The sequence below is a fragment of the Pseudorca crassidens genome, chromosome 8 (assembly GCF_039906515.1).
Source record: "Pseudorca crassidens isolate mPseCra1 chromosome 8, mPseCra1.hap1, whole genome shotgun sequence".
Lineage (NCBI taxonomy): Eukaryota > Metazoa > Chordata > Mammalia > Artiodactyla > Delphinidae > Pseudorca > Pseudorca crassidens.
Window position 1 is genome coordinate 7,699,511 of NC_090303.1, and position 288,358 is coordinate 7,987,868.

The 288,358-nt window shown below is 39.8% G+C and overlaps 1 protein-coding gene, 1 long non-coding RNA gene and 1 other non-coding gene across 11 annotated transcripts; 2 read left to right on the plus strand and 1 right to left on the minus strand.

Annotated features, from left to right (window-relative positions):
• Window positions 1-75,455: 75,455 nt before the first annotated feature.
• SEC61G (SEC61 translocon subunit gamma) lies at window positions 75,456-83,019 on the minus strand. Of its 2 annotated transcripts, none has more exons than XM_067745685.1 (4): window positions 82,885-83,019; window positions 81,232-81,330; window positions 79,829-79,931; window positions 75,456-75,630 (listed from the first exon to the last, which is right to left on the minus strand). In XM_067745685.1, exons 2-4 carry the CDS (start codon window positions 81,323-81,325, stop codon window positions 75,621-75,623), a joined length of 207 nt encoding a protein of 68 aa, XP_067601786.1. In that variant the 5' UTR covers window positions 81,326-81,330; window positions 82,885-83,019; the 3' UTR covers window positions 75,456-75,620. The 2 variants fall into 2 exon arrangements, with proteins under 2 accessions (XP_067601786.1, XP_067601787.1); XM_067745686.1 differs by having other exon boundaries at window positions 82,881-83,009.
• A 10-nt stretch (window positions 83,020-83,029) lies between these two features.
• On the plus strand, window positions 83,030-221,994 carry LOC137228783 (uncharacterized). Of its 8 annotated transcripts, XR_010945351.1 has the most exons (8): window positions 83,030-83,262; window positions 88,137-88,269; window positions 92,630-92,792; window positions 99,349-99,437; window positions 104,052-104,136; window positions 152,999-153,073; window positions 215,271-215,378; window positions 217,734-221,994. It is a non-coding gene; the product is annotated as an uncharacterized lncRNA (long non-coding RNA). The 8 variants fall into 8 exon arrangements; XR_010945349.1 differs by lacking the exon at window positions 217,734-221,994 and having other exon boundaries at window positions 215,271-217,162; XR_010945352.1 differs by lacking the exons at window positions 215,271-215,378; window positions 217,734-221,994 and adding an exon at window positions 160,051-162,148.
• A 12,074-nt stretch (window positions 221,995-234,068) lies between these two features.
• LOC137229581 (U1 spliceosomal RNA) lies at window positions 234,069-234,228 on the plus strand. Its single transcript, XR_010945743.1, has one exon. It is a non-coding gene; the product is annotated as a U1 spliceosomal RNA (small nuclear RNA).
• The last annotated feature ends 54,130 nt before the right edge of the window (window positions 234,229-288,358 follow it).

A 288,358-nucleotide genomic window follows, 5' to 3' on the forward strand; every position in this document is an offset into this window, starting at 1 on the left:
ATCAGATTAATTGTGGTGTCACTTTGATAAAATTAGACAACCATAGACAACATTTTTCTCTGTTGTCTTACCTTCTTTAACATTTCTGCAGTTAGGGTTAGAGGTCTACACTCAGCCTGTGGTTGTACAGGGACCAGGAAGAGTAGGAAGCAGGGCTGGAAAGAGTGGAGGGAAGCATTTGGCAGAGCATGTAGGGTGTGGAAGCACGTGTGGATCCTATGGTCCTTCCCCCAGGTCCTCTGCCTGCCTTTTGTCTTAGAAAAACTTTATCCAAAGAATAATTCTAATCAGAGAAATTTTTTGAAAAATGCAAAAGCAAAGAAAAACAGTCAAACAGGACAAAATAATAATAGTTGAGTCATTAAACAAAGTCAAGGACCTTTAGTTCCTCCTCAAGGGCTATAGATAATATTCTGGGCCACAGATTATCTATTCTTGCAGATACTGAAAGCCCTACCAGGTGGAAGAAGTTAACTGTAGGCTAACTGCAAGTACATAGACCCCAGACTTGTTGGAATCAGAGGTTGAAGATGTTGACTCCCAGTTACCTCACGACCAGCTAATCAGAAGAACGTTCAGGACTTCTTTGGAGAAATGTCTATTTAGGTTATCTGCCCATTTTTTGATTGGGTTGTTTGGTTTTTTTGATATTGAGCTTCATGAGCTGTTTGTATGTTTTGGAAATTAGTCCCTTGTCAGTTGCTTCATTTGCAAATATTTTCTCCCTTTCTGAAGGTTGTCTTTTGGTCTCACTTATGGTTTTCTTTGCTGTACAAAGGCTTTGAAATTTAATTTTTAAAAATAAATAAGAATCATGAAAAAAAAAAAGAATGTCCATGAGTTGATCCTGCAACCCCCTCCTCAGCACATAGCCCCTCCCTCTTTTCCCTATGTCATCCCTGAGAAAAACATGAGGAGTGGGGAGTTGGTCCTTTGAGACATAAGTCCACCTTATACCCAGGGTTGCCAGCTTCCTCAGTAAAGCTCTCTTTCCTTTTACCCAACACTTGCCTCTCAGTATCGGATTCCTGAGTCACAAGCAGCTGAACCCAAGTTTGGAAACAATATGAGGCTGATTTTCCTAAAGGAGGGTAGGTGTCTGGGAAAGAACCTGTCTGTCCCAGGAACATTGGACTGCTTGATCTTTGAACCCTCTGTGCCTCCATTCCCTCTTCTGTAAAATCAGGGTATTTGACAAGATGATTCTTAAAGTATCTCTCAATTCTATATTTGATGATTTTAATGCCTTTAATAGTGAGAAAATGTACGTGGTAATGTGTCCTCTTTGCACATCACCTAAAATGGGACGTGATTAAATAATAAAATGTCAGTTTTCAACTGCACAGTATAATTTTTTTAAATGCATTTTGAGACAGGAAGATTGCTCTAAGCTTTCATAGACATTAATGTTTTTAAAAATTAGCCTTTTCTCACATGTTGCCAGTAGGAATAATTTATTCCTGAGCTTTTCCTGCTGGCATCTCTGTGACCTTGTTCCAAAATATCACATTATCAGCACATAGAGACAAGTATCCTGAACACAGAAGCCTGAAACTTAATCAGACAATTAATACTGAAAGGAAAAAAATCAATAAAACAAATTTACAGGTTCATATTTCTATCACCTTATTTTTTTTAAGTTCTTAAAATGTATATAAATTAATTTTCAGAAGCATAAACTATTCTTTTATTGAGTTATTTTTAATCTTCTGGCATACGGTTGTTACTCATAGAGTTGACAATAAAACATCATTAAAATGCATTAAGGTAGGAGATCAACCTCAACTGTGCCTGCTTTACCCCACCCCCACCCCAATTAAATCTAACATTTTGGTGCATGTCCATCTTTCTAAGTTCATTGTGTCATGCTGTCAACACTATAACACATCACTCTGTACTCTAGTTTTTCATTAACATATCGTAAAGTATCTGTACAATTGAGGAAACTGCATTGAATTTTTATTAAGTCGTCATTGCAGTAATAGCCAACAGATAAGGACACAGCAGCATCTTATTTGCATTCTTCTATCTTTAGGGAAATTTTAATCCACAGGATCCAACCTTGTCAGGTATTTTAGTGGAAAATGGATAAGTCCTTCTCAAACAGCTGACCTGCAATTCTCACCTGCTCCCAGGGGGCAGAGGCTCTCCGAGGCCTTAGCCGTTGCATCTCATCAAGCCTGGGGAAAGACCAGCTTCTCATAAAACTGAACTCATTCTTATAAGGGGACCTACTTACAGCCACAGACTCAGTGTGATCCCTGTTTTAAACTAAACTACTGGCAGTTTTTCTTTTTGTGGTCACCGTCCTGGGCCTCAGCCCATAAGGCCTTCAGGAAGCTCCTGATAATGTAGACAGCTGGGTTGATTTTTAATGAAAGCAGCATGCATTTTCTACATTGAGGGATAAGTGTGACACAATGGAAAATAAGAAATAGAGAATAATAGCATAGGCTTTTATACTTACACAAATTTTATGGCAAATGGTGGCTTCCAACAAGAGTATTTCTGCTATCACCACAAACTCAATTTCCACATCAAATATATAATTATAGCAGGCTTGAGAATAACTGAAAACCAATACTGATAATGTTGGCTTTAAATCACCATTTGTCTACATAAATCATGATTAGCACAGGGATTAGCAGCAGGACCATCAATTATTAAATGTCAGAATGAAGTCATGGAAACAAATATCACATAAGGTTGATTACTGCAACTAATTTGGCTAAAGTCCTGAGTCAAAAAGCCAGAAGGCTCTAAAAATGTAAAAGGAAACATCCGCGATGACAGCCATCATCATAATAATTCATTAGAATATTGCATTTGTTCAAAATATGTTTCCATGATAATATTGTGGATATAAAATGCAACTAACTTATCACTCCAAAAACCAGTCGTTGTGAACCTACCATGTGCCAGAGGCAGTGAAATGCTGAGTGTACTTGGGTGAACCAAATACAGAAGACTTCTTGCCTTCTAATCGGGGAATGACATAAAGAAGAAAGAAATAAGCTAATAAGTAATTGCTAAAGGTGATAACTGCTATGAATAAAATCCAGAGAGAGCTATGATAGAGGGCTGGGTTGGGGGAGATCCTAACTTGCCCGGGTGAGGAGACCTTTCCGGGCAGGTTTCAGATGTGCTGTCACGTTGAGCGAGAAGAACTTGGCTTGCTGGAGGAAGTGGAACAAGGCCAGCTGGGCTAGAGCATCACAGCTCAGGGCACCTGCTGTGTGAGGGGAGCTGGTCAGCTGCCAATCATGATCAAAGCGGGCCTTGGAAGCCTGGGTAATGGGTTTATTTCACAAGTAACAGACAGCAGCTAAAACACTCAACCTGGAGGAGCAACATACTTGAGTTTAAGAATTAAAACAGCCCCTGTGACAGCTGGACGGAAGCTGCCCTGCGTGTGCAGGGGCACAGGAAGGGGCTGCGGACGGGGGTGGGGCTGACGTGGGAGAGCCCAGTGCAGTCCCAGCGGGAGGTGAGGATGACGGAACAACGGTGGTGATGCCGAAAAGGAAGGAAGTGGATGGATTTAATACTCGTGTCTGGGCAATATTTTTAAAATATCAGTTTTTATTTCTTCTCCCCCAGCCCCAACCCTGCCAATTTTAAGTGTATGATCCTCTCCGGGCTCATCACCTCAGGGGAATCAGAAATAGTCTGTTACTTTCTCTCTCTTTCTCTTTGTTTCCCAAAGCCTTAAGCCCAATAAGAAAATGATGTTCGGTGCCCTTCTTTTCCCTGTATCTTAAATTCTACTTCTTTAAAGAATCATCTCTATCAACAGACAAATACTATCTTGTTTCTTCTACTAAAATGACAGCCCTCCCGTGACCACCATCCCCGTCATCTTCCAGCCCTCACGTCGTTTCTCACGTCCCGTGCACGGCAGAACTTTGTAAAGGATTGTCTACGCTCCCTCGCTGTTCCTTCTCATCTGTTAGTCTAGGTCACCTCTGCTCAGTCAGCATTCTGTCTCTCCTTCTCTCCCACTGAGGTCCCTCTTGCAAAGGGCTATGGAATTTTCCTGCTGCCAAATGAATTTTATGGAAAGTTTTACTTAGAAATACTCTTTTGTCTCAGCTTCTATGACCTCTCACTCTCTGGACTACCTCTGACCACACTGGTCAGTCCTTTTCAGAGTCATTAGCTAGTTTCACTCCCTCTGTTTGAATTCTAGGTGGTGAAAGACCACAGAAATGTGCCCTGGGTCCCCTTCCCTATCGACACACATTCCCTAAGGAAGCCCATTCAGTGCCAGGGCTGCAAGCACCATCTCTTTGCCAACGACTCTCAATTCTACATATTTAGCCCTGGTAAATTCTTTGCTCCCCAGCCCCACGCGTTCAACTGCCCACTTGACAGGTCCACATGGATGTCTCGTGCACATTTCAATCCTTTCACCCCAACAAATCTCCATCTACCCCTCTTTCCCTCTCAGTAACAGCATCCTAGCTACTGGTCCAATGTGTTCAAGGCAAAAATCTAGAAGATATTTTGACTTTTCCCATTCTTTCACTTACCACATACATCTAACCTATCAGCAAATCCTGTCAACCTTACTTTGAAAGCAAATCCTATCTCATTCCAAGTCTCCTTTACAATGACTCCAGTGTAAATCCGGAATAATCTACAAAAATATGAATTAAATCATCTCTTTCTGCTTCAAACTTTTCAGTGACTTCCTGGACCACAGAAGATGGAGATTAATAAACCCCTTGCCCTGGCTTTGGTGCCTTCTACCCTGGAATGCCCCTCATCTCCTTCCCCACCCCAAGCTCCAGCCTCTCTGAAACTTGTCAAATTGGTCCTCCTTCAAGGCATTTGCTCTAGTTATTTCCTCTGCCTGAACTTGTTTCTCAGGTCTTCCCATGACTGGTTCTTGTTTTATTCAAATCTCAACATCACCTCCCCAGCGACCTTCCATGGCCATCCAATCTGAACAGCCAAAGAGAGCAGTTCCCATCTGCTCACCAGGCCCCCTTAATCCTCTGCATAACACTTACTCGATCTGATATTTTTGCAGTACTTGCTAGTTATTGTCATCTCCAAAGCGCTCCCTCCCTGCACCTTTCCAACTAGAATGTAGCTCTGGGAAAGTAGGAATAATGACTGTGTTGATCACCGATGTATCCACAGCACCGGGAACAGTGCCCGACACATGGTGAGGTCTCAACAGCATTTGCTGGATGAATGAGGGCTGAATGACCCCCATGGGTAAACTCATCAGGACATAGAAATGAAGAAGAAAGGGAAAGATGGAGAGATGTGACAAGAGCACAAAAGTCAGGAGGGTGCAGAGAGACTGTCAGGCAGCCGAGCAGCTCCTGGGCTGGAGGCCTCCTGCAGCTGCCGGGTGGGCTAACCACACATTTCCAATGTTCAGTCCGGAACGGGACAAAGAGCCCAAATGGAGTTAAATGAGTTATTGCCCCGACACAGCAGGCAGCAGCAGTCTCATGTTAGCATTGGGTCCTTTTCCCCCAAAGTCCCAAGAGTGTGATGTGGAGGCCAGGTGAGTGCTACACCCACAAAGGACGTGTGTCACGCTCAAGGAGCTCCAAGGCTACGTGATCCTGGTCTTGCATGGGTAGGAGCTGCTAGGAGACCTGGCCCTCCTCCTTTCTGGAGAGAGACATTATCTTTATTGCTCTGGAATTTCTCCAAGGAAAGATGTTCCTCTCTGAGGAAGGCTCTGTCTTTCTACTGCCAAGCCTGTCTCACGCAAACATCCTTGAACAAAGCTCTCAATATCCTTTGCTCATGAGACATGCATAAACCCCAGACTATGGAGAATTATCTCTCAACAGATGGGTCCTTGACCTGATTTGGGGCAGGATCTCTTAGAGGCAGAAAATTCTAAGGCATATTTGGGAGAATGGAGAGAAGAAGGGATCTTCACCATTTCCCAGGGAACAGTACAAGGAAGGCACAAAAACCTTCCTTGTGAAAGGTTTAGAGCTTCATAGTGTGTCAGGAATTTTGGAGCCAAATGTTTCCCTGCAAGGACACCAAACTGGGTCCATAACATTGTTCCCAGGCTCTCACACAGCCCCCAGAAGCAGCAGAATATTATTCAACACACTGGAAGACACAGGAAAGGGGCGGCAAAAGGTGAAGCTTCAGTGGTGACTTAAAAGAAATTTTAACTTTCTCACCAAATGGGATGCTCACCCCACGGGACGAATGAGTGAAGGATCGGATCCCTTTACTCAGCACCTTCAGCACCTTCATTCTATGGATGATCCCAAGGAGATCCTAGAGAGAAAATCTTTCCTTGGATCCCCTTCATGACGAATAAGGACTTTAATCTGCTATTTCCTCCAAGTCTGTAATTGGGAGGCTGCTTTGGGGTGCTGGCTTAGCAGCCTGTCAGCAGCTCTGGGCTGCCATCTTGCTCTGTCGCCTGAGCCATCACTGTTCACATCTCTCACTCTGTAATTTATTTTTATTATATCTTACAAAAGTGTCCATATGGAAGGGACTGAAAATAAAATTGAATGGGAAAAGAACCAGGCTCTTCACCACAGATAGCTTGAGAAAGTACTTGTGTGGAGCAGTGCCATCCAGCAGAACTTTCTGCAACAACAGAAATGCTCCCTTCCTGCACCAACCCCACACGCAGCCACTGAGCCCTGGGGATGTGGCTCCTGTAACTGAGGACCTCAATATTCCAACTTACTTAATTTTAAATACATTTAACTAGCACATATGACTAGGGGCTGCAGAATTGGACAGTGCTTGTCTGGAGCACAGACAGTAACCTGACACCCAGGCTCCACTCTTGACCTGGTTTGTGACTCAGCCTCTCAGAGTGTCGACTTCCTTATCATAAAATGAGGGTAAAATCGAATCTATCATGTAGTGAACGTATGAGGCTTAATGAAATAATCCATATTGGATGTTTAGCACCTGCCTAGAGTGAGGATGGAATGGTGGAAACATTGTGATGATGCTGGTGAGGACCACAGAAACAGAGTCCAGGGGCCTGTGGGAGGGCTCAAGGAAACGGGTGAGTGTCTGTTAGGTGAGAAAAGGGGTGAGCCGAGCAGCATGGAGAGGAAGTTTGGGTGATCCTGGGGAGGAGAGTCCTCATACCTCGCTGTGTCTGGGAGTGGAGCGCAGGGCTGTGAGAGGGGACAGACGGGGTCCTGATGGTCTCTTGAGGACACCAGGTGCTCAACACCAGCGAGACCCCCAGACTTCAGCTGCTCCCTTGCCCTGAATACCGTGCAATGCTCTCCACTGCGTCCAGGTCATTTACCACAAGTCAAAACAGGTGCATTTTTCACATATTTATCAAGTAATCTGGATCAAATCACATATTTGCCTAAATCATCTGAAATTTATATCAAAATATGTTGTTTTATATATATATATATACACACACACACATATACGTATATGTACATATACATATATATACATATATATACATCTATCAATATATACATATACATATAATATATATACACATACATACACACACACACACACACACACACACACACTCTATATCAATCTGGGTCCAGCCAAGAAGTGCAAATCACAACATAATTTAAACAAGGAAAGTTTAATGTAAAAAAACATTAAGCGATTTTTAGGAAATAAGACAGGGGGTAATTGTTGAGAGAGAAAGAGAGCTCTCAGGGCACCCTAGAGCTGCAGGAGAGGACCCAAAGACAGACACAAGTGGAAGGTGCTCAGACCTCAATGAAGAAAGTGGGACAGCACCGACTGGGTGGGAGAGGATTTTGCTGGGCTTCCCGGGCCAGAGCTGGTCCACAGTCACTGGACCAATGGGAACCTCTTTCTGGGGCACAGGCAAACTGAGCCCAGTGGGTAGGCAGGGAGAGTTGAGGGTGCACTGAGGTCCGAAGCACACAGGGTCATGTCAGGAGGACCACAGGAAACCACCCCCAGGACGCAGGCAAGCCAAGGCTGACAGGCGGCAAGCAGGCAGAGTCGGGTGCCACGTGGATGCACTGGAGAGACCTCCATGCCAGGACTCCAGCACGCTTCTGTGCACAGCCTGGGCCTGGGCAGCGCTGGGCCCCTCCAAGGGACAAAGGTCAGGCAGGCAGCCAGCCCAGTGTGCCCATGTGCAGGACTAAGGAGATGCCACAAGAGGCAGCAACCTGGGGGGTGGTCCCATTCTATGCCATCTGCAGTTCCTGACTGCACAGGTGCTGTCCACGTCAACAGCTTTGGAGAGCAAGCAGCAAAAGAATGCTGGAGAGAGCCACACCATGCATGCACATAACCCTGGAGAAATGGCACTGCTGAGCAGTAAAGACAAGACCAGATACTTGTCCTGCAGGACCTGGCAATGAGCCTTGAGAGCCAGGAAGGGAAATCCCTTCCTTCTGCAATATCTCTCCAGCACCTTCTATGGACATCATCAAAGCAACTGGCAAAAGAAAACTATTTCTCCAGATATATGCCTAGGACTGAGATTGTTGTCATATGGGAGCTCTATGCTGTTTTTTAAGGAATCTCCATACTGTTCTCCATAGTGGCTGTACCAATTTACATTCCCACCAAAAGTGTAGAAGTGTTCCCTTTTCTCCACACACTCTCCAGCATTTATTTTTTGTAGAATTTTTATGATGGCCATTCTGACCAGTGTGAGGTGATACCTCATTGTACTTTTGATATGCATTTCTCTAATAATTAGTGATATTGAGCATCTTTTCACGTGTTTGTTGGCCATCTGTATGACCTCTTTGGAGAAATGTTTATTTAGGTCTTCTGCCCATTTTTTGATTGGGTTGTTTGATTTTGATATTGAGCTGCATGAGCTGTTTGTATGTTTTGGAGATTAATGCCTTGTCAGCTGCTTCATTTGCAAATGTTTTCTCCCATTCTGAGGGTTGTCTTTTCATTTTGTTTATGGTTTCCTTTGCTATGCAGAAGCTTTTAAGTTTAATTAGGTCTCATTTGCTTATTTTTATTTTCATTACTCTAGGTGGTGGATCAAAAAAGATCTTGCTGTGATTTACGTCAAAGAGTGTTCTGCCTGTATTTTCCTCTAAGAGTTTTATAGTATCCGGCCTTAGATTTAGGTTTTTAATCCACTTTGAGTTTGTTTTTGTGTATGGTGTTAGAAAATGTTCTACCTTCATTCTTTAACGTGTAGCTGTCCAGTTTTCCCAGCACCACTTATTGAAGAGACTGTCTTTTCTCCATTGTATAGTCTTGCCTCCTTTGTCATAGCTTAGGTGGCCATAGGTGCATGGGTTTATCTCTGGACTTTCTATCCTGTTCCATTGATCTATATGTCTGTTTTTGTGCCAGTACCATACTGTTTTGATCACTGTAGCTTTGTAAAACAATAAAATACACAAACACATGGAGACTAAACAATATGTTACCAAATAATCAATGGATTATTGAAGAAATCAAAGAGGACATCAAAAAATACCTAGAGGCAAATGACAATGAAAACACAACAATCCAAAACCTATGGGATGCAGCAAAAGCAGTTCTAAGAGGGAAGTGTATAGCAATATAATCCTACCTCAAAAAACAAGAAACATCTTAAATAAACAACCTAATATTACACCTAAAGCAACTAGAGAAAGAAGAACAAACAAAACCCAAAGTTAGTGGAAGGAAAGAAATCATAAAGATCAGAGCAGAAATAAATGAAATAGAGATGAAGAAAATAATAGTAAAGATCAATGAAACTAAAAGCTGTTTCTTTGAGAAAATAAACAAAATCGATAAACCGTTAGCCAGACTCACCATGAAAAAGAGGGAGAGGACTCAAATCAGTAAAATGAGAAATGAAAAAGGAAAAGTTACAACAGGCACCCAGAAATACAAAGGATCATAAGAGGTTACTACAAGTAACTATATGCCAATAAAACAGACAACCTAGAAGAAATGAACAAATTCTTAGAAACATACAACCTTCCAAGACTAACCAGGAAGAAATAGAAAATAGGAACAGAGCAATCAAAAGCACTGAAATTGAAACTGTGATCAAAAATCTTCCAACAAACAAAAGCCCAGGGCCAGAGGGCTTCACAGGTGAATTCTACCGAACATTTAGAGAAGAGTTAACACCTACCTTTCTGAAACTCTTTGAAAAAATTGCAGAGCAATGAACACTCCCAAGCTCATTCTGAGGCCACCATCACCTTGATACCAAAACTGGACAAAGATACTACAAAAAAAGAAAATTACAGGCCAATAACGCTGATGAACATAGATGCAAAAATCCTCAACAAAATACTAGCAAACCCAATCCAGCAACACATTAAAAGGATCATACGCCCTGATCAAGTGGGATGTATCCCAGGATGCAAGGATTCTTCAATATATGCAAATCAATCAATGTGATACACCACATTAACAAATTGAAGAATAAAAACCATATGATCATCTAAATAGATGCAGAAGAAGCTTTTGACAAAGTTCAACACCCATTGATGATAATAACTCTCCAGAGAGTGGGCTTAGAGGGAACCTACCTCAACATAATAAAGGCCATATGCGACAAAACCCACAGCCAACACCATTCTCAATGGTGAAAAGCTGAAAGCATTCCTTCTAAGATCAGGAACAAGACAAGGATGTCCACTCTCGCCACTATTATTCAACATAGCTTTGGAAGTCCTAGCCATGGCTATCAGAGGAGAGAAAGAAATAAAAGGAATCCAAATTGGAAAAACAGAAGTAAAACTGTCACTGTTTGCAGAGGATGTGATAGTATACATAGAGAATCCTAAAGATGCCACCAGAAAACTACTAGAGCTCATCAATGAATTTGGTAAAGTTGCAGGATACAAAATTAATGCACAGAAATCTCTGGCATTCCTATACACTAGCAATGAAAGATCAGAAAAAGAGATTAAGGAAACAATCCCATTTACCATGCATCAAAAAGAACAAAATATCTAGATCCTTTAAAGAGCTCTTCCTTCCTTTGCCCCCAAGCACCAAGTAGGGAGGATAAGGGCCTAAGGAGTGGGTGGCAATATGGGTGGGGCCTGGGCCAGCAGGCTGGCTACTCTGAGGAGCTAGGGCTGGACCTCCATGCCCCGCATCCCCGCCCCCGCCCCCCCCGCCCCCATGTGAGGGGGCAGGGCACCCTGATCTCTTAGAACCTCCAAGGAGAGGCCAGCAGTTTGCCTGTATCCCTAGGGTGCTGGAAGCCATGGCCTGTTTTCAGCAAGGAGCCAGGTACTTACCTTGACCTTGACTTTATAAATTCACTCTGCAAACGGGGATTGAGTGCCTGAGAGGCAGGGGGCACTGGAGTCAGAGCTGTGAGACAAAGAGTCACACCCTGGCTCCCAGAGTTTACCACCCAGCAGGAAGACAAACTTGAAAGAATAATTTGTGGTGCTTGCTGCAGAGAAGAGAACTGGGCTGTATTACAACACAAGGGGCTCACTCAGTTTGGGTGAGGGTTCAGGAAAACTGCGCTAAGAGGGGGTTGTGGGAGAGAGGCTGACGAGTCAAGACTGGGCACGAACACTGAAACAGAGTAAACTATGCGTGCGGGACAATCCAGGTCTAGACATCAGCCTTGAAGCAATAAAAATCTGCAGATTTCCAGAAACTGGCAAAAAAAAAAAAAGAAAAAGAAAAAACTAAAAACCTCAAGCAGGAATGTGGAGAGTGAAATAAAGGAAGCATGAGCAGAGAAATGTAAAATAAATGTTAGGACCAAATCATACAACCCCTGTAGAACATACCCCAGATGGCATTTTATTCTAAAGGCAACGGGAAGATATAAAAAGTTTCAAACAGTATCAAGTTGCATTTTTAAAAGGTCACTGACTACACTGTAGAAACAGGTTGAAGGGAGGTAAAAGCAGATGCAGAAGCACCAGTTAGAAAGCTGTCGTCCGAGGTAAAAGGTAGGGTGACTTAGATGGAGTCTGGGAAGGAGGGGACAGAGGGAAGGCAATTTCTCAGATGGCTCTGGATCTGACACACGCTCCATTAATGTGTGCTGAATCCTTGCCCCTCCCACCGCTTGAGAGCAGACGTTACAGTGCCTTTCACAGCTGAGACAGAGTTCAAGAGGCTGAGCACAATGCCCAGGGTCGCAAAGGCCAGGTTCTGGACGCCTAGAGTGAGCTGCGCGGACCCCCCCAGGATGCCCGCGCTGCGCTGAGTAAGGAGAGCGCTTTCCCGATGCTCCGCGCCTGCGGACACCGGGCTCTTGGCAAGTGTGAACTGGTTCTGCCCACGGCCTGTCCTGTTGGCCTGTCCTGCAAGGGAGAATCCCCACGCAGAGAAAGTGGGAAACACAGAGCTCGTAAGGGCTGCGGGCGGACACTTGACGCAGGAGCTGGATTCTGGGCGCCTGGTCCCTGGTCGCCTGCGGCACCGCCACCTGCACCCGGGCTGCTCGGGGCCGGGACGCCGCCTCCAGGGGAACAAGAGCCTGTCCATGAAAAAGACTGTCTCAGCTGGATTGGAGGATGAGGGTGATCGGTAAACAGAGAGGAGCCAGCTGAGGAAAGAAATCAAACAGAAGACGAGCTCGGTCGGCAGACTGCTCGGCCCAGTGCAAAGTCTATACCCCCTGATTCTCCGCAAGTGTGTGAGCAAAGGGCAGCCCTCCCTCCCGAGTGAGATCAGAGAGTCTCCTGTCTGTCTAGCCCTGTGACCAAGGCTGTGACAGATCGAGCACGGTCGTCAGCTGGGGTCCACTGACCCGTACACTTAGGCTAATTTCTGAAACAGAAAAGTCTGGAATCTCAGTGGCTTGAAACAGTGCGTTCCTTTCTCACATACCCCATGGAACACTCTGAGAAATGATTTAGGGGCACAGGCTCTTCCATCTTTGTGCCACCTTCAAAATGTGGCCTCCAAGTTCACCGCCTAAGGGAGAAAGGAATGATTCAGGGGGCGTAGTTCTGTGGACATGGTAGGTAACTGGCAGTCAGAGACACAGCCCAGCTAATGCGCACGTATTGGGGGCGTGTTTAGCTGTGTTCCCCCGCAGAGGACAAAAGGCATACAGTGGACTCTAGCCGACTTGGCCAGACCCTTCAGACACCTGAACGTTTGTCTTCCCATTTGTGGAACACTCTCGGGTCCTCCCTAGAGAGGCTGCCCAGAGTTCCAACAGACACTGCATCCCATACAAGGACACAGACCTCCCAGCAATTCCGCTCCATCAGGCCCCATGTGCCTGCTCTTGGTGCCATAACTTACAAACGAGAGAGACTAGTGAGGCTCTCCTCCCACTCAATATACAGCACAGGATGACTGCACTAAACACCACCCCTGGGGAAAGGACAGAGACACACCAGTCACTGACCCACAGGGACACTTGGACTCTGCAGGACAAGCAACCTCACGTCTCTGCCCTGTTTGGGGGCCCCTGGTCAGAAGTTCCAAGGTTTGTTCTTCTCAGGGATCCCTGCCCTGGATCTTCCTCCTTGGTAGTCCTTACTCTCTACACTGTGCTCCTTACTTGACCTGGGTGTTGGAGCGGGGCGGGTATTTTTCAGAGGCTCTATATAGGCTTTGGATCCCACTTTCTATCTGTCCATCACCTGGTCTTTTTAGACTAGTTTTGTAGTTTCTCTGGCAATATAATTTCCTCAGAACCTTAGAAGGTTTCTGGTATATTTGCTTCCAAACAGTTCCATATGGTTGTAACCACACCCTAAGCATTTCTGTACACCAGATTTGCAAATCTTCATTTTTTTTTCTTTTGCTTTCTCATACCCTTGCTTATATCAGCTTAACATAACAGCTTAACTGCCTGTAACAGTTTCTTAATTTGATCATTGCCATGAGGCTGTCATCATACGGCTTTGGAGCTTCAAGGCTTTTTTATTCCAATATCTCATTTCCTACTGTTTGTGTTCCAGAAGCAGTCGGAATTTCCAACCCTTCATGGACTCAAGTTTCTGGACTCTCTGCTTACAAACTAGCCAGTTTTCTCCCGAGTTCTCTTTCTTTTAACAGTGTGCCAACACAGCCAATTGTAGCAAACCCACATTAACACTTTGATTTTTTTCCAACCACTTTTGCTAGAGTTGCCAAACCATGAGACGCAACAATTTACTTCCAAAGAGATTTTCAGGTAATAGTTTTACTAAATATTTTCTCATAGATCACCATCTTTCTTGCTGCCTGACTCAATGCCAGACATCAGATTTTTGTTATTATAGCCTTTCAGAGTACCAATATTTTTATATTAGTCCCGGTAATTTAATTGCTGTACCAATTCTCAAATCTCAGTGGCTCAACACAATAAATGTTTTTCTTCTTCATATCACAGTCTAGTCAGAGTTGGCTGGCTCTCCTCCAAGCAGTGACTCAATGACCCAGGCTCCTTCTATCTGTGGTGTTTCCATATTCAACATGAAGCCTCCAAGCTTGCCACTGGAGGAGAAGCTGCTTTGTATGTGCAGCCCAGAAGTGCTGACATCATGCCCACCACATCCCACTGGCCGGAACACAGTCAATACCCAACTCACTGCATGGGCTCTGGAAGGCTGTTTTTCTGTGTTTCCAGGAAAACAAAAAAGACAGATCTCAGAGAGCTCTGGCGACCTTGGCCACATTGTTTATAATAATCCCAGATGAGGTCCTTTAGTTGCTTCCTTCTAGAAGCTTACAGGTGATATATAATAAAGCAAATAAATGGGAATGAGAATTTCGTACTCTGCAGAGGCCATATAGATATGAAGAAAGGTCCTGTCAACAGTACTAGTAGAATACAGCACTGTCAATGGATTTGTGTGTTGCAAGGCTGGCAGGGCAGGGGTTGTTACATTGTCGAATCTTCCTGATGCTCATACATTACTTACCGTCATAACATATTTGACATTCGTATTCCAAACACTTCCTAAGTGCCTGCTTAGAGCTGGGAAAGGGATCTAGGAATGCAATGGTGAACAAACTGTTTCAGTCGTTGCTTACCTGGTGTTAACATTCTAACACAGGAGAGAAGTCACACAAATAACCAGCCATGTAATAGTAATTGATTAATTTAGTAAATATTATGCCCTCAAAGTACAGGAAAATGTAAGAAAGTAAAAAGACAGACCTAGCTTGGGTGTTGATAGAGTCTCTAAAGCATTAAGCTGGGACCTGAAAGATTGGGGGGTGGGGGTCCTCTGATGAAGAGATGGTGCCATCCTGGGACAGGGAACACTGCGTTTTCATACAATAGCCTTGGATGGGAAGATCATGGTTTCATGTGAGGATACATTGAGGCCAAGTTAACCTGGAGATCTCCAAGTGGAGACATCAAGCAGACAGTTGATGTCCAAGTAAAAAGCCCACTCAGGGCTTCCCTGGTGGCGCAGTGGTTGAGAGTCTGCCTGCCGACGCAGGGGACACGGGTTCGTGCCACGGTCCGGGAAGATCCCACATGCCGCGGAAAGGCTGGACCCGTGAGCCATGGCCGCTTAGCCTGCGCGTCCGGAGCCTGTGCTCCGCAACGCGAGAGGCCCCAACAGTGAGAGGCCCGCGTACCGCAAAAAAAAAAAAAAAAAAAAAAAAAAAAGCCCACTCAGAGATCTGAAATGGTCCTATACCTTTGGAGGATGTCTTATGATGCTCTATCCTCAAAGATGTGCCTCACCACCAATTCCCTGAATTCACCATCCATAGGGGAAACTCATGGAGTTTTAATTTTAGGAAAATTAATTTGAAATGGGAGCATTCTCATTGGCAGTCCAAAGATTTTGTTAAATAGTAAATCATTAATGCGAGTAGGAAGAGTTTCCCACTTTTAAGTATCACTTCTCAGATCTGGATGGCGGACAGCAACATCACTATGAGAAGCCGCCACAGGAGCAACTGGCCATTTGAGGGACCAGGATTCCTTAATAATAACAAGAAAATGCCCAATGAGGGAAGGAGGCAAGGCAAACGGATTCTCTTTCTCTATTTTCTTTTGCCTAGTTTATTCAGTGCCTTAAGCAGAAAGCACTGATCTAAAATTCAGCTCTTCATTCTTTAAAACACATACCTCTATTAAGAAATGAGTGTTCTTTGTAGGTTCTGAATATGAATACATTAGTAGGAGTGCATTTATTTTAACTCATTTGATGATGACTAAAGCTTAGGATCTGGTGTCTCTGAAAACCTTAGAAGATGATCTGAAATGACTCTTCAGGTGAATGCAAATGCATGAACAGAAAACTGGCTGAAGGTCCTCATACGAACAGCCCGCACAAGCAGCGACAAATAACAGGCACCTATTTCCATTTCTCAGGTGTGTGTTGATGAGGAAAGGTGGAACAGTTTTCATTGCTAATCTCTCAAAGGAAGGAACACACCGTGTTAATGTAATTCACTGATGAGAGAAAAAGTGGGGGTGGATTAATCACTTCTAATGGTAGAAAAAGTTTCTTTAAATGCTAGTTTTACAAAGAACCGGGATTCACCGAAAGAGAACTCTTTTCTCAGAGAATGCACACACGTACACACGTTCGCACACACATACACACGCACACACAGACACAAAACCTAACTCCCCCCAGGAGTTAGGATTACAGGCTGTGCATTTTTCAAGTTGTTTTAAAAGGTGCAGTAACCATAAGAATGGCATCACTCTCTGAACAAAGCTGTATCAGGCACCTGTTAATCTAAAGCTGTGGCTTGAATAATGAAAGAAATTAAGTAAATGCACCTGTTCAACTGTATTTTTGGGCAGTGGATGTTTTCATACAGTCTGTATATCACACATTAGAGACCAAATTCACTTTTTTGTGGCATTTCAACAAGGTAGCATCAAAAACCCCCAAGGGTTTTGGGTGTACCATTTTATTGACTGAAAATGCTTTAGATGCCCTGGCATATAATAAGGTATGGATCACCAGGGAGATTCTGAGCTTTGTCTTTACAAATACAGAAGATGGAAAAGTAAGTAAAGTACAAGTTACAAGGATTATATCATGTTTGGTTCTCCAGACCTCATACTGGAAATATCAAATTATCAAAATCCAGAGATGGAGCAGTAGGTATCCAGCGAGACCTGGAAGCAAGATTGCTGCAGAGGTGAAAGAGCATTGAGAGAAACGTTTCTCATGTGGTCCAGGGCTCCCAACAAGTTCCTTTGGGAGTGCGGAGTTTCTGTAGGTGCTGTGCCCAGACCAGAGCCTGGCTCAGAGAGCACAACGGACCCCAAGCAGAGAACCCAGCATGGCTGTGAGAACAAGTTACAACCCATGGCTTAAAACGAAAACTGTGCTTTGTTGGTGATCTCCCTCCTGGAGACCAGGGGACCTGATTGGAAGTAGCAACTACCAGAAAAAGCCACGTGGAACACCCACTCAGTAACCAAGATCCACACATTTTTATCTCCTAGCTTGTCCACGTATATGTATTTTGTTCTTACTAGAACAATGAAAACTTACACAAAACCCTACTATTTTTATTTCATCTCTTGACATGCTACCAACACTCCCTATCTTTAGCTTGCTGATGACAAAGAAGGGCTCAAGGAAGAGGAATTATATTTCCATTTCCTTCTTTTTTCTTTTGCAGCGTAAGTGGTTGGCTAACGTCAGAAAGTAACAAGAATAAGAAAGGCTTCCCTGGTTGTTCCTGTTTCTTAAAGTGCAAATGCATTCTTTCTCCATTCAAAGCAAATTCTAAATCAGACAAAAAGTGTAACCTCTTGGGGCTGTCAGTACCCTGCTTACTCAGACACAGAGGTAACATGCTTGACACCTTGTAACTCACTGAGTCCCACTGAAGTCCCAGCATGGTGGGTCCCTGGGACTTTTGTGCTCATGGGGACTCTAAGGTTCTGTGGGGTTGGGAGGGGGAACTGCAGACACACAGACCCTGTGTATCTCCTCTTCTCGCAAGTGTGCTCCATTGGCCCATAGGACTTCACTGATAAAATACAAGTTCAGAGATAAATTTTTAAGAATCTCAAGATGGCAGCAGTAGAGCATAAAACCAAGCACAGGACCCTTCTGAGAGTGGGCGCTTCTGAGAGGGGCCCATTACCACTGTCCAGGTCACACGCCCCTGCAGCATCCCTGTGAGGAAGACTGTTAATGATACCTTGAATCTTGGGAGGTGTGGCCCCTATAAGCCAAATGCTACAGGCAGGTCAGACATAGAATGATGCCTTGTGGGAATTTCTACCAGGCATCAGAGTTTTTCAAGTTTTCTATCTGCCCACTATGTCAAAGAACCAAGCTGTAGAGTAGGAAAAGATTGCATTTAAGCAATAATAATAACAGCTGCTCCTTCTTTAGCCCCTATTAAATGTCTGCTCCCTACTAGAAATTGTACGGAGGAATGTTGCCCCTTAACCTGCCCTTAGCAACCTTCAGACTAGATAGATCTACCAGTATGAGAATGACTACATGGGTAAATAAAACATCATGGTATAAAACCAATGGCAGAATGATTTAAATTTATAAAAAATTGGAATGAAACCCCCTGTGCATTAGCAATGACTATCTCTAAGCAGCAGATTTAAAAGTATATATTTTTCTATTTCATTTTACAAATTTTCCACATGGAGCTTGTGATTTTTATAAGGTGGGGGGAAGTTCTGCTATCTTTTAAAGAGGCACAAAGCTTCCTGACATACGAACCCTGGCTCTTTCCCTTCTCCAGAGCTGGTATGTCTCTTGCTGTGAATCAGTACAGCAGCCTTAGACAGAGTAACAAAACTCAGGCACACTTGGAGGATGCCTTCCCTTTATTTGGTCCTGGCAAGTCAGCTAGCAATGATAAAGGATGTCTGAGTGCTAAGAAGATTAGAAAACAACAATCTTTCTTGTAAAGAGAAGTTGGAATAAAAACAACAACAACAAAGAAAAAAGAGGGAGCTCGCTCAGCCTCCCCGCTCCAGTGTAGGCAAAGCTCAGTGAGCATGTGTGAAATCACATTCAGGGTTTTCCTGTTTTCTCTCTGTCTGCATTTGACGAGTCACATGAGTTTTACTCAATATATTAGAGTTGGGACACTAATGCTTTTGTAACAATTTTGTCCGCTTGTTTGCTTCCCCAGATCTGTACATGTAAGATTTATGCTTTGTATAGAATTTGGAGAATTTGGAATCTCGTTGAAATCCATCTATGCACATCTTTAGCCAGCTACGCCAGAGAATCGAAAACATTAAATTTATGCAAAGTGAGGAAGTGGCAATGATTTCTTTACAAGTGATTGTCGATGTATTGCCTGAGATGGAGGCTCGGGTCTCCTCACTGATCCAGGAGCGGGATGAATAACTAGAATGAGCACCGGAACTTTTAGACTCACCCCACTTGCTGCAATTCTCACGTCAGGGGCTGGTTCTTGAATTTTTGTTTTTCAATTAAGCCTCCTCTCTTTGCAAAACCACCCACCTACTCTGACCCCAAAGTCTCCTTAAGGACAGGCACCCAAAGGCTTGTGCTCTTATGAAGCCTTGTACTTCATAGACCTCATGATCCCTAGACAGAGTCCACCTCAACGGATAAAATCAGAAGGAGGAAGCCGACAGCCACAGAACAGTTTGGCATGCGTGTCAGGGGGCTAACTCCAAAGCTCGAGTTAAAATTAAAACACGCACAACGGGTCTGTCTCAGTGCAGCAGTGGCGGTAGAGTGGAGACTGCCTCTCCCAGGCTGCTTTCACCCTTGGAACCGGCGCCCTCCAGGGGTTCCCAGCCAAACTGGCAGGAAAGGGTGGTCACGGGGCAGGAGTGCGGGCATCTCTTCCAGGCTGGCCCCAAACCCTTGCCGCGGCTGGTGAGCACACCCAGGCGGCTGCACAAGGCCTGTGAGGACGGCAGTTGCCCCTCAGCTGGCTCTGAATGGCTGTGCCTCAGAGACCCCTCCTCTGACCAGAGCACCATTGCCTGGGAGTTACGACACACCTTGGGGACCATTTGGCCTAACAGTTAGCTTTCCTTAAAAATTGAGATATTTACCCGGAAAGAACCAGTTAAGTTTGTTTGGTTATTCAGAACATTTAATGAAACAAGTTTACTTTTTAGAAAATCACAGAATGGAGGCAAAGAGTATGGAGATTTTATAGGAGCCGTTAAAAAAAAATAGCAATGTCGTTGATATACTATTTGAGAGTATTTTATAACCCCAGCTGCGGGCTCAAGTTGAATGCACATACAGAGAGGCTTACATTTGCATGAATACTGTATACTTAATACTGCTAACCTAGAACAGCTCTGTTGTGTGTAACCAATTCAGCTTTTGATCAATTTCAAATAATCTTCACCTTGATTTTCATATATAACAAGTTGGCCACATTTCGCATTTGTCTTCATGCTTTCTGCCTCTGTTGATGTTTCATTCTTTTATTAGTGACAGGAACAAGATTGTTTACCTGGGCAAGTGCCTTCCCCTTCCTCTCCCCTCCCCCGCTGGACACATCCCCATTCTTCATCCACTGAGAAGTCAGTGCAGCTCCTTTGCAGGTGTCTCGTCAGGTGGGAAGAAGGGAAGAAGTAGTCTCGGAGGCTGAAGGACAGGGGACCTCCTTATGCACATGTCTAATGTCATCATTATTTTGACAGGACTACTCTGCACTTGAGGCCATGCGGCTCAGCTGGATGAGACAGCATGTTACCATACTGCTCTGTCTCCTTCAAGGTCATGACCACAGCCTTAGTGGCCCTTGTAATGCCAAACTTCCTTCACGCACTTACTCTCCCTCTCCTTGTTGACTACTATTCTCTCTGTGTTGCTTCACACCTCCCATGCCTTCCTCCCATCCTCCTTCTCAGTAGTCACCTGGCTCCCTTCCACTTAGAAAATAAAGCAATTAAGGGAGGATGCCCACATCCCCCTTCTTCACACTTACCCGCCCACCTGAATCTGTGCCCACAAACTCCCTGCTTTCTCTCCGATTACAACATTGAGGCCAACATCTCAACTTGTTCACCACATCTCATTCCCTCTTGCTTACTGTCTCTCTCTCTCTCTCTCTTTCTCTCTTTGTCTCTCACTCCCCTGCATCAGTAGTTTTTCCCACTCTGCTGGGTCGCTCCCTAATTTTGCAAACACTTTATTACCCTTCCCATCGAAAGAAATCCTTCTTTTGACACCACTGTGCCTCCCCCTGTTGCCTGACTTCTCAGCTCGCTTTGACAGCAAATCTACTCTAAAGAGTTCTTGCTACTATACACTTGCCATTTCCAACTTCTCTCTTTCACTTCTCTCCAAAATCCACGCCAATCAGATTTTTGTCCTCTCCACACCAGTGAGCTCCATGTTGCTATAGGTTTCTCATAAAACCTACAGAAATTGACCCTATGGATCTCATGCAGTTGAGATTCTTCCCAAATTCTGAAAATGACCTTTCTGTGGCTCTTAATTTTTAGTGTGGTGAGTTTATGTCTTTTAGTAGGAAGTTAAGGGCGTTGACCTCAGGAGCTAGACTTTAGGTAACATTTAAAACAAATCTTTTAGACTATATTTCTCTTTTTTTTCCTTAACTTGTATTTGAGTTTTCCATGATTTGTCTTATCAAAATACTTTATGGACACTGTTGCCTTAATTTCAACATTCAAGTAAATCTCAAGATCTGTTTTTATAAATATTTAGAATATTTTAAGAATATAAAAATATGTATGTTAAAAAATTAATTACATTCAGAAAAAATGGATAATAGCTCAGTTGTTATTTAGGAAAATAAATATAACCCATCATAATTCCTATCTTTGTTACCTTCTGTTGTCTGTGTTAGATGTTAAAAAGCAGGGACAAAAAAGAACAAAGTGTTGATGCTGTTAGTTAATATTGTTCTGGAAGTCCTAGCTAATAGAAAATGCCCCATCGATGTCAATATAAACACCATCAAAGAAAGGAAATTTACAATATTTTCAGGTAATTTACTCATTTATTTAATAGTTCTTGAGACATTGTACCAGGTGGTATGATCATCTATCTCATTATCCCAAAAGGATGAAGTGAAAATTTTTTGTATGTATGTATGATGGCTTAGATGGTGGCAAGATATAAAATAAATACACAGACATCAGTTGGTTTCCTATTAATATTCTAGCAAAATAACCAGTAGGAAAATAGAATGGAAAAAGACACCATTCTCATGATATCTACCTCAGTGCAATGCTTCCCATGGTGTGGATCATGTCACCCACACCAGGCTAGGGGAGGAGGAGTACAGATTCCTGAGACCCCCGGGATTCCTGACTCAAAATCTCAGAGCATAGGCCAAGGATTCTGAAATTTTAAACAGATCCCCAGGTAGTTATTTTGCTCTCTAAAGTCTAGGTTCCCTGATGTAGTAAATAAGAGGACACATGGTGTGATTTTGAGCAAATTATTAAACCTAGTTAGGCTTCAATTACTTTATCTACAAAAAAGAAACAATGATAATACCTACATCATAAGGCACTTTGGAAAAATAAGTGAAATAAAGTAGGTGAGGGGGTTAGGACACTATAAGTACTCAGTTGTTGTTAGATATTAGTATTAAATATTGAAACAAGAATATAAAATACATAGAAACAAGCTTGAGAAGGAAGGATGACTCAGGTCATAGGTGAATAAAACAACAAAATTACTTAGGAATACTTCTAAAAATCATATAAACTGAGAAGCATACTATGTTCCTACTGGAGCAGAGGTAGGGAAGAGAAGGAGAAAGCAATATTGTAAAGAAATCAATTTTTCAAAGTTGAGTTTTAAATTTCAGGTAGCTCTATACAAAATACTAGATAGACACTCTTCATAAATCAACAAAATGAAGCTAAGGGTCATCTTGAAAAACATGCAGTGGAGAAAAAATTATCCAAACCTTACCTCACACACACACAAAATGCAGAAGGAAGCATATAAAAGGCCACTTTCGTTGCCAGACATCATAATGCAAAGTTACAATACATTTAATAATATTGTATCATTATCAAAGTAGGCAGGCACATTGATGAAAATGAAGAGAAAATGCAGAAATCTATCGAAGAACATGATAACTTAGTATATGATAGAGTTTGTATTTCAGATCAATGGAGAAAATAGGAATTATTTAATGCATAGTAATTGGATTATTGATTAACTAGTTAGAAAAAAGCTCACTCAAAATTCATTTCGATATGGATTAAAGAGTAAAATTAAACTATAAAAAAGAAAATTGGAGTATACTGAGTAAGTATGTGCTTGGAAGCATTCTGTATGTTATGCTTATAGAAAGAGAAAATAAAATATCAGTGAATTTAGGAAGCCAAGCTTGATTAGTAAAATGTAAAAAGAAACAGGCAGGATAAGAAGAAAGAGATGGTGAAATAATTACGATCTCTTGATCATAAGAAGATAAGCCAAGAACACTCCGACAAGTGGGGAAACATTTGGCTAGGATGAAGCCACATCGGCACCACTGAGAGTTGCTTAGGTTACTGGATACTCTCACCTTGTTAATGATATAATGCGATGATAATTAGCAAACCTACAATCCAATCATTCAAAGGCAATAAATAAACTATTAATCAGGAATGGAATGGCAAGTAGAGCTCCAGAGATCTCTGTGATCAGACCATTCTGAAAAACGCACTCTACTATCTAATATGGTAGCCATAATCTGCTTCCCGTATATCTCATGCCTTAGATGGGTCTGTGACCTGGCTTCTGCCATCTCAGCATGTTCCCACACCTCTTGAAACCAGGGACCATTTTAGTTTCATGAGCATCTATAGCCAACGAAGGACAGCCATGAAAGCACTCCCCTCCACAGTGGATGTTAGAGATATGCTCTTTTCCTTAAACTTTGATAATCATTTCTACCTTTAGAAGGTAGCAGCGTTTTACAGGCTCTCCAGGGACATAATTAAAGAGTGGGTGGGAAAGACACACATGAGAGAGGTACTTTAGCATATCAATTTCCTAAAGGAAAAATGACCCCTCCAATCAGTGAATAGGTACAAACTTTCTGTAAGTCAATTTGATAATAGACCAAGAATTTTGGCAGTATGCACATATTTTGACCCAGCAATTTTACTTTTCTTCATTGTGTTTTATTGTAGTAAAATACATATAAAATTTGCAGTCTCAACCATTTTTAAGTGTACAGTTCAGTGGTATTAATTATATTCATAATGTTGTCCAGTCATCACCACCATCCATCTTCAGAACCCTTTCCATCTTGTAAAATTGAAATTCTATAACCATTCAACAATAACTCCTCATTCATTTCTTCTCCTCTCAGTCCCTGGCAACCACCACTCTACTTTCTATCTCTATGAAGTGGAATCATACACTATTTATCTTTTTGTGACTTGCTTAATTCACTTAGCATAATATCTTCAAAGTTCATCTATGCTGTAGCATGTTTCAGAATTACCTTCCTTAAGGCTGAATTATATTATATTGTACATATATACCACATTTTCTTATCCATTCATCCATTGATGGATACTTGGGTTGTTTCCATGTTTTAGCTACTGTGATAATGCTACCTGGGTGTACAAATATCTCTTTGAGACCCTGATTTCACATGGAAATTATATTTTTATTTTGGGGGAGGAACCACCATGCTGTTTATCACAGTAGCTATACCATTTTACGTTCCCACCAACAGTGCGCAAGCATTCTAGTTTCTCACCAACGTTTGTTTTCTGTTTTTTGATAGTGGCTATGATAGTGGGTGTGAGGTGGCAACTCATTGTAGTTTTGATTTGCATTTCCCTAATATATAGTGATGTTGGACATCTTTTCATGTGCTTATTGGCCATTTGTATACCTACTTTGGAGAAATGTCTATCCAATTCCTTTGCCTATTTTTGCATCAGTTGTTTGTTTTTGTGTTGTTGAGCTTTAGGGGTTCTCTATATATTCTGGATATTAATCGCTTATCAGATACCTAATTTGCAAATATTGTCTCCCATTCAGTGGGTTGCCTTTTTACTCTGTTGATAGTGTCTTTTGAGGACAAAGTTTTAAATTTTTCAATAAATACGATTTGTCTATTTTTCCTTTTGTTATCTGTGCCTTTGGTGTCATACCCAAGAAATCATTGCCAGATCCAATGTGCTGAAACTTTTGTCCTATGTAGTCTTCTGAAAGTTTTATTGTTCTAGGTTTTACATTTAGATCTTTGATCCACCTTGAGTTAATTTTTGTACATACTGCTAGGTACCCAACTGCATAGCTTTACATGTGGCTATCCAGTTCTCCCAGCGCTGTTTGTTGAAAATATTGTCCTTTCCCCACTGAATAGTCTTGGCACCCTTGTCAAAAATCATTTGACCTAATATGCAAGGGCTTATTCCTGGACTTTATTCTATGCCATCGGTCTATATGTCTGTCTTTATACCAATATCACATTGTTTTGATAACTGTAGTTTTCTAGTAAGTTTGGAAATGAGGAAGTATGAGTCCTCTGGTTTTATTCTTTTTTTCAAGATTGTTTTGGTTATTCAGGGTCCCTTGAGATTTGAGGATGAGTTTTTCTATTTCCACAAAAAAACATCATTGGGATTTTGATAGGGACTGCATTGAGTTACTGTCTAATGGCTTTTCATTTCATTTTGCAGGACTCCCTTGAGCATTTCTTGCAGGGCAGGTCTAGTGGTCAACTCACTCAGCTTTGATCTATCTGGGAATGTCTTACTTTCTCCCTCAGTTTTGAAGGACAGTTTTGCCAGATGTAGGATCCTTGGTTGACTTTTTTTTTTTTAACTTTTGGAACTTTGAATATATCAGCCCATTGGTTTCTGGCCTCCAAAGTTTCTGATGAGAAATCTGTTGACAATCTTGTCAAGTACCCCTTGCATTGATGATTCACTTCTCTTTCTGCTTTCAAGATTTTCTCTTTGTGCTTGGCTTTTGAAAGTTTGATTATAATTTGTACCAGTGGGTCTCTTTGATTTACCTTGTATGGAGTTGGTTGAATTTCCTGACTGTTTATATTAATGTTTTTCATAAAATTTGGGAAGTTATCTTGCATTATTTCTTCACATATTCTCTCTGTTCTTTTTTCTCCTCTCCTTCAGAGACTCCGACAACATGTCTGTTGGTGCCCTTGATAATGTCCTGCAGCTCCCTCAGGCCCTGTTAACATTTTTTCAATCTTCTTTCTTTCTGTTCCCCAGATTTAATCAATTTTATTGTCTTACCTTCAAGTTCACTGGCTTTTGTCTTCTGTCTGCTCAAATCTGTCTTTGAATCCCTCTAGTGAATTTGTCATTTCAGTTATTGTATTTTTCAGCTCCAGAATTTGTTTGGGGTTTCTTTTTAAGTTTTCTATCTCTTCAGTGATATTTCCATTTTGTTCCTACATTATTTTCTCGACGTTCTCATATCTTCCTTTAGTTCTCTGAGCATCTTTAAGGTAATTGTTTTAAAGTTTTTACCTAAATAGATCTGCCATCGGGATTTTTTTCAGGAACAGTTTCTACTGATTTATTTTTTTCCTTCGAGTGAGCCATATTTTCCTATTTCTTTGTATGCCTTGTGATATTTTTGTTGAAAACTGGACGTTTGAATCTAATAATGTAACCCTGGAAATCAGATTCTTTGCCTTCTCCAAGCTCATTGTTATTTGTTATTGTTTTTGTTATTTAATTGCTGTTGGTTGTCTCTGTGCTGAGGATCAGTCTGAGGTGTAAACTCAAGGTCTTCTCTTAGCCTTTCTGGGCATGCATAGTTACTTTCTAATTTTTCTTGTACATGCAGGTTCTTTTGAATGATAGGGTGATAGGTTCTTACAAATGATAGGTTCTTAGAAATGATAGGGTAGAGTGGAAAGGGTTCTGGTCTTTAAATATTCTGGAATTCACTTCAGTAAGAGAAGGGGCTCACAACAGTGGTGGGAGATACAACAAATGGCTGCCCCCTCTTTTTCTTTACCTCTGTGATCAGAAGGAGCAATCAGCAATCAGAGCACAGACACCTGATGTCTGTGGACAGGGTCCTTTTCGCCACCCCTGGCTCTTGCAAGCTGTGTGCAAGCTGCTTCAGGAATGTGCGCACAGCTGCCTGCCATGTGGTTGGGGAGGGGGCATGGGTGACTGCTACTGTGCTAAGCACTGAAATTGACTAATATTAACTGTGCTTTCTGGTCCAAGTCTTCCCTTGGAAGGTGAAAACCTTTAATAGACTCCAGACTTCCACAGTAGTTACATCAAACAGATTCTGCCAATGCAGTTGTTGTCTAGGTGGGAAGACAGATTCTGGTGCTTCCTACTCCACCCTCTTCCCAGAATTCTCTGGTGTAATTTCACCCTTACTAATTTTTTTAAAGAAAATAATTGGAGTTATTTTAAAAGATGTTTGTATAAGACTGGTCATAGCAATACTATTCATTATTGCAAAAAAATGAAACAAGCTGTGTTTCCAAAAATAGAAAATTGTTCAAATAAATTATGGCACATTTATAGAATACAATATTATGACATTAAAATTATGCTATAGATCAAGGTTATTATATAGAAAAACACATCATGTACATTGCTAATTTTACAAAAATCAGGTTAACTGGTTCATGAAACATTAAAAATAGTATGATTGACTTTTTGTAAAATAAATATATGTCTGTGTGTGTGTATGTGTATATGTAACAGAGGCTCAGTAAATTGTAACTTTTTTGCATGAGAAAGTCAAAATCCACCTGTATTTGTTGTGCATGAGACACTTAATCGCGTCGAGAAGAATCAGTTGCATTTCCCTTGTCATTATTTAGATGTAATTCAGGTTCTTGTTTTAGAGGAACATTGGAACAGACATTTTGTTTCTGGTTTAGCACAGACTAAGAAATAGCTCTAAAATGTTTTAGGAAAATCTCACTCATAACAATGTAAAAGTTAGAAGAACGGGCAAATCTGTAAAGGGGCCAAGAGAGTTCTTATGAGAAACGGAAGAGAAAATCTCTTTCTTCTTTTTTGAAGTTCAGCGTTATGAGAAAATTCCCCATGGCTGAAGTCACCATGCAGGCAGCTACCAGAGGCCCTTTACAGAACACTCATGTGTGGGAAGTAGGAAAACAGGTGGGCAAATTGTGCTAAACACCAGGGCATTTGGTCCTGGGCAGCAGAGGGTCCAGGCTCAGCAGAAGGCTAATGCTATTGTCAATCTTCTGACTGACACTGCTTATCACCCCTCTCTTAGTAACCCAACTCATTTTGGGGGGAAGGCACGGTTCTGAGTGCTGGGGAGACAGCAAAACCTATGAGGGCATGGCTGTGTGTGTGAGTGTGTGTAGATACACTGAAGGAGTTCTGTGGTGAAGTATAACATGAGAAAACAAGAGCAAAAGAGAAAGAAACAAAAATTGCAAACCGTAACTTTCTCAGAGTAATTGACCTCTCTGGCAGTGACTTTTGTGAACTTGCTGGCTTGTTTTTCTAGAACTTATTTTTCTGTGTGCTTTGCAGAAAGTTTGTAGTGAAGCCAGCTACACCATGGATTACTCTCCCTCTTCCTAATTTATGCAACACATATAAGAAATAAAATTCAAAGTAAATTTTTCATGATCAGCTCACAAAATGGTTGAGGCAGGTTTTGGGCAAATGATCTCTATTGTTCATTCAGCTAATTGGTTTCTTTTCTCTCTTATTTCTGCATTTTGAGAGTATTTATTCTTTCTGTAGGAATGTTTTGGGAATTTTTGCTGACTGCTTTTTGAAATTGAATCCTCTGGGAGCAATACCAGAGAGAGATAAGCCTGTAGGTTTCCACTTCAATAAATTTTATAAGTTTTGAAAAAATACAGTCAGGACACCCCTCACGTCCCTGCTTTCTTGAGTGTGGGAGAATAATGCAGCGGAAGGTCCTTGCACAATGCCTGCGTGCCCCCGGCATTGGCCTTGTTCCCTATGCTCGATGAATAATTGCCTAATGAACTCGTTCATCCAACAAGCATTAAGTGGTTACCTACGATATTCTAGGTGCTGTGGAGAAAGCAATAAATAAAGTTCCTCCTTTGATGTAGCTTATATTCTTGTCCCCCCAAAGTGAACCAACAAAAAGATAAAATGGCAGCTGGAGAGAGAGAGGTACAGGGAGAATAAAGCAGGCACAGCACAGAAGGAGTATGTTTTGTATGAGGGATTCACGGAGCTACAAGCAGGCCAGCAAGGCAAGAGGAAGGTGAGTGTGAGGACGAGTTGGGCCCCGGGCATCTGGCTTTTTGGGCGGTGCTAAACCACTCTGCTGTTCTTGAAATCGCTGCAAAGCCACTCGAGAGATTTAAGCAGAGGACAGAGAGGATCGGACTTGCATGTTCGAAGCCTCCTTCTTGCCAGTGTGTGGGGACAGACTCTCTTCTCTCCCAGGTTGGTTCACTGATATTCTTTGTTCTGCTCTCTATCCTAAGAGGGATGGCTGGGAGGCCTGGGCTTTGTAGCTGCTCAGGATTTCAGTTAGGTTTAGCTTTGCTGCTCCCTGGCAGGTTTAGCCAGAGAGGCTCCAGGAAAGACGGGGACAGGCCGAGGGAGAAGCTAGGTCTTCCTCTCCCTGTTTGTCTCTTCCAGGCAGCCAGAATCCACCGTTCAGATCCTGCATGATTCTAGGTCTTTCTTACTACACTGGCTTTCAGAGTCTGGAAGCATCATCTCACCTATTTGTGCCTGCAGCCCTCAAGGCATTTCCCCACAATCCCATTCACCTTCTCAGTCATCGCTATGAAAGCAATTTCCTGTATAAAAGGCCCTCTATTTGAAATACTTAGAGTAATTATTATCGCCCTGTTAGACCTTGATGGATACAGAGGCAATTGCCTTAATTCAGGCAAGAAATGATCATGGTTGCACTAGAATTTAATGGCTAGAGACAGAAATAGAAAAACAGAAAAACAAACACAACTCAGGGATCAAGGCGAAAACTTCCAAAAAGCTATAATTACTCTCAGAGAGATACAAAAATATACTATAAACATGAAAGAAGAACCAGATGCTATGATAAAAAGAAAAAGCAAGGCAAAACTATTTAAAATTGAAAACATGATAGGTAAAACAAAGAATTCAATGCTATGGACTGAAGGTTTATATCCTCCCAAAACTCATAGGTTGAAGCCTTAAGCCCCAATATGATGGTCCTAGGAGATGTGGCTTTGGGAGGAAATTAGGTTTACATGAGGCCATGAGGGGGTTTAGATTAGTGTCCTGATAAGATGAAGAAGACCAAAGCCTTATTTCTCCCCCCACCCCACCATGTGAGGACACAGCAAGAAGATGGCTGTCTGCAAACCACAAAGAGATTGACCATCAAATACCAGATCTGCCAGTCTGCCAGCAACATGATCTTGGACGCCAGTTTCCAGAACAGTGAGAAACTGAGTTTTCTGTTTAAGCTGCCCAGTCTATGGTATTTTTGTTACAGTAGCTTGAACTTGACTAAAACAAAGGGATTGACAAGGAAGTCTAAGAAACTCCCAGAAAGCAGATCAAAACAACAACAGAGACTAAAATTATCAAAGGCAGAAAATCAGGGACTTATCTAGACAGTGGAGAGGACATTACTGAACAAATAATACCATTTTGATTCAACTTTCAGTTCTGTAGGAAAACGGCAGCTGCCCAATTTCAAATCTTCCCACACCCCCTCCCACACATGAGCAATTAAAAGCACACAGGAGCTACACCTTCAGCAGCACTAGGGAACAGAGATTGCCACAACCTTCAGACCAAATTCCAAATTCCACCACCACCAAGCCTTCGAGTGTGAAAGCATGGAAGGGGTGATAAGAGAATGTGTACAAGCAGAGAGGAGCATGGGGGATGCAGAAAAGCAGAACAAATCACCAAAAGCAGTGACAAAGTACTGAGCACTGTCAGGACCTGATAAACCACAGAGAAAGGCTTAGAATGACTGGGACTAGAATGGTAGCCATAAAGAATCAGCGCTTCCGTGGGAGAATCAGCTTCATGGAAAAGGGTGGTGCCTCTTGGAGACATGCTAGAGAAGAGAAAGAAGAGATAGGAAGGGGAGTTAAGTCTTCCGGTGGAAGAATGGTGTGTTAATGTCATATGTTTTAACAAAGTAGAAAGAATGTGGCTAAAATGGAAAGAGAGAGGGGAAGGCAGAATAAGATGATGAATTGTTCTACCGGTAATAAGTAGGAGTCAAGGATACCTCTGAACTATAGATGAAATAGTAAAATGTTAACTAAGGGGCTTCCCTGGTGGCGCAGTGGTTGAGAGTCCGCCTGCCGATGCAGGGGACATGGGTTTGTGCCCCGGTCCGGGAGGATCCCATGTGCTGCGGAGCGGCTGGGCCCGTGAGCCATGGCCGCTGAGCCTGCACGTCCAGAGCCTGTGCTCCGCGATGGGAGAGGCCACAACAGTGAGAGGAAAGTTAACTAAGAAAAGGGATAAATTAGGAGCACAATAAAGAAAACTTCTAGATAATATATATTTTGCTAACTACCAAGTGAAATTATTTAAAAACAAGAAAGATATACCAAAGAGAGAAAAATCCCAGTAAAACACACACAGCCTCATAACTTAATTCTGCCAGCAGCCATGTGAGCTTAGACAGGACCCCAAGCTCTAGAAAGGAACACAGCCCAACCAACACCTTGACTGCAGCCTGGGAGACCCTAAAAGGAGCCACCACTGTGCTCCTGACCAGTGGAAACTAACTAGGAGATCCTGAAGTGTGGTTGTTTTAGAAGTGTACAGGGAAATTAAAATAAAATAAAATAAAATAAAATAAAAACTGATATTATTACATGTACAAAAAATACTATTAATATACATGGAGTAAAGATATTAGCATATGTGGGAGAAAATTAGGTAGAAATAAATAGGTAAAGAAATCAATTCATCAATCAGAAGTGAAGGGTAATTAACAATTAACATTAACAATTAACAATTAACATTAACAATATGTTAAGGATTTTATAAGAAAGGAGAAATTTTTAACCATATGGCTCAAAAGTACTTTTTTATTTTTTCATTTTTTAATAATATTTGTAATATAACATTGATGTTGATTTAACCATAAATTATAATGTAACTATGTTAGGTGATGTGGCATGTAGGAGAGCAATACATGAAGTCCACACGTTAGATCTAATATGAATAAACAAAGGAAAAGAATAAAGTATTTTTTAAAAAACACCAGTGGAAGCAGCCTAAGTGTCCATCCACAAAGGAATGGATAAAGAAGATGTGGCACATATATAAAATGGAATATTACTCAGCGGTAAAAAGGAATGAAATAGTGCCATTTTTAGAGACATGGATGGACCTAGAGACTGTCATACAGAGTGAAGTAAGTCAGAAAGAGAAAAACAAATATTGTATATTAACTCATATATATGGAATTTGAAAAATTGGTATAGACTATCTTATTTACAAAGCAGAAATAGAGACACAGACGTAGAGAACAAACATATGGATATCAAGGGGGAAGAAGGGGTGGGATGAATTGGGAGATTGGGATTGACATATATACACAACTATGTATAAAACAGATAACTAATGAGAACCTACTGTATAGCACAGGGATCTCTACTCAATGTTCTGTGGTGACCTAAATGGGAAGGAAATCTAAAAAAGAGGGGATATGTGTATACGTATAGCTGTTTCACTTTGCTATACAGTATAAACTAACACAGTATTGCAAAGCAACTATACTCCAATAAAAAAAATTTTTTAATAAAAATTAAAAAAATAAAAAATACCAGTGGAATCGGCTAGAGGAGTTGAAGTGGATTGCATCTTGGGAACAGGTCTGAGTGGAGGGAAGAGGTAAGATGAAGTACCACTGTTTTTTATAAGACATTACAACACTTTTACTTGAACTGCAGGCAGATGAATTTTTCATTACATTTGGGGTTAAGCAGCTATGCTAGAGCCGCCTTGTAATGGTTCATTTTCATGATTTACACTTTCAAGTTTATATTTACATTTTCATAATTTTACATTTTACATTTTCCAGAATCTGGCATGCCAGTTAGTAAACAGCCATTATTAAAGGGTGAATTATTTAAACTTACACGTAAGTAAATTATACTTAAAAGGTAATAACTACTTAGAACTCATCACTTCCTAGTTATTTTACTATTGGTATGCTTTACTCCTGGTACACTTTGGGATTATTTATGTCTGCCTGACTTGATGACAGAAACTCTGCTACAGAGCATCTCTGCCCAGCTCCTCACTCCTGACATCACGTTGACGGTCTAAACTGGCCCTGGTGAAAGTATTCACAGCATGGAAATTAGCACATGCTTCATTTCAGAGCTTGATTTATGGCATTTTTATTGTCTAAACATCATAAATTGATGAATAACATGTTAAGAATGAAAAGTTAAATTTTGCCCTGTCTGTAGCTGCTGTATTGTAAACAGCACAAAATGTCTTAAGAAATATTCATCCAGTATTTGAAAACTACTCTTTAATTCTTCAAAGAAACCCCCATGAGGGCAGTTCCAGCACACAACTTCACTGTTTCACATTTGACTTACTTGTTAACACAAATGAAAACTGATCAACCAACATTCAAATCACAACTATGCTCACTTGTCAACTGCAAACGTAAATTGGCTGCTGACACAATAGTTCGGCAAATTATCAGTGAAAGCCTTCTGTGACAGTCAATTGACTATCTGGAATTTACAATAAAGAATATTGGACACTCTATTATTATTTGTAAATTAATGCTACACATCCTTTATAGCAATAGAATCTATAATAAACTTTTGTACATAGATAATGCATACTTTTTTCTTATTCAGAAAGCCAGTTGTTAAAATATACTAGCACATTAATGAGTTAAAGTATAATTCATTGAGCTCTATTACAAGAAGTCTGTGTTTCCTCACTTTTCTTCATCTAGAATTATGAATAATTTAAAATAAATTTAAATAAATATATTGGTACCACCTTTTCCAAAATTAAAAAACATGAGACTCCAGGTTGAAAGTGACCCACAAAAGATCAAACACAAGAAATGGATGCTGACATAGACCAAGTCCTTAAAAGCAACTTGCCTTATGTTTTAAGAGCCTTGAAAGTACTGAAAAATTTTACCAAATAATTATACATTTAAACATATTTCACAATGGAAATTATTAGAAACATGAACAATATCTACATAATAAGATACATTATTATTTGCAAAAGCAAAAATTGTGAGAAAATGAATATTTAAATTAAGTGTTAAAGTAATTATAATACACCTATGTGATAATGAGATTTGCAGATAGTTTTTATGAAATTAGACTCTTTTATAGAATAATATTAGCAATGCATAAAAATAATGTATAAAACTCAAATATGCAAAGAAAAATGAATAGAATTTTTTGGAAAAATATCAACATATTTATTATTATTATTGGACTATATGGGGTTTTTTTATTTTTGCATCTTTTCACATATCAGTGATTTCCAAATTTCTCTACCAGCACTTTCATAATGAAGAAAGTATAAGGATTACATAGAAATATTACAAAAGGAAATGGAGTAGGACATTATTAGACCCTTGGAGACAGAACTTGCTATATTCAGAGACCATGAAATGATGAAAGAAATTAGATAAATAGGCAAAAGACATAATCTAGTGATTCATATTTTATAAGAATATGATATAGTAAACAAGCACATGGGAAAATGCCCAATCTCAGATAGGAGCAAAAAAGAAAAGCAGTGTAAAATTAGTAAAATAAAGAATAAGACAATATATGGACAAATTGAAATGAAACAGTAACTTAAAATTCTTTGGAGTAAAAATTGGAATGAGACCTTTTGAATGTATATATATACATTGTGTGTGTATGTGCATGTATGTGTTTGTGTGCATAAGCACAGACATATACATCTATATACACACCCATCATTCCTAGTCATTGATTGAACAACTTCAGCTCTAGATTTCTACACTAAGCACCCAATTCCAAAACAGATAATGCTTTCTCACAGTGCAAACCAAAATATACTAACAGGAAAAACCAAAAATATATAACAGGAAAATGGCAGGTTGAATCACACACACACACACAAACATACACAGACATATTCACATATGACGGAAATACTATAAACCCAGTTAAAACTGTGTTTAAAATTTTTGATTTAAAATATTTATATCTGAATGGGGAAAAGTAGAGTCTTATATAAAGTTAAACAAAGTGCAAAATTTTACAACCATGTAAATAAAAAAATAATAGCTAATATTCATTAAATACTGTATGTTGAACACTGCTTGATGCTTCATACTTTTAATTTTGTTCAATCCTCACAACTCTATGAGGAGGTAAAGTATTGCTCCAATCTTATATATTTTGGAACTTCATAAACTAAAAATACATATAATAAAAATTGAAATATAACAAATGTTAAAAAAGGATTATGTTTTAGATTATGAGTTTTTCTTATTTTTACTTTTTTGTATTTTTTGCACATCTATAAATGAGAATCTATTATTTTTTGTAACTGGGATAAAAAGCAATGCCCTTTATTTTTTAAATAGGTCAAATAAATACAGTGAACAAACAATAGGAAAATGTTTGATCTCAGCTACTAGCAACAAAGAAAAACAAGTGGAGAGAACATGAATAGTGTAACTGTAAATTAAAACACATGACTTGATCAGGAGGGTCAAGAACAAGTATATATTGAAATATCATTGATATGATAATATTTTTAATGCCTATCAACTGTGTAAAAATATTTAAGGTACATCCAAATAAGATAACTTCCAAATCAAACAAAAATAAAACTTTAAAAATCTAAAAAGAAAATCTTCAAGTAATAGAATATTTACCAGATCTGTATCATGAGAGCAATCTCAGCTTTGAAGCAGTAGAAGAAATCACAGTTGGATAAACTAGTGTATTTGAACATAAAATATTTACAAGCTACAGAAGGAAGAAAACAAAACAACCTAAAAAGCAACAGATTAGAAAACATTTTTAATATTACAATTGGGAAAGAATCATATTTTTTAAATGTAATTTTATATTTTTAATTGATCTTTATATTAACATCCCATTAGATATGTGGGAAAAGATTAAAATATTTCACACAAAACTGTATAGAGGTTTACAAATAATGAACAAAACATGAGAGAATATGATCCTAAATAATAACCAAAAATACTAATTAGAACAATAGCTGAGAATCTTGCACTTAATAGCAAAAAATATAGTATAAAAATGATATAAACACCCAACGGATGTAATTATATTGAAACTAGATTATCATAGCTCACTTCAAAGTTTACAGTGTTTTAAGAAAATGTTTTAGCACAAAACAATCTCACATCATTTGATTGTCTACTTCCAGGTAGAGGACTTTGATTTTATGAATTTATTCTAAACCCAGTAAATTTAGTCTCTCATGCTCTTCTCACAGCCACTCTGAAAAATAGGTATTACAATCCCCATTTGGCAAAAGAGAAAGTTAAGTGTCAGAGCAGTGGAGTAAGTCGTCCAATGCACTTATCAGAACTTTATTTCTGCTTCGGGAGATTATGTTTCTTCCACTGATAACATGCAGTCAGCAGACCGCAGGCAGTCACCAGGGATGAACAGAGCTGCAAGCATCACTCCTTGTACCTGCTAGGTCCACCTGCCTGCGTGGATTCGCACGGTTTATCACTTACAGCAGAAACCAAACAGCCTGGTGTCAGTTCCCCACGTCCTTAGTTCCACGGATGACACTGAACCAGAGGGTCCAGATGACAAGCAGCATGCGGGTCACTGGCCGCCGAAGAGCCAATTCTAACTGCAGCCACGTGGTTTATAGCTGCAGCTGTACCCAAGGGGCATGCGGAGGAATTCCAGCGCTTTAGTGACACCGGGGTGCAGATGCCAGGCACCTCCCGCGAGGTAGGGAGGGAGACAGACAACTGCCTTTGACAGCTGCTTAGGGCTGTGTGTCTCCCTGTGCTCCAGAGCTGTTACGCGGCGTCCCGCAAGTCATGAGTCTGGCCGTGGCTAAGCCTCCCTTCCCGTGTGACCGTGTGGAGACAGCAAGATCATCAGGGCACTGCAGCAGAGCTCCTCGTTTTGCTTTCATCTGTCTCCTTTGTGCTTGCTTTTCCCTCATTGATCTATGTTCTACTGTTGTTCTCCCCTGGGATAGCTATCTTTCCAGTACTGCCTCCAAAATCAAGAGTGGGACCCAAATCCATTTAGGACCTCTGGGCCTGACCGTGCAGAGCGTAAGCGGAACCGGGATGGCAGGTTGACAGGGCCAGGCTGCTGGCAAGGCTACCAGACACCCCGGAGGGCCACCTGCAGGACTGCAAGGAGCTGCAAGTGTGTATCAAATAGAATCACAGCCAACAATATATCCGATAAGGGGTTAATATCCAAAATCTAATATAAAGAATTCATACAACTCAACATCAAAAAAAGAAACAACCCGACTGAAAAATGAAGAGACATTTCTCCAAAGAAGACATACAGATGGCCCACAGGCACGTGAAATGATGCTCACCATCACTTGTTATCAGGAAAAACAAATCAAAACCACCATGAGATATCACCTCACATCTGTCAGAATGGCTGTTATCAAAAAACAACAAATAACAAGTGTTAGTGAGGATGTGGAGAAAAGGGAACCTTTGTGCACTGTTGGTGGGAATGTAAATTGGTTCAGCCACTTTGGAAAATCATACGGAGATACCTCAAAAAATTACAAATAGAACTACTGTATGATCCTGCAATTCCACTCCTAGGTATTTACCCAAAGGAAATGAAAACACTAATTAGAAAAGATATGTGTGCCCCTATGTTCATTGCTGCATTATTTATAATAGCCAAGGTATGGAAGCAACCTAAGTGTCCATTAATAGATGAATCGATAAAGATGGTGTGGTATATATATACAATGGAATATTACTCAGCCATAAAAAAGAATGAAATAATGCCATTTGTGACAACATGGATGGACCTAGAGGGTATTATGCTAAGTGACATAATTCAGACAGAGAAAGACAAATACTGTATGATCTCACTTACATGTAGAATGTAAGAAACAAAACAAATGCACAAACATAACAAAACAGAAACAGAGTCATGGATACAGAGAACTAACAAGTGGTTTCCAGAGAGGAGGGAAAAGAGAAGAGAAATAGGTGAGGGAGATTAAGAGGTATAAACTTGCAGCTGAAAAATAAATGAGTCACAGATATGAAATGTGTCATGTGGAGAATATAGTCAATAGCGATAGAATATCTTTGTATGGTGGCAGATGGTAACTAGACTTACCATGTGGTCATTGTGAAACGTATAGAAATATCGAATCACTATGTTTTATAACAGAAACTAACATAGTGTTATAGGTCAATTATACTTCAAAAACAAACAAACAAACAACCTCACAGAGAAAGAGATCAGACTTGTGATCACCAGAGGCAGAGGTTGTGGGGAGGGGGAATTGGATGAAAGCAGTCACAAGGTACAAACTTCCAGTTATAAGATAAATAAGTACAACATAATAAATATAATTAACACTGCTGTATGCTATATGTAAAAGTTGTCAAAAGAATAAATCCTGGGCTTCCCTGGTGGCACAGTGGTTAAGAGTCCGCCTGCCGATGCAGGGGACATGGGTTCATGCCCCGGTCCAGAAAGATCCCACATGCTCATCACAAGGAAAAATATTTTTCTACTTCTTTAATATTGTATCTATATGAGATGATGGATGTTCACAAAACTTGTGACCATCATTTCATGATGTATTCAGGTCAAATCATTATGCTGTACACCTTAAACTTATACATTGCTGTATGTAAACTATATCTCAATAAAACTGGAAGAAAAAAATTAAAAATAAATAGAATCACAGCACTCGAGTGGTGATTCTCCACTTAGAATATAACTAGTGGTTTTAGGAGAAGATTCCCCCATTACTACACCACCAACTCCACATTCCACGGCTGGACCAGCACCCACTGGCTGGGGCTGGCTTTACGCAGGTGCTGCTGTGGGGTAGGTACTGCCATCCGACTGCTGGATTCTCTCTGCAGCAGCAACCACCAAGCAAGAGGGCTGAGAACGTCTTGAACCAGAAGGTCTCTCACAGTGAGGACCTCTACAATACCTGCTAATGTGGCTCATGTGATAGGACACCTACTAAGATGCTTCTATGGTCAAATACCTGGTAGAGGGACTTCCCTGGTGGCACAGTGGTTAAGACTCCACGCTCCTAACACAGGGGACTAGGTTCAATCCCTGGTCAGGGAACTAGATCCCACATGCATGCCACAGCTAAGGAGCCCTAGAGCCACAACTAAGGAGCCCATGTGCTGCAACTAAGAAGCCAGCAAGCTGCAACTAAGGAGCTCACCTGCCGTAACTAAGATCCAGTGCAACCAAATAAGTAAATAAATATTAAAAAAAAAATACCTGGTAGAAAATTCACATAGTTCAAGGGGAAAAAAAAGCCCTGAACTTTCTATTTTTCATCTGTGGGCTCTGATGATCAAACTATCAACAGGGACTCACTGGGCAAAGGCACTGTATTGGTTTCCTAGGGTTGCAGTAACACAGGGTCACAAACCAGGGCTTGAAACAACAGACATGTATTCTCTCATTGTTCTGGAGCCTAGGTGGTTGACATCCAGGTGTGGCAGGGCTGGTTCTCTCTGGGGGTTCTGAGCCCCTGAAGAAGGGTTTTGTCCACGCCTCTCTCCCAGTTTCTAGTGATTGCCAATATTGTTGGCATCCCTTTGCTTGTAGAGGCACCCCTGCAATCTCTGGCTCCATCCTTACATGGTGCAGTAGTCAGAGTCCTCCAGAGAAACAGAGCCAACAGGATATATATGCATAAAGGGACTTATTATAAGGAATTCGTTCCTATAATTATAGAGGCTGGCAAGGAGACCCAGGAGAGTCGATGGTGTAGTCCATCGACTAAAGGCTGGCAGGCTTGAGACTCAAAACAGCCTAACTTTCAGTTTAGGTCTGAAGGCAGGAAAAAATCCAATGTGCCAATTCCAGGCAATCAGGCAAGAAAAATTCCCCCTTACTCGGTGAGGGACAGCCTTTTAGTTCTAGTCAGGGCCTCAGCTGATTGGGCGAGGCTCACCTGCATTGGGGAGGGCAATACGTTACTCAGCCTACCTACCTAAATGTTAATCTCATCCAAAACACCCTCACAGACACCCCAGAATAATGTTTGATCAAATACCTGAGCACCCTGTGGCCCAGTCAACTTGACACCTAAAATCAACCATCACCCATGGCACTCTGTGTGTCTGTGCCCAAATCTCTCCTCCTTATAAGGGCACCAGCCAGTGGATTAGGGCCCACCCCAATTCATTATGACCTCATCCTAACTTGATTACAGCTATAAAAAATTAATTTCCAAATAAAATCATATTCACAAGCACAGGGGTTAGGACTGAATCATGTCTTTGAGGGACACAATTCAACCCAAAACAGGTATCAATAGATGAAATAGATGCCTTGATTTCTGGTAGATCACATACTCATGGAACAATAGACCTTGACTGGAATCAGTTGACAATTTTGTAGAAAAATAGGAGACAAAAGTCATCTATGCTCTGGCCCTCTTGTAATGGGCTGGCATCCATAGTGAGGGAGTTAGTTCTGAAGATGTTAGATTGAATTTGGTCTGGATACAAGATTGTTTAGCTCCTACAACGTTAAAGTGATGACTTCCAATCAGACAAGGAATTTCCCTTTCCTGAAAGAGTGAGGGTAGAAAAATGAGGGGGAAATAACCAGTAGTTATTGCTGGTGGGGGTGTAAAATGGTACAATTACTTTAGAAAACTGTTTGGCAGTATCTACTGAAGTCCATGACATCGCCCTGCCCTCCTAGACATATACCCAAGAGACATGAGTGTGTCCACCAGAAGACACGCACATTTGCCAAGAACTGGAACAGCCCAAATTTTCACCAACCAGAAAACCAATGAATATATTGTTGTCTATTCATGCAATAGAATACATCCCAGCAATGAAAATAAAAGAGCGAACTAGTAGTAGAGCAACAACATGGATGAATCACACAGACATCATATTGAGCAAAAGAAGGCAGACATAAAGGACTTCAAAACGTGTGGTTCATGTGTGCGCAGTTCAAAAACAGGCAAAACTAACACATGGTGACAGACGTCAGATCAGCAGTACCTCCTGGAGGGAGTATTGAGTGGAAAGGGCCAAGGGAATCTTCTGGAGTGACAGACATGCTCTGTATCTTGGCAGTGGTTCTGTGTGGTTCTGTGCATATGTAAAAATTCAGTAAGCTGTACACAAGACTCACACACCTTACTGCATGTATTTCATAACTCAGTAAAAAAAAAAAAAACTAGACTAAAGAATGAATATCTTGAAGCCCTACTATGTGACAAGCATTATTCTAGGTCCAGCAGTAAAATAAAGTCTCTGCTCTCATGGAACTTACATTCTAGGGAAAGAAGATATTTCATAAACTAATAAACAAAAACAAATGAACAAGATGTGTGTGTGAGAGAGAGAGTGTGTGTGTAGAAACAAGGACAGAGACAAAGAGACAGAGAGATAATGAGTGGGAGAGAGTGAAATGGTGGTAGATATTGAATACAAGTGAAGTACACAAGAGGAGATAAAAGGACAGTGCCAGGAGAAGTGACCCTATGCATCAAGTGGTCAGGAAAAGGCTCACTGATGAGGCACCAGGTAAGCAGAGGCCTGAAAGGAGTGTGGAGGCAGCCAGAATTCTCTCCAGGTGGAACAGCATTGAGGCTGAAGGAACAGCACCTGCTAAGGGAAACAGGAAATGCTCGAGGGATGGCAGGGAGGGCGATATGAGTGGACAAGAGTAGAATAGTGAGATCCATGAGGATGTGACAGAAATGGTGAGATTCTGGGACTATTTTGAAGATAGAGCCAACAGGATATGCTGATGGATTTGAGGTAGGATTTGTAAAGAGAGAGATTTTTATTTTGGTCTGATCATCTGGAATCCTAAAGTTCTCTTTTACAGATGTGAGGAATATGGAGTGGGATGCAGGTTTGGAGATGAAAATCCAGAGTTCAATTGAATCCTACTAATCTGCGATGCCTGTTAGGTTTCCAAGTGCTGTGCTCAGGCAGGCAGCCACATACACGTGTCCAGAGCTCAGGGGAGTGGTCTGCACTGGACACTTCCATTGGTAAGTTCATGGTGTAGATTTGATTTTTTTAAATAATGGGACTGGATAAGATGGACAGAGGGATCTTGGGGGCTAGAAGGGTTGGAAACTGCTGGATTTTTTAAAAGGCCCTATAGAATTATCTGACTCCTTAAATTATGTGCCTGCATGATTTTGATAAAACAAAAACTATAAATAAATGTAATAGTAAATATAGTTTCATAGTTAAATAATTTCTGTACACATTATATCCATACCTTCCCTCCAAGCTCATTTTTCTTCTTACAGAAATACATCTCGATATGTTTTAGCAACTGTCAAACCTCTTAGTCTTTTTATATCTAAAAATGTCTAAGTTACCCTGAATGATAATTTAGTTGGTATAATAGGATATTTAGTAGGAAAATTCAAGGTACCAATGTACAAAGTGGGTTCTAAGACAGATAACCCTTTAAGATGTGAACAATTTTACAGGAAACAGCTCAGCAATGGTTGGACAACCTTTAAAATATCACATGAGAAACAGTGGGGAGGAGCTTCACTGTGTCCTCCCCCCATACCCCCGGCAATGGTGGGGGTCAGTGGTGCCAACTCCTCAGATCGAGTTCCAGTTGGGTGACGTGGGGAGTTTCATATGTGGGCTGTGAAGTATGGTGGACACGGTGAACTGGCTTCTGAATCCTGCCTGTGAAATCTGAAGAGCTCGAGACAGCAGTCTAGCTGCTGAGGGAGAGGGGACTGTGGTGGGACCAGCCAGCACCCCCAGCGTTTGTCAGGACAAAGGGGAGCATGCACTTAACCCATGGACCAAATGTGGGCGGCACCCTGAGAGCACTGGTGTGAGTCCTCTGAGGTCTGGTTTCCAGTGGTCAGGGGGTCTCAGCACCAGAAGCTGGAGGTGGATCACTGGATTCTTAGAGGCCAGAGGCCAGAGGGTAAAGAACAACACAGGTCATGTGGGTCAGGCCCATGCAAATCAAGCCAGCTTCCAACATTACTCAGGCCCAGAAAGTGCAGAGCCAGCTCTGATCAAGTCCAGGGAAATTTTCCTGTTCCCCTCCCTGACCTCCCCTCTCCAGCAACTTCAGAGTAATTTTGAATGAAGGGGAATTAGGAACTTTAACTGTGGGATGGAACTGGACGTCTCGGTTTGAATGTATTTCACATCTTAAAGTGCTCATAAAACTTTATTAACCTAAGAGTACTCAGAAGCATCATGGGTCTGCTCACTTTGAGAGAGAGAAGTGACTTCCCTCACTGACAATATTTTAAAGGAGTTGGAAGAGCAAGAAAACTTGCAATTATGTCATCCTCCCATCTGGGCTTGTCCAGCATACAGGTAAAAGTAGCTACATCAGCACACTGAAAATAGGATCCCTGTTTACCAAGCCTACAATTGCCATCAGTAGACTATTGGTCATTGCCCTCAGGATGCATATTAGATTTTCTTTACCGTCTTATATTCTGCAGTAGGTTATGTGTCTGGATGTGGATTTGGTTTTTTTTTTTTTTTTTTTTTTTTTGCGGTACTTGGGCCTCTCACCGTTGTGGCCTCTCCCGCTGCGGAGCACAGGCTCCGGACGCGCAGGCTCAGCGGCCATGGCTCACGGGCCCAGCCGCTCCGCGGCATGTGGGATCTTCCCAGACCGGGGCACGAACCCGTGTCCCCTGCATCGGCAGGCGGACTCTCAACCACTGCGCCACCAGGGAAGCCCTGGATTTGTTTTTTTATCTAGCTTGGAGAGCTTGGGCTGCTCTCTGGATCTCAGGTCTCAAGTGGTTTTGTTTCAATGCTTAAAATATTGTGTCCTCATCATTCCTTCTATTTCCTTATTCTGGAACTCTCATCATATCCATATGGTGTATTCTCTGTCCATTTTCCAGGTCCCATTACTATTATCTCACAGTCTGGCCTCCAGCTCTCTCAGCAGCACTCTGGGACAATCTCTCAGTACAAACTTCTGTTCACTGCTTCACTATTCAATGGTGTCTTGTCTAAAATCCTTCCCATCTACCTTTTTAAAATAGTTATATTTCTAACTGATTGATTAATTGATTCTTCTTTATATCTTGCTGCTTTTACCTTTTCTACTTTTTAACATAATATTGGTCACATTTTTATAGATGCCATTCCTTCCTATATCTTTTTACATCTTAAATGTGATTATTGCAAATATTTAGCAAACAACTCCAGATAATTTTATCTGAAGTAATTTAATATTTCACTTCTTGATTTTTTTCTTCTCTTTTTATCCTTAAATATTTTATGCATTTTATAAATTTTTGTAAGCTTGTGTTTGGGGAATTTTTCAGTTTCTTTCTTTTTTTTTTTCTTTAATTGGCTTTCATTTTCTCTTTGTTGTTTTTCCTGTATACTTCTTCCTATGTAGAGATTTTTACGTTGTCTTCCAAATACCAGTTTAGAGAAAGGTAGTTTTAGGACTCTTAGTCCATATTCATATTGGGGACAATGTTATTTTGTCAATGCTATTAACGCAGGAGGTACCTTGGCTCAGGTGTAGACATGAAACTGTGTCTTTGTTCAGCTGCCTTCCCAGGCCAAGATCTTCTATAATGAAACTTTATTTGTATTTCTCTATCTTCTTTCATGAGAAAGAGGGTTCACCCCTCATCTGGCTTCAAGCTGTGAGCCTGGTTCCAGAATTTTTACCCAATAGGTGCTAAACCCCCACTATTGTTATACTCATAGCCACAGTCCAATAACCTTTGCCATCAACATTGCTCTATTTTGTCTTTTTACATTTTATCTATTATTGTTTTGGGTTGAGGATATGTGGTGCACCAAATATTCCACTTTGACCAGAATCTCCTTATCTATTCTAACTTATTGAATAAACACTTGGTTTATTGATCTCATCTCTTTGTTTAAAAACAAAAGCAGTCCCATGTAATGTAATATGACAAGAAAAGGAACTAAAGAGTATACTAACTGGGAAGGAAGAAATAACCTTTTTTTTCATAAATAATATGATCGTCCATGTAGAAAATCCAAAAGAATCAACAAAAATCTCCTGGAATGAATAAGTAATTATAGTAAGCTTCTAGGATACAAGGTTAACATACAAAAGTCAATCACTTTCCTATATACCAGTAAATGAACAAATGGACTTTGAAATTAAAAACACAATACCACTTACCTTAGCACTTAGTATAAATCTAACCAAATAGGTACAAAATCTATTTGAGGAAAACTACAAATCTCTGACAAATGAAATCAAAAAACTAAATAAATGGAGAAATAGTCCATGTTCATGGAAAGGAAGACTCAATATTGTCAAGATGTCAGTTCTTCCCAACTTGATCTATAGAGTCAATGCAATACCAGTCAAAATCCCAGCAAGTTATTTTGTGAATATAGATATACTTATTCTAAAGCTTATGTGGAGAGGCAAAAGACCCAAAATAACCAACACAAGATGGAAGTAGAAGAGCAAAGTTGAAGAACTGACACTACTCAACTTCAAGTCCTAGTATAAGCTACAGTAATCAAGATTGTGTAGTATTGTCAAAAGAATAGACAGGTAAATCAATGAAACAGGATAGAGAGCCCACAAATAGACCCTCATAAATATAGTCAACTTATCTTTGACAAAGGATCAGAGGCAACACAATGAAGCAAAGATGTTCTTTTCAACAAATGGCGATGGAAGAGCTGGATGCCCACATGTAAAAAACAAACAAATAAATCTAGACTTTACAACCTTCTTAAAAGTTAACTCAAAATGGACCACAAACATATTTGTAAAATGCAAAATTATAAAACTCCTAGGATATAACATGGGAAAAAGTACAGAGGGCCTTGAGTTTGGTGATTGCTTTTTGCTTTAGACACAATGCCAAAGGCACAGTCTATGAAAGAAACAATTGATAAGTTGGACTTCATTAAAATTTTTTGTTCTGCAAAAGACACTGTCAAGAGAATAAAAAGACAAGCCAAAGACTGGAAGAAACTATTTGCAAATACACATCTGACAAAGTACTGTTATTTTATTTTATTTATTTTTTTACTAAATTTTATTTATCTATTTATTTATTTTTAATTTATTTTTGGTTGTGTTGGGTCTTCGTTGCTGCATGTGGGCTCTCTCTAGTTGCAGCAAGCGGGGGCTACTCTTCGTTGTGGTGCACAGTCTTCTCATTGCGGTGGCTTCTCTTGTTGCGGATCATGGGCTCTAGGTGCATGGGCTTCAGTAGTTGTGGCACGCAGGCTTCAGTAGTTATGGCTCACATGCTCTAGAGTGCTGGCTCAGTAGTTGTGGCACATGGGCTTAGTTGCTCCGTGGCATGTGGATCTTCCTGGACCAGGGCTCGAACCCGTGTCCCCTGCGTTGGCAGGCAGACTCTTAACTACTGTGCCACCAGAGAAGCCTAGTACTGTTATTTTAAATATGCCAAGAACTCTTAAATTCAACAAGAAAAAATCTCATTAAAAAAAAATGAGACAAAGTCATTAACAGACACCTCACCAAAGAAGATACGCAGATGGCAAATCAGCATATGAAAATGTTCTCTACATTATATCAGGGAAATGAAAATTAAAACAATGAAATACCACTATACACCTATTAGAATGGCTAAAATCCAGACCACTGACAACATCAAGTGCTGGTGAGGATGTGGAGTAACAGGAACATTCATTGCTGGTGGGAATGCAAAGTGGTTTGGCTGCTTTGGAAGACAATTTGGCAGTTCCTTACAAAAGTAAACATAGTCTTACAGTATGATCCAGTAATAGCACTCCTGGGTATTTAACCAAGGAGCTGAAAACTTATGTCTACATACACACACACACAAACTGTACAAAGATACTTATAGCAGCTTTATTAATAATTGCCAAAACTTGGAGGAAACCAAGATGTTCTTCAGTAGGTGAATGGATAAATAAACTGTGATATATACAGACAATGGAATATCTCTCAGTGCTAAAGAGAAATTTGCTATCAAGCCACGAAAAGACATGGATGAATCTTCAATGCATATTACTAAGTGAAAGAAGCCAGTATGAAAAGGTGACATACTGTATGACTCCAACTCTATGACATTCTGGAAAAGGTAAAACTATGGAGACAGTAGATCACTGGCTGCTATGGGTTGGTGGGAAGGAGAGATGAATATGAAACACAGAGGATTTTTAGAGTAATGAAACACTCTGTATGATACTATAATGGTGGATGTGTCAGTACACATTTGTCCAAACCCATAGGATATACAATACCAAGAGTGAACCCTAACGTAAACTGTGGACTTGGGGTGATAATGACATGTCGATATCAGTTGTGACCAATGTACCTCTGTGGTGGGGATGTTAATGGGGAAGACTGTGTGTGGGAAGAGGGTATATGGGAAATCTATCTTCTCAATGCTGCTGTGAATCTAAAACTACTCTGTAAAAAAAGTCTAAAATACAAAAAACAAAAAAAAACAGTTATTTTAGGGTTCGGACCAAATCTGATTTATCAGACCAAATCAGATAAATTTTTATACAGTCTTTTCATTAACTTCATTTTCTCAGTAAGTGATGATTATATTTTTTTATTTCCTCTTCGACCAAAGAGCTATTTAGGAGTTTTTGCTTCTTTTCCATCGTAAATATGAATCAGTGAATAAATCACCTCTTTCTCTAATTTTAAATCTTTTTTTTTCAGCTATTCTATATATGCATTTCTCACTCTGTGAACCATGAAAGAAAAGTCCCAAGTCATCAAAGTCCCTATTAATCTGTTCTCAGGAAGAAAAACACGAGAAATCCTACCTCAGCAAGCTTCATAGCTGTTTCCTATGTTTCACTGCTAACAAGATCCTGGCTAAAATTCCCCACAGCTGACAATATAACCAATAAAATAATATGATATTTTTAAATAATACATGCCTCCATTCCATAATGTTAGCTTTATGCTGTTTTTTCTTTATCTTATACATACTCTGACAATTCAAATTGAGAGGGGAAACGAAAATACTTCAGGAGACTTATTTACTATCCATTTTATTAAATTCACACTCAATCCACTAAGACATTCTAGACTGTGCCTCAGAGCCAGAACCTACTTGGGGCAAATTTTTATATTTTGATCCTACTTCACATTGTTAGATCCAGTAAATATACATTGAGGAAACAGGAACATTAAATGAATTTAAATCTTATTTCAGCTGCTGACTTAATCTGATAAACGTGCACCCCTCTTAAGACAGTGAAGTAAAAGTTGAAATAGGCTCTGTGATTTCTGAGGTAAAAGGATATGCTAAAGGCACTGTCAGCAGGGATGCCGGTCACTCCAGCCTGTCTGCCAGCAGCTTTGTCTGAGTCATTTGGTGTGCAAGCACCTCGGTGGCCAAAATGAACTGATAAGAAGGAGAGAAAGTTAGAACTGAGCTTGATAGAGGTTTGGAAGAAAAGCAACTGGGTACCAGACAGGTGCCCCCTCTGGACAGTACTTGATTCAAGAGCATCAGATTTACCTGTGAGCTTCTTAGAAACACAAATACGTGGACCCTTCCATGACCTATTGAATCAGAATCTCTGGGGATAGAGCCCAGAGAACTGTGTGTTAAAAGCTCTCCTGGAGATTCTTCTGCACTAAAGCTTTGCATAAGTAGAGTAAAGCATAAGATTCTTGTGCATTACTGTTTGAGAACCACTGAGGTGGAGGAAGAGATTCAATTAGGCAAATTGGGTAGAAGAAGAAATTCAAGGAAAAATAATTGTCCCTATTAATTGAGGAAACACATATAAATACTTACGTGGCTCCTAGGATTGATGTAGTCATAGCAAGACCATAGTTCACAGCTGGTAGTGGAGAGAACCAGAGAGGAGGTATAGACTTTTGATTGTCAGAATTATTGGCAGGAATTACATAGGATTTGCGGGCCCAGACAAGCTAAGTGATATTAACAGTTTTAATCTACTCCCAACATGGAACTGGATTGTTAACCACTTAAACCAAAATTTGAGTCTGGTCATAAAGGTTAGAATCAAATTAGAATCTAATACAATCATTAGATAAATAGGGCAGGGGAGAAATGAACATTGCTGTGACACATGCTACACAGATGTCTGGAGCGAATCCCCAGCACGTAAACAGAGTCCAGGTCCCACAGGATGGGTGGATTTCGTCTCTGCTTTGGTCTGCACTGACTTAAACTGGTTCCATCAAGACAATGCCTGGCAGGTGGAAAAATGAAACAATAGTGGAGGACATGGGACAACTACCCTGACTGTAGCATTTAAATCCAAGATCCTAGCAAAATCTTAGTCCCGGGAAAACCAAGATGTTTGGTCACCCTACAGCCAAGTAAGTTCTGATTTTCTAAGGAAAATATAACATTTATAAGATACTCTTTGTTATCTTGGCACCTTGTTAAGTCAATTAAAATATTACTTCGATAATAATTTTTAAATAATTCAAGATACTCATGTGCTTTGGAAGTGTATTTCCAGAAATTCATATAACGGTTTATAGATTGTGAACCAAAAACAATGAAAGGCCATGTGAAGCTGTGTGCTATAGGGGTTTTTTTTGAAATACCACTATTTTAAAAAATGAAAAAGGTCATATTTTAATCAAGCATTGATTAATGGTTGCTAGGTGGGACACCTGGAGTGACGATGCTGTTGAAACCTTTGAGCAGATGTGTTGTGAGTGAATTATGAAGCGGCTGAATGAGTCACTGAGTCACAAAACTTATGGGCACATAAAATGACTCCAAATAGGTGCAGAGTAAAGCAACCGACTCTGATCTCTTTGGGCAAATTTGAGGGCTTACATCAGCTTATTCAGAACACTTGTAAAGAAACCCAATTCCCCTTCACTTGAAAAGACAGCAGGTCCGGGGAGCATGAAGTGTAGGGACATGATGCTGCTGAAAGTCCAGGGAAAACTCGGAGTTAAATCTGAGGCTGAAGAGGAGGCATTGGCTGGGGGAGAGTGTTCCACATGGAAGAGAGTATGTGGTGAAGGCACTAAAGTAGGGGAAAGGATGCACTTTTGAGGGACAGAGAACTCTTCAGATATGGCGGAGCACATAGAGTAAGGAGGAGAGCGGCACGAGCTGAGTTTGGAGACCTTGGGGGGACTTTGGAGGCCATTTAAGAGCAATGGGAAGCTGGTCCAGTTCCTTCCACAGCAGTTACGTGAGGACACGGGATGTCTGGATCCCTCACGCTTGAAAGGATGTGGGGGACCTGGCAGGAGGTGATGGTGTTCAGGTGAGTGACAATGAGATTGGACGAGAGTGTGTGTGTGCTGGGGTGGGAGCACGCAGATATAGAGGAAGAGAGAAATGAATCAGTTCACATATTCAGATAAACAAAAAAACTTCCCTGAAAATAAATTCTCTTTAATATTTCAGTGACTTAGTGATTTCTCATCCTCAGCTTCATAGTTCTATTTGCCCTGGTATCTCCTTTGCTCCCTCTGTCTCTCTCTCTCTCTCTCTCTGTCGCTCTGTCTCTCTGTGTGTCTCTCTGTCTCTCTCTATCTCTCTCTCACACACACACACACACACACACTCATTGCCTCTCTTCATACATATGGCGATTTTATTTCCTGTTGAATGCTTTTCATCAAATTCAGCCATTACCCAACTATCTCTCTTTTGCATCCACTTCATCAGAAGGCAAGAGGTAGATTGTAAATAAAATATTTATTTATTCTTTTTACACTTAGTTCTTTATTCCATATCAAAATTATTTCAGTGTATGGTAGAAATGAGTATCTGTCTTTTTTTAGTCCAAATACTTGGCCAGTTTTTCCAAATCCCTGTACTGAATAGCCTCTCTCTTCATCTTTTGTTTTATGCACAGTACTTATACAAACCAGGATTCTTTTAGGTCTGCTTCGTTACAGTAGCTTGTCTGCTGGTTCTTGTACTACCATCTTATTGTTTTAATTTTTAATATTGCCTTAGCTAGTCTCATCTGTTTATTTTCCAAAGACCTTTAGAAATATTGAATCATGGTTAAAATTAGATTCAAATTGCATTAAACCAACAAATCATTTAGATCCAATGATAGTGGTGTCTAATTTATAATATTTCATATTTTCAGCCATAAACTATTTATTTCACTTTGTCTTATTCTTTTTAGTAATAATTTTTACTCACACATTTCTTATTCTTGGATAGTATAGGCTTGTGCTGCCGTTGTTATTTTTCCAGTACAATTTATATCTGGCCATTCTATTCATTAAGCCGTTTAACAAATGTTTATTAATCATGAACCAAGTGGCAGGCACTGTATGTAATAGGTGCTGATGAACAAGACAAGTATTTTTTGAAGAGAGTTCAGATGTGCTCTGGCATGTATAACAGGAGTGCTTACCTAGTCTCAAGACATTTCTTAATGAAATGATGCTTAAACTAACTTATCACAAATGGACCCCTAGGTGGCATTTTTGAAATCTGCATGGGTAATTGTAGTTATCACAATAAATGGGGTGCCTCTAACATTTTGTGCAGTGTGGTTTCTTACTGACATTTTGTATTCAAGGAAGTCTAGTCACTAAGTACAAGGATGACAAAACCAGATTGGAGGCCATGAGGGGGTGTAGATAGAAGTAACTGAGATTTCTGGAATGAGCATATGGATATCTAATATTAAAACTCAGGAAAAGCTATAGTCATTGTAAGTAGGCATCACTGGCACAGGAATAAACAGAGCAGTGAAATGACCAAATACACAGTGGATTCCTGTAGAGTATAAAGGTGTCATTTTTAATCAGTGGGGGAAATATGATTGATCAATCATGCTGAGATAATCATCTAACAGTGTGGAAAAATTAAATTTGATTTTTTCCCTTAGAACCAAATTCATCTAAATGAATCCTAAATAGATTAGAAATTCAAATGGAAAAAAAATACAAGGGCAAGAATACAGATAAGTATAATACAATATTTTTGAAATAGAGAACTTATTTTAAAGCATATTATCAAAGAAAAAAGCTCAAAGGAAAAGATTGATAGTTTCGATGATTTAAAAATTTGAATGTCAAAAATACATCATATTTGAACTGGATATTAGGTGATATAAAATTGTTGTTAATTTTATTAAGTGTAGCAAATGGTATATGGTTTTATATATATATATATATATATACGCTTTATTTATATAATTCAATATTTTTACAGATACATTTGGAAGTATTTAGGGGTGATGTATTATGATTTCTGAAATTCATTTGCCAATGGTTTAGGGAAATATATAGAGAACACACCAAATAAATAGGGAAAATTGTTCACAGTTGTGAAGACAGGTAGAGACTATACAAGTATTCATTGTGTTAGTTCAGTGCTTCTGGATGTTTGAAAATATTAACAGTAGAGTTTTGGAAAAATACACTGTAAACAAAATTAAAAGGCAAATTATATACTGAAAAATTTTATTTGCAACTTACTGTGCCAGAGAACCAAAAGAAATCTTGCCTTAGCATGAAAAGTTTTGGCCATTTACCATAAGAAAAATTTGTCCTTCCTTCCTCCAGGAAAAAACTTGGAAACTGACATCAGAGGACTGCTGTACCAACAGACTCATATAGAAGTTATAATCAACAGAAAAAACAGAAGTATGAGGTAAAAATAATTAGAGCTTGCTCTGTATCAGAAAATGTTCTCATGCTGGCTCTGCTGTGTTTCTGCTGGAGTGTAAAGGAAGTGCAACTTTCTACCCAGTCAAGAATGGAAAAGCTGTAATTGGATGCCATCGCTGACAATCATCCCACAAACTAAAGAGGGAGGTGCGTCCTTCATCCAGGGAAAATGTAGTGACTAGATTGTGTCGACAAAGGTTTAACAGCTGACCAGCCTCATCTTTGTCCTCATCTCCTAAGATACAATGGATCTAGGAAACAGATCAAAGAAATATACCTTGCCAACAGAAAGCTGTAGAACCACTGCAGATTGTACTCAATCATAAATACTATTTGTCCAGAAAGTAAAGGGGACTTAAAAACAAAACAAAACAAAACAAAACCTCTTCTGACTAATGTCACCCTCTTGAATTCTCTCTGGCTGTTACAGAGACTCAATGAATAAACTAAGAGAAGGCAGTCTCCTCTAATCTTTGGTGTGGAATCCCCTGAAACACAGACAGGACATAGAAAAGGTTAACTTTGTAAAAAATATATAAAGAGCTCTTACAAACCAAGAAGAAAAATATGTTTTAAGAATAGAAACGTAGGGAAAAGTCAGAATCATGAAATTCACAAAGTAATAAATATAAATGCAAGTAAACAAATAAAAAACAAGCTCAATCCTACGTTATTCAATGAAAAGCAAATTATAGCAACCAAAAAATATATAATTTTTATCTATCAAAAAGGCATACATTCTTGAAAGGATGATAATATATAGCAATAGACATTTCTTATATACTATTCATATATGACAGTTGTAGACATAAATTTGAAAAAGGCATTTGGAAAACTATCTTTAGCAGGAAAAAGTCATGAATGTGCATAAATATGCATCTATGTAAAGCAATAGCTGATTAGTGAAATAAATTCCGGTACATTCCTAAGATGCACTCAAGAAAATAAAGTTGAATTAAAATATTTGTAATTTAAGCAAGTAAATACATATAAACTCTGATTCTAATTTTAATTTTCATGTGTAGGCAGAGAAAAAACTTTGAAGGTAGTCACACCAAGTCCCCTCTGCAGTGGAATTCTGAGATATCACCCCTTTTTTTTGGTGTGTTTATTCATTTTCCATGAGTATGAATAACTTTCGTAATTTAAAAAGAAAAAACTGATGTGAAAACAGGGGCTCATGCAGCTACCCTAACTTAACAAAAATCAAATTGGTGATTAATGGTAAAACCAAAATTCAAACATGTATGGTTTTCCCTCTAAAGTCCATGGTTTTATTACTATGACATTTAACTAGCTAGTTGAAAAAATATATATTAAATTTAAACGGCGGGGCCAGAATGTACAAGACTCTTGAAAGCACACAGGGTGGCCTTCCTGGGTGGATGGATTAGAAGCGTCCCCTTCCTCCTGGATGATCCTGCTCGGTGCCAAGGCCCCCAGCTCTGACCAGTGGACGCCCCAGCTGGCGCCTTTCTGCTGTACACACTGTACCACCAATGGGCTTGGGAACAGGAGAGACCTGCAAGGTCACTCAAAGGACACTGGATTTAAGATTTACAATCTCTTCAAGTTCCCCGTTCCCTCAGAAAATAGGAGCAGAAAATCACTCAGAACTTCACTGGCACCAAGTAAGATTCTCCTGAACTCTGGGGGAGCAAAGTTCTTTATCATATGAAGTGTTAATTATGTACCTCCTGCTGCACTGAGAGAGAAGTAAATCACAAGGAGCGAAAGCAAGAGAGCAGATATTCATCAACCAAGGCAAGGATGAGGGAGCGTTTCCTACTAAGCAATAATAGACATTTAATAGGACTTGAAAATCAATATTTCTCTACAGTGCTGAAGCAATTCAGTTAAGATGAAAAAATATATAAAGATGTGTGCAGCTGCATTCAAAGTAAGAAAAATTTATAAGAGATTCTGTGAAGTAACTATAAATATGGAGTTCTAATAATACAACGTGGCCCACAAAATGTATAAGGAATCTAAGGTACTATGACTTAAACAAGGGATACACGATATTCATCTTAGAAAAATCTTTCCAACTTTAGGTTGATCATACAGTATTCTGTTTCCAAAATCATGATTCAGTCATTTCATTTCTATGCTTCTGGCATTGTTTTAACAGCATGGCCAAAATTATACCATGTGGTTTGTCCCTCTATTCAAAATCTGATTTTTTTAGTATATCTAAGGGGCTTGGGTTATAGCCAGAAAAGTTACATCCTCCAGTAGCTCCCAACCAGATTTCCCCCAACCTACTCACATGACTTGCCTGTATTAATTCCTCAACAGCATTGTCTGTGGTCTGACATTCGGGTGTGCATGCCCCATTCTCACCCCACTCTGCTCTATAATTAGCTTAAGAGGTTCCCCTGGATAGAACCAGACATAGGGTTCGTTATGTGGTCAGCTCCCAAATTTTATCACTTACTCTCTCTGTTCAAGGATGAAGTGATGGTTAATTTTATGTGTCAACTCGACTGGGCCATGGGGTGCCCAGTTAAACATTGTTTTGCAGGGTATTTGTGAAGGTGTTTCCAGACGAGGTTAACACTTGAATGAGTAGTCTGAGTAAAGCAGATTGCCTTCCCAGGCAGGCTGTGCTTCTTGTCCTATATTTTTCTAAGTAATTATGTTCTAAGAGTAGCCTTTGGTAATTCTGTGAGTCTGAATGTTTAATTGAGCTTAAGAAGAAGACTCTTTGTTGGGTATTGCAGTACCATCTGAGCATAGCACTCTTCACCAGGATCTTAATATAGCTCACTACTGGAACCCCTACAGACCACACTGGTGACTCTAAGTTGGTGAGTACATGCCTTAGAGGATGCTACTTCTTGCTGCCTGCTTCCACGCTGTCAGTATGCCATGCCGGCTGGTCTTTGTGCTGGTTGATGGTCACTCCAAGTCACATTTCTGCTTCTTGTGGTAGGGCTATCTCTGCTCCTGTCTGGAGAACTTGCAGCTGTCTTGAGAAATGGCCATCCCTCCACAGTGACAGGAAATTGACCATGGTTATTGTAAAATCTTTACCTAATAAGTTCAATGTCTCAATCACTTATGGTTTTATTTTTACTGTCTGACATTACTTTTAGTTATCACTCACTTGATCTTGTTTCCCAACATGCCTGGTGATTTCGTTTGAATGCCTGAATTTTCAATTTAAATAACTACATTTTTGCATTTCTAGAAATCCCACTGGCTACTTTTTAAATCTCTGTTTTTTGCATTGTCTTTTTCTTTGGTTATAATGCCTTTTCCTTCTTTTACATTTATAATTATTTAAAAATAGAGTTTTAAAATAAAGTAATCAACATTACACTTGTTTGACTTTCAGGTTATCCCTTATTTAAAGTTCTTTAAGTACTATATTTTGAATTGTTTCTTAATTAATTTCCTTGTACACTTTATTAATTATGATATGCTCAGTTATGCCATGGAAGCATATAATCTCCAAATTTAAATGATTTTAAGATGCATATCTATCAGGCCTCAGGTTCAAGTTACTAAGACAGTGTCCTCAGTATGAGGGCTCAGAGTTGCATCTTCATTATCAACATATATGCTTTCACAATCAATCACCAAGGTAGAATGAGAGTATTACAAATAATAGCACACACACTCTGAAATGCTCCCAGCAAGAAATGACACATGTAATCTCCACTCACAATTTGTTAGCCAGTCGTGCCATTCACATGGCATTCAAGGGAATGGGGAAATGCATTAATACTGAATACATAACGGGAAACACCCAGAAATGTTGGTGAGCAGCCTTAGGAAACTACCATCTATGGTGACTAATGTTTTATTGTTAGCTCAACTTTTGGGGTTACTTTTTTTCTGTGGGCACTCTGTGCCCTATAAACGTGAGGTGCCCGTACGGAGAAGATTTGTGTTAATTTCTGCCTGATATCCCAAGGATTTTACAGATATAATAGTTTTGTGTTAATTTTTCAGCTTTGGTTTTCTTACAAATTATTGGCTCCATGCCCATTGGTTGCCCAGGTTTAGTGTTTCAAAATTTCACTAGGTGTTCAGGTAGAAATTTTAGACCCTTTACATGAAAGATGCAGCAGTCTGTTTCCATTCTCTACCCTTCCTCTCCCTGGACACCTTCAAACCCTGGCCTCTAGCCTTTAAAGCTTATATCCTGTTGGATGTCTTTATAAACCACTGTAGCATCACTTTACACACTTAATGTGCTTTAAATTTTATCCTCTTTATTTGTGTCACTGGAAATTCCTGGCTATGCATTCAAAAATTTGTCAAAGTTTATTCTGCATATTTTATGTTTTGTCTGGGTTATTTAATCTGCCATGTTGCCAAAAACACAGGTGCTGTGTACTTGTTTAATTGTCGATCTTTTCTACAACACTATAATTATCACAAAGATAGGAACCGTGTCAATTTATGGACTCCATCTCCATTTTGTTTCCCAGGGCTCAATAAATGTTTGCCATCTGAGAAATAAACAAATATTACCACTCTAGGGTAACAGATAGTGTTAATGAAAGCAGCCATTAACGCCTTCTGTTCGTGTACATGTATGCCTCTCATCTCATCAACAAAGGAAATCTGTCTTCCCTCCCTTGAATCTGGAGTGGTTCTGTGACTTGACTTGTCCAATAGAAAACAGTGGAAGTGATGTTCTGGGGCTTCGAAGCCCAGGCCTGAAGGGGATTTCAACTTACACACTTTTCTCCTAGAGCTCAGCCATTTGGATGTAAGGAAGCCCAGACCAGAGCCCTAAATGGAGCTTGGCCCTGTAGAAGGAGAGGGCACCTTAGATATCCCCCCGACCAAGCTTTCAGCTAAATGCATGTGTATAACAGACCTTATGCAGAGAACCACCCAACTGAGCCCTGGCCCATGAAACTGTGAGAAATAATAAATTGTGTTGCTTAGGCCACCAAATTTGGAAATGGTTTATTACCTAACAATAAATAACTGAGACACTTGGCTAACAAACGGTGATTGGATGTGCCACTGAAGGAGACAGCGGAGGAGAACTGGACACTTACTTAAAAATTACATTTTTTAATTTTTAAGGGAAAATTTCTAGAAAGTAGAATGACTGTCTTTAAGGTAACATGACTAAAAGAAAAAATTTGAATTTCATTAAACAATTTGGAAGTTTTAAAAACTTCTAAAACTCAGAGGCATTGGTCTTTTCTTGGGTTGAAAGGTAAGCAGTTAATCATTTTGACTTTGCCAACTGGTTTCTGAAAAGATTTGCTGAATTTGAGGTTGGTTTTATTATATGTGCATCACTTCTCAGAATTTCTTAAGAAGAAGAAGAATATAACGTACAGATTTCCAGCTGAGGAAACCCACCAAGGGCTTTCTTTTCACATTCAAGTGAATACAGTTCTTTACTGATGTGTCTTAAATCTGGCATTTTGAAATAAAAGAGATAACACCCCTCCAGAACCAATGCCAAACAAAGGCTTCAGCAATAATCACCACGAAGACTGTAATTGTTCTTGCTTTTGGCAGTTCATAAATTCTCACTCTAAGTTTTAGAGAAAATGGAAAAAATTCTAAATTAACCTATTTTATTACAAATATAAAAAACACATTTTATATTATAGCACAATAGTTTTTATTTTATGAATGTCTAGATCAAGGAAATAAAACCATTTCCGTGCATTTCAATAGAACTGTCCAAACGATGTGTCAGGTGTGTGGATGTTCTCACCTTGGGCAGGGCTCATACTGAACGGAAAGTGGGTCTCAGCTTTATTCTGGGTGACTGCTGTATTTCTGCAAAGTTCCTAAAAAGTAACAAACTGAAGCATTCTCTAAACTTAACATTCCTTGTTTGATGAAGTACATTTATCATCCATATCATTTGTGTTGATTGCTAAAGCATGAAATAAGAGAAAAGAGAAGAAAATTGGCTGCTACTCACTGTTAAGCCCATGTTAATGATAACCCTACCTTCTGTGTGAACTTTTGCATAAAACTGTCCTTTGGTCTTAAAATAGCTCCTCCAATACAATTCTTCTGACATTATCCTTTCATTAAATAATCACTCAGGTAATTGCATCCTATTGATGAAAGAAATCTACTGATACTCTATTTCCTTTTTATCTAATAAGGGTCACATTAAGTGAACCTGGCTATTAAGTAAACAGCAAATAAATTGAAGGCTGTAATAAATGTCTTCATCTGTATACACTACAGAGAGGAAGAAAAATACTGTAAATATAGATTTTAAATGAGTTTAGATAAATATAAAATATTGTAGTATCTTGAGAAAATACTGCATAAATGAAAGTCAGATGGCTCATAAGCAATGGATTTCAAAGTGTGGACAATTTTTCATTACTATAGAAAACTTTACTGCTGGTCCAGTAGGACACCCACACTTTTCTCCTGGTTTGAAAAGCAGATATGTAAGCTATATCTACATAATACTAAATAACTAGAAGAATAATGAAGGATTATACAAATTTTATTTCCTTTATCCATAGTACATATTAGGAATTTTATCTAGACTTAATTATTAACCAAGAATCTGGCAGCTATACAATGCACACACACACACACACACACACACACACAAATTCTTGAAGCTCAAACTCAAATAAAATATCGATAGTTACACTTTCTACCAACTCATGAAAAGAAGTAAAATATCTTCCTTTTAAAACAAAACTATATTGAGTAAATAGAAGTGAACCTAAATTTTAAACTAGCATAAGTTTCAAGCATCAAAACAGTCCTTTAAGCAATTCTTCAAGGACTTAAATCAAAGGTGATTATTCGAATTTCCTGATACAGAGATGGTGGCATCAAGATAACGGTACTTTTCACTAAACATTCACAAGTGTCTCATCATGTATGCAAATCTTAGAACTTCAGCATATATTTTACACACTAAAGTGACATTGGGAATGCAATCCCAATGTGAAGATGAAACATTGCAGTAATGAAAGAGACTGATTAACATAAGATGTGTTTGTGACAAACAGATTAGATTAGAAGAGGGATCACGGGTTTCTATTTTGCCAGAATGAGAAGGCTGAAAAACAGAAGACCTGTTTGTACTACAAATGACAGGAGAAGCAGGACTTCCATGTAAAGACTATGTTAAATTTGCAGTGCTAATGTTGACAGACTGACTTTACAGGACACCAGGGAGTCAGGGCTGGAACACCTGAGTGCTGAAACCACTTCTTCCTCAAGTGACAATGTGGTCTTAATGAATTTGACTCAAGAACCAAACACATCGGGACTTCCCTGGTGGTGCAGTGGTTAAGAATCTGCCTGCCAATGCAGGGGACACAGGTTTGAGCCCTGGTCCGGGAAAATCCCACATGCCGTGGAGCAACAAAGCCCGTGCACCACAACTACTGAGCCTGTGCTCTAGAGCCCACGAGCCACAACTACTGAGCCTGCACGCCTAGAGCCTGTGCTCTACAGCAAGAGAACCACTGCAACGAGGGGCACGCGCACCACAACGAAGGGTAGCCCCCGCTCGCTGCAAGTAGAGAAAAGCCCGCGCACAGCAACAAAGACCCCACGCAGCCAAAAATAAATAAATGAATTAAATTTTTAAAAAGAACCAAACACATCTAGATGTCTGTAAGTATTTTCTATTTAGGCCACAAACTAGTGATCTCCATCATATATAATTACACATGCCCCAATTACACAAATGTGTGTGGCATCTTATACAATTAAGATTCTCCCACCTGACAGGACCCTTACCTCAATGCTGCCAACAGCCAAAGGCCCTACAGAAACACTCAGGCCCTCAAGCAGCTGCTCTGAACAGGTTTTCCTTCTACTCTTAGGGGCAGCCTGGCTTTCAATATGTATTGAATAAATCAAGAAGCTAATCCAAATTTACTTGATATGCAGTAGGGAAGGAGCTCCTTCCACTGATTTTGAGGGCTTCATTTAAGATTCTGACCCATTATAAGATAAAAGTAGGTTTAAGCTTGGTATTCAGAGCTGCAGAGGGATTAAAATTAGCTCAGAATTTTAAAATTAAGACCCAAAAATCTGTTGTCAATACCAGGTCACCTGAGAGATCCATCCATCTGTGCCCCCACAAGTGGGCAGACTGGACCTCAGAGGCTGCCAAGTAAGGGGAGTGGCAGCAGACGTGGTGCTGGGTCAGGCACGGAGTGGGACAGCAGGACCTTTCTGGCAGAGGAGGTGAGGGTAAAGGCAATGAGTGGGGCTCTGTCCTGCCGTGTGTCCTGCAGCTGGAGGGACCTGCTCTCCCTGAGGAGAGACTTGGTGATGGGTGAGGGAAAGGAAAGGGAAGTAGGCAAAGAGATCTGAAGGGAAGCTCTCCTGCTGTCTCCCCCGATGCTGGCCCAGACCTCTGGGACACGCCCCCACCTGAGGATCCCTTACCAGACATGGACCCCCCTCCCGCACCAAAGCTCCAAATGCTAAGTACACACCTCCCCTCACTCTGCCCCCAGACTTTCTTTTTACCATGTTCTGACCTTAGCTTCATCAGCTCCTCTAAGAGAAACCAAAAACTTGTGGATGGCGCCACCTTCTGGAAAACAAAAGGAAGGCTCCTAAGTGCCAGCAGCCTGTTGAACTGTTAGAATCAAAATAAAGCTTTACCTGAATAAGAAAGGCTTTCACTACTTCAAATGTAGCAGCAAAGGAAAAACTCATCAAGCAGCATAGTAATTGGTTCCACACACAAAAAATGACAATTTTCCAGCAACCAAACCCAAAGACAGAATATCACGATATAACTGATAGAGAACTCAAAAGAGCTGTTACGACAAAATTTCTTGAGCTATGGGAAAACTCATAAAGCTAATACAATGATCTCAGGAATAAAATTAATGAAGAAAAGGAGTACTTTACCAAAGATATTGAAACTCTAAAAAAGAACCAAACAGAAATTCTGGAGCTGAAGGACTCAACAGATGAGATAGATGAAGAATGCATTAGAACACATTGGAAATAATCAGATCAGATAGATGGAAGAGAGAGTTAGCGAGCTGGACGATAGAATCTAGAAATGATTCAGATGGAAGAGGAGAGTGAGCTAAGATTTTTAAAAAGTGAAGAAATTCTACAAGAACTATCTGATTCCATTAGAAAATCCAAAATAAGAATAATGGGTATTCCAGAAGAGGGAGAGAGGGAGAAAGCAGCAGAGAGTGTATTTAAAGAAATAATAGCTGAGAACTTCCCAAACCTGGGGAAGGAACTGAATATACGAGTCCATGATACTATTAGAAAACTTTTTATCTCAATGCAAAAGAACTTCTCTAAGACACATTATATTAAAACTATCAAAAGTCAATGATAAAGAATTTTAAAGGCAGCCTGGGGGAGAAGACAGTAACCTACAAGTGACCCCCATAGGCTATCAGCAGATTTCTAGCAGAAACTCTACAGGCTAGGAGAGAGTGGAAGGACATATTCAAAGTATTGAAAGATAAAAACCGTCAGCCAAGAATACTCAATCCAGCAGAGTTATTATTCACATATGAAGGAGAAATAAAGACTTTCCCATCAAACAAAAGTGAGAGGGTTCACCACTATTAGACCTGCCTAACAAGAAATGTTGAAAGGAGATCTTCAATCTGAAACAAAAAGTACACAAAACTCTGATCAATGTGATAAGTAGATAGTCAGAATTAGAAAACTGTAACTCTTTTTTAGAATAGTATATTAAACTCTTAACTACAGCACAAAGGTTAAAGGAAAAGAACATTAAAATATGTATAGCTACTGCAATTCAATAACAAAATCATAACATAAAAAGAGATAATTTGTGACATCAAAAATACAAAAGGGAAAGAGTAAAAGGATGAAACTTTTATAGACAAATGAAGATAAATTACTATCAGCAGAAAAAAGACTATTTTATCTAGAAAATGTTTTATGTAAACCTGATGGTAATTACAAAGCATAAAGATAGAGAAGAGACACAAAACATTAAAAAGGGGAGACTGAGCAAATCACCACGGGAAACCACCAACTTAAAGGTAGAGAGAAACAAAAGGAAAAAGAAACAATGGAAAGACAAAATAACCAGAAGGCAAAAGATAAAATAGCAGTAGTAAATCCTTACATATTAATAATCACTCAACTGTAAATGGACTGAACTCACCAATCAAAAGGACAGAGTGGCTGGATGGATTAAAAAAACAAGACCCAACTATATGCTGCCTACAAGAGGCTCATTTCAGCTCTAAAAGACACACATAGGCTCAAAGTGAAAGGACATAAGATGATATTACAAGCAAATGGAATCCAAAAGAAGGCAGGTGTAGCCATATTTATATCAGACAAATAGACTGCAAGCCAAAAAAGGGTAACAAGAGACAAAGAGGTCATTATATAATGATAAAGGGGTCAGTACGTCAAGAAGATATAACAATCTTATATATGGTCACAACACCCAAGCACCAAAATATAGTAAGCAAATAATAACAAATCTTAAGGGAGAAATAGATAACAAAACAGTAATTATAGGGGACTTCAATATCCCACTATCAGCAATGGAGAGATTGTCCAGACAGAAAGTCAACAAGGAAACATTGGGATTGAACCACACTTTATAACAAACTGTCTTAATAGACGTATATAGGATATTCCATCTAACAGCAGCAGAATACATTCTTCCCAAGTGCATAGGGAACATTCATCCAGGATAGATCATATGATAGGCCACAAAACAAATCTTAGCAAATTTACAAAGATTGAAATTATACCAAATCTCTTCTCTGACCACAGTGGTATGAAACTAGAATCAATTACAAGAAGAAAGTAAGGAGATCAGCAAATATGTAGAAACTAAACAACACACTTGTAAACAGCATTTGGGTCAAGAAAGAAATCCAAAGGGAATAAAAAATTACCTTGAAACAAATGAAAATGGAAATATAACATATTAAGTATAGTGGGATGCAGCAAAAGCAGTTCTGAGAAGAAAGGTTATGGCAATAAATGCATATATTAAGAAGTTAGATCTCAAATAAACAACCTAACTTTACACATCAAGGAAATAGAAAAAGTAGAACAAATTAAATCCAAAGTCAGCAGAAGGAGGAAAATAAGAAAGATCATAGTGAAAATAAAATATAGACCTGAAAAACAACTGAAAGAATCAACAAAACTAAGAGCTGGTTCTTTGAAAAGATAAACAAAATTGACAAACCTTTAGTTAGACTAACTAAGAAAAAAAAGAGATAAGAGTCAAATAAATAAAATTAGAAATGAGAGAGGAGACACAGTTGATACTACCAAAATACATAGAATTGTAAGAGACTACTGTAAACAATTTTATGACAACAAATTACATAACTTAGAAGAAATGAATACATATCTAGAAATGCACAACCTACCAAGACTGAATTAGAAAGAAATAGAAAATCTGAAGAGACGAGTAATGAATAAAGAGATTGAATCAGTAATTTTAAAACACTCAACACAGAAAACTCCAGGACCAGATGGCTTTACTGGTGAAATCTACCAAACATTTAATGAAAAATTAACACTAACCCTCCTCAAACTCTTCCAAAATATCAAGGAGGAGGGAACACTTCTAAACTCATTCTATGAAGCCAGCATTACATTGATACCAATACCATATCAAAATACCAGAAAAAAGAAAGCTGTAGACCAATATCCCTGACAAATATAGATGTAAAAATTCTCCATAAAATGTTAGCAAATCAAATTCAAGAACACATCAAAAGGATTCTGCACGTGACCAAGTAGGATTTATCCCTAGGTTGCCAGAATGGTTCAACATATGTAAATCAGTAAATGTAATACATCACGTCAATAAAATGAAAGTTAAAAATCACATGATCATCTCAACAGATGCAGAAAAAGCATGTGACAAAATACAACATCTTTCATGATAAAAACCCTTAACATATTGTGTATATAAGGAACATACCCCAACATAATAAGGGTCATGTATCATGAACCCAACAATAACATTATACTCAATGGATAAAAACTGAAAGTGTTTCCTCTAAAGTCAGGAACATGGCAAGGAAGCCCATTCTCACCACCCCTATTCAGCATAATACTGAAAATCATAGCTAGAGCAATTAGGCAAGACAAAGAAATAAAAGGCATCCAGATTAGAAAGAAAGAAGTAAAGTCATCAGTATTTGCTGATGATATGATCTTATACATACAATTTTTTAATTTACCCAAAGAGTCAGTCAAAAAAACTGTTGGAATTAATCATCAATCTAAAAAAAGTGGCAGGATAAAAAAATCAACATACAGAAATCAGTTTCATTCCTTTATACTAATGATGAAGCATCTGAAAAAGAAATAAGGAAACCTTCCCATTCACAATAGCATCAAAAAAATAAAATACTTAGGAGTAAACTTAACCAAGGAAGTGAAAGAGCTATACAATGAAAACTACAAGACTTTGCTGAAAGAAATTGAAGACAAAAACAAATGGAAAGACATTCATGTTCATGGATGGAAAGAATTAACACTGTTAAAATGGCTATACTACTCAAAGCCACCTACAGACTCAACACCATTCCCATCAAAATACCAAAAACATTCTTTACATAAATAGAAGAAACAACCCTAAAATTTGTGTGGAACCACAGAAGACTCTAAATAGTCACAACAATCCTGAGAAAAAAGAATAAAGCTGAACATATCATGCCTCTGGATTTCAAACTATACTACAAAGTCATAGTAATAAAAAGTTTCGTACTGGCACAAAAATAGACATACTGGCCAATGGAACAGAATAGAAAGCCCAGAATTAAATCCCAGTATATATGATCAATTAATATTTCACAAGTGAACCAAGAATATCCAATGGAGACAGGATAGTCTCTTCAACAAATGGTGCTGGGAAAACTAGAGAAATGTTTGAAGAAAAATGAAATCAGACTTCTATCTTACACCACTCACAAAAATTAATTTGAAATGGATGAAAGACTTAAACATAAGACCTAATACCATAAAACTTCTAAAAGGAAAGGTAGGGAAGAAGCTCATCTATATTAATCTTGGCAATGATCTTTTTTTAACATGACACCAAAAGCCCAAACAACAAAAGCAAAAATTAATAAATAGGACTACATCAAACTGAAAAGCTTTTGCACACAAGAAAAAAAAAGTCAAATGAAAAGACGACCTACAGAATGGGAGAAAAATTTTGTAAAACATATATCAAATAATGAGGTAATATCCAAAATATATAAAGAACTCAGTTAACTTAATAACAACAAAAAAAGAAACAATCTGATTAAAATATGGGCAGAAGAACTAATAGACATTTTTGCAAAGAGAACATCCAAATGGCCAACATACACATGAAAAGATGCTCACATCACTAATCATCAAAACCACAATGAGATACCACCTCGTACCTGTTAGGATGACTATCATCAAGAAGACAAGAGACAACAGGTGTTCGTGAGGATGCGGTGAAAAGGGTACCCTTGCATACACTGTTGGTATACTCTTGAGTCATTCCTCCCTCCCACCTTATTCCTGGAAGACTTTATTCCTGGCTTGCTCTCTCCACCCCTCTACTTCTAAGTAATTCTTGGTGATGTTAATATCCACAAAAATAATCTTTCCAATAACTTTTGCTTTTTGTTTTCTTCCTCACTTCCAAGGATCTGGATTTTCACCCTACCTTAGTTGCTGTTTCCCACGGTGACCAGTGTTATGACTGGTCATTATCAATGACAACACCACCTCCATAATTTAAATTCAAGCATTCTACTTTTCAATCACAAACTCCTATCTTTCTAGTTCACTCCTTCCAAGACCTTAATTTCAACAAAGCTTCAACTCACTGGGACCCACAATCCATTGTCCCTCATCCAACACTTGTCCTCTATTTCTTACCTGGCTTAAATCCCGTGGCACATCATTATATCACTCTCTGACATGTACCCTCAATCCACCTGCCTATTTATTTCCTCACTTGGAAAAAAATCAATTCTATATGCATATGCTCTTTCTGTTAGCAAGGATGAGGCAGTCCCACTGCTTGGGCAGTAGATCCCCTGTCTTCTCACCCCAGCATTAAAATGTTTCCCTTCTCTCCTGGACCATTCCTACCACTATAAAAACACATTACCATTTCTCTCATGTTAAAAATAAACCCTCTCTTGACCCCACTACTCCTTTCAATGGCCACCTTTTACAGAAATCTCTAAAGACTCATCCATAATTCATTTCTTGTATCTCTAGCCCCTAACCCACTCCAGTCAGGCCTTTGTCCCAACACTAAAACTGCTCTTATCAAGGTCACAAATACTCTGTACATTGACAGATTTGTCATATCTCAACCTTCATCTTACATAACCTCTCAGCAGCACTGACTCAGTGGTCACTTGCTTTCTGAAGCTCTTTCTTCACTTGGTTTCCATAGCGCCATGACCCCCAGGGCTGTTTCCTACCTCACTGGCTGCTTCTTTTCCCTCTGAGTCCTCAACATTGCCGTTCCCAAGACGCTACCCCAGGACTTCTTTTCTTCTCTTGCTACCTTCATTCCTTTGATGATCTTATTCCATCTCAAGGTTTAAAAAAATTTCTACCCTGATGATTCCCAAATTTATATCTCTAGCAGAACATCTCCCAGAAACACCAGACTAGTATATCCAACTGCCTACTCAACCCAATGGGCATCTCGAAGTACCATGCCCAAAACCAAATTCCCAATTATCCTCCAAATCCACTCCTATCCTAATCATTCCCATTTTATTAACTGCAACCTCATCAGGCCTATATTTGTATGGGAGTGATTCTCCAGGATTTGTATATAATTGTTCAAAAAGGAGAACTATTTTGATGTCTATGTGGTCTTCAGGTCCCTTAGGATTGAAATATAAAATATTTAAGTTGGGGGCTTCCCTGGTGGCGCAGTGGTTGAGAGTCCGCCTGCCGATGCAGGGGACACGGGTTCGGGCCCCGGTCCAGGAAGATCCCACATGCCGCGGAGCGCTTCAGAAAATGATGGCCAGTACCAAGGTGGAGTGTGGACATACATGTACAGGTACATGTATAAGCAAACTCTTAGCAGAGTTCTTCTTAATAGCACCAAAAAAAAAGAAAGAACGAAAGAAAGAAAAGAAACAATCCAAACAGTAAAATGAGTAATCAACAGTAAATCAACAGTAAAATGAGTAAGTAAGTTGTGGAATAATTTTACAAGGGACTGTTTGTTACACAGCCCTGAGAATAAATGGACTACAGCTACTACAGCTAAGTATCAATATACATGAATATCAAAAACACTATTTTGGGCAAAGAAGGCAAGTCATAGAAGAATACAAACAGCATCTTTCCATTTACATGAAGCTCAAAAACAGGCAAACTAAACAATATATTGTTTATGCACTCATGCATGTCGTGTACAGCCTAAAGAAAACTGAGGATAGTTATAACCTCTGTGTGGGTGGAAGGAGAGAAATACAACTAGGGAGCATATAGGATGCTTCTGCTTGGATTTGATTTCTTAAACTGGGTAGAGAACATGGGTATGTGTGTTATTATTCTTTAAACTGTTGAATCATTTGGTATATTATGTCTGAATGTAAGATTAACATCAATGTTTAAATAATAATGACCATTTATTGAACACCTACTTTCTTCCACCCACTGTGAAATAAACTCGACATAATAGATTGAATATTTACCACAACCTTGCATGGCAGGTATTTCCTCCGTTTTACAGATTAGTGAACAACACAAACTTGTCCTTATGGTTACTGAAAGCCCAGGGCAGAATTTGAACCAGTCTGACCCTGAAGTCTTCTGACCCTGAAGTCTTCTGATATCCCCTTTCTCATAATGTTCGTTATTACTGTGCTGGGAACACTTCCAAGCACTTTACATGCAACCTTCACAAGCACCCGGTTTTGAAGATGAGGGCATCAGGCACACAGAGACAATATGATTTATCCAAGATGACACAACTGGCAAGTACTGAAGTTGCCTCCCTTTACACTCTAGTGCCTTCCAACTCTAACCTCCTCAATCTTCCTGTAACCCATTTCCTATCCTCTCCTTTCCTTCTGACTAGTGCTCTTCACTCAGGATAATCTCATCACCTCTTAGAACCTTAGACTGCAAACTACCTTCTGCTTTCAGTTTTACTCACTGTTATTACCCCAATCAGTATATCCTCTGCACTACTCCTACTATGGTCTTTCTAAAATGAAATTCTAGCTAGTCCCAGCAACAAGATGGACTGACCTAATGCAGACACCTCACACTATAAATGCAAAGAAATACTGGATAATATATGAGGAAAACAAATTTAATATGCACCCTGGATTGAAGAATGATGCTGAAAATAAAGAGTCCTGTTCCCCTTTCTCACTATAGGCAGGAAAAATTGCAGACAAGTGTTTTTCCCCAGACAAAATAATAATAAAATAACTTTATTCCAAAGATGGATTGGTCCCAGAAGAATACTTCCCATCCTGGTGATTAGGAGTCTCCAAACATAACGGCCACCATAGGTAAATTTTGTTGGTCTATAAGCTCCAAAGATTTGTCAGTAAGAATCCAGTCAAGAAAAGATACTCCATGTAGCACAGACAGAAAATTTAATACAAGGAGCTAGTTTCAAAGTTGTAAAGTTAAAAAGGAAAGCGGGAATGGTGAGAAAACACCCAAATTAGTAAAAGGAAGCCACTACCATGTGTAGGTCTGAAGGAATAATGGGAGAAGGGGTGTTCCCTGAGGCTTGGTGCCAAGGCCACCAGTCGGAGCAATGTCCAGGAGCCTAAACCAGAAGGGAAATGCAGCACTGTGGCAAACTTTACCTGGAGCTGAAAGAGAAAAGACGAAACAGTCTAGGTTCTTCCCTCCTCCAGCCAGTGCCTCTCTATGGCTGAAACCAGTCACTAAGACAGTCTGGAAATCTAGTTTGCAGAGTCAGCCACTAGGATGAATCTTAGAGCAAACAGGTAAATGATTGGCCCAAAGAACTCTCAATGATATTTTTATGCCCTATCCTTAAATATGAGCTAAAAAAAAAAAAAATGACCCAGCAGGAAAGATAACGCAAAGAATGGGAAAACAAACGTTCTTAAAATGAGAAACAGAAAACAATTCTCTTCTCAAAAAGACTTGAGATGTTATCGCATCCATGGAACAATAAGATGATGCTATTAAAAAATCAAAACAAAAAAGAAAGCTTAAAAAATGCTAAATCATTGCTGAAATTTAAAAATTTAAATTTGGAAGATTAAACTCTCCCAGGAAATAGAACTCCAGGACAAGGAATTTGACTAACTAGAGTTCTGGAAAAGAAAAAGAAAGAAAACAGGGAAAACAGAGGAAAGAACATTTTCAGAAATAATTTCCTAGAACTGAAAGACACAGGTCTTCAGATTTAAAAGGTCTAGTAAGTGCCCAGCACAAGAGATAAATCACACCTAGGCAATTCTTTGTGAAATTTATCAAGGTAAAGGAAAGCCCCTAAAAGCTTTCATAATATCAACAATAATAGTAATAATTACAACTATAATAACAAAAGTAACCAACAAAAAATGAGAATCACACTGAAAATATATCAAAAGCAGTACATTATCAGAGGCAATTATCAATATCTTCAAAGTTCTGAGGGAAAAATATTTAAGTTATTTAGAACCTAGTTTTTTATATGCAGTTAAACTATCAATCAAATACGATATAAGACTAAAGATATTTTAACCTCATACATTTTACTTAGGAGGTTATTTGGTGATATACTACAGTAAAATAAGAGAACAAAGCAAGAAAGTGGAAGAGAATCAAGAGAAGAAAGATCCCAGGGTGACAGCTGTACATCAGGACAAGAAAATGATCAGTCTGAATTGGAATGGGAGGACAGGCTTTAGAGGGAGGTGGGAGGGATGCAGAAAAGGGAAAATGCCATACATTCGATATTCCTTGAGAGATGGTGACAAGGCAGGCCATGTTAAGGAAAACAGAAATAAAAACATCAACACACAAAATACATACAACTGGTCAAAAAAGGAATGTAATCGTGGTATAACACTTGGCCAGAAAATTAGCAATATTTACTTGTTATAGTAATGTAAACCCCACCTATTAATTTTTAACTTTTAGAATCTACCTGTATAAAAAGGACACAGCATCAAGTCTGAAAATGTAAAATTAAAAGCTGAGATGACAAGAGATGAGAGGTGATGGAGAGGGGCCAACTGAAGAGAAAAGCAAGTCCACAAAATCCTCATCCTCACAGCGGGGAGTTGAAAAGATACCTTCCACACTTGTTAGAATAAGAAATAGAGGTGTGAATATATTATTTAAAGATACAAAGGTAGTCAGAGCAATTAAAAATAGTGGTTTAGCTATGTTAGGAAGATGGAAAAGAACAAGTGGCAGGTATGTGAGCTAAAGTATCACCTATCATAACAGAATATCAAGAGTATATCTACATAGATGAATCTAGAAATAATTTCTATGATTTTGAGATCATCAGAAGAAACAGCTAAAATAAAAGAGTATGCTTCTAGAGAGTGGGACTGCCAAGCTGAAGGAACAGAAAAGGTCGATGTTATTTATAAGCCTCTGTAACACTTGAAAGTCTTGCTTCTTATTAGTTTGATAAAATGTACATGTGTGAGAGTTGCAAAGGTTTAAGCTACAGAATACCCAGGTATGAATTTTACACCATAGACTAGGATGCAAGAAATTCACATTTTCTCCTCTAATAAAAGTTAACCTGTTCCAAGATCCCATCCTACAGGTGGTCAGGAATTCAACCTCAGTGGTTTGCAAAGACCCTCCCCCCAGGCCCGATGTTGCACAGGCCCTAAGGGCACACGAAGCCTTCAGCAGTCACAGTCTCCCTGGCGTTAGGTCCATCCAGCTGGCTGTCAGTAAGTTCATCATCTAACCCCTCAGCCCTCTAGAGGCAGAAAGCAGTAACCCTGTGCACTTCCACCTCATAGAGTGCAAGCCTTTGTTTTTTAAAAAATGAAACGGAATACATTTAATAGAAAATATAAGAATGCACAGTGAAAGGATAAGTACTGTTACCTAACCCTTTCTTTTCTCGTGTGTGTTCATGGACTCCTGTGTGTGTTTTTTTTATTGACCCTGAACAATGCTCCTTACTGACTTCTTTTTCTAAACATCTTGTCTAGTTACAGAGCATTCAGATAATGGCCTAGCTTACAAGCGTAGTTTTGCGACTGCTGGTTCCAACAAAGGCTTAATCTAGTTCAGGTCACCTCAACATTAAGACCTATAATATCGACAGATAAAATATAGATGAGAGAAAGAACCCAAGCCTCCTAGGTACCCTAACTGTGCTGAAACTAATCAGGACAATCCAGGTCAGGTAAAGGTAATACGTGCAGAAGGCCAAAAAAGAAATATTTAGCAAGAGATGAGTTTTCAGGATTTATTACTTTTGCTTTTAGTACAATTTTTAATAATGGCAAATTTAAAGACAATAATGAATCATAAACCATTGAAAAATATGAATCAATGAGTCCAAGTAAAGCAAGTAAATAGAAAATTGAATAAGGCAGGACTCTTGCTCAGAGTAGAATTCTAAGGGCCAGGAGTAGGGGAGTGTCCACTTCTATAAAAGGAGAAGGACTTGAGGATCTCCTGTGCTTTTCAACCTCTACCGTTTTTCCTTCTAACTTTATGTGCTTTTAAGGTTATCTGTAAAATCTTTTAAATGAAACATGTTATTACTGAACAACAATGGAATGGGGAAAGACCAATATGTAATAAATATTGAAAATAGTCAACACGTATTTCTTTAAACATATAGCATATAAATACACACATATTATTTATGTATATATATATATATATAGACACACACACATATATAACTGTAATCGTTAAGTAGATGACTGACCTGGGTTGTAATTCATTCTAGTGAGTTATTGAACCTGAGGACAGTTGCAGAAACCCCCGATTTGTAGCCAACTGTCATAAGTAGGGGTCGTCTGGGGACCCCACTTGCAGTTGGCGTCTGAAGTGGGGCAGTCACATGGGACTGAGGCCTTTACCAGGTGGGATCTGAGGCTACTCGAGACAGGATTGAGTTCAACTGCTGGACACTCAGTTGGTCGGAAAACTGGAGAACTGGGGTGGAAAAATGACACATACTTGGTGTTAAAAGAAAAGCATTACAGATCCAGGGAGTGCCCCTGAACTGAAGGCCAGCTTTGGTGGGGTGGGGACACTTTCAGATAACCTAGAGTCTCCTCTGAATACGCCAGATCACAGAAATGCAACACTAAGAGACACCTGAGAAATCGCCTCTAATTTCTTCACAGAGACTAAACAGGTAGTGAGTCGTGCACAATTTTTAGGTGTCTTGAGGTGACTATTTTGCAGCTTCCTAAAACGACTAATCATGCGTTTTCTATTGCCTACAGTGGATGTAATTCTTTCTACCCCAGGCTGATTAGGGAAGTGGTTAGAATAAACTACCAATAGGACTTTCCGCATCCTCTTTATACAGCCACACTTGGGAGGTTACACACGTTCTTCTCGCTTCTTAAGAAGGCATACCTGGGCTTCCCTGGTGGCGCAGTGGTTGAGAGTCCGCCTGCCAATGCAGGGGACACGGGTTCGTGACCCGTTCTGGGAAGATCCCACATGCCGCGGAGCAGCTGGGCCCGTGAGCCATGGTCGCTGAGCCTGCGCGTCCGGAGCCTGTGCTCCGCAACGGGAGAGGCCACAACAGTGAGAGGCCCGCGTACCGAAAAAAAAAAAAAAAATAGCAAGCTCTATTAGGACCTCAAGATCATGAGATAGGCATATACATTACTATAATAGTGGTTAGGGAGTGAGAGATGCTACAGGTAGAATAAGCCTTACAAAACTGCATCCACAGAATCTAGAAAATCTGCCACAAGACTTCTAGAGTACACCATGACATGCGTAACTTGCAGTAGATCGCAGCTCCTGTTAAGCAGGAGCTTTCCAATGTGAGGTGCACCCTTTAAACATGAAGCACCATGGTGCCTCCCGTACTCAGGTGAAACTAAGTACCCTTCCTTCCAGGCAGATAAATGGGAGACAGATGCCCCAAGAGGGACAGAGTCTGGAGCAAAGCACTGCTTTCCAGCAGTAACAAAGACACTGAAATAGAAACAGGGCTTTACTTCCTACCCTTTCCTATCAAGACTCTGCCATCCTGTCTGGACCATTAACTGCCTCCCTCTTCGACTGTCTTTCTGTTGTTAACAGCAGGTTTTAGTCTAGGTGGCCACGCACTTGGTTGTAAGGTGTAGGGGTTCATGGAAATGCCAGAACTGCCACAAGGGCATTAGTATGTTTTGCTGCAGGTATTAAGACACCAGAAAATTATCAAGAACTTTAAAACCTTGCCACTGAAAGTGTGTTCTGTGTACCAGAAGCATCAGCAGGGAGACAGAAATGCAGACTCTCAGGCCCACCCAGACCTGCTCACTCAACACTCTTCAGGCTGGGAAGAAACTCCCTCAGGTGATTCTTAAACTTGCTGAAGTTTAAGAAGTATTGTTTTACAAAACAAACACACTAGCATATCTTAGATATACTAGGGGTATGGTTAGTAAGAAAAATCTAGGTATTTATTCTTTCCTATTTAAGAATTCAATTGTTGAGTGTGAAGGTTATTCTGTTTTATCACCACAATCCTTGGTCAGCCCTCACTTCACATTTATAAATACAAAATATTTATGTCATGCCTTACCTACCCGTGTGTCAGGAACCAGTAAGTCAGAAAAATAAAAAATGAGCTGCACAAATGTAGGCTATAGAGATTCATAATTATCTTACATCAAGTCAATATTTATGTACAGATTTTATCCTACAAGAAAATACACACATTTGCCAGAAGCAAGTCTGACATTTTAGCAAGTGTACATTTTAGATTTCTACCATAAGTACTCAATACATATGTGTATATATGTAAACGTGTATATATATGTGTATAGGCACACTATATGAGTGCTTGTGTAAACATAGAGACAAACATACATATGCACACATGCACGTAAACACACACACTTCTGGCCTTTAAGGAGCTACATAACTATCAAACGTAGCTATATGGTCTTCTTAAGAGCAGAGATGGCCAAGGCTTTATTTCCTTGAAGACATCAATTCATTCAAGACTGAAAACAGTTATCAGTATTTCAAAAATAGGCAGAAAATCTGTTATCATCACTATGAAAACAGACTTTGCTCTCTGAACCATGGATCCCAAAACTGAGGAATACTGCCAAACAATACCAGTTAGACACCTGTCTACCTTACTTGCTAAGAATCAGAGGACACCTACCAAATGTGTGCTGCTACACAATTTTTTTTTTAAATATTAGAACTTGAGAAATAAAGTTCAATAACTAAACACTCAATGAACAGATTAATAGTTTTATAAATAAAACTGAGAATAGACTGTCTCAATTTTATACCAGTATTTTTTTTAAAAGGGAAAGAAGACAAGGCACCTTTTCATCTCACATTTAATTATCAAAAAAATTCTTTAAAATATTTAGAACTCCAATGTTTATGACAGTATAACAAATTATAGTTTACCTGAAGAGGAGCTCTCACTTTAAAGTTTTTAACCATGATTTTCAGGAAGCTATTTCAAGTAGCACATAAACTTGTACATAGGTCTGACTACCTACTTACACCTTCAGTGTTTAGGGACAAAACTCCTACCCCAACTTCAAGCTCTCTCTCACTATCTCTACCATCCTTTACTTGCTGTTTCTTCCTCCATGATGGCAAAACACTGATCTGATAGAGGAGTACTCAGAAAGTGCAATATTCCACTGTGCCCTTTAATTTCTCCTGTAAACCAAAATATAAAGGATTGAAGGAAGGAAAGAAGGGAAGAAGGGAAAAGAACCCATTATTTTTTACCACTAAAATTTGACAAATATCTGTGATGGAAAAAAGAGAAATTTGTCTATTTTGAAATTATTTTAATTTACAAATAGAAAACATCTTGGAAGAAAAAAATGAAAGAAAAACACAAAACATATAGGCAAATTTTTAGTCCATGAGCGTCTCAAATCCTCACTTGTTCACCAATCCCCAAGATGAAAAACACTTTTCTAAAAAGGTATTCAGCCACCACTGTAAAAGAAAAAAAGATGGTCAATTTTGAGTGTACATAAGATTTTAATAAGAAGAAAAATTTGAAATGCAATATGCTGTAATTTTACGGAAGCAAAACCAGTTATTTGAGAACCACGCCTACGTTACTCCAAAATAGCACAAAAGGGAAGAAACTGAACTTTAAAATCTTGGAACTGAAAAGGTCCTTACAGAGGACGTGGCTGCTGGAACAGGCTTAATCTGTTAAACCTCAGAATCCTCATTTGGAAAACATGCTTAACAGTCTAGCATAACATCTTTCTCAACAAGACGAAAAATATGAATTACATAACAGGGCGGTTAGTTGAGAACTTTTTCAATTTGATGTACAATCAGCAAGTTGAAAATCAAGAGTGCAGAGTAGTATGCTGGTTCTCAACCACTATATCTTCCCATAATCACTCAAAAACCTGGATTAATAATGAACATAAAAATCACCTTTTCTACAGAAGACCTTCCAAGTTTCAAAAGCATAAACATTAAAACTGTATACTGAGATATACATTTTAAAACTGTGATGTTAAAGAAAGAGAATAATTCCAATACTAGATGAAAGTTATACTCCTAAAAGAAACACTCCTGCATCTATACTTTAACGTGAAGTGCTTTAAGTGCTTATATCATTAAACTGTATTGCAGCAACTAAAATACCCACAACTATAAAACTCCTTTAAATTATAACCCTGTGGATATTAATTTTGACTGCTGTAATTGTATAGAAGAAAAAATTTCATCATAAGGAAAAACATGTGATAATTCAGCCTAGTGAAAGAGAAGCTTGTGTTTATACTTCACTTGCTACCGCCTCAAAATGATTTAAACAGTGATTTATGCTCTTTCAAGTAGGAAAAAAAGATTTCTTTTAGTTTTACAGCTGTCATGGCGTATCATGAAGAAACTTAAAGTTTTCTGATAGCTTTTCTCACAAAATGTTTTATTTGGCCTTCATTTTAATGTAAAAACTATCTAGAGATATATTTTTTTTAACTCTTTAAACACTGAAAACAATTGTGTTACTAGAAGAAAAGTTTTCTAAGCAACTAGCTTCCAAAAGGTCATAGTTCAACAATCTCTGACTAGCAAGGTTGGCAAAAGATATATTGTGCCTGCTGCAGAAATAAGAATTAAGAGAAAGCAAATTTTTTTTTAATTTTCTTTTTTTTACTAGTTGGTCAGAGTTTGAATGCAAGCCAAGGTTTCTAAGAGGAAAAAAAAAGCAAAGAGCAAGCATAAAAGTAAGGACATATTGTTTTTCTTCTCTGACTTGCTATCTGTAAGTTTCCCTGTGCCCTTCATTCTGGCAAAAATTAAAATTCATCTCAGTCAGGAAACACACACAGCATAGCACCTGTATAGTCTAGTGAGACCAAGGCAAAAGACCACTGATAACGTGCATTTTCCATGTAAAAGACAACTTCATTCAATGGATTTTTTTATACTAAATAATGATAATTAATCCTTGGATCTAAGCACACTAATACCACATGCTGATTAATTATCCAGTGACAAATAATATTTACATTTTACTGGACGGAATCAACCTAACAGAAATAGCCTTGGCCGGTGAATAAATGGATCCTTTTTTCTCAACAATTCAAATTATTACTGAACGTTTGTTAACTCCCTTGCCTTTTTTTTTTTTAACATCTTTATTGTTAAACATCTTTTTATTTTTTAACACCTTTACAAGGTGTGTTAGTTTCCGCTTTATAACGAAGTGAATCAGTTATACATATACATATGTTCCCATATCCCCTCCCTCTTGCATCTCCCTCCCTCCCACCCTCCCTATCCCACCCACCCAGGTGGTCACAAAGCACCAAGCTGATCTCCCTAAAATAGACAGCTAGTGGGAAGGGAGAAAACAAATCTTTAACACTTGTTTCAAAGACCTGTTGGGAACAACTGGACTAATGAATCTCAATCCCGAAAGGGTGTGCTAAGAGAGCACTGTCCTAAAAGGTACTTCAGGTCACAACTCAGATCATGAAATAAAAGATGTTTGAACACAAAACTAGGATAAATAACAATGATGAACAGATTAAAAATGCAAAAGTCTTCCATAACGGAATCTAGCAAAAAGGAATTTAACAAGGGGTAATGTTCCATTCTTAGGCTAAAAACAAACCACACCAACTATGTAAACCCAGGATAAAGGAAGTTTATTGTAGCCGTTATCTGTGAGAAACTGAAGATTTTAGCCTTTAGCAAGAAAACATCCACAGTAAGCACTGGATTCTAAACACTGGATTTTAAGAGGGCTTAACGAAATGCAAACTGGAGCCTGAAGTGAGGCGCCTGACTCAGGATGAGTAGTGGTCTGAAACTGAGCCGGAATGAGAGATGGCCCATACAATGGTTAAGAACACAGGCTCCCAAGCCTGGGTTTCACGTGCTGCTTTACCACTTATAGGCATGCGACGTACTTCCTTACTCTCCACGCCTCAGTTTCTTCATCTATAAAATGGAAATAATAATACTGCTACTTCACACAACTGTCATGAGGGTTAAGAGTCAGCTCACATTAAGCTGTGTGTCCTCGGCACACAGCAAGTGCTCAATAAATGTTAGCAATTATTATTACCATCATGATCCTTAGAAAAAGGTTAAGAACCTGCCGTTGTTCACTTAATTCAACACGTACTCAAGTGTTTTCAAAGTGTACAATACACTGGACTAAGTTCTGTAGTGTATACACACGCACAAACTACAGAATATATATGTATATATATATATACAGTTACGTATTAATATTACCTTACCAATTAATTAAACTTCATAACAATTTAAAGAAATAACTGTCAGTTATACCTGTCTGACAATGGACTGGGGAGCAGGAGAGCAGAAGCACTGAGCTTATGTCACAGACTCCACCCTACCTCCTCTGTTTACTGACTAGGTAGGGGCTGTAGCCCAGAGACACTGAGCTCAGGTTTCCTAATTCTACGTCAGGATTCGCTCCGTGATTCCACTATTCCAGAAATGGCATTCCTCACTAGGAATATAATAGAGATTTCTGAACTGATGGAGGAGGTTTGAGAGACTTGGTCCTTTCCAGGTCTAACTTTCTGTGATCCTAAAATACCCCTTTGTGGCATGTCTGCATAATAGCTATGAAAACCTACTTAAGAAAGCCACCTGACAATACTCATCCAGTCTCGTCATTTAAAAGACAACTTCCACCAGCATCCGTAATAAAATATCTAGTACTTAAAGAGACTTATAGTTTACAAAGCATCCCCACCCCATAAAATAAGTCTAAAAGGCTTCTCTCATGATTATCTCACTGGCAGGTAAGGCTCAGAGATTAGGTGAATACAAAACCACAGAGCAAATAAGTACTGCAACTCATACTAACTCTTTACACCAAAAAAAATGGCCTAAAACTGACTGCTCTAATTGCACACTGCCATAAGGTGTTCCCAACAACTTGTAATGAATCTTGTAATGAATCTAAAAAGCAAAAGCATTTAGAATAGAATAAAGTAATCCCAGTGTTCCTCTGTCTTTTCTCCTCCTATATATACCTAAAAGTATATTAGTATCAATGGCTCATTACAATAACCACAACTTCCATTTAGGTTCTTACCCAAATTATTTTTTAGGGTTTTACATGACCTAAGTCATTAATCTTTCCATAGCCCTAGTTAAGAACTATTATCCTTATTGAATAAACTGGGCACAGAGGAGCTAAGCAAGCTGTCCAAGGTCATGACAACTATTAAGTAACAAGAAAGAGAATCTAAACCTAAGCAACCTGGTCCAGAGTTTGAACTCTATCGCTGTAGTGATTTTCAGATGGGGAGCATTTTCTCTTCACCTTAAAATTCTTGTGGACAAGTTAATATATTGCAGAAAGAGGACCTGGATTTGAATATTGGTCCTGTCACTGAATACTTGTTTTGTCTCATACTGAGTGCCTTTAACTCACTTCCTTGATCCTTTAAAATTTTACTTATTAAAAAATTAGTGCCTATCTCACAGAGTAGCTATAAAAATTATATAAGATTTAAAGTCACTTTGAATTATCTGGTACTCAGTAAACAGCAGTAGACTGTACCAACATTAAAAAGTCAAGAAACATATCTGTGTATTAATGAAATAGCAGGCTGTTAACTCAAATGGTTTGCATTTTCATTCTATCCTAGATATTGTCTATTTCATAAAGTTTACTTACACAATGATGTTATTAATAGGAATATGGATCAATTTCACAAAAAAGCCAATGAATCCCATTATAGCAAATCCTATTGCAGTTGCCATGGCAATCTTCTGGAACTCTGGATTTAAAAACACAAAATTTACATTATTTTTTGCATTGTCACTGCAAGTATAGGGGGAAAAAATTAGCACTGACATAAACTTACTGATGTACATTTCTCCTGATAATAAGTACATAATTTTACATAAAACATGACAGTATTAATAGTAAATAAGGTATTTGACAGATTTTTTTAACTTTCATATTTTATTGATATTTAATGATATATAAAAATAAACTGCATGTTCAGGCTAGTGATTCCATCTACCAACAGTGACATATTTATCTTCCTAGCAAATGACCAGAATACCAAAAAGAAATGAAACATGGACAGAATACACAGTATCTGTCTTAAAAACTTTGTAACATTGCTAAAAGTATTAATTATAAAAGCACAGAACATAACTTTTTATAAATAATAGGTCAACTGTCTTTGATATTATAATGAAGCCAAAAATAAGGCTTGAAAAACCGAACTGGGTTGAGCACAATTTTATGTAAAGGTCCCAGACCCTGGTAATATTTCCATTTAATGTTATTTCCTCAGGGAAGCTCTCCCTGACCTCCTGACTTGGTCAGTCCTCCTATTACATGCTATCAAATATTCCTCTATTTACCTTCCATAATACTTACCATAGCAGTAATTAAAAATTGTAATTGTCATTATTTATGACTATCTTCTCTCAAAGAATCTAAGGTCCATAAAAGCAACGACTGCTCCCTATTGTATATTTTTATATATTATGCTATATATGTATTATAATGCATCATATTATAGTCTCTATTATATTCCCACCTCCTAACTCAGGCAGCAGTCAATAAATGAATAGAAGCAAACAAATTGTGGTACACCTTTTAACACATGAATTGTGATAAATAAGAAGTTAAACTTCCTAGGTTGGCATCAACTATGCTGTTGATTTCACGTTAAGGCCTTTTTCGCTTGGGGGAGGCTTGGGGAGGGAGTGGCACCGCAGGAAGAGCTCCAAAAGATTTTCCAGAGTAGAAATGTGAAAGATACTAAAAACTCTCAAGTCATTAAATACGACTAAGGCAAAAGCAACATGGAAAATAAGGCTGTAACAAATAACCTTATACGATGTGAAAATACACATAAGAGAAAAATTTATGAGGTGTGTAAAAAGTATACAAAATTTAGAAAAAATAACAATGTTAAAAAGCAATAAAGCAAAATAAATCAATAAAAATGTTGATGAAAGAATTGCAACAATTATTAAACAGGAAGACATTAATCAAATAAAGGGCTTAGAGAATGCAAAGATTTAATTTTTTTCTCTCATTCCAAAGCTATTTATTACCTTTTCTATCCGGTTTGGTGCATCTTTTAACCAGCCGAATTGAGTCCTTCACAAACTGCCGACTTGGCTCAACGAACTGCATTACCTGATCCATGATGCCTATTTAAAAAACAAAAAAGATACTCACTGATGTTATTTATTATAGAGCAAGGACTTGTTGAGTTATATCAAAATGTGAATGAGACCAGCCTGATATGGGTGGGTCGATATCATCTCACACACACAAAAAAACCAGACTCCAAGAGTAAATTGACATTACTTTTTGCAATCTCCAGCCAATCATCAAAACAAAGGCAATAAGAAAACCGCAGGTTTTCCCGTGTTCTTATCACTGACAAAGGACGCAAGCTCTTAATATAAAAGGGCTCTCACTACGAAAAATCTAATAAGCACTTGACAACAGATCCGCTCCTCACCCACCCTGCAGTCCTCCCGCTGCTCCTGCTGAGGAATCAACAGGGTTGGGACCCAACAAATATTTGCTATATTTTATTTTAAACTCCCCAGACCTCAGTGTCCCGTGCAGTGAATGCTGTGATGCTTCAAGGGCCTAGAGTAGAGGTAAATGTGGACTTCCATCTGACTGTTCCAAACCATGGCCACACAACATTTGAAGAAAAGAGTTTCTCTGCATGGGGCAGATCATCTGTACAATTTTCAAAACCACAAAAACTGGCTAAACCAAGACCCAGACTCTCAGAAGCTATCCGCTGAAGTCTGAACCTTTAGGTCTGGACGCACCTTTTAAGGAAAAGGGCTATATGTATGTTACCGATGGGCTCTCTTGTGGAACCCGTCATACAGTAGAAATGTCATCCAACCTTGGCTCTGACAGTCACTGGTACAACAGCCAATGAAGCCGATTCGCTACTTGGACTTTACTGTATTTCAGGTGCTTACAACCGTGGCCAGGCACCCAGATACTCGATAAGCTTTTGTTGAGCTAATGCCACCCGCAAGAGGTGGTGGTTCAAATCCCTTTCTATGAAATGCAGCCTCTCTAAGCCCCGGGTTCCTCACCCAGGAACACTGAAAGGACGTCCGGAATTCTATAAACGTCCCGGGCCAGGTGTGCTGGGCCCCTGCAACACACAGGTAGTAACGCCTGTTTCCTTAATCTTGCACTTAACTCTGTTCTGCAAATCCACTGAGCCTAAACTTTACAGATGTCGTGATAAATGCGAAGGGTCCTTTCAGGGGAAAAAAAAAAAAAAAAACACAAAAAAACCCGTGCAACACCCGAAACACTGCACTGAACGTCAGGGGAGGGGATCCAATAACCCACTATGGCCTCCTGATCCAGACTCTAGATCAACCCTTTCACCCTCACAGCACAGGGAGGAGCTCCCCGAGACACGCTCCACACACACGGCCCCAAAGCCAACACCGAAGAGACCCTCCGTGACCACAGCACCGAGACGGCGGAAGTGTTCCCAGCAAGGTGGCCGAGCCCGCGCGGCCGCAAAGCCGGCACCGAAGGACAGAGGCCCTGAAAGCCGTTCTCCATCGGGTACGCGGGCCGCGGCCCCGGGTCTGCTTCCCCCGACGCCGTGCGGGCAGCCGGCGGGCGGCCGGCGGACTCGCCCACGTCCGCCACCTCCGCGAGTGACCAAACGGTAGCCCGGAGCCCCCGCCAGACGCAGCCTCACCTGCCCGCCGTCCGCTGGCCAAGTCCAAGACACGTAGCACAACAGCCGACACACAAAGACCGACCGGAACCGGAAACCGCCTAGTGCCCGCCCACCCCTCCGTTCATTGGTCCTTCGGGAAGACGTCGGCGCGCAGGCGCAGTCCGACGTGCGTCTCGGCCCCGCTTCCGGAACGGGTTCGCGGAGTGCGAGTCTATGGCGTCGGCGGCGGCTTGGGTAGTTCCGGGGAGAGCGTGGGGAGTGGCGTGGGCCCCTGCGCTCCGTGGGCCGCCGCGCTCCTCACCCGAGCTCCCTAGCTGGGTCAACTCTGCTGGACCGGTCCGGACGACAGGCTCTGATAGGCTTCGTCTTGGGCGGTGACCTCTTGACTGCCCGTCCCTTTGTACGTATTTAATTGTAGTCGTCAACAATGAACCTTGTAAGCAACATAGTGTTTTGTGACCGACCTCCCTTGAAACGGTCTCCCACCCGCAAAACCTGGCCTTCCTCTGTGTCCATCTTTGGAATTCCCCAGGAATTGAGGCCATGGTCTGGGTTTGCCGTGGGGACATGGTACAGGGTATACGTGTTATCCGACTATGGGTTTTGCTGAGACGATTATGAACCCAGACATTTGGTGCTAAATGGTGCTGTGATGTTACGTTTTTGGAATGAATCAGTGTGTCCTCGATTATTTATCAAGCACCTAAGGTGTATAACGCTTTACTAGGTGCTATGAATGAGCCAGATATGTCATGCCCTCTTATTACGGTCTAGTAAGGGAATTTACAGGGGAGGGAAGGGAACAGACAAGAAAGCAAAATATACGTTAGTAAAAATACTATATGGCAAATAAAAAGTGTGTTGTGAAGAGAGAAAAAAATAAAGGACGGTGGAATAAAGACAGCATTCCTTTGGATGATCACTGTAGGACTCTAAGGCCACGTCACCTGAGCTAAAGGCCTAGGGGTGAAGACTTATTTAAACACCCCAATCTGTCCAGAATTTTAAAATTCTTAAAACTAAGGCCAAGAACCCATGTGAACTTTACAATACGTATGGACCACCTGCAGTACAGTGTATGAAAACTGTTAAAAACGTAAATTCCTGACCTCTAACCCACTGAATCAGAATATTTAGTCATTTAGGGATTAGAAACCTACATTTTTTTTAAACTTAGCAGGAGCGTTTAGGTACTGAAGATCACAGCACTGAGGGTTCTAACCTTTCTCTGAACTCAGCTCTATCAGCTGCTCCTGAGTTACATTTATTCCTCTGGTACCCTTGTCATGTTCCATTGTTAGGCAGAGAGAAGAAGTATGTTTTACAGACCTCTGGGCTTTGGAAAAGTTTTTACTCTGCTTCATTCCCAACACATCCTGTAGTCAAATATTCTGTGCAATAACTGTTAACAGGCTCCAGTATTTTGCCTTGACATGGGACAAAAACCCATAATCATATCATCACATATTCGGAAAACCTAGGTTCTTACCTAGAAAACAAGTGATGCCCATCACCCTGACAATATATATATTACAGCAGACCGCCGAGCTCTGTGGATGCCACATTGAACCATTATGTCCTTGATATTTAGGTGAGACTATATTTGTATATCCACACTTGAGTAATTATAGAGTTTCTCCTTGAGTTCTGAACTTATGGACATAGATATGGAAATGCCAAATGTCATACAAGCAGAGTACAGCCTTTTACCATGGAAGGGGTGCATGAAACTATACTATTGCAACATTCTTATATTTTTCATGAAGTGGTGTAGTATTAAGACTATGTTAAGAATGCAACCACTAAAGAAAAAAATTAAAAACTGCAAAGCTATATAGCTGAAAAAACAATCACGTATTAAAATGGCATTCAGAGAAATACGCAATTAACCCAAAACCCAAAAGGAGGAAGGGAGAAAAAAAAAAACAAAAAACAAAACAGGAGAACTAAATATAACCACATCTGTAATTTCATTACATCCAAATGTAATTTTTATGTTTAAAAACTCCCCTTAAAAAGCAGATGTCAAAGTAATTGAAAAAAAAACAAAGATTTAGCTATATGCTGATTATATAAGTACACTTTAAGTATAAAGACATATAGGTTGCAAGTAAATAGATGGAAATGCAAACAATAAGAAAACGTCAGAATTTGGTACTGGGGTTTGTTTATATCAAATAATATCAGATAGTGTAGACTTTAACATAGGAATTACTGGAGATAAAAAGGAAGCATTTTCATAATGATAAAAGGTATATCAATCATAATATCTTCATCAGGAAGGTATATCAATCAAATTTGTGTGCACCTAGTAACTGAGGTTAAAAATACAGGAAACAAAAATTAACAAAAAGACCACTGTACAAACAAGTAGGGGATTTTATGTCTTTGTTCCACAACTTACAGCATTAGACAAAAAAGTAAATCAACAAAGAAACAGAAGATCTGAACAACATTGTCAACTACCCTGACCTGATTAGTCTACAAGTGGAGCACTACCCCCCAGAACTGCAAATACACATCGTCTTCAAGTGCACATGGTAACTTTACCAAGATAGAACATATACTGGGTCATAAAACAAGTCTTATATTAAAAAAGTTTCAAATCATACATTTTTTTCTGACCATTGTGGAATTAAATTAGAAATCTATAACAACCAGATACTTAGAAAAATCTCCAGGTATTTGGAAATTAAATAACATGCTTCTAAATAAATAATTCAAAGGGTTAAAGCAGAAATCAAGAGGGAAATTAGAAAATTATTTGAACCGAATGATAATGAGAATATAGTATATCAAACTGCAATATATCACTACACACCCTGAGAATGCTTAAAAAGGTTGACAACATCAAATCTGGGTATAAATATTAGATCAATCAGAACTGTTATCATTGTCAACAGGAGTGTAAAATGGTACCCAGCAGTTTTATAAAATTAGGTGTATACCACTCTATAATCCCTCAATTTCAATTTTAGGTATTTACTGAAGTGATATGAAAATATATTCACCAAAAGACTTGTACAAAGATATAGCCAAAAAACTAAAAGTGAGTCGGGTCCATCAACAAAGAATGGATGAACAAAAAGATGTATTTCCACAATGAAATACTATTCCACAATTAAGGGAAAATATATATATTTATGTAACACCATTGATTAATATCAGAAACATTGTGGTGAGTGAAAGAAGTCTATGCAAAAGACCGCATACTGTAAATAATATTTGTAAGAAGTTCCAGACAAGGCAAAATTAATATATGTTGAAAACAGTGTTTGGGCATAGGGATTAAGACGGAGGACGAGAGAACTCAGGCATGAAAATAATGTAACTTGACAAGGATTAGGGTTACACAGGAGTCTTAGTTCAGACTGCTGTAATAAAATACCATCAACTGGATGGCTAAAACAGTAAACAATTATTTCTCACAGTTCTGGAAGATGGAACTTCCAGATCAGGGTGCCAGCGTGGTTGGGTTCTTAGTAGAGAGTGTGGTCCCAGTTTACAGACGGCTGTCTTCATGGCATCTGCACATGGATGCTAATCCCACCATGGGGGCTCCACCCTCATCACCTGATTACTTCCCAGAGTCCCCACCTCCAAGCACCATCACATTAGCACTTCAGCAAATGAATGTGGGGCGTACAGACATTCAGTCATGGCAGCAGGTGTGTGCATTTCTCACACGACATCGAATGGTACTCATAAGGTCTGTATTCTACTTCATGTAAAGTTTACCTCAAAAAATAAAACACCATACACAAACACTGAACTCTTGCTCTAGTTAAATGATATAACCACTGACAGGAGTGAAGTGTACAGGTACAAGTATACAGTCATTGAAAGATTCTTAGGTGTAGTAGTATGGGTATTCACTGAACAATTGAACTTTTACGTATGTTTGAATTTTTTCATAATGTGGAAAAGATCTATATGCACATCACTAAGTCAAGTTTTTAAAATTTTGTTTTGACATAAATAATGTCGACTGTAAATTGTAAGTATACATAGTAGAAATTTTAAATTGCCCCTCAATTTAAAAATATCAGTGAAATATTGATAGTGTTATGTGAGATAAGCTGAATTAATGCTCCATTTAGATTCCTGAATCTCTGCTTGAAGTAAGAAAGTTTAAAAACCCTTGTATAGATATAGGATTTTTTTTAAAAACGCCAAGTTTAAATAATACACCTTCCAAGTAGGTTAAGTAATATTTTGCCCAGAGTTCTAGTCTTTTGTTCCTTAAAGTAGAAAAATATAATCTTTAATTGAAAATGGGGTATATGTTTTTTTTTTACATTTATTTTACTAACAAGCAAGATCTCTGTGCTTCTCTGAAAGAGAGTTAAAAATTATACCTCTAGGGCTTCCCTAGGGCTTCCCTTCCCACAGGCTTCCCTGTGGGGTCACGGGTTCGTGCCCCGGTCCGGGAAGATCCCACATACCGCAGAGCGGCTGTGCCCGTGAGCCACGGCCGCTGAGCCTGCGCGTCCAGAGCCTGTGCTCCGCAACAGGAGAGGCCACAACTGTGAGAGGCCCGCATACCACAAAAAAAAAAAAAAAAAATGTACCTCTATATCTTCTTTCTATAGGTTTTCAAAATGGGTACAGGTGTGCCTCGGAGATATTGTGGGTTCAATTCCAGACCAGTGCTATAAAGCAAATATCACAATAAAGCAAGTCACATGAATTTTTTGGTTTCCCAGTGCATATAAAAGTTATGTTCATACTATAGTATAGTCTGTTGTGTGCAGTAACATTATGCCTAAAAAGTGTACATTACTTAAAAAATATTTTATTGCTAAAAAGCGCTAATCATCATCTGAGCTTTCAGTGAGTTGTCATCTTTGTGCTGGTGGAGGGTCTTGCCTGGATGTTGGTGGCTGCTGACTGATCAGGGTGGTGGATGCTGAAAGCTGGGGTGGCCGTGGCCATTTCTCCGTAAAGACAGCAATTAAGTTTGGCACATGAATTGACTCTTCCTTTCACTTGAACACTTAGAGGCTGTTAATTAGCCCAATTTCAATATTGTTGTGTCTCAGGGAATAGAGAGGCCTGAGGAGAGGGAGAGAGATGGGGGAACAGCTGGTCAGTGGAGCAGTCAGGACACACACAACATTTATAAAGTTCTCTGTCTTACATGAGTGTGGTTTGTGGTGCCCCAAAACAATTACAATAGTAACATCAAAGATCACTGGTCTCAGATCCTCATAACAAATATAAAAATAATGAAAAAGTTTGAAATATCATGAGAATTATCAAACTGTGTTACAGAGACAGGAAGTGAGCAAATGCTGTTGGAAAAATGGTGCCAGTAGACTTGCCCAACACATGGGTGCCACAAATCTTCAATTTGTAGAAGTGCGGTATCTGCGAAGCACAGTAAAGTGAAGTGCAATAAAATGAGGTATGCCTGCTTTAAAACATGTAATTCTCTAATAATTATATTCTCGTTGCAGTAATTGAGCTAGTTCTATATTGGGTTACAAAATAGTAAATATCATACCACAAAATAGTAAATATGTACCACATTGGGTTACATTATAGTAAATATCACAACATCTATGTATTTGTATATGTCTGAGGGAAAGCCTTTAAAGATATAGATCTGATATAGATTTGATGATGTTTGCTACTTTAGGTTTGATACTGTTTAAATTTTTTTCCACTGACAATTTTTACTAGTTTAAATTTAAAAAAAATTTTTAAGTCCTGTTTTTTTAAGGTAATAAGATATTTGATAAAACAAGAGATAGTAAAACTCTACAGATGACTTAGTTTTCTAAAATAATTGCAAGAGAAAAAGAATCTATGAGTCAAATATATCTAAAAAGCATATTAACTTATGACAGCTTATATTTATCTTGATTCAATAAAGAAGCTGCTATTTTATACATACACTAATTATAATATTAAAAATTATTGTTAACAATTTAGGAATGATACTGTTATTGTCCTAAGCTTTAAGGTATGTGAAATAAGACTTGCTAATTGGGGAGTGGAGAGGATAGTCCACCAATTTAGTTGTTTCATAAAGTAGATTCTGCATAATAATTAAGTCTGTGGTTGTGCAGTTTTTGGTTGATGTAGCATTTTAATCCCTCATGTAGAGGCAGATGGGAAAGGTTAAGACAGTGATTGCTACCTAACCCCCTAAGTTATGTGGTACTGCTTCAGAGGGTAGAACCTGTGTAAATATGATGTCAAAATCTAACACTATAGTATGTATTTAGAGCAAATTCCATCCATATTTGGACATATAGCTGTTATCTTAATTTTTTTGGTTGTTGAGTACATCTTTTTTAAGCAGTTGTAATTATATTTTTGAAAAAACTTTTTTTTTTTTTTTTTTTTTTTGCGGTACGTGGGCCTCCCACTGCTGTGGCCTCTCCCGTTGCGGAGGACAGGCTCCGGACGCGCAGGCGCAGCGGCCACGGCTCACGGGCCCAGCTGCTCTGCGGCATGCGCGATCCTCCTGAACCGGGGCACGAACCCGTGTTCCCTGCATCGGCAGGCGGACTCCCAACCACTGCACCACTAGGGAAGCCCCTGAAATAACATTTTTATCAAAAGTAATACATGCTAATTATTTTTAAAATTCAGACAGTACAGACAAGTACAAAGAAAATGTTAAAAATCAACCGCTATCCTTTATCCAGTAAAATGCTTTGTTAACAGATGAACCCCACTCCAGTTCTCTCTCTGCAAACATACAGGTTGAAAGATATCTAGGTAAATAGCTAGAAAAAGTATACAGATATATAATAAAAATATGATCATATTAAAATTATATTTAAAATATTAAGTTTATCTGAGTTTAACAGAAGAAAAATGAACTGAAATGAAAATGAAATAATTTCCAAATTTCTGAATGTAAAATGATAAACATTTCTTTACCACATGCTATATTGCTCTTTAATTATAACTCTTAGATTAAGAGGAAACATTAGGTTGGAGTTATTATAAGGTATATATTCTTGAAATGTTTTAATTTTAGTAAAATTGGTGCCGTGCTATGATGAGAAATTTAACACACTTCCTCCCTCCTTATTCCTCTCCCCTCCAACTTCCGTTAGTGTATTGGAATAGTCCCTACACAAGGAATTAATCTCTTGGTGAAGCCCACTTTAATTCTTTTAAAACAATAAAGTAAAAATTATAAGAAAAGTAAAAATTGTAAGACCTTCACACTCCTATTAACCATCATACTAGATGTCCTCACTCATGACATAGAAAAGGGGAGGGGGGAAGGCATATAGATGGAGAATAAAAAAAACTTGTCTTTTTTCACAGATGACATGATAGTCTATGTAGAAAATCCCAAAAACTCAACAAAAAATGTCCTGGAACTAATAAACAATTACAACCAGATTACAGGATTACAGGATACCAAGTTAATATACAAAAGTCAATTGCTTTCAAATTGGAATTTGAAATAAAAAATACATCACTTTTATTAGCACCAAAAAAAAAAAAAGGGAGAGAGAGAGAGATAGGCAGGAAGGAGGCAGGCAGACATAGGTATAAATTTAACAAAATATGTGCAAGATCTATACTAAGAGAACTACAAAATTGTTGAAAGAAATACAAATGTAAATAAATGGAGAGATATTCCATGTTCACAGATTGGAAGACTCAATATTTTAAAGATGTCAGTATTTCCCAATTTGGTATTCAACACAATTCCTATCAAAATCCCAGCAAATTATTTTGGGTATCAACAAACTGGTTCTAAAGTTTATAGAAAGACAAAAGAGTAGCCAACACAATATTGAAGAAGAATAAAGTTGGAGAACTGTCACTACTAGGCTTCAAGACTTACTGTATATCTGTAGTAATCAAGACAATATGGTATTGGTGAAAGAAGAGATAAATAGATCAATTGAACAGTAGAAAATCCAGAAATAGACCCACACAAATGAGACAACTGATCTTTGACAAATGAGCAAAGGCAATTCAAAAGAGCATAGATAATCTTTTCAGCAAAAGGTACTGGAATAACTGGATATCCAGTCAGAGAACTTAGACATTTTACAAAAATTAAAATGGATCAGAGACCTAAATGTAAAATGCAGAACTCTAAAATGTCTGGAAGATAACATAAGAGAAACAGAGGTGACCTTAGGTTTGGTGATGTATTTAGATACAACACCAAAGGCATGATCCATGAAAGAAAAAGATAAGTGTGACTTCATCAAGATCGAAAACTTCTGCTCTACGTAAAGACACTGTTGAGAGAATGAAAAGACAAGTCACTGGGAGAAAATATGTGCAAAATGCATGTCTGATAAAAGACTTGTATTCAGAATATACAAAGAACTCTTGAAAGTCAGCAACTAAAAAAATTCAAAGAGAGGCAAAAGATCTGCACAAGATACCTCACCAAAAAAGATATACAGATGGCAAATACGAAAAAGTGCTCAATATCACGTCATCAGGCAATTGCAAATTAAAACAATGAGATGTGCCTATTAGAATCGCTAAAATCCAAAATACTGATAACAGCAAGTGCTAATGAGGATGTGGAGCCGCAGGAGCTCTCATGCATTGCTGGTCGGTATGCAAAATGGTGCAGTCACTTTGGAAGACACTTGGGCATTTTTTACAAAGCTAAACATAATCTGACTATACTATCCAGCAGTCACGCTCCCTGCTGTTTAACCCAAATGAGTTGAAAACGTACACAGGGATTTTTATAACAGCTTTATTTATCATTGTGAGATGTGGAGGCAACCAAGGTGCCTTTCAGTAGATGAATGGATAAACAATCTGTGATACATCCATAGAATAGAATGTTATCCAGTGTTTAAAAAAAAAAAAAAAGAGCTATCAAGCTGTGAAAAGACGTGAAGGAACCTTAAATGCGTATTTCTCGGTGAAAAAAGACAATCTGAAAAGGCTGCACACTGTTTGCTTCCAGCTATGACATTCTGGAAAAGGCAAGACTGTAAAGACAGGAAAAAGTTAGTAGTTACCTGGGGTATGGGGACAGGGAAGAAGGAATGTCAAGGTGTAGCATGGGATTTTGAGTGCCTGGAAACTTGTGAATGAACCACAATGGTGGCTACATGATGGTATGCATTCGTCAAGACTCATAGAACTGTACAACACAAAGAGTGATACCTAGTGTAAATGATGGACTTTGGTTAATAATGTATTCATCAATAGTAACAGATGTACAAGTTGTGAATAATAGGGGAAACTGCAGAGGGAGTGGGAGAGGGAGGGTGTAGTCATTTTCTGTACTTTATATTCAATGTTTTCTGTAAACCTTAAACAGTAAAGTGAGTGAAAATAAAAAATAAGACTAGGAAATGGGAAGAAACTAGTCATTCTGCTGTTTTCTTTATGCTTTATCAAAACCACTGTCAAACAACACTGAGTGTCCTGTGCTCTTTCCCTCTACTACCAGTCAGTCTTTTCTTCCCCCAAGATGATAAGAAGTCCAGCACCTCTCCCAAGACAAAGTGGATGAGATGACTTTGATCCCAAACCTAGCTATAACCAGTTGACTTATTTCAAGAAGGCAAGGGGTTCTGACCTTTTCATTGCATTCCCTGGGGCTTAAATAATGGAGCATGATGATATTCAATTGCACTTTCTTTACATCGAGCCATGGAGAGTGTTAGGAGCTGAATTGTGTCTCCCCAAAACATACATGTAGAAGTCTTAAGCCCCAGGACTTAGAATGTGATTGTATTTGGGGATGGGGCCTTTAAAGAGGTAATTAAGTTAAAATGAGGTAATTATTGTGGGCCCTATTCCAGTGTGCCTGATGTTCTTATAAGAAAAGGAAGTTTGGACCCAGGTGCAGAGGGAAGGTGGTATGAAGATACAGTGAGAAGACAGCCATCTGAAGTTAAAGAGAGCAGTCTCACAAGAACCCTTCCCTGCTGACATCTTGATCTCAGAATTCCGGCCTCCAGAATTGTGAGAAAATAAATTTCTGTTTAAGCCATCCAGTCTGTGGTGCTTTATTATGGCAGCTCTAGCAAATTGGGGCAAGTTTTTATTGCCTTTTTTTCTTCCTGTTTTCTAAAAGAAATAAAAGTTCAAGCAAGTATAATTTTTGGACACAGTAACATCACAAGAATATAAAAATCATGAAATGTTTTCCATGGTTGCACTGTAGAATTAACCTTTTAGGAAGATATTTATAGAGCTTTGTGAAAATTTATATTGAGAAAGATTGCAGATTTTAAACTATCTTTTCAAAACTATTTCTTGATCAGTTAAATTTCCTTGTCAAGTAGTTTTATTTTTTTTAAAGGTTCTTATAGACAGTACATTTCCTGAGTTCACACATGTTTGAATATATCTGTCTTTATATTTTAGTGACACGGGTGGGTATAAAATTGTCACTTTATTATTTTTAAAAATTTGGCTGAAATTAATCACTCCGTTATATCCTAGCACTAAGTGTTACTAAGGAGAAATTTGACACTGGCTTGAAATATTCCCATCTTACTTTGTCCCCTCTGTGCGATTAAAGAATTATTTCTCTATTCCTGAAATTCAGTGGTAAACAACTCTCAATAAAAACTGATATTCTGTATAATTTTTTACATAGACTATTTGATTCGTACTTCAGGGAAATTTTGTAGTAAGTTTTCTGCTTGATCTGCTGGGGTATCTGTTTAAGAAAATGACCTTTTGTTAGCTTTTCTTCTTTCTTTATATATTATATTTTCTTAATGTTTTACCTTGCTTGTTCCTCTGTTCACTGTGATTAGCTCAAGCCCTTTTGTACTTTATTATTTCAGTTTTTAACTCTATTCTGTTTCTTGCTATTTCTAATTCATTCCCTGATATTATTTTGTTCTCAATTTTTTTCTTTAGTAGTACAGTTTTGTCTTTTTTATTCTGTTTTTAAAATTTAACTGACGAGTAATCATTTTCTGGAGTTCACGTCCTTATTAAGGTTCTTTTGTCACAAAAAGTTGTAGAGAGTTTCCTTCTGTTTCTTTGAGATTTCTACTCTTTGTCTTCTTATGCTATCTTCATATCTCCTTGTATTTACCTTTCAGTAGTATGCTTGTATAATTTAAATTTAAACAATCCTTTAAAAATATTTATTATGAAAAATTTAAAGCCACAAAAATACAAGGAATGGTATAATTATGTCCTTTCTTTTCATCTTGCATATGCAGAACATAGGCTACTCTGCTTGACTTGCCCTTTGTTCTCTATAGTGTGGTCGAGTTTTCCTCAGTGTCGCTCATACTCAGAGTCCTGATTGTTTCCTTAGACCTGCAGCTCGGAAGGTGAGCATTGCTCCTGTTGCCTTCTCTGTAGCCTGAGGATGCAGGGAAATGGCATAGGCCTGGCTCCAGCTATGTTTCCTTTGCTTAAGGATATGGATTCTGTTTTCTCCTTTGACCCAGTGCCCTATCTTAATATTCGCTTGGCCCAAAGTGCACCCAGTTATTGTGTGGGTGATCCCTTACTCTCAGACTGTTCTTCCAACCCACACAGGTCTTAGAGCTGTTCTGCCCCTCCAGAGCGTCTTGCTGTAGATGCTTTTACTCCTGAAGATTTTGTTACCGAGCCCAAGCTCATACTGCTCACCACATGACAGGCCAATAAATTGAGAGACGAGTTGTTGGGATAAGAAATAATGACTTTATTCAGAAGACCAGCAGACTGAGAAGATGGTAGACTAGTGTCCAAAAGACCCATCTTGCCCAGGTTTGGGTGCTAGTTTCTTTTATGGAACAGAGAGGTGGGAGGTGAGGAGGTAACATTAAAAAGATAAGTTGTTGCAAATATTTCCTGGTTTCTGCCAGACTCCAAGGGGGTGGGTCAGTTTCTTCTTTCCTGCAGCCATTCACAGGTGGGCCTGGTCAGGATGCTTCCTGTGAGCTGAAAAAAGGGATTTATCTTAATGTTCAGGCATAGGAGGTGGGGTTCCCAGAGATGGGCTGTTATGCATAACAAAGGTTAAAGTAAAAGAAATACATCCAATATGGAGTCAGATTTGTTCTTCCCTATTACAATTTCTTTTTGAATTTTACCTGAGCTTCCTGTTCAACCCTCCAACTACTTTTCTCCAAAGTAAGAAATAATTGTGGAAATTCTCAATATTTCATTCCCTCTCTTTCTGGAGCTTAGGGTTAAGGCTAGGAAGCTATGCCAAGCCGTGCCAGAATATTTTTTTTTTCTTTTTTCACTACTTATTGAAGTCTATGGCATGAAGTTGTATGCTTTTCCTTGTTTGGTTCTTGCTCTTGAAATTTTCGCTGTGCTAATAATTATTGTTAGTTACGTTAGATGTTGGAGGAGATGAATTCTGAGCTCCTGCTTTAATTCACAATCATTGCTATTTTAATAAGAAGATTGGAGATTAAAATATCAGGCCCTGCTATCTTGTGATTGTTTTTAATCCAGAAGCTCTCTTTAACTGGAAATACAGAGATCTCTACACTATTACAAGAGGCTATTTGATATGCCTGTTTTTATCTTCTATTCACTTTCCTAGCACTGCTCTTAGCACCTACCCTCTACTAATTGATGCAATAGGAATAATTTAACCCTTAAGAAGGTAACTGTTCTAGCCTATGATATTACACCAATTAACATGGGATAATACTAGGAATAATGGTGAGAAAACAGAACAGTAGTAAAAATCGCCAAGCCAGAAGGATTGTTAAAGGACAAAGAGTTCAATTGCCCATTTTTACAGATAGAAATGGAAGGAAGTGTGGAGGATTATAAATGCAGAGTCTTGGCCTTTGAGCCAAGCTTCCTAACTCCCAGGAAGGAATTATTTTTGCATTTTATCTCTTTCTCTACTACCCCATAATGAATCCTCAGATTGTTACTTTCTAGCTGTTTTAAGAAATGAGAAATTTAATACTTAGCCCTCAGGTTAGTTCAACCCAACCTAAGGATTAAGTACCAAGGAAGGACATGATTTATTCACTGCACAAGAGGACCATCTATCTACCCACAACATCCAGCTCCCTCCATTATAGCTGGTGTTGACTCAGTGGATTATAATATCTCCTCCCTTTCTATTATTCATAATGCATACCACTTAAGACTGATAGTGCTATTAAGAGCTCTGTCAAAGGGGTTGAATATACCAGGTGAAGGAAGATTACTGGTTTGGTCAAGCATGTATAAGAACTTCAGCTTCCAGCCATGATGGAGAAACTAGAAAAAGACATGTCCTCCCATTGTTTAAAAAAAATGAAACTGGACAAAATATATGAAATAACCGCTTTCAAACACTGAGTCTTAAAATCACTCCAGCCTTCTGCCTGAAGGGCACTGTCTAAAGCAAAGCTTCAGGGTTGAGGGGAGGATCCCTTGCAGAGGTCTTGAGTTCAGGAGATTATTATTAGGGATCAAGAAGTCTGAGATGCTGGAATTTCTGGGGCAGAGCAGCATAGAGGAGGGAGCTAGATGGAGAAAGAGCTGTAGAAATCTTCAGGGTTCTCTGTGAGTCTGTTGATAAAAACTAAGCTATGCTAACATAAGGTAAAACTCCACCAGGCTGGGCTAACAATGACCAGGTGCCCTCAGATGAATCATTCCCAGAGGACACAAGATCTAGGAAACATGCAAGGTCTGACCAGCCAAATGGGGAATCTTTGTCAACTATATGGAACATTTAGTAGAAACCTCAGAAGGGTGATACCTTAGTAATAGTACTAAATTAGACATAGAGTAAACACAGAGAGGAAGGGAGGGAAGGAAGCAGCAGTCGAAGCCAAACAGGAGTTGACAGTGTTCCTGTCAACAATAACAGGGCGTTAACAATGAGTTACTTTGAAACAATTATTAAAAATATGGTCAAGGGACTTCCCTGGTGGTGCAGTGGTTACGAATTCCACCTGCTGGTGCAGGGGACTTGGGTTTGATCCCTGGTCTGGAAAGATCCCACATGCTGCGAGCAACTAAGCCAGTGAGCCACAACTACTGAGCCTGTGCTCTGGAGCCCGCGAGTCACAACTACTGAGCCCTCGTGCCACAACTACTGAAGCCTTTGAGCCACGACTACTGAGCCCACGTGCAGCAACTACTGAAACCCGTGCACCTAGAGCCTATGCTCTGCAACAAGAGAAGCCACTGCAATGAGAAGGTAGCACACTGCAATGAAGAGTAGCCCTCACTCGCTGCAACTAGAGAAAGCCCGCACACAGCAACAAAGGCACAACGCAGCAAAAAATATATATATATGGTCAAGGATTCAAAGAAAAACATCATGAAAAGATCAGTGGAAAGTATTATAACGAGATCCAAACAGAACTTTACAGCTGAAAAATACAGTATCTTAAATAATAAATTTACAGTATAAGGATAGCATCCAATGAAAACTTAAGAATATCAGTAAATGTGAACACATGGCAACAGAAACTACCATAATAGAAAAACATAAAAAAAATTCAAAAGAACCAAATTTTAGTGACCTGTAGGCAGTAAATTTTAACAACTAGCTCAATGGGGGGAAAAAGACTTGATTTATAGCATAGGCCAATTTTTATGATGTAAATACTCACACTATTGTTGATTTCAAGGTACCAATGTGACATCACTGAACACAAAATTTTCCAAATTTGATTAATTATAAACCAACACACACATCCAATAAGCTAAACAAAGAAACAAACAAATAACCAAGCTGAAGAAACAGAAAAACACAGCAAAGTATATCATTATCATAATCAAATTTTTGAAAATCGTGATTAAAAAGATCATCTTAAAAGTAGCCAGAGGAAGCAATACACAGAAACAAAGACCAAGAGCAAGCATTTCATCTAAAACCGATCACATCTTTAAACTACTGGTGCTGGTTCGGGGAGTGAACCTAGAGTTCTAAACTCATTGGAAATGTCCTTCAGAACTGAAGGATTAAGATTTCTACCTTACAAAGCTAGAAAATGAGAGAATATCAACTCCAAAGTACAAGGAAGAAAAAATAAAGATGAGTTGAAATTAATAAACCAAGGGTCGGCAAACCACAGCTTGCAGGCAAAATCTGGCTCACCACTTGTTTTTGTAAATAAAGTTTTATTTGAACATGGTTCCACTCATTCATTTACTTGTTGTCTAGTGCTGCCTTAGAGATCATATGGCTGAAAAACCTAAAATATTTATTTGGCCACGAACAGAAAACATTTACCACCTTTTTAAGTAGAAAATAGAGATAAATCAATGAAACCAAAGGATTCTTTGGAAAATCAATAAAATTGGTAAATCTATACCTAAGATGATAAAAAAAAGAAAAAAATACAAATTTCTAATACCAAGAATGAAAGAGAAGACATCACTATCAATCCTGCAGACATTAAAAGGATAAAAAGAGAATAGTACAAATAAATTTATGCTGTTAAATTTGGTAACTTAGAAGCAATGGACAAATTCTTTGTAATATAAAAATTGATAGAAAATCTGAATAGCCATGTATATAGTAAACTGAATTCATAATTAAAAATCTTTCTACAAGGAAAACTCCCAGCCCAAATGTCTTCACTGGTGGATTTTACCAAACATTTTTTTTTTACTTTTAAAAAAATTTTTTTTATTTTATTCATTTATTTTTGGCTGCATTGGGTCTTTGTTGCTGCGTGCGGGCTTTCTCTAATTGTGGTGATTGGGAGCTACTCTTCATTGTGGTGCACGGGCTTCTCATTGCTGTGGCTTCTCTTGTTGCTGAGCACGGTCTCTAGGCACGTGGGCTTCAGTAGTTGGGGCTCATGGGCTCTAGAGCACAGGCTCAGTAGTTCTGGCACACAGACTTAGTTGCTCCACGGCATGTGGGATCTCCCTGAACCCCGTTGCATCGGTAGGTGGATTCTTAACCACTGTGCCACCAGGGAAGCCCTACCAAACATTTTAAGAAGAAAAAAATAATAATAATATTCACAAACTCTTTTAGAAAATAAAGAAGAAGGAACCCTTTCCAACTCAATTTTTGAAGCTAACATCACTCTTATACCAAAACCAGACAAATACGTCAAAGAAAAAAACCTGCACACCAATATCTCTCAGGAACCTAGATGCAAAAATCATTAATTAATAAACTATTAACAAACTGAATCTAACTATGTGTAATAAGCATAATATATTATGACCAAGTGGAATTTTTCTTGGGAGTGCCAGGTTGACTTAACATATGAAAAATTAATGTAACTCAACCTTAACAGAATAAAGAAGGGGAAAATAAGTTTTCCTGCTTCAGGAGGAGAAGAAAAGGTGCATTTGACAAAATTTAGTCTGCAATTATTACAAAAACTTGCACCAAAATAGGAATAAAAGGCAACTGATAAAAGACATTTTTCTACATAATATGTACAGCTAACATCACAGTTAACAGAAAAGATTGAATCCATATTCCCTAAGATCAGGCTCCATCCCCATCACTTCTTTTCAGCCTTGCACAAGAAGTCCTTGCCAGGCTAGCCAGTACAAAAAAAGCAAGACAGCAATAAAAGGCATTTTTTGTCTTGGAAACAAAAATGTTCATTTGTTTTACTTGCAGATGACATGATTGTGTGTAGAAGTTCCTAAGGAATCTCCAGAACTTACATTAGAGCTAATGAGTGAATTAAGAAGGCCACAGGATGCAAGGTCAGTATACAACACCACTTGTATTCCTACATACTGAAAAATTAGAAAATGAAAAATTTTAAATACCATTATATTTATATACTGTCATCGAAATCATGAAATATTTAAAGATAAATTTAACAAAATATTTGCAAAACCTATTCACTGAATACTATAAAAAAATTGGTGAGAGAAATTAAAGATGTAAAGAAAAATATCATGTTCATGGATTGAAAGACTCAATATTGTTAAGATGTTAGTTCTCCCCAAATTAATAGATGCAATGCCAATCCCAATCAAAATCCCAGCTAGCTATTTTGTAGAACTGGACACGCAGATCCTAAAATGTATCGGGCTGGCCAAAAAGTTCCTTTGGTTTTTAAGTAAAAATAAAAGACACATTTTCACCAAGAACTTTATTGAACCACGTAGTCACCGTTTTGTCCCACTACCTTCTGCCATTTTTCAGGCAACTTCATAATTCCATCTTTCCAAAACTTTTTATCTTTTTGAGCAAAGAACTGTTCCAGGTGCCTTTTACAGTCTTCCAGGGGATGGAAAGTTTTTCCATTAAAAGAATTTTGTAAAGACCAAAATAAATGGAAATCTGAAGGTGCAATGTCTGATGAATACTACGGATGAATCAGAACTTCCCAGCCAAGCTGTAAGAGTTTTTGCCTGGTCATCAAAGAAACTTGCAGTCTCATGTTATTCTGATGGAAGATTATGCGTTTTCTGTTGACTAATTCTGGATGCTTTTCGTCGAGTGCTGCTTTCACTTGGTCTAATTGGGAGCAGTAGCTGTTGGAATTCATCGTTTGGTTTTCTGGAAGGAGCTCATAATAGAGGACTCCCTTCCAATCCCACCACGTACACAACATCACCTTCTTTGGATGAAGACTGGCCTTTGGTGTGGTTGGTGGTGGTTCATTTCATTTCCCCCACGATCTCTTCCGTTCCACGTTATTGCACAGTATCCACTTTTCATCGCCTGTCACAATTTGTTTTTAAAATGGAACGTTTTCATTACGTTGAAGTAGAGAATAACATGCGGAAATACGGTCAAGCAGGTTTTTTTCGCTTAACTTATGTGGAACACAAACATCAAAGTGATGAACATGACCAAGCTGGTGCGAATGATTTCCAACGCTTGGTTTGGATAATTTGAATATGTCGACTATCTCCCGTGTGATATAACGTTGATTGTTCTCAATTAAAGTCTCTGTTTGATCACTATCAACTTCAACTGGTCTACCCGACCGTGGAGCACTGTCCAGCGAGAAATCTCCAGCACAAAACTTCGCAAACCACTTTTGACACGTTCAGTCAGTCACAGCACATTCTCCGTACGTGACACAAATCTTTTTTTTTTTTTTTTTGCGTTTCAGTTGTGTTCTTATCTTTCTTGAAATAAAGCATAATATGCAGAAAATGCTGCGCTTTTTTTCCATATTCGATATTAAAATGGCTACACAAAAATTCACCAATTTTGATTTTTTTTTTAAATGCACGCTTATATGACAGCTATCACAATACAGTCTAACAAAATTGTTTCAAATGAAGTTAAAGACAACTAAGGGCAAAAAACCAAACAAACTTTTCGGCCAACCCAATATAAGGAAATGCAGAGGACATACTGTAGCCAAAATAATTTTAAAACAAGGACACATTTGGAGGATCTCAAGACGTATAGAATGAGAGTAATCAGGACAAGTCTAAGTTTTGATAAACAGATAAAAGGAATAAAATAAGGGGTCCAGAAATATGCCCATACAAATACGGTCAACTGATGTTCAAGAAAGGGGCCAAGGGGAACAGATGGTCTTTTTAAGAAAAGATGCTGGTGCATTTAGGTATCTATCTAGGAAAAAAGAAACCTCAGTACTTCCCTCTTATCATATACAAAAATTAACATGAAAAGGATCATAGGCCAAAATACAAATATTAAAACTATAAGGTTTCTAGAAAAAAACATAGGGGAAAATTTTTGTGATCTCAGTATAGGCAAAAGTTTTAGATAGGTAACAAAAAGCTATACCTATAAAAATTATTGATGAATTAGACTTCATCAAAATTTTAAATGTTTGCTCTTCAAAGGACACTTAAGAATACAAAAAGGCAAGTCACAGACTCAGAAAATATACTAACAATGCATGTATTTGGCAAAAGACATGCAGAGCATATACAAAGAAATTTATAACTCAATAATTAGAAGACAACCCAACTTTATAAAGAGGGAAGCAAATTAATCAAACATTTGACAAAATAATATATATGAATGACCAATAAGCATATGAAAAGATGCTTAACAGTATTAGTGAACAGGAAAATGCAAATTAAAATCATCATGAGCTACTACTATATATCCATCATAATGGATAATATGAATGACAACACCAAATATGAAAGATATGACTCAGCTGGAACTCTCATTGATTGCTCTGGGAAAATAAAATGGTAAGGCCATTCTAGAAAATACTTTGTCTGTTTTATGTAAAGTTAAACATCTATTTACCCTGAAACCCAGCCATCTACTTCTAAGTATTTACCAAGAGAAATGAGAACATTTGTACACACTTATTATACACATACTTTCGGAGCAGTCTTACTCAAAATAATTAAAAACTGGAAACAAGCTGTGGCCATCAACAGGAGAATGGTAAATAGAGGAGTAGTCACGCAAAGGAATAGTACTCAGGAGCAAAAATGAATGAGCTACTGATAGATGCAAAAGCATGAACAGATTTTAACAATGTTATGATGAAGAAAAAAAGCACATACTTAAATACAGGCACAAAAGAGTACATACTGTATGATTTCGTTTATATGAAATTCTAAACATCAAAACTGATCTCTAATAATAGAGAGCAGATGAGTGGTTGCCCGGGGCAGCAGCTGGGCATGGGGTTATCTGTAAATAGGCACTAGGGTACCTCTGGGAGATGATGGAAATGTTATGCAACTTGATTGTTCTGGTGGCTGCCTGGGAGTTCATTTTTGAAACTCATTGAAAACTGGTGCACTTTAAAGGGTGCATTTTATTGAGTGTAAATCATACCTCAATACAGTCTTTTTAAAAACTCTTCTTTAAATAAATAAATAAAACTTCTGTTTGAACCTTGAAACAAATGTTCAAATTTCTTTAATTAGAGAACATTTAGGAGTGCTAAAAGAAATAAGGGTTTGCTTATTTTTATCAGCAGTATCTAAGAAAGACGCAAGATGGCGATGTTACTCCAAGAAAGCATATACTCCCCCGGCCTCCTCTCAAATCAGGTTCTAGGCCCAGCACTTTCTTCTCCAGGGGCTTTCAGGAGTCTTTTCCAATATACTTAATTAATTATTGTCTACATTCCAACTATGCCAACAGATTCTTTAAATATCTCCAGAACTTTTAAAGTTCTTCTAAGCATTAAAAATTTTTCTATTGTTGTCAAAGTCAAAATTGAAATAGTTCACAATCAATAAGATTGTTGTTAGGAAGATTTATGTCTACTACAAGTTGTTACTAGCCAATTGAACTGTCTGAGATTTGTCTTACCTCTAGAAAAAGTGCCTGCATTTCGAAAATTAATACAGTCATCCCTCGGTATCTGAGGGGATTGGGTCCAGGACCCCTGTGGATACCAAAATCCAAAATCTAGGGATGCTCACGTTCCTTATATAAAATGGCAGAGTATTTGCATATAACCTACACACAAACTCCCCTATACTTTAAATCATCTCTGGATTACCTATAGTACCTAACACCATGTAAATGCTATCGTTATGTAAGTAGTTGCTTATAAGTATAATATACATGCTTTGTAAATAGTTGCCAGCTTGCAGAAAACTCAATTTTTGCTCTTTGGAACTTTCTGGAATTTGTTTTTTTGAACATTTTGGATCGTGGTTGGTCGAATCCCCGGACGCAGACCCTATGGATACAAAGGGCCTGCTGTACTTTGATTTGTATTTCAGACAGTCAGCCACTAGAGGGCAGTACAGAAACATAAATAAGATACCAAAATGCAATGTGGAAAACGCCAGTGGAATTGTGTGGTTATTACGCTATGGGCACCGGGTTTAGCGTAGGAACCAACTAGATCTTCTATAAAAAGAGACTAAAATGAGATGATTAGTGAGCACCAAAAAGCATTCATTCTATCAGAGTAAAGGGTGAAAAGAAAATGAGTACATTTCTAGAAACCATTTATTTGATTCAGAATTTTTTTGTTTAAAACATTATTTCTCAGTAATAGAGTGTCGAGGAACTCTCCTGAAGATAACTGTAATCTCGACATAATATATTTTAAACACTACATGAAGACGTAGGAGAGAGAGGAAAAGCAGGCAGATTCTGCAGGGGGGTGGACGTGGAAGGAGAGAGGTCACTTGGTAAATTTCCCATTTTTATGACTCTTCCCCTGAGAGCAGACCCCAGTCCCAGGGGTGAACCTCGTGATAGTGAAAGCAGAGGCCAGAGTTCAGGGCGGGCACGGTGATGGTGTGAGGGGAGGTGCCCTCACCTGTAGCAGCCCCACACCTGGCCCAGGAGGCGGAGCCCGGGGCTCATCCCTGCTGCTCATCCCTGCCACCGTCGGGGACACCTTGAGCTGTTCATAAACCTCCCTGAGCTTCAGTTTGTTCTTGCAGATCCTGAAGGAAAGCACATCTTTCTCATGGGTTCTTTTTGAGGATTAACGGATAATGTGTACGGGGCCTGGCACATCGCAGTTCGGTGAGTGCTGTCTGCTTCCCACTTCTCTTTTGTGGCTTACGTGGAATCTTGTGACTAATTCTCAATTTCTGAGGTAAAGTCTGGTGGCCAAACCCGCAGTCAGCTTGAGACTCTGGTCCTGAACTTTTTTTATAAAGGGCCGTGAGAAAAGAAAAAAGCTTCTCACAAGCTTAGTCTATCTTCTCATCCCCCTTTTAAAATGCAGGTTTGAAGAATAATCTGCCACATTTTTGCAGTGAGTGCTAGCTTGCGGGACCCCCTAAAAGAAGCCCTCAGATGACAGCTGCCTGTAAGGAACTGCAGGAGTTAGCACTTCCCGGGAATGTTTCAGAACCACTGCCTGTCTCCAGCTTCCTGTCACCCTGCACCCTCCAGTCTTTGTTCATCTTTATTTCCTGTGGCCTCCTACTTTCTTCTTGGTGGTTAATTTTACAGAATTTTGAGTGATCGTGTGCACCAGCTTTTAAAAGGGCTACAGCCCCTCTCTACTCTGGAATCATCTGTGATTCGCCTTGTTCCCACCTCTCCCATCCCACCAACACTCACTGCAGGTCCCGTAATTAGACTAAGCAGTCTTTGCCCCTCTACCTTTCCCCACTCCCCTGGACCACGGTGGTAGCCTCCTAACTGGTTCCCTGCTTCCCTCCATGTCACCTGCATGCCATTCTCCTCCAGATCCAAGAGTTAAACTATTAAATATGCTTATCAATTTTTATTAATCCTTCACTTTAACTTCTCCCATAGCTTCTTCTTTTTTTTTTTCTTTTTTCCCATAACTTCTTATTCCAGTTAGAACAAAACCTCATCTCCTTACCAGTCCCCTGATTACTTCTCTGAAGTCACCCCTAATACTCTTTCCCTCATTCACTGTGGTGCTCGATTTCTTTCTGTCCCACAGACATTTCAATCTCATCCTTTCATCCAAGCCACTGTTCTTGCTGTTCCCTGTGTTTGAATGTTCTTTCTCTGCTGGGCTGCCTGCCCTTTATCACTCCCGCTTTGACTCTGTTACCATCTCTTCCAAGAAGCCCTTCCTGACTGTCCTGCCTAGGTTGGTCCTGACCCAGCCTCAGTCCCTCTCGATCCAACTGCACTGTTCTGCTTCCTTCACAGCACTTATCACTATCGGAAATTGTATCTCTATCTATTTATTTGTTGCAGCACCATCCAGTTCAGATATAGAGTTTATTGAGAAAAACCTTCAAAGAAGTAGTAGAAGCAGATAGAATCTCCTTGACTCTTGTTACTTGTCAGAGCTTAGGCCGGGTGTAGATATGTCCCATGGCCAAGGTACCAATGAAGAAGGACAGTCCCCTGCAATGTTCCATACATTTGTGGTGAGTACTTTGTGGATGAGGGACAGGGTCAGAGAACATCCTTGAGATCACGTAAGTTCCCTGGCTGGGGAAGTAGCTTTGGTGGAAAGGAGGATGCTCCAGGTCATGGAAACTAGTAATTAGCCCATCCTTCTGTTAAACTGGCTCAGGTCTCCTTCCCAAGCTCTCTGCTCAGCCACCAGAAGTAGGGAGGGCCTGAGCAGCGGGGCCCATCGGCTCTGTCTCCGCATAGAGCCAGGGATGCTGTCTGTCTTGTCTGCCACTAGAACAGTACATGGAAAGGCACATAGAAAGGTAAACAAAAAATAATTTGTTGAAGGAATAAGATAATAATAGCATGAGTAATGATGAAGTAAATGACTGAAAAAGGAACTGAAAGTTAGAAGGAAAGGCCATATTTACTTGAAGTTATGTCTCGGTAGTGACAGAGGCCTGCTAAGGAGATGTCTGAATTTACGGCAGTGCTGTAACTGGGAGCAGAAGCCACAGGTGCAGGGCAGTCACTGCTGTGACTCCAGCTATTGCTCTTAAATACACAGCCAAGCTCGCGTCATGCTGTCCATACCTCATTTATAGAAATTCTAATCGTCAGCTTGACGTGCACTGTCTCTTAAATCAGCGGTGCATTCATTGGTATTGGAACCAAAGTTTCATGATCATTTTTGTAAGAGGAACAGATCGGGATTTGGGGGGAGACATCTTCCCAGTGTCTCTGTTTCATCCTAAGACTGTTTTCTTCATCTCAAACCAAGACCACATCTGCCCTGGATTGCTTTTGGCAACAAGAGTGATAATGAGGTCATTTCCACTACAATAGGGTCATTGTTGGTAATGCTTATTGCGTCGTGATCAGTTTCTGGAATGCTTCTAAATCAGCAAAGTTAGAAAAAAATTATTAAATGAAGGAAGAGTATATGATGAGCTAAATCCTGAGGAGTATGGCTAATAGCACAGTGTAAAATCCGCATCAAGTTCTTGATTAAATTCAGGTCTTGAGGATTTCTCATTATAACAAAGTTCCCTGGGGTTTAAGTCAGCATTCTAGTTTTACTTATTTCATAAATATCAATCCTTGGGGTAGATATTATTGACTCATAAAATTAATAAGATTTACTTTCATAATGTTGATAAAAATCTATAAAGTAGGCAAAACAAATCTTTTGCAGGCTCTACCGTGACCCATTTCTGGGGTCAATTTCCTCTACCAGTGTAATATCTGTTTTCAGGGCTCTTAGGGACTAAAGAATGACACATAATGGAGAAATTACACAAGTTATTTCGCTGCGTATTTCTAGAAGTCAAGTAATCTGCTGCAGTAATTTTAAAGCAATTTTCTTAAACTAACAATTAGCTCAATACAATCATAGACTCTGACATTTTACACCCTTGGCTGACGAGTCCTTAAAATTCTCTTCCACATCATCTTTCCCCATTTCTGTTCTACTCTCTTCCTGTTCCTTCTCGGACTATTTACTGATTGTTTTCTTGCTCTGATCACCTCCTAAACGTTAGTGAAACTCCACATTCAACCCACTGGTCTTCTCACTGGCCTCCAAGTCCCTCTGTCCCCCACCAAACCCTTTGTAATTTCATTTCAATATTGTGATAAACACCATCTACTTTCCAACCTCTCTCACTTACCACCACTTTCCACACCCAGTCATCAAGCCTCAGAGTATATACTTCCTCAGAACCTTTCCTATCTTTTCCTTCCTCTACATCTTCATTCTACCCAAAATCACTATAATCGCAGGTCTCTAAAGCTCGGTAGTCACTCAAGGTTCACAGCCACTGGGAGGCAGCAGTGCTGAATCCTTAGGTCTCTTGAGGATTTGCCTCAGGTCCACTCAAGCCCTCTTGTATGAAGCATGACCTCTTCACTATAAATAAGGCTCTAAGTTGATTATGCTAAAATTATAGGGAATATATTGGGATGAACGCAAATGATGCTAGCAGATACTTCTTAATATAAAGAATTTATAAGAATTGGGGAATAAAAACCATGGGATTGAAAGCTGTGAGCCTGGCATCCAGAAGGGATGGGGGAGGGGATGAGTGGGAAACCGCAGCTGGAGTGGCCTGGGGTCAGATTTCTGCCCCACCATCAGTTTGACACTGGGCGAGATACTTACGTGATTTTAGCTTTTCCTGATCTGTTAACTGGAGATAGGAATATCTCCACTCAAAGGGGTATTTTGACAGTTAAATAATATTGTATATAAAGTTTCCATCCTGGAAACTTGCACGTGGTAGGTTCTCATCAAATCATAGCTATTAATACTTATAGGCACAGCACTTCTGCACTTGAAAAGCAAAATATCAATAATATCTTTAACTAATGGCTTAAGGAAATAATTATCAAAATGCCATAGAGAAATGCACATTATCTGTCAAGGAAGAGTGCTGATAGCCATTCCTAAAGGAGCCTGGAGTGTCTGTAATGGAGAGAAGTTATAGGCAGGTCACCCTTACCTTAGACAGGGCAGGACCACGTACAAAACGTTGTCTGACACTTCAGCTTCTGCAAAAAAAGTTTGCCACACACAGCAAGGAAAGTATAGAGGGTTTGCAGATTGTGGTGGCCTTTAAATAAAATCGGTCTAAGGGTCAACCTCTCATCTCTGCCCAGTGACTTCTAAGTTTGAAAGCATTTTCCAGCTACTATCAATTATTTAAGAGAAGTACTGGGGGAAATATAGATAAATAAACCATCGTACATTGCCACTCCCTGGACCACCAGACTCACCTGGCTGTGAGCTGGGTGGGGAGGGCAGAGGTGGTCAGGAGTTGCCATTCATTTGTGTCTACTGCAGACAACAGTAAGAGAGATTGCCACTCGACGGGATTGTAGAGATCCTTTAGTCGAGCATTTCATTTACCGAAGAGGAAACCCAAGCTCAGGCCGGCTGAGCTGGGCACAGTCAGGCAGCTGCTGAATGGCAGAGCCGGCCTGGAGCCCAGTTCTCTCAGCTCCTGGTCCAGAAGTTCCTTCCACTGCACCCCAGCTGCTGCTTTTCAGCATTGAGGTTTGGGGATTGTACTCATTCAAATGCAAATGTTTTGTGTGCTTCTTTAACAGGACATTCTTTTGTCTTACTTTACCAAGTAGGGTTTGCTGTACTGAGTAAATGAGTATAGACCTGGAGGTGTTAAAATCATCAACCTCTTCTAAAGCGTCATTCTTTCCCCTTTGTTTCTATTTGTAACGTGGAACACTTGCTTCTTTTTTTCCTTACAGCTTGAATCGAGACAGCCATCCTTATAACTTGATTTACTTGTTCTAGTGGATGATACAAGTACTGAGAATGAAATTAATGAAATCAGTGTAGCTCACAGGAAGCTCTTGCCCGTCCTCGCTCCCACCCCTCCTTTGGGAATTCATCCAGGGGATACGTTGAGGGAATTCGTTGCTACGAAACAGTGCTGCAGCTGGGCTCAGTGAGGGGTCTGCGTGGTCTCACAAAAGCGAGCAACGTCTGCAGCTTTGAGAAGGTTGGAGATGTTAGGGGCCACCCAGTGTTATACCACTGGGAAAAGTTTCCCCGTCTGGAATGTCCCCACGGGCTCCATTCTGCCACCGCGGGCACTCTCTGACTTCCTGCCCAAGACGGAAACCGTCCTCCGCTTCCATGACAATTGGGGTCATCACCCTGGCTGTCGCACCACTACCCACCCACTTGCCCCCATTCGCGCCTGAGGAGTAAGTCTACCTGTAGGATCCCGGTCACCACCAGGCACATGAAGTAATTCATGATCAGAGTGAAAGGGAATCACACCCAGCACTGGCGGTGGTCAGGCGGGACAAAAAAGAGGCTGCAGCTACCAAGGGAAAGAAGAGAAGAGGAAGAACCAAGGCTGATAATAAGTAGATGCCAACATGGCCACACTTTTGTTAAAATACTGCAGTATTTCCAAGTGGCTGGTAAATGGTCCCTGCTCCAAGCCTTCACAACGCCCTGTCACTCCAGCCAGTCAAGGCTAATGTCTGTTTCATTTTAATGATTGGTGCCTGTGTCCTAGGCAGTGGATAAATATGTTAAATATTACCCCTTAAGAGAACTAATACTAAAAGTGTGGCAAAAGGACACACTTGTATCTACCTTTAATTATTTTACTCCAGAGAGGAATTTCCATGAGGTACAGTCTCTCATGGAAAATGGAAATACGTAGAAATACTGTTCTAGTTGGTATCCTTCATCATTTAACTCTGATGCGGAAGATTCTGCTTTTACTTTCCTTCCTTGGCAGAAACATCCAGCAGAGAAAACTTTCAGCTCTGGCTCCCGTGAGCCATTCGACAGGGCCTGCTCCTTAGGAAGGAGGAGAGGCACGAACCACCCGGCCTCTTGTCTGGAGTGGCACCAGGATGTCCCAGGACGTATCCATAGGGAGGGGAGGGAGGCACTTATAAGTTCTCAGGCCCAGTGTGGCTCCTTCCCTGAAATCAATGGCTCACGTATAGAAGTATGGTTCAGCCACAAACTAATTAAAAAGGCATCACTGGCATCTTGCAGGGACATCGAGAGAGACTCGGAACCCAGAGCAGCCCTTCTCCAAAGCCCCTTCCTTCACCCCCTTCCTTTGCACCCTGGATCTGCCCTCTGGTGGCAGACCCGTCCCCCCCAAGCCCCTCCTCCGCTCACATCCCCTTGCCTTACTTTGTAGACTGATAGCCTCTCCTGGCCCTCCTCTGTTCCTCCTTGTCTCAGGTCTCATTTCTCCTCTTTTCTCCATGTTTTGAAGATCCATAATCCAAAAGGTCCACAAATTACCTGGCAGAGGACGTAGAGTAAAAGGAAGAAATCTTCCTCTGTCTGGGCACAGAGGAAGTGAAGGACCAATAGAATTGGTGCTTATGGGTCCATTTTGCTTTCAGAAGATTCAGGAAGTTTTGAAAAAGCCCAAACTTTGAAAACGTCAGTTTTTATGCATTTCAGAAGCTTAGGCTTGACCGTCCTAAATTTTTATTGCCTAGAAAATGATGGTGGTGCGTAGTTACTAGGAGGGGCAGTGCCTCAGGGAGGAGACTCATCTGAGGACATTAAGTCAGTCATCTAAGCAAACCACTTCCTGTGAGTAACATAAATTAATTCTAGTATTGGTGAGGGAATCGGGGTGATAAGGAAACCCTGTGGGGGCGTCAGACACAACCCAGAACTCCTGTAGCCTGTGCCATTAGCCTGGGTGACTTACCAGTCTGGTTTCAGCAACACCTGTAGTCCTTCCTACCTTGTGCATGTCTTCTGTTTGAATTTTCCATATACTATTTTAAACTCTTAAATGAAACTTACAAAATAAAATCACCCATAATCCTAACACACTAAAAGAATTGTATTAACTCTCCAGTGTGCTATTTTAGTGTTCTTCCATAACCATATAAATGTTACCATACCCTTTAAATATTATCTCAAATATTTTTCGTGTTATTATATCGTTTTCCAAATTACCATTTTAATAGCTAAATATGTCATTGAGCCACTATGTCCTAATTTCCTTAACCATTCCCTTATTGTTAGATATTTGGTTTGTTTTTATTATTTTACAGTTACAGATAATCCTGCAATTAATACTTTCATGGACCTAACTTTTTCTCCTTTTTACTATTTCCTTAGGATAAATTTTTAGAGGTTAGAGTACTGGTCCAAATTATATGAATATTTCCATAGTCGATTAACGTTCCGTTAGGGCTGTAGCAATTTATACCACTTGCTTTATTATATGTATGCACTCTGTTTGTATGTGTTACCCAGTCTTCTGTTGCATTTTTATTTTAACCCTTCTTTGCTTACAAAAATTTTACATTTCTATGTAATAGAATCTGTTGTTTTTCTCTCATAATTTTATATTGCTTCAATTCTTCAAATGATATCAACAGTTTAAAGTTATAACAAATTCTGCCTTTATGCAAGCTCGTCTGTGATTTCCCTAATATTTAGTTCTTTGATATATTCAGAGATTTCCGAATATGGTTATATATTTACTTTTTCCAAAATACTGTCTAATTTTTACCCAATATAATTTATTAAGTTTCTGCTGTTTCCCACTCATTATCCAGCAATATTTCAATAATCCCACACTGATCTAGGTCAATTTCTGGGCTGTCTATACTTTACCACTCATATGTTTTTCTGTTTTTCAGCCATATTTCTTTGCTTTAAACATGATATGTTATAGTATGTTTCTATATCTGGTTAGAGACTCTTATCTCATGTTATAATTTTTCTCAAAATATTCTTCTCCTGAACCCTGACAATCTTCACTTCTATTTCACTTAAGCAGTTTCTTCTCTTGGTCACACTGTGATTATCCCACCTCTGAAATAATGAGCTTAGATGTCACCGAGCCTGCCGTTCTTTCTCTTTGCCTTTTCTTTTATTCCGAGTAACACTGCTCTTTGTATCACTGGGATGTATATATCATCCTAGTTTCCCAGTTCACTCTATCAGCAAGGCTGAACAGAATGATTGACCATTTTACAATAGTACATCAGCATTGCACTTTTCTTGCTTTCTTATCTTTCCACCAAAGCTGTGTCGTCAAATCCCAACTCCAAAGGAACCCATCTGCCCACATTCTCAGTTTCTCCTTCACTGCCTGGTGCAGCCGGATTGAAATCAAGTGATGGCGGATTGACGTTATGACAAATGCTGTTCGTGAGCATTTAGGATTTGTGCAAGGCTGGTAAGAGACGGGAGTCTCAGATGTAGGTAAAGCCTTGACAAAAGAAAATAAGATGCGTTCTTAAGTCCACAACCTTCTTATGGTCGACGTTAAAAAATCCTAGAGCAGATTATTAGAGGCATGTCAGTCACTGAGGAGGAGACTGTGTAGATACCCTGGGGATAAGACATGTGAGAACAAAATTCCTTTTTTGAAAGTAAAATAGGAAACTCTAGAAGAAAAAATAGAGGAGGGGTGATAAAGAGAGGGACAGAGACAGGGGGGACTTGAGGATTCTCATCTCAAATAGGAAAGATCTTTTAGAGTTTTTTAACACGTTATCTTTTTCAAGCCTGACAAAAATCCTTCACTGAAGTGATGACCAGAACTTGCAAAAGAGGGAGAGCTGAGACTCAGAGAAGTTCAGTGAGCTCAAGGAAACTGCACTCACGTCCGCGTGGCGTGAAGCCCTGTTCTCGTCTCCCGTAACATGCCTTTGCGACACTTCTGCAAGATGCAGGAACAGTGACTATGATACTGCCCTAGCCAGGGAAAGCTATGTCTTGTTGAATGAACGCACGGGTCTGATCCCCAGCCCCACAGATGCACCTGCCTGCCGCTTCTCCTGCCTGTGCACGTCACAGGCGCCTCACACCCCATCAGGCTGCCCGGACCGCTCCCCCGGCTCCAGGACTTCCGGTCTCGGTGAGCGCTTCCCCTTCCCGCCTGACTGTTCACGGAGGCCGGGGAGTCAGCTCTTCCTCTCAGCGGCCCCTGCTTTCCCGTCTCCCCGCTGTCCTGCTCCAAGCCCCGCAGCCCCTCTGGACTGCTGCTGCTCTCCTCCCCACGGCGCCTCTCACCTCCCTCCCGTCCGTTCTCTCTTTGAGAGGCTTGTTTCATCATCCCTGTTGTTTAAAACCGTGGAATGGCTTTCTATTGTGGGGGGAAGGAGGGCATAGAGTTCCAAGCCCTCCCCTCAGCCCATGCAGCCCAGCGTGCTCTGGCCTCGCAGCACCCTGTGGCCTCATCTGTCTCTTGCTCTCCACGTGGCCATCACAGACTGGCCTTTCCACACTACCTCAAACCCGCCATGTTCCTTCCAAGCTCAGATCCAGGGCACTTGGAATAATTAATGATCCCCTCCACCCCTTTCTGTTTTTCCCATGATGCTTAGATTTTCCTAACCTATTTGAGAACTCATTTGTGATGTTATTGGTTATTGTCTGTCTTCCTGCTCACGAATATAAGTTCCACCAGAACTTATATCTTGCTCACTGATACCAGAGCAATGCCTGGTACACACCAGTTACTTAACAAATAGTTGTTGACGAAATTGGTTCATTCATTTTAATTTATGACGTATACATGAACAAAGAACATACTCACCAAACTACTGGGTAGTACATACCTACAAGAGAATAGGGCATGTGCTGGGTGGTAGAATCATGGTCAAACACTATCAGACTAATAAATACACAGTGCAGTTTAATAGGGACTAAATAAAAAGCCTGCCTTTGGGTCCAGAAGGTAATAGAAAAACAGGATAATGGGATGAAATGACATGCTTAGAGGGATTATGAAAACTACTTTAGGTTTTATTTAAGAGTTGGGGTTTTTTTCTTTTTTTCTATTAACATCTAGCATTGCTATGGTACATTTGTTATAATCAATGAACCAATATTGATATATTATTAACTAACATCTATAGTTTACATTAGGGTTCCTCTTTGTGTTGTGTAGCTTTATAGTTTTTTTTCCAAATTTTTATTGGATTATAGGTGAGTATAATTGGAGTATAGTTGTTGTGTTAGTTTCTGCTGTACAACAAAGTGAATTAGTTATACATATACATATATCCACTCTTTTTTAGATTCTTTTCCCAAATAGGTCATTACAGAGTATTGAGAAGAGTTCCCTGTGCTATACAGTAGGTCCTTATTAGTTATCTACTTTTTATATAGTAGTGTGTATAGGTCAATCCCAATCTCCTGATTTATCCCTCTCCCTGCCATTCCCCACCTCCAGGAACCATAAGTTTGTGTCTACATCTGTAACTCTATTTCTGTTTTGTAAATAAGTTCATTTGTACCATTTTTTTTAGATTCCACATATGAGCGATATCATATATTTGTTTTTCTCTGTCTGACTTCACTCAATATGACAATCTCTAGGTCCATCCATGTTGCTACAGATGACATTATTTCATTCTTTATTATGGCTGAGTAATATTCCATTGTATATATGTACCACATCTTCTTTATCCATTCCTCTGTTGATGGACATTTAGGTTGCGTCCATGACCTGGCTATTGTAAATAGTGCTGCAGTGAACATTGGGGTACATGTGTCTTTTTGAATTATGGTTTTCTCTGGGTATATGCCCAGTAGTGGGATTGCTGGGTCATATGGTAATTCTATTTTTAGTTCTTTAAGGAACCTCCATACTGTTCTCCATAGTGGCTGTACTAATTTACATTCCTGCCAAAGGTGTAGGAGGGTTCCCTTTTCTCTACACCCTCTCCAGCATTTATTGTTTGTAGATTTTTTGATGATAGCCATTCTGACTGGTGTGAGGTGATATCTCATTGTAGCTTTGATTTGCATTTCTCTAATAATTAGCAATATTGAGCATCTTTTCATGTGCTTTTTGGCCATCTGTATGTCTTCTTTGGAGAAAAGTCTATTTAAATCTTCTGCCCATATTTTGATTGGGTTTTTTGTTTTTTTGATATTGAGCTACAAGAGCTGTTTGTGTATTTTGGAGATTAATCCCTCATCAGTCACTTCATTTGCAAATACTTTCTCCCATTCTGTGGGCTGTCTTTTCATTTTGTTTATGGTGTTCTTTGCCATGCAAAAGTTTTTACGTTTAATTAGGCCCCATTTGTTTATTTTTGTTTTTATTTTCATTATTCTAGGAGGTGGATCAAAATATATCTTGCTTCGATTTATGTCAGAGAGTATTCTGCCTATGTTTTCCTTTAAGAGTTTTATAGTATCCAGCCTTACATTTCAGTCTTTAATCCATTTTGAGCTTATTTTTCTGTAGGCTGTTAGGGAGTGTTCTAATTTCATTCTTTTACATGTAGCTATCTATTTTTCTCAGCACCCCTTATTGAAGAGACTGTTTTTTCTCCATTTTATATTCTTGCCCCCTTTGTCATAGATTAATTGACCATAGGTGCTTGGATTTATCTCTAGACTTTCTATCCTGTTCCATTGATCTATATTTCTGTTTTTGTGGCAGTACCATACTGTCTTGATTACTGTAGATCTGTAGTATAGTCTGAAGTCAGGGAGTCTAATTCCTCCAGTTCCATTTTTTTCCCCTCAAGACTGCTTTGGCTATTCGGGGTCTTTTGTGTCTCCATACAAATTTTAAGATTTTTTTGTTCTAGTTCTGTAAAAAATAATGCCATTGGTAATTTGATTGGGATTGTATTGAATCTGTAGATTGCTTTGGGTAGTATAGTCATTTTCACAATATTGAGTCTTTCAATCCAAGAACATGGTATATCTCTCCATCTGTGTCATCTGTGATTTCTTTCATCAGTATCTTATAGTTTTCTGAGTACAGGTCTTTTGCCTCCTTGGGCAGGTTTATTCCTAGGGATTTTATTCTTTTTGATGTGATGGTAAATGGGATTGTTCCCTTAATTTCTCTTTCTGATCTTTCATCTTTAGTGTATAGGAATGCAAGGATTTCTGTGTATTAGTTTGGTGTCCTGCAACTTTACCAAATTCATTGTTGAGCTCTTGTAGTTTTCTGGTAGCATCTTTAGGATTCTCTATGTATAGTATCATGTCATCTGCAAACAGTGACAGTTTTACTTCTTCTTTTCCAATTTGGATTCCTTTTATTTCTTTTTCTTCTCTGATTGCCGTGGCTAGGACTTCCAAAACTATGTTGAATAAAAGTGGTGAGAATGGACATCCTTGTCTTGTTTCTAATCTTAGAGGAAATGCTTTCAGTTTTTCACCATTCAGAATGCTGTTTGCTGTGGGTTTGTCATATATGGCCTTTATTATGTTGAGGTAGGTTCCCCCTTTGCCAGCTTTCTGGAGTTTTGATCATAAATGGGTGTTGAATTTTGTCAAAAGATTTTTCTGCATCTGTTGAGATGATCATGTGGTTTTTATTCTTCAGTTTGTTAATGTGGTGTATCACACTGATTGATTTGTGTATATTGAAGAAACCTTATATCCCTGAGATAAATCCCTCTTGATCATGGTGTACGATCCTTTTAATGTACTGTTGGATTTGGTTTACTAGTTTTTTGTTAGGGATTTTTCATCTATGTTCATCAGTGATATTGACCTGTAACTTTCTTTTTTTGTGATAACTTTGTCTGGTTTTTGGTATCAGGGTGATGGTGGCCTCGTAGAATGAACTTGAGAGTGTGCCTTCCTCTGCATTTGTTTGTAAAAGTTTTAGAAGGATAGGTGTTAACTCGTCTCTAAATGTTTGATAGAATTCACCTTGAAGCCATCTGGTCCTGGACTTTTGTTTGTTGGAAGTTTCTTGATCACAGTTTCATTTTCAGTACTTGTGACTGGTCTGTTCATATTTTCTGTTTCTTCCTGGTTCAGTCTTGGAAGGGTGTACCTTTCTAAGAATTTGTGCAATTCTTCTAGGTTTTCCCTTTTATTGGCATATAGTTGCTTGTAGTAGTCTCTTATGATCCTTTGTATTTCTGTGGTGTCACTTGTAACTTCTTTTTCATTTCTAATCTTATTGATTTGAGTCCTCTCCCTTTTTTTCTTGATGAGTCTGGCTAAAGATTTATCAATTTTGTTTATCTTCTAAAAGAACCAGCTTGTAGTTTCATTGATCTTTGCTATTGTTTTCTTCGTTTCTATTTCATTTATTTCTGCTCTGATCTTCATGATTTCTTTCCTTCTACTAACTTTGGGTTTTGTTTGTTCCTCTTTCTCTAGTTGCTTTAGGTGTAAGGTTGGGTTGTTCATTTGAGTTGATTCTTGTTTCCTGAGGTTAGATTGTATTGCTATAACCTTCTCCTCTTAGAAGTGCTTTTGCTGCATGCATCCCATAGGTTTTGGATCACTGTGTTTTTGTTGTCATTTGTCTCAAGGTATTTTTTGATCTCCTCTTTGGTTTCTTCAGTGATCCATTGCCTATTTAGGAACATATTGTTTAGCCTCCATGTGTTTGTGTTTTTTACAATTTTTTCCCTGTAATTGATTTCTAATCTCATAGCGTTGTGGTCAGAAAAGATGCTTGATGTGATGTCAGTTTTCTTAAATTTACCGAGGCTTGATTTGTGGCCCAAGATGTGATCTACCCTGGAAAATGTTCCTTGTGCACTCGAGAATAAAGTGTATTCTGCTGCTTTCAGATGGAATGTTCTATAAATATCAATTAAGTCTTTCTGTTCTAATGTGTCATTTAAACCTTGTGTTTCCTTATTAATTTTCTATCTGGATGATCTATCCATTGGTGTAAGTGGGGTGTTGAAATTCCCCACTATTATTGTGTTGCTGTTGATTTCCTCTTTTATGGCTGTTAGTGTTTGCCTTTTATATTGAGGTGCTCCTATGGTGGGTGCATATATATTTACAATTGTTATATCTTCTTCTTGGACTGATCCCTTGATCATTATGTAGTGTCCTTCCTTGTCTCTTGTAACAGTCTTTATTTTAAAGTCTATTTTTTCTGATATGTATTGCTACTCCAGCTTTCTTTTGATTTCCATTTGCATGGAATATCTTTTTCCATCCCCTTACTTTCAGTCTGTATGTGTCCCTAGGTCTGAAGTGGTTCTCTTGTACACAGCATATATATGGGTCTTGTTTTTGTTTCCATTCAGCCAGTCTGTGTCTTTTGGCTAGAGCATTTACTCCACTTACATTTAAGGTAATTACTGATATGTATGTTCCTATTACCATTTTCTTAAATTTTTTGAATTTGTTTTTGTAGGTCTTTTTTCTTCCCTTCCTCTTTTGCTGTCTTCTCTGATGATTTGATGACCATCTTTAGTGTTGTGTTTGGGTTGCTTTTCCTTTTTTGTGTGTGTATCTACTGTAGTTTTTTGGTTTGCATTTCCCATGAGGTTTTGATATAACAGTCTATATATATATATCAAGGTTGTTTTAAGTTGCTGGTCTCAATTTCAAATGCAGTTCCCATTTCCTGAATTTGTATTCCCCTCTTCTCATGGTAGCTGGTTTTGATATCATATTTGTGTGTGGATAATTTCCTCCTTTTACTGTATGTTTGCCTTTACCATTGAGCTTTCCCATTTGTGATTTTCTTGTTTCTAGTTTTGGCCTCTTTTTTTCCCCTGCCTAGGGAAGATCCTTTAGCATTTGTTGTAAAGCTATTTTGGTGATGCTCCATTTGCTTAGCTTTTACTCGTCTGGAAAGCTTTTGATTTCTTCCTTGAATCTGAATGAGAGCCTTGCTAGGTAGAGTATTCTTCGTTGCAGGTTTTTCCCTTTCATCACTTTAAATATATCATGCCATTCCCTTCTGCCCTGCAGAGTTTCTGCTGAAAAATCAGCTGATAACCTTTGGGGATTCCCTTGTATGTTATTTGTTGTTTTTCCCTTGTTGCTTTTGATATGTTTTCTTTGTCTTTAATTTTTGTCAGTTTGATTAATATGTGTCTTGGCATGTTCCTCCTTGAATTTACCCTGTATGTGACTCTCTGAGCTTCCTCAACTTGGGTGACAATTTCTTTCCCATGTTAGGGAATTTTTGACTATAATCTCTTCAAATATTTTCTCATGCCCTTTCTCTTTCTCTTCTTCTTCTGGGACCCCAATAATACGATTGTTGGTCCATTTAATGTTGTCCCAGAGGTCTCTAAGAATGTCCTCATTTCTTTTCATTCTTTTTTCTTTGTTTTGTGTCAGTGATTTCCACCATTCTGTCTTCCAGCTCACTTATTCGTTCTTCTGCCTCAGTTATTCTGCTGTTGATTCCTTCTAGTGTATTTTTCTTTTCAGTTATTGTGTTATTCATCTCTGTTTGTTCTTTAAATCTTCTATCTCTTTGTTATTTCTTTTATCTTCTTAGTCTGTGCTTCCATTCTTTTTTCAAGATTTTGGATCGTCTTTACTATCATCATTCTGAATTCTTTTTCAGGTAGCTTGCCTATCTTCTCTTCATTTAGTTGTTCTTGTAGTTTTTATCTTTCTCCTTTATCTGCAACATATTTCCTTATCATCTCATTTTGTCTAACTTACTGTGTTTGTGGTCTCCTTTCTGCAGGCTGCAGGATCATAGTTCCTCTTGCTTCTGGTGTCTGCCCCCTGGTGGGTGAGGTTAGTCCAGGGGCTTCTGCAGGCTTCTAGTGGGAGGAACTGGTGCCTGCCCTCTGGTGGGTGGAGCTGGGTCTTGTCCCTCTGTTGGGCAGTTCCCTATCAGGGTATGTGCTTTTTTTTTTTCTTTTTTTTTGCGGTACACGGGCCTCTCACTATTGTGGCCTCTCCCGTTGCGGAGCACAGGCTCCGGACGCACAGGCTCAGCAGCCATGGCTCACGGGCCCAGCCACTCCGTGGCACGTGGGATCCTCCTGGACTGGGGCACGAACCCGTGTCCCCTGCATCGGCAGATGGACTCTCAACCACTGCACCACCAGGGAAGCCCAGTGTATGTGCTTTGGGGTGGCTGTGAGCATAATACTTTAGGCAGCCTATCTGCTGATGGGTGGGGCTGTGTTCCTGTCTTGCTGGTTGTTGGGCCTGAGGAGTTCCAGCACTGCAGCCTGAAGCTGTTGGGTGGGGTCAGGTCTTGGTGCTGAAACGGGGTCCTCCAGGAGTGCTCATGTCGATTACTATTCCCTGGGGCGTCTGCTCCCAGTGTCCTTGCCCTCACTGTGAGCTGCAGCCCACCACCACTTCCCCAGGAGGCCCTGCAAAGTCCGAAGGTAGGTCTAGCCCCGGTTCCTGTGGAGGCACTGCCTTGTGCTGGGTCCCAGTGTACGTGAGACCTTGTGTGCACCTCCCAGAGTGGAGTCTCTGCCTCTCCCAGCCCTGAGGAGCTCCTGCACTCAACCCCCACTGGCCTTCAAGGCTAAATGCTCTGGGCGTTCTTCTTCCTGATGCCAGACCCTCAGACTGTCTTGGAGGACTATTTTTAAGTGGGAACAATGCTGTGTAGCCTGCATGGGTTTAATTTTTTTTTCTTTTTCTTTTTTTTTTTTTTTGGTACAAGGGCTGTTTTTAGTATGGATGTCTGCCACCACTTTCTTCAGTGTATGCTGGCCTTTATCCCCTTGACAGGGGTTTTGATTGGTGGTGTGGTGACCAGAGCCTACACTGGGTATTGAGCAGGGCCTCCCGTTTGCTCTGTGGTTGTCACTGCCCTGTCAGAGGTGTAGTCTGCTCCCTAGTTGTTGCAGTAGAGGCCCCCAGATCTGTTTCCTAGCTGTGTTTCTGATCTGCGGTGTGAGGTATGTGCAATTGGAGCACTCCGACTGCGAGAGAAGCCACTGAGTATTCCTCCTTTGGAGCTGTTCACCTGTGGGTGTGCTCTGTTGTGTCGCCTTTCACCTGCTGTGTGAGCTCTCAGATTGCACTGTTGTTGGCACTGCTCTCTGCTCCACCTTACCTGTGGGTGTGCCGGCAATTGGCCCTGGTGTCTCTCGAGCATTGTTCATACCAGGCCACCAGCACAGATCCACTGAAGTCAGGTTCCAGAATTGCAGTAATCATGGATCTGGACCCACTGTGGGAGTTATGATGCAGCTCAGAATCCGGCCTGGCCCAACCCCGGCATGTACGTGCCCACAAAGTCCATAGCTGTGAAAGCAAGACCGGTCTCAGTTGCAGGAGCACTTGTCCGTCCAGATGTTCCGCAGGCACTGAGTTTACCAAGCCAGTCGTGGTGGGGTTTAATCCAAGGTTAGTGGCTGCGAGGAGAGATTTCGGCTCTTCTTCCTTAGTCACACAGCCCCTGGGGCTCAGCTTTGGTTTCCGCCACACCTCTGCGTGTGGACTACCCTCAGGTGTCTGCTCCCTGCACAGGCAAGAGGGGTGGAGGTGGTGACCGACTGGGGCTCATGTGCCCACTCAGGTGGGAGGGAGAGGAGGCGGCGACGGAATGAGGCACACGAACCTGCTCTGGTGGGAGCCCCTCCTAGTGCCTGCAGAGGCAGGGGCCGGCCCCTGGGGAGAGAGGCCGCAATGGCGACCCCGCCCTTCGCGTCACTCAACAATGGCCCTTTGCTTGTACGGCAGACCAGGCTTCCTCCGGAAGCTTTCCTGGTTGCAGAGCTCCTCTCTCCTTTCCCCTCAGGCTGTCTCTGCACAGCCAACAGCAGTCCTGTCCCAAGGTTTGCTCTCCAAACCCCATGTTGCAGCACCCAGCCCCTGTCCATACCTTTCAGGCTGGGTCATGCAGCGCTGTGGCATGACCATCTGTGTAGGTCTCACTCTGTCCTGCCTGCCACAAACTGGGTGCTCTGCTCTCCTCAGGGCCCCCAAAACTCCCCTTCTGTCTCAGCTGACCTATTCCGCAGTGAGGGGCTTCCCCAGGTGCGGGAAGCTCTCCGCTCCTTCAGCTTCCCGACAGGGGCACAGGTCCTGTCCTACTTCCTCTTTTCTTTTTTTTTCCTTTTCTCTCTTTCGTCCTGCCCAGTTACACATGGATCTTTCCTTGTCCTTTTAGGTTTCCCAGGCCCTCTGCTTGTGCTCAGCAGGTGCTCTGTGAGAATTTCCATCTGTCAACATACTCTTCATGCGCCTGTGGGAAGAGGTGAACTCCACGGCCTCCTACTCTGCCTTCTTGACTCAGCCCCCCCTGTAGTTTTGACAGATGCATAATGTCATTTATCCACCACCATAGTATCATACACAATAGTTGCACTGCCCTAAAAATTCCCTGTGCTTCACCTGTTCGGTCCTCTTCCCCCAGCTCCCAAACACCGGCAGCCATTGGTCTTTTCACTGTTTCTGTAGTTTTGCCTTTTCCAGAATGTCGTATAGTTGGAATCGTATCGTGTGGAGTCTTTTCAGATGGGCTTGGCTGCGCCTCTGGTTAATTTTTTTGAGAGTTCATTGATGCATAACATTGAATTAGTTATACATGTACAACATAATGATTTGATGCAGGTACATATCGTAAAATGATTACCTCAATAAAGGTAGCATTCATCACTGCACATAGTTACAAATTATGTGTGTGTGTGTAATGAGAACTTTTAAGATAATCTCTTAGCAACTTTCAAATATACAATACGGTATTGTTTCCTACAGTCACCGTGCTGTATGTGATGTCTCCAGGACTTATTTATTTTATAACTAGAAGTGACTACCATTTGCCCACCTCTACCCCCTGCCTCCGGAAACCACCCAGATTGGCTTCTTTTACTTAGTAACCAGCACTTGAGATTTCTCCACGTCTTTTTGTGGCTTGATGGCTCGCTCTTTTATCGCTAAATAATACTCCGTGGTATGAATGTATCGTAGCCTGTTTATCCATTCACCTATTGGAGGACATTTGGTTGCTTCCAATTTGGGGCAATTATGAAGTAGGTTTTAAGTTAGTAGAAAGCATGTAACTCTGCTAACACAGCTCTCTAACTGCTCGCCCAGCACAGACTAGTACTAGAGACATCTGCACACGGTGGTTCTACTCTTCTCTGCAGATTTCACATTAGCTCTTTGACGCTTTTCATGATTATGTATCGAGGAATAAATAGACCTTAAATTCTGAGCCTAATATTTCTTCGTAACTAGCACATTCAGGATAAAAAGCAGCCAAGACAATGAAAAGATCCTTTGAGGAAACACGGAAGGCACTAAGGATATTTTGACTGAAGCAGGAGAACTCAGAGACCCTGCCAGCCATCTTCAGCACTGCCAAGACATCATAGGGAAGGGGGCTGTCCCTTGTTCTGTGGGACCATGAGAAGCAGACTAGGAGCAGGTGTAAAAGCATGATGGGGTCAGGTTTTGAGAGGGTGCAGGGATCCCCACCCATGCTGTTGTAGGTATTTCCCCATCTCTCGTCAAGGAGCACGAGTGAGTGGCCATCTGACAATCTAGTCTCAAAATATCCCATTCCCGCTGAATCCCTAAATACACCCCACATAAACTTTATTCCAAAGTTTGTCAATCAAGAAATCTTCTGGGGCTTCCCTGGTGGCGCAGTGGTTGAGAGTCCGCCTGCCGATGCAGGGGACATGGGTTTGTGCCCCGGTCCAGGAAGATCCCACATGCCGCGGAGCGGCTGGGCCCGTGAGCCATGGCCGCTGAGCCTGCACGTCCAGAGCCTGTGCTCCGCAGTGGGAGAGGCCACAACAGTGAGAGGCCCGCGTACCGCAAAAAAAAAAAAGAAATCTTCTGAATAGAAACATTCTAAAACGATATTGAAATTGAAGCCAATAACCCATGTATTTACCTATATCTCAAATGTCACGAGATACCCTTGAAGCTGATTTAAGCTGTTTTTTTAAGTTGATTCTTAAAACCTGTAAAAGAGAACATTCACTATACTGGGGAGTATGGTCTCACCTGTGAGAAGGCGGACCTTGCTTCTCGCTGGGCCCACATGTTTTGGTATCCAGAGCATTATCTGTGTCCTCCTAACTTCAGTTCAGAATTCCTCCTGCAGTTTCCATCTGAAGCGAAGCCTTCAGGCAGCCCCCGGTGCTTTTCACTAAGTGCTCTGCGGACCTGTGTGTGGCTCTTTCCGTTGCAGCCCAGAGGCCCCTGCCGTGCACACGCTGTCTGATGCCGAGGTCCTTCGCGTCCAGTGAGCCTCTTCTTCAGTTGACTCCCAGCCAGGGCCCGGTGCTTACAACTCCTGAGAAACATTCCTGGCTCTCCTCTGAAACTAAGTTGCTCAGGGCCTTAGTTTCATGCCTGAATCTCACTTCATTTACCAAGACCCCAATGTTCTGCTATTCTTCCTGATATTCTTAAACTCGATTTACCTTATTGCCCCCTCTCTGCTTCTCTATTACTTTCATAGAAGCAGACATCAGGCACTGAGAAAACTGCCGTTCTTCCATGATGTTCTTGTGGGTGGATGTTCTGGTCTGAAGATCTGAGCCCCATTCTTTTTCTGTTGCTGGTGTAATCTCATTGTGGCTGAAACCTGGCTCTGGGTTAGGAAATAGTTTTCCATATTTAAGAACAGTGCCTCCAGGACATGCCTCGACTTTATGAACTCAGCCAGAGCTCCTCATATGAGAGTCATAAAGGCCATTTTGACTCAAACCTATATTTCTCTGGGCTTTAAGGGAGGACTACATAAACTTTAACTTGGCTGTGCAGGTCAGGAAAGTAAATGTCATTGCAAGCCTCCATTTAAGATCAGACTTTATATTTACACCCTCTCTGTCAGAGTAAAGTACATAGACGCAGCAAGTCATGCTTACAGTGCAATCAGTTTAATGGGTTTCTACATTCTAATAAAATAGCAAACATTGGCAGCGTCACCATTTTCTGACTTACACCCGTCAACGTGAATGCATCACAGTGTTACCCTCTAGCTTCATGTTAGAACTTTATTGCATCATTTCACACACACACCCCAAACCCTTTATTTGTTCAGTCAGTTGTGCCAAAATAATCGAGAGAGAGAAGCAGACAGAAAACACAAGGCTGGCCTCGGTGTGACTCTGAAAGTAGTGGCCATTTAACCCCACACCATGCCTGTGTTTTTTTGGAAATTCCCCAAAGTGGTAGACTAGGGAGGCTGACAGAGGGGATTCCAGGGTTTGTCCTGAATGGGACTGTCCCTCGTTTGCTCGGCAGGCTGGAGCACACGTCCTGGGAAAGTCGCACCGGGGGCCCTGGGAGACCCTCCCAACCTCAGCAAAGATGTAGAGGTTTAAGAGGCTGTGATGTCCTAGGAGCCATCAGATAGTTAGAACACAGGGTTTGTGCCAGAATTCCCCCAGGCAGTGGCTACAGAGTTATCTTTGAGACTGATCCTCGCCTCTGAAAATGGGATACGAAGGCACTGCGTTTTGTAAACAATTTCCAGGTTTCAAGGTCTCTGAAAAGTCCACGTCCTAAGCCTCTGAGTTTGTATCCACAGGCCACCCCTTGGGCACCTGCTGATGCACTGTCCCTGCTCTTGGGAACCGGGGCTGGCGCTTCGCAGGTTAAGATATTTTCCACGTCAGCGCTGTTCACAGCTCGGGAAGGTGTTTGTTACCACCGAAAGCTGCAGTAATAAAACGCCAGTTAACAAGGATTAAGCTCACCTTGATACCAGAGGAACCTGAGGAGACGGGCTCCTTCAGCCTATTTTCTCCTCAAGCAGACAGCTTTTTCAAACCATCACAGATGGATGTGCATTTTCTTCTCAAACGTACCCTAAACCCGGAAGGCCACGCTCCAGCATTTTTCTCAAATCACTTTTTTTGAATGAAATCTTTTCTCTTGTATTTGAAGCCATTTGTTCTTCCTCAGTTCTCTGTAAGCACTTAAAAATGCTGACTAGGACTTCCCTGAAAAACTCATTTATTCATTTGTCAGCAGACTCTGATGTGTGCTTGGTGGTTAAAGACTGGTGTAGCGGCAGCAGCGATGCCTGTGCCGACACTGCCCTGTGGGCGCATCACATCTCCAAGAGCAGGGCCCCGTGTGGCTGACCCTATAGCCCCCGTGCTTTTCCTTCTTTAGCTCTGTTCACTCATGCCATCCCCACCTTGCACGGAGATCTCTGAGATTTTGAGTGTAAAGTGCATTTCCTCGTACATCTCACAAAGGTGAGAGTGTATTTTCTAGTTCCTTTGTTATAATTTTCCATAGTCATGGAAACATTGATTTACATCTTTTAAAGCAGTAGCAAACCTAATACTTGGATGTTTCTTTTCAAAATGTGAATGAAGAGTTTGATTCAATAATCAACCCACAAATGTGCTTGGAGATTCTGCTCTGTGAAAGGCATCATTTTCTTGAAATGAGAAAATACTGAAAAATGTTAAGTGCACCATAAAATTCACTGTTTAATTCAATGTTTAGATAATCTGGATATGACATGACTAAAGAATAATTCCCAGAGCTACTTCTGTGCCTCTTTACTAGAGACAGAATGTTGTTTAGTGGTGTAACCTGAGACTCACCAAGGCACTGAGAAAGCAGAGGGTCTGCTTTCAGCTTTGTCTCCAAACAGAAAATTACTTTTCACATCAGTGTTGGATTAAGTAGCTTGTGGTGCCCTTCCTTTGGGTCATTAAATCATTAGTGAGCAATAATGCATCACTGGAAAACTGGCAAAAAGCCTTTCAGGACAGTCTTATGTTGTTGGAAGAGATCCTTTGATAGGCCATGGGGTGAGACCCAAGGGGGGCTCAGGTAACAACACTGGCCTGCCATCGGCCTCTGGGGAGGTAGGTCTGGGCCTCCACTCTTCTCTGTTCCTTCCCAAGCCGTGCTTAGCCTTCTCCTCTAGAAAAGTGCTGGACAAAGCCAGCACCCATTTCAGGGACACCAATAGGAGAGCTGTGCTGAGCACCCACTTTAAGTTTTTTCACTGTCAGTGACATCGGGGTGAGGCTCTCGTCTGGAGGAACCTAGGAAGCCGTGTCCTTTGCAGAGTTCTGTCTCAGTGAGGCTATGCTGGGCTTGAGTATATCACCTTATGTTTGTAGGTCTGTAAAAAGTCCTGTATTTGAATTGGTAGAGGTACACTTAAATTTTCCCATAGACACAGTGGTGTAATATTAGGATACGTATTTGGCCAATGGCATCACACAAACTAGTTTTAGTAGACATGCAGGTAATTACGGTTATTCACTCCTTTTACTTGCTTTAGGGTCTAGGTTCTACCTCACATAATCTTCATAAACAAGACTGTGTTATTAAGGAAACATGCCGGAACACAGTTCTAGAAACTTTTCATTTTGTTTTTCCAGAATTATGCAAGCCAGAATGGCATTCCAGCGCCTCTATTTTTCCATTTTCTATCACTGATTATTTTTAAAAGCTGCAAGTTTACTCCCCATTCCTCAACAGAGGCAGATGCCTGCCTCTTACCGTTTCTGCCTGGAAGTGGGGTTTAAGACACTGTCAGAATATCTACTAACCTCCTTGCCCCAGTCAGTGCACCAGCGCCCGTCCCCACCAAACATCTGTGCTGGAGCCTCAGGAGAGATACCGGCTGCCTCTTCCAGAATCATCACACTGCACTCACAAACACAAAGGGGGAGTATTGTCACTACAACCTTTGCCCCTAAAAGACTGCGATACCTTCTGAGGCAGAGACCACTGTCTGTGTGTCTTTCTATCCCCCAGGCTTGACACAAAGCTGGTGTTCAATTAAAGTTTTCAAAATGAGTGAATGAAAGAGTGAGGGAGATATTTGACAGAAAAGGCTCTGCAAATGTAGCTTACCTACAGTGGAGAGTTTATCTCATCCAGCCCACATGTCCTTACCACGAGTGGCAACAGCAAGCACCAGACTTCAGGGACTAGCCAATTAGAAAGCCGCTAATGGAAGGAACGGAGCTCTGGGTGGGCGGACATCATGGTACCAAGGCAAGGTATGTTTCTGCCCCGACCCGGGTAGATGCTAACCACTGAAATCGGGTCAAGACGCAAGAAGCTACCAGACCAAAAGCTGCCTAGCTTGCCTGAGTGGCAAGGGAGGGAAGCATGAGGAGTATAGAAGTACTGAGAAAATATTCCAGTATTTTGAATTTTTGCCCAGGGTCCTCTTGCCAGCGGGAAGAAGGTGGATGTGCAGCGTGCCTTGTCCCATGTAAAGTCAGGGGTTCATGGAGGGGGGGCTCGAGAACACTTCGCAAGGCAGGCACACAGGCCTCTGAGGCCACTGCACACCAAAGTGTTCAATGCGATTTTAGCTCCCGATAATTCAGCTTTGTTCTCACATAGGTCCAAAATCACTTTTTTAAAAACAATGGATTGTAGGACTACACCAATAGAAAAATGACAAATTCCCATATTAAGTCACACCTGTACTATGACATGTGGCCAACGGGGCCCTCGGAGCAGGATTGCAAATTACAGGAAAGCATGTGTGCGGCACCTCCTCCCCAGCATCCTGCGCCCCTGTCCTGCTTCCCCATCACTTCCTCTTCGCCCCCCGCCCCAGGAGTGGGTGCTGCCCTCCATGACGGAAGCCTCCTCTCAGCCACGCAGGATGGTTACTGCTCTGCTTGGGTCTCCTTTCCCTGAGCCCATGGATCTCAAGCAGTTGTTAGGAAGAAAGAACGCTCATACTTCTAATCGATTTGTTCACGTTGAGGTGGTAACTGCAGGTTTAGACTTACTGGCAAGGCATTCGCATTTACGAAATGTCTACCCTTCGATGAATTCCTGACTTAGCACAAGGTGTTGGGGGGATGTTTCCAGAGGAGGAGGTTTCCCAAGCCCAGGCCTTTTTCTCACATACAAGGGCAAAAGTCAGCACTTTAGATTGGAAGGCTGTGGAAAGGAATCTGAACTCGGTAGGATCTGGACTATTTCCTCAGTCATTGAACTCTGAACTTGGTTTACTTTCTTCCCTTATGACGGCAGCTCTGAACTTTACTCAGCCTTCAATTTAAGAACCAAAAAGCAAGAGGAGTCGCTGACCTCAAGGAAGTGATCTTGAATTTCTCTCGTAGGAGGGGTAGACTGTTACATGTTGTATAACCATAGCTCATAAAACAAGAAATGGCTTGAATTACATCACAATTTTATAGGATAAGTGGCTAGAAGACATTTTATATTCTTAATTAGGTTCTGTCTGGTTGCGCAGATTCACCACTTTTTCAGAACATTTTTGGTGGCCAAATAGAATGGAATTGTTGTTTGTGTATCAGGCAACTTAGTACATGGAAGATAACCCCAAATAAAAGAAGAAACAATCATAGATAAAAGTTTTTAGCTATGACCTAGACCAGTTCTTTGCTCAAAAAAGGTAAAAAGTTTTGGGAAGATGGAATTATGAAGTTGCCTGAAAAAATGGCAGAAGGTAGTGGAACAAAAGGGTAAAATAACTTGTTCAATAAAATTCTTGATGAAAATGAAAAAAAAAAAGTTTTTAGCTATGAATCAACTATGGAAAAACTGCCTAAGTTGAGAGGTGGAATTCAAATAAGAAGGAAGGAAATATTTTCAATAACTCAGCCCATTAAAAAGTATATCGCTATGGAGGCAAGAGGATTCTAATCCTAACACATTCTGTCATGCCTCTGCCTGGTTCCACCTCATACATAAACACCATTGACCAAAAACATTCAAGTGGTTGAAGATGGATCATAACGTTCAGTCTTATTTTCTGTTTTTACACCCATTTTTTCCAAACAATTTTGCTTCCGTATGTTGTTTTCCATTATTCCAAGGCAAAATTTTAATTTAGAACCCCTTGATTAATTTCAAGGGACCAGCTTTTGGCCTGGATTTTCTACAGCTTCCTGTGAAATAGCTATTCTCATTTTATCTTCTGTCCACTCACCTTGTATAACCACGCCTCTTTCTGATAGCAACAGTGGTAGAATCCTTTCCCAAGGCGAGTGCTTGGCCTACTGAGCTATTTCTCCTACTTCTTATCCACTTCTTCAGTCTTTTCTGAACCACGTGCCAACAAGACCTTCTGCCCCTGGATACCTATTTCCTAATCGTACGTTCGTTTTCCTTCTCTTCAAGGTCACTTAGTGTCTCTTGCCCCAAATCCAGTGGGATTTACCACTCGGTCACCTAAAGAGCCCCTGTGCTGCCATTTCTCCATCTCTCTTACCACATCATAACTCAAACACAGCTCTCCAATCCTTCTACCTGGAACGCTCCATTCCTTCCAGCTCTGGCTCCCACTCTCCTGCTCAAACAAAAGCCCCACGCTCTGGCACCACTCACACCAGTCCACTGAGTATGGCTTCCCTCGTACGACCCACCTGGAAAGGAAGAGCACAGGCATCTGGACTGGCTCTGGACCTAGCACATGGCTGTGCTAGGCTGACTGGCTCTGGACCTAGACATGCCTTCTGGCTCTTCTCCAGGCATTGACACACCACCTCTCACATCAGCTGGGCAACTCCTGGGGGCTCTTCCGGTAATGAGACTCTCACATCTGGGGGCTTGTCTAACTTTAGTAACCCTCCTCCTTTCCTGCAACACATCCTTACTGTAGTGTCAGTGGAGTGGGGAGTACTGTATTGTATTCTGGGGGGTGTGGACCCTAACAATGAAATGCCTGACCAGGACTCAGTCTACTGGGAAAGCAGTGATCTGAAGACCAGCAGTCCCACTTCCTCTTGACCTGTAAAAAAGGGGTGCTGGTCAAGGGAAACTCTCCTGGCTCCTCAAACCACTGATTCCGGTTTTGCCTTCCTTTACTTAAAATTCCTGTTTCAACTTCTCTGGGCTTGATGCTCTACATTGCTGCATACACAGCCTCCCTTTGTCTGGGATACGGTCTCTGATTCACCTTTGCTTTAGGCCTTTATTTACTGGCCAGCCCTTCCCCAGTGTGACTGCTAGAACAGAGGCTGGAGCCCTGGGATTCCTCTTACTTTCAAGGGAGCTTGGAACCTTCAGCCACCCCAGAGCTGAGCCTGTGCTCAGCACCTGCAGAGAAAGTCACTTTCCATGGGCCTCTCCTTACTCACACCAAGGCAGTTCTAATTCAATTGTGCTTAATACATTGAGCCAAATTAATCCCTACCGTGCTTCACATTTCTTAGTGTCTTTAGTGTCACATGTCTTGGGTCTCCTTTCTTAGTGTAAACCTGTAGTCACCTCCTCTATTTGTAGTCTGATCGCCTTATCGCTCTTCATTCGTAGGCTCACTCATTCATTCATTCATCCTGCAAATATTCACTAGTGCCTACTGTATGTCTGGTACTCTATTCAGCAGTGGGAATACAATAAAAATTCACACCCTCTGCTCTCAAGGATATAAAAATGGTAAGAATTTATAATTCTGAATTTTTCACTCTTCCCTCTGGAACCACAAATGTGGTAAACAAACTCTTCTGCATCATGAAACTCTTTGCAGAAGTGACACCCTCTGGCCTTCCCTGAAACCCACCTCTCTCCTGAGGATGAAGAGTCCCTAGCAGCCAACTCGAATAGAGGCTGCTCATCCTCCCACACTCAGAGCCAAAAGGTGAGACCAACATTCCTTTTCATCCCCAGTGTCACCTTAAGGTCATTTACTGCCCATTCTCATAGATACTTTTGCTCCTTTGAGGGTCTTGCCCCTCATAACCAACATATTTGCCCCACCTCATTTCTACCATTTATCAGATGTCTAGTAATTCTGCTGCATTTATAGAAAATCTGGTATCTGGCTCCAAGTTTTTTTTTTTTCCTCCCAAAGTCCTGCCATCACTCTGGGTTATCAGTACCCACCACCACTCAGATGGATAACCTATCCAGATCCGAGCCTCAAAATGCCTTGACCTCCTTACTAAAACGTAGGGAACATAAGTCATTCATTCCCTTCCCAGCAGGAGTTTCTAAACAATAAGGAGTCAAGATATGTTTGTTCTGTTATGACTAAGGCTTGGGGTGTGGGAGGGGGAGAGTGCAGTTTGGAACTGAGGTTAAATTGTGGCTTCTGTCTTCCCCCACAAGTGCAGACCTTGGCATGAGCACAGTCTTGACTATTCACCCAAGTGCAGGCGCTGTCACCTAGCACGAGGGAGCACGAAGCAGAGAACATGGGCCAGTGTCACCCACATCACAAGACAGCAAGGCGGCCCCTGGAAATATAGACCAGTGAACCTAGCTTCCACTGAGCTCAGTGATCAAATAAGATTCCTCCTCCCAAAGAGAGCAGTGAGTAAGGAAAAGGGAAAGGGACCAAAATGTTCACCCTACTCCTGTTCACTACCAGGGGGTGAAGGAGGGGTTCTGTCCCTTCTCATGTGAGCAGGAGAGGGAAGAAAATAAGCGTTTTCTGTTGAATAATTCTCAACTCCAATAACCACTATCCCCTTTTTCTTTACTTTCATGGCCACACACTGTAACTTATCACTATGAACTAGTCAACCTCTGAAATACTAGGTTTTATTCCTTCAGTTTCCAGGGCTTCAGCTTCCTAGAGATATCTTAAATCTCTGTTTCCCAAGGCTCATAGGCCTGGCCTGCCCCCTCCTCCTTCATTCACACTAGATCCAACAGCACACTTGGTTCCCACTCCTGTCTTCACTCAACACCTGCCTGGTAGAATTTAGTCATGTATCCATGCTCAAATCTGTCCTCTCTATTCCAAATCTGAGCGACTGAGTACAGACATACCTCAGAGATATTGTGAGTTCGGTTCCAGACCACTGCAGTAGAGTGAGTATTGCAATAAGGCAAGTCCTAGTGTATATTAAAGTTATTTTAATGCTATACTGAAGTCTATTAAGTGTGAAATAGCATTGTGCTTAAAAAAAACAACGAACATAACTTAAAAAATACTTTATTGCTTAAAAATGCTAACCATCATCTGAGCCTTCGGTGAGGCATAATCTTCGTGCTGGTGGAGGGTCTTGCCTTGGTGTTGGTGGCTGCTGACTGATCAGGGTGGTGGGTGCTGAAGGCTGGGGTGGCCGTGGCCATTTCTTAAAACAAGACAACAATGAAGTTTGCTGCGTCGATTGACTCTTCCTTTCATGAATAATTTCTCTGTAGCATTCAGTGCTGTTTGAGAGCATTTTATTGAAAGTAGAACTTCTTTCAAAATTGGAGCCAATTCTCTCAAACCCTGCCACTGATTTATCAACTAAGTTCATGCAATATTCTAAATCCTTTGTTGTCATTTCAACAATCTTCACAGCATTTCACCAGGAGTAGATTCCATCTCAAGAAACCACTCTCTTTGTTCGTACATAAGAAGCAACTCCTCATCCATTAATGTTTTATCATGAGATGGCAGCAATTCAGTCACCATTCCTTCAGGCTCCACTTCTAATTCTATTCCTCTTGCTGTTGCCACCACATCTGCAGTTACTTCCTCCACTGAGGTCTTCAGCCCCTCAAAATCATCCATGAGGGTTGGAATCAACTTATTCCAAACTCCTGTTAATGTTGATATTTTGACCTCTTCTCATGAATCACTAATATTCTTCATGGCCTCTAGAATGGTAAATCCTTTCCAGACGTTTTCAGTTGACTTTGTCCAGGTCCATCAGAAGATTCACTGTCTGTGGCAGCTATAGCCTAACAAAGTGCATTTCTTAACTAATAAGACTTGAAGGTCAAAATTAATCCTTGATCCATAGGCTACAGAATGGATGTTGTGTTAGCAGGCATGAAAACAAAATTAATCTCATTATACATTTCCATCAGAGCTCTTGGGTGACCAGGTGCATTGTCAATGCAGCAATATTTTGAAAAGAATCTTTTTTTCTGAGCAGTAGGTCTCAACAGTGGGTTTAAAATATTCAGTAAACCTTGTTGTAAACAGGTGTGCTGTCATCCAGGCTTTGTTGTTCCATTTATAGAGCACAGGCAGAGTACATAATCCTTAAGGGCCCTAGGATTTTAGGAATGGTAAAGGATCATTGGCTTCAACTTAAAGTCACCAACTGCATTAGCCCCTAACAAGACAGTTGGCCTGTCCTTTGAAGCCAGGCATTGACTTCTCCTCTCTAGCTATGAACGTCCTAGATGACATCTGCTTTCAATATGAGGCTGTTTGTCTACAGTGGAAATCTGTTGTTTCGTGTAGCCACCTTCATGAATTATCTGAGCTAGATCTTCTGGATTACCTGCTGCAGCTTCTACATCAGCACTTGCTGCTTCATCTTGCACTTTCATGTTATGGAGTTGGCTTCTCTCCTTAAACTTCATGAACCAAACTCTGCTAGCTTCCGACTTTTCTTCTTTTCTTCTGCAGCTTCCTCACCTCGCTCAGCCTTCATAGAATCAAAGAGAGAGTTGGGGCCTTGCTCTGGATTAGCCTTTGGATTAAGGGAATGTTGTGGCTGGTTTTTTTCTTATATCCAGACCACTAAAACTTTCTCCATATCAGCAGTAAGGCTGTTTTGCTTTCTTATGAGTCACGTGTTCACTGGAGTAACACTTAATTTCCTTCAGGAACTTTTCCTTTGCATTTATTCTCCTTAAGTCTCCTTCTCAACAGCCCTTATCAACTTTAGCAGGTTACTTTCCATCCTACCTCTTAAAGGAAGTTGAGAACAAGAGGCATGATTACTTTCAAATGTCTGTCCCCTAACTTTGTATATCTACATCTGTGCATATTTTCACATTTTCTTTAAGATCAGATAATAAAGTCCCTACAATAAAGGCTCTGCCCTTAGCTACTTCCCTCCCCTCTAGAAACCACCTGTTTTTTTTGTATTGATGACTTTCTGTTTTATGTTTGTTCATTTGTTTTGTTTTTTAGATTCCACATATAAGTGCAACCATATGTATTTGTCTTTCTCTGACTTATTATTTCACTTAGTATAATACCCTGTAGGTTCATCCATGTTGTTGTAAATGGCAAGATTTCATTCTTTTTTATGGCTGAATAATAGTCCATTATATATATACCTATATATATGTATATATATACACATATACATATACATATATATATATATATATATATATATATACACATCACATCTTCTTTATCCATTCTTCTATTGATGGGCACTTAGGTTACTTCTGTACTTTGTGAGTAATGCTGCAATGAACATAGGGGTGCATATATATTTTCCAGTTAGTGTTTCCTTTTCTTTGGAAAAATACCCAGAAGTGGAATTGGTAGATTGTATGTTAGCTTTATTTTTAATTTTTTGAGGAAGCTCCATACTGTTCTCCATAGTGGCTGCACCAATTTACATTCCCACCAACAGTGCATGAGAGTTCCCTTTTTTCCCCATCCTTGCCAACACTTTTTATTTGTTTGTTGTCTTTTTGATAATAACCATTCTGAGGTATGAGGTAATACCTCATTGTGGTTTTGATTTTCATTTCTCTAATGATTAGTGATGTTGTACATCTTTCTTTGTGTCTGTTGGCCATCTGTGTATCTTGTTTGGGCGAATGTCCATTCAGGTCCTCTGCCCATTAATTAATCAGGTTTTTTATTTTTTTTCTGAAGGTGAGTTGTATGAGTTCTTTGCATATTTTTGATGTTACTCCCTTAACAGATATGTCATCCTGCCATTCAGTAGTGGCCTCCTTTTGTTGACAGTTTCCTTCTCTGTGAAAAAGCTTTTTAGTTTGACGTAGTCTTGTTTCTTTTTGTTTTTGTTTGCCTGAGGGGAGATATTCCAAAAACATATTGCTAAGACTGACATCAAAGAGTATACTGCCTATGCTTTCTTCTGGGAGTTTTATGGTTTCAGGCCTTCCATTTAAGTCTTTAATATATTTTGAGTTTATTTTTGTGTGCAGTGTGAGTAAGCAGTCCAGTTTGATTCTTTTGCATGTAGCTGTCCAGTTTTTCCAACATCATTTATCAAAGAGACTTTCTTTTCTGCGTTGTGTATTCATGCCTCCTTTGTCATAGATTAATTGGCCATAAAAGTGTGGGTTCATTTCTGTACTCTCTGTTCTGTTCCACTGATCTATTTGTCTGGTTTTTTTGTGCCAGAATCATACTGTTTTGATTACTATAGCTTTGTAGTATAGTTTGAAATCAGGAAGCATGGCACTTCCAGCTTTGTTCTTCTTTCTCAAGATTGTTTTGGGGCTCCCCTGGTGGCACAGTGGTAGAGAGTCTGCCTGCCAATGCAGGGGACACGGGTTCGTGCCCCAGTCCGGGAAGATCCCACATGACATGGAGTGGCTGGGCCTGTGAGCCATGGCCGCTAAGCCTGCACGTCCAGAGCCTGTGCTCCGCAATGGGAGAGGCCACAACAGTGAGAGACCCACGTACCGCAAAAAGAAAAAAAAAAAAAAGATTGTTTTAGCTATTCAAAGTCTTCTGTGTTTTCATACAAATTTTAAAATTATTTGTTCTAGTTCTGTGAAAAATGCCATTGGTGTTTTGATAGTGATAGTGATAGTGATAGTGATAGTGATAGCCATTGGTGTTTTGATAGGGATAGCATTGAATCTATAGTTTGCCTTAGGTAATATGGTCATTTTAACAATATTAATTCTTCCAATCCGTGACAAGTAGAAAGCTACTTGTTTGTGTTGTCTTTAGTTTCTTTCAGCATCTTTCAGCATCTTATGGTTTTCTGAATACAGGTTTCTTACCTACTTAATTAGATGTATTCCTAGGTATTTTATTCTTTTAGATGCAGTTGTATTTCTAATAGTTCTGGGGTGATGTCTTTAGGATTTTCTATGTATATTATCACGTCATCTGCAAATAGTGACAGTTTTACTTCTTCCTTTCCAATTTGGATTCCTTTTATTTCTTTTTCTTGTCTGACTGCTGTGTCTAGGACTACCAATACTATGTTGAATAAAGGTGGCCAGAGGAAGCATCCTTGTTTTGTTCCTGACCTTAGAGGAAATGCTTTCAGCTTTCCACCATTGAGTATGGTGTTGACTGTAGGTGTGTCATATTTGGCCTTTATTATGTTGAGGTATGTTCCTTCTATACCCACTTCGTTGAGAGCTTTTATCATAAATGCATGTTGAATTTTGTCAAAAGCTTTTTCTTCATCTATTGAGATGATCATATGATTTTTATTCTTTCATTTGTTACTATGGTGTATCACACTGATTTGTGAATATTGAAACTTCCTTGCATCCATAGGATAAATCACACTTAATCATGGTGTATGACCCTTTTACAGTATTGTTGAATTCGGTTTGCTAATATTTTGTTGAGGATTTTTGTATCTATGTTCATCAGTGATACTGGACTGTAATTTTCTTTTATTGTAGTGTCTTTGTCTGGTTATGGTATCAGGGTGATGCTGACCTCCTAGAATGAGTACAGACGTCTTCAATTTGGTGGGATAGTTTGAGAAGGATAGGCATTAATTCTTTAAATATTTGGTAGAATTCATCTGTGAAGCTGTCTGGTCCTGGACTTTTGTTTCTTGGGAATTTTTAATTGCTGATTCAATTTCTTTACTGGTCATATTTTTTATTTATTCCTGATTCAGTCTTGGGATATTGTATATTTCTAGGAATTTGTTCAGTTCTTCTAGATTGTCCATTTTATTGGCATACAGTTGTTCATAGTAATCTTCTCTGATCCTTTTGTATTTCTGTGGTGTTTGTTGTACCTTCTCCCTTTTCATTTCTGATTTTATTGATTTGGGACCTCTCTCTTTTTTTCTTGAGGAGTCTAACTAAGGTTTATCAATTTCGTTTATCTTTTCAAAGAACTAGCTCTTAATTTCATTGATCTTTTCTATTTTGCTTTAGTCTGTATTTCATTTATTTCTGCTCTGATCTTTGTTTCTTCTTCTACTAACTTTTGTTTTTTGTTTGTTCTTCTCTTTCTAGTTCCTTTAGGTGTAAGGCTAAGTTGTTTATTTGACATTTTTCTTGTTTCCTGAGGTAGTCCTGTGTCACTATAAATGTTCATTTTAGAAATAATTTTACTGCATACCGTAGATTTTGGATAGTTGTGTTTTCATTTTTATTTGTCTATAGGTGTTTTTTAATTTCCTCTTTGATCTTCAGTGATGTATTGACTGTTTATTAGCATCTCATTTATGCTCCATGAGTTTTTTGTTTGTTTGTTTGTTTGGGGTGGGGTTTTTTTGCAGGTTTTTTCTTATAGTTGATTTCCAGTCTCATAGCATTGTGGTCAGAAAAGATGCTTGATATGAGTTCAGTCTTCTTAAATTTGAGACTTGTTTTGCAACCTAGTATGTGATCTGTCCTGGAGAATATTCCATGTGCACTTGAAAAGAATGTGTATTCTGCTGCTTTGGGATGTAATGTTCTATATGTATTTATGAACTCCATCTGATCTAATGTGTCCTTTTAAGCCACTGTTTCCTTACTGATATTCTATCTGGACCATCTGTCCATTGATTTAATTGAGGTGTTAAAGTCCCCTTACTATTATTGGGTTACTGTCAATTTCTTTCTTTGTGTTAGTATTTAAGCGCTTTTATGTTGGGGGTGTGTGTGTGTGTGTATATATATATATATATATATATATATATATATACACACAATTGTTATATATTCTTCTTGGATTGATCCCTCAATCATTGTGTAATGTCCTTCTTTGTCTCCTGTAACAGTCTTTATTTTAAAGTCTATTTTGTCTGATATAAGTATTGCCACTACAGCTTTTTTTTATTTCCATTTGCATGAAATAACTTTTTCCATCCCCTCACTTTCAGTCTGTGTGTGTCTTTAGATGTGAAGTGAATCCCTTGTAGGCAGCATATATATGGGTCTTGTTTTTGTATCCATTCAGCCAGTCTGTGTCTTTTGATTGAAGCATTTAGTTTGTCTATATTTAAAGTAATTATTAATGGGTATGTACTTATTGCCATTTGTGTGTGTGTGTGTGTGTGTGTGTGTGTGTGTGTGTGTGTGTGGTATGTGGGCCTCTCACTTCTGTGGCCTCTCCCACTGTGGAGCACAACCTCCGGATGTGCAGGCTCAGTGGCCATGGCTCACGGGCCCAGCCGCTCTGCGGCATGTGGGATCTTGCCGGACTGGGGCACGAAACCGTGTCCCCTGCATCGGCAGGCGGACTCTCAACCACTGCACCACCAGGGAAGCCCAATTGCCATTTTTTAAAGTTATTTTGGGGTTGTTTTTATAGCCTTTTTTTTGTCACTGCTCCTTTCTTCTTTTGCTCTCTTCCCTTGTGATTTGATAACTATCTTTAGTGTTATGTTTGGATCCTTTTCTCTTTTTTGTGTGTGTATCTATTACAGATTTTTGGTTTGTAGTTGCCAGGAGGTTTATGTATAACAATCTGTAAATATATATATATATATATATATAGTTATTTTAAGTGCTGATCTCTTAATTTCAAATGCATTTTAACTACCCTACATCTTTATTCCCCACCCAAAATAATGTTTTGGACATCATATTTACATATTTTTGTTTTGTGTTATTCTGTTTTGTGTTGTGTTATTTTGTTTTGTATTGTGGATATTGATGATTTTACTACTTTTTTTTAACCTTCCTACTAGCTTTATAAGTGTTTGATCTACTACCTTTACCATATATTTGCCTTTACCAATGAGATTTTTCCCCTTATAATGTTCATATTTTAGTTGTGGTCTTGTCTTTTTCACTTAGAGAAGTTCCTTTAACATTTCTTGTAAAGCCAGTTTCTTTTACCTTTTGCTTGTCTGTAAAACTCTTTATCTCTCCTTCAAATCTGAATGATAACCTTGCTGGGTAGAGTATTCTCAGTTGTAAGTTTTTTCCTTTCATCACTTAAATATATCATGCTACTCCTTTCTGACCTACAAAGTTTCTGCTGAAAAGCCAGCTGACAGTCTTATGGGAGTTCCCTTGCATGTAACTAGTCACTTTTCCTTTGTTGCTTTTAATATTTTCTCTCTATCTTTAATTTTTGTCATTTTAATTACAATATGTCTTGGGTGGTGCTCTTTGGATTGATCCTGTTTGGGACTCTCTGTGCTTTCTGAACCTGGATGTCTGTTTTCTTTCCCAGTTTAGGGACATTTTCAGCTATTAGGTCTTAAAATATGCTCTCTGCCCCTTTCTCTCTCTCTTCTCCTTCTGGGACCCCTATAATGTGAATGTTAGTATGCTGGATGTTGTCCCAGAAGTCTCTTAATCTGTCCTTAGTTTTTTTTTAATCCTTTTTTCTTTTTCCTGTGTGGCTTGTGTGATTTCCACTACTCTGTCTTCCAGTTTGCTCATCTGTTTCTCTGTATCATCTAATCTACTGTTAATTCCTTCTAGCATATTTTCTATTTCAGTAATTGTACCTTTCACTCAGTTTGGCTCTTCTTTATATTTTCTAACTCATTGGTAAACTTCTCACTGCGTTTATCCATTCTTCTCCCAAGTTCATTGAACATCTTCATGGTCATTACCTTGAACTTTTTTGAGGGTAGACTGTTTATCTCCATTTCACTTAGCTCTTCTGGGGTTTTATCTTGTTCCTTCATTTGGAACATATTCCTTTGTAGCCTCATTTTGATTAATTCTCTGTGTTTATTAGTTTACATTGTGTAGGTCAGTTATGTTTTCTGACCTTGGAGAAGTGGTCTTATATAGGAGATGTCCTGTGGGGCCCAGCAGCACACTCACCTCTGGTCACCAGAGCTATTTGCTCTACAGTTGCAACCCTATGTGGGTTGGGTTGGCCCTTCTGTTGTGGCTGGGCTGACTACTGTGGATGGGCTCATAGGTGGGATTGGTCCCTGGCCTGGTTGGCTTCCAGGTCCTGTCTCATTCAGAGGCTGCCATCTGCTGTTGGGCAAGGCCTTGCATTTTGTGATCTAGCAGCAGAACTGCTTGTCATCCCCAACTTGCCAGACCATTTCAAACAACTTTACATTTTTTTTATCTTGCCCCTGTGACCATTTTCCCCCTCAGTTCTCTGGCAAACTCCCACTTTAAGTCTTAATGGAAATATCATTTCTCCAGAACATTCTCCCCAGAACTTCTGTAGACCACATGGGGTTCCCTCTATATTCCCAGGATGCTTTTTGTATATGGACTTATGAAATTTTAAAAACCTCTCCTATTATTTTCCCTCCGAATTGACACAGTTAAGTGTAATCAAATCATTGATTTTATTCTTGTCTAATTCCTTGGCTCCTAGACTTCTCTGCAGTTAAGCAAAAGGTACGTCAAGTAAGTACACACACACCTCATCATTATGTGCACACCTTGAGCATTGCACTCTCCAGGCTGTACCGGAATAACACAGACTATATTGTAATAATTATTTCAGATGTCTCTTCAGCAGTCTCTGAGTCCCTGGGAGGAGTAAATATGTTTCTTTTCTTTATGTAGCTCTAGCACCTGGCAGGGTGACAGTCACAAAACAGATGCTCCACAGTAGGTTGTTGAGTTGATGAAATATTAACACTTTCTCGTCATCTCAGGTGATATCTTATCTCTAGGACAGACAAGGATGGTACATTTTGAGTTTTCAGCCCAGTTGTTTGCAATCAGGACATAGAAAAATATGTTTCCTCTTGGAACAGAAATGATCAAAAAACGTCTGCAAAACCCCATTCTCCCTTCAACTTCCTGTATGTAAACCTAACACCATTTGAAGCTTAGGGTGGTGTGACTTAAGAGTTTCTCACTTGAAACTGTGACTCAACTTCAGTGTTACTTGCTCTGTCACACTGTGTGCAGAATATAAATACACTTCCAAGCCCTTTTGAATCAGGTATTATTTCTTAAGAAATAAAATTTGTAGTGGACTTCATGCGAGTAATCTGGAGCAGGAAACAGCATGTTATTTGTTCTTTCTAACTTACCTTTAAAATATCCCAGAAAATGTAAAAAGCAGAGAGAGAAAACCCACAGCAGGTCTGGCACTAAATATAAACTCTATCACTTGCCTCCATCATAGGGTGCTATGGCCTTAGCACACTGGGAATAGTTTATATGAATTAGAAAACTGTTGAGATCAGACTAAGTTTCCTCATCAGCAGACAGAACACAGTAACCTTCAGCTGACAGTCCACACAGGATAAGGTGCAAGTGTGAAGGCTTTTCTGAACATCTCTTTTACATTTGTGTTTGCTCTTTTTTCTCCAGTCCCTTACTGCAACTTTCCTTGCACCTAAACAAAACTTCTTTTTTTTTCTAGAATAAATTTGGAATGTTCTTTCAGACATTACTCGGTATGTAAAAATTTATGCCAGGAATAAAATTACTTGAACACTTAACCTAATTCTTGCAGCTGCCCTGGGATTGTAACTGGAGTCCTGATGCCCTTCACTCAGTCTAAGGTGTGCAGCTTTCTTGCTCAGATAATTATTCTACATCTTTATCTGGGTCTAGGACCATTCCTGATGTTACGAAGTCAGTAAATCTATTTTATTCACTCCCTTGTGATTTTGACTGCACCTTTCTTCTGAGTGTAGGCTTTTTGATGCCCAGGTCTATCTGACCAGGATAATTTGTGAAATGATAAGTGGGAAAAACTCCTATATGTGCTTTTGTGTCCCAATTTACTCTCCATGCTAAATCCAACTTGCGTTCAGTAGCGTGAGTGCTGTGGCCTTAAAATGCTGTAGATGAGTCAGAGGAGCGGGTTTCTGTCTTTCACTGACTCACATCTCAGCTGGGAAACTGCTAACTGGGGAGTTACTCCCTTGTTCTTTCCCTATCCCTTGTTCTTTCCCTAATTACTAGCCTGTCCTTATGCTCTATTGGGTTGGTGCCTCCTGCCCCTCGCTGAGTCTGAGCTGCTAGGAGGCCGACGAGCACTTCCTGCAAGGCTGCTGGAGGCCTTTCTAACTTTCTCTGCTAACTCAGATCAGCAGCTCTCGGGTCTGCTGCCTTTCTGCTCCTTCTCCACTGGATGGACTTTGAAAACACATTAGGTTTCGTGGAAAGTTTTTCTGAAATAGTAGGAAACCAAACGTTGGCTGGTTAATATTTATGCTGAAAATTATTGCCATAATTTTGAAATAATCTATAAAAGTATGCAGGATCTTTCATAATCCAATTATAATCCAATTTCATAATTCAGTTCAATATAAGATCTGAATCCTCACATCTGTAGACTTGAAAACATTACCAGGCACCTTTCCAAATTTCTCATGGCATTTTATTGTGTGGTGAATAAACTGAAGGTGATGAGTTTGATGTATTTATTCCTTTTCGTTTACCTCCCCTGAAAAATATGGTCATCCCATAATAATGCTCTAACTTTTACATTTCTTCTCCTGGAGTTTGTTGCTGTAGTATAAATGAACATTTTTTAAATAAGTGGTTGAGAATCATCAAATGAAAATATGCTATTTAAAATATGATAATGGGTAGATCTGTTTCATAATAAAACATCGTGGACTTTAGTAATGTGGAATTAGTAGAATTCACTACAATATGTCAATGAATCTAATCTTGTACAGTAAGTACAAAATATATTAAACTGTGTACTTTTAGTTCTTGAAGCAGCAGGACGAAAGGCAAGCTGTCTTTCCATATGTAAACTTTTCTTATTGTTCACTTAAATTCATTGCAGCTCATTTCTTTCTAAGGGAGAAATGTCGTGGCATTATTGCTAAGATATTGGTTCACGTGAAAACATGGGCTTTCGGGAGTAAAAAAAAAAAAAGAAGCTCTGATTTGTAGCATTTGCTGATTTCTGTGGTGTAACTATTCCAATCATGGCCAATGTCAAGCTACAAACAGTTTAACAACCCAGTCACAGAATTCCTGTGTATTTACCAGTTGGTGCTTGGGAGCCAGTGTGACTGGGCTCCATGACCCTGTGTGTGGTGTCCCACCCGAGATGCCCACTCACAGTGTCCAGCTGAGGGCCTCCCAACGCACACGGTCACTCCTGAGACCAACTAGTCTCAGCTGGGAGCGCTTCCGACAAACTCCTCTCCGTGATCTGAATATGACAGCAAATCGCAACAAAAACAGGCTTTCTCATTTATGCAACAGACTTTACGTTTCCTGGATTATTTTCTGCACTCTTATAATCGGCAGAGACGAGTCCACGCCTTCCTCCAGCGCCCACAGTAACGAGCTACTTTGTTCATCTCAACACCATTCCTTCCAATGCTGCATGGAATTCTGCACTTTAATCAAAATGCTCGCTGCTGGGCCCTGCATTAGGGTGCATGACACACCCGGGCTGAATGGCTTTGTGAAGACAACCTTCTTGAAGATGGGCTCCTTGGACCTCCCAAGTTAGGATTCCAAGAGGAGGGAGGATCTTGCCCGTCCAGACAGATGTATGACCTGGGAGGTTTGCTTGTTTTAACTCTTGACTTAGTGGGGAAAAGTGAAAGGGAAGTATCTGTAGAAAGTCCTTAGTCTTTGCATATCTACATACTTCCCCAGACATCCATTTAGGGTAGCCCTTAGCAGTACCCTTATCAATAATACCTCCAGGAAGGCGTTGTGTTCCCGCAAAATGAGTCCACGTATTTGCTGGTCGAGTGGATCTGTGTTTTGCTGTGCTGAGGTCCAGTCTGTCATCTAAGGGCGCCCCTTCCTGCATCTTCTCCATCAAACTGACGGCGTGCGGGGGTGGGCGTTTTAATGTCTTTTGAGTAAGTCTGATTTTGAAATAGATTTCTCAGGACAAGATTGTCGTAATACCTCTTGGATAGCGACATTAAATTCTCCCTCACTGACAGAGTAGTTTGAAGGTATTGCTACTTAATGCTTTCATCCCCAGTACCCTGTGGGTCACGTACATTTGTTTTATAAAGCGTTCATGTGGGAGAGATATGAAAGTAATATAGCCACCTCTTTCCCTACAACCCAACTCTGCAGATCCCAGGAGAGAGAGACAACACTTCATAAATTCAGAGCATTGCTCTTTTCCTAAAATAAGCCAATAAAATAAGGTGGGAACTAGAAGTGGTTGGATCCCAATTTGGGAAGAGAAGGGGTCCCTGAGTAGAAGAGGCAGAGGTCCTGCAGGGAGTGGACTTGAGTTTTTTCCGTGTCCCCTACAGACCCTCACTCCACCTGCAGCAGGCCTCTTGCAGGAGCTGCTCCCTGGGTACAGAGAGCTGGTGCCCAGGCAAAGCTGGACAGCACCCCATCCTATGCACTGACAAAATCTTCCGTGGGCTTATAGGCTGGCATGGAACTTGGGGTGCTCACACCCCCCAGTGTAGAATACTTGGTACACACACATGCACACATTCCAAAGACTAGAAGCACAAATCTATCACCCCAAACCCAAGTCCCTGGATTCTTACCCACCACATGAGAGAATGCTGAAGTTCTTCAGTTATCCCGAGAAAAGACATAATCATAACCTTGAAACAGTGATAGGGTAATAAAAGCATAAGCGAAACTCTGAAAAAGTCAGATGTAAATGTAAGAAGAATAAGAGAAGAATGTATAACTTTCAGGGATAGCAGAGAACTTTTGATCTATTCAAAGATTAAAAAGAGGAGGAAAAGAGCAATAAAGTATAGCAAACCAAACACGTGAAATAAGATGAAAGAAACAAACTTTTCCATAGCAACCATAACACAGGAAGAGCATGCAGGCGGTGTGCACGCCGGGAGCCTGCTAGTGGCCAGGGCAGCTGTTGGGACCGCGTGGGGGTGGAGCCTGTGTATGTCCACCTGTGTCCGCATGTGTGCATGCGTGTGCACACGGGGCCAGGGTGGGGAGGGGAGCTGGTCAGGGCTGGGGCTACCGCTGCCACCCTCAGCTGATGGCATTCTATCACAGAGATCCAAGGAGTCTCGGACTTCTATAAACTCTGGGCCTCCACATCCTTTGGAAGATGTATTTCTCAAGAAAGAAGCCTTCTTAAGTTTAATGGTTTGCTTTATACCTTTAAAATATTGAGAAATATGTTTGTGAGCCTCTCTTTGAACATTGTGGGTAGGCCTGGCAGTTGTAGGGGTGTTGAGAAGGGAGCAGATTCTGGGTTATTGGAAGCAGGGCCAGCAGGCCTTGCTGGTGGGTTGGATGTGGGCTGTGACAGAACGAGAGGGGTCCCCGGACCATGCAACGGATGGGCTTGCCAGCATCCGAGACTGGGAAGGCTGGGGGTGGGGTGGGCTTGGGGAGGGGTGTTCAGAGTCTCAGTTTTGGAGACACTGATCATTAGACGCCCACATGGAGCTGTCAAATAGGTAGTCATGTGGCTCCACAGGAGAGACATCACCAACCATGTGACTATAGACAGAGACCAGAAGAGGGGTGAGGACAGAGCCCCGGGGTCGGATCTCCTAACCTAAAATAGCAGCTAACTCGTCCAACACGGCGGCACAGACCACTACTTTAGGTTTGTTGTTTTTTTTTTTTAACATCTCTATTGGAGTATAACTGCTTTACAATGGTGTGTTAGTTTCTGCTTTATAACAAAGTGAATCAGTTATACATATACATATGTTCCCATATCTCTTCCCTCTTGCGTCTCCCTCCCTCCCACCCTCCCCATCCCACCCCTCTAAGTGGTCACAAAGCACCGAGCTGATCTCCCTGTGCTATGTGGCTGCTTCCCACTAGCTATCTATTTTACGTTTGATAGTGTATATATGTCCATGCCACTTTCTCACTTTGTCACAGCTTACACTTCCGTCTCCCCATATCCTCAAGTTCATTCTCTAGTAGGTCTGTGTCTTTATTCCCGTCTTTTTTTTTTTTCTTAGATTCCATATATATGTGTTAGCATATGGTATTTGTCTTTCTCTTTCTGACTCACTTCACTCTGTATGACAGTCTCTAGGTCCATCCACCTCACTACAAATAACTCAATTTTGTTTCTTCTTATGGCTGAGTAATATTCCATTGTATATATGTGCCACATCTTCTTTATCCATTCATCCAATTTTGGACACTTAGGTTGCTTCCATCTGCTGGCTATTGTAAATAGAGCTGCAATGAATATTTTGGTACATGACTCTTTTTGAATTATGGTTTTCTCAGGGTATATGCCCAGTAGTGGGATTGCTGGGTCATATGGTAGTTCTATTTGTAGTTTTTTAAGGAACCTCCATACAGTTCTCCATAGTGGCTGTATCAATTTATATTCCCACCAGCAGTGCAAGAGTGTTCGCTTTTCTCCACACCCTCTCCAGCATTTATTGTTTCTAGATTTTTTGATGATGACCATTCTGACCGGTATGAGGAGATACCTCATTGTAGTTTTGATTTGCATTTATCTAATGATTAATGATGTTGAGCATTCTTTCATGTGTTTGTTGGTAATCTGTGTATCTTCTTTGGAGAAATGTCTATTTAGATCTTCTGCCCATTTTTGGATTGAGTTGGTTGTTTTTTTGTTATTGAGATGCATGAGCTGCTTGTAAATTTTGGAGATTAATCCTTTGTCAGTTGCTTCATTTGCAAATATTTTCTCCCATTCCGAGGGTTGTCTTTTGATCTTTTTTATGGTTTCCTTTGCTGTGCAAAAGCTTTTAAGTTTCATTAGGTCCCATTTGTTCATTTTTGTTTTTATTTCCATTTCTCTAGGAGGTGGGTCAAAAAAGATCTTGCTGTGATTTATGTCATAGAGTGTTCTGCCTATGTTTTCCTCTAAGAGTTTGATAGTTTCTGGCCTTACATTTAGATCTTTAATCCATTTTGAGCTTATTTTTGTGTATGGTGTTAGGGAGTGTTCTAACTCATACTTTTACATGTACCTGTCCAGTTTTCCCAACAACACTTATTGAAGAGGCTGTCTTTTCTCCACTATATATTCTTGCCTCCTTTATCAAAGATAAGGTGACCATTTGTGCGTGGGTTTATCTCTGGGCTTTCTATCCTGTTCCATTGATCTATATTTCTGTTTTTGTGCCAGTACCATGCAGTCTTGATTACTGTAGCTTTGTAGTATAGTCTGAAGTCAGGGAGCCTGATTCCTCCAGCTCCATTTCTCGTTCTCAAGATTGCTTTGGCTATTCGGGGTCTTTTGTGTTTCCATACAAATTGTGAAATTTTTTGTTCTAGTTCTGTGAAAACTGCCAGTGGTAGTTTGATAGGGATTGCATTGAATCTGTAGATTGCTTTGGGTAGTAGAGTCATTTTCACAATGTTGATTCTTCCAATCCAAGAACATGGTTTATCTCTCCATCTATTTGTATCATCTTTAATTTCTTTCATCAGTGTCTTATAATTTTCTGCATACAGGTCTTTTGTCTCCTTAGGTAGGATTATTCCTAGATATTTTATTCTTTTTGTTGCAATGGTAAATGGGAGTGTTTTCTTAATTTCACTTTCAGATTTTTCATCATTAGTATATAGGAATGCCAGAGATTTCTGTGCATTAATTTTGTATCCTGCTACTTTACCAAATTCATTGATTAGATCTAGTAGTTTTCTGGTAGCATCTTTGGGATTCTCTATGTATAGTTTCATGTCATCTGCAAACAGTGACAGCTTTACTTCTTCTTTTCTGATTTGGATTCCTTTTATTTCTTTTTCTTCTATGATTGCTGTGGCTAAAACTTCCAAAACTATGTTGAATAAGAGTGGTGAGAGTGGGCAACCTTGTCTTGTTCCTGATCTTAGTGGAAATACTTTCAATTTTTCACCATTGAGGATGATGTTGGCTGTGGGTTTGTCATATATGGCCTTTATTATGTTGAGGAAAGTTCCCTCTATGCCTACTTTCTGCAGGGTTTTTATCATAAATGGGTGTTGAATTTTTTTGAAAGCTTTCTCTGCATCTATTGAGATGATCATATGGGTTTTCTCCTTCAATTTGTTATTATGGTGTATCACATTGATTGATTTGCGTATATTGAAGAATCCTTGCATTCCTGGAATAAACCCCACTTGATCATGGTGTATGATCTTAATGCTATGAGACTGGATATCAATTACTGGAAAAGCTCTGTAAAAAATGCAAACACATGGAGGCTAAACAATACACTACTTAATAATGAAGTGATCACTGAAGAAATCAAAGAGGAAATAAAAAAATTCCTAGAAACAAATGAATATGGAGACACGACAATCCAAAACCTATGGGATGCAGCAAAAGCAGTTCTAAGAGGGAAGTTTATAGCAATACAATCCTACCTTAAGAAATAGGAAACATCTCGAATAAACAACCTAACCTTGCACCTAAAGCAGTTAGGGAAAGAAGAACAAAAAAAACCCAAAGTTAGCAGAAGGAAAGAAATCATAAAGATCAGATCAGAAATAAATGAAAAAGAAATGAAGGAAATGATAGCAAAGATCAATAAAACTAAAAGCTGGTTCTTTGAGAAGATAAACAAAATTGATAAACCATTAGCCAGACTCATCAAGAAAAAAAGGGAGAAGACTCAAATCAATAGAATTAGAAATGAAAAAGGAGAAGTAACAACTGACACTGCAGAAATGCAAAAGATCATGAGAGATTACTACAAGCAACTCTATGCCAATAAAATGGACAACCTGGAAGAAATGGACAAATTCTTAGAAATTCACAACCTGCCGAGACTGAACCAGGAAGAAATAGAAAATATGAACAGACCAATCACAAGCACTGAAATTGAAACTGTGATTAAAAATCTTCCAACAAAAGCCCAGGACCAAATGGCTTCACAGGCGAATTCTATCAAACATTTAGAGAAGAGCTAACACCTATCCTTCTCAAACTCTTCTAAAATATAGCAGAGGAAGGAACACTCCCAGACTCATTCTACAAGGCCACCATCACCCTGATACCAAAACCAGACAAAGATGTCAGAAAGAAAGAAAACTACAGGCCAATATCACTGATGAACATAGTTGCAAAAATCCTCAACAAAATACTAACAAACAGAATCCAATAGGTATATTTTTTTAAGGGTCTTGTACTGAGATGTTGGAGAAAATATAATGCTATCCAACACTGACAGCCTACTGAGATTCTTGGAAAACTTCTCAAGTGAAATTGTTTCCTCTACGTTCAGCAACATAGAAGTTTGACTTCAAGAAAGCATTCTTGGTTTTTAAACAAACTCCAAATTTCTTTGTGTAAAGTTAAAATGGCCTTGCCTGTGAGTGTCCTTATGACCCTTTGACTTAGCTGTAATTGGCTGATCGTCCATGTTCCTGAATTGTCCTAATACACCGTCAACTATGCATTCACGTTGTCTGTCATTTGTTTGTTTGTTGAAAATCTCAAGGACCAGAAATTCCAAATGACTCTTCCCTTTGGAGGTGGACACCTGCGTCATGGTCCCACCTCCTGTTGACACCAGTGTCTCTCTGAAGCTGAGGAGGTCTGTTCACAGAACCCAGACATGGAGGGTCCCCAACCCCTGGGGACAGGGGTCAGGGGGCGAAGGCCCAGCCCTGGTCTAGGGAGACAGGCTCTGTGCGGATGGGTCACCAGCGGGACCGAGCCCCAGGGACTAGCTCAGTATCGCTCACTGTGCTCACTTGTCTCCCTTCTCTGTCTGGCTCTTCCAGCCACCTCACTCCTGTGACCTCAGTACCATTCAGATCCTTATAGGGAGTTTTACTCTTCACTCCCTGTAAGGATTTGCCATGTACCTAGTGTGGAAGGTCATCAAGTGAAAATACCTCGTGTTGCAGTACTTACCTCAAGCGTCTGCAGTTGCTGCTTCCTCTGTCCTAAATGCCGTTCCTCTAGATGTGACTTGCTTCACTCCCTCAAATCCTCACGATCTTGTTCAAATGTCACCTCCTTGCTGACAACGTGTCGACCATCCTGGAAACTAATACCCTCACCTGTGCCTTTGCTTCTCTTGTGACTTTTCTCCATGGCACTAATCCTCATCTGACATTCTTTATATTTTATTGTTTGTTTGTCATCTCTCGCCCTTTACAAAAATCCAAGAGGACTGGAGTTTCGCCTGTTTTGTACGTTGACCTGGGCCTTCTTCACCCACAACAGCACTTGGTACAAATAGGCACTCAAAAAAAAAAAAAAAGAAAAAATAGGCACTCAAATATTTGTTGAACACGAAATTTATATGGCAGTGGTTTTCTAAAGAATATGGCCAGGAAAATGCTTTTTCCCCTTCAGGATGTTTTTAACCTTGCAATGAGCATTATAAATGTATTGTGGTGTCTCTTTTGCCTTGGCTAAATTTAATACTCAATTCGAGCAACTTTGATACCCTTTGTTTCAGCATTCGATACGTGCTAGTTAATATTTCTATGGATGAAGATTTTCAAGGAATTAGCTGTTAACTCGACAGAGAAGAAATCAGTCAACCCAAATGAAACAGACAACATTGTGATCACTGATATGTACTTACTATTCCATTACCTTCCAGAGAGGCTAAAAAAAACGATTAAGTTAGCTCAGTGGTTCTCACAGCCTGGTCCCCAGATAAGCCCCTTCAGGATGCCCTGGGAATTTGTTAGAAATGCAGATTTGGGGGCTCCACTCCATAGCCACTGAATCAAAACTTCTACTCATTGAGGGGGCCCAGCAACCTGTGTTTTACCAAACCTTCCAGGTAATTCTGATGCACACTGAAGTTTGAGAGCCATAAAATTAGATAACACACTCAGATTTTAATGAAAGAGACTATATCAAACTCATTTTTTCTCTTATGTCTTAAAATAGATTTTTGACTCAGTTTTAGTGGTCTTTGCTGAAAGGCCAGGGGTAGATGAGGAAACTTCGTGGAGTAAAATCACCGCTTGACAAATATTCTCTGAACTTACGGGAGAAATCTCACATTCCAGCCATTCTGAGGAGCAAACCTATTCACATCCTTGCTATAATATCTGAATTTTAGAATAAAGATGTTCTTAAGGATACAAATTAGTATACAGTGTTCTCTAAAGTTAGATTACCATGTCTATGGTTGATACCAATTAATATTCTTACTGTTGAATATGGTACCACGGAGGACACATGATTTGGAGCGTGAGATGTTTCTTCAGAGGTGATGGAGGGGTCCCACCTGCTGCCTTTTGCTAAGAACAGACTGCGATTTTTGTCTCTTACAGGTATACACATGTGGCAAAAGATTATTTCACTTCCTTACACATGCCCAATGGCTATTTCCAAGTTTGGGGAAATGTTTCCTTCTTCCTAAAAAAATGAGTTCTTATCCATCTTAAATATTTTCTTACCAATTCAAAGTGAGGCTACCAAAACAACAGCATGAATCCCTGGAGGAACGCTCCTACACAGACAGGAAAACGCCTATAATTCTTGTTGATCAGAGGAAGTCCCAGAATACACGTTAGTCTAAAGGGTTCCCTCAGGTCTTCTAAAGAGCTATTAATAAAATAATATATATACACAAAATGAAAGACAAACAAATAAACTTAATAAAATGTGTTTCAGTACCTCTTACAGGGCCCTGGTTCATTTGTTCATTCGTACCTTTTCACTGGTATACTGAGGTTAATATATTTCATTTTTATCACTGTTAGTGTAATTATAATTATGTTTATGATTTCTCATTGTTTTTTCCTCTTTGTACACACACGCAGAAATTGTGCCTTCTGTTATGACTGCAGAATTGACTATATATACAGAAACGTAATGAAGTACAAGAAGCATAATGAAGGTTCGAAACAGGAAGGTTTTTTTTTTGTTTTTTTTGTTTTTACTGCAAAGAGGAGGTTTCCATCCTGTGAGGTCTTGACACAATTATTCTGTTTTCTTTCAGATAAAAAAAGTTTGTGTTTAATTCCATTTCAGTGTTTTCCTGTTTCTCTTTGTAGAGTTTCTCTACTCTCATCAGATATGGTTTTTCACAGATTTGGACACTGTGGGACTGTGGGAATAAGGTTCGTAACCATGTATGTGAAAACAATTTCCTGTAAAGCTTCATGACTCCACGCAGATACACATATGAGTACCAATTGACATGTCTGCTCTGAGAAGCTGCAGGGCCTGTGTCTCCACTTCACCCTAAACTCATTTCCTGCCAGGCAGAACTCTTGAAACAGTTCAAGCAAAATCATTCTAAGAATATAGTGAATTATGTGCTGATCTCATGAGGGGAGCATTAAGCTCGTCGTTTGCCAGGAGTTCATTTCTCAGTAACCCTGATGCACCACTTGCCAAAAAATTGCCGTTTAGTGCTTCAGTTCAGAAGTGATTTATTTTTAAAAGTATTTCCAGATGTTTGAATTCACCTTCAAAAAGCCACATTTTCAAGTGAGTGACCGTGACTCTCAGCTACCCTGTCAAGTCCTGCACTTTTGTTTAATGTGTTGAAATAAAGATGCCTATTTGTTTTGACTCACCGCCGTCTTAGCTCAGGAAACCCCCACTGCACATGCGCTGAGACCAGCTCGCAGGACTGCGTGGGGGGGCTGGTGCCACATCTGCTTCTAGTCTGTCCAGCCCCAGTGAGGATTGCCCCGCTGCTGCTGCAGCTGCTCGTGAGAACCTGGGCTCCTGCTGCCTCCCATTACCAAAGAAAGGAAGAGGCCAAACGGCTGAGTGACCTCTGTCATTTCGTACCATTCTCTGTGTAAACACGTTTCTGGGGATGAACAGCGCACTCAGAGCGGTGTACCTTTCCTGTCTTCCAGGGGCAGAATGAGAGCACGTGTGCATTCCGTGCACTGGAGTTTAAATCTCGGCTCTTGCTAAGACACAAAGTGGCTGTAAGTTGTGTGTTTATCAATTGTCTACTTGGTCCATGGAAGCAGGGAAAAGTCATTTTCTGTGCAGAATTGGAAAATTGTATTTTGTTTACTTACACTGAATACAGAGAAAGTTCTACCCTCCCTTTAAATTAGAGATTTATTGAACCTACTGCTTAGCAGCTGCTTCAGAATATTTTGACATTAGATGTAGGCTCTTAGAAAAAGCACGTATTTATGAAAAAATAAAACTTTATGAAATGATCTTTCTCGGCAGGAGGCCAGCTAGCAATGGACACGTGCTGGGTCAACTATTGTAAATGGAGTTCTAATTTATTAACTTACAGTGCACACTGCTTTTGGAGTTCTATCCCAATGAGTGGTCGTCTTCACAGTGCCCTGCAGTGCCTACTGCACAGACCACAAGATTTCTCCCTGCAGACTTGCGTATTCAGTGTGTGGGGGGGTGTGTGGGAATTCTTCAGATTGCGGGCTAGAGCTTCTGTTTAGATGCTTGTCTGAGCTGAGAACTCTTCTGGCACTTAGCCATGATGATTAACACCATGGCCTTCAAATTGGCCGGCCATGGATTCAAGCCAGCTCTCGTTCACTAACCATGTGAACTCGGGAAGGTAGCCTTGTGTCCACTCATTTTTAAAATGGAGATACTCTTACCACAACCATTGTGAGTGACGAGGCTCCGAAAGTAGATTTGTCACAGAATAAGTGCTAGGTATCTACTTTCTATATATATATAAAATTGTAATTATTTCTATTACGGTTATGACCAACTATATGCCATCTTGAGTATCTACTGTGGGATTCTAAAGCAGAGCTCCTTGAATGAGAATGACTTACAGAAAAATAGCAAAGCCAGTATTCCTTTCTTAAGCGATATCTTGATTCAGTCACTTTTGAAATGTCATCGTCACCTTAATTATCTTAAGAACATACTCTTTCTTTTTTGTTTATGCATCATTTTTATCAGAGAACTTCGTGTAGGGAGAAGATTTATTTCTTCCTGTGTAGCAGGCAGAAGTCAGTCTGTGACCCCTGCTAAGCACGGAGCCTTCAGGGGGCAGCTGAATAGAGCTTTCTTGCAGCCTTGCTCTGGTTTTTGTCCATGTGTCCACGGCCCTAAACTTTACCAGTTCCAGCGCGTGTGTAAACCACAGAATAATGGATATGAAATTGGAAAGCTCGCACCCTGAAACTCCGTTGCCAGGGAATGCGTAGCAGTGTTTATAGGAAGTAAACGGTGCTGACAACACAGTATCCACTTTCAGCTCTGATGTCAAGCAGGAAGCGGCTCTTCCTGCCAGAGGGGCCCAAGCGTCTAGCTCCGCTCTCCTGTCTGCCTTCAGCGGGGCGGGTGTACGCTGTGTGCACGTTCCCCTGCATCTTTCTGGGGACTCCAGGCGGGTATGTCCCAGAATGTCCCTCCTCCTCAGAGACGCATTCTCCTAGATCGGATCATCGTTGGTAACCCTTCCCTTTCCTTTGGTTCCCGGCTTCTTTTCAATGGGTCCAGACTGGCCTATTTCTGTTACGGACTTTGAACTGAGGGGGATCCGTCAGGCGCAGTCTCAGCGGCTGACCACTTGTCCTGGTGTGCCGGGCTACACCACTTGTTCCCATAATTAATACGACTGCTCCCTTTCACTTGCAAAGTGACCCGGTTTAGAAATAAGTTGTAGGAGTCTCAGTCCCGAGTCTCAGACAGTGTGGGCACAGCGTTCGCACTGCTGCTTTAGCCTCTTTCCTTCTGACGGAGACTGGGAAGAGGAGGTCGGTGTGCCTCTCCCTGGCTGTGTGCCTCCCCGGCTGGGTAGGCTGCAGTGCAGTGGGGTCTTGGCCAGTCCCCTCTTTGCCAGGGTCCCTAACTCTGCTACTGATTTCCAGGCAGCCTGTAGTTCTTTGACAGGGGTTGGAAGCGGAAGGCTGGCCCTAAGGGCATCCTTGGATGGGAATACACCACACCCCACTCTGTGCCAACCCATCCTGAATATGGCAGTTGTATTGCCTTCGGCAGATCTAAGCCAACGGGGCTGGCATGGGTGGAAGAAGTCATGGTTATGGCCAACTCTGGGGACTGCTCAGAGCAGTAGGGGGTGCCTGCTTAGTTTTCTGTTCAGTGAATCCTGGATATTTGGGCCTGCAGGGAAATACTAACATTTTTCCCTACCAGCTTTGCCACCCTCTCTCTGCGTTATATCGGTTCACAGAGTCCAGTATATAACTCCAAAATGTATTTTTCTATATATCCTCATTGATGATGCAGTTATTATAATTTTTCTAACTTTGGCATATGATAATCTCCATCTTCTAAGTAATGTTGCTGATTTTTCCCTTGTGTGTGTTCATGGCCATACAGCTCTCCATGGGACTTTAGTAGAGGATAAATCAGGCACCAATAAATTGACAAGTTAACTCCAAATTCCCAATTCAATTAATACCTGGTTGAGTTATGTCCTTAAATATTTCCATTTGTTTTATTCTGTCTTCAGATGCGAGGTGGTTCTATGATTTTTTATTAATACTGTTTACATGGCAAGTAATAGAAACTGATCCTGGCTTGAGAAAAGGAGAATTTATTGGAAAGATAATGGAATATCTCGCAGAACCCAGGAACGAGCTCAATAACCAAGGCTTGAGGAAAGGGAACAGGGAAGCACTGAGGTCCTGGCAGCAGGGGTCCAAGGCAGCATGGGGACAGTAACATCTGCTGTGTAAGTCTCCAGATTCTCAGCCCCAAATTACACATTCCTGGCACGAAATCTGATGGCCCGGTTTGACTGTGGCATGGGGGTAGGGTCACTTAACACAGACATGACTGTTGGACAGTGTTCAGAGCAGGCATACTTGCAGCAGGTCAGCCTCTTTAAGTGGTGTCTACTCCAGTTTCCTATGTGGGCTATCTTGGTTACATCTTTTGTATCAAAACTATCGAAATATGAAATGTTCTCTCAGCATTTCCCTTGGCCATCTCCCACATTTGTGCATCCAGGACATCTGTACTCTAAGGAAAGGCATGTGATAGCTAAAAAGAGAAAAACTGGATTATTTTAGAAGGAGTGTTCTTATGAGATGGTAAGGAAATTATTAACCCAAGCCTTCTCTACCAAGATTATTCCGACTTGGGGAAGGGCATAACGTTAGAAGGGAAACTGTGAGAATGAAAATACCATTAGATCTCAGCAAGAGTGAGCGGGCATGCTGCTCCCCAGACCAAACCCCAGGCGGGTGACAGAAACCCCGCCTGATTCGTGGAGCTGAGACACTCAGGGGTTCCTGGAGAGACAGTGAGACCCGCAGAAGAAAGGAATAATTCCCAAGCACGTGGGAGCAGCGTGGAGTGGCAGACAGCCACCGAACCCAAGAGTTCATGAAGATGGGGAAGACAAACAACCCCACACACAATCAACTGCCTGTATCACGGGTCAGATGGGGGGATGGACACGCCAGTAGATGCCTGGAATGCAGCAGAAGGTGCACAGATGAATGAATGAATGAGTGACACTGTGGCAGTTTGGTAAACTCCCTAGAATTTAGACACAATCTTGGTGAAATTTTAGGTTAAAATTCTTCCATCCTGAGTTGGAAAAGGAAAACAAAAACAAAGAAAATTTACATTTCTGCAATGACTGAGGTTGTAAACTGATATATCTGCAACATTTACTTACTAAAACTGAACTGCATGCAATTGTAACTTTTTCTGTGCTGGGGGACTTTTTATATGGGCTTGGGTTCATTTATTTCTTGAAAGTTTGAGAGCCTCCACCATCAATCCTAGCTGTACACATACAAATGTAGCTTTTGTGGAAATGGACAAAATTTTGACATTTTTGACAGTGGTTGTTTTTTGAAGAAATGAAATTATTTACTCTTCCCTCTTGCTGTGTCAGTATCTTAAAATACATTTCCCTTTGTTAAAAAGTGATGTATCCATTTGTATACGATTTAAAAAATTCAAGTCAAGCAGAGGGAAGACAAATTATCCATAATTTCACTACTCAGAGAAAAAATACTGTTAAGAAATTGGTGTCTATTTATCTATAATTCTTAATATATAATACTTTACATTTTAATCAACTTTATTTTCCATTTCTTTTAAACATTTAAATTCATTATAATTGTGTAGTATTTACTTATAATTTTATTTTAAAATATTTTATAATGTTATTCTTTTTATTATTTTAGTACTTGCTCATTGTAAAGGATTTGGGAAACATACTAAAATATAAATAATACAATAAAAACCATCACACAACTTTTAACATTTTGGTGTTTTTTCGTTTCAAATCTTTGTGTGTATACACAAGCATACATAGGCAAATTTCAATTTTATGTATATTGTTTTATAATTTATAAATTTAAAAATTCTCATTTATTTTCTTTTTCACTGAATAAATTTGTCTCAAATTTATCTATTTCAGTTACCTTCTAAAATATTTTTTTCTTGGTGCATCCACTGTGGAAACCAGTATTGGAGGTTTCTCAAAAAACTAAAAATAAAACTACCATATGACCCTGCAATTCCACTCCTGGGTATAAATCTGAAAAAAGCAAAGACGCTAATTCAGAAAGATACATGCACCTCAGTGTTCATAGCAGTGTTATTTACAAGAGCCAAGACATGGAAACAACCTAAGTGTCCATCAACAGATGAATAGATAAAGAAGATGTGGTATAAATATGTGTGTGTGTGTGTGTGTATATATATATACACACACACACACACACACACACACACACACACACACACAAAATGGAATATTATTCAGCCGTAAAAAAAAATCTGCCATTTGCAGCAACATGGGTGGATTTGGAGGGCATTATGTGTAGTGAAATAAGTCAGACAGAGAAAGACAAATACTATATGATATCACTTATATGTGGAACCTAAAAAATACAACAAACTAGTGAATATAATAAAAAAGAAGCAAACTCACAGATACAGGGGACAAACTAGTGGTTACCAGCAGGGGGAGGAGGGACACTATATGGGTGGAGGAGGGGGAGGTACAAACTATTGGGTATAAGACAGGCCCAAGGATGTGTTGTACGACATGGGGAATATAGCCAATATTTTGTAATGACAGTAAATGGAACGTAACCTTTAAAAATGTATAAAAATAAATTAAAAAAATAAAATAACATAGCTTTTTCTTAATTATATATTTTTAATTATTTCTAGTTTAGGTTTATTATGCCTGTTCTCTTAAGAGAACTTCCTTGTTGCCACTCTTTTCTTGATTGTTTTATTTATTTTCTCCTCTTTATTTGGAATTATGATTATGGTAAAATTTAGGCTGAAGTGTGTGATTTTCTTGTTATTTTCCAAATGTATATTCTTGTGTTTTTATTTTTCCTCCTTAACTCAATAGTTATTTGAGAGATTGATTTAAAAAATAGATATACAAATTGATTTATTTTAAAAATAGCATTTTGTGTGATTGCCACACATTAGAGAAAAATATGAAAAACACAATTAACTGAAGATAACTTTATTCCACGATTCACAGATAACAATTATTAACCTTTAGTTGTATATCCTTTTTATTTTTATTCTAAGCATAGGCAGAATACATTAAACTAAGGTAATATTGTAAATACTGCTTTATGAAATACCTTCTTCCACTTCATAATAAACATGAATATTTTACCACAGTGACCTGTAGACTTGCACTGTATTAATACAAGATAATTTATGTAACTGACACCATTTTATTGAATGTTTGGAGTATTTACTCCCTTTTTTCCTGTACATAAAATCATTATGGATTTCTCTGATTATTTGTCTAGGAAAATTCTGTAAGTTGAATTATTGGATCAATTTTTAAGGGCATTCTAAAGCTTTTGATTCATATTAGCAACTAGTCCTACAAAAAAGTCACACAAAATTACACTCTCATTAGTGAGAGACAAGAATGCTTTTTCCCTCTATTCATGTCCTCAATTAAGATTATTTAAACAGCTGTCCATTTTATTTTTCATTTTATAATGTTTCTACTACCATTTTTTTTGTACTTTGATACCTATTTGTATTTCTTTTTTAATGAATAACTTCACATTTTTATTCATTAAAACTTGTTGGTTCCATTTCTTTTTGTTTATTTATTATAGCTTTTATAAGTTTGTTATCCCTTTGTGGACCATATATTTTTTCTAGTTTGTCATTTAAATTTGTTTTTGCTTGCTTTTCCTATTTTAAATGTTTAACTATTTCCAATTTTGTTGCATTTTGATCATTGCATAAAATACTATACAAGTGATAATTGCTAATATTGTTGTACACATGAGTATGACTGTCTCCTAGTTTTAATACATCTTATCTTTGTGTGGTTATCTCCCCATTGCCTTGAGAAAGGCATTCTCTGCTTACTTCTCTGGTAATATTCTTCTCTGTTCCTTGTTACTTCTATAAGAGCCCTCACATTTAATTAATTTTCTGACTCTCTTGCTCTCTTACCTGTTCTCAAGTAAAGTTTGATGACAGTTTGATGTTTCTTCATGCAATATTCAGTCTCTTACAGAATAATAAGACATTGTAGTGACCTAGAATGTCATGGTCTTTCCAGTTGAGGACATTGTAATTTTAATTTTAATTTTGTGAGGATGTGTTATTTGGTGTCTGATACTCATATAATAGTCATATATGTAATATACGTATATACCATATATACCAGAATGAGTATGCCAGAATATAAACTATGACTGTCCCAACAAGTAAAATCAAAGTGGTGTTTATAGAATGATTACCCCAGGAGGACCTGGGATTCCAGTTTCCTGATAGATGAGCGATGAAGGGATTCTTGGTGTGATACTTTTATTTACAAGTAAATGGTTGGCAATCAATAAATCAAAGGGAAAAATAAGTATTTTTCAATAACCTCAAATTGTTGCAATTCCATTCCATTTTCTTCTGCAATTGTTCTCTCTCCTGAGTAATCTACTTCTTTTTCTCTCTCTCTTTACCACCTCATCCCAATCTACAGAATGGTATCTCCAATCCTAGAATGAACAAACAAAGAAAACATAGCAAATAACAAAGAAGTTCACCTCCCTTGATTCCATATCACCTTCTGCTCCATTTTCTGCAATACTTCAAAGCAAACGCCTTGCTCGCATCCAAGAGAACTGGCGTTTCCACTTCCTCCTCTGCCCAGGTCCCCACGGCAGCAGCTCTTGCCAGGTCACCAGCGCACCCCACTTGGTCCTGTCCTGTTTCCCTGCTGGCTCAGCAGCAGTGCAGACAGATGACATTGCCTCCTCCTCAAAACGCCCTCTCTCCTGGTCTCCTCCTAGCCCTCTGGCTGCTCCCTCTCAGACTCCTTTTTTGGATCCTTTTCTCCTTGGTTTGAAAGCACTGAGGGACTCTAGACTCTGGACCTAATATCGGGCTCACTCTCTTCTCTGTCCACGTAATCGCCCTTCAAGGCTTGATCCTGTCCTGTGGACTAAAGGCTTTTTTTATGTCTGACTTCTTTTACTCAGCAAACTATTTCTGAAATTCATCCATGGAATTGCATGTATTGATAGGGTTTTCTTTTTCATTTTTATTGCTGGTATTTATTAATTTATCCACCTATTGGTGGACATTTGGGTTGTGTTCAGTTTGGGGCTATTATAAATAAAGTTACCATGAACATTCAAGTTAAGTCTTTATGTGGACAAAGTTTTCATTTTGGGGGTGTGGGTGGTAAATACTTTTGCTGAGTCTTTTGGTAAATACATGTTTAACTTTATAAGAAACTGACAGACGACTTTCCAAAGTAGTTGTGCCACTTTTGCGTTCCCAGCAGCCCGGTGGGAGGTTCCTTTGGCTCTACATCCTATCAGTTGTCATTGTCAGATTTTTCTTTTAATTTTAGCCATTCTAGTTGGCAAATAGTGATGTTAACTTGCATTTATATGGTGAGTAATGATGTTGAGCATCTTTTCATGTATTTATTAGCTACACATTTTGCCCATTTTTATTAGGTTATTTGTCTTCCTCTTATTTAGTTGTATGAATTCTTCATATATTCTAGATACACATCCTTTGTCAGATGTATGCACTGAGAATATGCCTCCCAGTTTGTATCTGGATGTGTCCCTGTACCTAAGGGCACTGTTCTTTTGAAAATGGCCAACTGTACAGAACCCTGTTTCTTTCTGGATTCAAGTAATCATGCTCTCCCTACATCCTTATAGGCTCATATGGTGAGAGCAGGGCTGCCCCCAGCTGGGATACTGCACTAACACATGCTTCTGTGAACGTTTCCTTTGAAAATAAATTCTCCTTGAGCCATATATCTCCTTTAGGGCCGTTTGTTTTCTCTCTCATCTCTCTATCTTTCTGATTATCTTCTCCCACTAGAATACAAACTCCATGAAAGACATGATCAGTGTGTCTTACCTGCCGTTGTATCTTTAAAAAGCTACCTTGCTAGGGGCTTCTCTGGTGGCGCAGTGGTTGAGAGTCCGCCTGCCAGTGCAGGCGACACAGGTTCGTGCCCCGGTCCGGGAAGATCCCACATGCCGCTGAGCGGCTGGGCCCGTGAGCCATGGCCGCTGAGCCTGCGCGTCCGGAGCCTGTGCTCCGCAACGGGAGAGGCCACAGCAGTGAGAGCCCCGCGTACCGCAAAAAAAAAAAAAAAACAAAAAAAAACTACCTCGCTAAATAAACATTTGCTGAATGAATAAACACACGAATAAAAAGCAGAATTTTGCCTAGGCAGAAAGCCAGGTTTGATTCTAGACTAATAAATGGTTTCAACAAACCTAAAGAAACATAGGAAAGGAGAGTTTCTTGATCAGCAAACTCAAATGATCAACAAACTCAAAAAGCCTTTGCGATGGCTTCCTTGGCAGGGTATTGTCACCATGGGACTCTGGGTGGCTGGGCAGGCCCCCTCTAGAAGGTCTGCCCACCAGAACTGCCCACAAAGCTTTTATGAGTACAGATTCCGAGAATCCATCCAGGACCTACCGATCCAGGGTCTCTGAATTTCTATTTTTAAACTCTCTGGGTGACGGTAGCACAGCTAGTTGCCAAAAAGCCAGCATGTTCAAGATTCTCTCTAGGGTGCACCCCGCCAGCAGTCTCCACTGCTGCTCGCCTCCCCCACATCACCCCCCAAACTACACATTCCTCTCCATATCAGGATGGAGGTCAGGATGTGCTTGATGATGCGCAGCTTTAAAATAAAAGAAAAACACACTGTATGTTTATTAAAAAAATACTAATAGTGTTTGGTTGAGGGCTCTGTCAGTCTTGGTCCTTGAAAACCAAATAGCAGTCTATCATTGAATTCAAAGTTAGGATTTGGTCTTAAATCTTGGCAAGAAGCTCAACACTTAGAACAGTTATAATCTAAGCAATGAATTCACAGTTTTCCTGAAGCAAACTGAATTGTTTCCACCATCATCCTGCTTAAGAGATGTCCTAAAGGATCCCATTACCGGGCAAAATGATCCTTTAAAGTCTAAAAGAAAATCCTTATAAAAATGGGTCTGTACATGCTGTGGCCACCGTAGAGTGCAATTAACATGGCAGTTAACATGTTTCTTAAAGAAAAACTGAGTGCCGTGGTAGCACAGGTAACTGCTGGGCCTTCCCCACATGACCATAACAGGCCTCTGATCTGTACTTTCTTTCCCACCCTTGTTCATATTGTAACTACGCAGATTCTTCTAGAAAATTTTTACACCTTCAAGCGATTTCAGTCTCTATCACACCCCAAACTTTCCCTGCTGTAACCCTAATCCTTCTAAAGCACAGCCCTGCTCACGTCCTTCTGAACGTTTAAGTCTCTTGACTGAGTTTATGAGCATCGTCAGCTTCACCATCTTCCAAATGCACGTTTCAAATTCCAGCCTCGGTGCCTCTGTTTTCAAGTATTCCCGCTTGTTCAATAGCAGTTCCAAATTTCCTAAAAGGGGGAACTCTGGGACAGCCATCTGATTGTAAGAACTGAGGGCTGCTCTCAGAGGAGTTATTCTGAAGCTACAGTTGAAAAGGTAGCACATTGGTTTTACTTAGGTTGTAGCTTCACTTGTTGGGGCGTCAAGGCATGGTAGAGGGTAACTTACGGTTGTTATGATTATGCAGTACAGGGATGGGGAAGCCAGAGTCCCTTCCACTCCATCCCATGGTGTGGCTACTGAATCTGTATCTCCCCAGATGTGTTCCAAGTCATCACCTGTCTGTGTCTGCCCATCTTACAGAGCTGACCTCAAGCCCTCACTTCCTACAGTTACTCTCAAAAACCTTTAGTAGTAAAAAAAAAAAAAAAACCTTTAGTAACTTCCTTAATCTCTTTGTTTTAGCCCCACTAGACAACAGGGAGACTGAGCGGGAGGAATACATCTCACACCCAAGTACCGATCTAGTATTTAACACGGACGCAGCAGACATTTGATCTGCATTTCCTGTCCACTCACTTAAACAACTAAAATTTCAATGGAAAGAAAAAACGTAAGTGTGTGCGAGACAGTAATGATCAACACAAGAGCATCTGGAGGTGTAGCGCTCTGCTCAAAAGACTGGGTTCAGGTCCACCCCGGTGAGTTTGCTGAGTCAGCCACACTCTCACTCAGTTTCCCAGCACCTCAGAGGGAAGGATGAGGACCATCAGTGAGGACCACATCGAAAATGGATGTGAAAATGCTTGGTAAACCATGAATCTTCACACAAATGATAATCCACAAGACAGCCAGGACCATTTTCTCAAATATAATGATCCTGTTGTACCATTCTTTTTTTTTCTTTTTTAACACCTTTGTTGGAGTATAATTGCTTTACAATGGTGTGTTAGTTTCTGCTGTATAACAAAGTGAATCAGCTATACATATACATATATCCACATATCCCCTCCCTCTTGCGTCTCCCTCCCTCCCACCCTCCCTATCCCACCCCTCTAGTTGGACACAAAGCACCGAGCTGTTCTCCCTGTGCTATGCGGCTGCTTCCCGCTAGCTATCTATTTTACGTTTGGTAGTGTATATATGTCAATGCCACTCTCTCACTTTGTCACAGCTTACCTTTACCCTTCCCCGTGTCCTCAAGTCCATTCTCTATGTCTGCATCTTTATTCCTGTCCTGCCCCTAGGTTCTTCAGAACGTTTTTTTTTCTCTAGATTCCATATATATGTGCATATATAGTTTTCTGTTGGCATACGGTATTTGTTTTCTCTTTCTGACTTGTTTCACTCTGTATGACAGTCTCTAGGTCCATCCACCTCACTACAAAAAACTTGATTTTGTTTCTTTTTATGGCTGAGTAATATTCCATTGTATATATGTGCCACATCTGCTTTATCCATTCATCTGTCAATGGACACTTAGGTTGCTTCCATATCCTGGCTATTGTAAATAGAGCTGCAATGAACATTGTGGTACATGACTCTTTTTGATTTATGGTTTTCTCAGGGTATATGCCCAGTAGTGGGATTGCTGGGTCGTATGGTAGTTCTATTTTTACTTTTTTGAGGAACCTCCATACTGTTCTCCATAGTGGCTGTATCAATTTACATTCCCACCAACAGTGCAAGAGGGTTCCCTTTTCTCCACACACTCTCCAGCATTTACTATTTGTAGATTTTTTGATGATGGCCATTCTGACTGGTGTGAGGTGATACCTCATTGTAGGTTTGATTTGCATTTCTCTAATGATTAATGATGTTGAGCATCCTTTCATGTGTTTGTTGGCAATCTGTATATCTTCTTTGGAGAAAGGTCTAATTAGGTCTTCTGCCCATTTTTGGACTGGGTTGTTTGTTTTTTTGATATTGAGCTACATGAGCTGCTTGTATATTTTGGAGATTAATCCTTTGTTAGTTGCTTCATTTGCAAATATTTTCTCCCATTCTGAGGTTGTCTTTTCTTCTTGTTTATGGTTTCCTTTGCTGTGCAAAATCCCATAGGTTTTGGGTTGTCCTGTTTTCATTGTCACTTGCTTTTAGGTACTTTTTTATTTCTTCAGTGATCTCTTGGTTGTTTAGTACTATATTGCTTAGCCTCCATGTGTTTGTATTTTTTCCAGATTTTTTCCTGTAATTGATATCTAGTCTCATAGCATTGTGGTCAGAAAAGATACTTGATATGATTTCAATTTTCTTAAATTTACCAAGGCTTGATTTGTGACCCAAGATATGATCTATCCTGGAGAATGTTCCATGAGCACTTGAGAAGAAAGTGTAATCTGCTGTTTTTGGATGGAATGTCCTAGAAATATCAATTAAGTCTATCTTGTTTAATGTATCATTTAAAGCTTGTGTTTCCTTATTTATTTTCATTTTGGGTGATCTGTGCACTGGTGAAAGTGAGGTGTTAAAGTCCCCCACTATTATTGTTTTACTGTCGATTTCTTCTTTTATAGCTGTTAGCGTTTGCCTTTATGTATTGAGGTGCTCCTATGTTGGGTGCATAAATATTTACAATTGTTATATCTTCTTCTTGGATTGATCCCTTGATCATTATATAGTGTCCTTCTTTGTCTCTTGTAATAGTCTTTATTTTAAAGTCTGTTTTGTCTGATATGAGAATGGCTACTCCAGCTTTCTTTTGATTTCCATTTGCATGGAATATCTTTTTCCATCCCCTCACTTTCAGTCTGTATGTGTCCCTAGGTTTGAAGTGGGTCTCTTGTAGGCAGCATATACATGGGTCTTGTTTTTTTATCCATTCAGCAAGCCTGTGTCTTTTGGTTGGAGCATTTAATCCATTCACATTTAAGGTAATTATTGATATGTGTGTTCCTATCACCATTTTCTTAATTATTTTGAGTTTGTTTTTGTAGGTCCTTTTCTTCTCTTGTGTTTCCCACTTAGAGAAGTTCCTTTAGCATTTGTTGTAGAGATGGTTTGGTGGTGCTGAATTCTCTTAGCTTTTGCTTGTGTGTAAATGTTTTAATTTCTCCGTTGAATCTGAATGAGATTTTGCTGGGTAATCTTGGTTGTAGGTTTTTCCCTTTCATCACTTTAAATATGTCCTGCCACTCCCTTCTGGTTTGCAGAGTTTCTGCTGAAAGAACAGCTGTTAACCTTATGGGGATTCCCTTGTATGTTAATTGTTGTTTTTCCTTGCTGCTTTTAATATTTTTTCTTTGTATTTAATTTTTGATAGTTTGATTAATATGTGTCTTGGTGTGTTTCTCCTTGGATTTATCCTGTATGGGACTCTCTGCGCTTCCTGGACTTGATTGACTATTTCCTTTCCCATATTAGGGAAGTTTTCAACTATAATCTCTTCAAATATTTTCTCAGTCCCTTTCTTTTTCTCTTCTTCTTCTGGGATCCCTATAATTCGAATGTTCGTGCATTTAATGTTGTCCCAGAGGTCTCTGAGACTGTCCTCAGTTCTTTTCATTCTTTTTTCTTTATTCTGCTCTGTGGTAGTTATTTCCACTATTTTATCTTCCAGGTCACTTATCCGTTCTTCTGCTTCGGTTATTCTGCTATTGATTCCTTCTAGATAATTTTTTATTTCATTTTTTGTGTTGCTCATCATTGTTTGTTTGCTCTTTCATTCTTCTAGGTCCTTGTTAAACGCTTCTTGTATTTTCTCCATTCTATTTCCAAGATTTTGGATCATCTTTACTATCATTACTCTGAATTCTTTATCAGGTAGACTGCCTATTTCCTCTTCATTTGTTGGTCTGGTGGGTTTTTTCCTTACTCCTTCATCTGCTGTGTAGTTCTCTGTCTTCTAATTTTGCTTAACTTACTGTGTTTGGGATCTCCTTTTCTCAGCCTGCAGGTTCGTAGTTCCTGTTGTTTTTGGTGTCTGCTCCTGGTGGGTAAGGTTGGTTCAGTGGGTTGTGTAGGCTTCCTGGTGGAGAAGACTGGTGCCTGTGTTCTGGTGGGTGAGGCTGGATCTTGTCTTTCTGGTGGACAGGACCGCATCCAGTGGTATGTTTTGGGGGTGTCTGTGACCTTATTATGATTTTAGGCAGCCTCTCTGCTAATGGGTGGGGTTGTGTTCCTGTCTTGCTAGTTGTGTGGCGTAGGGTGTCCAGCACTGTAGCTTGCTGGTCGTTGAGTGGAGATGGGTCTTAGTGTTGAGATGGAGATCTCTGGGAGAGCTTTCACCATTTGATATTACATGGAGCCAGGAGGTCTCTGGTGGACCAATGTCCTTAATTTGGCTCTCCTGCCTCAGAGGCTCAGGCCTGACACCTGGCCGGAGCACCAAGACCCTGTCAGCCACACAGCTCAGAAGGAAAGGGAGAAAACAAATAATAATAAATAAATAAATAAATAAAATAAACTTATTAAAATGGAAAAAACTTATTAAAAATAAAAAAGTAATTAAAAAAAGAGAGAAAGAAGGTAGAGAGCAAGCAAACCAAAAAACAAATCCACCAATGATATCAAGAGCTAAAAACTATTAAGTGAAAATAAAACCAAAGGACAGTCTGAGCCCTAGGACAAATGGCAAAAGCAAAGTTATACAGACAAAATCACACAAAGAAGCATACACATACACACTCACAAAAAGAGAAAAAGGAAAAAATATATATATAAAAAGAGAGAACCAAATCAATAAACAAATCTACCAATGATAATAAGCTCTAAATACTAAACTAAGATAAACATAAAACCAGAAACAAATTAGATGCAGAAAGCAAACCCCAAGCCTACAGTTGCTCTCAAAGTCCACCACCTCAATTTTGGGATGATTCGTTGTCTATTCAGGTATTCCAGAGATGCAGGTACATCAAGTTGACTGTGGAGATTTAACCCACTGCTCCTGAGGCTGCTGGGAAACATTTCCCTTTCTTTTCTTTCTTTGCACAGCTGCTGGGGTTCAGCTTTGGATTTGGACCCGTCTGCGTGTAGTTTGCCTGAGGGCATCTGTTCCTCACCCAGACAGGATGGGGTTAAAGGAATGGCTGATTAGGGGGCTCTGGCTCACTCAGGCCGGGGGGAGGGAGGGGTATGGAATGCAGGGAGAGCCTGCATTGGCAGAGGCTGGTGTGACATTGCACGAGCCTGAGGCACACCATGTGTTCTCCCGGGGAAGTTGTCCCTGGATCACGGGACCCTGGCAGTGGCAGGCTGCAGAGGCTCCCGGTAGGGGAGGTGTGGATAGTGACCTGTGCTCGCACACAGGCTTCTTGGTGGCGGCAGCAGCAGCCTTAGTGTTTCATGACCATCTCTGGTGTCCATGCTGATAGCTGCGGCTTGCACCCGTCTCTGGAGCTCATTTAGGCGGTGCACTGAATCCCCTCTCCTCGCACACCCTGAAACAATGGTCTCTTGCCTCTTAGGCAGTTCTGGACTTTTTCCCAGACTCCCTCCCGGCTAGCTGTGGCACACTAGCCCCTTCAGGCTGTGTTCATGCCGCCAACCCCAGTTCTCTCCCTAGGATCTGACCTCCGAAGCCCGAGCCTCAGCTCGCAGTCCCACCCGCCCCGGCAGGGGAGCAGACAAGCCTCTCTAGGGCTGGTGAGTGCCAGTTGGCACCGATCCTCTGTGCGGGAATCTCTCCGCTTTGCCCTCTGCACCCCTGCTGCTGCGCTCTCCTCCACGGCTCCGAAGCTTCCCTGCTCCCCCACCTGCCATCTCTGCCAGTGAAGGGGCTTCCTAGTGTGTGGAAACGTTTCCTCCTTCTCGGCTCCCTCCCCGAGGTGCAGGTCCTTTCCCTATTCTTTTGTCTCTGTTTTTCCTCTTTTCTTTTGCCCTACCCAGGTACGTGGGGAGTTTCTTGCCTTTTGGGAAGCCTGAGATCTTCTGCCAGAGTTCAGTAGGTGTTCTGTAGGAGTTGTTCCACATGTAGATGTAGTTTTGATGTATTTGTGGGGAGGAAGGTGATCTCCACGTCTTACTCCTCTGCCATCTTGAAGGCACCCCCTCTGTTCTATCATTCTTAAGCTTAAAACTTTTCAAACATTTATCTTACCTAAAATAATAGGCTCTCTCTAGCCCTTGTCTCTACAGCTTCTCTCTCTCTCTCTCTCTCTCTCTCTCTCTCTCTCTCTCTCTCACACACACACACACACACACACCCCACACACACACACACACTTACTTCATTCACTCCAGCCCACTCGGCCCCCTTTCCATTCCTGTAAACTTTTAAGCCTCTTCAATGGTTGAATCTTTCTTATCTTCAGCTCTTGGTTCAAATACCACCTCTGCAGAGATCTTTCCAGACCATTCTATCTAAACTTCATCCCTTGCCAAATTGTTCTTCATCACATCACCTTGCTTATCCACCTCCTGATACCAACCATGGTTTGAAATCACCTTGTTTATTTCATTGTTTATTATTCACAGTCTCTCCCTCCTCCATGAAATTAGGGACAAGGTTTTGTAGCGTGTAGGCACTCTATGTTGTGAAAGTTGTACAAATGAGAAAATGATTCAAATAATGATCAAAACCCAGACAAAACAGAGCTGAGAGGAGAAGCAGAAGAAAGTTTCGGAGGTATTAGCCATGATAGACATGAAGCTGATGGATAAGGTAAAAAATTGGATAAGATAAGGAAAAATATAAAGTTAAAAATTAAGAAAGAAATTACATTCTTCTAGGTAAGTCAGAAAGTTATTAATTTTAGGAAGTAATATGTTAGGTAGAAAAGTAACTTTCAATATGTCATTTGAGAGAGTATTACATTTTTTACATGTTTGAACTTCTCATATTCATAAGCAATACATTTTCAATCTAGTTGAAACCTGTTGAATATGGGAAAGATCAGAATTTATTTTATTTTTTAATTTATTTTATTTATTTATTTTTGGCTGCATTGAGTCTTAGTTGCTGTGCACAGGCTTTCTCTAGTTGCCACAAGCGGGGGCTACTCTTCGTTGAGGTGCGTGGGCTTCTCATTGCGGTGGCTTTTCTTGTGGAACATGGGCTCTAGGCACGCGGGCTTCAGTAGTTGTGGCATTGCAGGCTCAGTACCTGCAGTTCACGGGCTCTAGAGCGCAGGCTCAGTAGTTGTGGCTCACGGGCTTAGTTGCTCCACGGCATGTGGGATCTTCCCGAACCAGCACTCGAACCCATGTCCCCTGCATTGGCAGGCAGATTCTTAACCACTGTGCCACCAGGGAAGCCCCAGAACTTATTTTAGATGCTAAACTTCTGGGAAAGAAAAGAGACTCTTTGAGAGTCAAATCCAGTGAGACATATTTGGGGCCTGCTTCTAAGGACAATTTTACTCTCTCATCATAAATTTTCTCCCCCAGAAGCCAAATTTCTTTCCAAATTATAGCTTTTTGTGACAGAGTCCCATTGCTGGTGAAGTGACATGCCTTGAAGTCCTTAGCAAAATCTTGTTTGTCATACAAAAGAGATCAACCTGTGGAATGAACTTAGATCTTGTGTCTGGTGCCAACAGCTAGCCATTGGATGAACTGCTAAACAGCAATCTGAAACCTTTTGAATACTGCCTCCACTGAATCTCTCCCCTTTCATTTTACTTTATGTATTTCTTGTCTTCTGACTTACTATTTTTTCCCTCACATAATCTCTTATGCCTGGAATAGAACTTGCCCAAGTCCAAACTTGAAATAAACAAATAATTGCAGTTTCTTTTTCATCCATTTCTGGGCTTGCTATATTCAGCATCTCCAAAAAGAGAGAGAAGCCTTTGCTTTACATTCCCTGGTCCCCAACCTACTTCCTCCCAGACCCCTAGAGTCATGCTTTTCTCTTCCAACTTACTCAGCACAGCCCACATTCAAAGCAAGATTTTTATGTCAATCATTTCTACTTCTGTATGAATTTAAATCCATGGTGTCTTGGTTCTAAACATATTTAACTCAAAGATGTGGTCTCAATTCTGACTGCTTATTGAAATCACATAAGGGTCATGTAAAATCTACCTATACCTGAGCCCCCCACACCTAAATATTTTGATTTGGTTTGTCTGGGATGGTGCCCAGCATCCGTATTTTTAAAAACCTTCTGTGTGATTTTCTTGGACAGGATTGAGAGTCACCGACCTAAAGCCTAGCTCTAATCCTTTGTCTCTTATCAAGAGAGATAAGTAACTTTAAAAAAAGGAGATACTGTTTCTGTCAAGGTACTATAAAGGGAAATAGATCCACTGCATATTACAGAAAAGAGATTTATTATTCGCTATTAGACTTTACATATTGTGGGAGGAGCTGGGGAAGTTCAAAAATGAAAGCTGTGGGGTCAGAGGAAAATAACTACCAGCCTCCAGAAGCCCTGGCTTAAGTGGTCAAGTTGGAGGTTGCAGGGACACCTGGGAAGCCAGCCCTCCCCGACCCCCCCCGGCTGCAGAGCCAGGCTGGAAGGGCAGAGGATGGAGCAGGCTGCACCTGCTGCTGGGTCTGGCGGCTGCTGCTCAGAGGGACCACGGCCAGGAGAGGAGGTGCTGAGAGCCAAGGCGATGGCGGCCACGCTGGAACCACCACCCCTCTGCCTGCATCTCTCAGACAGCTAAACTACTCACTTTGCCTTCCGGATTTCACTCAAATTTCTCTTGTGACCAATTCTAACCTGGAGTAAAACAGAGAAGGGGATGCTGCAAAGACAGTTTCTGTTGAGCCAAGTTGACACCTGGAGGGGTCAGGAGGAAAACACGGCAGGATTGGGGATTTAAACTAACATCAGCCTCTAGGCAGCTTTCTATGTTCTTCCCACTTCAACAGATGAGACTAGTCTAGCTCAAAAACATCTTATAACCACCTCACACCCATTAGGATGGCAACTGTCAAAAAACAAAAAAGCATAAAATAACGAGTGTTGGTGAGATGTGGAGACATTGGAACACAGTTGTGCACCGTTGGTGGGAATGTAAAATGGTACAGCCACTGTGGAAAACAGTATGGAGTTTCCTCAAAAAAAAATAAACATAGGAATATCATATGATCCAGCAATTTCCTTTTCTGAGTATATACCCCCAAAAGTGACAGCAGGTACTCAAACAGATATTTATACACCCATGTTCATAGCAGCATTATTCACAACAGCCAAAATATGCAAGCAGCCAAGTGTCCATCGATGGATGAATGGATAAACAAAATGTGGTATATCCATGCAATGGAATATTATTCAGCCTTAAAAAGGAAGGATATTCTGACACCTGCTACAATGTGGATGGACCTCGGATACATTATGCTAAATGAAACTAGCCAGTCACAAAAGGACAGATACTGTATGATTCCACTTGTACGAGGTCCCTAGGGGAGTCAAACTCATAGAAACAGAAATGGAATGGCGGGTGCAGGGGCTGGGAAGGGGGAACCAGGAGTTATTGTTTAATTGGGGCAGAGTTTCACTTTTGCAGGATGAGAAAAGTTCTGGAGCTGGATGTGGTGATGGTTGCACAACAATATGAATGTACTTAATGCCACTCAACTCTACACTTAAAAATGGTTAAGATGGTAAATTTTATGTTATGTATATTTTACCACAATGAGAAAAGTGAGGAAGAGGGAGCCTAGGAGCCTGTTTAAAATGCTGAAATGTCTCATGCCAATTCTAAGTCTCTTTGCTCTTTGTTCTTCTGATAGAGGGGAATAAAAGTCACAGACAACTCAGGAAATTAAATGAGCTCTCAGGAAAGGGGGAAGAGGGGGAGAAAAAAAGGAAACCACTCATTACTAATTTGGAGAAAAGATTTCCTCAATAGTCTCAACTTACTTGATTTATGGGGAAGGCAGTATGCATTTAAGAGGAGAAAATAAGGAAAACACTTGACTAGCAAACAATCCAAGAGGAAAAACAAGTAAATGATTTGTGGAAGCTATTTGATTAAAAACATATATTTTTAAAATATATATACACTCCACATCTGTCAAAGTACAGGACACAACCATCAAAGACTCAATTCAAAAGAAGGTATAAAGGAGAAAAGATGTTAGGAGCTATCATGAGTATTTCTGCAAAACAGTATTTAAAAGATTATAGCAGATGGAATCACTTATAGTAATTAAACGCCATGAAAAAAGGATTAAATCATTATTGTTTTAAAAATCTCTCTCTCTCTCTCTGTGTATGTGTGTATCTGAAAGGACATACAACAAAGTATTATCAGAAATTATCTTTAGGATTTGAGATGACAAATTATTTTCCTCTCTATGTATTGAGTTTCTAGCAATGAGAATGTCTTACTTCTACAATAGGAAAAACTGTAGTGCTATTTCAAACGAAATAGACACAACTCCCCACTTCCGGTCAAGTGTCTTCCTGGGAACGCAAGGGAGGAGCTGCTCCTTAGAGCTGTCCCCTTGGAGGCGCTTGGGAAGCATCCCGGGCCCTTCCTGCAGCGCCTGGCAGGGCTGTAGGTGTACAATCAAGGGCAGCGAGGCAGGCTGACCATCCACAGTAACGTGGAGAGATCACGGCTGCGACCCGTCACAGCCCGCTGGTGCCCAGCAGTTCCCATGACCCGCAGGGTGGGGAGGACCCTGTGGTGATGCAGGTGGACCGTGGGCAGGGATGCAGGTGGGGGCTCCCAGCTGGACACAAGCTGCAGCTGGGGTGCCAGGGTGCCTGCCTGGGTGAGTGAGGGGCGTGTTTCTTTTCCAAAAACAACGTGCATCTCACTTGGAGCCAGCACAGCACGGCTAAGACCTTGCCAGTTGGCTGCCAGGAGGCCTGGCCCTGGTGGCAGCGAGCTTCCCCCCAACGTGGCCCACTGGCTTCAGCCCTTGCGTCTGTGAGGAGATCGTCACCAGCCACGAGGGCAGCGGTGATGGATGCTTCTGGAAGCTCCTGCTGCGGTGATGCTGGCTGGCCCTGAAATCTTTTGCTCTGATGAGTGAGCTCTTTATGGCTCCTCAACCTGGGTTTCTGTACCCACAGGCCTACACAAGGTGGAATTGGCACAGAACACGCCCAGGGAAACTCCCGACAGTGCCTTTCACTGTGGCCCGAGGGGCGGCTGACCTGGATCCTGACACAGCAACCCCCGGGGAGCATCTCAGCCTGGTCTGCAGAGGGATCCTGGGGCTGCAGGGGTTCTCACACCCGTGTCCGGTTCTGGGCCCCAGGTGGTCCGGGCACTGGGATTTTCCAAAGCTCCCCAGGACTCAGGCAGCAGCTAAAGCTGAGACCCCAGGTCAGACTCATGGCCTGTTAGCCTCTCCAGTGTGGCCCTTTGTGGTTGAGGCCACTTTAACAAGGCTGGCTCCCTGCGGGGCTGGGATTTCTGGGGGACAGAAGTGAGGCTGCTTCAGGGAAGGCTGGAAGCAGATGAAACTCGACACCAACTACTGCTTCCTGGGTGCCGTGTCATTACCAGGGTGTCACCTGTGAGCCACAGCAGTGAGTCCCTTCTGCCCCCTCCTGCTTCCCAGGTCCCCTTCTAGGACCCCCAATGGCAGAACCTAGGAGGACCAACTGGCAAAGGAGAAAGTTTGCACATGTCCCCAAAAGTCACAAAAGCAAGGTGTAGACAGGTGGGTTTGGAGGCAAAAGACAATGTTTTAATAGCAGGCAGAGTGTCATAACTGATTTACCTATACGCCCTTTAGTCATTTCAGAACCCAAATCTCGTTATCCACTTCACCCATTCTGCTCCCACGCTGACGTTTGGATGAAGTTCAGAGCTCCTCCCCTCAGCCGCACATCTGCCCCAGCTCCTGCCTCCCCTGTGTGCTCCACTCAGGGGACTTTCTCTCCATCCGCAGGCTCGCCATGCTGCCCTCAAACACAGAGGCTCTGCATCCACACCTCTGCATCTGCCCTTCTCACCGCCTCCTCCTTCACATCCTATTTCAATTCCCACCTCCTCCCCTCTCTAAGTCAAATCCTTTCATCATACAGTCTCATAATGCCACGCGGCAATTCTTCATAACGTTTATCACAGATGGAAGTTACAGACATTGACATCGCACTTGTGAGATCTCTTTTGTTGCCTCTCTACTAGACTAGAAGTTCCAAGGGGCAAACTCCAGTATCCAGCATCTAACATCTTGTCTGGCACAAAGTAAGTCCTCAAAAATAGATGTTGAATGAAACTTGCCCAAAGCACTAAGCAGGACCCTTTGCCTAAAAATATTTTTTAGAAGTCACAGAATTTCTACAGCTAGAACCCAGCTTCTGTGAGGGTAAGGATCTTCACCTCTTTTGTTCACTGATGAAACCCCAGTGGCTCACAGCATTGACACGCCCAGACTCACACCTGTTCACTAGGGGCAGCTGACTTCCCAACCTGCCTTGGGTTGGGAAGTTTTTTCAGGCACATGATGAATTTTGAGTTTCTAATAATCTATGTGCCAGCAGGTTCAGAGTGATGAGGTCTGTCTTGCTTTAGTTGTTTCTTTGCCTTTTTATAATGCTAAAGATTAAAGCCAGCTAAATATTTGGGGATTTTCCACTGAAATAAATCTCTATGTTTCAAAATAAAAACAATATATACTTATTTTTTACCACTTGAAGGATGCTCGTCCATCCTTGTTTCCCAAAGATGGTGCTTCTCTGCAGAACCGCCCTTCACTGCCCTCCCTTCCATGCATGTGGTGGGTGTCACAGATCCTGAACAAATGGATTAGGCATCCAGGCCAAGCTGGATGTTGAAGTTTCCAACCACCAGTTCAATGGTTGGTATGGAGTAGAGTTTCATGACTTATAAGAAGGATCTTAGGTGAGGGTGCTTCTGAGCTACCTCACTCTTCAGTGTGTCCTGGGTGTTACACGGAAGTTATGACAGAGTTAGGGATTTGAAATAGGGCTCACTGAACCCGCCCCCAAGTGAATGCCAATTTCCAAATCAGTTCTGGGGGCCTGTCCTTGGTCAACATCCCACCCTGCTCTACAGTACAAAGTGAGACACCAGCAGCCATTGCAAATTATTCCTGAAATTCAAACATGTTTCTCCCATCAAAAAGACCAGTGTAATGTCATGCATCACCAGAAAATGTCTTGGAGAAAATTGCAGACCAAATTAGTCCAAAATTGTACAAAAACAATTGAACATCTGCCCTTGGATAAAGCAAGATAATGCATGTAAAATACTTGTCAATGCAAAGAGCTACATACGTCTTAGTTATTATTACAATCAGCAGAGTTCTAGTCTTGAGTCATAAGAACTGTATTTCATTCTTTCATTCAACAAAATAAGTGCCTACCACATGCCAAGCAGCCCCTGATATAGAACAGTGAGCAAAAGAGACAAAATTCCTAACCTCCTAGACCTTCTAATGAGGCAGCAGGAAAATACGGAAAATGAATAAGAAAAATAAATTTCATGTTAGATAATTAGAAGTTCAAAGAGAAAATTAAAACAAGAAGGAGGGGTAGACAGCAGGGGGAGGGTTGGAATTTTCAGTGAGGTGACAGGGAAGGCCTTCCCCTGATGTGCCATTTGAGTAAGGTTGAGAGGCCAGCGTAGCTGCAGCGTCTAAGTGAGGAAAAAGAAGCAGGAGGGCAGGGATAACAGGGGCCAGATTCTGTAAGGACATGGTTTAAAGGGCCTTTTCAAGGATTTGGCTTTTACTCTAAGATGGGAAGTCACCAGAGGATTCTGAACAGAGGATTGGCAATATTTTAACTTTATCACATTGTCCACTGTTTTGAACCCTTTCTTGGTCTGAGTTGTCTTGTCTTTAAAAGAAAAAGTGATATAGTTGTGTGCCTGTCATGTGCCAGAAGTACATGATACCATTTAATCCTAGTGATGGATTTTATTATCTCAGTTTTATTCTAGAGTCTAACAAGAATAAATGACCATCCCAGGGTCATGTAGAAAGTAATTAACTGGCCTAGGATTAAACCAGCCTATTATAGTCCAAAGGCCAGGCACAATCTAATAACCACACTGCCTTTCACAAAACAAATGAATCTTTTAGAAGACTGATCATCTGATCGTGGGGGCATAGGTACACAAAATCTAGTCACTGAAGCCCTAGTAAAAAATAGTAGACTGCATCTGTATAGTGTGCAGTTTGCAAAGGATTTTCACATCCATTATATCATATTATAAGCACAGCAGGACTTCTCTGGTGGTGCAGTGGTAAAGAATCCACCAGCCAAGGGAACATGGGTTTGATCCCTGGTCCTGGTAGATCTCAAATGCCATGGAGGAACTAAGGCTGTGCACCACAACTACTGAAGCCCACACGCCTAGAGCCCGTGCTCCACAACAAGAGAAGCCACCACAATGAGAAGCCCGAGCACTGCAATGAAGAGTAGCCCCTGCTCGCCGCGACTAGAGAAAGTCTGCGCACAGCAATGAAGACCCAGCAAGCCATAAATAAATAAATTTATTTTTTAAAAAAAGCAGAGCAGTAATAAAAGCAGTAGTACCTTAACTTTGAGAGGTGACTTGTTAAAGTACAGAATGCAGAATTTCAGATTACCAGTACTCTTTATTCTTCACAAGCTTTACAGTTCTTAGTGCTGAAAAACTAATGGCCAAATAAAGGACCCAGTGACAGAGATCAGGGGCAGAACGTTATGGCAAAACCCTGCCCCAATATAACCTGTAAATTTAAGAATTAGAAGTAAAGGTCTCAAGCCTCAGCCACCAAAAGGAAGACAGCAGAAGCAAGAAGAGCTACAATCCTGCAGCCTGTGGAACAAAAACCACATTCACAGAAAGACAGACAAGATGAAAAGGCAGAGGGCTATGTACCAGATGAAGGAACAAGATAAAACTCCAGAAAAACAACTAAATGAAATGGAGATAGGCAATATTCCAGAAAAAGATTTCAGAATACTGATAGTGAAGATGATCCAGGGCTTCAGGAAAAGAATGGAGGCAAAGATAGAGGAGATGCAAGAAATGTTTAACAAAGACCTAGAAAAATTAAAGAACAAACAAACAGAGATGAACAATACAATAACTGAAATAAAACTACACTAGAAGGAATCAATAGCAGAATAATTGAGGCAGAAGAATGGATAAGTGACCTGGAAGACAGAATGGTGGAATTCACTGCTGCAGAACAGGATAAAGAAAAAAGAATGAAAAGAAATGAAGACAGCCTAAGAGACCTCTGGGACAACATTAAACACAACAACATTTGCATTATAGGGGTCCCAAAAGGAGAAGAGAGAGAGAAAGGACCCAAGAAAATATTTGAAGAGATTATAGTCAAAAACTTCCCTAACATGGGAAAGGATATAGCCACCCAAGTGCAGGAAGTGCAGAGAGTCCCATATAGGATAAACCCAGGGAGAAACACGCTGAGACACATAGTAATCAAACTGGCAAAAATTAAAGACACAGAAAAATTATTGAAAACAGCAAGGGAAAAACAACAAATAACATACAAGGGAACCCCCATAAGGTTAACAGCTGTTCTTTCAGCAGAAACTCTACAAGCCAGAAGGGAGTGGCATGATATACTTAAAGTGATGAAAGGGAAGAACGTACAACAAAGATTACTCTACCCAGCAAGGATCTCATTCAGATTCGATGGAGAAATCAAAAGCTTTACAGACAAGCAAAAGCTATGAGAATTCAGCACCACCAAACCATCTCTACAACAAATGCTAAAGGAATTTCTCTAAGTGAGAAACACAAGAGAAGAAAAGGACCTACAAAAACAAACTCAAAACAATTAAGAAAATGGTAATAGGAACATACATATCGATAATTACCTTAAACGTGAATGGATTAAATGCTCCAACCAAAAGACACAGGCTTGCTGAATGGATACAAAAACAAGACCCATATATATGCTGTCTACAAGAGACCCACTTAAGACCTAGGGACACATACGGACTGAAAGTAAGGGGATGGAAAAAGATATTCCATGCAAATGGAAATCAAAAGAAAGCTGGAGTAGCAATACTCATATCAGATAAAATAGACTTTAAAATAATGTTACAAGAGACAAGGAAGGACACTACATAATGATCAAGGGATCAATCCAAGAAGAAAATATAACAATTATAAATATATATCCACCCAAAAGAGGAGCACCTCAATACATAAGGCAACTGCTAACAGCTCTAAAAGAGGAAATCGACAGTAACACAATAATAGTGGAGGACTTTAACACCTCACTTACACCAATGGACAGATCATCCAAACAGAAAATTAATAAGGAAACACAAGCTTTAAATGGCACAATAGACCAGATAGGGGCTTCCCTGGTGGCACAGTGGTTGAGAGTCCGCCTGCCGATGCAGGGGACGCGGGTTCGTGCCCCGGTCTGGGAAGATCCCACATGCCGTGGAGTGGCTGGGCCTGTGAGCCATGGCCGCTGAGCCTGCACGTCCAGAGCCTGTGCTCCACAACAGGAGAGGCCACAACAGTGAGAGGCCCGTGTACCGCAAAAAAAAAAAATAGACCAGATAGATTGAATTGATATTTATAGGACATTCTGTCAAAAAACAGCAGATTACACTTTCTTCTCAAGGGCACACGGAACATTCTCCAGAATAGATCACATCTTGGGTCACAAATCAAGCCTCAGTAAATTTTAAAAAATTGAAATCATATCAAGCATCTTTTCTGGCTACAACGCTATGAGATTAGAAATCAATTACAGGGAAAAAATGTAAAAAACACAAACACGTGGAGGCTAAACAATACGTTATCAAGAGATCACTGAAGAAATCAAAGAGGAAATCAAAAAATACCTAGAGACAAATGACAATGAAAACACAATGATCCAAAACCTATGGGATGCAGCAAAAGCAGTTCTAAGAGGGAAGTTTATAGCTATACAAGGCTACCTCAAGAAACAAGAAAAATCTCAAATAAACAATCTAACGTTACACATAAAGGAACTAGAGAAAGAAGAACAAACAAAACCCAAAGTTAGTAGAAGGAAAGAAATCATAAAGATCAGAGCAGAAATAAATGAAATAGAAACAAAGAAAACAATAGCAAAGATCAATAAAACTAAAAGTGGGTTCTTTGAGAAGATAAACAAAATTGATAAACCATTCGCCAGAAGCATCAAGAAAAAGAGGGAGAGGACTCAAATCAATAAAATTACAAATGAAAAAGGTGAAGTTACAACAGACCCCACAGGAATACAAAGCATCCTAAGAGACTATTACAAGCAACTCTATGCCAATAAAATGGACAACCTGGAAGAAATGGACAAATGCTTAGAAAGGTATAACCTTCCAAGACTGAACCAGAAAGAAATAGGAAATATGAATAGACCAATCACAAGTAATGAAATCGAAACTGTGATTAAAAATCTTCCAACAAACAAAATTCCAGAACCAGATGGCTTTACAGGTGAACTCTATCAAACATTTAGAGAAGAGCTAACACCCATCCTTCTTAAACTCTTCCAAAAAATTGCAGAGGAAGGAAAACTCCCAAACTCATTCTGTGAGGCAACCATCACCCTGATACCAAAACCAGACAAAGATACTACAAAAAAAAATTACAGACCAATATCACTGAGGAATATAGATGCAAAAGTCCTCAACAAAATACTAGCAAACAGAATCCATCAACACATTAAAAGGATCATACACCATGATCAAGTGGGTTTTATCCCAGGAATGCAAGGATTCTTCAGTATACACAAAGCAATCAATATGATACACCATATTAACAAACTGAGGGAGAAAAATGATATGATCATCTCAATAGATGCAGAAAAAGCTTTTGACAAAATTCAACACCATTTATGTTAAAAACTCTCCAGAAAGTGGGCATAGAGGGAAGCTACCTCAACATAATAAAGGCTGTAAATGACAAACTCACAGCAAACATCTTTCTCAATGGTGAAAAACTGGAAGCATTTCCTCTAAGATCAGGAATAAGACAAGGATGTCCACTCTCACCACTATTATTCAACATAGTTTTGGAAGTCTTGGCCACAGCAATCAGAGAAGAAAAAGACATAAAAGGAATACAAATTGGAAAAGAAGAAGTATAACTGTCACTGTTTACAGATGACATGATACTATACATAGAAAATCCTAAAGATGCTACCAGAAAACTACTAGAGCTAATCAATGAATTTAGTCAAGTAGCAGGAAACAAAATTAATGCACAGAAATCTCTTGCATTCCTATACTCTAATGATGAAAAATCTGAAAGAGAAATTAAGGAAACACTCCCATTTACCATTGCAACAAAAAGAATAAAATACCTAGGAATAAACCTACCTAGGGGGACAAAAGACCTGTATGCAGAAACCTATAAGACACTGATGAAAGAAATTAAAGATGATACAAACAGATGGAGAGATATACCATGTTCTTGGATTGGAAGAATCAATATTTTGGAAATGACTATACTGCCCAAAGCAATCTACAGATTCAATGCAATCCCTATCAAATTACCAATGGCATTTTTTACAGAACTAGAACAAAAAATCTTAAAATTTGTATGGAGACACAAAAGACCCCGAATAGCCAAAGCAGTCTTGAGGGAAAAAAACAGAGCTGGAGGAGTCAGACTCCCTGACTTCAGACTATACTACAAAGCTACAGTCATCAAGACTATATGGTACTGGCACAAAAACAGAAATATAGATCAGTGGAACAGGATAGAAAGCCCAGAGATAAACCTACGCACCAATGGTCAGCTAATCTATGAGAAAGGAGGCAAGGATATACAATGGAGAAAAGACAGTCTCTTCAATAAGTGGTGCTGGGAAAACTGGACAGCTACATGTAAAAGAATGAAATTAGAACACTCCCTAACACCATACACAGACATAAACTTAAAATGGATTAGAGACCTAAATGTAAGACCGGACTCTATAAAACTCTTAGAGGAAAACAGAGGCAGAACACTCTTTGACATAAATCACAGCAATATCTTTTTTGATCCACCTCCTAGAGTAATGGAAATAAAAACAAAAATAAACAAATGGGACCTAATGAAACTTAAAAGCATTTGCACAGCAAAGGAAATCATAAACAAGATGAAAAGACAACCCTCGGAATGGGAGAAAATATTTGCAAATGAATCAATGGACAAAGGATTAATCTCCAAAATATATAAACAGCTCATGCAGCTCAATATTAAAAAAACAAGGGACCCAATCCAAAAATGGGCAGAAGACCTAAATAGACATTTCTCCAAAGACATACAGATGGCCAAGAAGCACATGAAAAGCTGCTCAACATCACTAATTATTTGAGAAATGCAAATCAAAACTATAATGAGGTATCACCTCACATCAGTTAGAATGGGCATCATCAGAAAATCTACAAACAACAAATCCTGGAGAGGGTGTGGAGAAAGGGGAACCCTCTTACACTGTTGGTGGGAATGTAAATTGATACAGCCACTATGGAGAACATTATGGAGGTTCCTTAAATAACTAAAAATAGAAGTACCACATGGCCCAGCAATCCCACTACTGGGCATATACCCAGAGAAAACCATAATTCAAAAAGACACATGCACCCCAATGTTCATTGCAGCACTATTTACAATAGCCAGGTCATGGAAGCAACCTAAATGTCCATCGACAGATGAATGGATAAAGAAGATGTGGTACATATATACAATGGAATATTACTCAGACATAAAAAGGAACGAAATTGGGTCTTTTGTAGAGACGTGGATGCATCTAGAGACTGTCATACAGAGTGAAGTGAGTCAGGAAGAGAAAAACAAATATCGTATATTAACACATCTATGTGGAACCTAGAAAATGGTACAGATCAACTGGTTTGAAGAGCAGAAATTGAGACACAGAAGTAGAGAAAAAATGTATGGACACCAAGAGGGGAAAGGGGCAAGGGGTGGGGGTTCTGGTGTAATGAATTGGGATATTGGGATTGACATGTATACACTGATGTGTGTAAAATGGATGACTAATAAGGAAAAAAACATTAATTAATTAATTAAAAAAAAGAAAGCTCTAAGAATAAAATGTTGGAAATGATTCAAACTTAAAAAAAAAGATAGAAAGAAATACAGGTCCTACAGCTGGTCTTAGGAGCCTTATAAGGTGATCCCTGAAGAGAAAGCTGTAGCAGGTCTGGCTTGGGTCCCAAATGCATCCTTCAATCATGACTGTGCTTTGCCTGATTAGCTGACATCTATGTGTAATTTGGTCTCCTCTTCAATTCCTCACCCTCTGCTTCCACTGATCCACCCACACTCTGTGTCCCCAGCTTGACCTGGCATCTGAGTAATCCAGGCTCCACCCTGGGGATCACCTCCCTCTGGAATCTGATCTGCACTTGGCCGGGGACATCCTTGGCCAGAGCCTGCTGGGTGTTCCCCTTTCCCACTCGGTCCACCTCTGCTCTGCTGCCCTTTGCTTCCCTCTGGTGGCACAGTGATCCACCCCTGTTAGCTTGACTCAGTCAGGACCCAAGCAGACCTTCTGAATCAGAGTCCTTGGGGCCACAGCTGGGTTACAGTCATCTGAGGAGCTTGTTAGAATGCAGCTTGTCATGTCTCACCCACAGAGGCTTTGATTCAGTCCGTGTGTGGCACAGTCTGGGCATCTGTGTTCCTAACATGTTCACAGGTGCTGCTGAGGCTGCAGGCAGGGACCCCATCGGCAAACCACAGCTCTAGACCCACCAGTTAACAGAAAGGTGCTTCAGTGAGGGAGTGTTTAAGAATTACTAAGGCAGAGACAGAAAACTCATTTCTAAAGGTGAAGTTAAAGGCATCCCTTTATTTAACAAATATTATTACACAATGCTAGATGCAACCAAGTGGGGACCAAGAATCATGACCAGGGCTCCTGGACCTTACAGTCACAGAGTGTCACAGGCCATCGAGTAGGCAACTGCAATGAATTGATCTGTGCCCCATCAGGAAGCTGTAGGACCACAGGGAAGAGGGGATACCTGATCCAAACTCAGGGAGTCTGGACAGTTTTCTGCAGGACGTAATTTCTAAATTAGGAGGTGAAGCAAGGAATTTTCCAAGTGCTTCATGAGCTTGAAATTGTGGTAACTCTAAAATTTGATATTATATGTAACTGCAGATTCCTTATAACTACAGATTCAATGCAATCCCTATCAAAATACCAATAGCATTTTTCTTAGAACTAGAACAAATAATTTTAAAATTTGTTTGGAGGGCTTCCCTGGTGGTGTAGCGGTTGAGAGTCCGCCTGCCGATGCAGGGGACACGGGTTCGTGCCCCGGTCTGGGAAGATCCCACATGCTGCAGAGCGGCTGGGCCCATGAGCCATGGCCGCTGGGCCTGTGCATCCGGAGCCTGTGCTCTACAACGGGAGAGGCCACAACAGTGAGAGGCCCACATACTGCAGAAAAAAAAAAACAAAAGAACAAAATTTGTTTGGAAACACAAAAGATCCTGAATAGCCAAAACAATCTTGAGAAAGAAGAACAGAGCTAGAGAAATCATGCTCCCTGGCTTCAGACTATATTACAAAGCTACAGTAATCAAAACATATTAGGCTTCCCTGGTGTATAGGGCTTCCCTATAATTTAGGGCTATATAAGTATAAGTATAGGGCTTCCCTGGTGGCGCAGTGACGCAGTGGTTGAGAGTCTGCCTGCCGATGCAGGGGACAAGGGTGGCGCAGTGGTTGAGAGTCTGCCTGCCGATGCAGGGGACAAGGGCTTGTGCCCCCATATGGGAAGATCCCACATGCCGCGGAGTGGCTGGGCCCGTGGGCCATGGCCACTGAGCCTGCGTGTCCAGAGCCTGTGCTCTGCAGCGGGAGAGGCCGCAGCAGTGAGAGGCCTGCGTACCACACACACACACACAAAACAAACCGTATAGTATGGCACAAAGACAGACAGACACGTAGATCAATAAAACAGAATAGAGGACCCAGAAATAAACCCACACACTTATGGTCAATTAATCTACAACACAGAAGGCAAGAATATAAAATGGAGAAAAGGCAGTCTCTTGAACAAGTGGTGCTGGGAAAACTGGACAGCTACATTCTAGTAAAAGAATGAAACTAGAGCGTTCTCTAACACCACATACAAAAATAAACTCAAAATGGATTAAAGACCTAAATGTAAGACCAGAAACCATAAACCTCCTAGAGAAAAACATGGGCAGCACACTTTCTGACAAATGGTAGCAATATTTTTTTGGATCTCTCTCTTAAAGTAAAGGAGATTTAAGAAAAAGAAACAACAGATGGGACCTAATAAAACCTAATAACTTTTGCACAGCAAAGGAAACCATCAATGAAATGAAAAGACAACCTACAGAATGGGAGAAAATATTTGCAAATGACATCTCTGATAAGGGGTTAATATCCAACATATATAAACATCTCATACAACTCAACATCAAAGAAACAAACAACCTGATCCAAAAATGTGTAGAAGACCTGAATAGACATTTTTCCAAAGAGGACATGCATATGGCCAACGGGCACATGAAAAGATGCTCAACGTTGCTAATCATCAGGGAAATGGAAATCAAAACCACAATGAGACATCCCCTCACCCCTGTCAGAATGGCTATCAGCAAAAAGACAAATAACAAATATTGGCAAGAATGTGGAGAAAAGGGAACACTTGCACATTATCGGTGGGAATGTAAATTGGTATAGCCACTGTGGAAAAAAGTGTGGTGGTTTCTCAAAAAAATAAAAATAGAACTACCATATGACCCAGCAATTCCACTCCTGGGTATATATCCAAAAGAAACAAAAGCACTAACTCAAAAAGATACATGCCCTCCAATGTTCATATCAGCATTATTCATAATTGCCAAGATATGGAAGCAACCTGACTGTCCCTCAACAGATGAATGGATAAAGAAGAAGTGGTATATATATACAATGGAATACTACTCAGCCATAAAAAATAATAAAATGTTGCCATTTGCAACAGCATGGATAACCTTGGAGGGTATTATGCTAAGTGAAATAAGTCAGACAGAGAAAGACAAATAGTGTATGCTATCACTTATATGAGGAATCTGAAAAATACAACAAACTAGTGAATATGACAAAAAAGAAGCAGACTCACAGATACAGAGAACAAACTAGTGGTTACCACTGGGGAGAAGAAGCGGGGAGGGGCAATATAGTACAAACTATTATGTATAAAATAAGGATGTATTGTACAACACAGGGAATATAGCCAATATTTTATAATAACTATAAATGGAGTGTAACCTTTAAAAATTGTGAACCACTATAACATATAATATTGTATATCAACTATACTTCAATAAAATTTTTAAAATAATAATAATAATTCTGTCATAGCTAACATTTTCATACTACAGACCATGTTCTGGATACTTTCAACACATTGATTCATCTATCCCAAACACTAGCCTATGGAAATAGATTCTATTATTTTCCCTCATTTTACAGATGCTAAAACTGAGATACAGAAGGGTTAAGTAACTTACCCAGGATCACACAGGAAGGAAGTGGAGAAGCCAAGATTCAAACCCCAGTGATCTGGGCTTCACAGCCCATGCACACAATGATTGTGACATATTTAAAAGTTAAAATATGTTTTCCTGTTAAAAATTTAATATAAACAAATGTATAAAATATGAAAAAAATGGCAAAAAAATTTTTTTAATGGAATCATACCCCCACCACACAGAGAGCTACTATTTACCTTTTGGTATATTATATGGTATCTAACTGAGATCTATAAAATTGTTACGATATACATTTTATATGATGTTGCTTAGAAATACAATCTACATACAATTACACAAAATGCATGTTCATTGAAACAACTGAAATAAAACAAAAGTGGGGAAAACAAAATAAAAATCATTAGTACTTCAAGTTTATAAATTAATACTCCAAGAGATAACAAGAATAAATTTAAGAACGTCTGTCTAGACGCGAGGTGACGGGAAGAGGAGCCTGGTTCACAATGGCGTTTTCTGCATTCTTGATTTTGCTTCTTCATGTTGATATTTCTATTTTGTGCTTTTATGTTATCATTGAAGATGTGCCTTCAAATATTTTACTTAGCATTTTAATGGACTTAGTGTGGTGGAGACACCTTGAGAAGCGCAATCTTCCATCATCCAATAATATTTTACTTTTCACCTTAACTCAGTATAAAAAGATACAAAGTTTGTGATTTTAGAGGAAGGACTTAACATAAAATTGGCAGACATGTGGATTGAGTTCTCTAGAGAATCATAAGGGAAAGAGATATTTTAAGTGAGTTTTTTGCACAGTTAACCCAATGCTTTGTTATACGTCTTGCTTTGACTGCTTCTCCTGGAGATATCTAATTTCTTGAAAGATTAACTTAGAGGTGCATTTCTGCATTGGTATTCATTTGTGTTTAAGGTTATGAATTCTGATAACAGTGTTTCCCAAAGAATATTCCTTGGGCATTAATCCTTCATGATACTCCACATGAAAAGGACGTTGGTTTGGGGGAAACACCACGAATTCTCTCCTAGATACTTGCAATGTCTAAGAATTTCTATAGAGGAAAAAAATAAAGTCACTAGTATACTAATGCATGATCATTTAGAATATCTCAATTAGTTTTCACTCCATTTAAAAATAGTTTTTTATCTGTCATACACATGCTATGCATTTTCAGGATTTCAAATTATAACCGTTGCAAATCAATCATTCACACTGAGATTTGCACGTCACACCCACCGGAGGGCTGCAGGACAAGATCTTGGGAGTCTTTGGCTTTTGTCTGCTGAAGCCTTAACAGAAACACTTTCAACTCTCTTTTCTCCATTTCCTAAGTGTACTGGGGATTCAAAGCAAACCAGGATGTCTGCCAAAACTCAAAGGGCACCAGGAGGGTCTTAGGCTTCCCTGCAGGAAGAGGGAAATGGCTATTCTTGGAAATGAGACTGACTTTCTCAAAGGATAACCATCTAGCAAAAGCAATACTGTTTGCGCGTCCCTCTCTCAAATTGCTGGTCTTTCACAATGAGAAGAGCTTGGCTGCAACAAGATGAATGAGGAACCAAGGCTGCCTGCAAGGCTGGGATGACATAAAAAGCCTGGTTGCTGCCACTGAGTTGACTTAAGACTTACTGCATTTTAAAACTCAAATCCATTTGGTGAGGCGGGCTAATCATCTAATAGAGACAGGTATGTAAAGAACAGGATGCTGTGTGTGACTGATGTGTAAGAGCAGCGGGTGCTGAGTTGCCATCCGTGCACGGGACAGACAACAGCACTTTACTTATTCCCATTTCCTTTCTCGGTGTACAGCCATTCCCACACTACAAAATATGCCTTCAAAATCCCACACCCTGCGTGAGACAGAATTCCTGGCTTTTGAAGGGCCTGAAATTAATTCCCAACAGCAGTTCGTCTGTGGCTTTGTTCAAACAAACTTGGAATCTTTTGGCTCACGGCACCACCAGTAATTAAAAGAAGATCTCCACCGTGATGTTCTGCATTACAGCGGGTCTCCTAGGATGGGTGTGTTTTCTTTCCTGATCACGATTTTACTGTGCTGCAATTTTCTTTGGCCCCATATGAGTGTATTAATCATTCATAACCGTCATTTTTGTTTTTGTTTAGCTATTTTCCTTTTTTTATCATTGAAGAATAATTTCAATAATATTGCTAGATATATAATGACATCTTATATATAAGCATGTCAAAGTATGTTGTGTTATATCTAGATATTTACAGCAGAAACACAGTTATATATATACTTCGGAATTTCCAGGGAATTTAAAATTTTTAACCATATGTAAACGTGTGGTCTCATTAAGAGTTTTCTCTGTGGTTTGGGGTGAACAATATTTATGCAACCAGAAAAAAAACTTTAAAAAATTTACAACTAATTCTAATATGAAGAGGAGTCTGTATTTGCTTTGTAAAGATTTGTTTTCTCTAGAAATATTACTTTGAGCTGACAAGGTTTGAGGAAAGAGTATTTTCAAAGCGGAAGCAAATGTGGAACTAGGTAGAAAAGAATGACGTAGGAAATTATGGGCCTCTGCAAATTTCTTGTATTTTTTTTCTATTAACTATGTTCCCTAAAGGGTTTTTCCCCCTATGGAAGAAATACTTGTTTTGACACTCACTAGAGTTATGACTGCAATAGTACTTTTTCTCCAATATATGTGTAAAATAGTCTCGGTGATGGGGAAATTTTTCAGATATTAATAAATGAATTGTAACTACTAAAATGTGGCTGGGCGGCTTGGTCCTTTCAGCTTAGGGCACTAATAGTAACTGAAGGAAGAAGTAATTGACTCATTACTTCATTAATGTTACATTGTGCATTAATGAGCATGCTTTCCTTGAAACTTCCAGTGTGACCTTATAATAACAATAGCACTTACTGAGCATTTACTATTACCATGCTCTACACCAATACTGTACAGGGACAAACTCGCTCGACCTTAGTGAGGGCGTGGTTAGTAGTAGTAGTAGTAGTAGTAGTAGTAGTAGTAGTAGTAGTAGTAGTAGTAGTAGTTTAGCACCTCCATTTCTCAGAAGAAATCGAGACAGAGGTTAAGTAATTTGCTGAAGGTCATAACCAGTAACGGTATAAGGATTCAAATCCTAGTGGTTTAATTCCTGGAATTCTAAATATTACTTTTCATACTATAGGTCCTCTCTTCAAGTGAGATGCTCATTAATTAATTCAAATATACATGGAGCTCTCCTTTAAAAACATTCAGAGCAAAGATGGACAATTAAATTATGTATTTACTGCCTTTGACATTGAGCAATAGACGTTCCTCTAGACAGGGCTAACAACTTCACTTGGATTTGAGTAGATGTAAGAATTGCTGACACCTCAATTTTAAGTCCTAGGAAAAGTGCTTTATCAGACTGAAATGTTTCCTAGGTCAGTTGGCAATCACATGTATGTAGTCATTTACTATCTAGCTAAGTTGTCCTAAGCCACACATACGTTTTAATCCATGAATAATGTAGTGATGACTCATTGAAAGCTATTTACCGGTTCCTATTGCTTTCAGACTAGCTGTTTTTTCTTGTTTTGTTTTGTTTTGTTTTGCATATGCGGGCCTCTCACTGTTGTGGCCTCAGAGCACAGGATCCGGACGTGCAGGCTCAGCGGCCATGGCTCACAGGCCCAGCCACTCCGCGGCATGTGGGATCCTCCCGGACCGGGGCACAAACCCGTGTCCCCTGCATCGGGGACTCTCAACTACTGCGCCGCCAGGGAAGCCCAGACTAGCTACTTTTAAATGATTCCAAGCAGAGCACTTCTGAAAGTAAGACAATGCAAGTGGAAAGGAGACATTTCACTTTTATTTTAGGGTGGGTGACATAAAACAAGGATGATTTAGTCGTAATCAATTGCTCTATGATACCTGGAATTATCCCTTGGTGAAACTTGGTGCCATGGCTCTACCTTTAATACATATCCAGTACGCAGCCACTTCTCACCACTTCTAAAATCAAACCCCTGGCTCTGAACCCAAATCTTGGTCCACAGCACCTGGACTTCAGCGATAGCCCCCAGACTGTCTTCCAAATTTCTACCCTTGTGTTATTCTCAACTTGCAAGCCAGAATGAGCCTTAGAACATGTAATTCCATTTAGAAAGTGTAAATTCCCTTTCTCAAAACCCTACTGTTATCTCACTCAGAGAACTGCAGGTCATCTGGTTCCCTGTGACACCTCTTTCTTTATGTCCTCCCACCCGCCTCCTCGCTTACTCCAATCCAGCCCACTAGCTTCTCGCTGTCGTTAAAACATGCCAACGTCACCTCACCACCTCTACCCTCACACATAAAAGCCCCTTCAGCCTGCCACGCTATTTCCATAGAATTTAGATCCTCCAACATCCTACATAATTTACCTATTTTACTATTTCTTGTTCACTGTCTATTATCTACATCACCTGATTAGAATGTCAGCTCTAAGCAAGGCACTCAGTAAATGTTTATTGAAGGAACAAGTGGGTGAATGAATGCTTTAATGCCAATAGCCAAACCACGCTTCTATGATTGAACATGAACATTCACTTTAATCGATATTTGCACGAGGCATTGGTCTAAAGGCGAATGATGATCATAGAAAATGAACTGGCATTCAGAATCAGCATTTTTGGCTTTAAAGGAGGTACGATACAATGGTAGAAATGGGCCCTGGCTCTGAAGCCCACTAGGCCTTCGTTAGAATCCCGGTTGCACCATTTCCCAGCCCAGTGACCTTGGACAAGGCACTTTGGCATCTAATCCTCAGTTCTCTCACATATAAAATAGTGAAAGCTGTGATGCCTGCTTCATGACTGTTGTCATGACGATTAAATGAGTTCGCACACGTAAAATGTTCAATATAAAATAACTGCTCAATAAATAACAACTATTTGTGGACGTAAACACAATTTTTAAAAATCACGTAGAGAGCCTGAGAACTATCTGAAAGACAAGACATCCCCCTCTTAGTTATTATAAACAACTAGTTTTGAAAAATGATGTCTGATGAACATTAATTTTTAAATCATGGGAATGAATTGGCCTTTGGTCTTTTAGAAGGGGTGGAGGCTGCGTAACTATCTGCTATTTAATACTAAGACTGACGCTTTGGTCAGTGGTCCTCAAAGTTTTTGGTCTTAAGACTCCTTCTCACTCTTAAAAATTATTGAGGACTCCAAAGAGCCTATACTTTTGTGGGTTACGTCTATCAGTATTTTTGGTATTTAAAAGAAAAACATAACTTTATAAACTTAATTCATTAAAAATATCAATAATAAATCAACTACACTTTAAAATAAAAAACTTATTTTTAAAAGCTATATTTTTAACAAAAAAATTTAGTGAGAAGAGTAGTGTTTCATAATTTTGCAAGTCTCTTTAATGTCTTGCTTAATAGAAGAGAGCTGGATTCTTTTATCTGCTTTTACACTAATCTGTTGTGATATCACACATCATGCAGACTTTGAAAAACTCCATCATACACTCATGAGAAAATGAGAGGGAAAAAAACCAACAACATCGTAGTGCTATTATGAAAGTTATTCTCATCTTGTGGACCCTCTGAAGGGGATTCAGAGGATTCCCTGACTCTCCCAGTTTCCCTGGAACACACTTTGAGAATCAGTACACAGGACCGTGGTCTTTTTCTTCTTGAGGTATAATAAAAATAGAATATTACATGATTTTATTTCAAATATATTCTCTAACTTTTTGTTGCTTTGACAGCCAGTCTGATAGAGAAACTTAAAAGAGGAAATTTAAACCCTTTATCCCATACCTTTCACCCTTTACCTGAGAAAACTAAGAGTTAAGAGTCTTACAACAAAGATTAGAATTAGGTCGCCTAATATAACGAGAAGTGTTTCCACTAGTCGTCGGCTGCCCAGGATTCAACACTTGCCTTCAAATAATTTCTAATATAATTGTACAAAGCACTGAGAGTTCTTTGAAAAATGCACTCAGAGAAACCAAATTCAAAAGCAGTAGATTTGTTTCTTAGTTGTCATTAAAAAAAAAAAAATCCTAAGAAACAGAAGTAAAAGGTGTCACTCAATTTCCATTAAAATATTCATGAAAACAAATAGGAAAAGGTCTGCATCAGTATTGAAAATTAAGGATAATAGTCAACACATACCAAAAATCGGAGGCCATTTTACTAAATAAATCATCACTGGGACCAGATTTAAAAACACAATTAATGGATAACATACGCTTTGCTCCGTGAGCCAAAGCAGCCCGATTCGGAAGAAGGCGGAGCCCTGACCAAGCCCGTCCCTCCGACCCCAGCTCCCGCCCTGGGAAGCAGGCAACCAGGGCCCAGTCCACGCCCCTTGGGGCTTCTTTTTGTCTCCGCAAACTACCGTCGTAAAAACCCTGCCATCAATATAAATGTAGGAAAATTCTTAAAAGAGCAGAACCGAGCTGAAGCAATCTGAGAACTAGACAGTGGGTCTAAAGAGAGACCCCACGTGGACATTATTGGAGCTGAACTAACAGAGGAGGTGGAGGGGGCGGGAGGCAAGCAGGGAAAAGGGTGCAGGGCAATTCTGCAAAGCTCGCCCTTGCCTTTGTGTAGCTGGGGGCAGATGGCGGAGCTTAGGCTCCTGGTGGAGTTCTAAAGCCTGGACACGGCCTGGATAATGTTCCCCTGCCTCTATCTCTCTGGACCACAGCCCAACTGCAGTGCCCTCCCTCCCTCAGACCTGAGTGGACCTGCTTGCACGCCTTAAGGGATCCTTAGACACGTGGTTAATACTTGCTAGAGTCTCAGCCACATCCAAGTACTCTCCGAGGGCGCTAAGGAGACTCAGTGTATGACGACTGTTAAAAAAAAAAAAAAAAAAAAAAAGGTCTGGAAGAGTTTCTCTTCATTCTCGGATAAATAAACCTAAATAATCAACATGCATGTCTAGACAAGACTGGTATTTCTAATAGCTTCCTTCCTGCCCCTGCCAGAGCTGCCAGCCCTCCGTGAAAAGTCACTGTTGCCAAACTCCTTGGCTCCGGGGAACTCTCCAGGCTCCGCTGCCCACTTTCTGTTGCTCCTCCATCTGGTTTCTGTCCCAGAGGCTCATAACCGGATACACCCCCTTCCTAACCCGTGGTGCTGGACCCATCTCATCACGTGACTTCTCACATGTCTCTTCCCAGCTGGCTTCCCGCACTACCGTCTGTGAACAAGAGAACTTCATCCTGGGGATTTTCACAGACTCCTGTCTGCATCCAGCCAAGGTCCAGGGCTACAGACCCCGTTCTTAGCAAGGCAGGACAACACAGAGCAAGCCAATAAGGACAGATCTGCCACATTAGAGAGGGGGAACAATGCCTCAGGACTTGAATGGAAAACTTTCCCTGAAATAGATTTGCTGCAGGAAACAGGAGAACATTTTAAAATATATTTGTTCCATAGTCTTAAAAAAACAGAAACTTGAGCTGAGGCAAGAAGAGACTGCATGGAAACCAAAATCACAAGAGAGCCAAACTGAAATGTTTGTTGGAGACAGAACAGCAAATCTGATGCTGCAGACCGTCCTACTGTTGACATGGGGAAGGAATCTGAGAAGTGATCCCAGGACATGGAGGCAAGGAATGAAAGTGCTGACCAAGGTATTAGAGAGAGTCGCAAAGCCAAATTGTGAATAATCAGCCTCCCCAGAGGAGAAAGCCGCACAAAAGAAACAGAATAAATAACTCAAAGGAAAATAGAGAAAAGAAAAGAAGTTAATGTGTACTGGAAGAATCTTTCCGCAATATTTAAAAGAAACCTGAGTCTGGAGATTTCAAAAGCAAACCCACCACGTTGTGCAGGGATGAGAAGGGATGTCCCTGGGGAGGAGTCCCTTTCCCACCCCACTTCCTCCTCCCCCCACGGACCTCCCCCCCGCACCACCACAGGCAAACCCACTTACAAAGCCTGATTCACACCCACCTCTGCCAGGAAGCAATTTCCTGATTTTAACTGTTGCATTTCTCTCTTTAAAGCTGGCAAAGAAGCTTAATCATATTCTGCCGCTAGTGATTATAACAATGAAAGTTTCTTATGTTAGTCTAAGTCCTCTAAGAAGCAGATGCCAAGAAGGGATGAAACGTGCAAGAATGTTATGATGGGGAAACACCTGTGAGAGAACGTGGGGAGGGGGCGGGGCGGCTGGGAGTGTGGGCAGACATGACGCAAGTCTTACTCAAAGTGAAGGAGAAGGGGGGGAGGGGTAGAAGCGTCCCAGAGTGCTGTGCTGTACTTGCAAGTTTTGTCAGGCTGCTGGGGAGTCCTAGAGACAACGTCGGCCAGTAGAGGGGTCCAGCATCTCCCAGGAACCGGCCTGCACTAAGTCATGGGCTGGGAGGTGTGCATGGGAGGTATGCATCTGTGAAAACTCAGCAGTAAATTTCAGAGCATGGCAGCTAAAGCCCTTGGGTCAGTTACGCGTTCTGTAGCTGGTCTGTCAGATACAGTCTCATGGCCACCACAATGGTCAATAAATATGAAGTCAGCAATCAATTATCAAGCAACTAAGCACCCAGTGCCACACTCAGCACACAAAAAAGTACACATGCTCCAAACACCAAAATGGTAAAGACTGTATCCTTACATTTACAGAGTTCAAAATCTAATGAGAAGACAAACACGGAAATATGCAATTACCACAGAACACGAACGTGTGAGTGTAGAGGCACGTCCCAAATGCTACAGGAACAATAAGCTCTACTCGCAAAGTCAGAGGTATAAATGCAGAGGAAGTAAAAGTTAAGATATGCCTTAAAGAATGTCTGGGCATGCACCAGGCAGAGATTCCAATCAAAAGGAAATCACCTATGTGTGATGGGCTCTTACTGTTTATCTCGAATATCTGCAGTCCCTCCCTAGAGCACTGGGTGTACTTCCCTATCTCACTAATGCCAGACTTGACCACATGGAATGCGAACAGGAATGGCTCCAGGCACTTCTGGGGGAAGCTTTAGTAGCCTGGCTGGTGTGTTTGCCCTGCTCTCTATTTTCTCTGACCAGAAAGGATCTCGAGAGGCGGCCCCATCAGCCTGCATTCCAGAATGAAGATGACATGAATCAGAGCAGCAGCTGTCTCTTGAAGGACACGTAGCATGAGTGAGAAATAAACCTTCGTTTCTATCACCCATTAAGATTTGTGAGCAGAGCAGAACCTAGCACTCCAGCCTGTATCTGACTGAGGCACTGATGGAGGTGGGATAGAATCCTGTCATAGAGTCTCCTAACCCATAGGCAGTGGAGTCCCAGTGAGGGCTTTTAACCAGGGAGCAGAAATGAGCAGATCTGGTTTATACAGTGTGGGAAGGAAGCCTACAGGAATGCGTTGTGATTATCCAGAGAAGAGTCTCTGAGGACTAACTCAGTGACAGTGCGGGGCAGTGAGGGTACAGGAGGGGTGGCTTTCAGTGACCTGCAGTGGGAGATTATGGTCAGTGGGAAGAGTTGTGAGTCAATGGTAGCGGCACACCCCCAGTGCACAGGGGAAGAGAGGCTTCAGGAGAGCTGAGAAAGTGTCTGATTTTTGAATCAGAAGTTCCTTCAGGACATCCATGTGACAACAGGCAGTAGGTTCTTGGAAATATATGTTTGGAGTTTGGATAGCGCTGAAGTAAGTCGCTTTAATAGGTGAATCTTAGAGAATGTTAATCTTTTCCTTTTCCCTAAATGGCCACTGTAAGTTTGGCCCATTAAGAAAAAGGTAGGTGGGGGGGGATGAATTGCCACACATAGTCAGTCGAGCTCCCTTCCAGACCACGGGGACCCCGTCACTTGCACAGTCTTTCCATATGCTCAATGGCCTTGATCATGAACTTTTTTAAAAAATAAATTTTATTTATTTATTTATTTATTTTTGGCTGCATTGGGTCTTCGTTGCTGCACACAGGCTTTCTCTAGTTGTGTTGAGCAGGGGCTACTCTTCCTTGTGGTGCGCGGGCTTCTCATTGCAGTGGCTTCTCTTGTTCCGGAGCATGGGCTCTAGGCACGTGGGCTTCAGTAGTTGTGGCTCACAGGCTCAGTAGTTGTGGCTCGTGGGCTCTAGAGTGCAGGCTCAGTAGTTGTGGCGCATGGGCTTAGCTGCTCCACAGCATGTGTGATCTTTCTGGACCAGGGCTCGAACCATATCCCCTGCATTGGCAGGCGGATTCTTAACCACCATCAGGGAAGTCCTGATCATGAACTTTTTGTTAGCTTTTTTTTCTCCTTAACACAGATGCAGAGGGATGAGAGTTCATCTTAGGCCACATTACCATCATTGATCCTTGAATGTCCTCTTCTCTTGTGTCTTTTGAATTTTCTTTTATCTCCATCCTCCACTGCCACTTGCCAGCTCCCACCTTCCCCATGATCAACCATTCTAATTTATTTAACATATACATTTTCATTTGTTCATATTCTTTCAAGACATGTATTTTCGAGGGCTCGTGATTTTTGAGGTAAGCAGTACTGTACTATATTTCACTGTGTTTCACACGTGACTCTGCATGGTATAGACAGCAATTTTCCCATCTATTTTTTGGTGATGCCATCCAGGTTGACTCCTACTTCCTACTATTGAAACCCCACAACTCAGATTGGGACTTCAATTCATGGGCCGGGACTCGAACCCAGCCAAAACTCAGATTAGGACCTGAACCCACTGTCTTTTAATTAAAATCACACACTTGGTCTGAGGACCTATTGAAGTTCAGGCTCTTTATGCACAGAAAGAATTCAGTGAGAGACAAGTGATAGGTAAGAAGTGGATTTTTTTTTTTTTTTTTTTGCGGTACGCGGGCCTCTCACTGTTTTGGCCTCTCCCGTTGCAGAGCACAGGCTCCAGATGCGCAGGCTCAGCGACCATGGCTCGTGGGCCCAGCCACTCCATGGCACGTGGGATCTTCTCGGACCGGGGCATGAACCCATGTCCCCTGCATCGGCAGGTGGACTCTCAACCACTGCGCCACCAGGGAAGCCCCAGAAGTGGATTTATTTAGAGAGGTACACACTCCAGAGACAGAGTGTGGGCCATCTCAGAAGGCAAGAGGCCCCAAAATATGGTGTGGTTAGTTTTTATGGGCTTGGTAATTTCATAGGCTAATGAGTGGGAGGATTATTCCAACTATTTCGGGGGAAGAGGCAGGGACTTCCAGGAATTGGGCCACCGCACACTTTCTGGCCTGTCATGACGCCTGTGGGTGTGTTATTTAGCATATGTTAATCCATTACAATGAGTGTATAACAAGGCTCAAGGTCCACTGGAAGTTGAATTTTCTGCCATCTTGGACCTAGTTGGTTCTAACCAGTTTATGTCATATCCAAGGCCACGTTGTTCTTTTAAAGGTTGTGTCCTGCCCTCTTCCTTCTTGTTTCACTCTCACAGTGAACTCTGCACACACCTCCCCTGTATCCTTTGCAGTAATTTCTTTAGAATGTATAGGTAGGTGCATAGTATACCTACTGTACACATTCTTCACCTGACGTAGCAGATGGCCCCAAGGTGGCTACCAGTCTACCCTCCACTCACTTGTGCATGGACACTCCCAAACCCTCACATCTCTGCCAACACTTGGCATTATGCAGCATTCTAATTTTTGCCAATCTAGAAGTATTAAGTGATACCTCATTTTTTAAAAATTTCTGTTTTAATGATTTTGAATGAGTTTAAGCATCTCTTCGTATCCTAGCTTGGCTTTGTTTTCCTCTTCTCTTTCTAGTTTCTAGAATTTACTGGTTTCTTGAAAATAGAGATTAATGTTTTATTATTATTGCTGTTTTAACTGATTGGCAGTATTTTCTTTTGCATTCTAGATAGCAATTGTGTATCACCTTTACACCTTTTATAATTATCCCACAGTCCTTGGATATTCTGATGTGTGGGGTTTTTTTTTTTCTCTCTCTCTCTCTTTGTTTTCCCATTTGGGAAGTTTCTTTTTTTTTCTTAATTAATTAATTAATTATTATTATTATTATTTGGCTGCATTAGATCTTCGTTGCTGTGTGTGGGCTTACTCTAGTTGTGGCAAGCGGGGGCTACTCTTCGTTGCGGTGCGCAGGCTTCTCATTGCGGTGGCTTCCCTTTGTTGCGGAGCATGGGCTCTAGGCACACAGGCTTCAGTAGTTGTGGCATGCGGGCTCAGTAGTTGTGGCTCGCGGGCTCTAGAGCACAGGCTCAGTAGTTGTGGCAAGCAGGCTCAGTAGTTGTGGCACACAGGCTTAGTTGCTCCACGGCATGTAGGATCTTCCCGGACCAGAGCTTGAACCCGTGTCCCCTGTATTGGCAGGCGGATTCTTAACCACTGCGCCACTGGGGAAGTCCCCTGGGAAGTTTCTATTGCACTGATTCTTTCCTCAGATGTGTCCGGCTGCTGGTGAGCCCATGAAAGGCAGTCTTTATTTTTGCTTCAGAGTTTCTAATTCTCATATTTCCTTTTAATTCTTTCTAAAAGTTTACATGTTCTCTAATTACATTGCTCACCAATTCTTGTATGTGGACGATTTTCCCACCAGAGTTCTTAGCATATTAATCATAGTTATTTTAAATTCTCAGTCTGACTATTCCAAAATCCCTATCCCTGCCATATCTGAGTCTGGAATTCTTTCTTTGCCTCTTTGGATTGTATTTTTTCCTTTTATCAAGCTGTGTAATTTTTTGTTGAAAGCTGGACATGAAAATAGCTGGATAAAAGAACTAAGGTTAACAGGCCTTTATATTAATATATAATATAAGGTTTTATATTTATCTGGGTAGGAGGTAGGCTGTGCTTAACGTTTGTAGAGGTCAGAAACTTAAATCTTCTCTGAGAATTTTTAGCAAAAAAGCTGCTCACCTGTATCCTTTGTGTTTTCCTAGATACTCCTTCTAGAGGCTGAGCCTCGCAGCCAGTTCAGTTGTAAACTCCCATTATTACACCAGAGAGCTACTAATGTGGCCACCTGGTGTGGTGTGTGGAGGGGGGAAAGCATCCTAGAATTCTATTATCCCATCTCGGTCTTTTTGTGAGTCAGTGCTCCTGGGCTGTGACCTCCACAAGTGACTCTCAGTTTCCTGCCACCTCCCCACCCTTAAGACCTTAAGTAAGACAGGAAGGCTAGAAAGAGGTAGAATTGGGTATATTCCATCCCGATGTGGAAGGCTGGAGAAGGCTGGAGTTGGGTATTTCCCTCCCCCGCAGTCCCCCTTGGTTAAGGCTGTGGTAAAACCCAAGTTGCTTAGACTCTGTCAAAATAGTTTTTCTTGAGGGCAGGTCTTTGTTAAGGAGAATGGAATGCCCTGGGTGTGTATCAAAATGGTAATGTTTCCTCTCCCCGCCGAGAAGCATGAGGGTTTTTTCTCCTATCTTTACCCTGAGAACCTGGTAGGGCTTCTGGAGGTAAAATTAAAGCTGGGTCTCCAGGAGTTCTTATCTTGCAAGCTGGCCCAGGCTTAAGCTCCCATCTTCCAGCTGCTCTTTCCAACAGCAGCTTTGCTCCCAGTAAGCTGTGATTCTCTGTATCTGCCCAGCTGTCTCTCTAGTTTGGGGCATGCTAGTTTGCCCTGAGGTCAGTTCTCTGATAGATCTGAGAAAAGTTGATTTTTGTTTAAGTTCTTTTTCTTGTTCTGAGAATGGGAGTTCTGACTTCCAACGTCTTTATATGTTGGACTAGAAACCAGAAGTTGCAGGTCACTTTTAGAGATCATAAACACTTTTCTAATTCTGTCATGTTTCAATTACCCATAGTTACATTTCGTGGAATGAAAATCTTTAATTTGTCTGTCAAAACATCACCAGTATGTTTGCCTTTGAGCATGCCTTTTAAAATTGTGTTCAAGGAGACTTTTCCTGTCCCTAGTTGAAAGAATATCCTTTTATATTTTTCTCTATTGACTTTGTAATTTTGCCTTTAGCACTTGGGTCTTTAATTCACCTGGTGTCAAGGAATGATTCGGTTTTGTTTTTCTCCATAGAGTGAGCCAGTTTTCCCAATAGAATCTATGAAACAGTCCATTCTTCCCCATTTGATTTATGGTATATTAAGTTCCCATTTATACAAATGCCTTTCTCCCAGGTCTCTGTTAAATCGCCTTGGTCTATTTGTCTGTTCTTTTGCCAGTTCTGCTGTGTTTTAATGCTGTGTCAGTATCTAGTAAGACAAATCCTTCTTCTTTCTTCTTTCAAGTTGAATGTATTTAAATGTACTCTTGAAGTAAATTTATTCTGGGTTTATCTTTGAGGCTTGTTTCTCCCATCTTTAATACAAAAGGAAAACAGAGATTCCATTAAGGCAGCGTTTCAGACAAACAAACAAACCCTTGCCTTTGTATATAAGGACATAGTTATTAATCCTGTGTTGTTGGGACCTGTACGCCAGGCTGTTTCTGCAGTAGTTCCATTATAAGCCTGTCACTCCCTTTCCCCCAGCTCACTTCAGAGCAGAGGGCGTACACTTTTGACAGAGCTGGCTGAGGTGCTGATGGTAGGAAGACGGCTTTTCTGTTGGGACCACATCGTGAATTCATCAATGTCATTCTTTACAAAAGCTAGTCAACCTAAAAAGGCCCCCACTCCTAGAGGCCATCTAGCGTAACTAGCTTGTTTTCTGGGTGAAATAATTGAGGGCCAATGAGGTGAGGTTATTCACCAAGATCTTCCAGCTTCCTCTTCACAGGCCAAGCGCCAGACCTTTTCGATCCTGAGTTCATTGCTTCACCCACATTCCCCACACCACATGGCTTTCTTCAGCGAACAGGGCAGATAGAGACTCAACATGATAAATTCTGAGAGAGAGCCAAACATAAGCATGCTGTTCATTTTATATACGTCTGATGGGTGGATGGGAATGCAAAACATTCTTTGACTGAGTCATCAAACGTGACTCAGGACCTTGCTTCCAGTCACAAGATGGAATCTCTTTTCTTGTTTACTGATAACTTCAGGCCTCTTGGGTTTCAGTATTTAAGTAAAATAAGGTAGATTTCAAGGTCTATTGCAAATATTTTGAGGACAGCAAAGCTCTGACAGCAGGAAAGGGACTGAATTACAAGCTGCAGTGACCTAATTGCCCTACCATTGACAAATGACTAATTGATTCTGTACACACAGCTGCTAGAACTACAGTATGGAGATAAGGCTTGCCTGTATCCTTAATATAAACCATGTATCATTAAAAGGTAATTTGTGGTTTCCTTTAAACTAAGAGGCTACTCTTGGATGACAGAGGTATTCATCAACCAGTAGTTGCAACAGAAGATTATCATATAGCTTTCTATTAAGAAAAAAATTAATTTACCAAGAAATAATAGCACATAAGGTAATATATATTGTGTTTATTAGAAGTTATATTTTATACTATTTCAAATGTTTTATGATTCTTCCACCCTAGGAAAACAGACGTTTATATTTTTGGTTTTTCCTTATTTATAGGAATACATATTTTACATGGTATCAAATGATATTGTTAGTAAAAAATATCGCTCTATGAATTAACCTTAGAACTTTTTTTGTGTTTGAATGCTCCTTGCAGTTTGGTGAGGTAATTTTTTTTGCGCCTATATTAGAGCTGACCAGAACCACAGACTGGACTGCAGAGCTGACTTTGGCCTGGACAAAGACATCTTGGTGCTGGACAACCTTCCCTTCTGGGCAGACAGCTCTTTGAGTTAGCCAGCATGAAATCAGTAATTTCATTCTCTTGGTTCAGATGAAATGAAACTATGCAGGAAAGGTACTTTGGGGCTTATAAGGTGATATGTTTTGAGGTCCCATAGAGAGCAGTTTGGTGATACTTCTCCAGTCTTAAACTGTACGCTGAGAAAAGTCTGATAATAAGAATGTGGCAAAATCTATGTACCAAGGTCTTCATTACAGCATTATTTATAGTAACGAATAATTAGAAACAACTTAAATATTCAGCCATACAGAACATACTATTCATTAATATGGTATTTTAAGCAGCTACATAAAAGGTTGCTTTTAAAGACAAATGACAGGAAATATTTATGTTGAACAAATAAAGACATTTGAATGTGTCAACCTTAAAAATGAAATAACATTGGGTTTTTTTGGTGTTTTTTTTTTTTTTTTTTTAAAAAAAGAAGGCAAGATGAGTTTATTTGGGAATTGCAGAGAACTGCGATTCGGGACATGCAAGCTACAGGGAGCCAAAGGCAAGTCCAAAGAGACCAAGGGAAAGTCAGCCTTTTTAGGTTTTAGGAGGAACCAGGAGATGGTTGCTTTGAATAAAAGTTCACTGGAGGTGGGCTTCCCTGGTGGCGCAGTGGTTGAGAGTGCGCCTGCCGATGCAAGGGACGTGGGTTCGTGCCCCGGTCCGGGAAGATCCCACATGCCGCGGAGCGGCTGGGCCCGTGAGCCATGGCTGCTGAGCCTGCGTGTCCAGAGCCTGTGCTCCGCAACGGGAGAGGCCACAACAGTGAGAGGCCCGCGTACCGCAAAAAAAAAAAAAAAAAAAAAAAATTGTGCTGACTGCATATATTCCCCCTTCACCAAAATCACATATTGATATATACTGACCTTCCCCCTACCTCTTTGGAGCAGTTTCTCCAGAAACTGAAATGCTGTCTCCCGGGCTATAGTCCTCATTTTGCCCCAAATAAAACTTAACTCACAACTCTGACACTGTGCAATTTTTTTTTAGTCGGCGTTACTTTTACAAAAATTACCTTTAAGACAAAGAATAATCTTCACAATAATTTATGACATGAAGAGAGAAAATGTTTATGCAAGACAGATACACGCTTTGCCACAAGTATTTCACACTGAAGTATTTCTTGAACTGCTAAAATTGAAAATGGGTTATGCATTTGATGACATTATACATTGTTGTGTGAGTAGTATGTTGTCTAGCAGATAATTTGTAAGTATATTACAAAACCAGCTCATTTGAAAGATGAAAGTGATGTTTTTTAATTGTTAGTATGTCATGATTTTATAATGTCATATTTTTACTTGTTATTTATTGTATGATTTCTATTAAAATAGAAATATATGATTTCTATTAAAAGAAATGTCTCAAAATTTTTGAAATTAGAAACAAAATTTTAATCTGTTTGAAAAACTTCTAAAACTATCAGAGCTGAGAGGAGCTTGAGAAGACATGACAACTAAATATAATGAACATTAGATAAAAACCAAGGAAATCTGAAAAAGGTGTAGACTTTATTTATTAAAATGTTTCAATATCAGTTTATTACTGTAACAAATGGACCACACTAGTATAAGATGTTATTAATGTGGTTTATGGCAACTCTCCATACTCTGCAATTTTTCTGTAAACTTAAAATTTTTCTAAAAAATATGTATAAACAATAGCTTCTAAATGAAATTTTAGTCATGTAACCACCCCCATAATCAAATATATAGAGCATTTCTATCACACTTAAAAGCCTCCTCCTGCCTCTTTTGCAGTCAGCCCTCTTCTCCCCATCCCAGCCCCTGGAAACCACTGATTTCATTTATGTCCCTATAATTGTGCCTTTTCCAGAATGTCAGATGAATATAATCATACAGTATCCATCCTAGAATATGTAACCTTTGTGTCTGGCTTCTTTCCATTAGCATAATGTTTTTTAACTTACTGATGCATGTATCCATAGTTCCTTCATTATTATCACTGAGTACATTGACGGTTGTATCTCAAATTGTTTATGCATTTACTAGTTGATAAACATTTGGACTGTTTCCAGTTTGGGGCTATTATGAATAAAGCGGAAGCAAACATTCACTGACAGGTCTTTGTGTAGGCAAACGTTTTCATTTCTCTTGAGTCAATACCTAGGGTAGGGATGGGTCATATGTTAACTGTATGTTTAACTTCAAAAGTAACTGCTAAAATACTTTCCAATCTATTTGTACTGTTTTGACTTCTGACAGATAATGTACAGGTGTTCCAGTTTCTCCACATTCTTGCCAGGAATTAGTGTTAAAAAATATTTTCCATTTTAGGCCATCTAGTAGGTATATAGTAGTGGTGGATTTAACTTACGTTTCCCTGATAACTAATAACATGGAGCATCTTTCTATGTGCTCACTTGCCATCCACATACATTCTTCTCTGAAGTGTCCAATTTTTGCCCATTTAAAAATTGAGTTGCTTATCTCTTATTATTGGATTGTAAGTATTCTTTATATATCCTGGGTATAATTCTTTTACCTTATATCAAGTTTTTAAAGATTTTCTTCCAATATGTCTTTTCATCTTATTAACAGTGTGTTTTGAAAGCATAGCTTAAATTTTGTTAAAATCCAGTTTATCAGTATTTTTCATTTTATGATTATGCTCAAGATCTAAGCAATATTTGCCTAGCCTAAGCTTCTAAAGATTTTTGCATATGCTTCATTCTTAAAGTTTTAGAATTTAAGGTCTTATATTTAGGTTTATGATACATTTTTTTACATCTTTATTGTAGTATGATAGCTTTACAAAGCTGCGTTAGTTTCTGCTGTAGAACAAAGTGAATCAGCTATATGTATACATATATCCCCATATCCCCTCCCTCTTGAGCCTCCCTCCCACCCTCCCTATCCCACCCCTCTAGGTGGTCACAAAGCACCGAGCTGATCTCCTTGTGCTATGCAGCAGCTTCCCACTAGCTATCTATTTTACATTTGGTAGTGTATATATGTCAATGCTACTCTCTCACTTCATCCCAGCTTTCCTTTCCCCCAGTGTGTCCTCAAGTCCATTCTCTACGTCTGCATCTTTATTCCTTCCCTGCCACTAGGTTCATCAGTACCATTTCTTTAGATTCTGTATATATGCATTAGCATACGATATTTTTCTCTTTCTGACTTAGTTCACTCTGTATGACAGACTCTAGGTCCATCCACCTCACTACAAATAACTCAATTTTGTTCCTTTTTATGGCTGAGTAATATTCCATTGTATATATGTGCCACATCTTCTTTATCCATTCATCTGTCGATGGACATTTAGGTTGCTTCCATGTCCTGGCTATTGTAAATAGTGCTGCAATGAACATTGTGGTACATGTATATGATACTTTTTTTTTTTTTTTGCGGTACACGGGCCTCTCACTGTTGTGGCCTCTCCCGTCGCGGAGCACAGGCTCCGGACACGCAGGCTCAATGGCCATGGCTCACGGGCCCAGCCACTCCGCGGCATGTGGGATCTTCCCGGACCGGGGCACGAACCCTTGTCCCCTGCATCGGCAGGCAGATTGCGCCACCAGGGAAGCCCCTATGATACATTTTTGTGTTAATTTTTTTTTTACATAGGGAAAGGTAAGTGTTGAGTTGATTTTTCTTTACTTTCCTTCTGTTTTCTTTCTCTTTCTTTCTTACACTCTGTCACTCTTTTTTTTTTTTTTTTTGGATATTTATATCCAATTATTCCAGTACCTTTATTTTAATACTACCCCTTTCCCTCATTAGGTTAGCTTGGCATCTTTTATTAAAATGAAATAACATAGATGTATGGTTTCAATGGCCTAAAAATAGGTATACCCATTTGGGGAGTAAATACTATTTACTTTTGTGTTTACTGTTCTACACACAATGTTCAGAATCCACTCAAAAATTATGAAGCAGAACAAACACAAATAAGATCAACCTTAAGAGAAAAAGGAAGCAACAAAGTCAGAACCACAAAAGATCCAGATACTGAAACTATCAGATGGCTATTTCAAATAACTATGACTTATGTGCTAAAAGATCTAACAGAAAAGACAAAAACACAGAGAAAATAAGGGGAATTTTACCAGATAAATATAAACTATAAAAAGGTTCAAATGTAGATGGCAGAAAAATGCACACACACACAATATCAGAAATGAAGAATTCCTTAAGTGGGTTTATCAGCAGACAGGACACAGCTGAAGAAAGAATCGGTGAACACACTAGGTCAATAGAAATTATCCAAACCAAAACACAAAGAGAAAAAAGGGTGAAAAAAATAGAGTATCCAGGAGCTGTGAGACAATATCAAACTGTCCAACATACATGAAATTGATGTCTCCAAAGAAGAAGAAGAAAGAGAAAACATGACAAAAAAGATACTTTAGGAAATAATGGCCAAGAATTTTCCAAAATTAATTAAAGAAAAGAAAACATATAAATCTAAGAAACTCAAACACCAATTAGGATACACACACACACACACAACACACACACACTACAGTCAAATTGCTGAAAAACAAAGATAAAGAGTAAATCTTGAAAGCATCAGAGGAAGGAGAAGACACATGACACACAGGAAAACAAACACAAGGATGACAACAGACTTCCCCAAAATATGCAACCTGGAAGACAATGGACTGACAATTTTCTTGAAGTGCTTTCTTTGTTTTAAGAAGCATGCAAGATTTTCAACAAATGGTCTACTAATTTTTTAGACTTAATTTTTTTAAAGCAGATTTAGGTTTACAATAAAATCAAGAGGAAGGTACAGAGATTTCCCATATACCCCACCATCCCAAACATGTGTAACCTCCCCAATCATCAACATCACTCAGCAGAATGGTACATTTTTTAAAAACAAGAATGGACCTACACTGACATACCATAATCATCCAAAGCCCATGGCTTACCTAGAGCTTCACTCTTGATATTGTATATTCAATGAGTTTAGACAAATGTATAATGATATATACCAATTATTAAAATATCATACAGAAAACTTTTACTGCCCTAAAAATCCTCTGTGCTTTGCCTATTCATCTCTGCTCCCACCCAAAGATTGACATCTTTAAAGTATTAATATTTTTAAAAAATCCATCCAGAATTCTATACCCAGTGAAAATATACTTCAAAAATAAAGGCCAACTGAAAAGTTTTTCAGAAAAACAACATAAACTGAAGATAAAGGAAGTTCTTTAGGCCAAATAAGGATGACAATAAATCAAAACACCAAAGTACAGAAATGAATGAAAAGTGCTATAAATATAAATGGTAAATACAAGGGTATATATAAAGTATATTATTCCTTATTTTAAATTACTTTAAAAGATAATTGACTTCCTAAAGCAAAAAACAATAATGTATTGTGGGGGTTATTATATAGAGAGAATTAAAATCTATGACAAATATAGCACAAAAAATGCAAGAGAATAAACCTTATGGTTGTAAGGTTTTTACACTATATGTGAACTTATAATTTCCAATTGACTGTGATGAGTTAAAGATGTACATTTAAACTCTAGAGCAACCACTAGAAAGTTCAAAGAGATGTTGTGAGTGGTGTAGCAAGATGATGGAATAGGAGTTTTCTACCATCATCCCCCCATAGAAGTGTCACATTTGACAACTACCCACGGACAGGAGCACTTTTGTGGGACTCCAGGATTTTGGCAGAGAAATTCATCATCAGAGAAGAAATCCTAGAATTCATCATCAGAGAAGAAATCCTAGAATAGATGCACTGAAGAAAGAAAAAAGATAGTTTCACTTTAACCATGTAATTTCTCTCCAGAGGAGGCACAGTTCAGTGCCAAGAGAGCCCCCCTTGGCCCACAGTGTCTCCCATGTGGGAAAGTGAGAGCATAGTGAGTGAGCACACAGCTACCCCAGACATGTGAAGTGCTGTTCAAGAGGCCCACTTCTTTATTGTCTCTCCCAGATTACTGAGGTGATCAGCACAGCTGAGAGGTTGAGACAGCCTGGGAGTAGGAAAGAGAGGCCCATATCCTACCAACTGCTCTGCAATCTCCATCAGGAAGACTGCCATGATCCACCTGAGATGCCTCTCTTATTGATCCCCAAATGGCCCAGGGCGCCCAAACACTCCACATGCCTCACTCCCTTTTTCCTCTGGCTGAGCCCCCAAAAGCACCTGTACAGACAGTGAGTGCAAATATTTCACACAGATAGCAGGACTAGATGAAGGCCCACATACAGGACACTACCTTAAGGAAAACCAACAGGAAGCACCAAGTCTGGCTTTGCAGGATCAAAAGAAGGCTCTTAAGAATTCTTCCTCAGAGGGGAACAAGAGGTGTGGAGTAGATGAATCCATAGAGAAGGTCTGAGAGACCCTCAGAATCCTTAACCAGGCTGACTGGTGAAGGCATTTCCTTCCTAAAGCTAGTCAGTAAAGAGTGGAGGAGGTGACTGCATCTTCAAATGTGAGGACAGCAAGACAAGACTCAAGACATCAAAAAACATGAAAAATCGTTTGGTACCGTGAATCAAAGGAAGACAGTATTGTTTCAATAACCAACCCCAAAGAAATGGAGATGTGTGAATGGTCCAGCAAAGATTCCAAATTATTGTTTTAAGGAAGCTCTGCGAGCTACAAGAGAACACAGACAACTCATCACAATCAGGAAAAACACATGAACAGAATGAGAAGTTCAATAAAGAGAAACTATTAAAAAAGAACCTAAGAGAAGAGTTGAAGAACATAGTGAAGTGAAAATTCACCAGTAAAGAGTGTCAAAACAGATTTGATCAAGTAGAAGAAAGAATTCATGAACTCAAAGGCAAGTCATTTAAAATTATGCATCAAAGATTTCCTGTAGAAAAGAAGAAGAGATAAAGAAGTTCCCTGACCAAAAAAAAGTTGAGGCAGTTCATCACCTCTAGACCTACCTTACAAGAAATGCTAAAGGGAGCTCTTCAAGCTGAAACAAAAGGACACTAATTAGCAATGTGAAAACATGTGAAAATATAAAACTCACTTTTCCTGTAAGGAAAGCACATTATCAAATTCAGAGTACTCTGATACAGTAATTGTGTGAAAATAACTTAAAAATCTAATATAAAAGTTTTTTAAAGTGTTAAAAATAATTTTAGCTATAATAATGTATTAATGTTTACACCATATTAAAATGTAAATTGTGACATCAAAAACATAAAATGTGGGATTTTTTATAGTTTTGCATGCAGTTAATTTGTTGGCTGTTGTAACTATAAGATGTAACTATAAGTTGTTTTTTATAAGCCTCATGGTAACCACAAAGCAAAACCTATAGTAAGTACACAAAAATAAAGAGAAAGGAATGAAAGCATACCACTACAGAAAATCATCAAATCACAAAGGAAGAAAGAAAGAGAGGAAGAAAGAAATTACAAAATAGCCAGAAAACAATTCACAAATCGGCAATGGTAAGTCCATAACTATAAATAATTACTTTAAACATAAATTATATATTAAATTATCTGAGCAAAAGACATAGGGTGGCTGATTGGATTTAAAAAAAAGATCCAACTATATGCTGCCCACAAGAGACTCAACTTCAGCTTTAAGGACTCACACAGATTGAAACTGAAGGTATGGAAAAAGATGTTCCATGCAGATGGAAACTAAAAAAGTGAGCAAAGGTAGCTATATTTATGTCAGACTTTAAGTCAGAAACTACCACAGTTGTTCATAATATTTCCTTATACTCTGTTTTGCTTCTATAAAGTTGGTAGTAGTATTCTCTCTCATCCTTGATGTTAGTAACTTGAGCCTTCTCCCTTTTTTTCTTGGCCAGTCTACCTAAAGGTTTGTTATTAGTGTTGATCTTTTCCAGAAACCAATTTCTTTTTTTTTTATTTCTCTATTGTTTTCTATATCCTAAATAATAAATTTCAACTTTATCTTTGCTATTTTTTTTCTTTGTGTTTGCATTGGCTTTAGATCACTCTCCTTTTGCCAGTGTCTTAAGGTGGAATATTAGGTTTTTGAATTGAGATCTTGTTGATATAGACATTTACAGCCATAAATTTTGCCCTAAGCACTGTTTTAGCTGCATTCCATAGTTTTGGTATTTTGTGTCTTCATTTTCAATCATCACAAAGTATTTTTAAATCTCCTTTGTGATCTCCTCTTCAGATATTTAGCTGTGTGTTGCTTGATATCCACATATTTGTTAATTTTCCAAATTTATTTGTTTTTTATTTTGAATTTTATTTTATTGCAGTCAGAAAATATATTTTGTTTTACTTCAGTCCTTTTAATTCTACTGGGGCTTGTTTTATGGCCTAGCACATTAGTATATCCTGGAGTTCATTCCATGTATACTTTGAGAAAAATGTGTGTTCTACTGTTGTTGAGTGTGTGTTCTACAGATGTTCTACAGTTTGGTCTGTAGACTAGACTTGAGGTCTTCTATTTCCTGTTCTTCTGTCTAGTTGTTTTATTCATTATTAAAAATGGAGTATTAAAGTCCTCAACTATTATTATTGAATTGTTGATTTCTTTTATCAATTCTGTTATCAATTTTGTTTTATTTATTTTGTTACTCTATTGTTAGGTGCATGTATGTTTATAATTGTTATATCTTTCTGTTGGATTGGTCCTTTTATAAAATTTATAGAATTTTAATATGTATAAAATGTCTCTATGTCTAGTAATATTTTTTTGTTTTCAAGTACATTTTTCTCATATTAGTATAACCACTCCAGCTTTCTTATGTTTGTTGCTTACATAATTTTTTCATCCTTTTACTTTCAACCAAATTGAATCTTTGAATTTAAAAGGTGTTTCCTGTAAACGTCATAAAATTGGATCTTGTTTCTTTATCCACACTGCCAATCTCTGCCTTTTGATTGGAGGTTTAATCTATTCACACTTAATGTTAATATTGATATTGTTAGAAATATGTCTGACATTTCACATTTTATTTTCTATATGTATCTTGTCATTTTTGTTCCACTCTTCCTCATTTACTGTTTTCTTTTGCATCAAGCAAGTGTTTTTTAGTGTAACTTTTAATTCCTTTAATAAATTGTGTAAATTTAATTCCTTTTATAATATTTTTTGTTACTTTATGTATTTTGGGCTTACCATATATATATATTAAGTTGTCAGAATGTACTTCAGATTTATATTAAATAATTCCAGTGAGATATAGAAATGGTATTTCAGTTTTCCTCTTTTTCCTCTTCCCCTTTTTTTAAGACCTCTATATATGCTATAAAATTTGCAATACATTGTTATAATTATTAACTTATATAACTTTATGTTATTTTTAAAGTTGACAATAAAGGAAAGAAAATATATATTTCTACTGTTTGTTCTAGTAACCTTCCTTTTTGCAATTTCTGGTTCTCTTCTTGTTCTTGTAGATTTGAATTGTTCTCTGCTGTCATTTCCTTACTCCAATATAGCTTTGCTCCCATTCACCTCTTTCATGCTGGTATTGTCAAATATATTACATTTCTATATGTTACAATCCTAACAATACATATATGTGTATACTGTTTTATACAGTTGATAGTTATATAAATTAAGTGATAAACTATGAATTTATATTGCCTTTCACAATTACATAATTATCTTTACTGGTACTGTTTATTTCTTTGTATAAATTTAAGTTACTGTGTGGAGTCACTTGCTCTAGGTCTGAAAACCTTATTTTAGTATTTCTTACGCAGCAGGTCTGCTAACAATAAATTTTCTAAAATTTTGTGTATCTTGAAATGTTTTTATTTTACCCTCATTTTTGAAATATGGTTTTGGTGGAGATAAGATTCTCTTTTGACAGTTTTCTTTTAGGAATTTGAATACGTTGTGCCATTGCCTTCTGGCCTCCATTGTTTCTAGTGATCAGTCAGCTGTTCATTTTACTGGAGTTCCTGAAAACATGAAGGTTGTTGCTTTCAAGAGTTTGTCTTACACTGTGATGTGTCTGCATGTGAATCTCATTGGGTTTATACTACTTGCAGTTGGATGAATTTTAGATACGTGTTTTTCATCAAATTTTGAGTTTTCAGCCATTATTTTAAAAAACATTTTTCTATTCCTTTCTATCTTTCCTCTAACTCTTTAATCCCATTACACATATGTTGTTGTAGTTTATGGTATCCCACTTTCTCTAAAGCTCTGTACATCTTTTTTTAAATTATTTTGTTGTTGTTCAGATTGCATGATCCCTCTCACTTTAAATTCAGTGATTCTTTGTTCTGCCAGCTCAAGTCTACGCTGAGCCCTTTTAGTAAAATTTTTATTTTAGTTATTGTATTTTTCAAGTTCATATTTTCCATTTGGTTCTTTTCATAATTTATCTCTCTTAATTGTTATTCTTTATTTGATGAGTCATATTATAACTTCCTTTATTGCTTTAAGCACTGTTTATTTTAGTTCTTTGAAGTCTTAACTGCTTCTTTGAAGTCTTTCTCTTTTAAGTTTGAAATCCGTACACTCTCAAAGGCAGTTTCTGTTGCCAGCTTTTTTTCTTGTGTATGGAACACATTTTCCTTTTTATTTGGAAATCTTGTAATTTTTTGTTTAAAGCTGGTCATTTTGAACACACTATTTTAGCAACAATGGATGCTGATCCCTCCCACCCTGCTCCCATACTTTTTGCAAGGCTTCTTGTTGCTTTGTTAATGCTTTTCGTTTGTTTGTTTGTTTAGTGACTGCTGAAGTATGTAATGACGTATAATTCCCTGCAGTGTACAACTTCTGATGCCACTCCTCAGAAGGTGCAGCCTGGAGCATGTGCAGTTACTCTGCAATTGTAGTGGATTTAGCAGGGTTCCATTTGACTTTCTCCTTCCCTGTGATTATGTTAAACTGTCTGCCTACCTTGGTATCACATCCAGCTCTCAGTCTCCATTAATTGCTGGCTGACTGTTTTCAATAAGCTTTTGGGCATAAAATGCTACCTATTCTGACCCAAATCCTTGAGCCCACTTGTTGAGGTTTGTTCTGACCACAGGAGGGCTCTTTTTCACTGTCTCTTTCCCTGGCTTTCTCTGATAAACTTCTAGCTTGTTTACACTGTAGCCTGTTGCTCTCATGAAGCTTCCAGCCTCCTTTTAATTGCTTATCATCACTGCTTACCTCCATTGTTTTCCAGAGCACCCTTAGGCTTGAATTTCTCCACACTCTGTTCTAAATAGTTCCCTTGGGTAGAGCTTTAAAGCTCTGTGTTCTTATGACCTACATATCCTGTTGGGCAAAACCTCTGTGTCACTGCTCTGGAGGTGGGGACCAGCTCAGTGGCCCACTTCTCTCAGAGTGATACTCTGCTTCACAAACAGGTCACTGGGCTGGGGCACCTGCCTTTGGACTTCTCTGCTTTCCTCCCCTGGGATACAGACTCTGGCCTATATGCTGAGGTGAAGGCAACTGGGGTCCCAGTATTCTTGGTCTGCCATGCCTGGGTAGTTTCTGTCCTGTGAGTAGCGGTTAGGTGGAGGAAGGGATCCCCAGACCTCTCACTGCTCTTGCTTCAAATACAGCCTCTGCAACACTGAGCTGGTGGCCTGCCCCTCAAGTAGAGGCACCACAGCCCTTGACTGGGAGCTGATGGAAAAGGGAGCACTATGTTCTTGGCTACAGCTCTGCAGAGTGAAGCTTCCACTTTGCTGAGCTAGAGCGAGGAAAGAAAGAGTGAGTCACGGCTCCAATGCCACAGACTTCTACTGTTCTTACCAAGTAGATATTCTTAAACAAATGCTTCTTCCTTTCTGTGTGTGCTTCCAGAGATTTAAAATGGTTGAGTTTCTTTTCTAATTTTTACCAGCTAGGTTATTTCACTGGGGAGGGGGTCCATGGAGGTCCTTATGCCACCATTCTGGAAATTGTCTCCTAATATCATATGATTTTAAGTCAAGAGCTTCAAAATTAGTGAAGCATATACATTGTGCTCAATAAAAAACATATATATGCAATAATAGTTTTATTTTTATGTATTATTTATGTATTAGTTATCTATTGGGGCATTGAAAAATCACAACAAAACTAAGTGTCTAATAACAACGTTCATTCTGCTTATGAATCTGCATTTTGACAGGGCTCCAAAGGGATTCATTTTTGCATTACTCCATGTCAGCTACGGTTCCTCAAAGCTTGGGAATTGGAATAATCTAAGGGCTTACCCATTCATATTTCTGATGGGTGATGTTGGAGGCTAGAATAGCTGGGGCTTTGGGGGTATCTCTCTATATCTTGTGTATATTTGTGGCCTGTCCATGTATGCTTCAGTATGTTTCAGCGTAGCTGACCTTTTAAATGTCACCTGAGGGCTTCTAAGACATGTGTCTTGAGAGTCAGGTGGCAGCTCTATGACCTTTTATGACCTAGCCTTGGAAGCCATGCAGTAGTCAGAGGCCCACCAGATTCAATAGGGGGTAACAGGGCTTCCCTGGTGGTGCAGTGTTTGGGAGTCCACCTGCCGATGCAGGGGACACGGGTTCGTGCCCCGGTCCGGGAGGATCCCACATGCCGCGGAGCGGCTGGGCCCGTGAGCCATGGCCGCTGAGCCTGCGTGTCCGGAGCCTGCGCAGTGGGAGGGGCCACAACAGTGAGAGGCCCGCGTACCAGAAAAAAAAAAAAAAATAGGGGGCAACAGAGACAAAATTTCTTCTGGAAGGAGTGTCAACAGTACAACTGGAGAAGAATGCATGGGATGGGATGCATTGGTATGGCTGCTTTGGGAAAATACTACCTGCAACAGGGGTAAAAGCTAACAGGTTGCTATTTATTGTTAGGAAATATAAAACTTTTAAATAATTTAAAATATAATTCACCTTTCTTTTTTAAATTCTATTTTATTTGTTTATAATGTATGTATTTCAGTAGAATATGCATGTAATTTATAAATAAGTAGTCACATAATGGGATTCTCTTCAAATTCCTTATTTTTTTTTTCTTTGCTGTACGCAGGCCTCTCACTGTTGTGGCCTCTCCCGTTGCGGAGCACAGGCTCCGGACGCACAGGCTCAGCGGCCATGGCTCACGGGCCCAGCCGCTCCGCGGCATGTGGGATCTTCCCGGACCGGGGCACGAACCCGTGTCTCCTGCATCGGCAGGCGGACTCTCAACCCACTGCGCCACCAGGGAAGCCCCTCAAATTCCTTTTAATAATGTATTGTATGATCAAAAAATTTAGAAAACTCTAATACAGAAATTCAAAATCAGGTTGAGTGATTTCCTCAGCAGTACACCAATATATATATTATGATAAAATTATTTTGTGATAACTTCCAAACAAGTATAAAACCCAAACTATTGGAACAGAATTATAATAATAATTAGCATCTGGTAAGAACACCCTATGTGTCAGGCATAGTCTTATGAATTTTACATATATTACATAAACACATAAATATTTACATTTAGTTCTCTTAATAACTATATGAACTAGGTATTTATTATTTCTGTTTTGCAGATGAGAAAATGGAATCTTGGAACGGATAAGTCAGCCAGCTTGTATGACAGAGCTGAACTCCAGAGCCCGTAATCTTAACTACCGTACAGAGAAATGAGACTTTTACAGGTGTCTATTGTGGTGTGTGTTTTTAGGAAAGTCTGTTTAGGGCCCAAAGCAGTGGTGTGTGGAAAATATTCAACAACCAGCCCTCCAAAAAGAAACTGTAGGCAAGTATATATGTACATCTGTTTATTATAATTTTTACTGACCCAAAGGAGACGCCCACATAATTTACAAATAATAATAAAAGATATATATTCTTTATCTTAATTCCATAACCTATAACTTCAGTGTGCCTTGCTATTTCTTGCAAAATGCAACCTATACTTCTACTGCTCAAAAACAATGTAACAAAATCAGATGATGAATAAATGCTAGATTACTGTCTAATCAGCAAAGAAATTATTCATACTGTCAGAAAAAGGGTAGTTTCAACATGAATGTTGGTTGATAATTTTGTTTGGGCTAATGAGTCAGATGGAAGTGAAACAATGAAGATGTATGTCAATGAAAATAAGTGGAGGAAGCCAACTTTTTTAAGACATTACTACTATTTAGCAGAGGCATAAGTGTATTAAATACAGTAGGTTTCTAGAATATGCTCCCAGATACAAGAAGTATTCCTTAATTTTTTATCGTGGTAAAGTGAAATATACATAACATAAAATTTACCATCTTAACCATTTATAAGTGTACAATTCAGTGGCATTAAGTACATTCACATTGTTGTACAATCATCACCACTATTTATCCTCAGAATTCCTTCATCACCCCAAACTAGAACTCTGTACCCCATGAAACAGTAACTCCCTATTCACCCCTCTCCAGGTCCCCAGAAACCACAATTCTACTTTCTTTCTATATGAACTTGCCTATTCTAGGTACCTCATATAAGTGGAATCATATAATAGTTGTCCTTTGGGGTCTGGCTTATTTCACTTAGCAAAATGTTGTAGCATGTGTCTGAATTACATTCCTTTTAAGGCTGTATAGTATTCCATCGTATGTGTATATCATATTTTATTCATCATTCATTTACCAGTGGACATTTGGGTTGTTTCCACCTGTTGGCTATTGTGAATAATGCTGCTATAAACATTGGTGTACAAATATTGATTTGAGTCTTTGCTTTCAATTTTTGGGGGTATATACCCAAAAGTGGAATTGCTGGATCATATGGTAATTCTATGCTTAATTTTTTGGAAGAAGTATCTTACTGTTTTCCAGTGCCATCCTTTTACTTATTTGTTTAAGTTTACTCTCACTCTGTGTTCTGCCATTATCCTGGGGAACTTCAAGTTTCTAACATCTCCTTTGCTTCCACCCATGCTCCGATCACATATTATATCTCATTTATTAAGTCTCAAACTCTTACTATTCTCTCCATCATTACAAACTTAGATTCCGAACACAGTCTAAGGCTTAGCTTGATTTCCAAGGATAGCAGAGACAGATCAATGATTGAAGAATGACTCTGTCTGGTAATATTCAATACATGCATTATAACTTATTAAATTTTTTTATATAAAAACAAATTTATACCTTGTGAACAAGAAACAAAAATTCCTTCTAGGAGACAGACTATGAGCCAGTGGGAAACACAACTCACAGTACAAACAAGTGACAAATGACAATAATGCTATGTGATATATACACTTCACTAGTAGGAAATGCAAAATTTCAAGGGAAGTTAAAAGATGGAGAAATTTACTCTTCTTTGAGGAAGAATACCTAGCTGAGAGGTAACACTTGACTTGAGCCTTTATAGATCTTCAGTGACAGTTTGTAACTGAAGAAGGGAGATCAGGGCAATCCAGGTCAGCAGAACAAACGTGCAGAGGCTCAGAGCTGGCAGGCGAGGCGGGGTGTGTTCAGGCAGGTTAGACTCAAATGTGCAACTGTGGAGGCAATGAAGAGGGGTGGGGTGGAGGTGGTGTCAGAGGATGAGGCTGAATAGAGTTTGGCCCTAGACTGAGAATGATTTTGAGTGACAGACTAAGGAGCTGCTCTTTAGTTTAAGACCAATGGAGACTCACAGCAGTTTGTAAGTAGAGGAGTGACATGGTAAATTCTGCATTTAGAAAGCCCAGCTCAGTGATCACATAGAGAAAGAACTGAAGGGATTTAAAACTAGAAAATAAGAGACCGGATAGGAGGTCAGTGTACCAGACAGTGCTCTGCTGTTGAGGATGACATTGGAGAGATACCTCTTGCATTTTTCTTCCAACACTGTTATAAATGTCTCACCTTGAAGACCAGTATAGAAAGTTCCACGCAGCAAAAAGAAATCTGTTTAGTTAGAGGTGTCAACTTTTATAAATGACATTTTAGCAAAATTTTAAGAGTGACTTTTATAGCATTAGGAAAGAGGAATCACCATGTAGAATTTATTTGGCTTTCATTCTTTCTTTCCTCTGATAGGAGTTCATCCCTGAAGAGCAAAGTACAAGTTTCTGACCTAATGTGTCTCCAGTCTCTTCTGTTTGATCACCTTTACATTGAGGCCAGCACACCTTTAGTGTGACACTTTTTATATTCACAATATCTTGTTTGCAGAAAGATTTTTCTTTTATCAGAAACAAAGACAATGTCCATCAGCCAGTGTTAGTAAAGGCAAGGATCAAACAGCCTTCCCAATTTATACTATGCTGACCACACTCAAAAATGAGAATTTATGTGGGCTTCCCTGGTGGTGCAGTGGTTGAGAGTCCGCCTGCCGATGCAGGGCACACGGGTTCGTGCCCCGGTCCGGGAAGATCCCACATGCCACGGAGCGGCTAGGCCCGTGAGCCATGGCCGCTGAGCCTGCGCGTCCGGAGCCTGTGCTCCGCAATGGGAGAGGCCACAACAGTGAGAGGCCTGCGTACCGCAAAAAAAAAAAAAAAAAATGAGAATTTATGGCAGGATTCAAATCAATGCAGATAATTCCTTGATATATTTTAGGGAGTGGAATTTCTAACAGGTCTATTCTTTGCCTGAAACCTGCAAATACATGTGACTTTTAATGTTGTCAATGGCATGAGTTACAAGTAGAGATAAGTGGTGATGAACACAATGTTTGTTATGTCAAATCTTTCCCCTTTACCTCTAAAAATCAAAATAGCCTCATCCTCTACTCCTGACCACAGTCACTGAGGAGAATTACAATAAGAGCCACAAATACTATTAGTTGAAACTTGAGATAAGTAAAATATGCATAAATCCTCTCAAGTGGAAAAATATTCGCTGTGGGTGTCTTTCCTTTTCAGTCACTGAAAACAAAGTTCTGGGCACTGATGACCACAGTTGTTGTTCAGTTCCCTCTTGTACTCAGAAGATTCAAAGAGGGCTGACATTAGCATTCGAATCACCCTCCTTCAGCAGGAGCTGACCGCACTGTGTTTTGAATGGGACTAAATGTCCATTCCTGGGACAGAGACCACAAAGAGAGGAGACAAGGGGCTGGTTTCCAACTTGTGAGCTTTAGACTCCTGCAGGGATTCACGTGAAGAGGGGTACCATGCAGCTGAACGCAGGTCAGAAGAAGACTCTGGACTGGAAATACAAATGCGGCTGGAAAATGCATCTCAGATGTGTACGTGCATCCTCCCTTGCTACAGAAATACATTAAATTCTTTCAAATACACCCCAGGGTCTCCTCTCTCTGTCACACCCTCAACACACACCCAAGAAGTGAGTTTATTGGGTAAAAACAGAAACAAATGCTGTCACTGGGATGCATACTTGGAGAGCAAAGTTTCTTCTCTGTGTCAGAAATTAGATCAAAGCTTGAGGAGAAAGATTATGGGGAGGAAGAAATGGAGACCCTCCATTCTTCAGTGTTGGAAGCTGATCAAAAACATTTCTTGGGAGTGCCTCGAAGATTTTTCAGAGCGAGTCACCCTTCCAGCCACCTTTGGAGGAAAATCAGCGACTCACCCCTCACTCACTGTGTGTCTGGTTTGGGGTCACACTGGTCATGTCTGGGAGACAGCACAACCTCCTCTCCTGCAGACGAGCTCAGGCCAAGGGCATGAACTACTCCCAAAAAGAAGAAGAAGCTTCTGGATAGCTTTGGAGGAGATATCGTTAAGCCCACACCCCTAGACTAAATTGAACCATTTTGTCACTATCTAACTCACACAATTTTTGCCTACTATATTTGGCAACTTATCTGGGATACTTCTGTTAAAAAGAAAAAACAACAGGCCCAAACTAGAGTCATTCAAAATGGAGTCATTTGTGCTAAGCCCCACGACTGCAAGCCAAGACTTAATACCCAACCTAATTGCATTTTCAAACTCTCAGGAATGCAATCTAACTGGTCAGCGCTAGTGAGGTGATCCTCCTGATAGGACCCTTCTGTTCCCCTCAGGAGGTCGACCTTCCTGGAAACAATGCATTCTTTGCTAATAAGTTCCTTGTTTCACCCTCTTTCTGCCTTTAAGAACTTGGATGAGATGCTGCCTGATTCATGAATCATTTGATAAAGACAATGTGGTCTTTACTCAATTGAATTTTCATTATTTAACGCTGTTAAACTCAGAATATCACTTTTGGTTTGTATTGCAAAGCTAGTAGCAACACTAGATGAAGCCAAGTATATCTCTTTCAAGAATTACAAGAGGTCTGAGAATTTATCCTACTTGCAAGCTAGTAAGTTAGCCTGCCACAGTTTCATGGATGCTGAGAGAAGACACACGATTCCTGGGTCAGAGACAGAGAATTTTATTCCTCAGGGCACAGCAGGCAGCATGAACTTCATGTAAGCATCAGCTCCCCTTGTCCCCCAAGTCCCGCTGGGTAATGAGGAGGTGACCAAGAGGTGGTTGTGCTGGCCATGGGTTTTCATCATAGCCAAAGAACCCCAAGCTTAGGAAACCCCAATCTTTTATTAAGGCAACTGCAAGAAGACCTGCCTGCCCTTTTCCCCAGGGAGGCATTATCTCTATTATACTGGACAGTAAACACATCTGCCCTTGGTTCACTATCTCTACCTAGCCTGGCTGTTTGCTATACAAACATCCTTGAGAGGAGAGATTGGGCACTAGACTGCTTGGAAGAATGGTCCTCAAGGGATAAGAGAAATAGATTTGATCCATACTTGGAGAGGGTAGGCTAGTAACTAACTTAATCACAATCCATGGGACCATTCACCAATCAAACAATATTTCTTACGCAATTTCATGTGAATGTAATAGATAATGGGAAACTACAAGAAATTATTTCCCATAAAAGTGAAATGTCACCTTAACTAGATGGGACTGAACACTGCCCAGTGAACACCTGTTGCGCAGACTTAGACACACAGGCAGGCGTTAACCCCGTAGGCCTGGAGGAAATGACTCATGGGGTGGAAGTAGAGGTAGAAGAAAGGAAGGCCAAGAAGGAGAAGCAACTGCATACATTCAAGGCACTCAGCCATATCCTGGCTTGTCATCCTAGCGCTGCTGCCAATAAGACACTTGCACATTTGATGAAGATTTGTTAGCAATGAAATCTGACTGAGCTTGAAGCTAGTGCTACCCCTGAATGTTTGAGTTTTCTACACCAGTAAAGTACTTCTTTTCTTTTCTGTCTTAGGAACACATTGATTGAAGAATAACATACATTCAGAAAAGTGAATTATGTAAGTGCCAAGCATGATGAATTATCACACATACAAAAAGCACATCATGAAATCAGAAGCCAGATCAAGAGTTAAAATACGCCAGCCCTGGGCTTCCCTGGTGGCGCAGTGGTTGAGAGTCCGCCTGCCGATGCAGGGGACACGGGTTCGTGCCCCGGTCCGGGAAGATCCCACATGCCTTGGAGCTGCTGGGCCCGTGAGCCATGGCCGCTGAGCCTGCGCGTCCGGAGCCTGTCTGTGCTCCGCAACGGGAGAGGCCACAGCAGTGAGAGGCCCGCCTACCGCAAAAACAAAAACAAAAACAAAACAAAACAAAACAAATACGCCAGCCCCTCAAGCGCCCCTTTAGCCCCCTTGGAATCAGTACTCCTAGAGTCATCTCCGAAGGTAACTACCATAGTGATTTCTAACATCGCGGACTAGATTTATCTGTACTTTAACTTCATATAATGGCATCACACAGCACACATTTCTTGTGTCTGGCTTCTTTCTCTCAACATCATGTTTGCAAGATTTATAGTGTTATATTGTGTGCAGCTGTAATTAATTCATCCTAATTACTGGATAGCATTCCATTGTAGGAAGATATTTCATACAGTGAATATTATTTCTTCATTATAATGTTGATGAAATTTTTATCTGTTTTCAGTCTTTAGCCATTAAAGATAATGTGCAATAAACATTCTTGTACACATATTTTCACATATGTATGTATTTCTGTTGAGTTGAAACCTAGGAGTGGAATTACAGGATCTGGGGTATGCATAAGTTTAGCTTTAATAGATAATGGGAAACAGTTTTCCAAAGTCACTGTACCCATTTCTACTCCCACCAGGGGTGTATGAGAGCTTTCCATTCTTGCCAACACTTGCTATTGGCAGCCTATTTGATTTTAGCGATTCTGGTAGGTGTGTGGCAGAATCTAATTGTGGTTTTAATTTGCATTTCTCGGATGACTAATGAGTGTTCGTTCTTTTTCATATGTTTATTAATCACTTGTATTTCCATGGGTGAAGCTGTTGTTAAAATCTCTTGCTCACTTTATTTTTATCGGGCTGTCATTTTCTTATTGATTTTTAGGAGTTTTTTGTTTTTAATACAAGTTCTTTTCAATTATATGTGTTGCAAATATCTTCTCCAATTCAGTGGCTTGTATTTCACTCTCTTAATGTGTCTTAGTGTTAATGTGTTCTTTCCGTAATCTTTTTTTTTCTTATTGGTCAATACTTTTGACATTTAAGAAAACTTTCCCTACTCCTAAAGACATACATGTTCTCTTGTTATCTCCTTAGAAATGTTATTGATTTATTTTTCACAATTATCTCTACAATCCATCTGGATTTATTTTTGTGTAGGGCATGTGTCTGAGAAAAAAACTCATTGTGTTTTCCTTTACTCTCATACTCACAATACTTGTGACACCAGATGTGCGGGTTTTTGACACCAGCTGAGTGTCCTGCATTTCAATTCAATTCTGACAGTGACTAGAGTGAGCACACATCCCACAGGTTAAAGGCTCAGTCCCACAAGCCTTCCCCCACTTCAGATGCCAATTGCAAGTAGGAGGTCCCCCAGTTACCCACAACTTCTGTCTGACTTGGCTGCAAATTGAAGAATCCTCTTCCTTCCTGCTTGATTATTTGCTAGAAATAGCTCACAGAACTCAGGAACACACTTACTTATGTTTACCTGTTTATTATCTAATAAAGAATATGATGTGAAGGCTACAGATAAACAGCCAGATGAAGAGGTATATAGGGTGAGGTCTGGAAGGGTCCCCAGCACAACAGCTCCTGTCCCCATGGATTTGGAGTGCACATAGATGTGTTTACCAACCTGGAAGCTCCCCGAGCCCCGTATTTTTGACATTTTTAAGGAGGTTTCTTCATGTAAGCATGATCAATTAACTCCACTTCTCCTCTTCTGAGAGGACGGGGGTGGGGCTGAAAGTTCCAAACTTCTAATCATGGCTTAGTCTTTCTGGTGACCGGCCCCCATCCTGAAGCCCACCAAAGGTCACCTCATTAAAACAAAAAACACTCTATCACTCAGGAAAATCCAAGAGACTTAGGAGCTCTGTGTCAGGAACCAAGGTCAGAGACTAAATATCAGAACAAAAGATGCTCCTGGTGCTTTTATCACATAGGAAATTACAAGGGTTTTAGGAACTCTGTGGCAGGAAGCAGAGCAAAGACCAATCTGTGTAGTTTCTGTTATTTTACAATGTGAGTTAAAGATTAAGATTAAATCTTTTTCTTATGGATATGCAGTTTTTATGCCTATCCAGCACCGTTTATTTATTGTCCTTTCCCCATTCCTCTCCAATAATATCTTTGTCATGAATCAAGTGACTGCATGTATTGAGCTTGTTTCTGTGCTCTCTATTCTGTTCAGTGGTCCATTTCTCCACCTTTGCACAAATAACGCATCTTTTAATTTCCCTAGCTTAATCATAAGTCTTGATATCCAGAGTATAAATCTTTCAACTTTTTAAATTCTTCTTCCAGTTTGTCTTGGGACTAAAATTCTGTATCATTTTTAGAATTAGCCCATCAGTTTGCACCTATGTATACACACACCCTTGCTAGCTTTTTTAAAATAAGGATTTTATCAATTAAATCAACTCAGAAAATTGGCATCTTAATAACACCCAATCTTCCGATCCAAGAACAAAATATATTGCTTTACTTATTTAGGTCTTCTTTAACTTCTCTCAGTACTGATTTAAAGTTTCCAGTGTAGAAGGCTTGTGCATTTTATATTAGATTTGCTCCTAGATATTTGATGTTTTATGATATTATTGTGAATAGTATAATTTTAATTTCATTTTCTAATTATTGACGATACATAGGAGTAAAATTGTGTTTTGTGTTTTGCATACAGTAAGTCCCCTACAAACGAACGAGTTCCATTCCAAGAGTGCATTCGTAAGTCCAATTTGTTCGTAAGTCCAACAAATTTAGCCTAAGTACCCAACTAACACAATCGGCTATATAATACTGTACTGTAATAGGTTTATAATACTTTTTGCACAACTAATACATAAAAAACAAACACAAAAAATAAAGAAAACATTTTTGATCTTACAGTACAGTACCTTGAAAAGTACAGTAGTGCAGTACAACAGCTGACGCTTCTCAGCAGTACCAGCTACATCACCGCTGCTTTTACGCTTGCTTTCAGACATCCTGGGCTTGAAATAAAGATACTGTGCTACTGCACTCTATACAGTACTATACAGTAAAGTACACAAAAGCACAACCATTTGCAGAGGATGCACACACATGACAACATATGCCAGACACGTGAACTAACTTACGTGATTGGATGTGTGAATGCACATTCACATCTTTGAAAGTTTGCAACTTGAAGGTTCATATGTAGCAGACTTACTGTATTTAATTCTACCAAGCCATTGTGTTAAATTCACTCTTTAATTCCAATGGTTCATCTGTAAAGTTTTTAGATTTTCTACATACACAGTCATGTTGTTGGCAAATGACAGTTTTACTTCTTCCCTTCCAATCCTTCCATATTTTATTCATTTATCTTGCCTTATTTTACTTGCTAAAGACCTACAGTAGTGGTCATCTAATATAAAAGAAAAACTTTCAATATTTCACTAATATATTTATTAGTTCATTGCTATAGGTTCCATTTATTCCTTGCTAAGGAATGTTAAACTTTATCACATGGCTTTTCTGCATTTATTGAGATGATCATATTATTTTTCTCCTTTATTTTGTCATAATTCTGATTTGCTTTTTTTTGGACTTGATATACACGGAACCATTTAATATGTGATCTTTGCATCTGACTTTTTTGCTCAACATTAAGTGTAGTCATTCGCATTATTGCATGTAGCTGGGATTGTTCATTTTCATTGCTGAAGAGAATTCCATTATATGATTTTAACACCAATTATTCATCCGTTTGATATTTGATGGATATTTGGTGTTTTTCACAGTTTGGAGAAAATCAAGCTATCCACCTATCTCTCTCCTCAGAACAGATTCTTACAGGCAAGGCGCCCTAAATTGCACTCCAGCACTGCTGCTAATTACCATGGTTACTGTAGTTGTATCCACCATGTCTGCCTGCGATGGCCAAGTGCCTTCCATCCACACTACCACTCTCCCCACCGATTCTATGCACCCCTACGTCCTACCATCAATTCCAGAGAATAACCACCACGGAAATTCCCAAAGATGCTGCTACCTCCCCCTCACGGTATATCCCTTACTGCCTCAGTGAGATGAACATCCTCACGGAGCCCCTGAGAAGCCTGCTGAGATGCTACATCTTTTCATCTTACCTGATAAATACATTTCTTCATTTCCACCTTCCTGAGTTTTTTGATCCCTTCCTCAATACTACCCTGAAGAAGTGGGGCAGCTCCATCTGACTTTCCTGTCCAAGCTTCAAGGAGCCATCCCAGGAGTGTGCTAAGATTGGCTACAGTGGTCAAGGAAGGTGGTTGAGCCCAAGTCCTGGGAAAGTGCTGCCAGGCCAGTGAACTTTCCCCATGGAGTCTCTTGAGTCTCATATTCTCTTTTGTTTCTCTCAAGATCCACTCCCACATGGGGCCTCCCAGGTGCAGCTGGTATATGTAACTCAAGGACAATTACTTCTGTGTCCAAGTTATTCCCCCTGGAGCAGGGACTAGGTTTTCTCCCTCAGACTCTGCTGAGATTTGGCTGTAACTGTCACAGATGGTGAGGGCGGTGAGGATGGATCTAAGGTCATCTCGTGAGGTGCCTCTTCAGGGGAGGGCTCCAAGAGGTGGGGGCTGCAAGCACAAGGAGTCTGTGCTCCTGTTCAAAGAGGGAGGATCTTGCTTCTGTTGGCCCGGAAGGTTCAGGGGAATCTAGGGGTCCGGGTTCTGAGCTCATCCACATACATACACCCAATCTCAGATTCCATTAGTTTCCTCTTAGGGCCCTCACAGTAGGACCCCTGTTAAGGCTGTGTGCTCATTCACCCCCCTTTGCAGCTCTGCAACCTTAGCCGTTAGCTGCTGGGCTCTTGTGCCCGCAGGAGATAAGGGGCTACACAAACACTGCCTTAGAGACCCTTGGAATCTCAGAGTGCTTAGAATGATAGTTGGTACAAGCATATCACTGTATTGTTTTCAAAGCTTTCAAAGCAGCTAAAACAAGCCAAATTTTAATTACCATTTTTTTCCATTCAATTTGAGTGACATAAAAGAAATATTCAACACAGATATTTGGACAACTGTCTGTTGAAACAAGGTTGGACCAAGTATGATTTACATTTGCTTCTGCAGGTGACGGGGCACTAGCTCCTGTTGCCCTTCATCCAGTGTGAGTAACTGAGGTGATTCCCAGCTGAGCCGAAGTCCCTGTAAGTCTTACTGCCTCTTAGTTCACTACTGGAGAGTAGGTTTCCAGGGTCTGATCAGAAATGATGGGGGTTACCAGATTCATCCTTCCTCTTGGGAGGTCTTGGAGCCTGTGTCCCCGTGAACCTGCCCACGTTGCAGCAAAGGGATAAAGACCACTAGATCTCAGGTTGTCTAGCTGACCTCACTCTTCCCCTGTCTCCTGAATCTGTGGTTCACTGAGCTATTAGGTCTCTGATGCTACCTTGCAGGTGTTTTGTCACATTTTCTAGTTGCTTTTAGTGGATGAGTTGTTCCAAATTTCTTACCGATCCATTTCACATAAACAAAGTCATCTTTTAAACAAAGGTCATGAACCAATAAACCACAGCATAAAATAAATTACAAATGGTTAGTAAGCATTTGAAAAATATCAGCTTCCTAATTATAAAAACTTTTCAATTAAAAATGAGATGATTTCAAATGTTAAGGTACAAAGATGAAGTAAACAGAAGTTATTGAGTGCCCTCAGATATTGCTAGTAAGAGTCAAGCAGAAACTTTTCTGAAAGGAATTTTGGCAATATTAACAAAAATGATGTAATTTTTCATACATATTGACACAGTAATTCCACTTCTGAGGAATTTATTCTAAGGAAATAATCTAAAATGTGGACAGGTGTTTAAGCCAAATATATTCAACTTAGGGTTTTTTTAAAAAAGAAAACATTTAAAACTCTCTGAAATATAGTCATAGATAATTAAATCATACTATATCAAAGAAATAAAACGCAACTTTAAAAATTTAATTTAATTTCCCTTTAATTTAAAGGCCTGGGAAAATGCCTTTAAATACCACTAAGTCAAAAGCAAAATTTAAAGTATGTACAATATGAATTCAATTACTCAAAAGTATGCATAAAGGAAAACTCTTGAAAAAATATTCCAGATGTTAAAATCGCTTTCCTGGGCAAGGAGTTATAGATATTGTCATCTCTGCATTTTTATAGCTTCAACTGCTTCTCAAATTTTCTACTGAGTGGGCAATTCTTTTACAATCAGAAATAACAGGGGGAAAAAAGAGAATGTAGCTTTTTATTAAAATTAATAATAGTAAATTATCCAGGATAAGATAGAGAATGTTGGTTGGTTTAATTTTTCAGATAATTAAATATTTATGATAGGATGTATACTCCAAATAGAGTGCCTTTCAGGAATACATAGTAAATTAAACCTAATAACAAAACTACACAAACAGAAATCAGCTTTTCTGTTATGAATCGTAGGGAACTTCAACTGTTACACTTTTCGAGGGTCACAGTTAGGAACATCGATTGTCATTCCTTCGAAGTGTCTTAATCTCTTTCTTAACTGTCTTTTGTTTCCCAGGGGTGCTGGCTTGTTCGTTAAGTCCCTAGCACTTTACATCTGATATTTTCATTAATTTTCTCCACACTTCATTTAAGGTAAACATTATTTTATGCACTTTACAAATTAGCATTGTAGCTTTGCCAAATTTTGCATCAAACCTTAGAGCTGGGATTTAAACCCCAACCTCATCCCCTCCCCAGCCTGCCCTCTGGCTCCCGCCTGGAAATACTGGGGACCGGTAATTATTTGTTGGTTTAATATAATTTGTTTAGTCGCTCGAGGACACCGATTTGCATTTTTTCTCTTTTTATATTGATCTGTAACCCGCTTTGTCTCCTACCTAACCGGTATTTGGGCACGAACTGGCCAGTGTCACTTTCCTGTCCTTTCAGGCGGGGTTTCGCCCCCAGGGTTCTCTGGCAGCCGCCTCCGTCGCTATGGTGACCCGGTGTCAGAGCTGACACCGCAACATCAGCAGCTGCGCCGGGTCCTCGCCGGCTCAATGGAGAGCGCGGCGGACTTGGCACCGAAGGCGCAGGGTCTGCGCCGAGCTGTGCGCGGGGCCTCAGTCCCTCCCCAGGCAGGAGCCCACTTCCAAAGACAGCCTGGCTGCGTTCCGAGCCATGAATGCCTTGAACTCGGCCCCGGACTTGATTTCTTTTTTAACCGAGAGAAACAAAACAAAACAAAACACCCATCAGAGCACACACTGGTGTAGTGGTGTGTCCTGAATCTTGGAAACATCTCAGCAGAATTCACAATCTTTCCTTTCCAGGGTGCAGGCATGGGGGACTTAGATTAAAACACGGGGAACTTCTTATAACCCCATCTGATCAACATAACATGGAACGCAGCACTGCAATATTATAGTTTTGAAATTATATAGGAACACATAAATATGAGCTTATAATGTACTAAGTTTGAAAACTAAGATATAAAATCATATGCAAACTCAGAATACCACTAAATGAAGATATTCATATGCAAGTAAAGGTAAAATATATACACCAACAGGATTCATAGAGGCTGGATATTCCATGATAGAAAGTGGCAGATACATTGTTTGGTATTATACTTAAGCTGAATGTAATTTAAAAATATGTATGATAACATTTTGTCAAATTACAGGGGGCTCCCTATAGCAAGAGAGAATGCTCCTTTCAAGGCAATAAATAAATGAGATGATAAAAATTCTTACTCTATTGCATTATGAAACACAAAATCATATTTCAAAAAGAAAACTACCTTTAGGTTTTTTCAAGAAAAGCATAATCTGTGTCCTTTAAAGAACATCCTGAAAGAAGCTGTAAGGGCAGAGAATGAATGCCCCCAGCTGGGCTCTCCTCCTTCCTGTTACTGGGCAGCCTCAGCCCACAAATGACCCAACCCACTAGTGCAACATATGAGGTCCTTAACTAAGGCTGGTACCATTGTTTCCCTAAGACAGACAGACACACACACACACAGAGGCACAGATACACGAGTGCTGTGTTATTCTAAATAAACGTCCTTCTACAATTAATACTTATCATTTTTATTTTGAAGATTTTCCTTTTTATCCTTTTTTTTTTTTTAACTTAGGAGGTATACATGGGCCTAGAAGAATACTGACTTTATTCAACTGGCCACACGAATTCCCATTTCCCACTAAGGAAACCTTGTTCTCTACATCTGTGTCTCTATTTCTGCCAGTTCATCTGTACCATTTTTCTAGATTCCACATGTATGCATTAATATACGATATTTGTTTTTCTCTTTCTGACTTACTTCACTCTGTATGACAGTCTCTAAGTCCATCCACGTATCTACAAATGACCCAACTTCACTCCTTTTTATGGCTGAGTAATACTCCATTGAATCTATATACCACATCTTCTTTATCCATTCATCTGTCGATGGGCATTTAGGTTGCTTCCATGACCTGGCTATTGTAAATAGTGCTGCAAAGAACATTGGGGTGCATGTACCTTTTTGAAATATGGTTTTCTCTCGGTATATGCCCAGTAGTGGGAATGCTGGGTCATTTGATAGGGATTGCACTGAATCTGTAGATTGCTTTGGGTAGTATAGTCATTTTCACAATATTCATTCTTCCAACCCAAGAACATGGTATATCTCTCCATCTTTTTGTGTCGTCTTTGATTTCTTTCCTCAGTGTCTTATAGTTTTCTGAGTACAGGTCTTTTACCTCCTCAGGTAGGTTTATTCTTAGGTATTTTATTCTTTTTCTTGCAATGGTGAATGGGAGTGTTTCCTTAATTTCTCTTTCTGATCTTTCATTGTTAGTGTATAGGAATGCAAGAGATTTCTGTGCATTAATTTTGTATCCTGCATCTTCAACAAATTCATTGATGAGCTCTAGTAGTTTTCTGGTGGCATCTTTAGGATTCTCTATGTACAGTACCATGTCATCTGCAAACAGTGACAGTTTTACTTCTTCTTTTCCAGTTTGTATTCCTTTTATTTCTTTTTTGTCTCTGATTGCTATGGCTAGGACTTCCAAAATTATGTTGAATAATAGTGGTGAGAGTTGACACCCTTGTCTTATTCCTGATCTTAGAGGAAATGCTTCCAGTTTTTCACCATTGAGAAAGATGTTTGCTGTGAGTTTGTCATTTACGGCCTTTATTATGTTGAGGTAGCTTCCCTCTATGCCCACTTTCTGGAGAGTTTTTAACATAAATGGGTGTTGAATTATGTCAAAAGCTTTTTCTGCTTCTATTGAGATTATCTCGTTTATATTCTTTAATTTGTTAATATGGTGTATCACATTGATTGGTGTGTACTGAAGAATCCTTACATCCCTGTGATAAATCCCACTTGATCATGGTGTATGATCCTTTTAATGTGTTGTTGGATTCTGTTTGCTAGTATTTTGTGGAGGATTTTTGCATTTATATTCATCAGTGATATTGGTCTGTAATTTTCTTTTTTTGTAGTATCTGTCTGGTTTTGGTATCAGGGTGATGCTGGCCTCATAGAATGAGTTTGGGAGTGTTCCTTCCTCTGCAATTTTTTTCAAGAGTTTGAGAAGGATGGGTGTTAGCGCTTCTCTAAATGTTTGATAGAACTCACCTGTGAAGCCATCTGATCCTGGACTTCTGTCTGTTGGAAGATTTTTAATCGCAGTGTCAATTTCATTACTTGTGGTTGGTCTGTTCATATTTTCTATTTCTTCCTGGTTCAGTCTTGCAAGGTTATACCTTTCTAAGAATTTGTCCATTTCTTCCAGGTTGTCCATTTTATTGGCATAGAGTTGCTTGTAATAGTCTCTTAGGATGCTTTGTATTCCTGTGGGGTCTGTTGTAACATCTCCTTTCTCATGTCTAATTTTATCGATTTGAGTCCTCTCCCTCTTTTTCTTGATGAGTCTGGCTAAAGTTTTATCAATTCTGTTTATCTTTTCAAAGAACCAGCTTTTAGTTTTATTGATCTTTGCTATGGTTTTCTTTGTTTCTACTTCATTTATTTCTACTCTGATCTTTATGATTTCTTTCCTTCTACTAACTTTGGGTTTTCTTTGCTCTTCTTTCTCTAGTTGCTTTAGGTGTAAGCTTAGATTGTTTATTTCAGATTTTTCTTGTTTTTGTATTACTATAAACTTCCCTCTTAGAACTGCTTTTGCTGCATCCCATAGGTTTTGGATCGTCGGGTTTTCGTTATCATTTGTTTCTAGGTATTTGTTGATTTCTTCAGTGATCTCTTGGTTATTTAATAACGTATTGTTTAGCCTCCATGTGTTTGTGTTTTTTACTTTTTTTCCCTGTAATTGATTTCTAATCTCATAGCATTGTGGTCAGAAAAAATGTTTGATATGATTTCAATTTTCTTAAATTTACTGAGGCTTGATTTGTGACCCAAGATGTGATCTATCCTGGAGAATGTTCTGTGTGCATTTGAGAAGAAAGTGTAATCTGTTGTTTTCAGGTGGAATGTCCTATAAATATCAATTAAATCTATCTGGTGTATTGTGTCATTTTATGTTGTGTTTCCTTATTAATTTTCTGTCTGGATGATCTTCCACCTCCTCTGTAAGTGAGGTGTTAAAGTCCCCTGCTATGATTGTGTTACTGTCGATTTCCTCCTTTATAGCTGTTAGCATTTGCCATATGTATTGAGATGCTCCTATGTTGGGTGCCTATATATTTATATAGAATCAGTCTGGAAGTGTTCTTTCTTCTGAAATTTTTTGGAATAATTGCAGAAGGATAGGCATTAACTCTTCTCTAAATGTTTGATGGAATTCACCTGTGAAGTCATCTGGTTCTGGACTTTTGTTTGTTGGGAGTTTTTAAATTACTGACTCAATTTCATTACTGTTAATTGATCTGTTCATATTTTCTACTTCTTCCTGGTTCAGTTCTGGGAGATTGTACCTTTCTAAGAATGCATCCATTTCTTCTAGGTTGTCCAGTTTATTGGTGTATAGTTGTTCTTAGTAGTCTCTTATGATACTTTGTATTTCTGTGGTTGGTTTCAGTTGTAACTTTTCCTTTTTCATTTCTGATCTTATTGGTTTGGGCCCTCTCCCTTTTTTTCTTGATGAATCTGGCTAAAGGTTTATCAATTTGGTTTATCTTTTCAAAGAACCAGCTTTTAGTTTCATTGAACTCTTCTATTTTTTTTGTCCCTATTTCATTTATTTCTGCTCTGATATTATTTCTTTCCTACTACTAACTTTGGATTTTGTTTGTTCTTCTTTCTCTAGTTGCTTTAGGTGTAAGGTTAGGTTGTTTATTTGAGATCTTTCTTGTTTCCCGAGGTAAGCTTGTATTGCTATAAACTTCCCTCATAGAACTGCTTTTGCTGCATCCCATAGGTTTTGAGTTGTCGTGTTTTTGTTTTCATTTGTATCTAGGTATTTTTTAATTTCTTCTTTGATTTCTTCAGTGATCCATTTGTTGTTTAGTAGCATATTGTTTAGCCTCCATGTGTCTGTAGGTTTTTGCAGCTTTTTTTCTTGTAGTTGATATCTAGACTTATAGCATTGTGGTCAGAAAAGATGCTTGATATAATTTCAGTTTCTTAAATTTACTTAGGCTTGTTTTTTGGCCTAGTATGTAATCTATCCTGGAGAATATTCCACGTGCACTTGAAAAGAATGTGTATTCTACTGCTTTTGGATGGAATGCTCTCTAAATATATCAATTAAGTCCGCTTAGTTTAATGTTTTATGCCTGTGTCTCCTTATTGATTTTTTGTCTGGATGATCTGTCCATTGATATGTGTGGTGTTAAAGTCTTGTAATATTAAAAATAATAATAATAATAAAGTCCTTACTATTATTGTGTTACTGTCAATTTCTCTTATGTCTGTTAATATGTGCCTTATATATTGAGGTGCTCTTATGTTTGGCGCATATATATTTCTAATTGTTAGAACTTCTTCTTGGATTGATCCCTTGATCATTATGTAGTGTCCTTCTTTGTCTCTTGTAAGAGTCTTTATTTTAGTCTATTTTAGTTTAGTTTAGTTTTTAAAGTTTATTTTATTTTAGTCTATTTTGTCTGCTATAAGTATTGCTACCCTGGCTTTCTTTTGATTTCCATTTGCATGGAATACCTTTTCCATTCCCTCACCTTCAGTCTGTATGTGTCTCTAGATCTGATGTTAATCTCTTGTAAGCCACTTATACAGAGTTTTCTTTTTTTATCCATTCAATCACTCTTTGTCTTTTAGTTACAGCATTTAGTCCATTTAAATTTTAAGTAATTATCAATATGTATGTTCTTACTGTCATTTTGTTAATTGTTTTGGATTTGTGTTTGTAGGTCATTTTTTCCCCTTTCTTCTTCTTTTGTTCTTTTCTCTCCCAATCTGGTGATTATCTTAGTGTTGTGTTTGGATTTCTTTTTCTTTTCTGTATGTATATTTATTGTAGATTTTTGGTGTGCAGTTACCATGAGATTTTTGTATAGCAGTCTATATATATACATGTATACATATATACATATATATAGACACTATCTCCCCCCATCTCTCCCTCTCTCTCTCTCTCTCTCTATATATATATATATATGAGATTAATATATATATGAGACTGTTTTAAGTTGTTGATCTCTTAATTTCAAAAGCACTTTTAAATCCCTGCATTTGTACTTTCCTCCCCTCATGATTACTGTTTTTGATATCATATTTTACATCTAATTGTTTTGTGTACCCCTTAACTGCTTATTGTGGATATAGATGATTTTACTACTTTTGTCCTTTAACCTCCCTACTAGCTTTGTGTGTGGATGACTTCCTGCCTTTACTTTATGTTTTCCTTTACCAGTGAGCTTTTTTATTTTGTAATTTTCTCATTTCTAGTTGTGGCTTTTTCTTTTTCACCTCGAGAAGTTAATATTTGTTGTAAAGCTGGTTTGGTGATACTGAACACTTTTAGCTTTTGCTTGTCTATAAAGCTTTTGATTTCTCCATCAAATCTGAAAGAGAATATACTTACCTGACAAGGGAGATACCATGATCATGAAGGTGGTTTTCCCAGGGCAAGGCTTATCCATTGTACTCTGGATGTGCTGACCCCTGCAAGTTCCCTAAATGGAAAATTGACTGCATAATTTGTGGTAGTGGGGTCTGCATTCACACTCTCCCCTGGTTAAAAAAAAAAAAAATCTGAAACAGAGCCTTGCTGGGTAGAGTAGTCTTGGTTGTAAGTTTTTCTCTTTCATCACTTTAAATAAATTGTTCCATTCCTTTCCGGCCTGCAGGTTTTCTCCTGAAAAATCAGCTGATGGCTTAATGGGAGTTCCCTTATATGTTATTTGTTGCTTTTCCCTTGCTGCTTTTAATATTTTCTCTTTACCTTTAGTTTTTGTCATTTTGATTGCATGGACTCTTGGTGTCTTCCCCTTTGGGTTCAACCTGTATAGGACTCTCTACACTTCACAGACATGGGTGACTCTAACCTTTCTCAGGTTAGGGAAGTTTTCAGCTTTTATGTCTTCAAATATTTTATCAGGCCCTTTCTCTCTCTCTTGTCCTTCTCAGACCCCTATAACGAGTATATTACTGTGCTTGATGTTGTCCCAGAGGTCTCTTAAACCGTCCTCATTTCTTTTAATTCTTTTTTCTATTCAGCAGCAGTGATTTCCACTACTCTGTCTTCCAGCTCCCTGATTTGTTACTCTGTATCATTTAGTCTAGTATTGATTCCTTCTAGTGTATTTTTCATTTCAGTTATTGTATTCTTCATCTCTGTTTGGTTGTTCTCTATATTTTCTAACTCTTTGTTAAAAACTTCTAGCTTCTTGCTCTGTGCATCCATTCTCCTCCTGAGTTCTTTGATCATCTTTACAATCATTAATCTGAACCCTTTCTCAGGTAGATTGCCTATCTTCACTTCACTTTGTTCTTCTTCTGGGGTTTTATCTTGTTCCTTCATCTGAAACATATTCCTCTGCCACCCCATTTTGTCTAAGTTGTTATTTGTATTCTTATGCTTGTAGTAAATTAGTTATGTTTCTTGACCTTGGGGGAGTGGTCCTCTGTAGGAGGCATCCTATGCATCTCAGCCCTGGTGAGTGAAGCTGGTTTAGAGGCTTTTGCAGGCTTCCTGGAGAGAAGGGTTGGGGCCTGCCCACTGGTGGGTGGAGCTGGGTCTTTGTCCCTCTGGTGGGCAAGGCCATGTCTAGGGTCATGTCTAGAGGTGGCTGTAGGTTCAGGAAGTCTTTAGGCAGGCTGTCTGCTGGCACAGCCCCACCCAGTTAGTTGTTTGGCCTGAAGTTTCCCAGCACTGGTGCCTACAGGCTGTTGGGTAGGGTCAGGTCTCGGTGATAATGAGCCACCAAGATGGCAGCCACCAGCAGCAGTGTTCGTGTGGTTTAATGTTCCCAAATATGTCTGCCACAAATGTCTATGTCCCCAGGGTAAGCCACAGCCATCCCACTGCCACTCCAGGAGACTCCCCAAGACCAGCAGGTAGGTCTGGCCTAGGCTCCTATCAAATTACTGCTTTTATCCTGAGTCCTGGCACATGTGAGAGTTTGTGTGTGCAGTTTAAGAGTGACGTTTCTATTTCCCTTAGTCCTGTGGGGCTCCTGAAATTAAGCCCTGCTGGCCTTCAAAGCCAAATACTCTGGGGGCTCATCTTCCTCGTGCCAGACCCCTGAGCTGGGGAGCCTCACATGGGGAGGCTCTCACTCCTGTGGGAGAATCTCTGCAATATAATTATTCTCTATTTTGTGGGTCACCCACCTTACAAGTATCGGATTTGATTATATTGCAAGTTTGCCCCTCATCCCCACCTCATTGTGGTTCCTTCTTTACATCTTTAGATGTAGAAGATATTTTCTAGTAGGTTCCAGTCTTTTTCATCAATGGTTCTACAGAAAATTGTGATTTTTGTGTGCCCATGAGAGAAGGTGAGCTCTGAGTCTTTCTACTCCGCCATCTTGGCCACCCTTCCTAGATAACACTCTTAAACTGCCTCCTGCTTTAAGTCTGAAGCACTAGGTGCTAGGTTTCAGCTCCCTTATGTTCCCTGGGTCTTGATTTCACATGATTAGGCTTCATAATTTGTGTTTCATGTTCTATTATAGCTACTTCTTTGCTTTATTAAAGATGAGTGGGTTTTTTCCCTGTATTTTCATTCTTTGTAATTCGAATTGGATTTTAGAAATGGGATATAGAAAAATGCCTTAATTGTATCATATGGGTATTTAGTCTTTAGATGTTTTAAAACTAGGGAATAATAAAAACAAAATGCAGGGTAGTGGCTACTTCTGTATGGTGTCAAGGGAATGGGACTGAGAAAGAGTATGAAAGATGATGCAATGGTATAAATAATACTCTAGTTTTTAAGTTAGCAGCTGGGTTCCCAACTTTTCGTCTTGTTGTTATGCTTCATTACTTACTGTATTTTGCATGTATTTTAAAAATCAACTATTATATAATTTAAAAATTAATCATGCATTACCTGTCCCTTCCAGAGTAAAGGATTAATTAGATAGAGATTCACTGTTGAACAAAGAGGAAAAACGATTACCAGCTGAAAGTACAAATCTTCCTTGACTTACAATGGGGTTACAACCCAATAAACCAACTGTAAATTGAAAATATTGGAAGTTGAAAGTACCTTTAATACACCTAACTTACAGAACATCATAGCTTAGCCTGTCTACCTTAAGCATGCTCAGACATTTATATTAGCCTATAGTTGGGCAAAATCATCTAACACAGGCTTATTTTATAATACAGTGTGCACGATCTCAAATAATTTATTGAATGCTGTACTGAAAGTGAAAAACTGAACTGTTGTCTGGGTATAGAATGGTTATCGCCCCATGATCCTGGGCTGAGAGGGAGCTGTGGCTGCCACAGCCCAGCATCAGGAGAGGGGATCAGACTGCATCATGCTCACCAGGGAAAGGATCAAAATTCAAAGTGAAACTTCTACTGAAAGCGTATCAATTTTACACCACTGTAAAGTCAAAAAATCCTAGGTCGAACCATTGTAAGCCAGAGACTGTTTATCCCATTACTGTGTCTTTATACAATGTCTAAGACTGTCCTGAGTTAACTGTAATGCTGAACTCCATAAAGGCCACCCTGGAGAGGACAGTGCTGTCATCTTTACCCTTGCATTATGTTGGCTTTCTGCTCTCTTTAATCATCAGGATTTTGGCTGCTTTATATTATTTAGTACTTGCAACCAAAGAACCAGGAAACAGTAAGAAAAATCAAGTATTACATAAAGACAACTGGGAATTATAGATTCAAGTATTGCTGTTCCCTCCAGACACTGCTCCATTATCTTTTGTGTTCCGGTGTTGCTGCTGACAAGTTCAATGCTATTTTGATTCTTAATTGTTTGGAAACCATTTCTTCCTCAAGTGTTGCAACGATGCATGCTGGTGCCGGGCACACTGGTGTTCAGGTGTGCCTTTAGCTTAGGAACTCATATCCTTCAGTCTTGAGAAATTTCTTGAATCATTGCTTTCATTATTTCCTCTCTTCTGTTTAATATGTTTCTTCCTTCTTTTGGAATTTCTATTCTTCAGCTGTTGGATGTCTCAGAAAATCTTCTCAATTTCTGGTCTCTTACATTTTGTCTTCTTTATGTTCTGCTGTCTTAGAGAGTTCCTGTGCTCTATCTTTCATTCCTTCTATCTTTCAATTTTGTTGTCACATTTTTAACTTCTAAGAGCTCTTTTTGTACTTTGAATATCTTCTTCTTTTTCATCTTTATTTTTTAATAGTATCTCTTTATGTGTTTCATGCATTCATTAACTTTATCTCTCAGAGGATATTAATGGTAGCCACCTTTGAAGTTTCTGTCCTTCCGACTAGCAGGACACCTCCTATAGCATGTGTAGGCATATTGGTTGTAGGCTCACTCTAGGTTATCCTGGCCAGGTCACTACCTTAGGGAAGCAGTTATCCAATTTTTTGGTATCAGAATCTCTTTACCCTTGTGAATATAATTGAGAATTCCAATGAGATTTTCAGAAGAATAGGGAGTGGAGGAGAAAAGATAAATTGTTTCAGCAGAAGACTAGACCCAAGAGGAGTCCAGCCCAATGCAACAACAGAAAGTATGGATGAAGTGTAGAGTACAAGGTTGAGAATGACGGGAAATGGGAGACATGGGCAAAACCCACACATTTCCAGATCCTGCAATACAAGTTAAGGAACTAAGACCTCAGGAAGAATCCTGGAAGGGTTTTCATCTGGGGAGTGATATAATTTAAAACTAGCCTTTTTGGAAATCCCTTCTGCCTGCAATATGGAAATAGAATAGAAAAGGAACAAGCCTGGAAACAGCAAGATTAGATTAGGGGCTCTGGAAGTAGTCCAGGGAAGATATAACATGGCCTTGAATAGGGCAGCTAACAAGAGCCGTGGAGAGAAGTGAAGAGATTTGTGAGATATTTAGAAGATGGAATCATCACAACTGGGTGACAGATTAGATGGAAGGAGGAGGTGGGTGAGACACCAAGATGAGTCAAGGATCATCCCCAGATTTTTGTCTTGAGCAAATGAGTAAGTTACGACTTTTCACTGAAATATGGAAGGAACACATTTAAGAGTAGCCATTTATTTATTTATACATGAATTTGTTCATTATGTCAAATTATCTGAGCCAAATTACTCTGGATTCCGAATCCCTATTATTACTTAGTAAATAATAATTAATATTTATTAAACTCTTATTCAAGCCCTCTCTCTCTCTCTCTCTCTCACACACACACACACATACACACACACACACACACACACACACACATATATATATATATTCATTTATTCCTCATAAGACACTTATGAATTAAGGACTATTATTATTCTTATTTTATGCTTCTTAAAAAGAGGCACAGACTGGTTAAGTAGACTTCCCAAGGACCCACAGCTTAGTGTCGGTGCAGGGAAGAGAAGAATCTGACTCTAGACAGCACTGGTAACCACTAGACTGTACTGTTCAGTGGTGTGTACGTGTGTGTGTTTTCCTAACAAGTCTTGGGGTTAGAGGCAAATAAATTAATTGTGGAACCCATTTTCTCCACTGATAACTTAATATTTTTTATTCCCATTTATTCAATCTTTATTTATTGAGTAACCTTGTATTTATCAGGCCTTGAGTTAGATAAAAATTCAAATATGAAAAATCTAATTTGTGCCCTCAAATTAGTGAGGAAACAGGTGAAAGGACAATGACAACACAGTGTGACAAGGTGGCTCAGCGGCCATGGGAGCACAGAGGCAGAACTCCTAAGTCGACTGGACTGGGGCGTACGTGTATGTATATCCTGAAGGAGACACGGGGAGAGCTGTCCTAGTGCTGGGGTAAGAGTCACACACGTGAAGAAAGAAGAAGGAGACGCTTGAAGATGGAGCCACCTGTACAGAGAAAGAGGCAACTGAGAATCAGGTGGATTTGGGAAACTACACGTTGTACTGTTTAGACCTTCTCAACCTCCTTCAGTCCTAACACTCACAAAAATGTGAAGATGTTAGTATGGCACCCGAGGGTATGAGGCTGCCTGTAGGTCAATAGACATACGGGTCAGAACTCAAGGCAATTCTAAGATGCCGATACTCTGCAGTGTCATGACTGCTACTTTTTCAAAAGAATCAATACGCACATTGCCAAAGGCTCAGAACAAATGACAGAATTTGGGGAAAGAAGTGGAGCAATAAATAATTATTTGTTTGTATATACAAGCATAAGATGCTCTCACTTAAGGCAAAACTAAACATTGGTTTTATTTGGAAAGAGAAAATAAGTAGCTGGAGGGATGATGTAGGGAGAACACTTGTTATGATCTCTCCTTTCTTCCATTTTGAATTTTGATTGGTGGGAAATATGACTTAACCTCATATATAAACACAAAATTCACACTTTGCCAGGTTGGTGGGTTATAAGGAGCAGAGAATAATTATTTGTTTAATTATATTACAAACAAGGGCTCTTGTGCTATTTTATGTCCCATGACTGTATGGTCAAGCATAAGGGCTTATTTTAAGCAATTTGAATCAGTCACTTTTTAAACAATTGATCAAACTGTCTAGTACCATTTCTTATAATGTTTACTATGCTCATATTTATATGTTAATCATAATAATCAGGACTGAACAACCGCAAAGATTCCACAAATTAGATTAGAGTGTGGAAAAACCTCATCATCTGGAGAATTGTGACCTCAACAGTTTTGTTCCAAACTAATTGGCAAAATTTTACAACCAAGCTGATACCCGAGAGCTCCACCTGCTTCTCCAGGGAAATAAGTCCAGGATGGAAGGCAGATTCAACTGTTAAATGTTAGAATATAAATGATGTGTCCAGAGACGAAGAAGTTATAGCCTGGAAGCAGGTCTCTGAGGAAATTGCAACATCATCCCGTATCTGAGGTCATCTTGTCCTCAGATCTCAAGGACATTTTTCTCACTGAGCTGAAATCTAGGCTTCTCAAGGGAATTGAGCATAAAATCATAGAAATTAAAGATGATTTTTTTCAATCTCTTCATTTTATGGCTGCAAAATAATGCTCATGGAGGTTGAATAAATAACCTGAATTAGTTGCAAAGCTAGACTAGAATGCAAGTCTCTGCATTAAACCCTACTTTATGAACTCGTCATTGGACAGTGTAGAAAGAATGGGTGATGCCACAGCAAAATTCAAGTCTCCACAGATTCCAGGGACTGGCAATCCAGAGCATTCAATCCACAAGTTAAAAACAAATGGCCCTTGAGATAAAGATTCCATTGTCAAATAAGTCTGAGAATTGATTGCATTAACTAGGGGTAAACAGACTTTTGTGTTTGGTTGGTAAGTTGGTTAGTTGGTTTTACTACAGGTGTCCTTAGGGCCTTTATATCTGAATTGATCTTTAAGAGAGGCATATAAAAAATAATATGTTTCCAATTAATGTGCTACAGAGCATCATTTTCATGGAATACCTACTATCATCTTACTTCCATGGAGAAATAGTAGCTTATAGAATAAAGTTCAAAAAGCTTCATCATGACTTTCAAGTTTCTCTACCATATAATACAAACTACTTTTTAAGTCTATATATGCCAGTTATCACCTGTTTCAGACTGTTCATAAAATTCATGACTTCCCGTATCTGTTTACACTGCTCTCTCAGACGGAACTAACCGTGCTTCCATCTCCACTGCATGGAACTTCATAACCCTTCTTCATGGAATTATCTCTAATCCTTTCTGTTAGAGTTCACTTACATTTCCTTTTTGTCATTCACCAAGCCTTTCTTTTATTTGACAAACATTTGGAAAGTGCCTACTCCGTGCCAGGTACTGGAGCTACAACTGTGAGCAAAATAAAAACCACTGTCCCATGGAGCTTACATTCTTATGAGATGCAAAGGTGGGGAAAGGGAAATTTTTTTTTAAATTAATAAGTACACCCATAACACAACATTTATCTTTAATATGGTATTTTTATGATACTTAGGGTGTTTACACACTTGTCTCCTTTTAAACTTGTTGAGGGTAATGCTGTACTAGTCAGCTCTGGCTGCCATAATGAAATACTATAGACTGTGTGACTTTAACAGTAGAAATTTATTTCTCACAGTTCTGGAGGCCAGAAGTCCAGGATCAACGTGATGGTGAGGTGGGTTCCATTCTGAGGCCTCTTCTCTGGGCTGGAGGGCGGCCACCATCTCCCTGTGTGCTTCTTCTCTGTGTGCTCCAGATGGGAGAAAGCTCTGGTCTCTCTTCCTCTTCCCATAAAAACATTAATCCCATAGTGGGGGCATAGACATGCAGTCCACAACTGTACTATTTCTCCATCATTTTTATATCTTTCAGAGCTCAGCAAGCTCTTCCCATCTAGTAAGTCTTCAATAAGTACGAATGACTTAATGTTTCACAAAAGAACCATCTTGGAGCATCAAAAGCAGGCATTAGTAGGGCCTGCCCCAGAGCATGGGAGGAGCAGGGCCTCCAGGGACCATCTGCGCATGGGGGTTTTTTCTGAGGGGAGGGCAGAGGGAGGATAGTAATCTTCATGGTAAGTTTGCCAGGCATCCTGCATATTTCTCTTGCTTCCTGTATCGACTTCATCAGGATGGCCTAAATGTCCTGTATTCAGCTTTTGCCAATAAATTACAAAAATTTGGCAGCTAGAGCTATTTTTCAAATTTAATTGGATATCCTGTATTTTTATTTGCTAAATATCCAACTTTACCTTTTGGATATATAAAAATGACTGAAACCTTCATTTCTGTAGGACTTTTCCAGATAGGAACACAAGTCTCAATGAAAGCCAACAAAATCATTTTCTACTTAGGCACTTGTATACAAACCTTAATGGAAAAAGAAGCTGCCTCTCTCCTTCATATATGAAAAATGGGCATTCTTTGGCTAGATGGGAAGAATACAGATAACTTTTACTGACTGACTGGCCTACCATATCAGCTCAACAGAAGTTTCTTCCCCAACCTATAAGAACAGTAAGGACATCCTCCATAAACCTTGTAGTACAGTATGATCACCCACTGTTGACTCAACCAGCATCCACTGAGCGTCTGAGGCAGGCCTGGCTCTCCTTCAGGTGCCAAGCGTGTAACAGTGAGCATAGCATCTGGGATAACAAACTATATTTTTACTTGATTATTTATTCATTTACTTAATTATACATATGTGGTTTAAACAGCATTTGACATACACTAGTACACAAAAAAATACATTCAAAAATAAGTGAGGAATACACAGCTCTAAACTAATGTCTGAGTAGCCTGAAAATGTCTAAGAAAAAAAACAAGAATCAACACGCTAGAAGAAATGGTAAGGGACTATATATAACTAGATATAATTATATATAATTTAAATCTTATGTACATTATAAAAATCTATCCACAAAATTAAAAGGGAAATAAAAGGAGAGAACATATGTGATCCATGTAAAACACAAGTGGTTAATATTCTTTGCAGATAAAAGACACTCATAAATAGTAAGAAAATGGTAGACACTCCCAATCAAATGAGGCTGAAGGGCATAAAACATATATTAAGAACTCAAAATAAGTTTCCTCCTTCTTTCAAACTTTGTCTCAGACAAAAGCAATGTTATTTCAGAAAGAAGAAATAGTAAGAGAAGGAATCATCACAAGGAAGTGGGGAGGCCTCAAAGAATTTAAGAGCAGAAAATATAGCAGACAACTGGAACTGAAAAGAAGAAAAGTTTCCAAGGAGCAGGAAAGGGACAGGCTCTCTCACCAGGGGTCGTGGAGGCAGGACCCTTCCAGGTGCCCCTCTCAGGGATGCTGCTGGTGCCATGGAATTTCCCAGTCGTGAGGACAGATGTCATGGAAAGGCCCAAATTTAAAACTTGATGAAATCAGTGGAGCACACGTGTACCTCGGAACCAGGTGAACCTGAATTAGACTCCCGTCCTGCAACATGTTAGCTGTACTGACATTGAAAAGCTTATGTCACCTCTCTGGAGCCTCAGTCTCCCCATCTGTAAGGTAGGGACAGTGGAGCCTGTCTCACTAGGTCACTGCAAGTGCTAAAGAGCCACTAGATACCAAACGATGATGGGGATGGGTTCTCAAGCAATGCTCGTCTCCCTCCTACGTCCGTGTTGCACATGTGATCATAAATAATATGAGGCCAAAGGGCAGATGAATTGAAATGGAATATTCAGTTAAACAAAAGTACATGCCATGTTTGAACACAGCAGTTCCCAAAGTGAAATATTGTTTCTGCAGGAAGCTTCCTGAAAAGGCCATTTTCAGTCAAATAAGACTGAGAAATGATGCGGACTCTCTCCCCACTTACAGATTTGCACTCTATTAAGAAGATTTTCACCTATTAAATGCATTTCTCTGTCCCACAGTAAAGTAACAAGTTCAATTTTGCTTCATCTGGCAAGTTCCAACTCTCCAAATAGCTTTAATTATGAAATAAGAAGAGAGGTTTTTGTTTTGCTAACTGCTAAAATCTCATAGAACTAATTTTCTATAGAACACATTTTCAGAAAAACCACACTTCAATGATTCAAGCTTTGTCCTTGTTAGAAAATATAATTATCTTTTCATTTATAAAGCATACACAACATTAGCATGACACTAGTAAGTCTTATTTAATATCCATTCATATACTCAGTGGATATATTTGAGGCATTCACCGAAGGCTGGAAATTGGGGATGTGAGAGCCAGGTCCTGACCTCACAGAAATGAAAAGACTAGCAGAGAAGGTAGACAGTTAGCAGCAAACACAAGTGTTATGACAAAGATGTACAGCATCCAGGGAGAGGATGCTCAGAGGATGGAAGGCAAGTGATAATTCTAAGACCACTAGAAAATTTCAAGATCATTTATTGAAAATAACATATATTCTACAGTTAAAAATATATGTGCAGTCATATCAGGGTGCATAAAAACACCTCATTTCTCTAAAACTGAGCTATTTAAGGTCCCAAGATAATGAAGTAGGGGAAAAGACTAATATGCATTGTAGAATTTGGAAGATTTTATTCTATCCTTTTGAAGCCAGCAAGAATTTCCTCAGACTACTTCTAATTCACGCCCACCTCTCACCCACAATAAACGGATGAATTCGCAAAAAAAGTCCGGGGAAAGTCCTAATGAATCTCCCTTCAGAGGCATCACTCAAATGTTTATCCTTTTCTTGCAACTTGCGAACTTTCACGATCCCTCAGCCCATCAGCTAAGCTAAGCTTCTCAAGGTGGAAAAGTAAGGATAATGAAGATGTCAGGTAAGGTGTTCTCTGGATTGAGAGGATGGAAAAACTGCAGGAAGTCTAGTGCAAATCCGCCTGTTCAACTCCTCAGCCAGTGGGATTATTCCAAAACTTAATTCAGCTGATTATCAGTAAACATCCTTTTGACCTAGCTCTCAAGACACTCATTTTCAGTATTAGGAAGATACTCCTGAACTTATTTCATTTCTAAAGAATGGAGTATTGTTTCCTTACTCATTGACATAGAAAAGGACACTAGAACAGGAGTTGCACATGTGCAGCAAATTGAGAAATAAAAGATTAACATGACACGGTCTTGGCTTCCTATTTGTACAAAATTAAAATGAATTCCACATGCAAAAAAGAAAACAAAAATATCTCACAAGAATTGAGTTCAGGGACGACCGTCAGAGAACGCAATGATGAACACATAGGGTATTTCACAACTTCAGTCAATGGCCATTTGTCTTATCATGTATAAATAGGAATTTTCTGAATAATTAATTCAATGTGTTCCACCACTTTTTTTTTTTTTTTTTTTTTGCAGTATGCGAGCCTCTCACTGTTGTGGCCTCTCCCGTCGCGGAGCACAGGCTCGGGACACGCAGGCTCAGCGGCCATGGCTCACGGGTCCAGCCGCTCCGCAGCATGTGGGATCTTCCCAGACCGGGGCACGAACCCGTGTCCCCTGCATCGGCAGGCAGACTCTCAACCACTGCGCCACCAGGGAAGCCCTGTTCCACCACTTTTGATGTTTTTCTCCATGTAGACATGTCCATTAATTAGATCAATTTTCCTCTACTCTACATTGATTTTGTCATCGTATTACTTTTTTCTTTGTAAGGAATTTCTCCTTTGTCTCAATCTACTAGGGAAAAAAATAGATTTTGATCAAATTGAAGCAAACCTTTATGTGAAAGGAACTGCTACAGTGAGCAAAGAGCCAGAAAACCAGAGGAGAAAATGAAAGAAAATATAGAATAGATCCCCGGTGGGAAGAGATACTCTTAAGTGCTCTTAGCTTAAGACAATGACCTGATTTATTATTCAACTAAATGCCCCTATCCAAATCCTGACCTAATTTTCCTTCTCCTTTATGTGAAAATATTTTTCATAGAAAGCCTTTTATGTTTAAAAATAAGAGATCAATGTCAATGAAAGTACTACAATAACAGTTGACCAAAATCTTCAACGATAGAGCCAAAAAATCCAACTATTACAAGGCTTTGGGGAGTCCAGAAACATTTACTAGGGCTTCTCAAATTTTCGATTTGGGGATTTGAAAAAGACTAATTTTTTTTTTTTTTTAATTGTGGTACGCAGGCCTCTCCCTGCTGTGGCTTCTCCCGTTGCGGAGCACAGGCTCCGGACGCGCAGGCTCAGCGACCATGGCTCACGGGCCCAGCCGCTCCGCGGCATGTGGGATCTTCGCGGACCGGGGCACGAACCCGTGTCCCCTACATCGGCAGGCGGACTCTTAACCACTGCGCCACCAGGGAAGCCCTAATTTTTTAACTGTTTTCTTAAATGTATGATGAATAAAGTAAAGGGTGTGACACTGTGTGCTTGATTGTATGTTTGTGTGTGTTCCTATGTGTAGTCTGAACAGCAATAAAACAAATGCTATGCACACATCACCCAGTTTAAGAATAGAACATTACCATCCCCTTAGAAATGCCTTCCTGATTTTATCCCACTCCTCTGTCCTCTCCAAGGTAACCACTATGTTGAAGGATTTACTAATCCCTTCCTTCATTTTATTTATAGTTTTTCCCTGTATCTATGTATACAGAATAATACGTTATCTAGATGTGTTAAGAATTGCTCTCTCAGGTCGATCTTGCCACTGTTAGAAAAGTTTCCAGGATAAGAGAGGCTGATGTGCATCTTTCCCAGGATCACAACGTGGCTCCAGTTTACCTGAAACATTACCAAAGCACCATTTGGGAAAGTCAGTGGTCAGTGAAATAGTTAAAACTTTTAGTAAGGCTGTAGTGTGGTCCAGCAAGAATATGGTTGGGGATAGGGTGGGAACAGGGTACGTTTTCTCCTAAGCTGCTCAACGTAGCCAACCTCCAACTCTCAGGGGTAACAGAGAAGAACGCTTCCGTGGGGTGACATGAGTGATCTCAGCTGATTCGGGCAATAAGCATGGAAGGTAGAGCAAGAACAATTGTATTTCTTTGTACTCAACTCTGGTTAGAGGTCAAAATCATCCTCAAAATCATCCCAGAATTCCCATTGCTTCTCACATCTGTTGCATCTTCTTTTTCCTATTTCCTGCCTTCCTATTAATTGGTGTTTTCACTTGTTTGGTGGAAACTACCTTCCAGTAACTTCCTCAGTAAACGTCACCTGGGAGCAGAAAAGGCTGAAAATGTATTCACAGTCAGTTCTCCGTATTTGCAGTAGTTATGTTCTATGAAGTTGCCACAAACACTGGATTAGCAAATACTGAACCACTGTTCATGGGGTTATTCCTATAAACCCATTCTCAACATGTTTGTCTACCAATTGGTACCTTACAAAGGGACAGACACGTAGATCAAAGGAACAAAACATATCAATGTACTCAACTGATTTTTGTCAAAGTTATAAAGGCAATTCATTGGAGAAGAAGACATCTTTTCAACAAATGATGCTAGAATAATGGGATGTCCTATGCAAAAGAAATGAATCTTCACCAGTAACTCACATATTATATATATCATACTTCATAATGAACCATAGACATAAATGTAAAATGTAAAACTACAAAAAAAAAACCAGGATGGAAGTAGGAAATGGGAATCACGCAGAGTGGAATTGGGGTGGCGTGGCTTTCATTCTGGCCAATTGAGGCAGGAGTCTGACATGCTGTCAAAGCCAAGAACTAGAGAGAGATGTCTGCAGCTTGAATGACTGTTGGGCTGTGGGTGAGCCCAGAAAGGGACAGTGGGCCCAGGACTATCTGCTCTTTTTGTCTATGTAAACCCAGACCTGCAGGCGAGCGGTGGTTCTGATTGCTGTGCAGACTACTGGATATTAGTAGACATACTCTCAGGGGTCCATGAGTTTTCTGTGAACTTTTGAATTTTATATATTGATTTTATGGCTAATGGCAAAAAAAAAAAAATGTTGGTATATCCTGGATCATCTTATAACCCAGAACTGCCTTGTAATTTAATATCTGAATGTATATTTGTGTTTACAATTATTTTGTTACCAATAGATAATATAAAGATGCATTATTCAAGATTAATATCGTGATAGATAAGTATGTGTGGATCCCATTAAGTGGGCAAAGGCCTAATGTTAAAATGCCAATAATTCACCCCTTCCCAGATTACCAGTTGTAAAGACAAACTTCGGCCACTGAAAAGCCTTATCATAAGGTTAGACTTTAGCTTCCACTGTTGAGAGCCTGACTTGATGCTATGAGACCCCTTCCTGCAGTGGTTAAGTGTGTTACTTTAATTGCTGTATGCTAACGATCAAAGATCAGAGGTGGGCTTAATGCCAAACGATGCCCCAGAGCCAAGTGCAGGCTAAATGACATTACAGCACATTGGGATGATGAAGGGATGCAAGCTGCTACAGTAGAACGGAGCAGTGGGAGAAGTGAGTTAGCTTGCAGGGGGGGTCAGTGTAATCAGCCAGAGAAACCCAGCAGTCAGCACTTTATTGTGCTGATGCAGATTCAGTCACCTTTGTGCCAGTTTGGAACATGCTTTTAGTAGTAGCAGGGCTACTAGCTAATAAGAAATGATTTTTATAGATGGAATGTTTTTAAACTAATCATGCATGTTGAAGTATACAACTAAGTTGATGATCACACCTTAATAGTGTAACAGTGGTTTACACAATAATGGTGATGGCTTGTGTGACAGTCCCGCAGGCTTAAATTTAAGTGTTGAGACAGGAAAGTATAAAATACAAAATGTCATCTCCCAACTATGAATTGCAACAACAAACATCACCAGTCACTATGAATTAATGTTGCTTTTGGTTGTTATGGTACTTATTTAGTAAATGTGTTTGGTTTTACAGATGTGCAAGAACTATAAACATAAGGAATTTATATGTATAAAAATGACACAAATAATATATCAACATAAGATATATTGAGATTTTTTTCCTTTTAAAGGAGGTCCACATTTACTGTCTTTTGAGAAAGAAACGCATCAACATCAACTCGAGCTTTGTTAAAAATAATAAACATTGCAGCTCTGATCACATAAATCAGGATCTCCTGGATGGGAGCCTGGGGATGTGTCTTTCAAAGCCTGTGGGTGAGTCTATGATCACACATCCCCTCACTCTGGGCCAAAAGTTTATGAGTTCATTTATTTTATTCAATTTGTACATTTTCCCTTTCAAATTAATTACTTTATATTTTGCAGTTAATTCCTTTCACCTACTTTCCTTAGATTAATTTTTTCTCACTTCTTGAGATGAATACTAAATTGATTTATATTTATTCCTTTTTAAAAAACGTTTACTTAAAATATGTCTCTTACATCCAATTCTTCTGAACATTTAGTATTTTTATAGTGTTTATTTCCTAAATAGTCTAGAATTGGAGTTCTAATTTTGTCTTTGATGTAATATTTTCATACAATAGTTGTTCTTTTTGATGTTGTTTTTATTTTAAAATTTCCAGTGGTTTGGATTTTGTTTGAGCTTGGTTGAACTTTGTTATTAAAATCTAGATTTTTTTTCATTGTCATTGAATGTAACCAGTGATACTTCTATATTTTTTAATTCATTAAAAGCTTTGATTTGTTTTTATAAATATTTTCTTTATATTTGCAAAGTAAGTGTACTTTCTGTTCATCAGATACAAAGTGCTAAGTGTACCTATTAAAGCAAGCATATTGATTACACTTTTCAAAACCACTCTATCCTTACTTAGTATTCCCTTTTATCTACTAAAGAAGAGAAATGGTACCATAGTGAATTGCAGTTGAGATTTTGTCCATTTTTTTGCATTTTTAAGAGTTTTAGTTTTATTTTGGTGCTGTATTATTTCACATAAAAGTTTGCAAGTGTCATAATTCCACTGTAGCATCCACTGCCTTTATTAACGTAGCCTAATCCCCTGTGCTGGTTCCACTGAATTCTCTGAACTTTGTCCATTAAGTTCTATTTTGCCTGATTTTAAAATTACCTCAGTTACCACCAAACTCCCCACCCTGCTGTCTCTACATTGCATTTTTCTAGTATATTATTGCATATTTTTAAATTAAATTGTTTCTCTATTACTCTGCTTAGGTGCATCTCGTATGCATAGTCAAATTTTATGTTGTTTTTCAATGTGTGGGTTTTAATATTAATCAGTCATGGGTATTAATATGTATTTATATGTATATTGGTACATTTAGTCTTACTTCTGACTTATGCTTACTCTTTTTCATGCTTTTTATCACTGTTTTCCTTTATCTGTGATTATACTGATCATGTATTCTTTATATTTTTATATTCTTTTTGTGATTTGAAAGTTAAAAATTCTTATCTTTATTCTATATGTAACTAACTTGAAATGTTAAAAAAATATTTTAATGATGTCAATGTAAAGAATGTAACATCCAATATCACCAGCTGTGAAAGACGAGACGTGTAGAGTGCTTTCACACCTTCTGTTTTCTAACACATCTTCCAATATTTCACAGGTGTTTTCTCCAATTTCATGAATAGAATTTTTATTTTTTATACTGTGCACTTTTACTTTCACTTTAATGTGTGTATTGCTTTATAACAACAGTGACAATTATTTAGCTGTACCAGGTTTCATTGTTTAACATCATTTCCTTTAAATCTTTCCTTTTCTTGGAAGTAATTACTATGATTAATCTCTCTCTTTGTAAGACAAATTTTTCAGGGATTTTTTTCCAAGGACACACGATTGAACTGTGTCCCCCAACCCCTACCAAAAGATGTGTTGAAGTCCTAACCCCCAGAACTTCAGAATGGGACTTTATTTGGAAATAGAAATTGAAGATGTAATTGGTTAAGATAAGTTCATTTTGGAGTAGGATGGGCTTTGAAGCCAATATGACTGGCGTCCTTACAGAAAAGGAGAGACACAGGCACACAGACTCACGAGGGGAAAATTACACGTGATAACAGAGGCGGAGATTCAAGTGCTACTGCTGGAAGCCGAGTACACCAACGATTGCCAACACACACCAGACACCAGGGAGAAGTAAAGAGTGGGCCTACCCAGAGTTTCAGAGGAAGCATGGTCCTGATGACACCTGGATTTTGAATGTGCAGCCTCCAGAACTGTGAGTCAGCGCATTTCTATAGTATTAAGTCACCCTGTGTATGGTACTTACACCCTGCTTGTGGCGGCCCTAGGAAATTAATACAGTGGGTACTATCACTTCTGATTTTTGGTGTTTCTGCACATGTATTCCAGTTAATTAGCACATAAATTTATTTCACATCCCAAAATGAAAATCTTGAAGCACAAATTTTTTTCTCAACCCTCAAATTGTGGCTTCATTGTCTTTTTGAAGATTCCTTGTTTCTGTGTGATATCCAGTACCCGAAGCACTTCTCAGAAAGTTTGGTGTAATCAAGATTTACTCTGCAAAAAATGGATGCATGGCTACCGTGTCCTCCTTCTGAAGTTCAGGACTGGAACACTGGGGGAGGTTCTACTGGGGGCATTTTCCATTTACTTACTAAGCAACAATTTTCTTTAAATTTCCTAGGTCCTTGGCTCTATCTGCTTGAGATCTTCTATTTTGAGAGAATTTCTTTATATTTCTTGAAATGTTTCCAGTGCTGATATGGATTTTTCCATAATACCATATTCTTTGTTCAGTTTCATTGATATTTCGTGAGGTTGGGTTTTTCTCAGGGAAAAGACAGGCTTTCGGAGAAGTGATTAGAGGGTGTTACAGGTGGCATCAGCATTGTCGTGTTAGGATGGTTTTACGTGTCATTGGCCACTTCAATGGGACATGAGTTTACTTCAAAGCAAGAAGCCTTGGGCATGTGACAGAGTTGTAACTGTCAGAAAAAGCTTGGAGGCATCACTTCTTCCTCTAACATAACATCATTCTGGAGCAAGAAGCCTTAAGTTTCACAAACACCCGTCCTCGGACCAGTTCCTCGCACACATCCTTCTGAGAGTCCTGAACAGACCCTCACTTGTATGACAGCCCCTCTGGATATGTGAGTAAAGTGGCTTCATCTGATGCAGAAAAATTCTAGCTCCTGAGTCAGGCAGGGCACCTGCTCTGCGGCCTGAGCCACAGTGAGTGCGGACCATCTGGTCTTGGCAGGAGAAGTTTATGGCAGCTGCAGGAATTTGGGTGTCTCCATCGCTATGCTGGTTTCTTTACAATGAGAAAAACGAGAAGAGTTCGGTGTCATTTAACATATGGTGACATTTAGTGACCTTTCTGACACTAAACCCGCAAGTCTGAGTCTGGAAGCTGAAACTCCTCAACCTAGCAGTTCCTATGCTCCTGCAAACCTTCCAGTGACATCTGCTGGAAAAGACGGGTCGTTGTTGACAACTGTGGCCATAGAGTCTAAGCAGCCTTTGAGAGGTGGGCTGCACAGCACCCTGCATGCCCTTCAGCAATGGTGCCAAGTGACGCCCCATGCAGCTATTGGTGCAGAATTAGCAAAATTGTGCGATAAAGGTTACCAAATCAAAATGTACAGAGAAAAAAAAAACTATTGGTTTGATTCTAGGGTAACTGATGTACAAAGATTTCAAGGTTAACAAAGGGTGATAGAATGGGAGTGATTCACTGAGTGAAGAGACAAATATTTGCAAGGACTTTAAATATAAGTATTTCGCAATTGCAGGAAAGGGCCAACACCTGCCAGATAAAGTTAGAAATGTGCTTATTCTATTTATGGCCAATTATATTTTTCTGGGTTTGAAGTGTGAATTTGGACAGTTTTAATTTATCAAAAAATTATCTTTTCATTAAAATTTTCAAATTTATTTGCATGCATTTGTGTATCATATTCTCATAACTATTTTCCACATATATAGATTATTTTCACTTCCACTTTTGAAATTTTTATGTGTTCTCATTCAGAATTATACTTTCTAATTTTTGTGATTTTCCTTCTAAGTTTATTTTCCAGAGAACTGTCTAGTATAAATATTTTAAAAGCCAAATTTTGTAATCACTGTCTATTGTTTTCTTTGTTCTAATTGTCTATTTCTGATTTAATCATTTATATTTCAATCTTCTTTTTTTAGGACTATTGCTTTTTGTACATTATGGCACCTAATGCAATATATTAGTTTCTTTCTTAGTAAGTTACTTCTGGCTGTAAAATTATCAAGGTCTTGAACAGATACTTCAAAAAGGAAGATATACAAATGCCTGATAAGGACATGAGAAAGTGTCCAGCAGTGTTAGTCATCAAGTAAATACCAAGTCAGATGTCACAACCCACCCACCAGAATGGCTAAGATAAAGAGAATGATATTGGAGCAACTCGCCAATGTTGCTGGTGGCAGAGAAAATGGAACAGCCACTTTGGAAAAGGTTTTGCTATTTTTCATTAAACACACATCTACCCTCTGGCCCAACAATTCCACTCGTAGAAATGAAACCATATAAGCACCAAAAGATTTGTACATAGTGTCCACAGCAGTTTTATTCACAATAGGCAAAAACTGGAAGCAGCCCAGACGTTCACCAACAAGAGACTGAAGACAGACTGTGAGAGTCATAGATTGGGAATCTCACTGCTCAGCATTCAAAGAGAGATGAAAATAATGATAACACGGACGAGTCTCTAAAACGTGTCGCTGAATGAAAGTAGCCTGACACAAAAACAGCACATACTGTAATGATTCTATTTATACAAAGTTCCAAAGTAGGAAAAATAATATATGTAAAAAAAAAAGAAAGAAAGAAAGAAAGAAATCAGAACGATGATTGCCTTTGGAGTGAGGGAGTAGGTAGGGTGGAAATTGATAAGGATGTTGTCCAAAGGAATTTCCTGCATTCTAGCTATTATCCTATTAGGTTGATACGAGTTTTTCAAAATTGCAAATGATAAGCTTAGGATATGTGCATTCCACTATCTGTAAATTTTACCTTAAAAAGTTAAGAACCAGAAACAAATACTGATAAGATAGTTGAAATGTTTAGAAGTAAAGCATATTGATATTTTCAACTTACTTTGAAGTGCACCAAAAAATAAGATGAATTGATGGACAGGTAGATTTATTATATATGTGGGTTAGCTAGAACCCGGGAAATTCCTTTGGGCCACATCCCTATCAATTTCCACCCTATATACTTCCTCCCTCCAAAAGCAATCATGGTTCTGATTTTTTAATTTTACCATATATTATTTTTTCTATTTTAGAACTTTGTATATATGGAATCATACAGTAAGTGCCCTTTGGTAAATTTTACCTAAAACATTAAGAACCAGAAAAAAAATATGATAAGACAGTTGAAATATTTAAAAGTAAAGCATACTGTTATTTGCAACTTACTTTGGAGGAGCCAAAAAATAGGATGGATTAATGGATGGAGAGATTTATTATATATGTGATAAAACAAATGTAACAAACTGTTAGCAATCATGGGACCTAGGCTGTGGGTATGTGGATATTCATTATTCAGTTATTTCAACTTTTCTGCAGAGTTGAAAATTTTCAAAATAAAATATGAGGAAAATATCTTTGGGCACACTTCAGGGGCAGCCCGATGGTGGAACCCTGGATGAAGCCTCGCACCATAAGCAGAGGTTGAATGACCTGGACTTTAACTGGAATGAACAGTTATGAAACATTTAAGAGGCAGGCTGTCGTGTGCTTCAGTTTCCAGTAAGCACTGTCAATAGTGGAGGAACCGAAGGTTGTTCACGTAATGCGCATGATTCCCCATAAGCAGCCCCACCGCAACTCTGGTCTCATTTGTGTATCACTTGGTGTTTTAATTTGTTTATTATTTTGCAGTTCATGACCTAGTATTGTCTTATGATTTGGATATGAAGAAGATGAAGTACGAAATTAGTTTTTAATAACTTATGATATGGCCTTTAATTCTTTAAAAAAATTTAGGTCAGAACTGAAATACCTCACAAAATGGTAAGAAACAATAAGCATGGGCTTATTGGTTAATATTTTGTCCATTGTATAATGGTTCTAAACACCTCTTAAGATGTTCCAAAATATTCATAAGACACGATTTGATGATTCATACATGAAATAGTGTAACGTAAATACTTATTTAGAAAGATCAAAAACATTTTTAAAGTGACTAAATACAGTGTTTTTTAAAATTCTAGAAAAGTTCAAAAGTATACTAATAGGAAAAAGGTACATCAAGAGTGCAAAAATAGTCTAAACGGATACACCAAGTTTTTAATGTGACAGCAGCTAAAGTACGATTATTAATTTTTATTTAAATCTTAGATGGCAATGCCTTTAGAAAACTGGCCAAAATATCTTTGAAATGTTCAGAGGTTAGAAAAATATAAATAGGTATATTTAAAAAAACTTTCAAAAGAGGTTAAAACAATCCTGTTTTACATATAAAATAAGAATAGGTAATAGTATGGGGTAAATATAAATTTTAGGTAAATGTACCAGTCGCCTAAATCTGCTTTAAGTGAATGGGTTTTTGGCAAATTAGCCTCAGGCAAATTGGTTTACTCCTAGTTTGGTCACAGTAGGAATTCAATAAAGGTTTGTGGGAAAAGGCAACTACTGAATGGGAGAATTGGGAGTATTTGCAAATTATAAGTCTGATAATTAATATCCAAAATATATAAAGAACTCAAACAACTCAGTAGCAACAAAACCAAGCAACTTGATGAAAAAATGGACAGAGAATCTGATTAAACATTTTTCCAAAGAAGACATTCGGATGACCAACAGGTACACAGAAAGGTACTCAACATCACTAATCACCAGGGAAATGCAAATCAAAACGACAATGAGATATCACCTCACACCTGTCAGAGTGGCTAACATGAAAGAGACATGAAATAACAAGTGTTGGTGAGGATGTAGAGAAAAGGGAACCCTTGTTCACTGTTGGGAATGTAAATTGGTGCAGCCACTGTGGAAAATGGTATAAAGTTTCCTCAAAAAATTAAAAATAGAGCTACCATATGATCCAACAATTCCAGTTTTGGGTATTTATCTGAAAAAAATGAAAAGCATTAATATAAAAATAAATATGCACCTCCACGTTCATAACAGTGTTATTAACAATTGCCAAGATATGGAAGCAACTTAAGTGTCCATCAATGGATGAATGGATACAAAGGATGTGGTACATATATATATATATATATACACAATGGAATCCTATTCAGCCATTAAAATGAATGAAATTTTTCCATTTATAATAACATGGATGGACTTTGAGGTCATTATGTTAAGTGAATGTCAGACAGAGAAAGACAAGTACTGTATGGTCTCACTTGTATATAGAATTTTTAAAAAACGGCAACAATAAACAAGCTCATAGATACAGAGAACAGATTGGTGGTTTTCATAGGTGAATCATTACGTTGTTCACTTGAAAATAATATAATGCTACATGTCGATTATACCTCACCTTTTTAAAGTAAATAAAAAATTTTTTTAAATATCTGTAGCAAATTGCAGAGAAGGAGCTAAGCTAATTTTTTTCTGTTACTTTTATTTTAAGAAAATTTAACACGATTCAAATCCCTTTATATCACAATTTGATAGTTATAGTACCTGAAATCATGGGGTTTTAGTCCATAATGTTCATTAAAACAGATTTTACTGAAATGCGAATTGGAACAGTGAAAAATCACTATTGCTGTATAATAGAGTTTAGCAATTAGCTTAAACAATAGTTTCACAGAAAGTATTTTGCTCCTGGTCACAATTCAAGAAAACATATTTCAGTGATTTGCCAGGCACTATCAGACATAAAGATCATTAAGAAATGGTTTTAAGCTTCAGTGAAGTTGTGATTGAGCGGGGGGCAGAGGGGCATGGAAGTAGACGGCACACTTAGGTACCAATTGGGATAAAGCCAACCCCAGCATGTGTGATGGTGGAGATACAACAGAACAGGGGGCGCCCAGAGAACAGAGGAAGGTCATATAATGAGAAAAAATTCATAAAAGAAATAACATGTACATCTGACTTTGGAAATGCGACGAAATTTCACAGGTGGAAATGGCAGAGACATTCTAAGAGATAGGGCTGAAAACCTCAGAATTAATGAAAACAATCCTCCCATTCAGGAACTATATTAAACACCAAATAGGATAAATAAAATTAAGTCCAATACTTGACACATTTCAAATTAGACTGAAAAAAGCCAAAGTAATAAATGATCTCCAAAAGACCAAGTGTGAGAAGAGAGAGTACCTGCAGGGCTTGACACACTGAACTGACCTTGGGTTTCTGCAGGGAAACATGAGGTCCTAGGAGACAGGTATCTGAGAAAAAGTAACTGACTCCTTGGAATTTTACATAGAGCCACACTAGGAGTCAAAAAAGAGGATGAAGTTAATGTATTTTCAAGCAAAACTTGAGTTTACCACCAACAGACCCTTTTAAAGGAATTTCTAAAATATGTAGTTTATTAAAAAGGAAAAGGTGATTTAAAGTGATATCAGTTCTTAGGAAAAAGACTTAGATGCAAAAAGTAATGGTAAGCAAATGAGTTATAAAGCATGTGGGTAAATCTAAACAAATATTAATGTGCAACACTTTAGGAATAATAATTATTTGCAAAGAAGGTAGAGGTAGAAATAGAGTAACTTTAAACTATGTTAAGTGTGCAAGCTACATTTAAAGGTGACCAGTAAAACAATACGGTAGAATATATAAACTGCAAACTAGTATGATGAAATTGGAACTTCAATCAATCAATTCAAAATAAGAAAGGGAGAAGGCAAAAAGAAGAAAGATCTGGGCAAATAGAAAGAAGATGGTAGAAAAAATGCAAATATACCATTAATCGCAGTAAGTGTAAATGGGGTAAACTCAAATTAAAACCCAGAATTTGTAGGATGGGATTTCTATAAAGTCTAATTAAATGCTACTGAAGAGAGACATTTGAAATTACTATACAGAAAGACTGAAAGTAAAACAATGGAGAAATGATAACTAGGCAAATACTAGATAAAAGAAAGGTTAAGCAGTAAGAATGTCAGATAAATTAAATTTTAAGGCATAGCCTTGCTGAGTTGAGGAGACAGACATCAGCATTCAGCAAGTCTGAGACAGCTAGATTTGCACACTATAGTAGAAAAGATGGAGAAATGTAGAGCTAGAGTTCCAGAAGTCTATATATAGTCTCCTTAAGTCTTTGGCTGAAGAGAAAGCTGAACATTCAGAGAGTATGGTTCCATGAGACTAAACAGAAAACTACCACAAAAAGAACAACTACTATAAAGTAAAACCGGACAACCACTGGAGCTTGCACAGGGCAGACCAGTCAGAGTGTAGAAAGCTCATTAGACACCAAAGACATCCAGTAGAGAGCCCAGGAAAGTCGACCTGAATAGCAGAACTAACACGGGGTTGCTCTAAACCTGCCCTAACAAAGGATCCAGCTGATCCAGAAGAAACATAACTGCCTGCCAAAAAAATTCTGTACTCTTTTAAAAAGACAACAAAATCCAGACATGAACAGCGTCTGAAATCCAGTTCATTATTTAAATCCAGTTCATTTAATTAAAACACACTGAGCATGTGAAGAAGCAGGAAACTGTGACCCATAACCAGCAAAACACATCAGTGAATCAACACAGACCCATGAGGGACAGAGATGATGGAAGTGACAGATAAGGACCTTAAAACAACGGTTGTGTCAAGGTTTTAAAGGAAAATATGAACATAATAGCACAATAGAATGAGAATTAATATCGTGGAATCCAAGCAGGTCAATGCATACACGTGAACGTATCTGTCAGGGTGCACATGTCAACATTAGAAATGAGAGACATTTATTCTCTAAATCTGAAGGAAAGGAGGATAGGATGGATGATAACTGGGGGGAAATGTGATTGTATCCAAGAAACAGTAAGAAAAATTCACATCTGATGGCCTTGCTCTGAGTATAAGCTTCACGGTAAAATTTTTAAAACTCTGCTGGAATTAAGAGGAATAAAGTAATGGGCTGGGAAACAAATGATAGCACAAAACAAACAAATATATGATGATATGAAAGATACACACTACCTTGGACCTTGTTAATTTCCAGCAGAAAAAGCTAACATATCACATGACTTTCATCATCAGGGTTTTAAAATCGGCCAATATGGTGCCAGGCTCATCAATAAACAGAATCAAGGGTGTTAGTCAAGGCAAAAGCTATGTGGGAAAAACTCAGGACACAAATGGTGTAATGGAATACTAGAAAAATATCAAGTTCTTAGAGATTATAGAAATGGCAGAGCTGATTCAAGAAAATTGGGGGAAAGCCAACAGGACAGATGACTGTGTCCAAAGGAGCAGACCCACCTCAGATAGGTGATCTAGCATATAGGTTATTGATTAGAAGTGACATAAGGTTGGATTGAAGTAAGAAAATAACGGAGCTGATCAAAAACATGGCAAAGTGTCAGGGTAGAGACAAGTAGAGGAACTCATGTGCTAAAGTCTTTGGGGGATTCTGAGGACCTTTCTTTCTGTTGGTGAGTGTGTCATAAACAGGTCACATGTTGCTCCTTGGGAAGGAGGGCAGGGAGAAGACCCTCACTGAGGCATGAGATACACAACCACTCATACTTGCCTGAGAAAGGCATCTGGGTGTTAGGGTAACAGGAAGGGGACACTAGCCACAAACCACACTTCTCATGTCCCCAGCCTGTCCTACTCGCACGCCAATCTATTAGGAAATCTTCATCTTTTAGCTTAAGGTTTACTTTCCTGTTAAAATTTAAAAAGCTCTTGAAAGGGGTGTTCATTCAACCTGATCCTTCATCTTTTATGGAGCTGATATATTTCTCAAATCTTTTTACTGGAAGCAGTTTTAATAAAAAGAGAAGGAGAAATGCTAGTTAATAGAGAAGTTCCAATGAGAAGAAAAGACTGCAGCCAAAAGGAGCCTGGGAGCATGTCATTTATGATTTCAGCTGAGATTGCTCCTGCTGCCACACCTTGTACATACCTGGGCGTGCAACTCTAATATAGGTGTGGCACCAGTGTCCCAGGATGTGTCCAGGCAAAGACTTTTCCTGAACCCCTGTCAAATTTACTACACAAAAAACCTGGGTTTAATCCAAATCCCCTAAAAGAAAAGACGTCATTCACTCAATAAACTCAGTTTCCCCCCTTTCTCAGCAATTGCCCACAGAAGACTGAATGGAAAAAAAATGACTACATATAATCTCTGGGTGTGTCTGGGAGGGAGGCTGGGGGAAAGGTGGGAAAGAGAAGAGGAAGGATGCCTGCTATTTGGTTGACTGTATCCAGGGAGTTAATCCCTTTCTTTGAACAAGTCAAAATGATTTGACAGCTATGATTAAAAAATAGGCTCTGTCCTTGTTTGAACTGAAAACCAGATAAAAGTACATTTCCAACTTTCCTGCTTGAACATAAAATATCACTACCTGTCCTTTATTTTCATCTGTGTGTGAGTTTCCATAAATGAAGTAACAAAATTTTTAAAACTCTCCCTCTTGTCCAGAGTCACATAACAATGGGAGGCAGTAACTATGTCACAGAAGAATCTTGACCTTCATCAGTTGCTCAGAGTTCTGAAGCTCACCCTGTACTTGTAGGGGCAAGGAATGGCCTCCTCATTGCATCCTAAACCTGCATCTTTGTCCTAGAGAGATTAGAAGAGGGGTGCGTGAAAGTGAGATTAGGTGTCGGGAGTGTGTGGCATGCAATTTCCAGCTCACTGGTTTTGACAAAGCTTTTCAATCATCCACATCAGTTGTGTTCCACTTGCCATTTATTATGTTATTGTAATGCTTCAAACACCAAGACTTCCTGAGCACAGTCTCTAAAATTATGTGACTTCATACAAATAGTAGTTTAACTATGTAGTAATCTGTGGCATTCAAGATTTAGACTTAAATGTTTATTTTTATAATAAAAAATAAATTTAGTGAGTGATGTTGGTGAAAATGGCAGAGTAAAAAAAATCCCCCAATCCTCCTCTCCATAAAAGCAATGAGAACACTGACAAAAATTGCCAGAATTGACGTTTTCAGAACTCTGGAAATTAACCAAAATTCTTTCAGCAATCTCGGAAACATTTATTCTTCATATAACTGCTGAATTTCAGGAAGAACAGCAGGATACATGGCATTTCAGCGTGGCCTGTCCCCATCTCCTTCCCCAACTCTGTAGTAGCCTGGAACATGACAGCCTGCAGTCACCGTGGAAACCAGTAGTCTGGCAGCCAATAGAGGGAGAAGAACATGGTTAGAGCTCCTTCAGAGTCCCATTTCCAGATTATTGTCATTATTTGACCTTCCTAAGTTTCTTGGAAGACCCTACTCATACCCTCTTTCTTTCACCTGACTTGGAGATTGTGCACTGCAAAAAGCCTTTTCTCCACAGATGTGTGTCAGAAACAGTCAGAGAGAGAGAGAGAGAAAGAGAGAGATTGAGAGCAAGCAAAGACTCACATTACTAGAAAAAGAAATGAAAGAGGGGACATTACTACCTAACCAACAGGGGAACGAAAGAATTATAACAAACTACTATACAAATTTATATGCTAAAAATGAGATAATGTAGATGAAATGGACAGATTCATAGAAAACCACAAACTACCAAAACTGACTCTAAAAAAAATAGACAATCTAAATAGACTTATGGCAAAAGAAAGGAAATTGAGTTATTTGTAGTGAGGTGGATGGACCCAGAGTCTGTCATACAGAGTGAAGTAAGTCAGAAAGAGAAAAACAAATACCGTATGCTAACACATATATATGGCATCTAAAAAAAAAAAAAGGTTCTGAAGAACGTAGGGGCAGGACAGGAATAGAGACACAGACATAGAGAATGGACTTGAGGACATGGGGAGGGGGAAGGGTAAGCTGGGACAAAGTGAGAGAGTGGCAAGGACATATATACACTACCAATTGTAAAATAGATAGCTAGTGGGAAGCAGCTGCATAGCACAGGGAGATCAGCTCAGTGCTTTGTGACCACCTAGATGGGTAGGATAGAGGGTGGGAGGGAGACGCAAGAGGGAGGGGATATGGGGATATATGTAGATGTATAGCTGATTCACTTTGTTACAAAGCAGAAACTAACACACCATTGTAAAGCAATTATACCCCAATAAGATGTTAAAAAAAAAAAAAGCTATTGGAAGGAGTACTCTGCTAAAACAAGAGTAAATCAAGAAAAAGGAGGACTTGGGATACAGGAAATACAAAAGCCAGCACAGGAAGGAGTAGCAAGCTGTGTGCAGATGCCCGGGGCAAGTGGTCCAGGAGAGAGTATGAAAAGTTCTCCAAGGAGACGAATCAATACCTAATGTGTCTGAATATATGAAGGAAATTTAGGCCACTGGAGATGAGTTTGGAGTTGAAACGATAATAATACAAAACTAAAAATGTAAGGCAATTATTAACACCAGGGAAAACAAAGAGTGGTGCAGGGAAGGAGAAGTAATCATCATTAATCATCATTAGTTCAAGGCTCAGCTATAAACAGGATTTATATAATCACAGTCAGAGAAAAGGGATCTAACCAAAATTATGATATATCTATCTTGAGAGTAGCAGTGGGGACAGAAAGGGTGAATGTGTTGTGAGGAGGTGTGTGGGAAGACAGACAAGGGTTAAATCTTCATCTTCTCTAGCAGGAAGTCATTAGCTAATTCCTCAAGCTCCTAAGTCAGAGAGCAGCAAGATACTGTGTTATTTAAAAATTTGAATGTAGGGCTTCCCTGGCGGCGCAGTGGTTGAGAGTCCGCCTGCCGATGTGGGGGACACAAGTTCGTGTCCTGGTCCGGGAAGATCCCACATGCCGCGGAGCGGCTGGGCCCGTGAGCCATGGCCGCTGAGCCTGCGTGTCTGGAGCCTGTGCTCCGCAACGGGAGAGGCCACAACAGTGAGAGGCCTGCGTACCACAAAAAAAAAAAAAGAAAAAAAAATTGGATGTAAATACCAAAAGAATGTGACGAAAGAGTTTAAAGTGAGAGCCACTGGGGAGTGGAGAATGAAAAATAAGGGGATGGAAGACTGCTAGAGGGTTTTTTGTTTTTGTTTTTATTTGCGGTACGCGGGCCTCTCACTGTTGTGGCCTCTCCCGTTGCGGAGCACAGGCTCCGGACGCACAGGCTCAGCGGCCATGGCTCACGGGCCCAGCCGCTCCGTAGCACGTGGGATCTTCCCGGACCAGGGCACGAACCCGTGTCCCCTGCATCGGCAGGCGAACTCTCAACCACTGCGCCACCACGGAAGCCCTGGAGGGTTTTCTTGGTAACAAATCTTTGATTATGTACATGCATCTATAATTTATTTGTATATGTAACTACTGAAAATAAAATACATATGCATAATTTTAAAAATAAATAAATAAATAAATAGACTTATGACAAGTACACAGATTGAATGAATAATTTTTAAAAACAACACACAAAGAAAAGCCCAGGTACAGATCACTTCACTGCTGAATTCTACCAAACATTTAAAGAAGAATTAATACCAATTCTTCAAAAACTATTCCAAAAAAATAGAAGAGGAGTGAATACTTCTCAACTCATCTTATAAGGTCAGTATTGCCCTCATACCAAAACCAGGCAAAGACATCACAAGGAAGGAAAACTCCAGGCCAATATCTCTTATGAATATGTGCACAAAATTCTTCAACAAAATAGTAGCTAACCATATCCAGCAACATATAAAAGGAATTATACACCATAACAAAGTGTGATTTATCTCAAGTAAGCCAGGCTGGTCTGGAAATCAATTAGTACAAAGCATCGTATCAATAATTTTCTTCAATGACAAGATCATCTGAATCGATGCAAAAAAATTTGACAAAATCCAACATCCTTTCATAATAAACACACTCAGCAAACTAGGGACAGAAGGGTGTACTCTCATCCTGATAAAAGGCATTTACAAACACCCACGGCTAACATCACACTTCATGGTTCAGGACTGGATGCTTTTTTCTTAATATTAGGAACAAGACAAAGATGCCCTTCTTGCCACTTCTACTCAACATTGTCCTAGAGGGATTCTAGTCAATACAATTAGGAAAGAAAAAGAAATAAAAGGCATCCAGACTGAAAAGGAAGAAGTAAAACTATCTCTAGTCACAGATGACACATTCTTGTATATAGAAAATCCTATGGAATCCACTAAAAAACAATTAGAACTAATAAATGAGTTCAGCAAAGTTGCAGGATATAAAAATCAATTATACGTCTATATACTTGCAATAAACAATCAAAAATTAAAGAAGCAATTTCACTTCCAATAGTATCAGAACGAATAAAATACTTAGGAATAAATTTAACGGAAGTGCCTGAAAGCTTATACACTGAAAACTACAAAACAGTACTGAAAGAAATTAAAGAATATCTAAATAAATGGAAAAACATCACATGTTCATACATCAGAAGACTTAACACTGTTAAGAGAAACACTCTTCAAATTAATCTACAGATTCAACAGGCAATCCCTGTCAGAATCTCAGTTGACTTTTTTGTAGAAATTGACAAGTTGATTCTAAAATTCATATGGAACTGCAAGTGATCTAGAGCAGCCAAAACAATCCTGAAAAAGAATAAAGTACAGAGACACGCATAATCTCAAAACTTACTACAAAGCAATGGTAATCATGAGAGTGTGGTACCAGCAGGAGGACACACAGGTAGATCAGTGCGCTAGAACTGAGAAGACGCAAATGAATCTGTGTCCTTGGCCAACTGATTTGCCATTGAAAACCATTCAATGGGCAAAGAATAGTCCTTTCCACAAATGGATATCCACATGCAAAAAAAAGACGGTTGGATTCATCTCACACCATATACAAATTTTCTTTTAAATTAGATCAACAGCTTTATGGAAAGACAAAGAGAGCAGAACCCCTCCCCTCTACCCACAGTCCTAGGGCCTTGGCCTCAGGCTCTGAGCATTCAGCCATCCTGCAGCCCAAGAGGACTGTATACGAATTTTAATGCAAAATTTATGAAAGACCTAAGTGTAAAAACTAAAACTATAAAACTCTTAGAAGAAAACATAGGGGTAAATCTTCAGTACCTCATATTTGACAATGGTCCCTTAGATGCAACACTAAAAATGACAAAAGAAAAATAGATAAATTGAACTATTAAAATTTAAAAATTTTGTGCATCAGAAATACAATCAAGGAAGTGGAAAGCAACCCACAGAATAAGAGAAAATATTTGCAAATCATGTATCAGATAAGGATCTATTATCCAGCACATAGAAAGAATTCCTATAATCCAACAACAAAAAGACAAAGAACTCAATTTAAAAAATGGGCAAAAGGGGGCTTCCCTGCTGGCACAGTGGTTGGGAATCCACCTGCCGATGCAGGGAACACGGGTTCGTGCCACGGACCGGGAAGATCCCACATGCCGCGGAGTGGCTGGGCCTGTGAGCCATGGCCGCTGAGCCTACGCGTCTGGAGCCTGTGCTCCGCAACGGGAGAGGCCACAACAGTGAGAGGCCTGCGTACCGCAAAAAAAAAAAAAAAAAAGGCAAAAGACTTAAATAGACATTTCTCCAAAAAAGAGATACAAATGGCCAATAGGCACATGAAAAAATAATCATCCTCATTAGTCATTAAGGAACTGCAAACCGAAATCACAATAAAATACCACTTCACACCCGCTAGGATGAGTATAACAAACAGGATAATGGAAAATAGTAAGCATTGGCAAAAGGATATGGAGAAATAGGACCCTAATACATCGCTGGTCGGAGTGTAAAATGGTGCAGTCACTTTGGAAAACAGTTTGGCAGTTCCTCAAAAGGTGAAACACAAAGTTAACATATGACTTGGCAATTCCACTTCTAAGTATATACCCAGAAGAAGTGAAGACCTATGTCTACACAAAAACTTGTACACTAAGTTTTTAAACACTTGTGCATTGCAACATTGTTCATAATAGCCTCAAATTGGAAACAACTCAAATATCCACCAGTGGTTAAAAGGGTAAACAAACTGATATATCTATATGATAGATTATTATTCAGCCATGTAAAGGAATGAAGGTCTGATTCATGCAACGATGTGGATGAACTCTAAAAACATTATGCTAAATGATAGACGCCAGACACAAAAGGACATGTATTATATGATTTCATTCACATGAAATGTCCAGTATAGGCAAATCCATACAGACAGAAAGCAGAATAGTGGTTGCCATGGGCTAGGGACAGGAGAGGAATGGGGAGTGACTGCTAACAGATAACGGGTTTCTTTAGGGGATGATGAAAATACTCTGGAATTAGATCGTGGTAATGGTTGCGCAACTTTGTGAAAATACTAGAAACCACTTATCGCAATTTAAAAATGAGTTTAGCTTTTAAAATATGTCCAACTAATATTATTAAAAATACATGCTACACTCTCTCTTGCTCTTTAAGTTATCGTCACTTTTTGCCAAAATTGATTCCTAGGCAAAATCTTTATCCCTGGACAGGCAACTTCCTTTCACCAATCCTGGGGTCGCTGATTCTATTTTAGAACTGAAAAACAAACTTATCAGCTGGATAAGTAAAGGCATCTAAGTAAAATTCTTTGGCTTTAAATATTTTAAGCTATTTCTCAAACCATGGCTAAAACTACTACTGGTCTATTTGGGTTCATATCTTAGAGTCAGAATTCTCTTTATATGATTTATTTTCTTTCTTTTGGGGGTGTGAATTCTAAAAGGTGACTCCATAAATCTAGGAACTTACATTTTTCTCATCCATTTGTTAGGTATCCTTAACTATACAGATTTTGCCCCAGCAACAGTGGATGTGCTCATCTTTCATGTTTTCCAGAATGGTTACATTTTCATTGAATTCAGAGTTTCATTTCATTCATGAGAATTTGAGAGGCAGGTAAGGCAGCCACATGTGCCATGGTTACCACTCCAACTTCTGTGTCCAGTCTTTTACATGGACTCCTTCTACTGGACAAGATTCCTTCAGTTGAAAGTGACAGACAGAAGCCAGTTTTAGGGGGAAAAGGCAGAGGTGGGAGAAGAAGATGTACGTATTCACATGACTGGGAAATCAAGGCACAGCTGGATCTGAAGATTGGAACACTGCCTTCTAATCTCTGTCTTTCTCTTTTCCCTTCTGCTTGTCTTCATTCTCCACATGGCAACAGGATGGCTTCTGGCAGCTCCAAGCCTATACCAGCATCACAGGTCATGATCCCGAGCCCAAAGAGAGACCCTCTCTCTGGCAGCATCCGTCTTCCATATCCCCTTAGGAAATTCTGGCTGCCCGGTGTTGAGTCATGTGACTCACCCTGAATCACCAAGGCCAAGGAGATGGATACTGTGCTCGTGTTCACAGCTATGGGCAGTATTTGGGGGCTGGGAAAGTTGAAGAAGGGCCAACCCTATCCAAATACACAGAATGGGTTCCCCTGTTGTAATTATGAGTTCTGAATCTAGAAAAAGAACAGGATGTTGGACAAGTATTCACCTGTAATTAACAAAACCATGAGTTGGATCACAATATCTAGAGTCTAGAACAGACTATCAATGAAATACATAAGTTTGTAGAAACAAACCAGCTGCCTATAAGAAAGTAAGCATATTATAAAAGCAGTATTTCTAATAAATGGGGAGTAGCTAGAATGTTAAATTAATGGTGCTGGTACAAATGAATATCTGTTTAAAAGAAAAAAGTTAGAATTTCTCTTCACTCATTAAACCAAATATACCATGTGAAACCCAAATTGTGATGAAAAAAGAATGAGATTTTAGCCTCAGCGTGGAGGACTTCCTAAGGATCTCTTGAGTCAATACATATCTACTGAATATCTTCTACATGCCAGGGACTTTTTAGTTATTGGGATACATCTGTCAACAATGTAAAAAACCTACCCTAATGGAGCTTACGTTCTAGCAGGGCAAATACATGATTAAAAGAATAGACAAAATAAATAAGTTATGCAGTGTGTTAAGAGATGAGACACACTATGGAAAACCAGAACTACAGCAGGATAAGAAGGTGATGTTTAAGCAGAGTTGAGGGAGGTGAGGGTCAGGGATTGGGAAATGCAGGGGAAAGAGCCTTCCCGGTGGACACCACTTGGGCAAAGTGCCTGAACAAGAATGTCCCTGGTGTGTTGAGAAGCAAAAAGAGGCCAGGATGGCTGGGAGGGAAGGAGGAAGAAGGGCAGGGGCAGGAGGTGGGGTCAGAGAGTACGGGGAAGAGATTACAGGTCCTGCAGGCCACCGTAAGACTTGTGCTTTCAGTCTGAGTCGATGGGGTCGGCTCCAAGCAGACAGAGAAGGAACCCTCTGACCACTGCGTTGGCTCGACCTTGAGGGGAGGAGGGGAGGAGGGGGAGTGTGCCCAGTTAGGGGCCAGTGCCGGATGAGAGAAGACGGATGGCTCAGAACAGGGTGTCTGCAGCAGAGATAGGGAGGAATGGCCAAAGGTCGGGTGCAGCCGAGGAGAGAGCCAGCAGACTTCCTGAGAGACTGGACTGGGGGTTGAGAGACAAGGATAAGTAATGATGACTCCTGCTTTGGCCTGAGCAGCTGAGATGGGGAAGCGGACGGCGGTGCCGGCCTAAGGAAAGATCAGGAGTTCAGACATTCTAAGTATAAAATGCTCGTTTGACAGCTGAGAGGGGCTATCAAACAAACAGCTGGCAATGCAGCCTGGGTGTGGGAGACAGGTCTGCCCAGAGTCACAGATGGGGCAGACGTGGCCACACAGGTGACACAGAGCCTGAACTGGATGCACGATAGAGACGGCTCGGGGCTGAGGGCAGACAGAGGAGTTTGGGTAAAGGAGGACACAAAAGTGAACAACATGAAGGAAAACTTAAGAACTTGCCTGCTGAATAATGTAAAACTTCTTTGCATTCAAAAAGTAAAATATAAAACAAAATGGAAAATAAATGTGAACCACATATGACAGACATAGGATGACTTACCTTACTATACAGAAATGACTTAAAATCATAAGAGAAGGACAACTACATCACTAGAAGAGTGGGCCAAAGACACCAGGGACAAATGATTAAAACCAATAAAAGAAAATGATCAACAATAAGATTTGATGTAATCCTAAATAATAAACAAATAAATGCAAGTGGAAACAGCCATATATTCTATGCTTCTATTATCAAATGAGACATTAGTTTTTATGATAAAGCACTTGGAGAAGACAAAATAATCTCCATACTTTGCAAAGTGAAAAAGCAGGTTGCAAAGCAATATGTACAGAATAACTCATTTTAATAAAAAATAAATATCTATTTATACAATTTTGACCCATCATAAGATATGAAGCTACATATACCATATGATATAAATTGTAAAGGGGAATGTGTGTACACACACACGCACACGCACACACACACACACATTTGTACACGTGGAAGGAGACAGGCCAAAATGTGGATAATGATTGGTCCTTAGTGATGGGATTGTGCAGGGTTGTTTTTTTTTTGCGGTACGCGGGCGTCTCACTGCCGTGGCCTCTCCCGCCGCAGAGCACAGGCTCCGGACACGCAGACCCAGCGGCCATGGCTCACCGGCCCAGCCGCTCCGCGGCATGTGGGATCCTCCCGGACCGGGGCACGAACCTGAGTCCCGCGCATCGGCAGGCGGACTCGCAACCACTGCGCCACCAGGGAAGCCCAGGGGTTTTTTTTTTTATATCCTATAACATTGTGTTTCTCAAAACGTCAACCATTAGCATGCATATTTTTGGTAATCAGGGAAACAGGTGTTTGATAAAAATCACTGAAAACAAAAATTCCAAATAAATACACAGCTTACAAAAGCATGACAAGGGGCTTCCCTGGTGGCGCAGTGGTTGAGAGTCCGCCTGCCAATGCAGGGGACACGGGTTCGTGCCCCGGTCCGGGAGGATCCCACATGCCGCGGAGCGGCTGGGCCTGTGAGCCATGGCCGCTGAGCCTGCGCGTCCGGAGCCTGTGCTGCGCAACGGGAGAGGCCACCGCAGTGAAAGGCCCGCGTACCGCAAAAAAAAAAAAAAAAAAAAAAGCATGACAAGGCATTAGCTGAACGTAAAAACAAATAGTAGTGAACAACGCAACCACAGTTTAAATTTTCTCCTCCAGCTACAGATAATGTACTTCACCCAGATTTGCAAGGCTGTGTTATTTCTGTGTGTCATTGTTATATTTATACAACTAAATTCGTTTAGGTCTATGATATCGTAGGGACTGAATGAACAGTATCGTTCCATAGAGAAATGGTAAAATAAATTGAGCAAACTGTAATCTACCCATGTGGTTTATAAAGCCCCCATCCATTTCTTTTTCTTTTTTTTTTTTTTTTTTACGGTACGCGGGCCTCTCACTGTTGTGGCCTCTCCCGTTGCGGAGCACAGGCTCTGGACGCGCAGGCTCAGTGGCATGTGGGATCTTCCCGGACCGGGGCACGAACCCGTGTCCCCTGCATCGGCAGGCGGACTCTCAACCACTACGCCACCAGGGAAGCCCCCCCATCCATTTCTTGTTCAAATATACTTGCCTCTGTCTCCTGAAACTCCCATTATTTGGGTCGCTCCTTTGGATTACATGAAGCAGAAGCACATGCTTCTGGATGAGGGGGAGAAGCCCAGGACCTCTCATTTGCACAGTACATGGGTTAGTCCCTGAGCGTAACTAACTGCACCTACAGAAGGAAACACAGAATCTGGCCTGAATGAAGACCCCAGTGCCCACGTTCTGGGTAAGCATGGTGGACTGAAACTGCAAATTTATCTTCAGGCCCTTCTGTAGTCCCAAGAAGTTTTTTAAGAAATTGAAATTTTATCTCTGTCTAAATCTCTCCAAAAGGAAAAAGAAAATGAGAGAGGGGAGAGAGTAACTGAGAGACACTGAGACCTATTCGGATGCGGAAGGCCTGAGACAATGGTCACCGGCTCAGTGTGGGGAGGTCCACCTGCAGTGGGGTAGAGGCACCAGCGAAGGACACACTGGTTGATGGCCCAGGCCCTAGAGGCTTAGCAGTTGACAGCAGGGCTGCCTCTAAAGGCTGGGTTCAGAATGTGGTTGAAAATGAAGGCTTGATTAAAAGTCCACACGAAAAGCACTCAAATTCCCAGATTTCCAATCCTGATTCCCGATCTCAGCCTCCACAGTGAAGCCTGCTCTCTCTCCATCCTCAGGAGTGGACAGACCACCTGCCACAGAGGTTCCTGAAGCAGCATAGAAGGAGCTGAGAGGTTTATCTTAACACAATCTCTCTCTTATAAATCAGACGGGTCCAACGAACAAGGGTGCTGTGGAAGAATTTCAATCTAAAATGGAAACACCAAAAATCAATAGGGACCTCCCTGGCGGTCCAGTGGTTAAGACTCCGCACTCCCAATGCAGGGGGCTTAGGTTTAATCCCCGGTTGGGGAACTAAGATCCCACATGCCGCACGGCGCCGCCAAAAGAATAAAATGGAAATGAAGACATGAGTTGGGAAATCTCACACGTGTGTCCTCAGGAAAACAAAACTTCAGGGCTGAGAGATTGATTTTCTGTAAATGCCTGATTTACCAAAAAAAAAAAAAAAAAAAAACCCTGATAATATTCGAATGTTCTTATTGATATCACCTCATATCAATCCTGGGAAGTTTTGCTTATGGTTTTCAGAGGCATGAACAAGAAGTGACCCAGATCGGGTTGTTCTGACAAAGTAAGCTGAATTGAGCTTTGCTGTTGCTGCTGGACTGGTTTTGTCTGCTCAGGGAATTTTCAAAGCTGGTTTCCGTTTGTTTCTGATTTTAGTAGATTGTAACTGAACTCTCCCTTCTTTACATTCCCGGCCCATGTATGCAGCGCCCCGAACTCTCAACGGACGCGCTGCAGCTCGCTACACTTTGCTGTCTCAAATTGCAATTCCCCCCGTTATTCCCAAATAAACTCATCTTTCTGACCTTTTGAGCTGGCCTCATTTTACCTTTTTATGTAGGTGGACAGTGCACAATCCTGAGATTCGAGATACCGAAAGAGATGACGTGTGCGTGGACACTTGAAGCATTTTAGAGGACACTGTTACATACTGATCAACAAACCTCCAGGCTTTATGACCTCGATGTGTCAAAATGAAAGAACAAAACCAACCAAATGAAATGGACCATGAAGATGCTTGAATAAAGCAGGACATAGAATTGACTGAAAATTTATACAAAGCCCTTGAATTTATTAGTTGCACTTTGTAACAAAGGTGAACACATGCCACATTGCCTTCACTTATTTCCTTAATACCAAATTAATTTTAGCAAAGAGGAATGAAATTCCCAGCAAGTGTCTGGTACGTACTGGTACGTACTCTATCTGAGCCAAATTATTTAGTCTTCCTGGACCTATCAAATTCGTTTACTTTTTTACTGGTGTATTCATAGTCCTAGCTGTTTATTCATCTTACTACACTAAATGCACTGAAAATATCTTCAAATTCTGAATAATATTACAATAAGACGTTGTGTGTGTAATCTTGTATCAGTATTGCATATATGGCAGAGAGAGAGAGAGAGAGAGAGAGAGAGGGAGAGAGATTGATTCATTCCACAAGTATGTTCTGGGTTTGGTTGGGTGTCTGCCTGATGCTACCACATAGCTGGCACATAGTATATAAAATACTTTTCTCCCACCTTTTCAGTCATGCCACCAAATTTAGCCCTTTTACAAATAATGGTTATACTGTCTGCTGATGTATTCTGGTGTGGATAGAAGAAAATATTTTATTTTATTATTTTATTTAATTTATCTTATTTTATTTTATTTATCTTATTTTATTTTATTTTATTTCCTGAGACTTGAAAGTAGCCACACCAGGCTCCCCTGGTAAGAGCGGATTCCGGGGTAACTTTGAGAAGTCAGTTGACAGGGAGATTGGAGGAAGCAGTGTCTGCCGTAGCGCAGAGGAGCAAGAAGCAGCCGGGAAAGTGCGAGGCTTGCCAGTCGTGGGTTGTGCCACTCCGGGATGCAGAAATAAAAAATTAAAAAGGCCAGTCCCGGCCCCTGTGATTTCCTTTTCTCTGGGTCCAACACTTTGGACTCCAGTCAAGGCCAGCAGCTGGCACCCCAGACGAGTCTTAGTAGGTCAGGTTAGAAGGCTGGCTGTTCCCACTCAGCCCTTCATCTGTACCCACCACACACAAGGCGCATCTGAATGAGCACTTAAGAACCAGAGCTCTGCCTATTCTTCATTTAGGGCTAGATTCATCTTTGTGCCTCAAGACAATGGCTGTGCTCCTTTCCCTCTCGCTTGAACTCTTGGCAACCTACAAAGAGCAGGGCATCTGCCTCTGTGGTCTTAATTTCCCACTGAACACACTTTGTTCCGCTGCATACATCAGGTCTCCAAATACATCTGAAATGTATTTGTAGCTCTTGGATGAATACCGTGAACTTCGTAGCCGATGTGCATGTCCCCCCATCGGCCAAGTGGGTGTGGGAGCTCATGGTAACAGCGTGGGTCCATCATGAGAGGCTGCAGGACCAGAAGCAGGAATTCCAATCAGCAGACAGGCCGTGGCTGCCGGCCACTCTGAAGCAATTTTCCTCTCCCCTCACCTGGTTAAAGTGAACATTGATTAGGGAGGAAATATTTGGTGGGCTCCAATATGAATCAGGACAACGCATGGTTGCTCTTGTAAAGTCAAGTAAGACATGATCCTGGCCCTTGAGGATATTTCAGTTTAGTGAAGAATATATTAGTCTGTGACGTCCACTTGCTCACTGAAGAAATGTATATTGCGCTCTGGCCACGGGCCAGGGTTAGGATAGGTCATCTAGCCCTTGCTTCTTATTTTTTTCTCACCCCCAATCCTATCTGCTTTAGATCCTGTCAGCTCTACCTTCAACATACAGTCAGAATCCACCCTTCTCATCACAACCACCATCTGCCTCAAGCCATCAGCATCTCCCGTGTGAATTATTCGGAGAACCACCCAGACACACATACTGGTGGCCTCGTTCTCCACACAGCAGCCCAGGGTGCCTCTTTCAGACATGAGTCAGTGATGAGATACCCTTGTCCAGAACACTTCAAAGGCTCCCAGATAGATGAGAAGCAAAAGCCACGTCTTCTCACTGGCCCGCGAGGCCTTAGGAGACTGAAATCACAGCTGTGCGTCCAAGATCATTTCCCACGGCTCTCGCCTCCCTGCCCTCCGGCCACCCTGCCTTTCTTGCTGTCCTGCAACGTGCCTTCGTGGCAAGTCCCAGCTCAGGGCCTCTGCACTTGCCATCCACCCCGACCCCACCTGGAACTTTCTTCCCACAGACAGGCACACAGGCCACCACATCAACTCCTTCAAGTCTGTGTTTTAATATCACTTTCAGGGACTTCCCTGGTGGCACAGTAAAGAATCTGCCTGCTAATGCAGGGAACACGGATTCAAGCCCTGGTCCAGGAAGATCCCACATGCCGTGGAGCTACTAAGCCCGTGCACCACAACTGCTGAGCCCGCACGCCTAGAGCCACAAGAGAAGCCACAGCAATGAGAAGCCTGCGCACCACAACGAAGAGCATCCCCCACCCGCCGCAACTAGAGAAAGCCCGCGCGCAGCAACGAAGACACAACGCAGCCAAAACTAAGTAAATAAAATGTATTAAATAAATAAATATCCCTTTCACAAGGAGACCTTCTCCGACAGCTTCCAAAATTCTCATCTCATTGCCAATCTTGTTTTACCCATATCCCCAGCAATAGATACCCTAACCTATTACTATTTTGAACTAAATATCAGATACCATATCTCTTTACCCATAAATGTTTCAAAAAGAAAGACACTGTTTTAAAAAATAACCACAATATCTTTATCACATAAAAAAAATTAGCAATGATTTCTTAATGTTATCCAATATCCAGTTGGTATACAAACTTCTCCCAATGACCAAAGAAGAATCTCTCTCAAGGCTTTTTTTTTTATCCTCTCTCGCTCTCTCTCTCTCTTCCTCTCTCCCTTCCTTCCTGCCTCTTTCTCAATTTATTTGTTGAAGACAGTGAGTGATTTGTCTTGTCGAATTTTACAAACTCTAGATTCTGCTGATTGTACACTATCCTCTATATTTCTGCAAACTGGTAATCAAATTTAGATGTGTGATCAGATTCAAGTTCAAATTTTAATCACACAGGCGATGTTATATATTTCCATCACGAGGCACCAAATGTCTTCTTGCCTCCCCTTTTTTGATCTTAGTGGCCACTGTTAGACTCAGCAATGCCTGGACCTATGATCTCGTTAGAGGTGCAAAGATGCTGAAATTCAGCTCTATCAATCCTTCCTCATGGAAGAGATAACAGTAAGTCAGGAAATCATTGTGCCAGGTTTGGATGAGGTCATCCAGGAAAAAAAAACAGAGAGAGAACTCTGGGGAATGTCAACATTTAAGGAGAAAGGAGAGGAGAAGAGGCGAAAGGGACTGAAAAATAAAAATCCTGAAAGGGAGGAGAATGCCATCGAAGAAGCCAATACAGAAGAAACGTCTCAAGAAACAAGAAGGAAGCCACAGTGCCAGAGGTCACAAAGACATCAAATAAGACAAAGGATGGAACAAGGACCACTCAGAAACAGCAGCATGAAATTATGCTTCTTACCACAACTCCCAGTGTTATATTTGAAGACATGAAAGGAGACTGACACTTATTTATCACCTGATTTGACACCTCCCACTTCCAAAACTGACTTCCAGGTGAGGTCTCTACCACGAGGGGAAGTCGACTTATCAGGCTAGCAGATACAGCTGGTGCCACTTTGGGAAAACTTCTGACAGTTTTTCTAAAGCTAAGCCTACAAGTACCCTTGACCCAGGAATTTCAATTCTGAGTATTTATCTAAGACAAATGAAAATTAATGTCCACAAAAACACTTGTACACAAATGTTTGTAATAGCCCCCAACTGGAAACAGCCCACGTGTCAATTTGTAGGTGAACCAATAAATAAATTGTGGCCTATTTCTAAAATAGATTACTACTCAGGAATAAAAAAGAACAGATTACTTACACACACACACAACTGTTAGATTTCATTGACACGAATATCTAACACAGGTGAAAACTGTGTTGAACAATGCAGAACAGTGGTTGGCTCTGTGTGGGGTTACAGATTGGCTGGAACGAGGCATGGTGATGGTAATGGTCTGTGTAATCGCAGGGATTTGGGTTGCATGAGTGTATGCATTTTCAACCTCAAATCGTATACTTCAGACTTAGTCATTTCATTGTATGAGAATTTTACCTCAAAAGAAATAAAGGAACCACAAAAAACACCAAACTCTGGCTGATAATGCACGCTGAAGGAATTAGGAAGAAAGTACAAATGTCTTCAAACTATTTCAAAGTGTATCCAAATATTTGTATGCAAATAACAAGATAGATTGATGGACGGATAGAAGGGTGCATAGATGGATAAATATGTGGAAAAGCAAGTAAGGTAAAGTGTTAAATTCAAATCGAGGTGGTGGTGTATAAGTGTTCACGGTAAATTTGTTCAAATTTCCCATATGTTTAAACATTTTCATAATAAAAGTGTGAAAATGTTGCTGTTACGTTGAAAAATTGTGTCACAATATAGCAGCAAAAAGATGAAGATATAACAAGACACCCTTTGCAAAAGCATTGAGAAACATCAAATACCTAGGAATGAATCTAACCAAATATGTACAATACATCTATAGAACAAAAACTGTGAAACATCATTGTTACAAAATAAAGAACACCTTAATATACCAAAGAACCCATTATAGTCATGGTCTGGAAGGTAAAATATTGTAGACACGTCAACTCACCTCCAGCTGATCTGTAGATTCCACGAGATCTCACTCAGTTCCCCAGAAGGTGTTTGTTGTTGTGTTGAAGTCGACAAGCTGATTCCAAAAACTTACTTGGAAATACAAAGTAAGACCCCTCCTGGGTCAAGAATAGATAAGTCAATCTTGAGAAATAAAAACAAAGCTGGAGGAGGTTTAGGAAAGATGGCGGAGGAGTAAGTCGCGGAGATCACCTTCCTCCCCACAGATACACCAGAAATACATCTACACGTGGAACAACTCCTACAGAACACCTACTGAACGCTGGCAGAAGACCTCAGACCTCCCAAAAGGCAAGAAACTCTCCACGTACCTGGGTAGGGCAAAAGAAAAAAGAATAAACAGAAACAAAAGGATAGGGACGAGGCCTGCACCAGTGGAAGGGAGCTGTGAAGGAGGAAATGTTTCCAAACACTAGAAAGCCCCTTCGTGGGCGGAGACTGTGGCTGCGGAGGGGGAAAGCTTTGGTGCTGCGGCCGAGAGCGCAGCAACAGGGGTGCGGAGGGCAAAGCGGAGAGATTCCCGCACAGAGGATCAGTGCCGACCGGCACTCACCAGCCCGAGAGGCTTGTCAGCTCACCCGCCAGGGCGGGCGGGGCTGGGAGCTGAGGCTCGGGCTTCGGTCTGAGCGCAGGGAGAGGACTGGGGTTGGCGGCGTGAACACAGCCTGCAGGGGGTTAGTGCACCACGGCTGGCCGGGAGGGAGTCCGGGGAAAAGTCTGCACCTGCCGAAGAGGCAAGAGACTTTTTCTTCCCTCTTTGTTTCCTGGTGCGCGAGGAGAGGGGATTAAGAGCGCTGCTTAAAGGAGCTCCAGAGACGGGCGTGAACCGCAGCTAAAAGCACGGACCCCGGAGACGGGCATGAGATGCTAAGGCTGCTGCTGCCGCCACCAAGAAGCCTGTGTGCGAGCACAGGTCACTATCCACACACACCCTTCCGGGGAGCCTGTGCAGCCCGCCACTGCCAGGGTCCTGGGATCCAGGGTCAACTTCCCCAGGAGAACGCACGGCGCGCCTCAGGTTGGTGCAACGTCACGCCGCCTCTGCCGCCGCAAGCTCGCCCCGCACTCCGTGCCCCTCCCTCCCCCCGGCCTAAGTGAGCCAGAGCCCCCAAAGCAGCTGCTCCTTTAACCCCGTCCTGTCTGAGCGAAGAATAGACGCCCTCAGGCTACCTACATGCAGAGGCGGGGCCAAATCCAAAGCTGAGCCCCTGTGAGCTGTGAGAACAAAGAAGAGAAAGGGAAATCCCTCCCAGCAGCCTCAGAAGCAGCGGATTAAAGCTCCACAATCAACTTGATGTACCCTGCATCTGTGGAATACATGAATAGACAACGAGTCATCCCAAATTAAGGAGGTGGACTTTGAGAGCAAAATTTATGATTTTTTCCCCTTTTCCTCTTTTTGTGAATGTGTATGTGTATGCTTCTGTGTGAGATCTTGTCTGTATAGCTTTGCTTCCACCATTTGTCCTAGGGTTCTATCCATCCGTTTTTTGTTTGTTTCTTTGTTTGTTTTAATTTTTTTCTTAATAATTATTTTTAATTTTAATAACTTTATTATATTTTATCTTACTTTATGTTATTTTACTTTATCTTCTTTCTTTCTTTTTTCCTTCCTTCCCCCCTCCCTCCCTCCTTTCTTTTTCTTTCCTTCTTTCTTTCTTTCTTTCTTTCTTTCTTCCTTTCTTTCTTTTTTTCTTTCTTTCTTTCTTTCTTTCTTTCTACTTCTACTAATTCCTTCTTTGTACTTTTTCTCCCTTTTATTCTGAGCCGTGTGGATGAAAGGCTCTTGGTGCTGCAGCCAGGAGTCAATGCTGTGCCTCCGAGGTGGGAGTGCCAACTTCAGGACACTGGTCCACAAAAGACCTCCCAGCTCCACATAATAGCAAATGGCAAAAATCTCCCAGAGATCTCCATCTCAACACAGCACCCAGCTTCACTCAACGACCAACAAGCTACAGTGCTGGACACCCTATGCCAAACAACTAGCAAGACAGGAACACAACCCCACCCATTAGCAGAGAGGCTGCCTAAAATCATAATAGACACCCCAAAACACACAGACACCCCAAAACACACCACCAGATGTGGACCTGCGCACCAGAAAGACAAGATCCAGCCTCATCCACCACAACACAGTCACTAGTGCCCTCCACTAGGAAGCCTACACAACCCACTGAACCAACCTTAGCCACTGCGGACAGACACCAAAAACAACGGGAACTACGAACCTGCAGGCTACAAAGAGGAGACCCCAAACACAGTAAGATAAGCAAAATGAGAAGACAGAAAAACACACAGCAGATGAAGGAGCAAGATAAAAACCCACCAGACCTAACAAACGAGGAGAAAATAGGCAGTCTACCTGAAAAAGAATTCAGAATAATGATAGTAAAGATGATCCAAAATCGTGGAAATAGAATAGACAAAATGCAAGAAACATTTAACAAGGACCTAGAAAAACTAAAGATGAAACAAACAACAATGAACAACACAATAAATGAAATTAAAAATACTCTAGATGGGATCAATAGCGGAATAACTGAGGCAGAAGAACAGATAAGTGACCTGGAAGATAAAATAGTGGAAATAACTACTGCAGAGAAGAATAAAGAAAAAAGAATGAAAAGAACTGAGGACAGTCTCAGACACCTCTGGGACAACATTAAATGCACCAACATTCGAATTATAGGGGTTCCAGAAGAAGAAGAGAAAAAGGAAGGGACTGAGAAAATATTTGAAGAGATTATAGTCGAAAACTTCCCTAATATGGGAAAGGAAATAGTTAATCAAGTCCAGGAAGCACAGAGAGTCCCATACAGGATAAATCCAAGGAGAAATATGCCAAGACACATATTAATCAAACTGTCAAAAATTAAATACAAAGAAAACATATTAAAAGCAGCAAGGGAAAAACAACAAATACCACACAAGGAATCCCCATAAGGTTAACAGCTGATCTTTCAGCAGAAACTCTGCAAGCCAGAAGGGACTGGCAGGACATATTGAAAGTGATGAAGGAGAAAAACCTGCAACCAAGATTACTCTACCCAGCAAGGATCTCATTCAGATTTGATTTAGAAATTAAAACCTTTACAGACAAGCAAAAGCTGAGAGAGTTCAGCACCAGCAAACCAGCTTTACAAGAAATGCTAAAGCAACTTCTCTAGGCAAGAAACACAAGAGAAGGAAAAGACGTACAATAACGAACCCAAAACAATTGAAAAAATGGGAATAGAAACATATATATCAGTAATTACCTTAAATGTAAATAGACTAAATGCTCCCACCAAAAGACACAGATTGGCTGAATGGATACAAAAACAAGACCCGTATATATGCTGTCTACAAGAGACCCACTTCAGACCTAGAGACACATACAGACAGAAAGTAAGGAGATGGAAAAAGATATTCCATGCAAATGGAAACCAAAAGAAAGCTGGAGTAGCAATTCTCATATGAGACAAAATAGACTTTAAAATAAAGACTATTAGAAGAGACAAAGAAGGACACTACATAATGATCAAGAGATCGATCCAAGAAGAAGATATAACAATTGTAAATATTTATGCACCCAACATAGGAGCACCTCAATACATAAGGCAAAACCAAAACCAAAATAAGATACCAAAACCAGAAAAGGATGTCACAAAGAAAGAAAACTACAGTCCAATATCACTGATGAACATAGATGCAAAAATCCTCAACAAAATACTAGCAAACAGAATCCAACAGCACATTAAAAGGATCATACACCATGATCAAGTGGGGTTTATTCCAGGAATGCAAGGATTCTTCAATATACACAAGTCAATCAATGTGATAAACCATATTAACAAATTGAAGGAGGAAAACGATATGATCATCTCAATAGATGCAGAGAAAACTTTCGACAAAATTCAACACCCATTTATGATAAAAACCCTGTGGAAAGTAGGCATAGAGGGAACTTTCCTCAACATCATAAAAGCCATATATGACAAACCCACAGCCAACATCGTCCTCAATGGTGAAAAACTGAAAGCATTTCCACTAAGATCCGGAACAAGACAAGGTTGCCCACTCTCACCACTCTTATTCAACATAGTTTTGGAAGTTTTAGCCACAGCAATCAGAGAAGAGAAGGAAATAAAAGGAATCCAAATCGGAAAAGAAGAAGTAAAGCTGTCACTGTTTGCAGATGACATGATCCTATACATAGAGAATCCTAAAGATGCTACCAGAAAACTACTAGAGCTAATCAATGAATTTGGTAAAGTAGCAGGATGCAAAATTAATGCACAGAAATCTCTGGCATTCCTATACACTGATGATGAAAAATCTGAAAGTGAAATCAAGAAAACACTTCCATTTACCATTGCAACAAAAAGAATAAAATATCTAGGATTAAACCTACCTAAGGAGACAAAAGACCTGTATGCAGAAAACTATAAGACACTGATGAAAGAAATTAAAGATGATACAAATAGATGGAGAGATATACCATGTTCTTGGATTGGAAGAATCAACATTGTGAAAATGACTCTACTACCCAAAGCAATCTACAGATTCAATGCAATCCCTATCAAACTACCACTGGCAGTTTTCACAGAACTAGAACAAAAAATTTCACAATTTGTATGGAAACACAAAAGACCCTGAATAGCCAAAGCAATCTTGAGAATGAAAAACGGAGCTGGAGGAATCAGGATCCCTGACTTCAGACTATACTGCAAAGCTACAGTAATCAAGACAGTATGGTACTGGCACAGAAACAGAAATATAGATCAATGGAACAGGATAGAAAGCCCAGAGATAAACCCATGTACATATGGTCACCTTATCTTTGATAAAGGAGGCAGGAATGTACAGTGGAGAAAGGACAGCCTCTTCAATAAGTGGTGCTGGGAAAACTGGACAGGTACATGTAAAAGTATGAGATTAGATCACTCCCTAACACCATACAGAAAAATAAGCTAAAATGGATTAAAGACCTAAATGTAAGGCCAGAAACTATCAAACTCTTAGAGGAAAACATAGGCAGAACACTCTATGACATAAATCACAGCAAGATCCTTCTTGACCCACCTCCTAGAGAAATGGAAATAAAAATAAACAAATGGGACCTAATGAAACTTAAAAGCTTTTGCACAGCAAAGGAAACCATAAACAAGATGAAAAGACAACCCTCAGAATGGGAGAAAATATTTTCAAATGAAGCAACTGATAAAGGATTAATCTCCAAAATTTATAAGCAGCTCATACAGCTCAATAACAAAAAAACAAACAACCCAATCCAAAAATGGGCAGAAGACCTAAATAGACATTTCTCCAAAGAAGATATACAAACTGCCAACAAACACATGAAAGAATGCTCAACATCACTAATCATTAGAGAAATGCAAATCAAAACTACAATGAGATATCATCTCACACCAGTCAGAATGGCCATCATCAAAAAATCTAGAAAGAATAAATGCTGGAGAGGGTGTGGAGAAAAGGGAACACTCTTGCACTGCTGGTGGGAATGTGAATTGGTACAGCCACTATGGAGAACAGTATGGAGGTTCCTTAAAAACTACAAATAGAACTACCATATGACCCAGCAATCCCACTACTGGGCATATACCCTGAGAAAACCATAATTCAAAAAGAGTCATGTACCAAAATGTTCATTGCAGCTCTATTTACAATAGCTAGGAGATGGAAGCAACCTAAGTGTCCATCAACAGATGAATGGATAAAGAAGAGGTGGCACATATATACAATGGAATATTACTCAGCCATAAAAAGAAACGAAATTGAGCTATTTGTAATGAGGTGGATAGACCTAGAGTCTGTTATGCAGAGTCAAGTAGGTCAGAAAGAGAAAGACAAATACCATATGCTAACACATATATATGGAATTTAAGAAAAAAAAAAGTCATGAAGAATCTTGGGGTAAGACAGGAATAAAGATACAGACCTACTAGAGAATGGACATGAGGATATGGGAAGGGGAAGGGTAATCTGTGACAAAGCAAGAAAGAGGCATGGACATATATACACTACCAAACGTAAAATAGATAGCTAGTGGGAAGCAGCTGCATAGCTCAGGGAGATCAGTTCGGTGCTTTGTGACCGCCTGGAGGGGTGGGATAGGGAAGGTGGGAGGGAGGTAGACGCAAGAGGGAAGAGATATGGGAACATATGTATATGTATAACTGATTCACTTTGTTATAAAGCAGAAACTAACACACCATTGTAAAGCAATTATACTCCAATAAAGATGTAAAAAAAAAAAAAAAAAAAGCTGGAGGGCTTACCCTGCCAGTTGTCAAGACCTTTTATAGAGCTGTAGTAATTAAGACAATGTGAAATTGGTGTAAAGACAGACAAATTGGCCAATGGAATGAACAGAGAATCCAGAAGCAAAACCACACAAATACAGCCACCAGGTTTATAATAGTACATGGGGCTGGGCCAGCAGGAGAAGTCTCTTATGAAAAAATTTACCCTTGGCGCCTACCTCACACTATACACAAAAAAGATCAATTCCAGATGTATCATAGACAAATATGGAAGGCAAAACAACGAATTTTTTTTAGAAAAAAGCAAAGTAGAACATCTTCAAGAACTTAAAGAATGCAAATATTTCTCAAACAGGACACAAAAAATACGAACCATATAAAAGAGAAAAATAATATATTGGACTGTTTTAATTTAAGAAAATCTATTCATCAAATATACTATAAAGGGTATGGACATGAAAGCTGCAGAGGGGGGGAAGATGTGTGTATTGCATATTTCCAACAAAGGGCTGTGTCTTGTTCAGCTGTAGTATAAAGAACTACAGCTCAATAATGAGCTGTAGCATAAAGAACTGCAACTCAACAATGAGTTGTAGTATAAAGAACTGCAGCTCAGTAAGAAAAGAGAAATCCAATTTTTTAAAAAGAGGGTAAAACTTGGTCAGATTCAACATCACAGGAATTTGACTCACTTTCTTTTCCTCCTCCTGGGCTTTTTTTTTTCCCTCCAGTTTTACTGAGATATAATTAACACATATCACTGTATAAGTTTAAGGTATACAGCATAACGGTTTGACTTACAAATATTATGAAAGGATTAGCAATGATTACCAAATGATTATTAAGTTTAGTTAACATCCATCATCTCATATAGTCACAATAAAAAGAAGAAAAAGGACTTCTTTTCCTTGTGATGCGAAATCGTAGGATTTACCCTTTTAATAAATTTCGTATACATCATAGAGCAGCGTTGTCTACAGCAATCATGCTGTACGTTACATCCCTGGCACTTAGAGAAACTTCTCTAGCAGTGAACAGTAGAAATGATCCCTGAAAGTATAGCCTTTCCAGGGCTTCTTATACTTACTCACGCTTCTAGGTTATTTGAAATTGCACTAGGAATTATCTTAGATATTACTATCAAAGTTCTCTTCTATCTCTTCCATCAGTTTTGTTCAGTAAAACCCTTCTATTCAGAGACTCCTCAGTTGTGTTGTAATTTTTTTTTTCCGTCCTATCTACTCATAGGGGTTTCCTCTCTACCTGTATAGGTCAGATGATAAACTGTAAAGCAGCCTGAAAACTTGGACCCTTCAGATAAAGTGTAGGGAGTGTTTGTGGGTGGAGGAACCTCACTGTTCTCAAGTTCTCTGGGCACAAAAAGAGAAAGGCAATCCTCTGATAATCACCTGATCAAATAGGAATTCAACTCAGTGCTGCAGTTCCCTTTAACCTGCTGGGGCCAGCAGGATGAGGGTACCACACTACTTAAAGTATTCCATACAACAAACCCCTTTCCCCAGTCTACTGGTTGGTATCTCTTGGGAATCTCTAAAATATGAGCTTTTCCAGGGTCTCCCCCTAAGAGGAAAGCCTTCTCCCTGATTCCTGGATCCAAGTGTGCACCCTGGGACCACAGATCCACTAGAGCACTTGGGCCTCCAGGTCTACTGCTTGTGCAAGCATGGAGTTTGGAAGGAGATGATGCCACAGGTGTGTGTTTGGGGTTGCGTCTTCCCAGTTATCTTCCATGACAAAGGCTGACCTTCAAGTGCAGACTGATACTTCCCACCAGCTCCATTCACAAAACTCTTCTCTCAGCTCTCCCACAGGTGACCCCTCCATCCACATGAACTTTCTGCCAACCTCCATTGTGCCCTTTGCTGTCTAAATACGCAGCTCTGTCCTGAGTCCCACAATGTTCTTGGCCTCGACTTTAATAACCCACCACATTTACTGTCACCTACTAATTTGAGTCCTGCTTCAACCCTAATTGACACTAAAGCTGAGATCTTGCTGCTGGTCCGCAGAATGAAGAGACCCTCCCCCCTTTACACCAGGATGAAGCTTAATGCAAGTTGACCTTAAATTATTTGTGCTGTTGGGTCGCCCTCTTGGAGTCCAGTCCATCCTAAACCTCATACTATTGCCCTACTGCTCTGTCCCTCTTGGTTTTGAGATGCCCCTGGGTAGAGCCAAAGCACATTCTAGTATCTATGACTTTTTGCTTTTAACTGAGAACCTAAGGAGGGCGCCATAATTGACTTTTTATTGTGATAAAATATCTACCTATATATATAATAAAATTTGCCATTTCAACATGCATAATTCAGTGGCATTGATTGCCTTCACAATCTTGTGAAACCATGGCCACAATTTATTTCCAAAACTTTTTCATTACCCCAAGCAGGGATTCTAGACTCATTAATCTACTACTGATTTTAAGTGATAAAAACTTTCATTTCCTGGATTACTGATTTGAGATAAGGTAGATTCAGCAATCACTTAGTTAAAACATTTTCTTATAGTCCCTTCTCATGGGAAGGGAGGAATGACAATTAATTTGAAACCTGCTGCAGTGATCTTCCTGTTCTGGAGCTAACCTTGTCTTCAGAAGGGTTAGATCTCCTCCAGAACCATGGCATGAACTGCATCCTCTATTTCATTATAAGGTTCCTTGGACACAAAATCTATATTCCATCCACTGGGACAGATAATGAAACCGGTTGAGAAGATGTGTCCAGGGAAAATATCTCATGGCATCTCAGCAATGCCACTCAGCCACTGACACACATATATACCCTGTCCCTTTAGTAACATCATCACTACCTAAGCAATGTGAGGCAGGTCGGAGGACAGAGCAAAATGTAGATACCATGAGTGAGAAAAGGGTATTTAGTGCTTTGATGCCAGGATATCTGATTTGACTTTTCAAAGTTTTGTTTGTTTATGTTGGTTGTACACCACACAGTGCGGTGTTTAAGTACCCAAGTGGACCCTGGAATTAAGCTACCTAGGTTCAAATTAGAGCCATGGAATTTAATAAGCCTTAGAAGTTCCTAAGACTTTTACTTACTAAGGCAAATTAACAAGCCTCTAAGTCTCAATTCTCTAAGCTGTATAACGCACAAAGGAATCGTAACTAAGGCTGTCATGAGGAGTTAATGAAGTATACCTTCTAAATTGTTTAGCTCAGTATCTGGCCCATACTTAGAGCAATAGTTATAATATTGAAAGTATAAATGAAACAGATCAACAAATAATTTTCAACAAATGAAATATTTAGGTACTGCTTTTGAGATGCAAAAACATGACAGAAAAGATATGAGGGTTTTAATTAACAAGACTGTTCAAAATGTCAACTTTACAGATTATCAAACTGTTTCTTTAAATAATATTTGGATGTCAAGTTTCTTCATGGAGCAAATTAAACATTCTTTTCATAGTTTTTCCCTTTCGGTTCCAAGATGTCAACTTCCAGACAAGCACCCGAATTCCAAGTAAAAATCTAACATAGCCCCGGTATAAGGTGCCTACATGATTACTCATCTATAACCTGGATTTAGTCCATTTGTTTTTTGTGGGGAGAGGGGTTTGCATTCAATAGTTATGTGGGGAGTCCAGAGAAAATGTCAAGTCTGTGAGAAGTTTGTACTTTGTACTGCTTGATGTTATTCTGATTCCAGCAGAACATCCTATTTCTGTGTATTGCAACAGCCAGGGTGATTGCACACCTGAACGTACCCTTGGAATGTGCCGAGCCACAAACAGATGCCAACTATTCCAGCTATGTCTCCGTAGCTCAGCACACGTATCTTTTCACAAACAAGAACCGAAATAGCCCCTGGTCCCATTGCTTGAACGTGTTCGGGAACCTCATGCTCTCAGGTCATCATCTCCCATCTCAGGTCAAGCAGTAAACATCCATAAATGAGGATGACTCAGACTGAAAGCTAAAAAATAAATGAATAAGTTACCCAGGAGAAGTCACAGTATCCAGTGCAGAGTTTTTTAGAGATGGTGGACAGAACAGTAATTGGGTCTATTCCTAACTAGATCAATGATTTCCAAAAACCTAAATATTGTATATCTAACGGATGTGACAAACTGTAGACCTCTATAGACTGGGCAGTCAAGAAATGTGATGACAAGTGGAAGAGGAGAGCTCAGTAGCAGTTCTTGACATCTGGGGGGGCAGCCACAGTCCAGAGAAGGGAGGGTCACCTGAACCCTCTGAGGAGTTATACTTGATTCCAGACACAAGAAGAATCTAGCAGAACTTACAGAGCTGAAAAAACAAACAAGAAAACAAAATGTAGTTCACCGACGTGACCTGGAGTGTAAACCAAGACCTAGAACGTGGTAGGTTGGTCATATAACCTGACCACACCTGGTGATGGGGATAGACAAGGCTGACCTTGTCTCCTGCAGGCACTGCCAACCCTATTCCCAAGATTTGGCAGAAAACCATTTGCAGCCTTCATTTTGCAAGGGGCAGCTGCCAGACACCCAGGTGTGTGTATTGTAGGCTCAGAAGGGCTGAAAGCACAGGTGGCAGCTTGGGGTTGGGAGAGACAGGGACTGACAGTCACAAAGCCTTTTAATACCATCAGTACCAGTGATAAGGAATTAAAGTTTATTTACTATTACATATGCCACATTTAATAGCAGTTCATTTAATACATGGATGTTTGCTTCATTGTTGTTAAATTAAGTTGATGCTGCTATCCCATTATACCGTATTATTTCCATTTTTCTGTTGCAGAAGAAAGGAGAAATGAGTTTATATTTTGCTTTTATGTCAAGCATTTTCATGTGGCATAAACTCTATAATTATTATTTTAAGTTCCTTTTTTTTTTGATAAGTAAGAAGTGGACTTATTTAGAGAAAAACACATTCCACAGACAGAGTGTGGGCCACCTCAGAAGGTGAGAAAGGCTATTTTAAGTTCTGCACCCTACAATTCACTTCCATGTTAACTTTTTGTGGACTATTAAGGTTGATGCCGATATTCTGTATCAACATCTATTGTGCATAAATACTACAGCAATGATCTTTATACGTTTAGATAAAGTCTTTAGTTTAAATTCCCAGAAATGGGATTCTGATCAAAAGGTATTTTTTACTTGTCATTATGTATGTTCATTTGTTTGTTATGTTTCTCATGCTAGATGCTGTTAAATTAATGGCAAGAAGCATTGTGTTAATTTACATCACACATATTACGGGTGAATGTACCACCTTCATCTCTAACACACCAGCCATTTTACCATCTCACTAAGCTTGAAAGACAACTCCAAAGTCTTTAAAATATAATCTCATTCATAAATAACCATGCTGACCACTGTTTTACATTTGCATATTAAAAATATTTCCTACTAGGTAAA

Bases quoted from the DNA above. Each gene is read 5' to 3' on its own strand.
- SEC61G (XM_067745685.1), bottom strand. From the start codon at position 81,325: ATGGATCAGGTAATGCAGTTCGTTGAGCCAAGTCGGCAGTTTGTGAAG. The intron at 79,932-81,231 runs GTAATAAATAGC...TTTTAAATCCAG, and splicing joins CACCAAACCGGATAGAAAAG to AGTTCCAGAAGATTGCCATG.